The 288358-nt window shown below is 43.1% G+C and overlaps 2 protein-coding genes and 1 pseudogene across 2 annotated transcripts; 1 reads left to right on the forward strand and 2 right to left on the reverse strand.

Annotated features, from left to right (window-relative positions):
- LOC147529068 (uncharacterized) overlaps nt 1-539 on the forward strand; it is a 4338-nt pseudogene extending 3799 nt beyond the window's left edge.
- A 5086-nt stretch (nt 540-5625) lies between these two features.
- Nucleotides 5626-221408, reverse strand: COL22A1 (collagen type XXII alpha 1 chain). The gene is made up of 65 exons (XM_086609339.1): nt 221318-221408; nt 214754-215320; nt 169083-169157; nt 150685-150796; nt 141896-142019; nt 139123-139398; nt 137982-138062; nt 137260-137373; nt 136637-136681; nt 131344-131397; nt 130529-130564; nt 112687-112740; nt 111035-111088; nt 109614-109667; nt 104387-104440; nt 102373-102417; nt 97489-97542; nt 96015-96068; nt 94073-94108; nt 92505-92534; nt 91558-91611; nt 90580-90633; nt 79890-79943; nt 71564-71617; nt 71129-71182; nt 70115-70172; nt 68617-68666; nt 68171-68206; nt 64431-64493; nt 63152-63205; nt 61846-61887; nt 59878-59910; nt 56536-56589; nt 56000-56053; nt 54822-54875; nt 52708-52761; nt 51041-51094; nt 49345-49449; nt 48779-48823; nt 46301-46378; nt 42763-42798; nt 41799-41852; nt 34023-34067; nt 33533-33580; nt 30985-31098; nt 30756-30809; nt 27347-27400; nt 26477-26530; nt 24894-24947; nt 23596-23649; nt 22717-22770; nt 21590-21643; nt 20938-20982; nt 18656-18709; nt 17569-17622; nt 15588-15634; nt 13170-13218; nt 13028-13099; nt 11240-11275; nt 10929-10973; nt 10448-10627; nt 8302-8368; nt 7173-7355; nt 6740-6817; nt 5626-5813 (listed from the first exon to the last, which is right to left on the reverse strand). Exons 1-65 carry the CDS (start codon nt 221406-221408, stop codon nt 5626-5628), a joined length of 4887 nt encoding a protein of 1628 aa, XP_086465465.1.
- A 59443-nt stretch (nt 221409-280851) lies between these two features.
- Nucleotides 280852-281856, reverse strand: LOC147529069 (uncharacterized). The gene has a single exon (XM_086609583.1). It carries the CDS (start codon nt 281854-281856, stop codon nt 280852-280854), a length of 1005 nt encoding a protein of 334 aa, XP_086465709.1.
- Between the last annotated feature and the right edge of the window lie 6502 nt (nt 281857-288358).

The following is a 288358-nucleotide window of genomic DNA, read 5'->3' on the forward strand; positions in this document are numbered from 1 at the left end:
CAGTAATGATGGAAGAGAAAGACAGAAGGTCTTTCTTCCATGAAGACCTAGTTAATGGAGGCAACACAGCCCAGAGTGCTTTAGCTGACCACAGGGTGACCTGAACAGGTCTCCAGGCTCCGCAGCTCACACTGGACCCACCAAAGTGCAGGTGCCATGGTCTGACTGAGTCCCACTGTGAGAGACTGAGCGTGGCATTCAGGTACCCAGACACGAGCATCTTAAGTTATTTTACGTGTGTGCCGGGTTTGTGTGAAGGGGTTCTGGTGGTGAGAGAGGGGATTCACTCCCTGTACCTTCCCGGGCTTCGGGACCGATTGGACCCATCTCTACCCAGGTCGGACCCCCCATCCCCTCAGCCCGGGTCAGCCATCAGCGCCTCTGCCAGTGACCGATTTCAGTCAGGACAAAGGAGCCGAACGGTGCTCCGGCCCTGCGGGGAGGAGAGGGGGGAGCGGGAGCTGCCCCTCCCCACCCCCGTCCGGCGGCGCCGGCTGGAGATGGCGCGGGAGCGCCCTGTGCCGGTGCCACTGGGCTGAGGGATCCGGAGAGAAACGGCCCCACGGCCCGCGGTCAGTGCGGTGGGGTGGGAGGAGGTGCCGGAGCGGGGATCGCCCTCAGCCCGCGGGGAGGGGCAGCGGCCCCCGCAGCCATGGCAGGCTGTGGGGCACAGACCCACCGCAGCCCGGGGAGAGCCCACGCTGGAGCGGGGATGGCTGAGCCTGAGGGAGGGCGTGGGGAAAGGGACTCACGACGGAGCAGAGACACGTCTGAAGTCCGTGGAAAGACCCACGGTGGAGCGGGTGGCAGCTCCCTCAGATCCGTGACTGTGGCAACAGCCCACGCCGGAGTGATCCGATGGGTCAGGATCGCATCCTGCCGGAAGGACTCACGGTGGAGCTGTCCTGTGAGTAGGGGATCCACTGGAGCAGGAAAAGAGTGTGAGGAGTCCTCCTCCTTTGGGAAAGGAGCGGCAGAAACAACGTGTGACAAACTGACCTGCAGCCCCATTCCCCATCCCCTGCGCCTCTGGGAAGGAGGGAGAGGCAGGAAGGGGGGAGGTGTTGTTTTCGAGATCTGGTTTTGTTTCTTGTTGTCCTCTCAAGTAACCGTCAATAAATTGAATTAATTTGTCCCCTAGCCGAGTCCGTTTCACCCAGGGCCACGGTCGGTGGGTGTTCCCTCTGTTCCTGTCTCACCCTCAGCCCTTCTGTTCCATTTGTCTCCTCTCCCCCTCACCGAGGGGAGCAGTGAGCGGCTGAGCAGTGGCTGAGCTGCTGGTGGGGCTGAACCACGACAACATGCTCCATAATCTCCTCCAGAGCCACCCATCACAGATCCAAAAGGGCTCCCCTAGGTTCTATACCATATCTGCCAGTTGGCATCTCTGGCACCCAACATGTTGGACGGTGATACCCTGCCATACCTAGGCGTCAAGTCCTGCTCCAGAAGCTACCAAAATGCAACCTACAGCAGGGAAGAACTTTGCTAGTTTCCACATTAAAAGACCGTGCTATCAGTAAACTCATTTTTAAAAAAAACCAAAACCTTAAAAAAAACCCAATTTATATTAAATTGCCCAGAATTTAAAAGCCGTGTGCATCTCTCAGCCAGTTTCGTGGTCAGAGCACAGAGTTTGGGCTTAGCTGCTATAGAATTTTTATTGTTTCTGTGGAAAAAACCCACACATACTTGATTTAGTCCTGAACAGGGTAGTCTTGCTTTGCTTACACAGCTCCAAATAAACATGTAGAACAGAGCTCAGCCTTACACAGTTTAATTATCCCATATTAACAACAAGAGGTGGTAAAAGGACAACTCAGGAAAACAGCATCACAAGGCCGTACTGAGAAAAGCCACTCGCAAACGACAAAGAAGGGAAAGAATCCATTCCTTGTTACAGCTTCCAAGACGAAGCTAATTCAAAACAGTTTAGAAAACAAGTATAAATTGTTAAATAATTTAACACACAAAAAATTTGTTTCTCCAAATGATCCTGTTGTTTTGGTTTGGTTTTTAATTTATTTATTTGATAGGCAAAAATTTTAGTGGAATAACGGTCTGTTTGCTATAATTGCAATAATTTACACACTTGATTTAAAAAAAATAAGAACAACCCACAGTGATGGCATAAGCCTCACGTGTCATTAGCACTTTTTTAATGTATAAATAGTACATTGTCTGTCTCTCTAATGCAATTTTAACAGTGTATCCTCTCTCACCACAGGACCAGTCAAAAAAAAAATGACAAAAATATCAGCGTATTACTGGGTTGAAACCTCAGACTCAATGAAGAGACTTTATGGCAATGCCTTTTCGCAGAGACAGGAACACTGAGATGCAAAAGCCACAGTCCTCCCTTATTCAAGAGCAGTTAGAGGAGAGGCCATCAGCACTGTCCTTGCCCTATCTGCCACCTCCTGCCTGCACGGTCACCTTGCAAGATGCTAGACAAACAATACACGTCTGCTTGTCACCTTCCAGCACAGGCAGTCACCTCCTCAAGCACAAAGGCATCTGCATTTTCTGGAGGGCAGCTTCTGACCGTGCCCAGGGCTGTATTTGTAGGTTTACTGTCTGCCCAGATGGCAGATCTAATTTGGAAAGTAATCTCAGGCCACCTTTCCAAATGCAAATACCCATGAACAGACTGAGGCAAAAACTGTTGCAGCTTGCAGTGTTTGAGCTTGCAGGGCAGAAATCCTGCAAATACACCCTCCTTCCTTACCTTCTGTTGCAGGTGACTTTTTAGGCACATTCACATAGGGCTTGCCTCTGTAAGAGGTGGCAGCTATAGAAGCCTCTGTTTGATGACTACACCCATGGAAACAGGATGGCTATCAACACAGGTCTTGATCTGGGTCTGCAGCACACACCTCATACTCCTCTTGCTAGCAACAGATTGTGCTTGGTAAATGTCATTTAACTGGCTGGAAAGAAAACAAGATTTAAGAAAAAGCAGGGAAATGGCACCCACTGCATTCAGGGCATGGGGGCAGGCTGGGGAGTCTCCAGGGACAGACTGAACAGACAACCATATGCTAAGGGAATATTCTGGAGCAAAGGGAATTGGGCTGCGTCCCCTTTTCTGGGTAGAGATGTTGCAGAGCCGTAGTCTGTGCCCAACCCATGCAGATCTTTTAATCGTTAATAAGGAAACAGGTGTGTCCTTCATATTCCTAACAGAGACGCTTGGCAATGGCTCCAACAGACATTCAAATGAAAAGGGGTATCCAAAAAAAACTCTAGATCTTCTTCAACTAGATAGCACTCCACCATCTCACCCAGTGGGAGATGGACTAGATGACCTTTAAAGGTCACTTCCAACTCAAACTGTTCTATGATTCTGTTATTCTGTGATCTCACAGAGGTGAAAGACCTGAAATTTTTTAACAGGACATAATTACATATCTACCTTTCGCATGGTTCACTGGAATGTATTAGACTATGGCACATGCAGACACACCTGATGAGGTTCAACCTACAGAGGACAGGAGTCACTGTCATGACAGGAATTACATGTCACATTAACATGGCCCAGTTAACATGTTTGACCTCCACAAAACCTGCTCATTGCCATCACATTTATGCAAAACGATGTCTCGTGCCATGTTGGGAGGTATCTCTGGAGCAGAACTCTGTTCCGCCTCACCAGTGGAGGGATGAAATCTCACTCAGCCTGGACTAGGAAAAATAGTGCTGTTAAATACAGTGTGATGAAGATGGTTGCTTAACACTGAAATATAGCAAGCTGACCTAAGATGCGGAACAGTAACAGATATACCATTGAGAATTACTGAAAAGCAGTAAGCTTTTCACTTAGTGATATTTTCACTTTGATTGGTCTGTCCATAGCAAGAAACACGGTACAATCAAATCAAAGAGTTTATTTGCATAGGAAATAGCAAAAATAGCACCACTGAGAGCTACACAGTAAAGACTTTGTTTAACCCTGGCATGTGAACACGTTATTTTATTTCATTTTTCGGTAAAGCAGAGGCAAAGTTTATCTGCTGCTGGTGAGAAAAAGACTCCGAGGCTGGCAAATGGTTATGTCTGGGCTTTAGCAGTGGGGTCTGGTTCTGGGGTGGTTATAGACAGCTGTGGCTTACAGCTTAGCCAGCTTGGAAGCACCATGCCATATGGTGAACGTGCCAGCAGGGCACGGCACCTTTTTTCCATCTCCAAAAGACCTGACGAGATTTCCAAACACGCTCAGCACTTAGTGTCTGTGTCAAGTTCATTACTCCGGTCAGTCAACACAAACTGCTTCGTGCAGAACAGTTTTGAAAATGCAGCTGCTTTGCTGGCTGGCGCATATGTCCGAGGCCTGCCCACCTCTCAGATCCACACATTTGTGAGTGGGATTGTCTTGGTCAGAGGGTTGAACTCACAAATGACGTATTGTGAAGGTCTTTTCAGACTCCATCCCTTTACTTTCCCTTTGCATTCTCAGGTTAAATTTGGCAATTAGCCGATAGGGTAAAAGGACCAGTGCCTGACTTTTTGCTTTCACCTTCAAACACAATTTCCTCCAGGTTTCTGAACATCTCTTTGCTCTGACCCTTTCATCAGAAGTCAACCTCCTCCTAGACCAGCCTGCAACTTCTCACCTACCCTCTAAAACACAACCTTGCCAAGTTATTTTCATAGTAGATCATCCAAAATGGCGAAGTTGGGTCACACTTGGATTCCTGAGATTTTTAATCCCAGGTGACTATCTATGCTGTTATGGCCAATTTTGGGGTGAAGAAGTGGTAGGGAGCTGTGTGTGCGCTGACAACGAACAGGGGATTTGGCATGCCTGAGCTGACAGAGGACAGCATCGCGGCGTTTTGCAGAGGCATCTCCCTAACAGAAAGAAGCTAAGGTCCATCTGGTAGGACCAAACCTTCTGAGTACCAAAGTTCTTGCACAGGGACCAGTGAGGAGGTTTAGATCATCTTTGCAGTCTCTTCAGGCCTTACGGTGAGATCCCACATGGTCCCATAAAAAGTAGGTCCTATAGCATACAGATTGACTTATGGTCAGAAGAACATTAATTTTAACAAGGATCTTCTGGGAAACACACATTGGCTGTTCGTAACTGTCTGTCCATTGTGAGTTGAACGTACTGGAGACCTCTTCCCCAGCTTTGGCATGGCTTTGCCTTCCTCCTCTCCAAGTGGATGGCAGATAGCACCAACAATCCTGCGATCAGCCTATGTCTCACAGTTAATGCCCTGGGCTGCACAGTGCAGGATTTGATTTCAATTTCAAGGGTTAGGGGTAAAGCTTTGGAAAGAATTAACGAGATAACAGATGAAAATTTTGACATCGGAATGGTTTTGCATAAACAGCTACACAATGCATTGATATTAAATGCTCTTCAAAAGAGGAAAAACCACTTATTTTTAATGTTTTAATATGCCCTGACATTAGAGAAAACAAAAACAAATTCACATATCACATCAAAGATAATAATAATAATAATAATAATTCATAAAAATAATCTGACCGACCGGCAGCATTTGTTGGCTTTAGAAGGCCTCCCACGAAAGAAACACAGTTGAAGACATCTGAGAGCTCTTGGCAGGCACGATGAATTCAAGTTTTAAAAACAAGTCTGGGGATACTCCCTGCATGCTAGGGCCCTTTGACGTTGGCGGGTCTGGCAGCCAGGCTTGCGTAGTAAGCGCACTGAGTGGGATCACACTGTCCGTTGGCTCCTGGAGGTCCTTGTGGACCCATGAGACCAGGCACCCCAGCTTCGCCTGGAGGGCCAGGTGGTCCTGGCATCCCATCTTTGGCATAGCCAGGCTCCCCTGGGAGGCCTAAAATAAAAACAAAACACCTTTGGTGAGTGGCACCCCCAGGGTGCAGTACTCAGCAGGAGTAACATCACAGGAGACAGCTTTGCTGCCAAGCTGGGATGCAGACATCAGCTTGCACAGGTTTGGGTCTAGCTGGAATGTGTCTACAAGGATGTGACAAGTTTGGCTCCTGCGAATGAAAGATTTCCATTCTCTGTGGCATCCTTGGGCTGCACAGCTCTGCTATGGCTGCTCTTCTTCTATGACCACGTTGAAGTTATGCACCTGCACAAGCCAACTAATGACATGTAGTCCTCATAGGCAGGATGTGAGGATGGGAAAGCTTGAGGTGAGAGCCAGCTTTGGGAGATAACTCTGTACAAAGTATAGTGGCTCCATTGCAATTTTAAGGCAATGCAAGGCCAGTATGCCGAATGCAGCCCATGGAGTTACAACAAAGCAGAGTGAAGGTAAAACTGATCAATGGCTCCTGATTCCAAATTAGAAACAAAACATATTTGCTGCTTCTTTGTCAGCAAAGATAAAGCACAAGCTGTATGCCTGAGGCACAGGTGTTGGATATGACCTTTTACAATATCTGAAGCTACCTGGATCTCTGGGTTAAGCTTGGTCACAAGAAGATTCTGGCAAGGGCAGATAAGACACTTCACTATGTATCTAGTAATTAAAACTTCACTTTGGATTTGTCCCAAAGGTCAGTTAACCTAGCTGTTACTGAGATGGATCATTACACCTGTCAATCAGGCTGAAGAAACAAAGGTGGCCAGCTATGATGCTAGTGATGTATTTCTTCCCTTTGGGCCACTTTCTACAGAAATGCGTATGCTGTATTCGTTATCCTGATTGTCTGTCTAATATGCCAGAGACCTATGTCCTTGCAGCAGTTCTGAGTGATGTGTTTCGTGACGTGTTCTGAATAAACCCACCTGGAATTCCTGGAGGACCTATTTCCCCTCGTTGGCCAACACCAGTCTCTCCTTTCTCACCCTTTGCTCCTCTTTCTCCTGTAGAGAGGGAAAGAAAAACAACGAACAGATAAGCATGATCTACAAAACTAAGGAATACTACCGCAGGTCTTCCAGCCACACTGAAGGCAATATATTTGCTAAAAATAGTTCCTAATTGTGGCCAGTCCTCTGAGATGGGATGTTAAGTGGAAATGAAGGCTCATGCCACTCGAAGAGGTGGAACATGCCAGGAATTACTGGTCACATTCACTACCTCTAGTTCAACAGAGTGAAGCTGCTTCTAATATATATGTTTTCAGGACCATTTAGATGCTAACAGGAGAGGTGGATGTCAAAGTGTGGTGGACACATCCCTTTACCAGACTACCCAAACACATCAAGTTTCACGCACCTTTGGGACCAATCGGTCCAGGTGGCCCTTCAGACCCTGTCTGTCCAGGCCGGCCAGGCTCTCCTGGAGGACCAGTTCTTCCTGGGAGTCCTTCCTTCCCAGGGGGACCAGGAGGTCCTGGTCTGCCATGGGATGCTTTTACATGTGTAGGCTGTATCTGAGCCAGGAGATAGTCTAACTTTGCTGTGAAGAGAGAGAAATGGGTTTGTTAGACTAGAAGGTCAGTGCCCCAAGACATGAAGAGCCAGAATCAATGGCCCAGTTAAGTCCAAGTACTGTCACAGATCAGGTTTTAAGGCTCATCCATTCATTGTCCGCACAAAATCCTTCCCCATAAGCCATGATGGTGCCTCCTTGACTCTCTCTAAATTATTTAAACCTAATTTCTCAGTAGCTTTAAACTTCTCCTAAATTTCGTACTTAATCCTAAACACTTCTCTCATCCTCTTCTTCTTGTCCATCAAGGATCTGAAATGTCCTTTCCTTTATCTGTGTTGTCAGTGGATTTCTATCAAACTGGGATCATTGATGCTCTGAAAAGAAGAGCCTACACAGCTTCTGCTTCTGCTACACAGAACAAGATGCTACATGGCTGCTTTGTAGGAAAAAAAGCTTACTTTTCTTGTTCTGGGCTGTTACACATGTGGAGTTAAGCTAATGTATTCATCTCTGGCTGTGAAGTCAGAAACGGTGACTAAGACAGCTCCCTGAGTCAGCATATTCTCCAGTTTCCATACAGGCACACTGCTTGCTACTTCCATATTAAGTCTCTGAACAGCCTGGAGAGCTCTTAAGATACACTCTGCATCACAAAAACATCCCACAAAATAGAGGGAGAAGGGTTTTTCTATCTTTTCTTCATTGATCCAAAATCTTGAATGCTTTTAGATTGGCGTGGAAGTTGAAGTCTGAGAGTGTGTAAATAAAATCCTTCAAATAAATCACTCCGTTGAACCATGATCTTTAGTATGGAGGCAAATGCCTGCAGCTATGTCAGCTCTCCAAGAGCTGGGTGACAAGCACTTGAACTTCATGTTTCACTGTAGATGGGGTCAGCAGTGGTCTGCAATGGAAAGTATCTTCCATAATCTCAGGTACATTTTCTGGCTTCCCAGAGCTGATTACTTACCATCTAGCTGCTTGGCTAACTCCTCTTGGATGAGCCTTCTCAAAGTCTCTAGAGATGGAGGTTCCCCCTAGAGAGTAATAATCACAGCAGTAACAAGACAATAATCACAGCCAGGGGATGTGCAAATTAAACCCTCCACAACGGGTTTTGTGGGTTGCATTTCATCACCCACAGCACACACAGGGCTGCAGGGACTGCCTGAAAGAAGAACGTAAAGGGACTCAAAACATCCACAGTTCCCAACCTGCTGGCAAGCCATGGGCTCAACGGTGCCAGCAGGGAGCCTGGGCAGGGGGCATTGTTGGGACACTATCCCCATCTCCTTCCTAGAGGAAATCTCTTTCCTACACACTTATAGGAGAAGTAGTAGAAATTGAAAGAGGAGACATCCTCTGCCCTACTAGATCCTAGTGGAAAGCCTACCTCTTTTTTCAGCATTGCACATTTCCTTGCATGTATGCTCCCAGGGTACTTAAGGTGGGTATCTAGTATCAACTAGACTGTTGAAGGGAGACAGGGGATGTGGCTGCCTGGCCTTTGTCCCCTACCCAGCCTCCAAGGGACAGTATCTTTCATCCCCTCTCTCAGCTCTTTTGTATGACGTTGCTGTTGAACAGCTGTAACAGCTGTCAAAACTTAAAGCTATGTGAACAACTCTGGATGATGCAACTGAAAAAATGATGAAAACATTTTTGGTAGGCTGGAAGGAGAATATTTTAGGCTGTGGCTTTCCAAGAAAATAAAAAAAAAAAAAAAAAAAGTGGTTTTAGGGTAACCAGAGCCTTGTCTTTGCATAAGCTCAAAAGAAAAGTTTTATCTGTATTTAAAAAATAAACCATTTTGAACCAACAAGATCAAATGTTTTCCCTTGTAAATCGCAAAGTGAGATGTTTCACTTGAAATACACTTTTCTTGTTTTGGCTGAAATTATTCTTTGAATTTCTGCCAATTTTGAAAGCACTTCTGCTCAATCTAAAAATTGCAGTCTTTTGTGAATGAGCTATTTGCATTAAAGTGTTGATTTTCCCTCACACCTATCCTTTTAACATACAAGGATGCAGTCTGTGTCCTCTACGTTTATAAAACACTCCTGAGGTCTTCTGAATCAGAAGTTACTCTTCATTAAAAAATGTAGATTTCATTCAGTAGCTAAGAGACATTTCAATTTTAACCAATAACATTGCTGATAAGTACAGAGTTGGTCTATTTGCTGCCTTCTTCCCGACATAAATTTTGCATGAGAAAAAGATGTGTTCGTTGGTGACAAAAGAAATAATTTTGTCATTAAGTGCTAACCATTTGTGATGGCTGCTAGTGAATATCCCAGTAAGTAAACATGAAGGCTTACAAATTATCTTTTCAAGTTTTAACTGTATTAGTTGCATTAAGTCTTCATAATCATCACTGGATTTCATCAAATTTCTATGTTGTTGAGACACACAAAGAAATGCTCTGTCTAAAATTTACCCAGACTTTACATCAGAGTTTGTTTCACTGTTTATTCCCCTCAGAGGTAATCTCAAATTCATCCTCAGGATGGGCATAGCAGCTTCAGTAGTGTTGGTAGTTTCTCTCATTCTTCTACATATATTACCCTCAGGCACTCTCAGTAGCAAGGTTGTTTCCCGTTAGGAGGGAAAAAAAAAAAAAAAAAAAATTAAACAAAAATAGGATTTCATGAATTCTGATGAGCTGACTCCAGGATTTCCAGGAGTAGAGCAGTGACCTTTCCACAGCTCAGCATTTTGCCTTTCATAACAACCAGCAGCAGAGGAAGGCGTAAGATCTCTGTATGAAATGCTATGCATTAGCACCCTTATGGAAAGAAACCTTTTCAGACTTCAGACCCATGGCCATAGTCACATGACCTGATTTAGGCTTTTAGGGGTACAAGGTGTCCAGGGGCTATGGGTCTGGATTGCTCAGCTCTCCTGAAGTTCAATCCAACACCACCACAACACTTCCCTGACAGATGCTATAGCTTCCCTTTTTATGTACCAAGAGACAGGAGATCAAAACGCTGCCCCCCCATTACAGCACACACTTGCTCTGGTTTCTGTCAGCCTTACCGTGATCTTGGGTGCTTTTCTGATCACACACCGTGGCAGTAAAATTACTGTACAAAGCCCTTGCCTGGCAGTCTTACCCTTGGTCCTGGAAATCCTGGCTGTCCTGGGGGACCGGGAGGTCCAACTTGCCCAGTGTCTCCTGGGGGTCCATGGGGACCCATCAGTCCTGGATGGCCTTTATGACCAGGTATCCCAGGTTCACCTGGAGGGCCTTTTTCTCCTTGAGGGCCTTTTTCGCCTTTGATGCCAGGCTCTCCCTAAGCAAAAAAGCTGACATTACCACCACAAAATAAGAGGCAAACTTCTGATTTCCAAGCACAGCGAAACACAAACAGCTGAGCTGGCAAAGTTACTGAATACAACATCTGGTGCATTACAAATGATCCACAAATTGTTACTGACGGAGAATGATTAAGGAGAGGGCTGGGAAGGTGGGGAGCACAGCAGATCTCTACAGGCCATGCTGCACTCCTGAATGACCCCTTCCTTGGGCCTTAACTCAAGATAGCTCTTTTTATTTCAATGTAATGAAATAACTAATAATATTCTCCAACTTACCCTCTCTCCTTTGGAGCCAGTTTCACCTGGTTTGCCTGGTACACCCTGTAACAAAATAAGGGTGAGCATAAAAGAGCTATCCCTAATAACAGTAAATAATAAAGTGCATGCCTTTGCAATGATTCTTGTGACCTGGGGAAAATTATTTCCCTGTCAGTCCCACAGATTCCTGAGAGCTCCCTGTTTGCTTTCAAATACCAAGAAAAAAATCAACTTGTTGCAACCCAGGTAGCATCCTTGATGTTTTGTTTTGTTTTTTTCTCAAGACACCAGCCCCACTTTGAAACAACTGGATATTTAACTTAACTTACCTCTTTTCCTGGAGGACCTTTCTCTCCTGGTTCTCCCTGAGAGATACAGAGAATGAATTTAGCACCACACTTCAAGGAGTTGGAAGAAAAACCCTACCTAATAACCACAAATTTTGCTTTCTATTTAGAGCACGTTTTCTGCTACACAGCAGCAGGTTTGGATGATTTATCCTTATCCTACTGCTATAGGTCATTCCTGGAAAGATATATCCTACTATTTAGAAAGCATTTTTAAGTAAGGCTGCATACCCTGTAAATGTTTGTAAATAAAAGGAAGTCATTTCTACAGAACCAGATGAGATCAGGACAGATGTTCCACTAAAAGTATGTTCCTGCTTTCAATGCATTTTATCTATTTTTCTTACAGATGTTTCACAAAGCTTCGTACACTTTACTTGGGATATTTTAGCTTAATCTGTGCCAATGTTATTGCCATAACAGTCTAAAGATGTAAGGGATGTAAAATGTTGCAAGTAGAGGTACCGTCTTGTATGACACCAGTTGAGACAACTGGGACAGAGCCAGTGATAAAGCAAGTCTGAAAAGCTTGCCTGTATTTCAGAACTGTATCAAATAACCTCGATTTAAACAAGCACCCAATTAGAATTTTTTTCTGCATTTATAAAGTGATAATTAGGCAATACAATCTTTGCATTTTGGCATTTCAGTGAAAAAAAAGTCACTTCAGTCTTGAAGTCACTGATAAAGTAAAGCAAACATTAAACTAGTTATTGCTAAAATTCTGCCCACTTTCCCATATCATGAATGGAAAGATTCCTCTTTATAGCCCATTTACAATCCACATACATGATCATATCTACGATGTGTGCATGTAGGTGGTATTTTTCCCATAACCTGGAAACACATATGACAACTTCGACAGTGCTAGCATACATCCATGCCTGAGCAATGTCACTAATCACAGATGTATGATCACATCAGCTCCAAATTAGGCAGCATCAGACTCACTCGAGTATTCCTTAGGGCCACTTCAGTTTTAAATGGCCACCACGTTTGCTGCTTTAAATTAATTTTGCAGAGAAATATTTCTTTTTCCTCCTTTGGAAACTCCCTTTCCAATCATTAAAAAAAAAAAAAAAAAAAAGAAAAAGAATCATCCTGTGGAAAATTCAGCTCTGCTAGATTCATATGAAAACCTTTTAAATCTCATTTTAAGTCACAACAGAGGCAGAAACAAAAATATTTACCTATCATTCACTTTTTCCATCCTTCCAGTGGAACATAACATATTTTACTCATCTTGGAAAGGCTAAAGATATTGGATTTCAAGGCTGTGATATTTTCATGTGTATAGATATTATTTTAGATCACTTTGGGAGATTTATGAATGCTTTAATTGCCATGTACCTCGGATGCTGGTAACAAAGGAATTTTTCTTGGAACAGCAACTATCAGAAATTCCTATATTATTATCAGCACTTAAAATTCCCCTATTTAGCCTTTCCGGGGTTCATGCAGAGATATCATCTGAGTAACTTAAATACCTCATAGCCACATTAAGAAGCCTATGGAACCAGACTGACTAATGTATGCATTATCAGGTGACAGGTACCAGCTCAGTAAACAAGATTATAGACGTTTGTCCATAACAAAAACACTATTTTTGCAGTCCAGTTTGCTTTGGAAGTAAAGTATATGGCTTCTGGATCTGTCAGACCCCTGCTTATGTTTTTTTACCTGATTAAGGATGACCGTGTCCCATCTTCATCAGTCCAACATTTAAAAGCAGGTAATTAGCGAGTCTAATCCATCCCCAGACATACTTACAGGTGGTCCTCGGGGTCCTATGAAGCCAGGGAGTCCTGGGCTGCCATTTTCTCCTTTATTTCCTTTAGGACCCTTAGGACAGAAATGAGACAGACATTAGCAGCCCTTTCTCCAACATCTCTTTTCCAGAGCATGCATTTACAGATACATTGGAACTGGGAAATTTCACTGCAGCAGCAGGACTCCCAAAACTGACAAGGAAAGGAAGAAGAGTCATTTAGAAAAGCAGATTGCAAACACCGCGCTTGCGTTATTAATAAGCTACGTGAGGTCCCTGTGAAAAGATGAAAAGCAAGTGACAATTATGGAAGTGACAGGACGTCTGGTCAGTGGCCATTCTGGTGCTGCATGGTTTATAAGGTGCTGTTGCAGAGTGGAAATGCTGTCATGGGCGACGACAGGGAAACAGTGAAGATGGTCATAGTGCTCCAATCTGAGAATACAATCAATAGACAGCTAGTGAGTTGCTCTTTTGCTTTTATTTCCAGGTTGAATTTTTTTTAAAAAAGTCTATCTTTTACTTATCTCTTGTGGTATTCTGCCAAACTGTCCCTGTTTTGTACAGATCAGGGCAGTTTAAATGGCAGTTCATGACACAGAGCCATTTCATGTACACTTCTGGTATTTTTTTCCTCGTATTTTAACCTTTTCTTTCCAGACTTTGTCTCCCACCTTCTAATTCAGTACAGAATGCTTTTTCTTTCCAATATAAAACTTGTCTTCATTTTAAGCCCATCTAGTGTAAAGGGAGCCCCAACACACCTGCTGGCACAAAGCACATGGCTCTCGGGTGCGCAATCAGCCCTGGAGATGTCAGGGGCTGGGATGCATTGCTGCGTGCCGGCTGAAGCAGGAGCACCGTGAATTGGGATGGACACTGTCAAACAGCAGATGCAAAAGGAGAAGGCTCCTGGCAGGTTTTATCTTGTGATTCCAAGCGAGCCACGGTGAAGGTGGAAAAGAAACCGTTATTGCCATGATAACCTTTCTCGCTTCTTCCTTTCGATATAGAATAGATCAGCTTGTCACAACACATTGTGAAGGAAATTAGTGCATTTCCAGACAAGGCTGGAAATAAATGGACTCATGTATAGCACAAGGAAATAGTTCCCGTAATAACCGCTATGAAAGGGAGACGATTCATTTTAATGACAGAGAAGGGCACTGATGAGATGACTGACTGTTCTGCTGACCAACATTGTCTCATTGTTTTGCCTTTCTCATCCATCTGACTTTATCCTTTTTCAATCTTTTATGTTATTTTTGGACTGTAAATCCTCTGGAGCAGAGGCTGCTTGTGCAGGATGCTGCCTGGTGAGTCCCTGGGTCACCAGCTGACTGTCTAGGTAATGTGATAACACGATGACGATTGAAAACTAACCTCAGTCACAGGGCATCCCAAAGACACGGTGGCCTGGTGAAGACTCAGAAAGCCAAAAAGCACTAACAAGAATTGGGAACAGTGATGAGCATGATGAGAACAAGAAATGAAGGTTGAAGAGGCAGCAGCAGGATCCACAGAGTAAGAGCAATGACAGTGGTCCCGGGAAGGTAAGAAGGGGAAAAAAACAGTAGCACTAATTCTTGGCTGCAGAAAGGCTGTGAGACTGCACCAGTCCTACCCCACCCGTAATCTGTGTTATCACCTCCCCATGCAGAAAGGTGTTGCTTGCTTCTCCACAGCCATTTAGGAGAAGACATCCCTGCAGCAAAGCAACCCATGCTCAGGGCACAAGTCTCAGGCAAGGCTGGGGTTGCTTTACAGCGTTGCATGGGCCATAAAGAGTGTGATCCTGCTGCAGTTCTTCAGATTCTCCTGCTATGCCTTTGCTTCTATTTGAACCTACCAGCCCAGCAAACTGTAACATCTAGGTAGAAAAAAAGAGGGAAAAGCCTTGCATTTCAACAGATGCTACTGGACACAAAGGTACATTTGCATGGATTTGCTGAATCGCGAACAATTTTCAGCAGCAGAATACAGAAAAAAAAAATAAAATCCTCCTCACTGTCCTCCTTATAGCTCTTCATTACCATGCTGTTCTTCCACACAGGATGGCCCCAGGGGGGGTTTCATTCTGCTTTGTGATCTTGGTTTACTGCCCACTGTCTGCTCTTTCCCCAAGTGCCTGGGGAGGATTTTTCTGCTGCTGCTATTCCGCAATGGCAGTCTGCCAACTCCCCGAGGCCCTCTCCTTCCTTGTGACAACTCTCTGCTGGCTGCACAGTCTCTGCTTGGCAAAATTAAATCTACTGGTGAAGATGAGGCATGCCAATCTGTTTTTCCACACCAGGTAATCAATCATTTCCTTTCTCTGTGAATACTTAACTTTTGCTGGGAAATATGATGACCCAGCTTGCAGGTTAATTCCAAGAACGCAGCCAAACCCCCTCCGATGTTGTGGCCAGCCAGTGATTTTCAGATCACTGATCTTCAGACATGGCAGCTTCAGGAATGGTAAGCAGCTATACATAATCCACTCCACCTATACTTCATCAATCAGCTCTCCTTCACATAACTGCTTGCTGCATGAGTTTCCCTTTGTGGTACTTACTGGGTTACCTGGGGGGGCCAGGTTCTCCTGCAGATCCAGGCGATCCATTCTTGCCCTATGTTAAAAGGAAAAAGGATAGTGAAATAATGTATACTACAATTAAAAATATCCATCTACTGCTACACCAGCAAGGATTTCTTTAGCATTGTACAACCTCCGCTCTTGGCAGACTACAGAGTAGGGATCTCCTATTTTCGATTGAACCCACAACTTTTGCATCCCTGGTTGCATGGCTGATCCCATCTCAGGAAAAAACCTGAGTGATGTGGACCCAAATCCCCTAGCCTGAAGCAGACCTAATCACCACTCCTTCTCCTCCTCCATTTCTTCACTCTCATCCCTATCATATGCAGCATCCTCCAGTATGGATGGAGCCACCTACTGTGGCAGCTCCAAGTTATTGTGTTCAGACAAGCCCCTTTAGTCCATATTTGAAGCACCTCTTGGCAACTCACTGAACAATGTTAAAGTTCATTTAACATAATGCTAGTTCTATGCACTAGCCCACAGACCTCCAGATACTCCCCCATCTTCCTGGTTTAGAAAAATTCCTCTCTCTAGTGACCGAGGTAGGTCCTGCAAATAACTGCTTACCATCCTCTTCTCAGGGCTATCATCTGAATCAGGGTTCAGAGGCCAGATATCTGTTTTTTAATCATCTCAGGCTTCCTCTTTTTTTGGGCAAATGGAGACAACCATGTGTTCTAAAGCCTTCAGGCATTTGACATGTGCCTGACACCAGATAACTCAGAATGAGCTAAATCGTCCTTTAGAAGCACCTGTTTCTCACTATTCCTTGTCAAAGGAGCTGAGCTGACCATCTACACTAAAGTTGGCAAGGTGACATTATACACTCTGCTCCACTCTGCTCCCAACTCACCACGCAGATATGTTTTTCCCTGCATTGGAGTTGACCATGAACACCAGCCCTTTCACTGGCAATATTCAGAATCATGCCTTGTGATCCTTATCAGAGAAACAAAGCAGAGGAAGGACAAGAGAAGCTGGTAATTTGCCCTCCAACATACAAAACCCCAAGTATCTCTTCTCCAAAGAAGAGTATGGCCTGGAGTTAGGATTATTTCTTTTTCCTCAAATCTTTTTATTCATTGCTAGTGTTGTGGAGGGGCATGACACGTTAGTGAGTGATGCCAGCAGTAAAGGAATAATGAGATAAATTACAAGATAGACACAGGAGCTCTCCATATGTTCCTGCAGTCTAATTTAAACTTCTACTCTCCCAGCTCAGAAAGATCTGCCACTCCAGCTCCTGGCATTGCTGGCCGAACCAGCATTTTGCCCTGATTATGGAACATGTTGTAGAATCTATTACACTAGCAGGTCTTGCGAGAAGGAAAAGAAATCACTCATTGCCACAGAGATCTGCGTTCAAATTTGGAAAAGATTGATTTCTAAGAAAGAATTGAGAAACCCGTGAAATTAATAAAAGTAATTTCTCATCCATCCCAAATGACACTTTCTGAAATGTCAACTAAATTGCCCTTTCTCTGCTGAACTTGTAATAACTCTACAGGTGTTCAATTAAACAAACCTTTTCCTAAAATTATGGGTCTTTTTCAGAAGAAATTACAAAAATTAATAGTATCACAACTGGACCTCACATATCTCAAACTGGGCACCCGCAATTAATGCCTGCCTTGGAAAACTGAGGCCATGTGAGAAGCGAGTGTGATGCCAGAGGCAGGACTGGAATATGAGCACTTCTGACACTGCAATCCTGGCAGATTCCATTAAACTCTTCTTCCCACCAAGTCAGCAATCATCACTCCGTTGCACTATTATAAGACTTCATCAATTTCTAGCAATATCATTCTGATTTGTCTTTCTCAAAGTAGGTAAAGTGTTTTAATTGAACATCATCTGAATCTTGCTAAAGATTCTTCTTCCACACCAGAGCTCTGGGCTGCAGGACATTCCCACTACATACAATATACCTCCAGAAATGGCTTATCAGGAGAGAAAACTCACCGGCTGCCCTCTGAGTCCTCGAGGGCCCTGTGGTCCTATGGGACCGATATCACCCTGAAATGAAGAGAAGCATTCTGGTGAGGGAACGATCTGACATGAAGGCAAACAAACAGGCATTTAAAAAATGTTCCTACTAAAATCCCCTGTTCATGTATTAGAAGGAAACAGCATTAAAGTGTCACTATCCCCTTTCAGTTATGTATGAGGAAGACCAGCCTTCTGAATTTTAAACATCTATCACTAAATGAAGTCCGATTACAGGCAGAAACCATTATTATCAAGTTATCTTAAAGCCGGATTTCTCAGGGACTGAGATTTCCCAGTATTTCTCAAGAACCAACTACTTTGTTATCTCTTGAGGGAGGCTTAAGACCTGCTTCTATTTCCTCTGAGGGGTTCCCCTAGGTCTATCTTCTATTTTGCTTTGTAGGGTACTATTTACAGCACAACAGTATTCCAGTGATACGAGGGGGTGCAAATGAGAAACCACTTCCCCAGGTCCCATGGCAATGGCACACCAGCCTCTTGGTACGTTGCTCATCAGCTGCTGCAGGACGAAGTGTCAGCTGCGCTCTCCCAGGACTTTGTTATGTGACTGCATTTGACACTAATGATGTCAGAGGATCTGTTTGTACTCTCTCTCTTTCCTCTGAGCAGCAGCCTATTATTCCACAGGTGTTTCACAGATTTCAGTGGAGCTACGCATGCAGTAAGGTACAGCTTTTGCAGAGGAAGCATGGTAGAACCTGGTCCAGTGGGACCTGTAGAATGAGGCACTGCTCGGAGAGGGGTGGCAGAAAGCAGATCCATGGCTACAAAGCACAGTCTGAGATTCAAACAATGCACCTTTCTCTACATTTCCAAGGATATAGCTGACATTTAAGTGCCAGCAACTGAGCAGTGACAAAGGCCCTCAAATTCTTTGTTACCCTAATGATCTTTGCACAGATCATTCCCTGTGCACTGCTGCAGTAATTCACCTTTTACTGCAGTTTCTGCAGCTGTTTCAGAACAGGGTCACTGTGAATGAAAATCTTCATTTGTCAGGGAGCAGGAAATTAGTTTCTGTTTAAAATGGTACACTTACATCCTTCCCTGGTGGCCCCTCACGCCCAGCAGGACCTGTCGCACCTGGCTCCCCCTGCAATTCAGCAAAAAGGAAAGAGATATCAGCTCAAGGTCAAAGACAGACCAGTAACACCACTGCAAGCGCTTTGGAGTTCCTGCAATATTGAACTGAGCTCAGTGAAAACTTTTTAAAGCCAACAAGAGCCTTGTGCATCGTGCATGACACGCAGCTTATAAAAATAACTCAGAAGGATCTTCTGTAAGTGATGCATAAGGCAGTGCACTGCTTTCCAGCAGAATATTTACCACTGCTAGTGCAGTCACTGGAAACCAGCAGTCTATTTACAATACAGAAACTACCATAATGAGGAAGAGATGAGGAACTCCAGCAACCGGATTTTTCAGCTAAGCTCCTGCAAGCAGAGCATTTTACCTCCCTTTAAAAAGCCAGAATTATGCAGAAGAACATTCAGTTTTCTATTCCACCCTCTACACCCAGGAGCTTTTTGTACTGCATTGCTCAAAACCAAAAGGAAATCAATTTTTCATACAAGATTTGAGCTTTGGGTTTTACGATCCAGACACAACTATGTCAAAGGGTTAGAGACATTTCTATTCTCATTTCGGTAAGTTTTGTCCCTCAATTTACTTTGCACTTAGGCGTTTTTTTTTTGGAAGAGAGTTGATACTTGTCCAACAAATGCAGTAGGGTTCCTCACCTTTGTACATCAGCATTTGTACCAGAGGGATGTGGTATGGAAACATCCTTGAAACTTTCTCACAACGGGCTATCTCAAAGGCAACATCAGAGAACTCGACTCTACCAGCTGCCTCACCTTACCTAGAAGCAGAACTTCAGCAGAGGGAATGAAGACAGCTGCTGTGATTTTATGCCATGGGTGTGGCCCGTTGAATTGTGGTTGAAAATAGACATAGAATCATAGAATCATAGAATGGCATAGGCTGGAAGGTACCTTAGAGATCATCTAATCCAACCTCCCTGTCATGGGCAGGACCACCTCTCAACTAGATCAGGCTGCTCAAGGCTCCGTCCAACCTGGCCTTGAACACCTCCAGGGAGGGGGCATCCACAACTTCTCTGGGCAATTTATTCCAAAGTCTTACCATCCTCGTACTGAAGAATTTCTTCCTAAGATCTAATCTAAATCTGTTCTCCTTCAACTTAAACCCATTTCCCCTTGTCCTATCAGTGGACACTCTTGTAAAAAGTCCCTCCCCAGCCTTCCTGTAGGTTCCCTTCACGTATTGGAAGGCAGCTATTAGGTCCCTCCGAAGTCTTCTCTTTTCAAGGCTGAACAACCCCAGCTCCCACGACCTGTCCTCGTAGCAGAGGTGCTCCAGCCCCTGGATCATCTTTGTGGCCCTCCTCTGAACACACTCCAACAGATCTATGTCTCTCTTATGGTGGGGACACCAAAACTGGATGCAGTATTCGAGGTGGGGTCTCACAAGAGCAGAATAAAGGGGGAGAATCACCTCTCTTGACCTGCTGACCACGCTTCTCTTTATACATCCCAGGATGCGGATGGCCTTCTGGGCCGCATGAGCGCACTGCTGGCTCATGTTGAGCTTCTCATCTATAAACACCCCCAAATCCTTCTCTTCAGGACTACTCTCAACCCACTCTGTGCCCAGTTTGTATTTGTGCCTAGGACTGGCCCGACCCAGGTGAAGGACCTTGCATTTTGACTTGTTGAAGCTCATGCAGTTAGCACTGGCCCATTTCTCAAGCCTATCAAGGTCCCTCTGGATGGCATCTCTTCCCTCAAGTGAGTCCACGGCACCACACAGCTTGGTGTCATCGGCAAACTTACTGAGGGTGCACTCAATGCCGTCATCAATGTCGCTGACAAAGATGTTGAACAGCACTGGACCCAGAACTGACCCCTGAGGCTCACCACTTGACACTGGTCTCCATGTAGACATCACACCATTGACCACAACTCTTTGAGTGCGACCATCCAGCCAGTTCTTTATCCACTGAGTGGTCCATCTGTCAAATCCATGTCTCTTCTTTTTAGAGACAAGGATGTCCTGTGGGACAGTGTAAAACACCTTGCACAAGCCCAGGAAAATGACATCCGTTGCTTTACCCACGTCAACCAGCATTGTAGCTTTGTCGTAGAAGGCCACTAAATTAGTCAGGCATGACTTGCTCCTAGTGAAGCCGTGTTAAACACAGACTTGTCATCATTTTTACCTATTGCCTCAGAAAGGTCAGCTTTAATTCACACAATCTTTCTCCAAAGAATCATCATGCATGTGGTATATGGTACTTACCCGAGGACCTGGAGGACCTGTATCTCCTCTCTGTCCTTTGAAACCCTGCAGAAGAGAATGAAAGCAGCAATCACTCATAACTCTGATGCATGATACACTACGAAAACTCTGGCTTGAATGTGCACTTAACGGCCTTTCCAATTTCACCTGAGATTACTGAGGAATGGTCAGCATTGAGCTGCTGTATTCCAGGGATTGATCAGGAAGGACTATGTCACACGGAGAGAAAAGCCCTTTCCGTAACTCCTTAGGCTACAAGACCAAGACTGAGTGTATTCCTGGTGTGACCAGCCCATAGACTATTTAGCCCTAAACTTCACTGTCCCCATCCTTTCAGAGGACGTGTAACAGAGCACAAGGACTACAGCTGTGACCATGTCTTCTGGTAGAAGGAGTGTCATGAAGCGTAGTCATGAGGTTATGTGCTTTAACTTCTAGGAAAGGGACTACTCTTCTACAAGTGTGAAGGATTTGGAAATGCCTCTATTTGATTCTTGTTGATTATTTATTTAGTCACAATGCCATGACTATTCTCAGCCAGGCCGGCTCTTTGGTTGTATGTTTGCATCATTAAAGGCCTTCCTCTGCCCAACAAAAGCTTCCCAGCTACAGTACAGAGTGACTGGGTTGAACCATTCAGAGCAGCACGTACCGGTAAGCCTCTGGCACCCTCCTGGCCTGGGAGCCCTGGTTCTCCAGGCTTTCCCTACGGGAAACAATCATGTTGACGTTAGCGAGAGTCTCAGGTCCATCTCTATGCTGTTGAGAACCTCCTACTCTTCTCCCTTAGACGTAACAGCACTGAGAACTGTGATTGCCCAGGGTTCCTCCAGCAACGTTGGAGTCCAGGTGTGCAAGGAGGACAGTAGTGACCGACATTCTCACACATACCCTTACCCACACTGTTGTGAAAGCAGCCTCTGAGATTCAAAGGTAACTTAAACCTTTGGGTGAGTACATCTTTACAGTGTTTTAATGTCGGAGGGATCATGCACAGAACTGCACCAATACTTAGCAGGCACATACAAAATCAGCATCTGCACGTAGAAACCAGGTGTTTTGATGCAGGCACACAACTGTCTGCAGCTGCTGTGACAAGCACTGCTCCACATACCAGTTGTCCTAATGACTGGGCACTTGACCCCTCACAGATCCACTAAGTCCTATTTGACAAGTCACAGAAAGAGGCTGGCAATGCCAGATACTGGAAGCACATCCTTCATATAACAAACACAGTTGCAAGGAGTAACATTCACTGCCCAATTTCTTAACATTTCCTTTTTGCTGACAACTTTATGGCTCAGCTTTTTTCCCCTCAATAAACACGAATATAGACTAAGTAGAGAAAATCAAATATAAAACCTCTAATTCCGGACAACAGAACTGTCACAGAGCAATCCAGAAAAGGGTTCTTTAAAGACACTTCCTTTAAACTTTTTATAGCCCATAATCTTCTACTTAAAAAATGAATCACCAAGTTTAATGTTACAAGACAACCTTCTTTCTCTGCAATATCTACGGTAGCTGTAAAAGTGGAATCACTAAGTTTTAGTATATTTATGGTAGCTGTAAAAGTAAAAGTACTCAGTTTCTTTTCAAGATTGCTAGTGTGTGACACTTATAAATTGCTCAAGACAATATAGTCCTTCTGGTGTTAAAAAAAAACACGTTCAAACAGGCTCGCTGCGCCCCTAAGGAGCCCACAGATAGGCAGCTCCAAAAGCAATAACCGGATGCAGGCTCTGATTGCCTGAGCGAAACAGTTTTAAATTACATTACCGGTTCCCCAAGAGATCCTGGCTTGCCATCCTTGCCGTCGTTCCCAGCAATGCCCTGTAAATGAAATGCAAAGCAGGGTTGAAGGAAGGCGTCAATAGGGAAGATGATTGGTGTGGTTTTTGTCAGTGTGAGTTTCACAGCGACAACTTGACTTCATCATGGCATACTTGAGTTTGCCTAACCCTCCAAAAAATACCCCGTTTCTATGGCTCAGCCATAAATCTTTCCTTGCCATGCCACTGTAACAGCATAAACTGTTTCCCTTTCCAATACGGCAAGTCTAAGGGGTTTCCTGATTTCCAGCAAGGTAAGCACTCCAACAGTATTAAAACAGGAGTCTATAAACATCTATTATAAATCATTATAATGCCATTATCTTCATTCAGCTAGACTGCTTTACACTAGAAATAGCTCTGGCCCTATCCCTATGAAGGATAAAAAACCCCAAAATGTTGTGCTAACACGCTTTCCAGAAGAGAAGAGTCTATGCCCGAGATGTACTTGATCTTGAGTCAGTGCAAAGGAATTATTCTGTCTGCGGATTCAGATAAAGATGGTATTCCAGTCTATGAATTTTTGTGTCTTTACACTGGAGCTATCAATTGATTTTTGTGCTCTGCATAAAACTATTTCTTCCAATGAGGAGCCAGATAAAGAACAGACCTGATTCATGTTGGTAATTAACACACAGCTTTAAAGTGATCAAACACAATATTCACACTGTCCTGGACCAAGGGCACAGCATCAACATGACAGATGCCATTACAGATCATGGATAGCTTTCAAAGCGCCTCAAAAATATCACCTGTTTGTTTTACACACCTGTGTGTTTGCAAACAATTTAATGTATTGAATGAGAAGGAACTGAATTGCACTCACTGGAAGTCCAGGCAACCCTGGTGGGCCCTGTGGACCTGGAGGGCCATCTTTACCCTGGAATGAAAGCAAAAACACTGCAGGTCGGACAGCTCTTCAGATGTTTTGATCAGATGAAGATTTAGGAAATGTAGACTTTGACAAGGGATGACTGTGAGAAGCTGGTCTTGCAGCCTATGCCACACAGAATACAAGGTTTCCTGGAATTTCTTTTGCTTTAAACTGGAGGGTTTTCTTTTCACATAAAATATCCAGTATTATTTATAAGTTGTTACAGACAGAGAAACCACAGAAATCACTGGTAATTTTTTTCTTTAATTATATTTGAATCTTTAACTTCTAGCATGAGATGTCCTACCAAGAAATACAAGGTTTATATTTATATCTACTGAATCAATAGTTATGAGAAGTGCCTTGCTCACAGTCCTGAGAAATCCCCTACTGGACAACAGCATCCAAGGTCTTTCAGAACCTTGATCACTCACTTGAAAGGGAATCTCAGCCAGCCTGTCCATGCAGTCTCTGGCTTCTGTGCCGAGAGTGCCCACTGATTTCACAACAGCCATCAGAGGGACCATGACTGGCCACTTACGATGAAGTTCAGATTAAAATGGATCTGCAAAAGGCACCTTGCTCATTTGGAAACCCTGCTGTAGAAATCAATCACAGAATTACACAGTCTTAAACTGTTCCAGCTCGACAGCATGCACTACTCAGGGAAGGTTCATTTTTTCCTTTTCAACCTGAAGTTAGCATCAATCTGATTCTCTGTCTCTCCCAGGGTTTTCTGATGCATTACCATAAAGTAGCATCTGAACACCCTTCAAATGAAACAGCGATAGCAAAATTCTCCATGGACTTCTTGAAGGTTACATCTGTACTAGCATTTTCAGCGATACCAGGGAATGGTCTCAGGCCCTGGCATCTGGTTTCATTTTGACAATCCTCACAGACAGTTCAGGTGTTAGCCTGGGCCACGAAGCATCCTAACAGTCATCCTGTTCTAGAGGCTAAGAGATGTTAATGGGAAGGACAGACAAATAAGAGGTACAAAAAACTCCTTAGAGGTCCCATGGACTGGTTTATGCTCTGGCTAATGTGGAGTTTCTTTTAGTGAGTCAACGAAACTGGAAGAACAGAGTAATCTGTGGTTATTGGTGGAGGTTCTACTTGCACGTGTAGACTTGATTCAGATCAAATAGTTTGGGGAGCTTTGAAAGGACATAACATGGGTTCTAGCTCAGCTTCACAGAGCCAAATATAGGTGAAGATGGTGGTGAAACACACAGCCTAGGGCTTACTATGTCTCCTGGGCTTCCTGCAGGTCCTATTGGTCCCGGTGCCCCATCTGGTCCCTAAACAAAATAAAAAAGAAAAAACATGAATGATTAATGTATTTTGTACATTTGTCAACAGACGCCCTACCACAGCTGGCAACACTGAAGTTTTCTTCAGTCGCTCAGTTCAGCATTCATTCCATCATTTCTTCATTCATCATGGAAAAGCAGTGCCAACCTTTGCATTCAATCAGTCTCCAAAGCCAGAAATAGACAGATATTTGAGTTTGATCCTGGCCCTTCCTTCTGAAAATAGGGGACAATTAGGAAAAAGCCAATCTTATGACAAAAATAACTCTGAAGAACAGAAATTATGGGAGCAGTCTGAAGAATACTCTGTGGCAGGCAAACTCCTGGAGCCACGAGTCAAGGCAGACAGAGGAAAAAGTAAGCAAAAGCTGAAGAAAAGGAATATCTAAGGGAACATTACGTTTTGCTCTGCTTGATAGGATCAGTTTTACTTTGCACATTTCCTTTGACTGTGAGTCTATTCAGAGGATCCATAGGACAATTTTAAGAGTTTTAATCCTACTGGAATAACCCTATGGCTGTGGCAATATGAGGTTAATACAGACACAGTAAAAGTGTCTGTGTTATTAGTTTCTCCTAAAATAGGGCTCACAGGAGTGCAAATAACCCACAAAGCAGGTCCACGTGTTGCCACAGTGGCAAAGCATTCAGCATCCTTTAGGCACTGCTACCATCTGAAAACAGAATTTTAATCTAATCCTCTTTTCTGATACCTCCTGTCATTTAGTCACTGTAATATAAATCCAGCTTTGAAGAGACTGTGCTGATCCCCAGAATAGATGAAGGCTGAGCACCCTTAGCATGGCAGAGCCAAACTGCACCGTAAGCAGCAGTATAAGTGGTTGGGCAAAGAAAGGTGGTTTGGAAAGAAAAGCCCTTTGCTCAGCAAAAATCCTAACTCTTCAAGGGCATAAGTGGTGATATCACAAGCAGGAGGGCCAAGTTATTTCAGCCCTGATTCTGCACTGTCTCCCCTTTTTAAATACAAAGAAGCATAATTGTATTCACAGAGAGAGTAGAGCTAGGAATGAGAAGGACCGTGATGGAGAGGGACACATGGAAAAGGCCGTTTAATTCAAAAGTAACCCACAGGATATGAACATTGGAGAAAACCCAGTCTCATACCACTGTGTAAAATTGAGAACTAAAATACTCTTAAATCTGCTGTTCTAGCCTGACAACTTATTCCACGTCAAAGAAAACACCTATACACATGCTACTAAGTAGTCTCTGCGGAAGAGTTTTCATGATCATTGCCTTGTATAAAGAGAGCGACTGAAGCTTAGCATCAATTTACAGAATGAGTTGAAGCAATCAGTGAGAAGTGGCCAATGTATTAAATAGCAATTATCATGAGTGAGTAGCTCTATGACACTCAGGGGACCATTAGGAACCCCCTGGAAAATGCAGATGCAATGCACAGACAGGTGGGAATGGTCCTTTATTCCATATGGAGCTTTCAACAACCTTTATTAGTAAGGAAAATAGAGGACCATCTTTGCAACAGAGGAACTTACAGGCGGACCAGGGTTTCCAGGAGCCCCTGAGAAGCCAGGCATTCCAGGGTGGCCCTGCAGAACAAAAAGAGAGACTTGCTTTATGCATCATTCACATCTCTAGTTCCATAAAAGTTAACTGGTGATTGAACATTGTGAGGTAACATTGAAATGAGACAACACAGAGAGCTGATTATAAAGAAATAGGAACCATGTCTTTTTAAAACAAAACCTTGGTTTTCAAAGCATGCACTTCAGAAATAAACACAGTTAGATTTAAGGTGCAATTTTCTTAATGTGTACTTTAGTCTATACTAATGGGGGATGAGAACAGGTATTGTGGAATTGTATAAGGGAGGAGATCAGACAGGAAACCAAACCTGTTTAAAATATCCTACAAATCTCATTGAAAAGGTGCTGATTTCTACATTTAACTATGGACCCAGCCCTTGGTAAAATTAACTATGAAAGTTTGCTGTAGTTTAGACCATTCTCCTCTTTCCTGTGGCATCTCACTGTTTCCTAAAAGAGGTCATCATTACATTCATCTTCTAGGACAAACACTGGCTTTTTCAACCCAAAGACACCTGACCTTCTGTATCTCATCTAGGCATTATCTGGGGAAATGACTAAAGGTTGGGTAACGTAGAGAACTGGAGGTGAGGAAACAGATCATATGGGAAAGTTTTATTGGAGCTGGGGATGGAAGTCCGTGGAGGACTGCTACAGTTCCACTCTTTGGTATAGCCCATTTTAGGTTTATCAGTGATGAAGAGTTCCATCTTCCTCCTCTTTCTCTGACAAGGGTGTTCCTCTACTGACTTCATAGGAGTTATTGATGAAAGAACAATCACAGTGATGGCACTGTCGGAAACCACACTTTATTTTTACCTGTTCACCTTTTTCACCTGCATCCCCAATCACACCACGGTCTCCTTTAGCACCCTGATAATGAAAAAAAAAGCCATTGAAAGTCACTTAGATTCAGTATTGTATCAGCTTTTTGACCTATTTCATAGGAACTTCACTAAATCAGATCTTGGTAAGGCATCATCTGGCCCAACAGAGGCGTCCACAGTATGAGTCAGTAACTTCCTTTCCCTTCAGGAATAACAGCAATAAAAACAGTGTTTCTAAGCTGTGGTCAGAAAATTAATACCCAGAAAGTGCTCCCCTCTTTCTCTCTTTCTGTCCTAGTGACAAGAGAACAGAGGCAGCTAACTCAAATGTAGATGTCAGTAGATTATCAGTGCTTAAGGTAAGGCAAGACAAGTCTCACACAGTGAAAAATACTAACATGATGTGGAACAAATTCTGAACAATGCACAGAACACTAATGAATTGCTGGCCATGGAAATAACACTCTGATCTACTACCTGAGAGCTAGGAGACAAGTGAGGGAAGGAGGGCTGCTATTTATTAATTAAAAGAGGCCTAATTCATGGAAGCATAGAATCATAGAACAGTTTGAGTTGGAAGGGACCTCAAAGATCACCTAGTTCCAACCCCCCTGCCAAGGGCAGGGACACCTTCCCCCAGATGAGGTTGCTCAAAGCCTCATCCAACATGGCCTTGAACACTTCCAGGGATGGGGCATCCACAACTTCTCTGGGCAACCTGTTCCAGTGCTTCACCACCCTCAGAGTGAAGAATTTCTTACTTATATCTAATCAAAATCTCCCCTCTTTCAGTTTAAATCCATTGCTCCACACCCTTGCCAAAATTCATATTGCCAGAAGGCATGAAGCTGCTTGTGAGCAAAGATCTGCAGTTCTACTGCTCTGTTTCAAAATGGGACCTAATACTAGTTTGGATGGTGTTGGTAAGGACAACATACTACACCTTCAAAAGCGCAGAGCTCTTTGGGTCTTTCACTGCGAGGATCCTCCTAATGTATTTAGAAAGGAGTCACAAAGACTGTCTTTGTGTTTGCACCTTCTTAGGGGCCTTACAATATTTTCTTTTAACATTTGCAAACTCTGTGATTCTGCCTTTTTACCGAATACAAATTAGACTATTTATAAATTATTTTATTTTATGCGCATGTACAGTTTAAAATTCATCCTCTTACTTCACCTAAACTTGCTGCCCAAATCTCTGTTTTCTCATAGCATATAAGAAAGCAGCAGATGTGGCATGTCTCAGACTGCTTGGTGTTGCTCTCAGTTACTAATTCTTTTGCAAATTTTACCCTGGAACATACTTTCATTTTGATGAAGCCTATATTTACTTTTGAGACTCTACTGCTCTCCTTGCCATACTTTTAATTGCAAGATATAAAATTAATTCATGAATCTCTATTAGCTTGTCCTACACTCTAATAAGTGCAAATACAAAGATGTTAAAATAGCAGAAGTTGGTTTAGACAGTAAGTCAGTAATGCAGGGAAGTCTGGAGGAAATTGTGGTACATCATGAAACCACCTTATCTCTCCCTCCATTGATTTGTTTTGATTTATTTCACACTGGGCAGTTGTAAAGGTTTTGATTGTGACCAGGCACTGGCATTGTGAGCAGACTGATTACAGACCTCTTTATGGGAAGTGCTTGAATTGTGACATTATTGGAATCCTTCAGACATTGCAAGTTCTTTGTTGTCCTATGTCCCTAGACTGTTTGGCAGTAGCATATGGATGAAACAAGGAGTTTTTCCTACAGCGTGTTTCAGGAAACATTTGAAGTCTGGATAAAACCACCACGGCAGATAGTGTATGTGGAGCCCAGCAGCCCATTGCATCACGCTTAATTTAAGTGATTCAAGCCTATAGGATTCAAACAGGAGAAGAACAGGCAGTATGTCTGCTGCTGAGGCTTTAATTTCTTCCTCACCTGGTGTGGATTGGAACTTACTCTAAAGCCCTCACCTCTCAAAAAAATCCCAGTGAAATGAAACTCAACATCAAGAATCAAGCCTGTGATAGTTTGATGTGTGGGGGGGTGTTCTGGTGGCAGGGGAGGGGATTTGCTCCCTGTGCCACCAGATCTGAGTCCCATCCCCCCCAGGGGGAGGTTGAGCCAAATTGGCGCCTCTGCAAATTGCCCTATTTAAGTTGGGACAAAGGGGCGGGAAAGGGCTTTTTGCTCAGGAGCGAGGAGAGAGCAGGAGGGCGCTGCCCTCGCTCCCGGCTCCCGGCCGAGCGGCCGTCGGGCCCGGGCCGGCGCCATGTGCTCAAGATGGCGCCGGGGGAGCCGCATGGGGGACTCGGTAAGCGCCCCACTCCCGGGGTGCCCGCCGGGCCGAGCTTCCTCAGAGAGGATTAAGATCTAAGAGAAAACAACCACAGCGACCTGGTCAGTCAAGATGGAGCAGGAGGAGGGGTACTGGAGCTGAGGTTTCCCTTGCAATCGGTGTGAGATGGCAGGCGGCCCCCCTGCAGCCAGGGTGTACTCGGCGGAGCAGAAACCCACTCGTGGCCCGTGGAGAAACCCACGTCGGAAAGGAGATGCCTGAGCCCAGGAGAGGTCGTGGAGCAGGGGATGCGCGACCAGGTACTGTTAATAATGGGGCATGGAATGCACGACGAGGTCGTGGAGGCATCTGAAATCCATGGGACGGCCCACGCCGACGCAAGTGGCAGCAGCTCCCTAAGAGGCCGAGACTGGTAAAGCCCAAACTGGTGCGATCCATGGGGAGGATTGCAATCCTGCGGGCAGGACTCATACTGGAAAAGTTTGGGGACTTTTTCTTCGTGAGTAGGGGATCCACCGAAGCAAGGGAAAAATGGTGTAAAGACTCCTCCTCCTTTAAGAAAGGAGCGGCAGTGAACAACATGGATGAACTGACCTGTACTCCCCCATTCCCTGTCCCCCTGCGCCGCTGGGGGGGAGGTAGAGCCAGGAACGAAAGGAAACGGGGTGGGGAGGTTGTTGTTTTAAGATCTGGCCTTGTTTTCTCTTTTCTCCTCTCAAGTAACCGGTTTCGTTCCCTTGTCTCCTGTTAAGTAACTGTTAATAAATTGTTTTGTTTTATTAAGAAAGCCTGAGTCATGTTTTGCCCGGGACCATGGTTGGTGGGTGCTCCCTCTCGGTTCTTGTCTCGACCCTCAGTCCAAAAACCACGACAAAGCCCTTCACTTTTCGTTGTTTGTGCGTGTGTGTGTGAAGACACTATTTAAGTGAAACAGTGGCCATGTGGGGAGCTGTGCGTGTGGCACTCCAGTAAATTGCCAGTACAGGGCCCACCCAACAGGCCAGTCCTACCCCTTTACACAGAGATGGATGACACCAAGATCCTTCTTCAGCCAGTGTACTAATTAGTCACAAATAAGTTTTCATTAGACAAATTAAGAAAATCAACTAACCTTTGGGCCATCCAGACCAGGTGGGCCTGCAGGACCTCTGGGACCAGCACTTCCCTGCAATGCAAAAGAAGTAGAGGCAAACACTTGTTTAGTCCATTGACTCCACAGACATCTAAAGAGATTCAGTAGGTTGTTGATGAAAAAAATATAAATCAATCATCTCAACACACTGTGAGAAAAACAAGGTTACACAACATCCAAGGCATGGTCACTTCCCCAGCTCTCTTACCATTTTCCCATCCTGGCCATCTCTACCTGGTGGTCCTCGGAGACCTTTATCACCTTTGAAACCTGGGATGCCTGGCAGTCCTGGTGGGCCAGGAGGGCATTCACTACACACGTCCTAGGAGAGAACATGGAAAAATAAGTTAGCAATAGACTGAAGGTGCCTAGCAGACCCTGCAGACACTCGCTATGAATGCAGCAGTGCGGTGCTGGTATAACACGTAGCCCTATGCAGTTTGACCACACTGGGTAAGATCTGGGTTACTTTACCTTACAGAACTGAAGTGAGAGCAGTGTGGAGCAGAACATGGGTCAGCAGCTGAGCTCATACATGCTCTCATGGGGAGTTTCCTATCAGTTCTAGTTGGACAGGTCCTAACTGATCATCCAGGATCAAGAAACCAAGGAAAAGCTCTTCCTAATGGGGAGGTTAGAGAGCCACAAAGCAAGACACAGGAAGGACATGGATCTGTTGGAGCGCATCCAGACAAGGGCCTCAAAAATGATCAGAGGGATGGAATGCCTCTCCTACGAAGAAAGGCTGAGAGAGTTGGAGTTGTTCAGCCTGCAGAAGAGAAGGCTCTGGGGAAACTTTACTGCTGCCTTCCAGTACTTAAAAGGGAGCCTACAAGAAAGACGAGGACAAACTTTTTAGCAGGACTTGTTGCAATAGACCAGGGGTAATGGTTTTAAACTAAAAGAGGGTACATTTAGACTAGATATACGGAATAATTTTTTTACAATGAGGGTCGTGAGGCACTGGACCAGGTTGCCCAGAGAGGTAGTAGATGCACCATCCCTGGTAACATTCAACGCCAGGTTGGACAGAGCTCTAAGCAACTTCGTCTAGTTGAAGATGTCCCTCCCCACTGCAGGGGTGTTGGACTAGATGACTTTCAAAGGTCCATTCCAACCCAAACTATTCTACGATTCTATGATCCTATGATTCTATGATTCTAAGACTACCAAGAACAACCTTGTTTTGAAGCTACAAGACTACTAGAAAACTGTGGCTACACCAGTCTGAAAGAGTTGGGTTGCTGCTAAGGGGGCAGATTGCTAGGGAAAACCCAGGTGCAGCACAGTGTCAGGAAGAGCTTTCTGCAAGGGAAACTGTATTCAGCAGCTAGCATGGCCAAGGACAACTCATCCGATGGAGTTTGTGAAGACCAAGTGAATGTCACAGTGTCCTGGCCAAACTATGTCATGGAGAATAACCACCTCTCTCCTTCTAAAACTCTTTGAAGCATCATTCTGTAGTCTTTACGTTTCTACTATCCTCAGGAAATGTAATACCACGGGTATGACATTTCCATTTCAAAGGCAGACTCCCTTCAGCAAAAGGGGAGTGAATCCTGCCTCTAAGAGACAGCGTAGCACAACAGAGAGATCATCAGGCTGAGAGTTAGGAGACCTTGCTCCAACACCCAACTTTGTCGTTGGGTGTAGGGTAAAAACTGTAGGGTAAACTGTCTTTCTAAGTCTCAGTCCCTACGTGCACATTTATCTACTTAACAAGTGCTTGAGAAACATCCAGAACAACGGAGTCCTAATTTCATCCGGGATTTCAAGGTGCTGCTTTATATAGATCGGTACCAAATGTGGAGTGAAAAAATACCAAGGAGAAAGAATATGCAAGGCAAATGAGTGTTCAAGTAATCAAAGGAAGAAAACAAAGGGACATCAAAATTACATTTTGTATCCAAGAATCAGTCTCTTGCTATCGTCCTGATCAGAAATCTCAAACAATACCATATAGTGAAATCCCCAGAAAAATACTTGGCTCCATGAGACAGACAGCTCTTCAATGAAGGCAGTTCACAGTAGCGACCTTCAAAGGGTCCTTTTGTTAATGGGGTTGGTAAAAAAAGGTAATTTTTCAGTTTCTTTTAATCAATAAGAAAGGATTTCTTGCCACATCTCAGGACTGCTTAAAAATCTCCCAACTCCGCCCATGTAAATCTGTAAAGATTTTGCAGTCAACACCTATCAAATACTGACTTATTTCCCAGACAACTCTCCGCATGGAGAGTAAAAGCAGACAGACAGATCATCACTCTTGAAACATGGGTGCATCCAAGGTTAATTACCTGCATCCTTTCGGATGTGCTATGCAAATTGACTTCGCACCCACAGTTCAAACCTACTCCAGTCACTGTTGGAGGTATACATGAAAAATCAGACATTTTATTAAAATGGTTTCCATTTTCTAGTTTAGGTAATACGACTTGACAATGTTTATTTCTCCTTGGGAAACCATGCCTCAGAGCTGAAAAAGTCTTAGAGCTCTTGTAACATACACCATATTATAAAGATCTTTGTAGGTCATTTCACTGCTGGGGACAGTCAAAAGGCATTGGATTTTGATCTCCAGCACGTGCTCTAGTGTCCCAATACCAGTGCAAGTAGAAGACCTGCAAGTTTCAAGCTTTGACAGAATGTTTAAAGGCATCTTTTGCACTTGGAGCTCAGACACTTTTCCATCACACAATGTTAGTCAGGTCTGAATCAAACACACCAATAAATTCCCGCCATCATCAAAGGTTGATTACCTTTACCAAGAGATTTATGTCCTCTGGAGAGAGCAGGGGCGAGGAACCCTGTGGAATGAGAAATTCTTTATCTCAGCAATTTTAAAAGGCACCAAGGTACAAGAAGTTTTCCTGAACATGTTTATGGACTCTCATTGGTTTCCCTTGCCCTGTCTGGGACTTATTGGGTCAAACACATGCTTCCCACCCTAACTTATCAATGCACTTGATCAAACTTGAGTTCTTACTCAGCCTACTGCATAGCGATGCTAAGAAACTGCCATTAAAATTTTGGCTTTTATTTAAGCACATGATATCCAATTATTTTTGTACCATTCCAAAGCCATCACAGATATTTTTATCATAATCCCTTAATGGTTCTTAGTGTTTTTCTACTTGCTCCACTGGGAAAAGCCACAGCGGAAATGCACTGAACTGCACTTCTAAGATGAGGTGCACAGGTAGAAACTAAGTTACAAGGAAGATGTAAAATAGAAGTGAAGTTACATACTGGTTTTCCAGGAGGTCCTCTTTCACCTGGATTTCCAGGTAGACCCTGCAGATCAAGAGAAAGAAAATTTTGTGTAATTATGATACAATAACACCCTGGTTGCTCCCATGCTCTGCTGACTGCTCTGGACTAGCACACATTTCTACGTGCTGCCACTGAACACCGCTGCTCCTTGCATGTGACAAACAGTGAATTCCTTTAAATATCTGCGATTTTAAAAGTTGACCCTCGATTTTTTGCCATCTCCTAATCACACCCTCTCAACCCCTCCTAAATCTCACTGTACGACCTTGTTAAATTCACTTGAGTCACATAAAGACTGAAATGGCTTTAGGCTGACTCCTGGTTGCAGGAAACACTATGAACTGCAATAGTGTGAAGAATGAACCTTTAAATCCCTAGAGACACTTGAACATTCAAAATCAAGACCTTGCTTTGCATGAGCCTTGCAAACAAGTCCCTTGCACCTGAACAGCAATGAGCCTTTTTGTTTGTTTCTTTCTTTGTAGGGGTGTATTGGTATCAGTTTTCATGAGATAAAGACATAGAAATGACCAGCATCCTTAGAATTTAAGGTCCATGAAATCACGGTTTGGAAAAGAGAACCCCCTGCAATGGACATCTCTTGCCTGCCATTAGCAAGTCATCAGTTTGTTTTAAAAAGCCATCAAACAAAATGAAACAAAATATTATTTTTTGAATCTTTCCATAAATTAACGCTCACATCTGAAACTGAGTATTTTGAACAAGACACTTGGTCACTGTGACAGAAATCTGCATTGCAAGGATCCTTGTAGTGGTGTTTTAAGTTGTACTGGGTGAGATTTCTCCAAATCATTCTCTGCTATATTCTTGTATCCAGCTGGCCCATCACCCCATGTAATCGCTCAAGCATATGCATGTTCCATCCATATTGAGTACCTTAGAGAACATACAAAATATCTTCTAACTGTCTTCACCACATACAAAAGTCTCTCCTCTATGACAATTTATGCATCTACAGGAACAGTTTTTACTTATCATTAAAAGCATCTTATCTGTGTTCAGTTTGGTTGATTCCGCAGCAAGACACACCTGGAGAGGTCTCTGGGATGGTGACAGATTCCCCGTCCAGTACATTGATCAACATACTGAAGATACAAGTAGTGGCTTTCGATCGCCATAAGCTCAGCAGAGGGTAACCAGGAGACTCTCTGAGACTATTCAAAATTTCCACCTGGAAAGCTCCTTTAAAAATTGGTCAAACACTTTGTCAGAAAGGGGACCAGGCGTTCTGTCAATCACCTTGTCTCAGGTTGGCCCATTGTCTCCAATCAGTTCATTGTATTATTTATGCAGACTCCCAGATGGGGAGTTAATGGCCACGACAGGCAGAGTCGTGACACACTCCTACACCAGTTATAGCTATCGAGCACACTTGAATTTCATCCTTGTGTCTCACTTAAATTCCATACCTCTTACTAGAGGAGAGAGAAAATGGGAGAATATATTGATTGTTCTTTTTCTGTGTCCACATTAAACACTTCTGAGTGAACAACAACCCTTCAGTTATTTGGCTTTCTAAGAAATTAATATTAAACTGAAGCAGAGTTAAAGCGGAACTGAAGCAGCACTGAAGTCCATGGATGAAAGCTTGTTTCCAAGGAACTAAACCTTCTGCAGGTGAGAACCAAGAGAAGATAAGGTGTGAAGGAGATTCTTAGCTCATAAGCTCCACAAATGTCCTTCTGGGAAATTGAGGAAATATAAGGAAACATTACAACCATTTACAGTTTTGCTGCTTCCACAAAGCAGCAATGTTGCTGTTAGAAGATTGTGGCATGTTCCCAAAGTCCCTTCTCTTTCACAGTTGCAAATCGTCAGGTCATGCTTTTGGCATCCTCGCCACTGTGGTTCTCAACCAATCCTGAAAGCGGGAAGAGGGTCACCTAAATTAAACAGATCTTATATTCCCAGACCTACTTTGTTCAGGAAGACTGACACAGCACTTTCTTTAAGGGGTACCATACAAAGCAAAGACTTTAGCCATGAGAATCATCCTGGATGAGAAAGCAACACAGAAAAGACAATTCAGAAATGCCTTTCACGCTGACTGTTAATGTAGCTACAAATAAACTATTTCTACCATGGGGCTCCCTGACAGCCTTTTGCTTAGGGATCTGAAACATGGCATGATACTAGTGGTAGAATTTGAGCATTTAAAGATTTATTTAAAGAAGAATATAGGAAAAGTTGCCTTAGTTATGAGAAAAGACACACAAGAAGAGAGTGACTAAAACAGAAATCCTGGGAAAGATCTAAGCATGGCTGTGATATCCACATGGTATCTGATTGCCTTGAGACAAAAAAAAAAAACAACAGATGGACCTATTTTATTGAATGCGGTATGATGTGGAGGTGGTGATGTCTCTAACAGGATGCAAATAGCCTGGATAAGGAATGAAGTTATGGTCCATAGATGGCAAATCTGAAAACCACTGCATCCTCAGGAAAAGTCAAACAGTTGAAAGGTAAAGACTGCAAAAAGAGAGTGTTCTTTGACGAATGCTTGTCTGAGCTGAAACGAACAAACCAGATAGAGGACAATGGCACTTCAGCATGTTGCATTATGAAAGATCAGGCAACTGGAAACAGAGTCCAAAGCAGAGGAAAGATGGTTGGACTATAGAGGCCAGGAGTTAGAAAAGGCTGACAACAAGGGCCAAGCTGCAAACATTGCTCACAGCAGAACGAAAATGCTAGAAGGCAGGCACAGAGGGTATAATTGTATCTGACAAGCTGACTAACAGGGGAGAAAATTGTAAAAGAGAAAGCCAGAAAATAAAAAAAAAAAATAAAAAAAAAACTTGAAAGAGTCTGCCCAAAAAACTGCATGGCACTGAAAAGAAGTGCTGCTAATGAAATGTGGGAATAAGCACAGATCCAAATAACAACCACCGCTGGAAAGCTCATAAAGTTTGAACACTTTCAGGAGTTTGCAGCCAACGTAGCTGGCACAAAGTGGAATATTCACCAGGAGCAGTACAGCATACCAGTGCAGGAAAAAGATGTCAGCAATGAGGAGTTATGATCCACAGGATCCAGAGTAGTCTGTTGGCCTGCAAAATCTGACCCTCAGGAATGGTCTTTGGAAACTGATGTCAGCTGTGCAGATGACACACTTAAAAATGATGCTCAGGTTAATTGATGTATATGCAAATTAAAGAAAGAGAAAACGTATAAGGAAGCCAGTCATAAAGCAATAACGTTGTAGGCTTACGGTGCAGTAGTACTATTAAAAGACTGAAAATTAAACCTGAATGAAATAGCTTAAATAGGTTACAAGTTCCAGGAATAAAAAGCCAACAGGAGGTTTAATAACTGTACTCAATTTGAACTCTAAAACAAATGCAAAGGCTCCTTCAAACTGGCCTTCTAGCTGTATGGGAAAAACAACTCCAGAGCAGAAAGCTCTGCTTTCAGATCTGATGGCAGTAATGCATGCATCCTCAAAGCTTTTGTAATTATGGAAGTAAATGCAGGGGAAGATTAATTTTGTGGTAATACTGGAACTTAGTTATCAGAAATAATTAACATAATTAAAAAGTGATTAATTCAATGTTTATGTTAATTAAAATGATCACAATCAAAATACAGAAAGAGCCTGTTAAATGGGTGCCCTCACTGCTAATAGTAGGACAAGAGAATGTCTCATTCGGATTGTTTTTTAATCTAAGGGAACTAAGTAGGTACGTTGAACGGAAACATTTTAGCTTCCAGCAGACAGGTAGATGTGGATGCTTCCCCAAAAATGTGTAGTGCAAGAGTATTTGGCCAGAGAGTGTCTGCTCCTTTAGAGATATCTGGTCAAGGACCTTTGTCAACACAACAAGGATAAATAAGGAGGAAGCCATAAATAAAAACCTACAGGGACAGAAATCTGACCAACAAATAATAAGGCAGGCAGTGATGGGAACCAAACTTGGATGGTCACACTAATTGATGAGGGCATGGGGGAGCAGGAGAGTGTTTATTCCAGTGAGGTTATCTGATCCGGGACCTTGTCAATTCAGAAACCAAGGGAAAAGGAGGAAACCAAGACACAGACCAGACAAGCAACAAACCTCACCACTCACAGTAATTGATGGGCTATCAAGAAACCACAGACACCACTTCCAGCAACATCAACCTGGACTTTGCAAGTGACAGGATTATAAACCAGGGAGACTCATGCCCAGGAGGGGTGCAGGAATTGATAGAGCTGTAGAGACCCATGAGGGCACGAGCGTGCAGGGCAAGCAGGACTGTCGGTCACAGCCTGTGTGCCTGGTGCTGGCTGCTGGGGAGGTGAGTGTCTGTATCTTCCCCAACCCTGGCGTGCGTGGGAAGTGCATGTGTATTCCCCAACAAAATTCAAGCTGGACTAGCCAGTGAGTTGGGTCAGGGCTGGGGTATCATGTGTACTTCTCCTTCCCCTACAAATCACCTCATGGGTCTGCACAGCTCTATCGATTCCTGCACCTTCTCAGTCCAGGGTCCTCCTGGTTTACAAAGTTCAGGTTGATCTTGCTGGAAGTGGGGGTCTGTGCTGGTACACCCAATGGGAAACACAAGTGTGGAGTGGAGGAGGGATGAGTGTGTGAATGCGTGTGTGTTTGCAGTGAGCATCAGGATGGACCAGCCAGCGAGCAGGAGACCCATGGGGCAGATAAGGGGGTCTAGGATCCAGGCAGGTGCTGGGCAGGCAGAGGGACTGTGCAAACGCTTGAAGGATCTGCAAACACGGATATGCTTGTGAACCTGGGGAGGGGGGGGTGTGTGCCACCACCAGTGACCTTCTGTCTCTGCCAGCCCAAGAGGAGGTGACTTGGCTGTCTGTGTTTGCGTAGTATGTGAGTCCTGCATGTAGGTGCTGTGACAATCTGTGTGATCAGCCATGTCAATGTCCTCTGTGTCTATGTGTCCATGTCTGTGTCTCTGGGATTCATGTGCAGCTTTGTTACTGGTTGAATCTGCAAATGGGAAGCAGCAGCCGCACCCCTCAGCCTGGGCAGAGACCCAGTTCCTGGACACCAGAGGCTGGGAAGGAGGGACCTGGTCCGGAGCAGCTGCAGAAGGCGGCCATGCGCATAACATCACTTAACATGTAAGATTATTTTTTGTAACTCTCAGAATATGAGACTGGCCAATTTCTCTGAAGAAGAAATTTAAGGCTACACTTTTTAAATACCCAACACAGGAGTATTGCCAGCTTAAAATGTGATTTGGATTTTTTTCTTCCAAAAGCAAGTGCAAATAATATTTGAAGTAATGAAGGGCATGAAAGCTGGCATAATACATAGTAGTCCTGCTATGGAGCAAGTCAGTCCTACTAAAAGGAAAAACAAAGAACATAAAAAAGCTCACAGAAAGCACTTTTCAGGTTTTAAGAATTGGAGCTTTAGTTAATCAGAAAAAAATCATGCAAATTTAAAGACAATAAATTAATCTACTTGGGACAAAGAAAACACGTCTCAGCTTTGTCCCAGAAGAAGAGAATCTGTAGGGATTTATGGGCATAGTGAACTCTGGAGGACGTTTCATACAAATGAACATCAAGCCTTTTACTAAAAGTAGCATAACAAAGCACACCAGCATGGCTGTACTGTAAACCTGGACAAGGATTTCCAAAAACTAAACTTCAATAAAACAAGACACTGTCCTGAGAACTCTTGATATTTCATCAAGTTGCCAACAGATGTTTCAAAAGGTGACCTCGGGCAGTCCTGTTGCAAAAAATACGGCACGTGCTTTCAGGGCACTAGAAACATGTTGTCATGTAAAAAACCCTAATGTATTCATCTATGGGAGATAATTCTGGCCAAAGCTATTGCAAAAGAAGTATTGACACTTCCACCTCCCCAAATACACATTTCCAAGAGCATCTGATGAGTATGTAACTGGAAAAATAATGCAGAAAATAACCTAATGTATGTAAATATGATTTGAAAGAATTATTCAGTCTCAGAAAAAACATGGAATATATTTTCAAAGGCCACAGCAAAAGACAAGACATTAAGGCAAGTCATTAAAGCTGTTGCCACTGAATGGCTTGGGAATTACATGGCAAACCCCTATTAACAATTCAAATTGGAGCTTTCCTAACTGATGACATATTGTTTAAACACCAGAGTACAAAAATGGGCATGCTTCAAAGAACACAGGAATACTACATTGACATACAAGTTTGCAAAAGCAGAAGGAAAATCTTTTGTACTAGTCAGAAATGAAAGTGGAGATCAAGAAACTGCGAATGCATCATCTTGTGAAAATAGGTATCCCTGCTGTTATACCAAGAAATGTTAGAGTGTGCCCTGCAGTTACATTTACACTTCCTGAAACACAGGTAGAATTGCTTAATAGGTGATCAACCAGAATACAGAGACCTCCCAAAAGACATATGGAGTGCAATTAAAGCAATTAGTGTAGTAGAGGATGTGTTTTATAAGTACCATGAGGAATGGTTCTGCTTGGGCAATTTTCTGCAGGGAAAAGGAAAGATGTAAAGACTGTAGTACTGCCTCTCCAAGAGCTGACCAGTCAACGCTGATCTGAGTACAGCCAGAAAGAGACTCAGAAAAGCCGTCTCCGACACTCTGCTCACACAACACACTTGTAATAGACCCATCTATTGTATCTCCTGTCTAAAACCTCTAGGGTAAAAATCTCAGTCCTCTGAGATAAGGTGAGGAGCTCTAGGGGCAGTCAGCAGGACACAATCAATCCTGAATCCGTGGCTGCTCAGAGACAGAGAGTGATGGAGGCAAAGGACTATTTCTACTATCATGGGCTGTGGAGGAATACCGCGGCCATAATCATTTGTCTTGTGACAAAGAAGGTGGGAAGAAAACTAAACCTTCTCCAAATGCTGCAGGAGGAAAGGAGAGTCATCGTGTAGGAAGAACATCGTTTAGGCCAGCTGATATACACCAATAAAGCTGCACTAGGGATGAAAATTGTTTGCTGTGGACTTTGTCAAAACTGATACCCATTTCAGACACAACATCACAAGGCAGTGCTGAGGAGGAGGGTTACAGAAGGCCACTTTCCCCTCCCCACAGCATTCCCTCAACAGGCACAAACCCACAGATCAAGTCTTTCAAAATCTTCAGAGCCCCCTTGCTGGTTTTCCTCCAGTACTGGTTTCCACATCACAGAGGTGGCTGACCAGCAGCGAAAAAACCCCTCTCTTCTCTCTGAGTCAACACTATGACAAAGCTGTGCTGCGAGAGGGGTCAGCTTTCCAGCTGGGAGTCTGTCTCATTTCTCTCTATTCCTCAGCTCCATGACTCACCCACTGAGATGCCAGGAGTGAGGACAACGCACCGAGAGGTTAAAATGTCATCTCTCATGCACAGCAGCAGCAGCAAAATGAATTCACAAAGAGCTTTTTAACGGCTGTGGCCTGTTTTCATAGAAATATTACAGGTTACTTATTTCAGCGGCTTCTAAGAAGTTCCTAGACAGCTTAACAAGAGTTGTTTTCTAGTGTGCGGTCGTTCTCCAGTGTACGCTGCCAAGTCCCTTCTCCAGTGTCACTTGAAAATGGCTCAGTGGTAAAGTGCACCGCTTTACTCGAGAGGTTACTCCTGAGCCTAATTGTTTTTCCCTGACATCCCAACATGTGAGAGCTCCACTTCTGCGAATCATCTCCCCTGGACCATTCTAGTAACACTCAATTACTGCAGTTGAGTATGAACACAATTTTTAGGGAAATTATATTTGAGTATTGAGCATTTACACTTTTATTTTACTTACATCCTGGCCAGGAGGCCCCTGTGGTCCAGGGATACCAGGTACACCGCGGGGACCCTGGTAGGGAAAGAACAGACAAACCTGCTAATGTGAACAACGCTTATCAGGTGCTTCTTCGCCAAAGAGAAGAAATTCTCAACCCAATAGTTATTGGGAAAAAAATTCACTAGCAATTAAACAACTATGAGTGAGTTAAAAAAAAAATAAATTTCACGTTGCACTATCACAGTGTCCGTCATTTTTCTGCCTCAAGGGACTAAAATCAAGGCTCACATACCTTGATTGGAAAGGTAATGATGACTCCTTATAGGCAGGTAACTTTACAGGGAGAAAATATGAGTGAGCAAAGGACTGCAGAGGAGAAAAGAAGGTCCAGTTCCTCAGTGCAAAGCCAGTACACTAGCTAGGACTGCCTGTAGTGCTGGAAATTCATGCCAGTGTATACTGAGACCACGGTACACAGTTATTTGTTTCACACCAATGGATTGCATCCTTTTAAAACTGCATGTTGAGGAACAAGGTGTGCTTGTTGAATACTGAAATGCAGGGTTTTCTGTAAGACTTAAGTGAGGAAAATGCTTAGAAATGGTTTCTTTTAAACCTTTGAGGCCTTGCTATAGGGAACAGCAGTGTGTTTTGAATTATACGCCTCGGAATACTTTTTTTGAATGATGGGTTAAACAAGTGATTCATTCTTTCTTTTGTAGGACATTGACAGGTAAGGATAAGTTGTCACCATGCCAAGAGTTTTGATCAACTCTTTTCTCACAACTAAGTATAGCAGACAAGTATCTGGTAATGCATAAGTGAAGTCTCCTTTGGAGGGTCAGCCATGCTGTGACCCTACCAGCCTTGGGCAAAAAGAAACTAATTAAACATGCCTTTATGAAATAACTGGTAGAAACACAATTAATGCAGTTCTCTCCTCCCCATAAAATCTGAGTGTAGTTAGAAAGACATACTGTACCAATGACCCTTTGTCTCCTGGGGGTCCCACAGGGCCCTGCAAACAAACAGAGAAGACAGAGCAATCAAAACACTACCAAGGCTTAAAATTAACATCCTCCTTGGCAGATCAGGGTGAGTCCAGAAGCACCAAGATAACAAAAAATGGAGAAGGAAGGGTGAGGAAAAGAAGCAAGTTTAACGGGTTGCTCAGACAGACATTGTGGGAAGGTGCAATATTCACAGTAGGATGTTTAGGGGAAGACTCAAAGGCAGAGTAAGGAAGAAACTGAGGTGGACATGGAGGAAAAAGTGTGAGAGGAAAAGAGGGAAAAAGGGACTAAAGAGGCCAGCTGTATGCTAACATGTTGCTTGTCTGTCTGAGCCCAGCACTTCATCACCACAGTCCTTCCTAAATTCTCATTGAATCCTATTTGTAACACTCTTCATGGGTGAGCTCATCAATCTGAGCTCGTGTGGTTGGATGTTAGTGACCTTCAAGCCAGATGAGATGGTGAACAGGAGAGGTCTGGTTGCCAGCAACTGAGGTGTGAGGCTGTGAAACCAAGTGGGTTGCAGGTCTGAGTGCCAGCAACCGGAGGACACTGGGGTGCTGGGGCATGGGTACTGGGCAGAGTAGGCATTCAAGACCAGCTGCTGGAAAGATCCACATTCCATGTATATATTCCAATAGTGGCCTTCAAACCTCATCAGCCAGAGAGGAGGAGAAGGATTGAGATATCCTTGCCCGTGTTTCTGAGAGTGCTGTTTAGGTTTACATGAGTGTTGACGAAGGCACTATTCTCTGCACTGGTTTGCATGACCGCACGCACGTGTGCGTTGTATATGCACATGCCCATTGGCAACACCTGCTCAGCCTCGCTACTGGCTGGACCTGGGGACACAGAACCACAGCACCCTCACATCTGTTGGGCTGGGACAGGACAATTCTCCCAGGTCCTGAAGACCACTGCATTCAGGTACCTCTAACACAAGGAAAAGCATCCCAAGGGACCTGTGTGCCCTTTAAAAGAGGTCAAAGCAGGGAGTCCAGTGGGCTTGCAGGGGGGTTGGAACTAGATGATCTTTAAGGTCCCTTGCAACCCAAATTGTTCTATGGTTCTATGATATGCTATTCATTTGGCGGTGTAACTTAATAAGGTGCAACTGAGTAGAATGAGCCACTACAAGGTATCCACTTGTATAGAAACACCACAGAAGTGATGTGGTATCCACATCTAGCATGGATGAGTCAATCTGGCATTCCAAACACACCCAAAGCAAGGCTCCACCTCACATCTCTGGGGCTGTGTTTGAATAAATTGACTCACACTGTGACTCCTCTCCTTTTGGTTTCTATTTCAGGCACATTAATTCACTAATCCTCATACAGTCCTCCATGCAAGACGCCTTAACGCTCAAGCAAAGGCTAAATGCGTAACGCTGAACCCACGGTAATATGAGCAGGGCAAGGCAGAGCAAGAGCAAAACCCTTCTGCTCATGAAGCACATGTGTCCATTAGACAAGTTCAGCATGGGCATGTGAATGCACTCCTTTTCTCCAAGCAGTCCCCTCTTCTCCTTATGGTTCAGTTGGGAAGAACACACTCTGCCAATACTCAGTTTATGGCTCAGGGTTATGTAAACTGTAACTCACTACTTTAGCAGACAAAGTAAAAAAATCCTCATCTATGCATACCTTTTATGCAGGGAGCAAAACCCAAGAGACGTTAAGGGCACAGGAGGAAACAGGGTGAGGACTCCAATTAAAAAGAGTTGCTGGCTCTCAGCTCTGAAGCTGAAAGTATTATACACACAATATTGTCACTTTGCTAAAAAGGGTATAGGCTGACACCTTTAATTCAGTGTGCAATATGCACTGAAGCAGCTCCACTGACTTTATTTTTTTTTTTCTGTGGGACTCAGTCTTTGTGAAAGCCTGATGGATTCAAGGTTATACATTTCTTTTCCAATTCCAGAGTCTTTGCACTGGAGCTGAGGCTATGATGAATCTACAGTGGAGAAAATAATCATAATAGTGGATTAAAAAAAATTAAATAAACAAAAAAAATCAGTTTAGTGTGGTATGTAGGTGGCTACTCATCTTGACAGTGGTCAAACAATGATGTCATATGAAAAAAGTAATCCTCTGATGTGAGACAAGCGATGTCGAAATTTGGAGTAAACTTCTTAGTCACTTGTGTTCATGGATATGCAGATGCTAAAGCCTCAGTGAAGAATAACTTTGTCATCTGGTGTCTATCAGGATGCAGAAGTGAACTCACCTACCCCGTACTCAATCTAGAAACCAGTAATTAAAAACTAGCCACAGCCTAGTGACTTTCAAAGAAGCCAGATGCTCATTTGCTAATTTCACTTTAATTTTAATATTAATGACTAAACATTAAGAAATGGAAGAACTTTGCTGTTCATTAGATAAATCACAACAGATAGAACCCAGCAAATCTTCAGTCATTGGTCACCTTGTGAGGACCATGAAGGCCATGACACAGGTATAGTGTGAAAAATGACTGACCCAGTCTGCATGGCCATCTATAGTGTTCAGGGAGGTAAAAGCAAATATTAAGTGGAGATACACCTCGGAAAGCCAGATTAGTCAACTAGCATTACACAGCAATAGGACTTATCATTTCAAGGTAATTTCCTGTACTAATTGGAAAACTTGAATCTAGATAACTAGAGCATGAAAAAAATGACTGTGATTGGTACAGTACCATGGCACGTCCAAGAGGTTGTGAAAGAATGCAAGGTCTCAGATGTCCTCTAGCAATCACAGCTAGGAATAAAGTTTGCTTCCTCCTAAATGTATTTCTCTTGCATATTCAGTGCATATCTGGAGGACTCTGAGCAGGGCTACAGTCAGAGCACTACCAAATCCTCCTCCTCTCAAGACGAGTTGTACATCCTAAATACTGGAATGACCAAACTCCAGCAATACAAAAATCCAAACTTTTCAGATCACACTCCCAAATACACCTTCTGGCCTACTGATAAGGGTACACCTTCAACACCGACCGCAGGAGGTGAGGGTAGAGCTGGATGAGGTGCAACTAAACCTTTGTGAGAAATTATGGGTATGATGGCTCTCTTGGAACACAGAAATTTAAGTAATTTGATTTTGTATTTCCCTGTCAGAGTGCTGACTGTGTCCCTGATGTGGGCATGTGTTACATCTTCCCAACAGATTAGTGCTGCTGGTTTAGCACATATCTCGACTCACATCCACAGCCAACGTGTCAAGATGATGCAGAAAAGTCTCGAGTAACAGCCAGTGACATCAACGACTCCCATAGCACTTCTTTGCCTTTCTCTTTCAGCTAAAGCCAAATCCATCAAGAGCCCTCACAACAGACATGTAGACATCTGAGCCATGAATGGCAGCCTTGGGACTAGTTTGTGGTCTGCATCTTCAGGGGGTAAAATGTCCCTTGGTACATTTTACAGGCTCTTGGTACAGCTGAGCACAGGCAACGCGTTCCTCGGATGGTGATGGGTTATTTTTCACCTTGTCACAGGTTGCAGTAGGACCTGCTACTTACAGGGGGTCCAGCCAGTCCGATCCCTGGCACACCTCTATCTCCTGGTTGTCCAGGGAGGCCAGGAGCTCCCCTCTCACCCTGAAACAAAGGAAGAAGTTAAAGGCTTTGTGCACCGTTGAGAAAACGGGCTGAAAGGCAATCAGGTTTTACAACAGAACATAAGACTGATACATCCTGACCTGATCCTGCCCACAGAGGAACGGTATCAGGTTGTGGCAGCACGGGGATATGACACAGTTATGGTCACACCATGCCAAGGAAACTGCATCCTTCCTTCACACAAGCCCCAGCCCACCTTTGCGAGCACTCACATAATGTCAGTGTGATGCCACATCACATAACTGAGTGGGAATGCAGCCTCTACAAGTATTTGAATTTATTTTAGTGCATGGCATCCAACTTCCAGTGTTTGCAATGGCTTGCAGGGTATCAGGCACTCTCCTTGGCTTGGGGAAATACTAAGCACCATAATGCACTTTTCTTTCTCTGTGTTTCTACAGTAGATGGCTAACCTGCAGACATTGCTAAATACAGATTATTTATCCAGGGAAGAAAGAATTAGGGATGTTTGGTTACATCTTAATATTCTCCTTTCTTTTAACAACATAAGCCTACTCACAGAAGTGCGTGAGTAATATGGTAGATTTAGATTAGATATAAGAAAGAAATTTTTCACTCAAAGGGTGATGAGGCAGTGGAACAGGTTGCCGAGAGGAGTTGTAGATGTCCCATCCCTGGCAGTGTTCAAGGCCAGGTTGGATGAGGCTTTGGGCAACCTGGTGTAGTGAAGGGTGTCCCTGCCCATGGCAGGGAGGTTGGAACTAGATGATCTTTGAGGTCCCTTCCAACCCTAGCCATTCTATGATTCTATTTTTTTTTTTTACTTTTTTTGTAAAAAAAATAATTCAACAGTTCTACCACTCTCTCTAGAGGACTACACTACCAAAGGAGAGACCTCCCTTCTAGAAAACAGTATTTTCAATAGTAAAACCTGCAGAGCACAGACAAGTACTTGACAGTGTTTAATGGGGATAGTAGACAGAGGGTTAAGAAAGAATTCAGCTGCAATACTTAAGTTTAACATCTGTTCTCTTGTTATAGGGAGAAATCAAATAAGATTTTTATGGATTGCATTGCAGTTGTGAGATTCAGTCTCATGTTGGCAGTAGACTTACAACAATGAATCTTATTTATGTTATTTATTATTACACTATTTCCAGCTATACAGAAGCATGACAGAAAAATCGTTACCCGTGGATTCTGCCAACTCAAAATTCAGTCTGCGATATCTCCTATTTTTTTCCCTTTCTTCCTTTCTTCTTAAACTAATTTTATATTACAAAGAAACAATACTGCAAGGACAGTGAGAGAAAATGTATTCTGATTAGTTCAAGCCCTTCGGCAGATCCCTTATCTGTTATTTTATTCAAGAACATAATTTCAATACAAAAGTTCAATAGTATTTTCCCATGCACAATTAAGATTCTTACCACCTTGTGTTGATATTGAATAGAATATTTCATGAGATTTCTTTTAGTGATTTTTTCTAACTTCTATAATAATTCTCAGGCTATTATTGTGTGTCAGTGTTCTGAACTGCCAAAGATATATACAACCGACCACAGTGCATTTATACAGAATGCAGCAAAACGAAAAGAAAACACTTCATAGCAGTTTGGTTATTACAAAGAGAAGGGACCTAGATGGATCTAGCCTCATACTGCTTATATTCCTACTATTATCGTTTACAGAATTTGTTTCAACATCCTTCTTCCAATCCAGAGCAGGACACAGTCATTTCAAAGAGGAGAATTTCTGACATGTCTGATTGAAGATTCAAGAACAATCCAGATGCACCCAGAAGCAAAGGTTTTTGCTGTTTTATTCCTTTCTCTATTTGTTGTGTACTTTGTAAGAGAATAAACATTACTTTCAGCTGAAGAAATTAGTGTCATTGGTTAATGACATCATCAACTAGCAAGCCTTTGCCTTAACTACAAATAGGAGGGCAAACCAGGACTATCTGGTCTCATTGGAAAATAGTTCACATCTTCCTTGGAGAGAGGTGAAGGAAATGAGTGCTACAGAGGAGTGCTATTTGAGGGGCTGACAGGTGGTCTCAAGAGTAGATCATCCTTTAGCTATGCAATGCCTCTCTAGCTGTATGGATTAAAGGTCCCTAGTCACAGTTTCCCTGAAAAAATGTACATTTAGCCCTTAGTCTGTGTTGAATTAACATAATGCTGGAATAAATTTTAAATGTGGAAAGTGAACACAGTTAATTCATATCTTAATATTTACATCTACAGGTATACTGGAATAATAACCAAAGGATCCTCCTGAAAGGCGAGAAGTGCGTTTTTGAGTATCAGCTTCACAAACTCTATTTCCCAGTGAAAAACAGACCATGTTTTCACCATAACTTTTCTCCAGTTCCAGAGATTGAGAGAAGCAGTCCACAATAAAGTCCACGCTCACCTTATGTCCAAAGGGTCCTGGCAAGCCTGGTGGGCCTCTTTGTCCCTAAAGTGATAGAGCCAAGACCAGAAAACAGTCACCATGCAGCCAAACAGGACCCTGGACTTTGAGATAGTCAAGGAAGGAAGCATCCTCACCACCCTCCTTGCCTCACACCATCCTGGCAATATTTTCCTGATAAAATGTAAGCAAATTAAATAATCTGCTAACTTGGCTAGAATTAAATGATTTTAGGGAACTTCCATCTAGCTGATAATTTTTGTACTGGTGACAAGGACAACGGTTACTCCTTATGGAGAGCTCCATTTTCAATGGCCACCATGGCACACTGGAGGGGGTTCAATGTTCAAAAACAGAGCTTCAGTTCTCTCTGCCTTTTTGGATGCAGCACTGTCATCTGCAGCATTTTACCCAATCAGGACTTTTGTGCCTTCAGGTAAACAGCCCGTGAGCACTTGTGACAATGCAGCATAACTCTACTACGAATCCACCGTTCTCCTGCAGAAGTCATGCTCCTCCATCTCATATCGAACAATTCAAGCGCAAAGCTTGCCAGCAGTACTTACCTGTTCTCCATCTTTACCCTTACCAGGCAAACCTGGCACTCCAGCAGGCCCTGGCTCACCAGCTGGACCAGGTAAACCCACTTTTCCTTCTTTTCCAGGATCACCCTGTAAAAGACAATCCAGCAAAACTCTTAGTAGCATGCTAAAGACCATCCCTGTCTCAGGACTTTCATTGGGATTGAAAGATATGCATTTTTTCTAGCCTTCTCACTTGAATTTCTCTTGGTATCGTAAGAAACCCTCTTTTACAGAAAGCTTTTTCCTTAGTAATCTCAAGGCGTTTGCAATTTTCCTTAAGGAAAGTAAAAGGAGACTTCAAAATGTTTTGGGAACCAGCTGTATGAGAGAGCCCTTGGTCCATACATGCCTTGAGGTAGATCTCATTAATCTGGAAGATGATTCGACTAAAGAGGCTGGGATTCATCTCCTTTTAAACCCCCTATGTATGGATATATGGGGCCATGTTTCTGATTAATCCTTCTTGCTCCAGCAAAGATAAGGACTCCAGCATGCTGGGCACTGTGCAACGTGCATGTGAGCAAATTACAAACCCCAGACCCCCGAGGGCTTGTTGCCTACCTAAGAGATGGGACATATTGCCTAGCTATGAAATGGGACATAACAGTTAGGCAAGGCAGGCAAAAGGTAAGTGAGAGTGCACTGAAAAGCTGAACTCACAGTCCAGTTACAACAGTTTATCAGGAAAGCAGAAATCTCAGTTTCCTAACCAGGAAAGCCAATTTTCTACCAGTTTTGGATTTACAGTGGTGAACAGGAGGTACTTAAACCACCAAATCTCTGCTCTCTCGTCAGGCAGTGAGGACAGTAGATCATCGCTGCACAAATGCGCAGCAGGGACTTCACTGTATCCAGTTGCTATCTCAGTGGTTTTATTAGGTAAATTATAAAGCTGCAACAGGGTGAAAACCTTATAGCACGTGCAATGGAGGAGGACAGATGAGATGATCTGATGAGCCCATATGTTTTAACTATCCACGAACCAATGAAATGATTTCCCAGTTCAGACTGCGTCTGTCCCAGGTTACTTAAAATGCCCATGAAGAAAAGAAACAGATCCATGAAAGAACAAACTCACTGTGCTGGTTGTGGCTGGGATAGAGTTAATTTTCTTCATAGTAGCTGGTATAGGGCTGTGTTTTGGATCTGTGCTGAAAACAGTGTTGATAACACAGGGGTGTTTTTGTTACTGCTGAGCAGGGCTTACACGGAGTCGAGGCCTCTTCTACTTCTCACCCCATCCCACCAGTGAGCAGGCTGGGGGTGCACAAGAATTTGGGAGGGGATACAGGTGGGACAGCTGACCCCAGCTGGCCAAAGGGATATTACATACCACATGATGTTGTGCTCAGCATCTAAAGCTGGGGGCAGAAGAAGGAAAGGGAGGATGTTCGGAGTGTTGATGTTTGTCTTCCCAAGTAACTGTTATGTGTGATGGAGCCCTGCTTTCCTGGGGATGGCTGAACACCTGCCTGCCGATGGGAAGTCATGGATGGATTCCTTGTTTTTCTTCACTTGCATATGTGGCTTTTGCTTTACCTATTAAACTGTCTTTACTTCAACCCACATGTTTTCTTACTTCTACTCTTACAATTCTCTCCTCCATCCCACCGGGGGGGAGTGAGCGAGTGGCTGTGTGGGGCTTAGTTACCAGCTGGGGTTAAACCACAATACTCACCTTTTCCCCCTTTTCTCCCTCCTTTCCTGGTAGTCCAGGGTTTCCAGGCACACCCTGGAAGGAAAAGAACTTTAACGCTTAAAACTTTCTTTTTAGGCAGTATTTGATCCTAAATGGATAGACCTGTGGGTTCAGTGCAATCTATCTCAAGGATTAGTATCATTTTTATATTTCCCAGTACAGACAACCTGTAATCCAGAGAACACCACAGAAGAGCTGTGTACCAAGTGCTTAAAGGAGTTATTTTTTTTTCAATATAAAAAAGAGCTGAACAGCAAAAGCAGAAATTGAGCTAATCCCAGATTTGTGCATTCTCCTTCTACCAATAACTTTCTTCATTCTGTGAAATCCTCAGCAGTTCCTAATCCATTACTAACAAATCCCAGATCATCACCTCTGTATCAGAGAAGTCAAAAGTCTCACAGTATTAATTTTTTAGGGTTACTGCTCTCCAAAGCTATACATTGGAAAATATAGCTATGTTCATTTTACCTTCTACTTCAGTTTTCAATCCTTTTCATGTGTTGGCAGATCTCAAAGGATTCCTTGTCAAAATATGGATGATTTAGAGCTCCAAATTAAATACTGTAACTTCCTAACTCACCGAAACACATTATGGAGTGGTAGTCCATTTTAAGACATGAAATGATGTCTTGGTACCAGTAAGATGGGATTAACATCCTCACAGGAAGGATGCAATAATTATTTTCCTTTGGGGGTTGGAACTAGCTGATCTTTAAGGTCCTTTCCAGCCCAAACGATTCTGTGATTCCATGATTCCTTTCTGCACCAGTAAAAATTATTTCCAACTATGTTAGCTTTTATAGATAATATATTGGTATTACTGGTATATAAGTTGCTTAAAGGAATATGAAATTGGAAAAGGTCTTCATTTTAGATATCATATTTCAGTCTGAAATTAAATAACTACATTAATACAATTAAATCAAATATATCTTAACAATTAGTAGACAGGCAATTTAAGATTTCTTGGATTGCCCAGGTAATAACCTCTGCCTTAAAGAATCCTCTGTGCTAACCCACTATGTCTGAATACATTATAACATGGGGTCTAACTGATGTTTTTCACTTACTCTGGTGTAAACCCAGAGAAACCCCAGGCACTGGAAATAAAATTACACTGGTGGAGCAGGGAGTAGAGTTTGTCCTGAGATTTTTTTGCGAACATGAAAAGCTCTATGAACATCTACTGAGGTAAGTAAGATATTGATTTCAAGTCTCTGATTGTAGGATCAAATAGTTATACACTTTCATAATAAAAATGGGAGTTTACCATGCAATTTTTGTATCAAGAATTCATGTTTTCAAAAAGAAAGGACAAATGAAAATGAGGCAAAGGAAACAAAGCCAGAGGGACAATAAACATTTCAATTTTTCACTTGAAGAGCTGGCAGCAAAAATAGCTTTTGACAATTTGGTGAGGAATGAAGCTGGCCCATGCCTCCCTCTTGCTACAAATGAATAGGAGAATAAGTTTCATGGATACACCACTCCCAGGTGCCTCCAAATCTTTCAATTTAACTGTAAGTGTAATGAAACACAGCCTTTTGAACCTGATGGCAAACCCTGTGGAAGGGAAAACTAAACATATTAAATAAAGAAATCAGGGCACAGATGGAAAAACAAATACATTGGTTCATACATACCACATTTCCTGGCAAGCCTCTTGGACCTGGGGGCCCTGCTGGTCCAGTCACACCCTGTTTTAAGAAAATGAAGTGTGTGTGCATATGTAATTAGCAGCTTGCACTGCCATAGGAACAAGATGTTCAAAGTGAGCTTGGAGTTCATGTCAGACAAGGTGTTGTACAAGCACAAAGCAAAAACACTTTGTAGTGTAAAGAAGCACAAAACAATATAAAATGGATGAAGACTCTCTTTGGGAACTTAAAATTACTTTCCATCAGAATAAATCCTAAATCTAGGATCCTGAGATACAGGAAGCAAAGTCTGGGCCTGAAACATCAAAAGAACAGAGGAAAATATGTTGATTTATCATAAAAATAAAAATCTAGGTCAACAAAATATGCTTTGTTGACAATTCTACTTTTCTCTACACTGGGGAACGAAACCTGAAAACGCTCATTTGCACTAAATAGATGAACAGTACAAACCATTCAGTGTTATAGCTCTCAATTGCAGGTCTTTTCTGCCTGCAAGTGAAAGCTTTTTATGGTGGAAAGGCCCATGCGTGTCCCCAAAAATGCATGTGGGACATGAGAGGAAATGTATTTGGGGATTTATGTCCCTATAAAGATGAATGTTTGGGGTTATCAGGCTATATTTAGACATTTTCCTCTATACTTGACTATAGAAGGTTGTTAATTCTGTAGTTACTTATCACCCAGCACTGGCCAGGGATCACCTGTCCTCACAACTTTGCAAGGAAAAAGATTTCTATTAGCATACCTAATCCATTTAGGGCTAAACCAGACAGGCTATCTAAAAACATTTCCATCAGCAGACTGAAATAATCTGTCTGACTTAGAGCAGAGTACAGAGAAATCCCTTCTACCGGAAGGGCTGGGCAGTAATATCTTGCAGATGGACAATGCAAACAGTTGGGAGATGCTTGAAATCATAGAATCATAGAATCATAGATTCTATGATCTATGAAATCTTCCACAACTCGTCTCTTCACAAAGTGAATGTCTATCTGTTGCCTTTGGCTCACTAAAAGAGAATTAAAGGTTTCCTCATTTCTGTGTTATTTGCAGTCACTGGTCTACGAGCCAATAGAAACATCTGAAGTAGTGGCAGTCTATGAAAGGATGGCAAAAAAAAAGGATGCCTATGCCTGCATATGCATTTCCATATCATTAACATCCTCCGATCCACGAGGTTATATAAAGAAATAACACTAATGAATAGGTTTGGTGGAAGGGGGACTTTCTTTTTCTTTGTCCTCCCCAAAAAGATTAAGGAGTCCTTCAACCAAGAGTGAAAGAGAGCTGCGGACAGCCAGTTCAGAGTTTAGGGTCGAAGCACTGCTAGAGACAACATCTAAGCACAAGCCCAAGAAGGAAAACCATAAACACAAAGGTGGAAGAAGAAATTTCAGTGCTCTAGGATGCTTTGTTTCGATTTTCTATTGCCTTGTTCTCCCAGACTCAAACATCGCCTCTCTCAATCAGTATTTCAAATAGTTTTTCAGCCTTTCTTCTCTGCTTGCAAAGAAAGTACGTGGCCTTTTATTCAGCTGCAAAGGGCTTCTACGCTCTCACAATACCAAACCAGGACTTGAATCCTTTGCTGTTCTTTAGCACACAGTCAGGCAACAGCAGCACTCCCTACAACACGTGCCTCAAAAAGCGCTACGTGATGATTCCTCTGGTGATGAGTCTGTATTAAAGACAGCAGAATTGACTAAAAAGCCTAAACCCAACTGCGATCAAAAACTAATTGGAGCTGCTGATGAGAAGCGAGCTCCCTGCACCAGCTGGCTGCCGGGGCTTGGCTGATATTGCAGCGCAGGAACAAGCTCTGCCGGCATCTCACTCAGGAAAAAGGGCATTTTGTTATAGAGGGAGAGACTTGGCCAACAAAAGATGCACAGTTAAGAGCTGGGCTGTCTGGGGCATTGATCTGTTTGGTGCAGCTGTGTCTGTTTGCCCACAAGCAGCAACTCTTCCAGCTGTAGTTTAGGATGCGCCCTGAGCCCGAGCAGCCTGGGACTGCGAATCCGCAAGGCATTGACTTCAGAGTTCCTTCAGATGTGTTACTGTCAGGGAAAAATGCTGCAAGGGAAGCAGCTACTCACAGTCTCTCCAGGGGCTCCGGCTTCACCGCGGGCTCCTTTCTGCCCCTTCTCACCCTATGCGGAAAGAAGAGAGATACCAGCTGATTAGAGATGGGACGGGACTGCCTGCCAGACAAAAAAGACTTCAAGACATCTCAAAGTGCACTGGGCAATGGCTTTCGTTAATCAATTCACAGAGGAGTTTAACGGCTGAGGAAATGGCTCCCAGTTCTCTGTGCAGCGAGAAAATGAAATATAAAAATAAAACCCTGGAACGTAAGAAGAATTACTAATGACTGATCAGCTCAGAGGCTGTTTCTCGGCACAGGATGTTGAAACTTGCAGGCATTCATCTGGGTGAAATATCCTCAGGCCTACCAGCTACTTCATTTCCAGCTCAATGGTGATGGTCTCCCTGCACAGAGGAAGTTTTGCCTGCAGTTCTCAAATAGAAACAACAGTGATTTAGAAATGGTCAAAACAGATCACAGTCCTACACACCAAGTAGCCCTCTCTTAAGGATTTTGGCAGGGCAGAGTCTACTCACTCAACAGTCCTTCATTTAGTAGATGTTAGTTAAAAGTTGCACGATATTACTGATTTTTTCATAATGCTAAGACTGCTGTTAACCTGTTGATGCCCAAGTAGTAGCTGACTATATGGCTCGGGCACAGCACGGATGATGGCAGAGTAAACACCCTCCCACGTTGATGTGAAAACATACCTCAGTGACGAACGGAAATAATGAGCGTGAGCCAAGAAATTTCCAGAACATAATTGAGGCTATAAAACCCTTTCATATGAGCCATAGTGCATTCAAAGTCACACGGGCCAGGGTTGAAATTGAATGCTCTGCAATTTCTGTTTTGCCAATGTACTGCAGTAAGTTATCTATGAGACCTGTGGTTTGGTGGCATCAATTCAAGATGCCCTCTTGAAGGATCCTGAAGTTGGAAGGAGTCTCTCAGACAATAACGATCATGCTACAGAGATGCCATGTTTCTGCTTTGATTTTCCACGTGTTGTCCTGACGTCCAGCATAAGTAAATACTTCTACAGAAGTCCCTGAACTTACAATGATGAGGAAGGAGAAATGGGATGTTGGTGTATAGGGGAAGAATTATTTATGGTAATATCGATCTTGAAGACACCTCTCTCTGGTCATGTCAAAGATTTTCTTCAAGGCTGGTCCCTCTTACCTGTACTCCTGCAGGTCCTGGGACACCTTGTTCACCGGGGACCCCAGGTAATCCCTGCAAAAACAGAGGGAGAGGTGAAGGAGCTGAAGGAAACTGCCCCTTTCTTCTCCTGAGAAGAATGAGTTGCTTTTCCTTCATCCAACTCAGAGAAGAAAGGGTGTTTTTCAGAATAAGAGCAGTCCAGATTGCCAACAGAGTAGCCAAATGCACAATTTATCTTGGTCACATTATTTCAAAAGCCCTTAGTAAATCCTGTACAACCTTATTGTCAGCCAAACTCTGACTAGCAAACCCCATAGTCCTCTTTTCAGCCACTAAGGCCCAGAGCTATAAATTAGGTGCTTAAATTCATGCAGTCATGTAGCTTCCTCTACAGTCAGTACAAAGCCAAGCACCACTGCAGGCATTTCTGATGAGAGAAGCATCCCAATTATGGAAGGAGCATGGCCCCCCTGTCTCCCTCCAAAACAGGCAGCTCTCATATCCTCTCCCTGCTAACGTTCAAAACCAACTGAAAAACACTTGACTGTGCTTACAGGTTCCCCGCTCATTCCTTGGTCTCCTTTATCTCCTTTTGGTCCAGGTTCTCCCTGATACAAAACAATAAGACAAAGAGACAAATAAAAGGTATTTCCATCTTTCAATCAGATACCAATTTCTAATATAGAGTAGCTTCCTCAAAAGACTTTGAGGTCAATGAATCAAAACTATCATGTCACACACTAAGATTTGGAGATCTTTGTCTAGACTTCTTGGACTGTTATCATAATAATTGCAAAAATGTTCCATTTAAAAAGAGAACAGTTCTCCCTCATAGAGAACAGTAGTTCAAGGATTTACCATTCCAAAATTTGATCAGTTCAGCTCCAATGTATTAAAAGGCCAGATGACATGATCAAGAGCAAACGTGCCAGCACCACTGCACTGCCTCTCTGTAGGACCACAGACTTAATGTCATCCTACAATTGGGGAAATTATCCCACAAACAGTTCCCTATTCCACCTGTAAGAGAGGAGTGTTCATGGGTTCATCCCGAGCACTTCCAGAGATGTGTGTTGTGCAGCTTTTTTTGATCTCTGGTTCTGTTAACATCTCCATATGTCCCCTCTCTCCTGCAATGTCAGTACATTATTTCATGCACCACCGTCATGGACTAATAGGATTTATTCCTGTTCTTCCTCCTTACAGTAAATGGAAGATGCTTTCAGACAGAATTTCATCAGCTTTGTTCTGAGCTCTAGAACGATAATCAATAAACCCATATTTCTGCTTTTTATAAATTGAAAAGGAACTGCACACAATTATGGAACTAGCTGGAATAAACCAGGCACGACATGAATACTCACATTTGTATATTTATACGAACATATGTATTCAGGCAACAGCAATCATTACTTATTCATTATTTATCATACAAGGTGTTTCAATTATGCAATCAAGGAAGAGTAAGAACATGAATGATTTAAGCTACACACACACAAGGAATAGTGATCAGTCAAAACGCAGAGCCAAGAACAAATCAGCTTGAATTTTTATGCACATCAGCTGTTTGCCAATCATTTCTGTAACACCTGGGAATTCAGAGTCCATTTGCAAATGATTCCCTAGCAAGCAAAATAAATGTAACTGCATAAATATTACTTATGTCTGTATTTATTATGCATTATGAATAAATATTATTATCTGTGATAAATAATAGGAGGAATTTTACTCTACAGGTATCACCCAGTTAGAGCAGCTTTTAATCAGGCAGTCCCTGATGACATCTAGTGGCCTTCAGAAAGATAACAGGACCACCTAAAGTATTTCAGGCAAAGGATCCCATCCAAAGAGCCTGTAGGATTGCACTTGGAAGTTGTTTTGCATAATGACATTTTAAGCTCTGAAACTCTTTTCAGAGAGCAAAGTAACAAAGCACAGACATACAGCAGTAAATTTGTAGGCTGGGGATGGTGTTACGAAGTGGGAATATGGGGATGTATTACCAGTGAAAACAAGACTGCAAAGGGAAGAAGTAACTCAGCAGGTAAAGGGAGGAGGCTTTTTTAACCCTCTCTCTCACTTTTCCTTGATATTTGACTGACATAGCAACGCAAAACCAGTAAAATTCCAGTCTGTCCTTGCACAGCCACAAGCACGGGTAGAGGCAGCATTTCTTAACCCAACCTGCCAGCAGATCTGCCTGCAGTCCTTCCAAATTTGCCAAACCCACGACTACCTGCTGAGGCTGTTAACGGTGTCCGCTAGCGCTGCACATTGTGTAGACCTCTGCCCCTGGCAGCTGGGCTTCATCCACTGCCACCCATCTCTTTCCTACAGCTCAACGAGCAGAGATGATGTGGTGACAGCTAATAGCTGCTACCAACCTGGGCCAGACCAGTGCTTACAGCCGCCTTGACCTGGCCTCCGCAGCGTCCTCCTGTAGTCTCAGTTAAAGCGTTAGTAATTCCTGTGCCACTTAAGGAGAGCAAAGTGGGGGCTCAGCTGTGCTCAGCTGCAGGAGGAGACAGGAGGCTGAGTGAAGAGCCATCTCGTATCACTGCTTTTGCCTCTTTTCAGCCATCACGCCTGACCACCACAGTGCTTCTCATGCGGCCCATCTCCAAGAAGTATTTAATGATTTTTAACACACCAGCCTACATAAAGATGAAAAAGTTCCCTGCACCCCATGGAAGAAGGCACCTCCCTCGCCCCCCTCCCGCTGCCCTGCTGCATCCGTGAGTTTCTGCTGCGCTCACAGCGCAGGCTGCATCCGAAACACACACTGGAGCCGTGGTGGTGGGTCACTGGGAGCTCAGGCTCACTTGGTCAGAGATTTTCTGACAATTACTAAGGTGTGTTTTAAAGGCAATCATTTTTTAACTAATAATATGTATGTAGAATAATGGTGCTGCTGCCTTCTCTCCAGGCTGTGTTTCCTGTCTCTGCCTGTGTAAGTCACTGCCTTACTTGCAGCAGCAAGTATGGTGTTTTGGAGAGTGTGTGACAACTTTCAAGACCCTGAAGGTCCTGCAGCCTCTATAACACAACTCATGACACTCTCCTAAGGCTTATCACCACCTTCTGACACCTTCATTTGTAAAGCTGTAAATCAAAGGTAACTATCCTTACCTCCCCTTCTCCTCCCAAAGCTTGCAAAGCTACATGCAGACCTGTGCTACGGTATCATCACATTCATCTTCGATATGGAGAGGTCTCAGTGACCTGACCTGCTGACACACTTCAAGGCTTTTATTCTTCACTGTCTTGCAGCTCATTTACAAGAGTACTGTACTCAAAAGCAAAAGAGATGCTTCCGTCTGTGATTGTAGCACTACAAAGACCACATAAGAAGTCATCGTTCTGCATCTTTCCTTAGTATATATATTTGCAAACTATGAGCCAAGGGGAAAAGTGAACCAAAGAAATCTTGTCTCCATTTCCAGCACTACTTCACATTCCTATTTCCTTCCTCAGCCTCTGAAGAACCTGACATATGCATTTTCTTTTGTAATGACGCTCTTACAGTCTACCTCTGCTATTTATACATGTCACAATGCCTCCTGATCCTTCACAAGCTTATTGACGCACCAATGGTGTGATCCTATATAATGCCAGATATTTCCCACTATGCACGGCGAGTGGGAAATAAAACTTCAGAGGCTGGGACAGCATACAGCTGTGTCCTGGCCACAGCTGGCTTGGATGCTGCTGTTACTAAGACAGCCATGAACTTCTCATCACAACTGGTTACAATGGTGAAGTTGCCCAGGACCAGATTCAAGCTGAGTTCTTTACTAAAAGCATTTAAATTGCATGGAAAATACTAAGGTGCTCTGTGTCTATCAGATGCAAGAGGCAATAAGCCAGAGGCCATGTTTATTAGAGGCATTACTTACAGGAATCCTAGGGTGTGGGGTGAAGAAGGCTGTCTGGAAGAGAAACCGGAGTGTTAGAAGCAGCATTGCCTACTTTCCTTGAAATGCAACAACTTATGTATTTTCCTTGTTACAGATTATACATTCCATATACCAATCAGTAAGTTGATAAATGAGCAACTCACTGTAACATCTGGCTGTTTGGAAAAAGCCCAGAAATATCAGACATTTCCTAGAGTATTTGAAATATGAACATAAACTCAAAAACATCCTGTATGTCCCATTGCTATGAAAAACCAAACAATCTTTAACCTTCTTAGCAAGGTTACTGTTAGTAATCTCCAGCTCACTTTTCCATCCACTTGGATGCCATCTTCGGTATTATTAAATTTCCCAACTCCATGGCTGAGCTGGGTGTGTTCTCGCTCTGCTTGGTACCATGTACAAGACATATACGTCTCAACATGGCTGTCTTAAGGATTACACAGTCATCCTGAAGGATTAGCCACAATAAAAGGATCAAATTTTGTAGAGACAGGCAGTATCTTTTATCAAAACTGACAAGAAGAAAATTCTAGTCCTTGATGAAATGAGGATATGTCGAAATCATCACTTAAATTTACAGCTGAAATACAAATAATTTCTCCCTACAAACACAGGAAACTTGAGCAGTCAGGCATCTCTTCTCCATATTTAGCCATACTGTGCTGTGTTTGTAAGCTGCCTTCTCCACCTTGACTAAGACAGATTTATCCTTGGTGTTGTGACTAGATCATTCCTGTGTGACACACATGGAGTCTTCCTACACGGCACCATGAAGCACCCTTTGGCATAGACTAAAGAGGTCCAACTAATCATGGAATCCTTCAGGTTGGAAAAGGCCTTTAAGATCATCGAGTCCAACTGTAATCCTAATGGCAGGGAATAAATTATAACACCTCCTCCATCGCTGCATGAACGTCTGTAGGCACTTGATTTTCGCCAACAGACCTTGACTCAAATTGTCTCCATAATGTGACTGTGGCAGCTGTAATCAGTGGTGGTGAGCAAAGCAGAAAAGTGGGTATCTGCCATTTTTTGGCAGATCCGTGACTGGCATCAGCCTTCCTCTTGCAATGACAGGCCTGTTCCCAGTGCTTACTCTGAGCTGCTTACTCAGATTTTGCTGGAGGGAACTCTGAGGTTTATGTATTTACATTCAGTGGATGCTCGTTTAATTGCCTGTAGTGAACTTCATCGTAATTATGCTCTTGCTCCCAAAAGGAATTTTGCAGACTCATTTTTAAACCAATAAATTGATGTTTCCTTGCTCTTTTTTTTTTTATTAGCAGAAAGGGTACGTGCAATCAGGTATGACTGGTCTGTGTGTCGGACTCAGTGCTGAACCCAGAACGAACTCTGGAATGAGAGGGTCTTTCCGGGCTTACAGCATAGCATGGCATTGTGTGTGATGCGAGGCTATGGCATTGCTGAAGCTGAATCCTCCATCCATAAGTTCATGTCAATAAGAAATGGAATTCTCTGTTCTTCCTGGAAGAAGGTGAATTGTTCCCCAAGAGGACAAGCTGTTTTACTGGTATCTGTTCAGGGCCAGTTTTATCCTGAGATCTCAGCTGGAAAAATCTAGCTCACCCTGGAAAATCTGTGTGAACACACTCCCCGTTTTCAACCATGACCTTCTTCAGACAGCTCCCACAGCTGCTAAACAAATCACAAATTCAATTTAAGTGCTACCACAAGACAAGGGCATACAAAAATGCTGTTTGTAAAGAGGCAGAGGAGGGCACAGCCTTCCCCAGAAATAAAAAGACCAGAGGCACCTTGATATTGCTTCTCTGAAGCAAAGGGAGATAATCCCAGTGTAAATGGGTCCTAAAGTTCCTGCACAGAAGTAGGGATCTTGAAAAGCTTTGTTTCTGAGGAATTTCTGTGGAGGAAAAATGATGATGCTTTAAATATTGTTACAGCACAGAACACAATCTCACTTACTGTTCCAGGTAAGCCCGGTGGCCCAGGGGAACCCATGTCACCCTAGAGAGAGGAAAAAAATACAACTAAGGATGTAAAAAGATGCCCACATAAAACTCAACATTATTAGCTAGAAGATGCAACATCAGCAGATGAGAAGTAACCCGCTGACAACCTGTCAGCTCAGTGACACTGAAAATCCCATAGGACTTCTCTGACGGGTGGAAGTTACCCCATTGCTCTGTCCAGAATTTCTGCTGTCCTTGCTTTGTTGCATACAGGATTCTCACTTTGCTGTCTTTATCACTTTATGACTTTATCATTGACCTGACTTCACAGGTCAATGAATTTTAATGTTACCCCATCCAGTGTAGGAGTGATATGGAGTTTAATTTGTGTTTTAAGTCCAAGTTGATCAAAATTCTTGATAGAAAAACATAGAATCATGGAATGGTTTGAGTTGGAAGGGACTTTAAAGATCATCTGTTCCAAACCCCTGCCATGGGCAGGGACACCCTCCACTTCACCAGGTTGCTTAAAGCCTCATCCAACCTGGCCTTGAACACCTCCAGGGATGGGGCATCCACAACTCCTCTGGGCAACCTGTTCCAGTGTTTCACCACTCTCACTGTAAAAACATGTTTTAACATGTTTTAGCTGAACTTCTTTTGTGGATGGAAAAAAAATTCCTCTACTTTTGATCAAAAATATAATCCAGTTCTCACCCTCCACAGATGGTGAACTGGTAAACTGAGGGCTGATACATCTAGGAAGAAGAACGAAGTGGTACCCACTTCCTGATGGCTGTTGCCACTATAATAAGGGCAAATTTTTCACTATACAATCATGGGCATCTGCAAGGTCAGTGTTTTACCTTCATGCTCACAGTGGTTGAGTGTAAATTTTGGTGGACATTACCTTTGTCTAGTTCTCTCATTTTCCCTAAAATTAATAGAATTGCGATGGCAGAAGCCCAAACCATTCCTTAAATTATTATTTTAGCACATCACAGGCAGGCACAGAAATGTTCTTTGGAATTTAATTCCAGGCTCATTTCTAGCAGCCAATTTTCAAACAAAGTAAAGATTCCTTGAATTAAGTAAACTGTCCTCAGATTTCATCAACTGCTTAATATTTCTTGTATTACTCAATAAATGCTTGTCTCTGCCCCACACACAGTTTTCTCTGCTGCCTCTTGGTAAGGTTCAGCTGACAGACTTGTAATGTTTCTAATCTTCCTCAGATACCCTCCTCTATCACTTGTCTCTGGGCCTTTGCCTCTTTTCCTCTCTTATCTAAAGAGGAGGGTGCTCATTTCGTGACTCACCTTTTCTCCTCTTTCACCTTTCATTCCTGGGAGACCATCTTTTCCTTTTTCTCCCTAAAATCAGGGAAAAGAAAGCAGGAAACATGTACGTTTTGATTTCATTGCATCAGTCCCACTAGAATATTTTACACTTTCAGTTGATCTTACCTGTCCTCCAAGATGCAGTGCAAGCATTTAAACCGTAACATTTTGGAGATAGCTTCATAAAATCCACACTATTTTCAAAAGCCAACGAATAGCAATTAAGTTCATGGAAAGGAAAGCACCAATCCTGAATCAACTTGCACTTAGACGAACCTACTGCCTGATGCAGTTATAAAACCCAGATTTTTTCTAGTTGGACAAGAGAGGCACCAGAACAGGAGTTAAGACCCAAAGTGGACATTCATACTACTGGTTTTGTTTATGTTAAAAATTTCTGAACCAACCATTCACTGGTGCCTACCTCTCTATTTTGCCCAGGTAACCTAATCCTCTGAATGGGAGACGCTTAGCAAGGATGATGTGAATGCTCCTCAAAGTACATACACAAAATGTATTTATCCTGCTTTCATATAGGAGCTATCTGACCTGCATTTCTATGATTTTATATATGGAGAGAATATATTCTATATCCTACGCTCTACAATACGTATAATAGAACAAACTGAACGGGAAGACCTCATTTGATTTCAGATACTTCTTGCTCACATTCAAGCATGTTGTCAGTTATCAGGAGTACAGACCTCATTTGTATGTTTAAATTTACTGTCATTTACCCTGATCCAACTATTATTTCCCAGTACCTAAACGCATGTCAAGCTCTGGAGCAATCCAGGGGAAGCAGTAGACACCAGGACTTTGGATGGAAGTTAGGCTATCAGAAAATGATCCAACCATGTGGAGCATTCCCCAGGCCTCAGTGAAAAGGGGGATTTGCAATAATTTTTTTGTTATTCATTACTTAAAATGTGCTTAAATCATGCAGGTGTATCTGAAAGTGAGGCGTACAGAGCCCCATACTTCCTCTACTGCCTCATGAGCAGCATCGCATCAGTCATAACCTTCGGCATTTAGGACAGACACTGTTCATTAGCACCTCCATTGCAGTTAGGAACAGTCTAGGCAGTAGAGTACTTTTTTGGAAGGGGTATTTAGCAACTTTGCTGGATGCCAATCAGCTGCTCACCACAGCAATCACACCAAGAGCGAACATCATCTAGTGACATTCAAGATAAGTCCTCCTAGTGCCAAATGGAAAAAAAAAAAAAATATCAAGGTGTGGCTCAAAGTCACTCACCCGGTCTCCTTTTTCTCCTCTCAGTCCAGGTAAACCCTGAAGACCAGGAAGACCTGCTTCGCCCTGAAAATAAGATGAAGTAGTGCATGAGATCTAGGAACAGACATCAAGCATGGTTTCTATTAATAAATCTATAAGACTTAAATATAATTAAGAAAGAAAAGGCAGAACGGTGGGCCAAACTTGTCTCTCACTCATGTTAATTAAAAATATAAGTCTGGTCCTTAGGGTAGACTACTCAAGGCACAATGCTCTTAGGCTGGGAAGGGTAAAACCTTGATTTAGCTGTCTATGTCTTTGCATGTCTGCTACTAGACTGTGAATTGCTCAGAACTCACAACAACTGCAGGTGGTTTCTTCTCGATACCCAGTGACGTCATGATACATATGAATCATAGAATGGTTAGGGTTGGAAAGGACCTCGAAGATCATCTAGTTCCAACCCCCATATGGCCTAACTGTAGGCCAGAACCTGCCCCAGTGTTTTCATTGGACTGATTCTAGATGTAGTTTGTGGAGAGAGAATGGAATTAGTTTGATTATAAAATAATTTCTTAGTCTTGGAAAAGTATTACTTAAACTAGCAGCTAAGAGCTCTCTTTTTTTGTCCTTACACTGAGACCATGAAATATAGAACGTTTTCTTCATGATGCTCCGCAGCATCACCAAGCAAGAAAATAAAGGCAGCTAAAAACCCCTAAATCTAACTTTTTATTTTCATCTTTAATGATCTGGTGTAGTCTGAAAATGCAAAAACTGCACTGTATTAATCTGAACGGTACAGATGTTATCTGTCAGTAGATCTAGAATTTTCTGGATGTGCTACTGCACGTTTGGTTTTGTTTCTGTTTGAACCTTACCTTCAAGTTTCTGCTTTACTCTAGTTGCTATGGCAGTAATTATGATCTCTGTGTCATGTGGTTTGTTCTAAATCAAGTTCGTTCTCTATCAAGTATTCTCAAATTTAGCTCCAGGTTGACCCAGTTTGTCACCTGAAAATAACCACGTGGTTTTCTATTTATAGTAACTGTGCTATTTGCATTTGCAGTGCAGTATCCCAAAGGATCTCAGTCAGAGACAGGACCCAAATGCACGAAGTGCTGTGCGAATACCCAACTACGAAAGGTGATCCCTGCTTTATCTCTGAAGTACAGGTAGAGGGAAAACATTATCACGATATGGGTGCAAGGAGTCTTCAGAAGATATCAGGTGAGGAACAAGATGCTTTGGTGACAGAGCATGACTGGGAACATCAAGATGATGCTTGGAGAATTCTAAAGAAAGCGACATTTAGTGACAGAGGAGTGATGCTTTATGAGAGTCACTGCAGGCTTCTGGCTGATGATGAGATCCTAGAGATCAGGAGGACAAACAGAGGGCCTAATATTAAAGAAGATAAAAGGAGAATTTGGAGGAAAAATAAAAACATGTGCTGTAACTTTGGCCTCTGGAAAAGTACTGAAGCAAAATGTCAATGAGTTTGTATGAGCTCAAGGACAGAAAGATAATACGGAACAGCCAATGTGGATTGGTTAAAACCTAATCATGTCAAACTCATTCAGCTTCCTCCCTTGTCAGGAGAACTAAGCAGACAAAAAGGAAGTATTTGTGTGATGTATTTTGACATTAGTAAGACACCTGACACTGGCCAACATGATGTTCTCATTTGCTAACTACAAAAACAGGACATAGAAGAAGGATCTTGGGAGGATGATGTACAACTGACTGAAGAAACTGCATTCACACACCTGTTTTTAGCTGTTTTCTGTCAAATTCAGAGGATATACAAAGGGAAGTCCTCTAAGGGTCTGCACTATTCATATTTTAATTTATGACTGAGGTGACAGAAAAGAGAATATTTATGAAATGTATGGAGAACACCACACCATGGAGAGAGAGGCAAGTGTTTTGGAAGGTGGTATTAGAATCCAAAGCAGCCCTGTGAGGGGAGACAATCCAGACTGAGTGGCAGTGATTTGGTTGGGGGTCTGACCCTTCGTTGCACTGGGCCTGAGTTTGGCAACATCGAGTCTCATGCTTGCCTGGCAGCTGCAAGCCCAGCAGTTTGCCCAAAACCAGCAAAATGACACTGAGTGGTGGCCACCGGAACCACCCAGGAAGAGTATAGAAACCGCTCCCTCAGAGCCTGATGGAGCACTCCTGAGGAATGGCTGGCCTGTGCCGTGGTGATCTCCCCTTACTTGGGATGCTAGGTAAGGATGCTTTCCTGGGAACTGAGTGATACCTATTAGGTAGATTATATGGAATTTTGGAATAGAAGCAGAACAGTCCCCACTAGCAAGATGGTGTAATTGTTATTCACTTATTAAGGGCCTTATCCCAACAAACCCCACTTTGTACCTCAGATACAGAACCTTATTCCTTCACAGGGTAGATAGTGACAGAGAATTTGACTGCAACACCTGACAAATAGGAAAATGGTGAGCAGTTCCTAAAATTTAATGGTTGTGGAGAGACTGACACAGCTTATGTAAAGCTGCTATGTGAATCACAGAATCATAGAATCATAGAATGGTTAGGGTTGGAAGGGACCTCAAAGATCATCTAGTTCCAACCTTCCTGAAATGGGCAGGGAAATCCTCCACTACACCAGGTTGCCCAAAGCCTCATCCAACCTGGCCTTGAACACCTCCAGGGATGGGGCATCCACAACTTCTCTGGGCAACCTGTTCCAGTACCTCACCACCCTCAATGTAAAGAATTTCTTTCTTATATCTAACCTAAATCTGCCCTCTTTCAGTTTAAATCCATTGCCCCTTGTCCTATCACTACACACCCTTGTAAAAAGTCCCTCTCCAGCTTTCCTGTAGGCCCCCTTTAGGTACTGGAAAGCTGCAATAAGATCACCCCAGAGCCTTCTCTTCTCCAGGCTGAACAGCCCCAACTCTCTCAGCCTGTCTTCATAGCAGAGGTGCTCCAGCCCTCTGATCATCTTCATGAGACTCCTTATGGACAACTTCTTCCCTTACTCCCTCTAAGTCCAGTTTGTGATATAAATGGTGCATGTTCTGCTCTATTGCACAAGACAACATGGGAGCAGAGGTCATGACCATTCTCCCATTTCATCTTTACAGCAGAAGATCGGACCGAGACTGGTAGAAGCAAGAGAAGACTGAGGCTCTGAGACTCTTCCATCGCTGGCTTATACTCTGTATCCTAAAATCTGAAGATGTATGCCGAAGATACAAGACTGCCTTATACAGATTTCTCTTTCTACAGATTTTCATACTCCAGTTGAAAAGCTGTCATGCAGATGACAATGTTAACATCTATGGTTAGTGGTCCTGACTGGGCTCTAGACGGCTGTGTGCTTTAGGAAATCCCAAGACATTTCCCTGGTTCTTCACTGAATTCTCTCCTTGCATCACATAGTTACAGGTAAATACTCATCTTCTAGAATCAGCACCTTGGTTTAAAGTGAGGAAAACAAGCACTTTGAAGCCACTCTGTCTTCATTTTCTTCCCTATCCACCAGGAACAAGATGACAGAGTTTTCCAGGATACAAAGAAAAGTTGGATTTAGCATATATTTGTTCTGGAATTTTTGCTTTAGTCTGTCCAACGATGGGTCTCATCCACTCATTTGTCACATCTTCATTTGCAGATGCAAATGACATGCACAGATCTTGTTATTGGCAAATGGCTTTGTTTTTGCATGTGGTCACTTTCTATCGCTCTGACAGGTAGGCCTTGCTGCTAAGACTATTTTTCCTCCTCACCTGTTCACCAGGTTGGCCACGGCTCCCTGGTTCACCCTGGAAAAACAAAAGCAAAACTTTAACACTGCAAGGATCTGAACCTTTTGTAAGAACACTTTCTCATTAGTAAAGTGTGTTCCCTATGGTCGCGGACCATGTTCTCCTACCCACTTCCCATAAGGCACTGAAATTGCCTTCTTGATGGCTTGGGAACTCAGACCACAGGGAGCCAACACAAGGGCCAGGTCAGATTTCCCTACACATGCAGACTTGAGAGAGGAGCATCAAGCAGACTTTGGTACTTTGGAACACCATGAACTCTGAAAGGCAATAAGTCACATCTGCTCATCCTCCTATGCCTCCAACTTGAGAGGAATCTTACTCTCCTGACTTCAGTATAAGACTTTCCAAAATCATGCCTTGATTGAATCAATAGCTACAGTAAACTATGAAATAAAATTCCTTACCTTAGGGCCGGCTTTTCCAGGAAAGCCTTCCTCACCCTTTTCCCCTTGTTCTCCCTGTGGGGAACACAAGAAGTTAATGTACAAACTTCTCTGGTAGTGCAGCATGTTTGCAGGCAATGGCAAGGAATATTTTGACTTAGATCCTCAGTATCAGCCTAAGAATGTAAATGGAGCCATGTGAGAACGTTATTCCACTCCAGTGCTGTTTGCAATCACATCTCCAACACCGATTGCTCTACTGGAATATTTCTGGAATAACACAAAGTCAACGACTGTTACATTAAAGATGTCGATAGTGAATTACCTGAAAAACAAAATCTCCATTCAGTTTCTTCAAAATATACGTGGTTAGAAAGTCTACATTATTTCTGTTAAGAAGAATAAATACTTGCAGGATTGAGACCTCGGCACTGGGCCTCTTAGGTAAATACTTTGAAACTGATCTTTCAGTGTGGGTGGTGTCAACATAGAGACTGCAGTGGATTAAGAGCTGAAATACACTACATGTCTGGGAAGTGCAGTAGGTACTACACAGTGCTGTGAATAAAATCCAAAGATTTATTTAGCCCCAGAAATTTGTTATAGACTCAAAATTCCTCATCTTTATTCATCAGGAAATGGGAGCCGGAGACTCTGTTAGACCTGGGCTCAGGCACTCAGAGCACTCAGATGAGAGGCAAGTATAAATGTATTGGAACAAGTAGTGGTCATAGTGCTCAAGTATCAGAGGCAAGAAGGCTGCTGTCAATGCAGTCCGAGGCAGTAGATGGTTAAGAGCTGTTGTCCTTATTCCAGTATAGTGTCATCATGCCCAAACCCTAGCTTGGCCTGCACAGTCAAAATATGGGACATTTCTTTGGCACTTATTTATATACTGATGGCAAGTTAATAAGAATGTCTCCTATCTCTAAATCTCCCGTTTCCCTTCTCCCACTGCAGAGACAGCAGAAGAGAACTTGTCCCAATCTGTCATTTGTAGCAGCTTTCAAATGGGGCATAAGAAGTAGGAAATAATGAAGAACCATCTTTCTGCCACACAGACCTACAGACGCCTTAGGGGGATGTCATCTCCTCTTTCCAGCCCTTCAGGGAGGAAAGAAAGGAACATCTTTGGAGCCTGCCACACTTCTTTGTTCTTCTCTGTGCCTTGGACACATGACTTGACTTGCCAGTGTCACTGGCTTTCGTGAGTGACAGTAGAAGCTTCTCTGTTAGCAATACTAATCTGTGTTTGCCAAATAGGATGTGGCAGTCGAAGACTGGAAGAGGATGTCTCATCCCTGCTGTATTTACAATGAGCTCCATCTTCACAACGACCCAGTACAGTGCAATCACTCCAGCTGACTTGTCCCTGGAGCTTCTCTGGTGGCTCAGTGAGGTGGTATCGGTGAGGTGGTGTTTGGCTCTGGAGATGTACTCCCCTTTCCCCTTACGCTTGCTAGCTTACCCAGATAAGGTGATCAGGTAAGTAGCTTAATACTAGAGTAGATGGTGTCACTTGCCTTTTGACCTGGAAGTCCAGGAAGCCCATTGAATCCATCTTTCCCAGGCAACCCCTAAAGAAAAGAAAATCATAAACTGTAAGTGCCTGTTCTTTAATCATTAATAACAAGCTCAGCACAAGCACGCTCAGCTCGTCCCTCTTGCCATCAACCTAAATTTATGAAAAGAAGAACCGCCTCATGCATTTTGTTCTGACTTTTTCCCTACTGTGACTCAAAATATACCAAAGCTCTCACAATGTACGTATCTGCTCGTCCCTTTTTCCGGGATCCCAGTTTTGGTGAATGACCACTGGATGTCAGTGTTGTTACAGAGAAACAACAGTATAGTGCTTTTAGGCACTGTGGATTCTTAAATAACTTTAAAAATTGCATTTTTACTTATCATTCTCTGTAAGTCTCTATTATCTGTAGCTACAAAGATGTTTTAAAGTCTATTTCTTCTTTTAAATATTAGTAATTTCTTATACAAGACATAGACTCCTAAAATTAAATTTTACAACACATAGTGACAGAATTGTTCAGCAAGAGAAGAATTAAAATTACTTCCTGTCATGTATTTAAAATGGTGAGAAAAAGTTTAGTCCCCTTTCCGAGTGTCAGTCAATCCCCAAACACTGCAGGCTGCAGGTGACACTTCTTAATACTTCATAATTCACCTTTCTTGACTTAACAGCCAACAGAAATTGCTACCCTCTGCTAAATCTGAGATTTTAATTTCAGTTCTTTGGCATAATTCCGGAAACTCCAGGTTTGGAAGAACAATATCTTGCTAAATGCAAAATGATTTTTGAAAGGTATCACATGAAGAAAACAGCATCGTCCCAGTGTGTAGGAATAGTGGAGCTGCAACTGGTAAAATGCTTGTTCACAAAAGGTGTTGGAGACTAACGTCTGCATTAAAACCTTGCATGCAGACAAGCTGCAGGAAAGGAGGCAAAGACTTGAGAATTAAAGTATCTGAAGTCGTGGAGAGCATGGAGGCAGGGAAGCAGTTCCTCAACACTTACAGCTGGTCCCGGTGGTCCGGTTTTACCAGAAACGCCAATCTCTCCTGGCAGTCCCTGAAAAATGAAATCAGAAGGGAAAAAAATAAAATTAAAAAATCTGTATTTCCGTCCTTTGCAGCAACCTCACTGGAGGTTGCTACTTTCAAATTAAATGCAATTTTCCCTTCCACGGCAGTCAAGTCTCCACCATGGGGAGTCCCGTAGACATTGTTGTATCCCCAAGTAGGACTAACTTGGTTTCAGCACTCGGCACAGAGAAGCTGTCCTCTAGGACCAGCTGTAGCTTTTCAGTGAGCAAATATAAGAGAAAACACACATTACCAGAGGCCCTGACTCAGTTCCCACTGAAACCCATGACCTAAAATTCTCCCCAGTTGTTTTTTCTTCTCCTTGTTATAAAACAACAAAAAAAACCCCAAAAGCTTGTTTTCTTACTGGTGCTCCAGGTGGTCCAGGGGGTCCAGCAATGCCTGGGGGCCCTGGAGGTCCCTGTAAGAGAGGAAGCAAAACCAGTTTATCAAACTCTCTGATAGTGGCTGAAAGCCTCAGGTCCTTCCCCATGCACTCAGGGCCCTGTTCGAAACAGGCAAAACCACTGAACTTTATTTCATTAACTTCTACCAAAAAAAAAAAAAAAGCAAAATGCCAAACTGAGCTCCAAGGGAACCAAGATCATGAGTAGAAGAGGATCTCCTGCTTAAGCCACTAGTTACTGTTGCTACAAGGTGAGGTCCATCCTCCACTCCAGTACAGAACATGGAGGAGTTGAAGGCCATCAATGGTAACGTACAACACAAAGCTTGTCCAGTGGGATCCCTTGTAGCATCCAGCCTAATTTAATCTTGATTAATGTCATTTCAAAGCGAACAATTTACCTTTGCAAAAAGATCTTTGAAGGAACTAATGAGTGGAACAGGCTTGTGGTTTGGGCTTTTTGGGGGAGGCTGGGGGTAAAAATAGGAATCCAAGAGTATGGAGAAACAATATAGTGGACCAGGTGTTTTAAAATAAATGCATCACCATTTACCATTTTGGTGCTCTCCATTAACCTTGTTGATAGCAAAAGGTCCTCACAAACTCATACTTCAATGCACATATTCAGTTGGAAATGTCCTAACGGTCTTTTTTACTCATCTCCCTGCAACAGCTGTTTCTCTTACGGAAAATATTCTCTCAATAGTCACCCAATTTTCAGAGGGATTTATTTTTGTGTGTTGAGCAAATTGTTAAATTTGGCTTCCTAGCTGAGAAATTTGTTTCTGTACTCGACAGATCTTAACAGGCTGCCTGAGATGCAGAGGTGTTTGTTGCTTCCAGCTTCCACTGTAGCCAAGACAGGATTTCTCCTGTGCTCAGCACAAAGCATGTGTTCATGTATGTTTTGGGTCGGGACCTAGGCAAACAATATTAGGATGGATGTGAGAAACGGATATATGAATGAGCTGAAATTTTACCCTGGCTGTTTCTTTCTGTCTTTCTAACACAATGATTTTATTAATTAATTTATTAAGTTTTCAGCATAGGGGGAGTTCTAGTGTGTTTATACTTAAAAAAACCCACCTAACAACCAACCCACACTCATCCAAATCCTATGTAAATAACTGAAACTGGGCAACTGATGCAAGATAGAGAATGGCCAGGATTTTCCCTGCTAGACCTGTGTCACTATTCAATATCACAAAGCACGGATTTTCTGATTAAGGTATTAAAATCCAGCCAGAAGAGATGACGGCCTCTCACCAATAGATGGGGCAAAGCGACCAGAAAAGGGATCTGCAGATGCACTTGGCTCCCATGATCTGCTTTCATTGCGACTCAGAACAGACATGGAGTCATCTCACCAACAACGTCAGCATTTGTAGAGCACCTCAAATGTGAGCACAACTAAAAAATCCCCAGAAAACTGTGGCCTGGGATGCACCGATGCTGCTGACTTAATTCCTAGGGAGCCCTGCATTGGCTTCTGGGGATGTTGGTTCAGCTGTTATCGCAGAAGGGTCTTGCAGTTAAGGAGCTGCATCAGTCCCATCAGAAGACATCTGGCTGAGACCATCCATCACATAAAAAAGGCTTTGCCATTCAAAGAAAAGAATCAACAGTCTAAAGCAGCCCAACACAAGAGAAAATACCACACTGCAGACACAACTGGATGGAGTGACCTCAGATGCTAGAGACCTGGAAATTTTTCTTGGCCTTACTCTACTTGTACAAGGATAGTATTGCTGAGAGGCCCTGCAGAAGATATGGGCTCCAAGAAGGTGCTACCATGAAGAGTGGGTGCAGTATTGGGAAAGAAAGCAAAGGTACCTTTAGAAAAACAGCAAACTTATTCAGCGCAGAGTGGACTATGCATAAGCACAAGAAAAAAAGTCCAAGATTTACCTCTGCAGACTTTCCTTGCTAATTCCATTGGTTTCTCACTAATAGCCTAATTTTATTCTCTCTCTGTCTGCCAATAACTAAACCACCTCCCACCATCAAGCACATATTCGCCGTGGCCCTACAACAGGGAGCTTCTATCATGAGGTGAAAAACCCCAGCCAGGACAAAGGCTCAGCCTAAGCATCCCCAAGCACGATGCCAGTTACCCCACACAGTACAGACAAGGGTCAATCTGACCTAAAAGCAAAGTCTCGCTAAAGCATCTCCCAGCAACCAATGTAATCCCTTGAAACACAAGATGCTACATCCTCCTCATCCCAACTATTTCTAAAAGAAAATGATCATGGAGTCATTTTTTTCTGTCTGGTAAAGACTCGGATGTGTGATGCTCTCACGAGATCCCACCTGGAGTACTGCTCTCAGCTCTGGGGTTCCAACGTAAGAAGGACATGGAGCTGTTGGAGCAGGTCCAGAGGAGGGCCACAAAGATGATCTGAGGGCTGGAGCACCTCTGCTATGAAGACAGGCTGAGAGAGTTGGGGCTGTTCAGCCTGGAGAAGAGAAGGCTCTGGGGTGATCTTATAGCAGCCTTCCAGTACCTAAAGGGGCTACAAGAAAGCTGGAGAGGGACTTTTTACAAGGACATGTAGTGATAGGACAAGGGGCAATGGCTTTAAACTGAAAGAGGGTAGATTTAGATTGGATATAAGGAAGACATTTTTTACTCTGAGAGTGGTGAGGCACTGGAACAGGTTGCCCAGAGGAGCTGTGGTTGCCCTGTCCCTGAAGATGTTCAAGGCCAGGTTGGATGAGGCTTTGAGCAACCTGGTGTAGTGGAAGGTGTCCCTGCCCATGGTAGGGGGTTGGAACTAGATGATCTTTAAGGTGCCTTTCAACCCAAACCATTCTCTGATTCTATGATTCCTAGACACTGAAGGAAAAAACGACATATGAAAACTTTATTCTAAAACAGGACTACACAAACTCAGTTTGGAAAACAAATGTAAAACATGGATCTTTTATCAAAATGTTTAAACCAAGCTGCTGTTTTAAAACAAAAATATTCCAAATGATCATTAAAATTGAAATAGTGTTTAGAGATGTGTGTGTGTCGTGGGATGGGACATCTTTAAAAATACAGGAGTGCGTGTGAATTTTTTCAGGCTTGTGTTTCATCCAGCTCGGTTCCTTAGACAATGTAATGCAGGGACAGCTCTCAGGAAAGAAATCCGACACTCTCCTCATACTGGAGGAACAGCTGTGCCTGTCCTCCAGGACCCACTGAAGGATGTTCTCCTCTTCCAGTGTGTACCTTGCTGGAAGACAGACTGGGAAAGGCAGAGCTATTAAGATTTAGGTTCTGCACTCCCTAAGGAAGCTCTGAAAAGGAAAAAAAACCTTTGTCTGTGACTACATCAGTAGGCTGCTTGGCCTAAATCTCTTTTCCATGAAAGAAGGTATGGCTGTGTTTTAGACAGAGGTGAACAAATGCCATTCCAAGACGGAAACTGAAGTCTGATGGCTTTTCCAGTTATCTGGAGGCAAAGCTTGCATAGACATATTTTCTGTATGTTGTTCCATGCTGATAACTAGAGTCTCTTACACTATGGGTAAGGCTTAGATAAGCCCTTAACCCATGTCAAAACAGACTGTGGTCTGGGCTTTTTGGACAGTGGGCCAGCTTTACGAACGAAAAGAATCTCTGGGACATGCAGAAGCATCCTGTCTGCAGCCACGATGACAGCACAACGCATAACTACAGTATCCACCAGCACAACTACTGTGAATTATTTTCAGTAATGCTGCATTAGAGCACCATATTACTCTCTGCTTAAATCCTGCCTTACAAACCAAGACAAAGATAAGAGGATATAGAAAAAGGCTCTTGCTGATGACACTGGAAACTGAAAGCCTAAAGAGTCAACAGATCTGAGCATTTACCTGTGATGCATGCTTTATAGTCGGCTTCAGTGATAGTGCCATAATTCATAAGCGGATGAGGTCTCCATTTATTTCACCAGGTGGCATTGCAATTGGAGTACCAACATTATTTTTAAAAATAAAGTTCTTTTAACAAAAATTCTCTGAACTGTCTTTCCAGCTCTGTAAAAGTACTGAATAAAGTTGACTTTGTACACAGCAGGCTCTCCAGGAGAACTTCTTGCTTCCAGTGAAAGGCAGTATTTGTTTAATTTCATCACCACTTAGTGCAAGATACGGACATGATCTCTTTTGTCTATAGAGGAAGATTTATTTCTCTTTATGTTCACTTTGAGGTGGTTTACTGAGTCAGTGCAGCAAATGAGAAAAACAACAAAAAAACCTCCGTTATGATCTTGCGTTTCAGTACTATTAGTGATCTGCACTGGTGAAGACTTTTTTTTTCCTTTATTTTTGTGGAAAGTATAGATCTTATTAAAGATAGCTCTGAGCAATATCTTCCAATTTCGAGCAGCACTGGCAGAGCTGGAATTCAATCTGAGCTTTGCAGCTGGGGCCTGTATCCTTTCGTTACATTTCACAGTATTAACTTGCATTATAAAAAGGACGTTAAGGACACGGTGCATTTCAGAGGATATAATTTATTTCCTGAATTACTTAAGAAAAGCAAAGCTTGAGCTCACACCCTACGGACAAGTCTATACTAATTAAATCACTGCCAGCCATGACTATAAAAGGCACAGCTTGTACCGGTCTTCCTCGCAGGTCTTAGTTACACCATCAGGTTATCTAGCAGAAGGCAAACCTCAATAACAGCCCAGAGATATTGCTAGTGTGACATATGGCATTTTTGCTTAAAACTCAGAAACTTTTGACTCCTTTTGCTATCTCACAAGTGGACAGCATGTACCTGCCCAGCTCAGGGAATCTAGAGAGTGGCTCAGTGGACCATTTGGAGGAACTTGTTAAAGGAGAGCTTCAGGCCTCACTGATGACATTAACTGGATCTTCATCAACAGGAGCTCAGACAACTGCATCGCCACCCTTAACTCATTGAGTGCTTGCATTTGGAGCTGAATCCCAGCCCTGGATTCAGTTCAGAGTGTCTGAGCCTTGGTTAGCACTGGGGCACCAGCGCCCTTCTCTGCTGAGCTTGTGAACGCAGCCTTCATGGCTCACAGAGCACACACTGCCTAGCTGCAAATCTCCTTTCTCCTCACCATATCCCTCATGCCTTGAAAAACATTTGCAAAGTTACCTCAACTGCCTTCAGCCCCTTCTCTGAATTCTTCCTCTCAACACATGCTGGGACAGACAAGGTACACTAAGATCTCGGGCGACCATGCAGAAACGCACAGCCTCATTGTTTCCCATGCTTGGTACCATCCATCTATTTCAACTGAAAGTGCTTTACAGAAAAGCTCATTTTTCAGTCTGCATCTGAACAGCCTACTGCAATAGAGGTTTGGCCCATGATTAAGGTTCCTGGAAACTAAAATAGTACAAATAAATAATAACAACATAAACACATTATGAGTTCAGATGTCTATGTCCTTGCTGCAGGAAAATCATTCATCTCCAGAAGGGAAATAGCCCCAGAGTGTCTACTCCAGGGCTTAACGATGTTGCAAGATGCACCATTTCTAAAGGTCATGGGAAAATAAATGCTCGATTTTGGGGGTGCTGACTGAACAACACAGAGCAAACAAGCATATGGACTGATTCACCACCTCAGCTGGTTTAGAAGGAAAAAGAAAAACATTTTATAATCTTTTTGGATTAAAATTTATTTTGAATTGGTGTGTGCAAGGAGAGAGGTAAAACTAGGGCTACCCTATTGTCACAAAACATCCCCAGGCTAGCTGGGAAGTTGCCTCCTAGTCAGGATTTGGCACTTAAATTAACTCTTGGAATGTGAACACACCCAGTCAATGGTCCTTGATAGTAGGACTGACATCATCTCAACTGTGGTTCATCACTGGATCTGCTGACCCTGCTCCAGAGTAGCCCTCAGACTGCATGGCTGCCTGATCTTCCTGTGCCTTCTCAGCTGGACGGAGCACAACAGCAACTATTTTTCTTGACAAAACCCAACAATAACTTCAGATGATCTTTTCTATGTCTTTCTGCAGCAGTGTGCCTTCTACAGCTTCTATAGCCATTCCTTCCTTTTGCCCATACAGCTATGAATGGGGGGAATCAGGTCAGAAAACAAAACTATATTTAAATTTAAAATAGAAGAGGAAAAGGAGGTTATGTTAGTGTCCTAATCTAGTTTATGTACGGCCAATTCAAAACAGTTGGCTCTCAATGCTTTAGAGATAGCACAGGAACGGGTGACAGACTTCCATACATGACTTGGAAGAATACCCATGCAACTACAGCATAAGGAAAACACTTTTCTTCTTGAGTATTTTTGGGGCATAGTCTGATTAACATTTTTTTTTTTTTAAAAAAAAAAAGCTGATAAAGTGCTTAAAAAACCCTAATGTCACAAAAATTGCTGCTAAACTGAAAAGTAGTTTTGTCACAAACTGAATGTAAGCACTTTCTCTACACAGAAATATGGAGATCTGCAGTAATATGTCCAGAACAGAGTGCCACTGCAGGAATAGGAACAATATTTTTCCATTCTTACAGTTAGCTTGGAGGAACAGTCAATTTAAGTATTCTTCAATCGGGCTATTATTAGATGCAGTTTTAATTAACATAAAATTTTTTAACTTTATTTAGCCTGTGTGGAAAGGAAAAATACTTAATGCTATGTCAGTGATTTTCTCAGATACATCCATAAAATTGCTAACACGTGCATATATATATACTTTCAAGAGTTACAGAGAACTTGAGCTGAGCAGGTATGACACTGTTTGGATGAATAGTGCCAGATAACTCAGAAATAAAGCATGGAGAAAAGTCTTCCTCCAAAAGCAAGGAAAATCCTCTCCCAATGGCTACAAAGTTGGTTCAGAAGGCTGGGGGGACCTCTAATGGTATCCAATGGAAAAAAAAAAAAACAAAACAAACAAACCAAACCAAAACAAAATCACAAAAAAACAACAAAATCTTTTAAATCCATTCAAAATACCGTCTTCATTCCTCTTGAAGGCTGCTGGTGAAATACTTGCAAACCAGATACTGTACCAGAGGAAGAAGTCTTAAAAACATGTAAACCAGTATCAAGTGGTGTTTCGCAGGGCAAGATTCCCAGCTGGACACAAGGGCCCTCACCTGCACAGAGTTCAAGCCTCTGGATTGCTTCTCTGACAGCCTCCGCAGACATGTGAACAGCTCGTTACAAAATCTCTGCCAAAGAAACCGTTTCTAGATCATGTTTCCTGGTTACAAGGGCATAGCTTGCCAGAGGAAAGAAATGAAAAATCAGGATCTGCCGTGTAGCTATTTGTTGCAATACATCACCAACAGCTGTAGTGACAGAGGCTCGTCATTCCTGTCCAAAACTTAACCAGTTATTGAAACAAAATCCCAAAGCCAAAGACCCAATTCGTTAATTTTTCATTGAAAAGTGAATGAATGAAATACTCAGTAGTTTTATCCTATATGGTCAGCTCATAGCCAGGTTGCATCTTTCCTGCCTGAGGACATTTCTGCAGATATTTTTCTTATGGCAGGGGTGACCCTACAAAGTGAGTCGGGTCAGCTGAATTCAGCTACAAAGTTAGCAAGAAATCAAGCCAGAGGCAAGTGTCAGTGTTGTTATGATACAGGGCAGAAGGAGTTGATCCAACGTGGAGCCAAATCCTCTCTGACGATGCTTAACATGCACAGCACTATTTGGCCCTTATGATGTTACATATAGTGCAATTTTGAGCACTGTCTTGCCAAAAGCATTAAAAAAAAAGGAGCTAAGGGGTCATTAATTTAAGACATCCTTCCTCATGGGGAGAATGCACATTTAGTTTTAAGCTCCTGTCTTTCTCTTTCTCAATAATCCAACACCTATCCCTCTATAGCAAGTAAAAACCTATCAAAGCCACAAAACCAGCCTTGTGCTCAAAGAAGTGTGCTTTCTGAGTAGCAAACACCTTTCGAACTACTTCTTCCCTCAAGACTGCAGCACAGGAGGCACATCTGCAATTGCCAATTCACACAGCCAACAATTAGCTGAGACACTGTCCTGAACATTACAAAGCACAAATCATGGCTTTCCCTCCGGAATGACACTGCTCTATGCACCAGCAATGGGGAAAGATGCTGAAAATCTGTGGAAGTTGGAAGCAATTGCTGCCAGACAGGCAGACTTCTCTCAATCACGACAAGATAAATTAATTTGGCTCTTAAGGAGAAACACCAACTTCAAAGACGATGCAGATGAGAAGAGAACAAGGCCATGGCGTGCTGCACTATGGTTCCAAGTCACCTGTTGCCACGAAATACGTTTTTCCCCATATCATATAAAAATGAAGAAATCATCACTTACCTGAGGGCCGATGAGACCATTGATTCCTGGGAATCCAGGTTCTCCCTTTTTACCCTGCATGTTCAACAGAAGAGAAAATATTAGATACCAGGGCAAAGGTTGCTACTGACTTCCCAAAGCCTTTCACCCCCAAACTCGTAAATCCCTGTAATGCGGGTACGCAAGACACGAAGGCTGGAAACAAAAGCAGCAGACACTGTTTGGATGTGAAACTCCAGCTGCCTTTGTATCTCTCCAGATGGTGACAGTAGCCCCCCCAGAGATGAGGGCTGGTCTCACGCATATCTCGGCGTCTCTTACACTTTGTGGTCCCACCTGAGTGCTGCCCACAGAGGGTCAGAGAAGTGACAGTGCTGAGATACGGTCACGGGAGGTACCAAGTGGAGACACTTGCTGAGAGGCACTTTCCTTGCTGCAGTCTAGCTCTTCACTCCTCCCCAACAAAGCCAAGCAGCATCCCTTGTGCTCCTTGCATGGTCTCACACATTAAGAAAGAAAATAACTGAGGACTCCAGTGCATGGATGAATATAAAAGATTCACAATCTCTAAGTCAGAAACCAGGAATCCAGGAGGCATTTCTAACTAGGGTTGGCGTTGCCACCAAGGGACAGAGCTCAATGACTCCTCTGAAAGCAAAAAAAGATTCCTCCAGAGGAACCAGAGAGCTTCACTCTGTCAGAAAAGGTAAGCCAGGACCTGGAGTACACCCTTGAGACACCTTCACCCACGTAGATGCTGTGGCACCTGTGTTCCCCATGGGTTTGACCTCAACTAGTTCACAGGGAGAAAATCCTATGCAAGAAAAGAAGAGGAAGAAAGGATGGAGTAAGGATGCCTGTAGCACTGGAGTTAAGGCAGAGGTTGGATTTGTTTCTCAACTCAACAGCTGACTTGCTGTGTTACTTTGGACAAGTCACATATTTTGTGACTCAGCTTTCTTGTAAAAATAATCTACGCTTCCCTCGTGTGTAATAGACACTAAATCATTAATACTTCTGAAGTTTTTAGCAATATTCTAGGAGAGTACAAGAGGAGTCATGTAAATATCTGAGAGACAGAGAGAAGTGATTTTTTCCCCCCTCATTTTCACTTCTCACTCAAACTGATTTTCTTTTTAGAAGGATGTTATAATAAACTAAGCAAGTTTCATGCCACTGGTGATGTGACTGGTCATACAGAAATATGAGAGTCAGATATATAATTTTCCCTTTATTTTTCTTTATTGAAATATGTTCAAAAACAATTAGTATAATTCCTGCTGAGCTAAATGAGTGAAAAAAATCCCTAAAAAAATCACAAACAAACCAAGTTTTCATCATATTTTCCCTGTTTTTTTGACTGATTTTCATTAACTGGTGTGTCAGAATCTGATCTTTTCCTTATTTTTCTCATAACAATAAAAGCAGCAGTCATATGCAGCAGAATTTAAGAAGAAAATTCAAAGAAACATTATGAGGTCTTTGGGTATCACAAGAAGTTTGTAGTCATTTCCAGGAAATTATTATTTTTTTTTCTTCATTTCCCTAATACCAATAAAAATCTGCATCATATACTGAAGTACCTGTACTATTCTTGAATGTGTCTTCTATGTTTTAAAAGTCCATCACTTCTCTGTTGGTCAAAGTCGAAAAGAACCGATTTGTAACCTGAAAGACTCATGTCACCACATGATTCAACATCTGTTTTCTAGTTAAAGATGCTCATTTTGCCAACTGCCAAGGTGACCATGCAAGGGACACTGTTAAAATATTAACTGAAATAAATAAATAAGCTTATGAATAGGGCGTACAGTGTGTGGGGTCAGACATGGGAAGTGAGTACGACTGCATGTCACCTCCAGCTTCCTATCAACATGAGAGCCATGCATTAAGGTGGCTGGTTCCACAGCTACAACACTGAGGAGAGCATACAACACCGCGTAACTGATTCCTACACGTCCCACCAGCCTTGTCAGTCACTGGGCATAGTTATCACCCACCGTGTATCTCTTCTTGCAGTGCTTGTGTATCCCTTAGACTTTAATTCAGAGACAGTATTAGGGGCAGGAACCTGATAGAAACACTTTTGATAACCCTTTGAAGGAGTCACACAGATATTGCAAGTTGGACAGCATGAACACACCCTGTTGTGTACTCTATACAAAGCCACAATGGGTGATACCTGCACTAGTGTCGAGGACAACAAAATCCCAATGATCTTTGTAACCTTGCAAGCAAAGAGATGTGAGTACGTGTAGACCTTATTTTGGAGGTCCACAGGATGTGGCTTCAGCATCTTTGTAGCTAAAAGGGCATGATCTGGTTACAGTTTGCTGAACTGCTGCTTTTTGGAAACTCAGTCCCACCTGTAAAATACTACTTGGGGAACCTAAGGAAGGTTGTAGCAGCACCATCTTCTTTCCAAATCCATCTCAAAAGCCGAGAAGGTGGAGGAAGGACATACTTTGGTCCCTGTGACAAGTACACACCGATTGTGCCATTTCCGTGCTGATGGCTGGGCACAATAATCTGCGGCAGCAATGAGAGATGTGAAAGGAGTCTATCCTTTCCTTGGGAATAATGGTAGAGAAACTTCGGCGCTTTTCAAAACGCTGAGAAATCTCATAAAGAAACATATAATTATACTGACAGAGAGGCTGAGAGTGTAATTTCCCATTGTGAAGAGGACATTTTGGTCACTCGGAGGTTAGCCAAAATCAAACTACAACACATTTGCTCCATAACATTACAGCCTGTCTGTAAAGTACAGAAATACTTGCTGGGAGAAATTATACCTATGAGAGCAAAGCTCAGCGAAATGTCACATCGCCTAATAATATGACAGAGAAAACCAGCAATTATGCTGTTACTTATAGTAAGAATCAGTGAAGTGTGTAAGAATGTGTACCCTTTGACTATATGAAATATATGTTATTTGCCTTCATCAGCAATTTGAACAATAGCACAGTTAAAAATGTGTGTTTTATTGGAAATGGATATATTCACCTCACTGACAATTACAGCTTCACTCTGGATTTAATCTACACCATCAATCCTCTTTTCCTCCTTTGTGTTCCTTTGCTTACATTTCGATTTCTGCACATCTGAACTTTGCCAGAGCAGGCAATGTCATCTGAATGCTTCGAGCCCCCAGAAATACATATGAACACGACCATCCATTGGAAAGATCTCTACCATACAGAAGACAGGAGACAAAGGGAAAATATTGGCTCCATTCTGCTAGAGGGGAAATTTTGAAAGATATCATAGCCCAGGATTCTTTCTTACCTTGCTGTCCAATAGCCAGGATGGCCATATATTTTCATAGCATGGTTTTCACTGAGGTTTGGCCTCAGGAACAGAGGTGGATTTGGTACCAAGTACATAGGAAGCATCCTTAATTGTGAATGAATATGACTGTTAACATAAATTTTCTTTGTAAAGCTATATGGGATGCTAGGATTACCCGTGTCCTTTTACCTCTCAGTACTAGAGGAGCCAGGAGAAATAGAGCAGTGTTAATCAAAGCTTGAACTCCTTGAAGGTATCAGCCTTCTTTCACAGTCTCCATATGTATTAGACAATGACAGTAAATTAAGAAGTGAGAGCATCTCCCAAACCTGAGGATGCAAATGCTATTAAAGTTCACCAGCTAATGGGTGATCATGGGGGCTGTAAGGTCATAAGGGCTTTTGGATATTGAGAGAAGTTGCATCTTGGGACTAGCTCTTTCTGAAAAATCTACATAGTTTGCTGGGTAAACTTCTCTCTTTCCCAGGTTATTTACACGTATCTCCCTGGAGATGCCAATCAACTATCTCCTTCCCTTGGGCCTTGAAAGTCTAAGGTGGCCTAAATCAAGGGGAGTTATACATAAAGAAGCGTTGAAACAGTGTGGACTGCCCATTTCCAGTTGAAACTAGCCAGAACGGGAACCTCATATGCAACAAATCTCTTAGGAGAGTCAAGAAGGGGAAAGTCAAACACACGTATTTCTGTCGTGCCATCAAAATCACAAAGAGCTCAGAAGCCCTCCAGGGATTTGATAAATTTATCTCCCTCCTGGCAGCTAACAGGGCTAAACCTTTCATGTATTGGCAAGTGCTCTTAACATGTCTCTGCTGGGTGGAAGGAGTGTTCTGAATCCAGTAGCCTCCAGTTTTAACAGGACCCTTTAGGCTCTGTTGTAAAACAAACATGTAGCACTTACTAAGACTCATAGCCTTGTAATCTTGTTGTAAAGAGTTGAGAAAGGTTCGTTAAGTTTTTTGTGCTGCTCTGACTTCGGGATAAACATTCAGGGGATATGGACACATGAACATGGAAACTTGCCGAAACATGACAGCTGAATTAAAGATGCAGAAGAGACCCCTTTGTAACTCACTCCTGGTGCTGCACTTTTTCCTCTTGCCTCCAACTCGACAGACCACAACACTGAACTTTGCAAATAGCTCACCAAAAAAAGGGTCCTGCAGTGAAATTTTTCTGTTATCTCTGTTTCTACATCCAAGTCACTCTCATTCTGTGCTTCGTATAAATTATTTTGTGCATGAAGCAACTTGAAAAAAGGAGAATTATTATTACTTATCTGCCTGACTCATGCACATTGGAGTCTTTATCACGGAGAAGGACATTCATTAAAGGTTACGGTTTTAAAAAGATATTTTCCATTAAGATTTTTTCCCCACATGACTACTCTTACTATTCTATGAGACTCGTGTATATTTTTTTTCTTTTGTGCTGATAGTTCTTTGATCATGGGAAAATTTTGACAACACAAATTTAGAAAACTAGGCTGCAGTACAGCACACTAAACTCAGAGTGGGTCTAGGTAGCTGCTACCTCATGTCTATGTGGAAGGTACTGTTATAGAATAAATAGATGTTTTCTCTTGGTTTTCTTCTGAAAACCACTTTCACCATTTCAGTAAGAGGTGAATTACTGAAATCCAAATTATTTGGAGCACACTTCAGAAGAACCCTATGTTTAGGCTGGCTTACCCAAAGATCTGTATGCTTTCCAGGACCACGTCATACATCCGCACCATTTGTGTCTCTCAGGTTAAAAAAAGTCAGGTTTATTTCCAACAAATTTTTCAGTAGATCAAGTGTCAAAAAACTTAAGAGCAGAATCTGAGCACTTCAATGCTCTTCAATTTCACAGAAGAAAGAGGATAGGAAGAGGGAAGAAACCCACAAAACCATCCTAAAATGAAACCAGACTCTCAGAGTTCTACCTCTTTTTCAAGCAGTTTTAGTAAAACCTTCTCTGTCATTCAAAGGTCTTACAGGACAGATGAGAACAGCAAAGCTTCTTTCTTCCCATTGTATGCTTTTGATATGAGGGTATCGTCGTCAAAATATAGACATCAGGTGCCAGGCATTTGGAAGCAGCTGGCTAATAAAATGAATATAACACAGTTGCCTGGTTCAGGTTGGAATTGTTATCTCCTGTTGCCAGACAGGATCAAAGGATGGGCGTGAATTGTCAGATTAGCAGTTCTGCAGATGTACTGAGGAGACTGTGGGTATTTTTTCTGTGCCCATAAACCACTTCAAGATGTGCAACTAAAGCAGGCTAACAGAGAAGTGATTTAAATGCCCCAAAGACTATCTGTGTTCTCAACTTATGCTCCTCTTAGTGTGTTTCCACTACTAGGCCACTCCACAAAATGTAAGCAGCCCTCTGATTAGCTTTCCACGTTAAGGAACAATGTCTGTGAGTGTGCATTATTATAATTACATTGAAAACACACGGTCCATATTGGAGCTGCTGGGAAGGGGCTGCAGGAGGGAGAGGTACTGCTGGCCACGATATTTTTGATACAAGCCAGGATGCTATTGGCCCTCTTGGCCACCTGGGCACACTGCTGGCTCATATCCAACCAGCTGTTGACTAAGACCCCCAGGTCCTTTTCTGCCGGGCAGCTTTCCAGCCACTCTTCCCCAAGCCTGTAGTGTTGCATGGGGTTGTGGTGACCCAAGTGCAGGACCCAACACTCAGCCTTGTTGAACCTCATACAGTTAGTCTCAGACCATTGATCCAGTCTGTCCAGATCCCTCTGCAGAGCCATTCTATCCTCACACAGATCAACACTCCCACTCAACTTGGGTTGTCTGCAAACTCGATGCCCTTGTCCAGATCATGATAAAGATATTAAACAGAATTGGCCCCAATACTGAGCCCTGGTTCTTGTCTTAAGCGTGGTCTTGAGCAATCTGTACTACCAAGGCCAGAAGAAACCTTGGGCCGGGCTTCTTCACCCCACTTGGTTATTCAGTCGTACTTGTACCACACATTAGCAGAAGGCCCTGCAACTGTTCCAAGAAATGTGCAGTGTAAGCAGAGGTGATGGAAATTTTTTTATGCAAGTGCAATGAATGAATTTAAATGAAAGATTAAGCTTGCAGTAGCCATCGTAAGAAATTAAACTCACATTTTCTTTACTATAACACAAATGGTGACTCTATAAAGAATATGACTTGTTTATTGGCAACTGCACTATCCCACGCATTCTTTTATTTCTTCAGGAAATAAAAATAACAGGAACAGCAACTTTAGGCTGAAAAATATCATACTTCCTCTTTTCCTAGAAATCTTCGCAAAACATATGACCCTATTCGTGTCAGCCAAACTACCACTAGGGTATTTGGCACAATATGTCATCTTCTATGAAATCTACACACTGTGTAGGTGGCTCCTGCATCATATTTCTAACATTGGCCAACATTGCCTCTGTCCTTGTACAGCTCAGGATCCTTCACTTTCAGTGGACTGTGTTATGAGACATGAATTCCTCTATGAAATGGTTCCAAACACATCTTTAGTCCATTAGTAGTTTGTGCCAGTGGCATTACAAATAACTAAAGTACTACAGGCTTCTAAGAACTCCAACAAAAGGTCATATCTGCATCCCTGTCTGAGGACAGGCGCTCTGTGCATGTGCTAACTTCATTTACATCTTGGTTGAGGACCATAAAGCAAAATTGAGGTTGAGTCATACTGCAAAACAGTAACTGTTTCACCTCAGCCCCTTTGCAGCATGCTACTTGAGAGGGTTCTGAAGTGAATCTTGTCTTGTAATCTGTCCCTTATGTTACAAGATATTAGTCCAGAATAGTTATAAAGTACATCAGGATTCAAATTTTCAGGAGATGTAAGTTGGTGTAGCACCATGTCTGGAAATGTATCCTGCATTAAAAAGCAGAGGGACCAGCCCAGCAGATGGTTAGTGATTTTCATCTGTTCTGCATAGGTCTGCTAACAATACTGAAAAGGGCAAGTCCTGCTTGATCAGCCTAGTAGCCTTCTGTGATGGAGTGACTGCATCAGTGGACAAGGGAAGAGCTGTGGATATTGTCTATCTGGAATTCTGTAAGACCTTTGATATGGTCCTCCACAACATCTTTCTCTCTAAATTACACAGATACGGATTTGATGGGTGGACTGTTCGGTGGATGAGGAATCGGTTGGATGGTTGCATCCAGAGGGTAGTGGTCAAAAACATTGTGCTGCCCACTGTGGTTGAGAGATGAGTGAAGAAGCTGTGGGTAGTTTGGGGGGAAAGTATCCTGGACTGCATCAAAAGAAGCATGGGCAGCAGGTTGAGGGAGGTGATTCTCTGCCTCTTCTCTGCTCTGGTGAGACCCCACCTGGAGTACCACGTTCAGCTCTGGAGTCCCCAACACAAGAAGAACATGGAGCTGCTGGAGTGACTCCAGAGGAGGGCCACGAAGATGATGATCCAAGGGCTGGAGCACCTCTCCTATGAAGACAGGCTGAGAGAGTTGGGGCTGTTCAGCCTGGAGAAGAGAAGGCTCCGGGGTAATCTTCTAGCAGCCTTCCAATACTTAAAGGGAGCCTACAGGAAAGCTGGAGAGGGACTTTTTACAAGGGCATGTAGTGATAGGACAAGGGCCAATGGCTTTAAACTGAAAGAGGGTAAATTTAGATTAGATCTAAAGAAGAAATTCTTCACCGTGAGGGTGGTGAGGCACTGGAACAGGTTGCCCAGAGAAGCTGTGGATGTCCTATCTCTGGAAGTGTTGGAAGGCCAGGTTGGATGAGGCTTTGAGCAACCTAATGTAGCAGAAGGTGTCCCTGCCCACGGTGAGGGGGCTGGAACTAGATGATCTTTAAGGCATCTTCCAACCCAGGCCATTTGATGATTCTATGACTCTAGATGTCCCATTCCTGGAAACATTCAAGGTCAGGTTGGATGGGGCTCCGAGCAACCTGATCTAGTTGAAGATACCTCTGCTCATTGCAGGGGGTGGTTGGACTAGATGACCTTTAAAGGTCCCTTCCAACCCAAACTATTCTATGACTCTATGATTTTTCTGTCCTCATCACAGTGAAGAAGGCTTCGTTTATGCTAAATACAATGGGCCAGGGGTCCACACACAAAGAGCACAGGAGTGTGTGCTCATGCAGCTAAACTTTCCTTCTCACAAAAGAGATGGCCTTTGTCATCCAACCTGCCAGACACAGTCACCCTGCAATGCAAGGACATTTGTGGGAGACAACTACTTGTCATGACCCAAAGGTGTGCTGGCAAACATGCTGAGTGATTCACAAGCTCCTACTCACACTGCTGCTCTGGCTGTTTGGTTTGCTCCCATTCTTGTGTAGCCTTATACTCCTACCTCTAATTACAGATGGAACAGAGGTGAAGAGATGTGAATGTCTTCGAACTGTATCATAGAACCACTTAGGTTGAAAAAGAACCTTTAGATTGAGTTCAACTGTAAACCTAACACTGCCAAGTCCACCACTAAACCATGTCCCTAAGTACCACATCTACCATCTTGTAAATACCTCCAGGTATGGTCCCTCAGCCACTTCCCTGGGCAGTCTGTTCCAATGCTTGACAACCCTTTTGGGAAAGAAATTTTTCCTAACATCCAATCAACAAGTCAAGTCTTACAACGAGCCAGGGCTGGAGGCACAGATGAAACTGAGGCATCATGAATCCAGCTCTGTCCTCATTGCTGGGCTATGCTGCTAGAGAGCTGCCGCGTTTGGGTGGGGGCAATAGAGTTCGCTACAGCTCTGAGCTGTGGTTTCAGATGCTGACCTCAATCTCATATCTGGTCATTTAAAATGAGACTAAAACAAGCATTTGAAGAGATTTCTGCTCCTGGCATTTTAACTTCTAAGCCTGTCTAGAGAAATGTTTTCTGCAGCCAAACTTATATAAGATGGTAATCAATGTCTGGATTTATATTTGTGCTTTGTCGAGAACTGTACTAACGGTGAATCAGTAGTATCTGTGAACCTGTTCTCTCCAGCACGCAGGTTATCCACGTAGATCCACCAAGCCCAGGACTTTGATTCATTCTCACGTATTCAGTCAGTGAATAATGCTCTTTAATTAAAAAAAAAACTAAAATATGTTCACCTAAGATGCCTGGTGACTAATAAAGACCCTTAGGAGAAGAAATCTAACTATCTAGACACAGCAGAGTCTAGGGCTATATTCAAAGACAGTGTGGATCAAATGTCATCTCTAATCAAATGATCATTAGCAGAAGCATTTTGTGTCCTGTTGTAGGTCCTGACAGATCACTGTCCTTTACCCAGCTAATATGCTCTATTAATCTTATTCAAGAAGCAATGTTTCACAGCAGGCTTTAAAACCAAGACAATTCAGAATTTGTCAACTCGTAAGTAAAGCACAGCACAGTTATTTTTTAAAGTGATCAGGTGATATTTTCGAAAGACTGGAAAGGTACAGGAAAACAAGTAAATGTCCTTTTCCACTGTGGCCTTAACATGAGACTGCAGGCCACATATTCATAAGAAGATTCTTAAAAACCAAGCTTACAGCTCAATTTATTATCATGCAATTCGATGAAAAGTCTGTAGAAAGCCACCTACCTACCAAGGAATATATTTCTTCCCTGTACAGCCCTTTGCCCATAACCCTCTCATGCTCTCAAGTAGCTCTTTCACAAACGCTCTTTACCAGCACTGGTGCTGACTGAAGTGCAAAGCATTGCAGGCAACCTCCATGATCTCCTCTATGGATTAAACTATGATCAAGTCTCCATGACTACTTAAAAAAGTAACCCATCAAACAGCAGTACTGAGACTGAAGTGACTGCCTCCACAAAGGTCAAACGGGTATCTCACTTCCACCCTCATCTGTTGTCTAGTGAGACGTTCTTCGCACGAATGGGCTGAAGCAAGGAAAGGCAGGTTCCGAGCGTTTATGTAATGTGATCAGGCCTACTATGAAATTTAGTTTTTGTCAGTACTTGAATATTTCAAGACATAGATCTGAGTCAGAGAAAATCCAATAATTTTTTTTTAACAGGAGGAAACTAAGCCCCTGGTGGAGAATGGTACACCAGCTCCCATTTTGTGAGAGCTTCTGTTTGAGTACAGACCAAACAGAACAGAAAGTAATAAATATTGCAAGTGTCTTTGCATTTAGTTGACTTTCAGGACAACAGCATTTCTCTCAACTTTCAACCTGTCCATATTACTAGTGGCTCTACACGCTGAGTCGTATCAAGAATCCTCTTGGCAGCAAGGAGCAGACACAAAGACAGGAAAGCAGATGACAAAAAAGAAACTTTCCTAGCGTTCCACAGGGCACTGCACACAATCTGTGGACTCCAAGAGGTACTGAAAGTTGCTGGACCATACAGAAGCAAAGCTTTCCCCAGCCTCTTCAGACTCACATTAAACAAAAAGAGCGACTCACCCTTTGACCTGGTAAACCAGGGACTCCAGGCTTGCCTTCCAGACCAGCCTCTCCCTTTAAAAGTGAAAAGTTGTAGAAAGTTAACGGAGTAAGAAAAACTCATGAACTATACACTTCCTAGCTGTTTTGTGCTACTGTGACTGCATGGCTACCCAGACAACTCTTACCTGATAATTATGTTGTCCTGTGAGCAGAAGAGAATAAGAAAACAAGATAGAGAAAAGTGACAATGCCCTGATTAAATACAGAGCACAGAACTATATTTAAATTACATAATTAAACCCAGATTTACCTAAGCAATGCATTTTCACAATGCAATCAATTTTACAAAACCCAATCAACAATGGAACACAACAAACAATTCAAAACCAAGGAAATACAGAGTATTTGCAAATGAGGCAGCAGTGACAGTCTAAAGTGAGATATCCTGCAGAGTTGGGTTATAACTAGAATAAGCTACAATTAAGTAAAAAGTAAGAATGCTGGCATGTCTAAATTGTTGCAAAAATTGTGTTGAAAAACAAACACACATACTCAACTCTTAGTTTTCATCCACAAACTCTTTTAGCCAGGACCTTGTGGCATAAAGCCAACCCCTGGTACAGCGACCATTCTCAGACTCTCATTATATGATAGTTTAAAAATTACCAGTGAGTGCCTCTCTGAGATGTGCTGAGTGCCCATACAGCTCTTCAGGACATTAGGAAATAAGAAAAAAATCAGGTTCTGCGTGACAACAGCCTTGAGGCAAAGTCTGCCTGGGTGCAATGACTGCCCACATCCTGCGTGCCACCTCCATATGTTCAGAGTGGCCATCCACGTCAGGAGACCTTCTCTCAGCAATGAAGAAAACAGTAGGCTGAGGGCACTGTTTTAAGTTCTTAGTGCTTGAATAATTTGTAAGATTTTGCATGTATGCTTCAAATCGGTCTGAGTTTCAGTTTCTGGCAACTGCTAGCAGTGAGAGAATCTACTTACTGGAGGTCCAGGAAGTCCAGGTTGGCCTTGTGGTCCTCGTGGCCCAGGTTCTCCCTACAGAAATGATTTTTTTTTAAAAAGTGTTAAAATATCTGTATGAAAAATTACATGGTCACATTGCTTATGTTGGCCAACTGTGAAGTAACTATACCACCCCATTCCTCAGAGGTCCTGAAGAACCAGTGCAGACACCAGCTGGTTTTCTCCTTTATCCTTCAGCTACTCAAATTATCAACACTCATTAGACTGCACACAGACTGATCCACCCACACTCAGCAAGCATTTATCCATAACTGGCTCTTTGTTTTTCAAAGGTAGCAACTCTACTGAAGACACTAAGCTCTCCTGGATATTCCAATAAAACACTGTGGGCTGGGGTTCAGTGATGGAGAAAAGCAATTCTTGCAAAAAAATAGCTTCCATAGGCATTTCCCCTGAGCCATCACAGCTGTGAAGAGCTTTAAAGTATCATTTATATGATGCACATCAGTATATTAATTAACAGTTAAATACAAATTATGCACCTACCGACACAAAACCAAAACTTAAGTATATTTTATTTATATGTAGGACTGACAGACTGAAGCAACGGGCATCTCTCCCTTATTTGAGTGCCCAGGTTCAGAGACAAACTCAGCATAAAACTCAAATACACTTTAACTTTCATATTAACACTTCCCTGGACTTAAAGAATTGCATAGCTGACTCTCCAGTTTATACTTGTCATTCATGTTGGATCCACCACACCTGAAAAGGATTTTGTCTTTTTCCCTTTCTTGCTTATTTTCTCCACTGTAAATAGGAAAACTTGGTTCTTGATGGCCTGATGATGCTTCTATCCACCTTAATTCTGAAGCATGATTTTACAGCAAAATCTAATCCAACAGGCTATTGAACTACATGAAAGCATCCTTGCAAAGGAAGAATAGATATTGAATCTCTCTTACTTGCTCTCCTTTTGGGCCTTCAGTACGCACCTGCAATAAAAACAGAGTCATAAAGGAGAAAAAGAGGAAGGACAACACAGGAGGTTCCAGGGGTGTGATAGTCCCCACACTATTTTTCACCTATGGAGTGATTTGTGTGGCTGTATAAACAGTGAGAACTTAATTCATGATCTCATCGGTATAAATAAGTTAATTAATTCCCCAGCTCTTGTCTTATTTTAAATTACAAATTTCTATTGAACGAAGAAGGCATCACAGAAATATCAGGCCAACTTTGGACATTGGGCACGATTCAGGCCTTCCTTTGGCTCCTCGATGCAAGCCCACCTGGGTGTGACTGACAGGTGTCAGTCTTCTCTGCTTGTTCTCCACCCACCTCCTGGAACTTTAGGCTCATTTTCAACATTTATACGTATTTTTCAAAATCTCTCGGCAGCTACTCTCACATCACTAATTTCACGTTTAAGCAGGACAGTAAAAGGCTCTTTCCCAAACTTTTGCTTCCAGAGCTCTCTCTTTCTCCCTCCTTTGCCTTCTACGTGTTCTGGGTAAGGAAATTGCCTGCTGCCTTTCTCGTTATGACCAGGGAGCTTCTCGTTCTCGTCTTTAGCACTGAGCCCTGCTTTGGCAAGGTGCTACAGTTAATGTTGCTGGTCTCAGTGACCCTTTAATACTTCACACCAGTAGTCCAAGTGTGCTATTTCCTAGTTTTAATCCTATTATTTTTTGAAAGAAAAAGGAATATTCCCCAACTGTTTTGCTACCAGCCTCTGCAGAACTTAATTCTAGACCTCTCCTCTGCATAACTTTGTGGTAAAACTTACTTCTCCATTCACTTGGAGTTGACCTCTTCATACAGACAATACTGACCTCTGGACATCTTTATGTCCCTGCTAGCGATGCCTCTGGGCTCACTGAAGGCATTGCTGAAGGCAGAGGGATGCACAAAGGCACGTAAATCTAGTGCCACAGCAAAGACCTCTCCTATTTTCTGGGTTTGCTTTTTTTGTCACTGCTTTCCTGATTTCACCACACCAGCTCCTAATTACCTCATGTTTTACCAGGACTTTTTCAGATATAATATGAGGAAAGATCATTCTCCCTCCTCAGAAATTGCCTTTTTCTGCTCCCTTCCCAGCTCTCACATCCAGCGCACGACAAAGGCACTCAGTAACTCAACTCAATTCTGAACATCGATTTGCTTTTATAACTTTCACAGGCTCTGTTTTCCAAAGGCCACTAGGCATCAACTCGACAACTGTCCTGGAAACCACACCGTCCTGTCACAATATTGCTCTCTCTGATGCACCTGAGGCAATACTTTCATTGCCTCTTCAATTCCTAATCTTCACATTTCAAAAGCTCCCAAAATTGCAGCAGTGTATCTCCTTGTTGGAACCCATCACTCTCCTTCTTCAAAAATCCTCACTGCCTTAAACTTCACTTTTTTTTGAAAAAACCTTTAAGAACATCTCTCATTTAGTAAACTCCTCCCATCTCCAGCTTCCACCTACTCTTCTCATGCAATAATCCCTACAATGTTTAAGAAAGCTAAAAATAATTCTTACTGAAGAGCCAGGCAATCCTGGAAGTCCTGGTTCACCCTGCAGGGAAACATGAAAGAAATAAAAAACCATAATGTATCACAGAACACAGCATGGCACAATACATAACATAACACAAAAGAAAAGCAAACCTCCGAGCATGTTTTCCAACTGCTGTTGTACATTCTTATTTATAATACTAGTCCATAATTAATAGATATGAACACGCAATCCAAATTAACTCTGTTTTCTCTACCCTGCAGCTGAATACATGCAGGAACTGGCTGTGTTCTGTGTTACTGTGATGTTACACATTGATTTTAATTACATTTAGTAACTGAAAATGAATGATGCACTAGATGCACCATAACATTAAATTTGAGCTCCAAAAATCTTAGAATTGGTGTACACATACCACACAAATAAACCTGATGGATGCTCAGATCCCTAACAGTCTGGAGGAGGGATATTTAGGGGTAAAATGTTTTTTTGCTTATTAATGACCAAAAAAAGTCTTTGCAAAGAAAAAAGTCGGAAATGGTACCATCTTCCCCAAGTTATTTTGTTGACCAGAATCACGCTGTAAGTGTTTGCGGACACTGCGATGCTACACCCTCTTTACATGATTTATTGCCATTTAGGTTATGAATTTGTTCCAGTATATTTTTTTCCAGCAGTGTCCACTATTTATTATGCGTTAAGGCGAAGCCTCCAGAAGGTACTTTGTTTACTTTAGGAACAGACTAATACAAAAATTATCATATAGCTTCCTTTCACATTTTATTTATTCACTACTCATGCATGTCTCCGAATGACCCAACATATGTTTCATGCTATTTCCTCTTAAGGGAAGTTTAATTACTATTTGTTGCTAATTCTAAAGAGTTACTAATTCTAAAGTTTGCACTATGGCAGAAGGACTGAAGAGACACACATAAGCTGCACGGAAAGTAACAGAGCTATCTGCTCAACATCTTCTGGACGTACCAAATGCAGCCACTTCAGAGACATGGATGAAGTGTTATGAACTCAAGGCTCCTCTCTACCACACACATGCTGGAGCACAAAGATCTTCTTGGCACTTATCACCTCAGAGGATGTGGCCTGCTTGTAGGTACTTCTGAAACTTCACCTATGGCTATTGAATATGAGTGGGAAAGTAACGGGAAATAGAGAGATTTGCTTCTGATCTCTGCATTCTTGGGTAGGGCTCACTGCCTCATCTGGAGGAGAAAAAAAAATCCAGATTTGGGCATGCCTTTCCACTCATGCCAAAGAAGCAGGTAGGAAAAATCAAAACCACCGCGTCACCTCTAGCAGAGAGGGAAACATAAGGCTGCCCTGGAAACTCTAACAACTCTGTAAAATAATGAGGTAAAAATTGCTGCTGAAAGCAGTGAAAAATGATTTTGCAGGTAAGAGGGTTAGGCTCGTTTGATTGGCACTTCCTGAGTCAATTCTACCTCTCCTGGGTCAGAAAACCAGCATCTACACAAAGTTATTGACATTTCTACCCATCTTTCTTAGGTGAGGAAGATTTCCTGAGCCAAACTAGTCTCTACTTCCTTTTACTCCCACTATGAAGGTTAAACTAAGAGTAGAGGAGCTACAACCAGACACCACTTAACACTCACTTATACTCATTTCAGACTGAAGCAACGTCAATAAAATGAAACATTTAAATATATATTTGCCCAGAGAAGTTGTGGATGCCCCATCCCTGGAAGTGTTCAAGGCCAGATTGGATAAGGCTTTGAGCAACCTGGTGTAGTGTAGGGTTAGAACTAGATGGTCTTTAAGGTCCCTTCCAACCCAAACCATTCTACGGTTCTGTGACATACGCTTCAGTTACACACAAATGAGATAAACATTAGGCCAACAGTCCTGATACTTCCAGCACTGGGGCCCAAGGAGGAATTAACAAATGTTTGTCCAAACCCCTCCCGTGCATCCCATCACAACTCACCTTTTCTCCTTTGGTCCCACTGGCACCTGGAGGGCCTGGGCTGCCAGGAAGGCCCTATAAACAGGTAAAATGAAGAGAAAAATACTTGGTTTACATACCGGATGTCAACAATTACCATTCCTTTAAATTACAGGGGAAACATGAGGCTGCAGGTTAGGGTATTGGCAGCACAAACAGTTATGTCCCATTGCACTGGGGTAGGAGCTAATACAACAGATGAGGCTGCTTTGGCTTTGGTGTGCAGAGAGGAAGGGGAATAAGGATGGAGATGCCACAGCAGTCACGATAACAGCAATCCAATTTCAGCTGGTTCAGAAGGATTGCAGTTCAGGGAGTACATCAGTGTCAAACACAAAATTTAGGATAAAATTCAGGCATGAAGATTTGCCCAATGTTAGGTGTCTAGACATGAAAAAGGCACAAAAACTTCAGAAAAACTCAACTACTGTAATAGGGTGTCACTTGGAGAAATTGTTCCTTAGAAGTAGTAAACAATCAGCATCCGCTTTCACATCCCTCTGCAATTTCTCACTTCATCCACATTTGCTGCAAGTATAAACCAGTCCCGTAAACAACATAATGGGCATAGTGAACATAGTTCATTGTGATTCCAGTGCTGCATTGAGCACTGGAAAACATTTCCATCTTATAAGGATAGTGACAAACACTAACTAGACGAATACTTCTCAGTATAGGGTAAACAGTGGCTGAGGAGCAGAGAGAAAGTCATGATTAAGTGTCAAATCTCCCATGGACAAGCAGAGAAAAATTTAGTATAATAATCTTGATCACCTCACAGAGAGGAAGGTGCAGATTTAACAATAATTAGGATTGTTAATGACACTATACCTCACCATCTATATACAAAAGACGTGCCTGATACGGAAACAAAAGTACTTCTCAACAAAATCAAGTTGAAACTCCGGCTGCTAAAAGGGCAAGAGCAAGAACAGTCCTGTGGGATCTACAGATAGTGCATTTAGACAAAACATTATCTGTCTAATCAGCAGAAATTTACTGATCTTTTAGCTCATTTTCTGGTTTCATCTTGTCTTAAAAATGTAAATAGTTCCAAGTCTTTCTTATTGAAAACAAACCAAATATATTAAATCCAGTTCTTCCTCTTTCATGTTGTGGGGAAAGAAGAGTTTATAAAAATCAGGCTTAAACAATTGAATATTTCCATATGCTTCCTTACGTCTTTAATGAAAATTAAGACACACATCTAATCTATCACATTTAAAGAACTTGCATTTCCTTTAAGTGTATATTGCATCATAATTTAATTCTAAACCAAACAAACAAAAAAAGAAAACTGTGCCAACAAAGATCCTTAGAATAAGGAGTACAAAAACTGCTGATGCAGCAGGGTCCTGAAATGACTCAGCTGCCACCCAGGATAAATCTCAGTTTTAGAGTCAACTTCCACTCACTCCAAAGAAAAGCCTTCAGTCACTGATTATTTGCCACATACCTGTTTCCCCTCCAAACCTGGCTTTCCAGGGAACCCATCTAGGCCTTGCTCTCCCTGGAAAAAGAAGAGAAAGAATCACTGTAACTCAAATCCGCGGTGTTTAGTTCACCATTCTGCAAGAGATGTCTGTGTTGTCCACTTCAAGAGCAAGGAATAAGGAGAGAAATCCAAGCCAGCCCAAGAGAGAAAATGGCTAAAGTCCCCACATCCATACTATGAAAAGTTGCTGAGAGCCTCCAACCAGTAACAAGGAGGTGAACTAAGCGTAGTCAGTAGGAAACTTTTATCCTCTCTGACTTTGCTACCTGTTGGCACCAGTCTATCTAGAAAACTTAGTACCAAATAGCTGGGGTGTGAATTTAGAGATAAGAAGCAGCTGTGTGCCAGCTTTCCACGTGGGCATCCTTCCTCTGCTTGCTGAGGTGGGTTCGTGTAAACTGGACTAAGAGCACCAGGAGAACATTAGCCCAGAAGAGCTCTTACAAAAATAATGAATCCACAATCCAGCAGTAGTTCGGTTTTACCCAGTTAAGAAAAACCTTTCATTTTTCACCTTTGCTTTCTGTGACTTGGGGGAACAATTAATCTATTCCTTTATGTCTTCAGAGTTGGACAGTCCACAAAGTCCACAGGCAATCTATCCCACTACTTTATTTTTAATACTTGAAGATACGTTTTTTTCTCCTGAACCTAAACCTGACTTTTTCTTGCTACAGTTTCAGACTAGTATGTCTTTCCCTAACCTCCCCCCAGAGGCCATCTTTACAATGGCCTTTTATGTATTTGAAGACTTACAAAATTCCCCCTTCAAACTTCTCCAGACTAAACAACATCAATACTTTCAACTTTTCTTCCTGGGCATGTTTTTCAGACCTCTGATCATTTTTGTTGCTCTCATTTGTGCACTTTCTAATTTTTCCACATCTTCACTGTAGCTAGGTGCCCAAAGATGGACACAACTGAGGCTAACACTGAGCAGAATGAGTATTTCATGTCTTATAGAGTATTCTTATGTTTAAATCCCAGGATAATGTTTACTTTTCGCCAAACCCCCTTCTGCCGGATAGCTCCTTAATCAGTTGTTTCCAATCCGTAGCAGTGTGCAATTTGTTGTCCTACACGTATGAAGCATCTTGCAGGTGTCCCTTCTTAATATCATCTTCTGTTTTGGAGGATTGTGTTTTGAAGACCGTTTTGAATCCTGATCCTGACCTCCACTATACTTCCACGTTCAAACTTAACATATTCCATACTGTATAATCCAGGTCGTCCATGGAGATGATGACTAGATCAATGACGTGCTTCTGCTGAACTTTGTTTTCCTCTTACAGATTGTGGCCCTTGCCCATTCCAGCCTCTTTAGTTTAAAACTCTTTGAAATAGGGACTTTCTCTTACTGCGTAAATACTTAAACCTCCGTAAAGTGAAACACTGATTTTTGCTTGGATCCTGCACGGATTGCCAAACACACACACACTACTACTGTTAACATGTGCATGCAAAAACAAATTCTGCAAGTACAAGGAGTGACAACCAAATATTAGTTTTATTCTTTTTTTTTTAATGTTTAATGTTTCAGACATTTTAATTCTGATTACTGTCCCACAGGATTCCTGTTAGACCTCTGATATTATCTGCAAACCCACACTTACAGCTTTGGATTTAATTAGCTCCTTTTGAAAACTACATTGATTCGGCAAGTCAGAAATGGATTTGCAAATCAATTTATTTCTTTTTCCCGTTTAGTAAGTCAATCAGTCTTGTAAAAGAAATGTTATTTCAAAATGATGCATCCAAGGAATGAAATTAGAGACACCTGTACCCTACAGAAAGCAGATGAAAACCAGTGTCACACATTCGGATCTTCTTGCTTTTGGAGTAATAGTTTCCATATCCATGGTTTCCTTTGCACTGACAGAACAACAAGTATCCTGAACTTGAGACTTTCAGTAAGCGACAGTCTGGTGGCTTGCTGACAAAACGCGCAGTATATTCTCAGGGGAATTTTTAACATCAATACACCGCAGCAACGAGTACTTCACACATGCTGGTTTAGCTGCCAAAACAGAAAAGTGCCTATGTTCTTACTGCTAGTAATGGGGCTGGGAAAGGCAAATGTATTATTTATACAAATGTATACGATAAAGTTGTTTGAGAACAATCCAAACGATTGTGTTTTCAGTTATTTCTTCAGAAAAATCTGTCATTATAGGTATTATTTTTCCATTCTTCAAAAAAGGCTAGAGAAAGATTTTGGTTTTTTTTTTCAAAGAGAAAGAAAAAAAACACAATAAAAATTCTATTCTCAAATTTTCATTTCAAGACTCCATTTCCTTCCCCTGTGCTCTACTGGTTTTCCTGCTTTTGCTCAGTGGAACAAAATGGTGAAGAATCATAAGCAACTAGGGGAAATCCCCAGTTTCACACAAACTTTAGTGCTGTTTTATGACCTCTACCAGGTAGAAAGTGTAATGATTTGTTGGAAAATGATTTCCCAAGAGTCTGCAGGGCCCTGGGAAAGAGTGAAGGAGAGTAAAGCTCTGCACAGAGGGACCTGACAGCAGCAGATCAGCCCTGCTGCCTCCTAACATGAGCTCTTCTCCAGCACAACAGACGAGGATTTACTGGATGGACACATGCTTCTGGAGCGAAAGCAATGCACCGTGCTGCATCGAACTGCTGTACGTGCCTAAATTAACATGCCAAGTATTGCTCACATGTATGGCTTATGCTGGCAGGGAAGTGCATCAGGCTTCTCTCTGCAGAGTCTGTCCTGGGGTCTGCAGTCAGCCCGCCAGATGCACAAAGACATGAGATATCACCCACACTGTGCAGCGGCTCCCCTAAAGTGCAGGTGTAACCAACAATACTGGAGTTGAAAACCTCACTGCAAAACTTCACCATTTACATCTGAGGTCCACAAGAATACAGCAGCAAGATGTATTATGGAATACTTATCCTTTTTTCATACTAGGGTGCAGATTCAACAGGCCAACATTCCATGCATGGGCTACTGCTCTCATCTAATATAATCAACACTTTTTTCCTCAAGCACAAGGAAACGCAGGTTGCGTAGGTGTCAGTATTCAACTTACAGACTGAAAAGCAGACAAGGAAATATTTGGCCCGCCGAATTTACGCCCACTGTTTTCAGAACAGTACTGACGGACAGAAGTTAAAGCAATGGCAGTGGATGCTGTGAGACCGGCATTAAAGCCTGGAAAAAATCAAAAGTACAATTGTTGTAGCAGAGATCTGGCTGATCCAGAAAAAAAAAAAATCAAAAAGTGAGCTCTAATTGTGAATATCCTTTTAATGAAACAAAAACCTAATTGGTTTCTTCCCCACTTTAATCTTCCTCCAGCTTAGTCAGCTGCCTGCCCACACACAGCTCTAGCCTCCTTTCCCATCACGGTGATGTCAGAAAGATGGATTTTCTTCCGGGAGCCAAATATTCCAGTAGATTAGACAACCTCGCCTCCGGAAAAGCAGCGGAGGCACTGGCTAGACACAACACACTGAGCCAGTCCTGCAAAGGGCTGAGGAAAAAGCACAAGGAAGACAAAATGCAGTTCAGCCTCTGGCCCTGGCGCCAACAGCGGGATAGATAATATGGAATACGGTCGTGGCTACTTTATCATAAACAACAAAATGGACACTGGGAACAGACACATTAACACATGGAAAAGCAAAATGCAGTATCTCACAAAATCGATCATTTTTGTCAGTAGGCAAAAGCTTAGTGTAAATCTCCAGGTTTCTTCTCCAGAAGGAGATGGAGACAAACAAATGGGAACAAGGCCACGCTAGCAAGCTAGTAACTCCCTCCTTTGCATAGACACACATAGCCACGTATCACTAAATACGGTTTGAACACAGGCAGAGCTGCCAGAGCAGCACTGAGATATTCCTGTCTCAGGATCAGCTTGAGACATAAGCAAGACAGAACATTGTTCAGGGCTGCAAGCCACTCAGAGCTGGCAAGAAAGGAACTGCTGCCTGTTTTCCTGCAGGAGAAATGAGGGTTATGGGTTGGGCTGAGAGTCTGGTGATGCCACATCTCCAGCTGCTTGCTGGGGCGCAGGAAGGGGCCAGCACCTGCTTCTTTTGGCAGCAAAATGTGGTTTTGGTGGCATTTCTGGGGAGGCTTGAGCACTGCCTGGCAAGTATGCAGCAGGAGTGTGGACACATCTGAGGTCCCTCTGAACACAACGAGTAAACCGACGTAACAAAAACCTTTGTGTCTGTCCAGCTCTCCTTTTAAATGCTTATTCCAGTTATAATAGGCACTTGGCCTCTTTCTTGAACTATGAATGTGGTTCAAATCCCAGAGTGTCTTGTGCTGTGTAAAACAGCCATTCCCAGACAGGAGAGAGCAGAGAACTGGGAAGGAACATGAGTTGGATGAACCCATTAACATAGAAACTACCTGGTATTCATTAAAAACTGAGTTTATGGTGATGAGAGAAGACAGAAATGTAGGAAATTGGATAATTTGAGCAACTGGGGTGAGATGGGAAAATGTTGGATGGAGATGTGGTCAGCAGCAGTTGATGGTTATTCACAACTCTCAGGTGGTGCACTCTGCATGGACACCTCACTAGATCTTCCCAGTGACATACCTGCACTCCACTCCTCCTCTCTCTGCTCCATCCCTGGCTACACACAGACAAGAAGTCTCTAAATGTGTGTTCAATAGACAGCAGAGATCTGTAAAACCCTCCTGCACTCCTGTGGAAGGTCATTCCAGAACACCAGGAGGTGCAGTGCCATGAGGAAACTCCATCATGAATCAGTTCCGGGGCTCCTAGTCTGGCAGCCCATCTCACCTAACCGGCAAAGATAAAGAGCAGCCTGGCTTTTCCTAGTGTGCAGCAGGAATACCTTGTCTCCTCGTGTTCCTTTTTCTCCTCTTTCGCCTTGTAGACCCTAAAAATAAAAGAAAAAGAGATTATAAAGCTCAATCCAAGTAGAGGTATAGTTACCTCCTCTGATTATTCACCAAAACACTGTGCATGTCTGCACAACATATTCAAGTGAACCTCAAGGACGTTTTCCATGTTGCCAGTCCTTGAAGTTGGCCACAAGTGTGGTCTAAGCAGACTCACAGAGCAGGGATGATCCATGGGCCCAAGAACGTCTGTAATATTATACTGCCCACAGACACACGACCCTCCTGCCAACAGCAGCGTGGAGGGACAGGGAACACACAAGAGCTGCAGATGGTTTGGAACACAACCAACGCTCTGCATTTTTCATGTTGTCATAAACAATGAGGACTTAAGTGGAGGACAATACTGATGGAAAAACCTACTGCATAAACAAGCAAGAATGCCCATTCCTGGTGGTTTTGGATGCGGTAGCCAGGCAGACAGCAGGTACCTCTGAGAACTGACCAGTGACGGATAATCCGTGTCCCAGAGGCCAAAACACATTTTTGCACTATGAATCCCATGTCAGTGTTCATCTGGACTGCATAATTCATCTCCTCCCAGGTACACTAGAACCATTTTCTGGGGCTTAGTTTGATGAAAGACAGCGATGCTAATACAGGCAATCCATTCAATGGGCAGGAGCAGATTTCATCTTCCCTTGGAATGGGAAGTGCCTTGTATTTTACCTTTATTGTAGCAACTGAGCAACCAACTAATGACTATAGGCAGACAAATATGCTCAGTCAGTAGTGGCCTCTAAAACTGCCAAAGCTTAAAATGCTTCTTATTCTAATAGCACATTTGTATTTAAACTTCAATTTACTGTACACTATAGTGGAAGCTTACCTCCGAGGTAATGAAAGCTATGTGTCTGGGTTTATTTGGCCCGTAGGATGAGTTAGATAATCCAGATTTTCAGATTTCAGGCCACGGTTGACTGCGAGCAAACTCTGTACAGCCCTGTCCATCTCTAACAACCCAAACTGAGACTGCACAGCTTCCCACGCAGTGCAGAATTAACTCTACTATTTCCAAAAAGCAGATGGCAGGAGGTTTAAAATGTGACTCCTTTAATGCACTAATAACTGTGGGGCCCTCATGTAGACAGAGTAGATAATTATTGCTTTGCTCCTCCTCAGCAGCCCAAGCCAAATGTCAATCTTACAATAGAAATGGATGGGACCTTCAGTAAGGGTGCACCACATGAGCACAGCGCAGGGAAAGAGCGTGCACCTGGGCAAGGACAAAAGTGCTCGAGCTCTTTTGAACACATTGGGCCCCTTTGTAGTGAGTTGTAAAGCAAATCTTCGGCCAGCCCAGGGAAATCTTTTAGTGCATGAGCATGTCTGGTGTGCCACTAAAGCACACTGATGTACAGTCGGGTCATTAAACCTCAGAAAATCCAATCAGCCTTTACAACACCAGTTTAAAGGCTGCCTCCGTAATTACCAAGGTGAGACCACAAGACAGTGATGCTAACTTGATAGAATCTGATTTATTTTGGTCTTGCTGTCCATTCATTCAAGACAGGCTTGTCCCCTGAACCCAAAGGCTATTCCCTGACAGTTTGGTAAATATGATTGGAAACTTGCTGAGAGGAGGTATTTTTTCTTGGTGTTATGATGAAGTTTTTGAGCACCATATAAATGGTGCATCGACACAGATCAAAGCAATTGCATTACAGTGGGAGCATCACAAAATGACCAGCTGTTATATCTCAGTAATCAAGTAATTTCTACTGACATAGCTCTATTGGCCACAGGTCTGCTCTCATTTAAAGAAGTCAGAAGAAACTCAATGAACTTGAGAAAATGTCACCATTTGGACACAGTACAGCTAAGTGGTGAGACTGGTCAGATGTACTCTATACTGCTCAATAAAAAAAAAGATAGGTGGGCAGAACACACTGAAAAAGTGGAGAAAGTTTCTAGAGTGTCAAAAATTTATTGAGAGCTATGACTTACTGGTGCTCCTACGTAGCCTTTAATTCCTGGAGGACCCTGTTTTCCCTCAGATCCCTGGGAAGGAATTGAGATACAGTAAAACATCAGAAACTGTTTCACATAAAAGACCAAGAATAAAATCAGTTATTCAGGACTCTAGCTTGCACTCCTGGGCTCACAGCAGGCCGTTGGGGCTTCTCAACTGTCTTAGTGCTAATACACAGAGCAGTGTCAGACTTTCCAGGTACTCACTCAAAGTGACACCCCAATGTCTTCCTCTGTTCCCAGCTCTCAGACGTTAGCAAGTTTTATCCTTCGGCTTTCAGTCTTGCCCTACGTAAATGCAAACTGTCCCATGCAAGTTCCTCTATAGGTTGTTTCAGAAATTTTGGCAATGTCAGTTATTGCCTGCCTGTGTGCACATTGTCTCCTTGACTCCTGAACACAGTGTTGGTGGAACACAGCACAGGCGTACATTGCTGCAGATGCTGCAGCAACGGCTACATCCCACCATAAACGAACCATAGACTTCAAAATGTTACATATGCTATGAAGACAGGCTGAGAAAGTTGGGGCTGTTCAGCCTGGAGAAGAGAAGGCTCCGGGGTGATCTTATTGCAGCTTTCCAGTACCTAAAGGGGGCCTACAGGAAAGCTGGAGAAGGACTTTTTACAAGGGTGTGTAGTGATAGGACAAGGGGCAATGGATTCAAACTGAAAGAGGGCAGATTTAGATTAGATATAAGGAAGAAATTTTTTACATTGAGGGTGGTGAGGCACTGGAACAGGTTGCCCAGGGAAGTTGTGGATGCCCTGTCCCTGGCAGTGTTCAAGGCCAGGTTGGATGAGGCTTTGGACAACCTGGTGTAGTGGAGGGTGGGGGGTTTGGAACTAGATGATCTTTAAGGTCCCTTCCAACCCTAACCATTCTACGATTCTACATTTTGAAGAGTAAATGGAAAGAAACAGATCAGAACTACATTCTCCAATGTTTATTTTCAGCATAAGTGAGACAAATGCAAGAGGATCAGGTACATTTCAGCAGCCCTTCAGCTGGTTGCACACTGACTTTCTCCCTGGAGAAAGTAAACTGAAATGGAGAGCACTCACGATGTGCTTTTATGTGCCTGCAAATGGTCTGGATCCTCAGCTGAACAGGCTCAGAGCCATCCTATGGAGAAAGTCTGGGCCTCACAAGTTGTTCATGAGAACTGGTTCGTCACCTTGTATCACCTATTTGCCTGATTATTTTGTTGCTTATCTCTCTTCCTTTTTCCCCATCCTCTCTCATCTGGTTATCTCCTGTATTGGGTGGCTGTAGTGGATAAGGCTTCAAAACAAGATTTTATTTTTAAATCATTTCTACATTTCATATTAATAAATATTTCTCATTTAAAAAAGTGCAGGATGTGTTTGCAATGAATTATTAGCAGAACTGAGGCTTTTTTGTCCCAACGAAAGTGCCCAGAAGGCTGATCATGTCACACCACTGTCTACACTTGCCTTAACCCAAATAAAATCATCTCATTTGGAGCAGTCGTCAAGCACAGACCTGGTAGGCTGGCTGAACAGTATTTGGCTACTGTTTCACAACCGCTTTAAGGAGCTCATTACCAAAACTGTCCTCTCCCTCTACCAGAGAGGACTTGACTTGTTAAAGCAGGTGAAGCCATGCCCTGAAGTTGTAAGCAGTTCACCAGCCCAGCTGTAAAGTTGTTTGAACCCATGTTAAGAATGGAAGTGAACCAGAGAGAGAACCCAGGGGGAAAATGCACAAGCAGGTTAACAAGAACTGGGCTTAGGCACAAGCAAAGGTGTTTCTGGGATCTCTACAACATCAAGCACCTGAGGATCTCTGCAAGGCCAGGGAGAGATGCGAGTCCTCTTACGGCAGAGAGCAGCAAGCATGAGCTTAATCCCTGCCTTCAGCCAGCAGAGAAATGCTACTATCAAAATCTAGGCAAAACCCATACAGAAATAGAGGTCTGCTCTGAATTGTCCGAATTATCAAAGTCCAACTCAGTGCCATTACATAAAACATGGTTATAACACTCAGCAACAGTTATGGATAGAGAAACTGGGTTTGTCTGGATGAGAAGACTTGCTGATCCCACTCAAGGCCTGTGCTGAGATCATGTCTGGTAAACCAGAGAACTGTGAGACCTTCGACAGCTGAAGCAAACAAGAAAAATGAAACTCTTACCTAATACTTCATATTTCAAAGGCTTGATTTTTTTTTCCCCCCTCTCCTTCTGTTTTTTCTATCAAGTGCAGATAACTGTCGGTTCAGATTGGAATGCTATACCTATGTCAGTGCCATAGCAATGACGGCCACAAAAAAAACTCTTTAACCTTTTATTAAAGATACAGAAAAAAAAAAAAAGAAGGAAAAGGTTGAATACGTGCTGCAGGATTTTACGGGCTAAAGGATCTAGTCTTAAAAATTCAAGCTTTGTCTCACTGCTGTAATATACAGTGAGGGACCTATGGCATAGCCTTTTATCTCTGGACCCACTTACTCCATTTAAATTAACCTGCCAGGTACAAAATATTTATGTGGGAGCCTTCTCCACTGACAAGTGGATATTTCTTGCCATCTCAGACCACTGTGGCATCTTCTATAACCAGAAGTTTCAACACTGATTAACACAAGGCTGACTTTGAGAGCTCTTCTTTGCTTCCACGGGCTCATAGCCAGAAGGATCATATATCCTTCTTAGTGAGCAATGAAGTTTGCCCCTCAAATTTGATGAGAAAGAGAAAAAAAACACAAACAGCAAAAAACCCACACAATTTTACGATGAAGACACTCAGCCAGGAACAATCTCCCCTGGAGACTTCACTGAGCAGCAAAAGTAGTAAAACCAGAGATGACATACTGAGGTCATTTCATTCCTGTAACTCATACATGTACCCTAATGGGCTCATCATCCATTACGGTACCTTTGTGGATTGAAGTCCTATTACCAGAAGTCTGCAGGACCCTTATCTATGCTACTGGAAGCTTCACACAATTAATGAGGTCTGTAATAGTTCCCTAAAAGAAAGAAAGTGCCGGCAATTCCCACTGAGGCAAAAGACTGGAAATCCCTCAGCCAAGCAGATAAGCAGGGGGCTGAATTTCCTGGGGTGCACGTACAGCTGCTGAGCGTGCACCGCGCTTGGCTCGATGCAAATGAAGATGGATTGAGCCAGGAAGGTCCGTATCCCAACCGACCGGAGAAACTGCAAGGTAGCTCTCCATGGAGCCTCAGGGAGAGCCCAGAGCCACTGTATAAATGCTGATGATTTTAAATAAAAATAAGTGATCTGGCAAAAAACAATCTTTACAGCAGTTAATTGGAGATGTGACCTTCCTGATTGCCAACTCCACCCATCTCTACACACCCCGTTCCACATCGGCAAGGTGGTTGGACTTTACACTGAGGAGTAAAGGAGCGTGGATTCTTATTTTAGATTTTAAAGCCCTGTCAGTAAAGTTAGGATTGTTTCTTAAAATAGCTCAGGCCAGAATCCAGCTCAAGGACACTGCATGTAACCAGCGCATCCCTTGAAGTAAATAAAAGTCATTGTGAAAGCACAAGATCTTTTTATATTTAGCTGAGAGGCTGAGGTTAGCCAAGCTTAATTCTGCCCTGGGAGCACTTGGCACTGCCTAGTCAGACATCTTTAGGTCCAGTCTCACCAGCACCTATCTAGCCCAGTCCATAGCGCAGAACTTCTGTTCGGCATTGCCTCAGTACTTGGCTAAACTATATGTGCCTGATGAACTTGGTGGGAAACAGTAAGCATTTTCCAGGATCCTTCTGGAGGTAGATGTAGATGCCTTAGTTTAGCCTGGTTTGTAAAAGCTTTTTAAAGCAAGGGTGAGGAACTTCATACCATGAGGAGCATTTTATAGTCTGTTGGTTTTGTAATTCCACTATGGGAAACATGCATGATAAAAGGCATGTATTTATTTATACAATAGGAGAGATGACACTGACGGGCGTTTGCGGGTGATGAATACAGTTTACTTCATCCACTCCCAAATCCCACTGAAGGACAAAACAATATTCAGAGTGCCTTTGCTCAGCCCAGCCCTGCTTTGCATTTATCGCCTGCTGAACGTGCAGCTTCCACAATCAACCCCTTCGTGCTGCTGAAGGCAATATGGCTCCTGCAGAGAAGTGTGAGATGGCTGCCAAGTATTTCCGCTGATGCACAAACACCCCATTAGTTCTGATACTCTCCTGATGAGACTTCAGGAAATGATGAACACTTCTCTATGACAAAATAAGACGTTTTGGAGAATGTGTCTCTATAGCTGAGAAACCCAGAAGGACCTGTACAAGTGAACTGCTTCACAGAGTCCTCTCAGATAGAGCCAAGTGACAATCAGGACTACATCTGGAAAGGTGTTCAGGTACTTAACTCCTATTTGAGGACAAAGGCACCAGTGAACTCAGTGGGAGGTTCAGATGACCAGATATGGCTCTTCCACAAAGATGTGATGCTCAAAGACCTTTGCTTGTACAGGAGCAGAACTGGGTAAAGTAAATCTGGGCAATCAATCTGTTGTCCTTGCAGCACATTTCACAGGCTGAGCTGAACTTGTCGTGCATGATGTCACTTGTCAATCTAGTGCACCATCTTCTTGTTGTGTTACAACAACAGAACTGAAATTGGTTGATGGGTAGTTATTCCCTCAGTAACTAGGGAATAAGGTAAGAAGAGCTGAGGGTAAAGAATTGCTCGTGAGAAAGGCTTCGAAATTTAGTCACATTTCTGGCACTCAGCTAAGTCTCACCAGATCCCCATCCAGAAGCACTGGATATAAGCATTGGCTCAAGTTCCGTATCGCTTTGCCGCTGTCCACTGGTGCAAACTGAAGCTCCCAACATAGGCAGAAACATCCAGGCTAGGATCTCTCCGCAATTCTTTTTTTCCCCTAGTCACAAAGTAGGGATAATAATTCTCACCTGCATCTTTGTTAGAGCTGGGAAGACATGAAGCAAAGCTTATGTTGCCTCAAAACATATTCTCTTCACCTTTTCCATCTATGCTGTTGATTGAACAAAAGGTATTTCTTCTCTTTACATACCTTGCCTAATAGCTGATATGTCAGCAGACTCCTGATAAAAATGAGCATTTTGAGTTTCTTCATTCACCAGTGAGAATATTGAGAGTCATAACCAAAAAATAATTCAAGCAATCCACACATACAAAAAAATATACCCGTTCATGTAAAGAAGAGATGGAAAGCTTACCTTAGGACCTGCTGGCCCAGGCAGTCCAAATGCTCCTGGCTGTCCTGGTTCACCCTGCAGGTAACAGCAGTATGATGGTAAATGCTAATCTTTTATAGATAAAGGCTAAGATGGCTCAAAACAGTCATTACATACAGCTTTAGGAATGGAAGCTCTATCCAACACTTGGAGTGCCAAGTATCACTATCCAGAGATCTGAAAGTTAGCGGTGTGCTTTCTTCGCAAAAATAAAAGCAGAAAGAGACAAACTGAAAAGTGAAGAAGATATTCATCTGCTCTTCAGACACAACCACCTAGATAGCAAGAATTGAGTTCTCTAGGTTGTGAACAGCTTGCGCCAACTCAGTCTACGATCATGGATTCCCTGGAGATAACATAACGGAGATAATAATGGAGACAACATAATTTGATCTTGAATAGTCACCTTGTAGTGCAATAAACACTTCCTGTAAGAAATTCTGTAAGTTCAAGCATGTCACTGTCCAATTCCAGACCATGCCGTGTGTGATGTGACGAAGTTGTATCAGTTCTGGAAGCTATATTGGAAAATTATCAGTTTTTCCGAAGTGGGATGAGTGTCACACAAAGCAGAAACAGGATGTAAGTAACAGCAAAAAGAGTTTTTCTGCTGCATATCACTACTTTTGTGTCTATCTGACCTTCTGAAGAGTCCTTTCCCCAAGTTCCTTCAATCACCACCAAATGACTGCCACAAAGGGACAGTGAATGAGAAGATAAAAGTCCACTGTTGAGATGAAGATAATTCAAAGAGATGGTGATCAATGAGGGAAACGGAGGGAAAGCTCTAAACCACACTTCTATAATATTCGGGAAAATGTGTTTGTGGTGTTATTCCTCAAATGTAGTCCTCTGAAAGGCAACATTTGGTATGCTTCATCCTTTGAGCAAACCCTGCACCTCCTTTGCTCTTAGTTTTCACCAGTGCACAAGAGGAGTTCAGGTCCTTGCTTCTGTGACCGATACATCTATTTCTCTCACCCCTGTCTGTTGTGCAAGCACAGGATGGTTCCCTGCACCCCCTGCCATCTCCACCAGCTGATGACTCTCTGCCACACTAAAAACAAATGGCCAAGCTCTGCAGCTGCAGCTATTAACCAACACAGCCGCAGCAGCGGGTCCCAAACCACAGGCTGCCATGACTGACCTCCTTTCCCGTCTTAATGAACAGTAACAGAGCTGCCCCGGGAGCCTCTCAGGATGGCTAATCCATACGACACCTGCCATCGTTGCAAACGTGCGACGGAGAGTGCTGGGGCTATTAACCTCCTGCCATTTGTTTCTGCCGCTCCTAAAATGGCCGTTCAAATCCCTGAGACATGTTCCACTCAATACAGATTGATTTCCACTGCCTGCCTTGCACTGAAAGGCAAGGATTACATGGGAGGAACAAAAAGGCTTACGGCTTCTCCTTTTGCTCCATCCTTCCCAGGGGGGCCAGGTGAGCCCAGGGACCCCTGTAACAACAACAGAATTACCATCAGCACAATATTACCAACCATTGCAAGTGCAAGGACATGAGTAAAGCATCAGGACGAGAACAAGGAATGAGAAGAATCATTTCAATGTAAACATTTATTATTTACAGTCTCTGAAGGAACTGCTGCTGACATTAACATGCTGTGGCCAATTGATGAGCTGTTAATGAGGAACTAGGACCTCTTGGTCACTTAGCTCATTTAAGAATAAACTAATATAAAAGCTCTGCAGCTAATTAGACATGCAACCGTTGAGTCATCTTAGTATCATCTCCGCTCAGTCTCTCCATCCACCATTCCAATGTCTCAAAAAACTGCTGTTTTGTCCCTAAATACTAATTTATTTTTCTTTTTTTTTTTATTTATTCCATGCTTGTACAGCATCCATCCCAAAGCTCAGAAGCCTGCAGGCACATTTCTAATAGTGCACTTAAGTAGCGAGCCTAAAAACAAAGAGAAAAGGAAGTCTTGAAAAACTCAAACAGCCCTCAGGAACTGCACTGGCCACTGGGAAGCGACTCTCAGATCCGTGAACATGTGAAGCCATAAAAACACAAAGAAATAAAAAACCAGGCACCAATTTTTAAATCTTCCCATGCACCAGGACAAACAGGACTAAATAATGTTGAGAATGGCAGCACCACGGCTAACAGGGACCGTGGCAAACATGGAGAAAAGGCAAGTTCTGCTGCATGCAGCTGGCAATTTGAAGAACAAGTAGAGAATGGAAAGAGAACAGACACACAACAGGCAAGCCAATGCACATGATGAGGAACTGGCTTAGTGTTTCTACTTCTCGGCACCGCAGCAGTTTCTTTTTAAGTGCATTGTGAAAAAAGGCTCAAATGAGGAACAGACAGGGGCACTGCTAATGGCCACTCTGGGCTCTGATTAAACTGACTTGGTTTGCTGCATATTACTTGGAGGAGAACCTTACTTCTCAATCCTGATGATTTGCTATTTTACAAGAAGTGGAAAAAGTCTAAAGTCCTAAAATCCCTCCTGCAAATGATATTTTAGGCATTTCTGACAAATGTGTCCAAAGTAAATACTACTCGACAGAGCAAGCTGAGTGCAGGATCATTTTTTTGTTGTTGGTGTTTTTGTTTTGTTTTGTTTAAGAGGTTGCCTCAATAAGCAGCTAAAGGCTATCTCAGTCCAAAAGTTATTTATGTTCAGTGCAAGAAAGGACATGATAATCTTTGGCCTTCCGTGTCTCACATCGAAGAAACTGGTGTTTCTGTTTGTGGAGGCATTAGCACTGAGCCTCTATTCTATTTCACTCTTCCACTCTGTTTTGGAGTTTTAAAAAGTTTAGACAAAATTCATGCCCTTGAGATCTCCACACATTTGTCAAATATGGCTGAGCATTGTCAAACAGGTTTAAAGATTTTAAGGTGCACTTTGGTGAAAAATAGTACAACAGCATAGTGTCTTTTTCTTATTACCTTGTTAACACAAAACAAGAAAACACAGAGGCAAAACAAAAGACTTAGAAGGGGGCCTATTTTCATTAGCCTTCCACAATAGCTTAAACTTAACTTTTCACAGTATGATTAATAAAGACTCAGACTTACTTTTTCTCCTTTAGCTCCTTTCAGTCCAGGAAAGCCGGGGGGTCCTTCTTCACCCTAAAACACCGATGGAAAAGATACCTCAAATGAAATGCCATAGCATCCTGTGGTATATTTGTGTATTTTAGATGGCACAGTTCTCATCTGTTGACAGTTGAGGTCAACTTCTCCGCCTCGCAGTAATGACACTGTTCTCGGTCACCTGTAACTTGCCCGTAGTTGTATACGTTCACTTTCAATTTTCTATTCAAGTGTCTTCCTCAGTTTGATCCCTCCCTCCCCTCCTTTTTGTAAATATCATCCAAAAAAAGTCTTTTTCCAAGAACAAGATTAGAGACTAATCTTTGTTAAATAAAAGTATTTGAAGCATAGAAACATTCAACTGAGAAACTCTCCTGTTGGCACATTTCAAAGCACAGGGACTCAAAATTTGGCATGGCCAACTTACTGACACGCCAAGTTTTCAATGACGTGAAATTTTTTTTGAAAAACCCAAATGTGGGAATTTTTTCCCTTTTGCCTGCTCACGTTAGGCCAAAATGTAACCTTGGAAGCCGCTCCATTTAGACCTTATCAACAGATGCTTCTCATAGTCAACAGCTAATGCCACCAAGATTCAGAGCAGGCTTCAGCCAGAGCTCTGTGAACGGAGCTGTCGTGGGGTACTTGGCTGTGATCCAGCAGCCTGCCTATGTCTGTCCTGCACGTTCATGCTCTGGCTAATGGCAGCCAGGATTCAGAACTGCTGGATTTTACAAGAGATGTTCACATGAGTCCTTCAATGGACTGTTACCGGTGTTTCTTCTACCTGAAACGTTTACATCCATGTGTGGGATGTAAAGCCACTAGTACTTCTGGTAAACGACATGCCACAGAGCAGAGGTAAGCGACTGAGAAATTTTTTCCCATCTGCTTTTATAAAAACCCAATAACATAGAAGAATCCTGTTGAAAGAGCTTTAAAGTGGCTAAGCAGTTGATGCGTATATTTCTAAGTTGCCTGTATATACATACAGCTACGTAAATATGCAGACAAATTCAGGCCAAATTCTGCCCCACTCAGTCTTATATGACACCTTTTTCCCCTGCATGAGCAGTTCAGCAGACTTAAAAGGATGTATTCCTAGGGCAAGGTTCCAGTCAATGTCAGACAGAGTGACAAAATCTGGCCTTATTTATTTATAAGTATATTTGGCACTTAAAGGTTAATAAAAGATAGTATCTGGAAAGTATCTGTGCTGTATATACAAATTAAAGTAATTAGATACTTTTATAATCACATTTCTTGCAAACTGAACCTTCATGAAGCACTCTGTCTAGAATTCGCGAGGCAGCTAGTGGTAAAAATCAGATCTGCTGTATTTGAATGGCTCCCTAATGAGATAGAAACCCCATCAAATAGCAAATGTAATTTTTCAGGAAATCGTTTGCTCTAAGAGGTTAATATAACTTGAAAGAACTGCTGTTCCATGGCAAAGCGTGCAGCATAGATAGGAGAACGATTTGTATCTTTTCTATGCAAAGTAAAGGAATATGGTTAATTAGCTTCTCTTGACTTTTTTTTTTTTTTTTCCCCCTCCATAAAGTAGTAACTCCTTGGCACAGTTGAATAAATTAATCCTAGCATCAGTCAATAAGTTTGATGTACAGTGCTCACAGAGTCATTCCTGCTGGACAGGACTTCTTAAGGTTTCTATTCCAACCTCCCACTCAAAGCACCATCAACAGTGAGTTCAGACCAAGTTGTTCACCATTTATCCAACTGGGGTTGAAAACCTCCAAAAATAAGGTTACTTCTCTTCCCAGACGCAAATGATAACTTATCTCCTAAGCCAATAGTATCCCAGAAAAAGGCTTCTCCTTTTGTATTTTTTGTTTATTAACTAAAGTGGTGTGATTTTGTCCTTTTGACTCTCCACAGATCTCAAGCAGCTGCCCACAAAATCTGAAGCCCAGAGCAGATCTGTTGGCCCTCACAACCAAGAGACTGCAAGCACTGTAAACTCTCTCCCACTTGGTGACCAGAGACAGCTGGTCAGCCTGAACTGCCACCCACTTGTAAGCTCCAGAGTCACCAAGAAGGGAAGAGGGGCTTCAGGGGTGCACTGTGCTCAGAAATATGTGATCCAGGAAAGCCCAGTACTGCCATATGTCAGACAGCCCGGCACAGAGCTGACCCTTTACTGGAAAAAAAGAGAGTTTAACCAGTTTGCAGTGGAAATCTTTGAGTTTCCACCAGCTTTACCAGTTTCTCCCCAAGAAGAAAACTGCACAGAAGCAACTTAGAGACAGGTTTAACGTCTCCTGGGGAACCACCACTGAACCCCACCAGGCTAGGGGATGGAAAAGGCTCCTACTTCTGCTCACCAACTCCCCATTAACCCTGGCTAGCTGCTTTGTATCCCTCGCTACACAGAAAAAAACTGTCAGGCTTAGAGTAAGCTCAGCAGCTGTTTGAACCTCCATAAAAGCACAAGAAGAGATTGCATTGCTTGTGTCGAAACGCTTACATTGACAGAGCAAACTGCATAACCTACAGGAGTGAGCAGTGGAAGAGAGCAGGAAAGAAAAGCACCGGTGCTGCTGTGCTTGCATAATGACAAAGCAGCTGTGACAGGCAGGGATGGGAAAGCAACCAACAACTTGCACCCTTAACTCATGGCCAGCTGCCAAAAGCCCCACTGAGGATGCAGCTAACTGGAATGAAGTCATGTTGCCAGAGCAATTTACTTCACTGAGTAATTCCTTTTTTTTTTAAACTAACCAACTTCATGAACTGCATTGCAGAACGATCACCTTTTCTTTTCATTTGTCCACCAGATTTTTTTAAACAGGTAAAATCCCAAGCATTGTGCTCAGCATGATGCTAAGACCTAGGGAAGTGCTAGTGTACCAAAAAAGGTGCCTGTTCCCTCCCCTCAACCTTTGATCAGGTCAGTTGGGTTAGCAAAAGAGCTCACCTCCCTCCAGCACTTGTGGATTGAGGGGCTCTGCCAGCACATCTATCCTGGAAACTGCTTTCTAAAGCCAGGGAAAGTTGCAATTAGAGAATAACAAAACTGGCCGAAGAAGAAATCACAGGGGCCTGAAATAACATTATTCAGCAGGAGTTCCTGCTGGGTAGGTTACAGCTTCAGCAGTTCAGCTCAAAAGGAAGGCAGTAGATTTTACTAAGTGCTTTCCCCTTTTCAGGCTCGTGGGCATGCCATCCTTCTCCTATCCATTGGAAAGCCAGCCAGCCATGTTTGGTTCCATCCTCTGTGCTGCACAGTCAGAGGCTTTTAATCGAATATTTCCACCAAAGTCAGCAAAAGAGTAAACACGTTCATTAGCTCACCGTTGACAAAATATTTGTCAAAAGAACCTAGATTTGGCAAGCAGCCATCTGATCTACAGCAAGCAGAGGACTTTTTGTTCAATATGGCTGCAAAGTCATATCATGGAAAGGAGATGGAAGGAGATACTGCCAAACGAGGGAGGGCAGGCAGGTACTGCGAGCTCTGAAGTTATACAGCGACACAGACTGTGAGTACACAGAGGTTACGTGGCACACAGGTAGCTACATGTTTCTACAAATGCCATTTTTCGCTTTTCAGTAGTTATTCTGCGATCATTTACTTGAATTACAGCAACGCCTCATTTGTTCCCTGCTTGGGTCACTCTGCTGGACATTGTATGAATAAATATTAAATGACAGTCACTATGCTCCAAAGCTCAGTTTAAAATTGCAAGCAATATGCAAATATAATAAAGAAATAGAGGCAGAGAGCCCAGGCTGGTGAAACAGCTGCCAAGCAGACACAGTCTGCAAGTGCGCTGGGCTGAAGGATCCAGGCACCACAGTGGGAAAAGGGGTAGGCTTCGGCATCTGGCGCTAAGCCCTGGGGAAGAAAAGCCCATCACAATCCTTGCACCAAGGCCAAACCTGGTTGTGTCACTGAAAGGGGTGAAAATAATATGATATACCCACAGCCTGGCTGCTTTCCCAGCCCCAGCACAATGAGAATCTGGTGGCGACATGTAAACCACACCAATCTGTTTATGCCATGCGTTTCTACTGCCACCCATCTTCTCTACAGATGTCTGAACGTTGAAAGCTGTCCCTTTCTGGACCAGAATAGGAAGGTAATGAGGATCAGGGAAACAGAAGAAGCAGCAAAGTCAGAAGAGACCACTGATAAGGAGGGGAACAGAGTACAGAATTGCAGAATCATAGAATATATATGCTTCTAAGAATGTATATGTCTTCTACATAGAATGTATAGCTTCTAAGGCAGCTTCCCTTAGGCTTAGCCTACATTTTCTGGAGTAGTTTGACACTTTAGGTGAGGTGACCTATTGCTCCTTTAGTCAATAGTTCTGTGGACAAAAACTTGAATGTGTAGGTAGTGGTACCTGTGAGGAAGTACATGAACAAATATGACAGCTTGGCTTTAAAATTTCCTAAAATAGGATGCTGCAAGCTCATAGGATGTAGCACTAGACAAATCACTCTGAAAACTCCATCTTTCATTTCTCAAGGAATTTATATAAATTCTGTAAGCAAATCAGGAAGGATTTCTGAGTCATATTAAAGCAAAAGGTTCAGGCAGAATTCCGTAAAAAGGACAGAATCTTGAATTTGCTTTTATTTACTTTTTAATTGAGGTGTTCAGACTCTCACCAAGCACACTTTGGGATATGTGGGATTGAGCACACCCTCAACAAGTTTGCTGATGACACCAATCTGAGTGGTGCAGTTGACACGCTGGAGGGAAAGGATGCCATCCAGAAGGACCTAGACACGCTTGAGAAGTGGGCTCATGTGAACCCTCATGAGGTTCAACAACACCAAGTGCAAGGTCCTGTACATGAGTTGGGGCAATTTCAAGCACAATTACAGGCTGAGAGGAGGATGGATTGAGAGCAGCCCTGAGGAGAAGGAATTGGGGGTGCTGCTGGATGAGAAGCTCAACATGAGCTGGCAATGCGAGCTCACAGCCCAGAAAGCCAACCGTGTCCTGGGCTGCATCCAAAGCAGCATGGCCAGCAGATTGAGGGAGGTGATTCTGCCCCTCTACTCTGCTCTGCTGAGACCCACCTGCAGTGCTGCATTCAGCTCTGGAGTCCCCAGCAAAAGAAGGACATGGAGCTGATGGAGCAAGTCCAGAGGAGGGCCACAAAGATGATCCGAGGGCTGGAGCACCTCTGCTATGAAGACAGGCTGAGAGAGTTGAGGCTGTTCAGCCTGGAGAAGAGAAGGCTCAGGGGTGATCTTATAGCAGCCTTCCAGTACTTAAAGGGGGCCTGCAGGAAAGCTGGAGAGGGACTTTTGACAAGGGCATGTAGTGATAGGACAAGGGGCAATGGACTTAAACTGAAAGAAGGGAGATTTAGATGAGATATAAGGAAGACATTTTTTACTCTGCGGGTAGTGAGGCAGTGGAACAGGTTGCCCAGAGAAGTTGTGTCTGCCCCATCCCTGGAAGTGTTCAAAGCCAGGTTGGATGAGACTTTGGGCAACTGATGTAGTGGAATGTGTCCCTGCCTATGGCACAGGGGTTGGAGCTAGATGATCTTTGAGGTCCCTTCCAATCCAAACCATTCTATGATACAAAGCAAGGCCTAAGAACTACTTCTGTCCTTCCTGGGGGTCTCAAAGCAGGGCTTACATGAGCATACAGTTTGTCCAGACTCAATGGACAAAAAGAAATGCCACATCATGAGGAAATTCAGAGCACAGGGAACTCTCAGCTGCTGCAGACAGAGTACTGGGGTGACGAAGAATAAAGATACACCCCTTGGCTTCAAGCATATCGTCCATTAAAAATATAGAGGTGAGCTGGGGAAGTGTAGGCTCACCCAGATAGGTTCCTTTACTAGCTTGTGTACATCAGCAGTTATCCAATTTCTACATTTGAGCAAGGATGTCTGCCTGGTACACCAGTTGTCACGTGGATTTAACAGATCATGCCACCTCTAGGTTAGTGATCCCTCCATGGTCATGAAGGTTGGTTGTTTTTCTAAAAACTTCCATTACATGCCCAACATGTGCACATACAGCTTAATTCATTGCATATCATCCAACAATGAACCTCACTTGGGTTATAGTGAGCCTCACTACCCCAAAGAATCTCCTGAACATTACGTTCATGGTCTGTGACCAAATTACATCTACATCCCATGTAGATCCTCAGATGGCTGAACTGAGAGAACTATGAAACTAAAAAGCAGATAATCTAATTGCCAGATGATACGTTTCCTCAGATTGAGGACAACGAATACAGGGATTTTGCCGTATCCAGCCTCATAGCAGAATTTCTCTGAAAAGAAAGAAACCTAAAACAGAGAAGGAAGGGATCTGCAGGTATATGGAAAGATAAAATTTAGTATTACCTCATCCTAGGGAGACATCAAAAGCACACAAAGGAATAATACCCCAGTGATGTTTTTAAGCAATCTACTCAAGTTTAACTGCTTTTCTTTCCTCCACTTGCAGCTCCTCAAGTAGCTGTCAAGTTTACAAATATTTCTTCCGAGTCAAGAGCAGCTGCAGCCTATAATCATATATTTTATTTCAAACTCTGGGTTGCGGCCTACGTCCTACGTTAATGGGAATGAGAGCAAAGTAAACAAGAAAATAATGGGGAAAAACATCAGCCCAAAACACATGGTTAGATTCTCATTTGCCTGTCAAATTCAGGTAAATCACCAGACTTTTCCTTGAGATTACAGAGCAGACAACAGAAGATAAATCATTCTAAGGTCAATTTTATGCACTTTCTCTATTTTCTCTCCCAAACTGGTCTACATCTAACACAAAACTGCCACTTTTCTAATCCTAAAATGAAATACAAATTTCTAACCCTGTCACAAAATGTCAAGAAAAGTGTCATTGGGAGACCTTAAAAAATCTGTCATGCAGAACCCCACAAATCACACAGCCAGCTTATTGACAGCTGCACAAACTGGGGCACCTATATCCAAGGTAGAAGACAAAATAGCAAGAGCTGAAGGAAAATAGAACAAAGCAGGCAAGATGAAATGGAGACAGAAGCAAAACTGAACTGCGCAGTGTTACCACTTCACTATTAACACATCTCTCTCTCCTCTGTTAATTAACTTCACAGCATCCCTGTGAAACAAGAAGGAAGTTGTAGCAACTGTAATATTGCATTCATGTCATGAGGGTGACGACCCAGAGGTACAACTGAGCAGAAGACGGAGTCGGAGACAAAGATAGAAACTCACTCCAGATTTCCTGTGTCCTAGGTCAGTGCCCTTACTATACACTTATTCTTCCTCTCACTTAGCTTTCGGCATTTTTATTCTTCCTCTCACTTTTGGCATTTAACTTGGCAATCTGATGTTCACAAAGAACAAACTAGAAGACTATGGGTAAGTGGCCTGCTGCTGATCCATGGTGCACACTAAACTCTTTTCACTATTTGATGAGAAAAATGAAGAAGAAAGACAGAAGAGATGTCAGAAGTTGAGTGTGGTCTTCAGGTTTAAATGGCCGAAAACACTTCCAAGAGATCGCATGAGTCTGGAAGGACGTAATAGCTTTCTTTTCTAGTTTTTTTCCATTCAGGAGCTACCAACTCAAGGAGGCTGAAGTGAAAAAAATTGCACAACTTTGTCACTAGCAGCCAGACAAGATAAGTTTTACGTGAAAAATATTGTAATTTTGGGGTCTTTTTTTAAAGGCGAGGCAAAGACAAAGATTTTATTAAAAGCCAGGGATGATCTGCAGATCTACTGAGAGGCAGAGATGCAGTGGATATATGTCACCTACCTCAATTTTCAAAAGCTGCTGACCAGACAGGTAGCACAAATGACTGCCATCCTCCAATGCACAGATGCAGGATTCTATTAGCTTAATGATGCTAAAACCCTATTAATACCTTGGCAAATTTGATACCAAAACTGGCATTATCTTCTGCTTCCACAAGCAATAAGACATTCCTCTCAACTTGGAGTTCACTTTAGTCCATTCCAAGCAAAGCAGAAAATCTTCTCCGCTGGATCTCTGTACTATGTTCTGTTTTAATAAACGGGAAGGCCATGAGGGCATGATACACAGGGGTCAGTAAAAGTCATAGGTTTGGTGAGTCTATCAGGAGATCCAGTCTGGTATGCAAGCAGCTGGTTAAATGATAGTTATGGGCATTTTTTACACTGGAAACATATCAAAGATGTTATTCAATGCATTGCACAGAAATCAATCGCCCCCAAAAGGTACTTACTCAGAAGAAAATCAGGAGACTTTGTCTTTCAAGGGTCTCTGAACTCTTGAACTTTATCATGAACATCATGGACCCCACCATGAGACTAGAAGGGCCCTTCTGACCCTTCATCATATGATTCTATTCATTGAATGTTCTCCTGGGGAGAACAGGTGCATCGTTTTTGAAGGATAACAACAGATATCTTTCTTTGAAGAAACCTGACGCTCCACCTTTGCATCAAAATAGGTAAAAAATTAGGTGTGTATCAGCTAATTTGGCATATGGTCACCCGTAAACTTGGCACTGCAGGAGAAAAGATGCATCAGAGCTTAGTGATTTAGAAACCACCTACACCCTGATCAAGGTCACTGTAGAATTCAGAATAGCCTGGAAATGTCCTAAAGGTTTCAAAGCTGTCATTGCCACCCATGATCATGCTCATTAGCTTTGCACTGGTTGCATCCTCACTGTGACACTCCTTCGCTCACTATATAAAAGATTTCTGAAAGACTGGGGTGGTCAGAAACCTTTGACAATGTTGGACTGCTGGTCCACCTATAATCAAGACTGCCCCAAGCAGAGTACTTCCTTGAAGAAATCATCTACCTCTGAAAAAGACAGAAGACAGGAGAGAACAGGAGGAAGCTGTTGTATTTGAAATATTTTGTTCAACAGCTAGAAGAGTTGCTCAATCAACTGATAAATCTGCAAATTAAGAAACAGTCAAATTGTTTGCAGAGCTAGCTATGATTGAACATACCAAATAGGAGGCAGTAAATAACTGGATTCAGTTGGTATCACAATCCCACTACGCAGAGGAATAACCTGAGAAATAAACTGGACTACAATGGGTTGGATTCCCAGAAGCAGGATCAGTAGTTACTGAAATTTCAGTTTTTCTTGTTTGCATGGTTGGGGCAAGAAGGTCCTCAATTAAAGATACATTTTTCAGATCCTTTGAAACATGAAGAACAGAACAGCTCTGCTCTGAAAACTTCCTTGTCTCGAAGTATAAGCTCCAGCACAGCTCAGGACCAGACAAACAGCTTGCCAAGTGCTAGAGGGGAAGTGTTCACGGAAGTAGAAAATAACCCAGTCATGTTTCATGACATTGATTAATTTATGTCTTTACATCTATAAATAGCACACAGAAAATAGTTCTGGTCTTGTGGATGATTTCCCACATAGTATGTTGATATTTTACCTTGCAAGAAAAATCTGTTAATTCCTTTTGCTCTGCTTCTGGGAAGTTCCTGATGCTTCAGGCCTCCACACAACCCTCAAAAAATTCAGTAGCTCTCAGAAGAGCACATTAGGGCAGAGGAGTACTGTGTCAGGGTATTCCAAACTCCAGTGCCGATCTGCTCTTAAGCATTTGCTGCTACTGATACTCCACATTTGCCCCTTAGAATCTCTTCCAGCACCTCACTGAAATATGGAGAAAGCTTTTCCTCAAGTTTAACCACATTATCTAGTCCATGATTTCTCACCTCCTTGCACAGCCCATTCCTTTCAGTCTCTCTCTGCGGGTTAAATTTGCAAAATCACCCATCATTCTTCTCATTGCTCTCTGCACTGAACAACATCTCTCCACATCTCTCTTTAAATATCATGGCCAAACTGGAGACAGAATCCTGCCTTAAGTCTTACCACCGTCTTCTTAAAACTTGCAGTGATATGCCTCTGCTGACTGCCAAACATACCTGAGGCTGCTCAGTCAAGTCTTTGCCAAAATTATACATCGTTTTGGTCCAACAGACGTATTTGTTCATAAACTGATGCTGCTCCCTAGGTCTTTTTTCACCTCAGAGTGTCTCACAAAGGTCATGATCATTCTTGCCATTTTACTCAAACACTGAGGTACAAGAAGGTGAAAAGCAAAGGCCATGATCCCTTGTGGAGCCAATGAGATACAGCCAGAAATACAAATTGAGTCTCCACAGACCCAAACCCACTCACAACATCAAATGCATCAGATTCTCTTGAAATAACAACCACTAATGGTCCACACAACATTTCCCAAGGAAAATAAACATTTATCATGAAAAACCCTAATTTTTCTCATCCTACTATTTGCATGTAGTCGGCAAATCTTTTGGAGCCAAGTCGTAAGCCTGGGTGTCCTGCAGCCTATCCCAGTCCCCACGTCTCTGACCCTGCTGGCTCTGAGACACGAATCACCATCTTTCTGTCAAAGCCAGAGACAATAGGCCTTGCGGACTTTGAGAGACATAAAATCTCTAGGTAGTGCTTAACAACAAGGGTGAGAGACCCAAAAGGGGAAATTAAGGATGTCCAGCGTTGTACTTGGACAAGTAAAGAACAATATGAAACACAATGCTGCACCTTCAGAAAGCCCATGAACAAGCCACCTGCACCTTCTCAGTCATCAACAAGGAAGCTCAGCCAGGCAGCACCTTTGATTAGTGAAAAAGGGAAAATCTGGCTGCTTAACCAGATAGATGTGAAAACGTGCAGCAAGGAGAGGGGCAGGGAACACTGAAGATGCCTTTGATAGACCCAGGATATGTGTAACGCTTCGGCTCTCTCTAATTCATCAGACTATGAGATTCACTTCAGGGTGGATGCTCCAGACTGCTAGGAAAGCTTTTCTATTTTCCACCTAACAGGCAGCTAATCCATATCTATCCACTGCAATATCACTCCCAGGAGCCTCCTGCATTCAAACAACAGTTATCAATGACAGAATCAAGGTAACCTGTTCCCTCCTCCTCCCCCTCCCCCAGCTATTCTATCAGAAGAAGCACAAAGTTGGCAATTCTTAGTCCTGTGCTTCCTTTCCGCACTGCCAGTGGGTCTTGGCAGAGAAACCTTCCCAAGAAACAAGTGCTGGAGACTTTGCAAACTTGGGATTGCCAGTAGATGTCATTATACACCAGCAATGTACCTGCCAGCCAGGGGCCAATGCTGAAAAGAAACAAATGTTTTCTAAGTTTAGGTAAGGAAAAACCACCCAAGTAACTAGTATTCTTGCACTGCTGAGAATTAAGCTGTCACGATGCACAATTAGTATGCGATCTGGCTTCGAGTCGTTTATTACAATCTGCAGCTGTTATTCTGGGTCACAGAAAACCACAGAATTTATCTAAAACCCTCTAATTATTGTTAAGAAAAAGAACTCCATCAAACCACAATTATTTAGCTGTGCAGAATGTACTTTAACTACAGTTAAGAGGACTCAAAAATACTGAACGTGCAGACTGAAACTGCTCACATACATGAGTATCCAGAACATACTCATAGTGAGGTAGATACTAAGATTAGTACACCTCACCTTTTAATCAGAAGATTCAGAAAAGAAATCACAGATATGAACAGCTCCAGTGAGCTGCATGACAGCCTTATAAAGTAGATGAGGTGTTATTATACAGATATTTAAGTGCTGGGCTGAGAGGTTAAGTGCTGAACGACCTTAACCAGATGAAGTCAGTAGCTAAGAATGGTTCCCGAGAGAGATGATTCCCAGCACAAAAAAATAATAAGGAAAAAAAAACCTGCAGATATTGCACTTTCACTTTTCATTATTAGGTCAGTTTGAGCTATGCTCACATTATTTTTTTTATTCTGCAATAAACTAAAGAAGATCTGAGTGCTAAGAATCAAACCTTGAGGAGGCAATGTTTCTGCAGCCACTGTCTCCAAGGGGTACCAATTACTGGGCAGCTGGGGTTTTGTGTTGATTTCAAACTTCAAACTCAGTAGTACCTCTAAATTTGCAGATGTTTTCCCATCTTGTTGCTGTCAAGATGCGCTGGCTGAAAGAGTGCTGCCCACTGACCTGGTTGCACAAATGCTCCTGCTGCTTCCTAAGGCTCTCAGAGTTGTCCTTCAGCTCATCAGCCCTGGGTAAACTAGGTGACATTTAAGAGTTTTGGGACTTGGTGACAGTGTCTGAACACCACAGCAGCCCAAACAAGGCCTGTAACCTCACCGGAGCATTCTCCCTGCACCTGGCTCAAGGTTTCAGCAGTGAAAAGGGTACACACATAGTCTCTTGGAGAAATAATTAGTTTTATTTGGAAGTTGCAGAAAGAAGGACTAATTCTTAGTTTGTGCAAGCTCAGGCTCCACATCGTGGAAGTCCTCAGAGAGCACGTCCTGCTTCTAGGAGTTCAGATGGTTGCTCCCTCTCCTTTGCACTGATGCTGTTTTTAAGCAGAGGCTCTCACCTTTGGTCCTTACTTCAATTACACTGCTAACCCAGACCCCAACTTGCAGAATCACCTTCCTGGCTTGGACTCAGACATGCTTCATATGGCAGACCAGTCTGATGATCTGGACTCTCAGCTGAACCTGGCTGTCATCACTGACCCATCCTGCTCCCTTACTGGGGTGCTATGGGATAAGCCCTGGCTGGTAGATCCCTGCCCTGCCAGTCATGGCATTGCTCCTAGCTCCATCTCCTTCAGGGTACAGCTGGTCCTTGCTTTCCCTCCCTGACTCTCAGGGACCTGCCTCTCAAACATTATTACAGCTCTCTGTCTCTAAAATACCACTTCCAGCCTAAGCCTTACCCGCAGCCAAGTCACACACGCAGCCATTCTGGTCCCAAAATGCATCCCTTAAAAATCCTCAAGCAAAAGCTCTCCTTTGTCACCAAACCAGCGTGCGATATCAGACTCCAGCTATGTCCGCGGCACCTTCTGCAGGCAGAACTGCACTTATTTTCTTGTGCCCCAAGCCATGGGATGCCAGCTGGCCCTGAGCCAGAGGCACTACGCTCACACTAATTTGGTAAGTCCTGCTGACAGCACGGCACTGGGGTAAAAACGTTACGTGGCTTTCGAGTCAGACCTTTCTTAGACTCATCCACCTCGGGGCAAAGACAGAGAGCACAGGGCTCTGTGTGGATAGACTGTATCTAACAGGATAGATTTCCACAGCTTTTCCAGAAGCCCTAAAAATGGCAATAACTCCAATTTGGAAGACAAGTGAATGAAGGGGAAGCAAAGTCTTTGTTTGAAGGATCTAGTAGGCAAGATATACAAAGCCTGGAGGGAAAGAGAATCTCCAGCTTCATTTTACAGGAACAAAGGCTAGCTGCTTTGCCCAAGGTCAGCAAATCTGTTGGAGCCAAGTTTTAAGCCTGGGTGTCCTGCAGCCTATCCCAGAGCCTTAACTATCTGCCTGCTTTTCTCTTCTGTGCATGGTCTTGCAGTCACTGCATCTCTAATAAGCCAAGACACTTCAGAGGTTTTATTCTTGTTAGAAATCTTACAAAAATCCTTCTGCATTTTTATCAGAGCAAGTCTTTACCATGAAAAAAAACGTTGTTAGGAGAATATAGACTTAATTTACTAAAGTTGTTCCTCAAATTCATTGCTGTGTATATGATTATTAGCCTGAAGGGAAACAGATAAAGCACAAAGGGAAAGCTCCTGGAAACACATTAGTGAGGGAAGTCCCACTGTAATCCATAATGAAACCTTCATCCACCACCTCTGCAGGAGAAGGTGAGTGCTCCTGGTTAGTTTTCTCTTTCTTGTGGAAAATCACAGCAGTGATCACTTGACTCAACTGTTTCATGACACATCTCTTGTGTTTCCTACTCATCTTCTTCGACAGCGATAGTCAGTGTTGGCCCAAGCCCTGAATGGACTATGGAAACTTCTGTCCCCTCCTGCACAAAGAGGATGTTAGGGATATTCAAGATGTAGAAAAGTCTTGGAACAGCTACGAGCAGTAAGGCCAAAGGTCTAGCTAGCCCTGATTCCATCTGCAGCAGTGGCTTTATGGGAGATTTCTCCAGTTTACCGTCCTTCTATCACCGATCACAGTTTGCAGAGACTTGCTAATGTCCTGAAGCAGAGACAATGTCTTTGTAGTGACCAGATGCCTACAAGTGTCTCTGTATTTAACTCATATGCACTTTTTTAAACACAAGAAATTTTAACCTCCAGAGCAGAGTGCAAAGAGGAGCTCCAATACCTACTGTATGAAAAGCAACTTCATTTTGTTCATTTTAAACTTGCCATCAGCTAGTTTCATTTGCTTCCCCTTAGCTTTTGCTACAGAAGAAACAGTGAAAAATTATTTCCTGCTGATATCTCAATATCACTCAAAGTCTGACAGATTTTTATGATATACTCTCCAAAGTCATTGCTTCTTCCAAGCACCTTTCCACCTGCAGAGCCTTCTCACTACCGTTGGCCTTTAAGACACTAGAAAGGTGGCTCAGCACCACTGAATTATACTCTGTACCTTGCAAGAAAAGGGCATAAGCTTTTGAAAGCCTCTAAGTTAAACTTTGTACGGAGGCATTAGAAGGATAATCAGGCTCGTGATGTGGATGGCTGTGCCCCAGGAATGCAGACCTCATACTGTACGGAACCTCCCTTGTCAAACAGGACTTTGATCAAGAGTCACTGAAAGCCTGTCTTGCTCGAATCATCCTTAAAAACACTCTACGGCTGCTCCTCCTGCCCTCCCTCCTCTCGTGCACCTACTCCTCTTGGATTAACAGAAGTTTGAAGATTTGTGTTATAAACCTTGCAAGACCAGGCCATCTGAATAACCTACAGAATAAAGCCAAAACATTGCCTTTCATGGTGCTCGTGTTTCAGAATTGGATATTTGCCCATTAATAATAATCAGTACAATAACATAAGTGTGTGCAAAACAAGTGAATGAACACACAGTAAAGGGGCACAGATTTATGAGCAGAAATATGACAGACTACATCTAATGCCACTGGGATTAAACACTCCAAGGGCTGAAAGATGACAGTCAACAGTGGAAATTTAAGATCCAATACAGAGCGGTGGCAGTTGAATCACATTTAACCAGGAAATCCACTTGAGAGAGCAGTTTACATGAGCACCTGCAGATGCATTATGTTATTTTCTTTTTTTAATATCTATCCACAATTATTTGGTCTGCACATGCACATTTCTGCACAGGAGTTAGCAGGGCTCATTGGAGTGGAGTTCCCCAGGGCTCAATTTTAGGGCCAGTGCTCTTTAGTGTTTTTATAAGTGATCTGGACGTGGGAATCAAATGTACATTTGCTGACGATGCCACACTAGGAGTAGCTCTGGACTCCCTCGAGGGTGGAGAGACCTTACAGAGAAATCTCGATAGTCTAGAGAGCTGAGCAATCATCAACCACATGAAATTTAACAAAAGCAAGTGCCAGATTCTCCACCTGGGACAGGGTAGTTCTGGTTATACACACAAACTAGGGGATGAGAGGCTGGAGAGCAGCCCCACAGAAAGAGATCTGGGGATTTGGGTTGATGGCAAGCTGACTGTGAGTCAACAGTGTGCTCCGGCAGCCAAAAGGGCCAACTGTGTCCTGGGGTGCATCAAGCACAGCATAGCTATCTGGTCAAGGGAGGTGACTGTCCCACTTTACACCGCACTGGTGCAGCCCCACCTCAAGTACTGTGCGGAGTTTTGGGTGCCTCAATATAAGAGGGACATCAAACTATTAAGAGTCTGTTCAGAGGAGAGTGACCCAAGATGGTGGAAGGCCTTAAGGGCAAGGCTTACGAGGAGTAGCTGAGGTCACCTAGTTTGTTCAGCTTGGAGAAGAGAAGGCTGAGGGGTGAAGTCATCACAGTCTACAACTTCCTCAAGGTTGGCAGCAGAGGGGAGCAGAGGGGGAGGTGCTGGTGACGAGCAATAGGACATGAGGAAATGGAAATAAACTGTGTCAGGGGAAGTTCGGATTTGACATTAGGAAAAGTTTCTTCAGTGAGAGTGTGGTCGGTCACTGGAACAGCTCCCCAGGGAAGTGGCTATGGCACCAAGCCTGTTAGAGTTCTAGGAGTGCCTGGACGATGCTCTTAGTCATATGGTTTTGTTTTAGATAGTCCTGTAAGGAGCAGAGAGTTGGACTCAACAAGCCTTATGGATCCATTCCAACTTCAGATATTCTAGGATTCTATATCCTGAGGCTCCCTTTTTAATCAGTCAGCATTGTACAGCTGATATATCTGTGCTTTCCATCAGCAGCAGCACTGAAACTCAGCCGTTGGGCAGACGCGGGGCACAAACACACTAGGTACCAAACACACTTCCTCCACAGACAAGGACAAGCTGCCTTGGCTGGCACGAGTACCAAATAAACAGAACAAGCTGGCCATAAACTCAGGGGTGTCCATGCCTATACATTCATTTGGGCCAGTCAACGTTGTTTGGCTATCCCACTCAAAGAAGTTCTGCACATACTGTGGGGTCTTTTTATTTTTTCCCCTCCAATCCAGACTTGCAGACCTATTTTTCTAGGCATGACAACAATATAGATGGAGTGATGTTTTCCAACACTTTTCTACAGAGATCAAAACATAAGGAAACAGGAACTTGCTTCAGCTGCAGCACAACTCATATTGTAAACATCATGCTTCCCATCAGACTGCTGACTCTCACCACCTACCAAATGCGACCTGGTTTCCAAAGGCTGAATCCTGAGTCTCAAAGGCTAAATAGCGGTTGTCAGTGGGTGGACTGCAGGAAGATGGATGCAGAAATATGTGCTTTATAGCCCCCATGTCTCTAGCCCAGCTCAATAATATTTCCTGCCATGAGCAACCCTCATTTAGATTGTAATTTCACATGATGCATTACCACTATATACAATCAATATATCACCATCATAGAAAGAACAAATGAGAAGATGTAATGGCCATAAATGCCGTGTTTTCGCCAGTGCAGCATTCTTCCTTTCAGACCACAATCCAATATTATTTAAAATTCCCTAAGCAATCGGGTAGCCACAGACCCCCTGGAATACAGCTCCACAGATTCTTAATCCCATTTTCAGTATGAACCATGATTTCTTCCTTAATACATCTATCTGTCTCCTAGACTCTCCTGTCAATCTTTTCCATTGCTCCCCACAATCTGAAATTTCATTTTGGTGATAAGGAAAACACCTACAAGCAGGTGTGATACGGAGCTACAGAGAGAAAGAGCTACTTCTCCTCTGCAGTCTCGGTTGGCAGTCTCATTTTGTTGGGGGGAATGGGAAGTGCCAGAATTGCCTGGAAAACAACATCTTTTTAAATGCAAATTAGTCCAGTCATGCTACTTGTTTCCTATTGTTGATCACCACTGAATGTATTTTCCAAGATAGATATCTAGCAATTTTCAACAGTTATTCTGTAGCCTCAATTTTAACCTCCAAGTCTTAATACTCTGTCCTGCCTAATATTTGCAGTAAGGAAATACTCTGGCTTTTGTCCTTCAGGTTATTAATGAAAATACCCAACAGAAAGAAACAGTGTGGCAGTCTCCTCGTGACCCAAATTTAATCCTGTTGAAAATTCAATAAACTCAAAGTTATACTTTCCCTTTGTTTTTCATCCTTCCAGCCAGTTGTTTTACTGCATTATCCTCCACAAACTCACTGCTGCTTACACAATGCAAAGATTATGATTTAAATTTGATAGCATTTTACATGGCCAATGCACAAAGGAAACTCAGAGAACATGAAGAGGAAAAGCAATGAACACTCAAAAGCTTTTCTGCAGAAGGAGGCATAACACAATACAAAAGTTCCCTACAAAGATCCAACTGTTATCACATCCTGCACTCCAAAAGCAACCTCACAGCTACAGAAGGCAAGAGTAAGCAATTCTCATTTAGTTAGTCCAATGAAGGGCCAGTTCTTACCTTTTCTCCTTTTTCTCCTCTGCCATAGGCTCTGCCCTAGAAAGGAAAGAAGAGGAGAAAAGGTACATTTGGTAGCAAGAATGTCAAATGACACTATAAATATATATTTTGTGTTTTGTTTTATATATCTGAGATATATCTATCCATCCACTTATATCACATCTACACATATATAGACATACAAGTCACAGGACAGCTACTAGAGGGAAAGTAATTTTCTGTGGGTATAATTCCCTGATAATAATTCAGTGAAATATTAAAATAGAAAACGTATCCCCAATTCTCCAATGCAGCCAGGAAAACATCTTATTTTCTATTCAGGGCAGAGTCTGATATTACATTTCCAAAATCAAAGATGCCAATGATCCTTATTAGAATGAATTTTACATAGGGTTAAAGATTTTCTTGCCTAAAAACTCAGACTGGCATTTGCATTAATTGTAACTGGGGAAAGCTGTATCTTGGTCATCTGAATGTAAAAGAGTTGAGATTTACATCTTCTTTGTGTTCAGTTGCCTTATACTGTCCCCATCGGATGTGCAGCTGTGCTAAAATCAAGTACTCCCAAGCCACATAGTTTAATTAGAAGGCCAACACTAAGTCAGTTATCAGTCGAATTCAGGGATGAACCCATCCATCTCCCTCCTTCAAGAAATGCCAGAAAGATCAGCTTCCTCCTGGGAGTAACGCCCAGCAGAGGGAACATACTTAACAGGGCGCATTGCCACTGTGAGTAAATTCTCACCATAAAGGAGGAAATAACTACTTCTATTTCCTCCTCCTCATGTAAAATCATTCTGGTGTTTCTTACTTACTGACTCTCCTTTTTCTCCTCTGAGTCCAGGAAGCCCTTGGCTGCCACTTTCTCCCTTGGAAAAGAAAAGGTGTTAATATCACGGAGTTAATTCATTCCTTTCCTGACAGGCACAGAAATAACATGAGATTTCCTCTTACACCTGCCTGTTGGACTCGTTTGTGAAGCACACTACTCCAGTGTTTGTATTTTGTGGTCAACTTTCTGTTGCTTTGATTTTTTGGGAAGCAGGGCAACAAGGGTTTGACTGAGATTGTGGACACTTCTGGTCCCACCAGTCTCTACTGCCAAGATTTCAGCTCTTGCCATAAGGACTGGGTGTACCTTCTTGCATTTATACTGACTTGAACATCCAAGCTCTCAGATTGATTTTCTATTCTATTTTTCATATTAAAATACTGCTAGAAGCCTTCAGGGTGCACTGGCAAGGCAGAGAGCTCTCTCTTGTGAGGCACTTCAAATGTCTTTATTTTCTATTAAACCAGAAAGGACTTGGAAAGGTGGTTTGCGTAAGTCCTAGATGGTGCACACCTAAAATATGGAAAAAATAAACCTGTAAATATTGTCAAGATTTTAAGGCTATTTAAAAAAAAAAAATCAAATCCCATCGTTTTCATTCCCATTAAATTTTCTTCTCACGAAATAACTCCTCCCTTCCCTCTCAGAAGTGTGCAACACACAGAGTCACGCTCCCTGCTTGCTCCAATGGAAGAGAGGGAAGGGAACACAGAAAACAGACAACTGAAAACATACACATTATGACAGGTAGAGAAATTAAACCTGGAGTTTCTTCACTTGTCTCCTAAAAACCACAGGGAGAAAGGGATAAAGACTCAAAGATGATGCATAATTTCATAAATATTAATCAGATACAAATCTAAAAACAGTGCCAAAAACAGCAAGTGCAGAAAAAATACCCGCATTTTCACATACTGCTCTGCAGTCACAAAGCTGGAAGAAGGACTAGCTGAGGATATATCCATTACTAAGACTAGTATAAGGCTACGTGCAGTGTTGCCACCAGTTCATTCAATTCCTCTAGCACCAGGAGCTGCTGTTGAGCAGAGGGCTCTGCCCACACACCTCCATCCAGCTCCTGCCTGATTCTCACCTAAATGTACATACCAGAAACATGCTGTGCTGAGCTCCCCGTCCATCACTATCAAATACAATGTCTTCCCCTATTTGTACCTCTCATCTTCTTTTGCATATAGGGAGTTTAAGAGCTTCAGACTTCAGTGTAGATATGGCATCAAGCAGAAAGTCTCAGACCTGGAGGAGTAAGTCCAATGACCCCTGTACTCCCCAGATCTCCCCACGTAGGATTTAATTCTGTAGCTCTATCCAACTTGTCCTGACCTATGCCCCCAAAAACGTCCTTAGCTGCATCAGACACTGAAACATTCATCAGTATCATGCTTTCTTTTCCCCAGATGAAGACAGGCTTTTGAAAGCATAGAAAATATGAAAGTATCTTTCTTTAACCTTTATCATTTTTTCGCCAAAAGAAAGAGACCTCACAGAGCAAGCAGCATATATGCAAAAACAATGACACAGTCAATTCAAGTCAGCTGCGGCAAAATTCGTAGAGGTTTTTATGCAACCATCTTGTTTAAGTACATCAAAACTCCTTTCTTATTTGGAGGAAAAAATACATCTCACTAGAGCATGTCTAATACACTGGACTTCACAAACTTCCCAAAGACAGGTAAGCAATGTCGTTTCTGTGATGTGGACAGAAACAAATCTCATATGGAAAAGTGATTTTCTCTAAACCCAGACCGATAGCGGTGCTGGAAGAGAGCAGAAGCTTGTTGACCATCAGCCCAGTGACCCAACCAGCCAGCCTGGCTGCCTGCAAACAACGCAGCGTGCGGAGCGAGCATGGAAAGAAAATAAATTAGTCTGGGCTGTTGTTAGCACCTAAAATTTATCAATAGGACTCAGCTTCAGGCACGTTAGCCAATTCTTCCAAAGCTATTTCCTGCCTCACTCTTCCCCAATACCATCCTTTACTATGTCTCCTTCCAAAACACGCACGCTGTGTCTCCATGTGTTACCCTCATTCTGGCAGCATGGATGATTGAGGCAGAGGTGTTCATCTCTGATGGATTTTTTCACTTTTTCAATAACTGCAAGCGCTCCTGTTTTGCCCTGCCTTTGGAGACTTAAATTAGAAAGGACCAGAAACTCATCATCTTCCCACAGTGGGTATATGCTTCGAATATTTCCACTGGTCAGATGATATCATAAGAAACACCTGCCCAAACCTCCTCCCCTAAAAGAAGGAATATGCTATAGGAGCTCAGGATAGCAGAGCCTGAACATCAGCCTCTCCATCTTCAGACAGACAACAGCCATGTTCACTTTACTTAACAGACCCTCAAACTGACCTTTCTTAAAAGAAAACTGAAAGAACCATGCAGCCATTAATCCTTCTTTGGCTAAAGAGTGAAAAAGCCACCAGCTACTACTGGTCTAGGGAAAACAAAACAAAACTAACCCCAAAACCTGTCTTAGCTTGGAAAAGGAGCTTCACAGTCCTCCTGCCTTTGTCAACCTCTCCAAAGAACCCTGTTTTGGGGCAAAGGAGGGTGTTTTGTTTTTTTTAACACTGACCGCTCTCCCTATTAGTATCCCCTGGTGGGACCCATTTCTCAGGTGACTCGCACCAGCTGTGTGTTGTGTTTGAGATGCAGCTTAACCAGCTGCTTTCCTGGGTTTTTACGTGGCCATGTAGTCTCTCACAGGCTATTTCTCCCTATCAGCCTGCAAAATATTTTTGGATAATGTTCAAGCAGCTGCAGCCTTCCTGAATACCCCTTGGGCCCCAGTTATTTAAGGGTAGATTTCATCTTGCAATTAGTCCCAAATAAGAGATGCTTAGTAGTGATGATGTCTACAGAGGAAATGATGAATTTTGATTCAGAGCCCTGACATCACCCTGTTTCCACCATTTTCTGATGTCTTTCCTTATTCATTTGTTTACTCCCATCTCTCTGTTCAGTCAATTAACGCTTAGTCTTTTCCTATGCTGTAATTGCTTGCTAGCCTGTTTTAATAAAACTTAAGAGTATAATAGAGATATTATGATTTATTTTTTTTAGTGTTTCTTGAAGCCCCAGCTCTTGAATTCAAGTAACAAATGGAAAAATTTGGTATTTGTTACCTTAAAAAAGCTTTATGGCGCTCCTCATTAAACAACAGAGCTTTAAAAACACATCTCTTGCACCTTAAAAATGAGGAACCAAGCGGAATGATCCTAAAACATACAATGGGCACTTACAACCCCATAATGCAGAAGCCACTCCTATTTCTGTGAGGCTTTAGTCTTTCCTTAATAAAGTACCAGGTGGTAATACTGAGGAGTTGCAAATAGCATTGGCTTTCTTCTCCATGGCCAGCATTGTAGCCTGGGTAGCTCAGCAATGTTGCAGAGAGAGAGGAGGGGGAGAGCAACATTAATTCCTGCACATAGAGCAGGGACTGTGACAAGCTGATTCTTGGCAATAGCAATGCAAGAACTGCTGTCAAGGGTGGCATATGTCATTTAATCACAACATCTTTCCAAGTCAGGAGCAAAATCTACTACTTGCCTTATTTAGCAGATAGAGAAGCTAAGTCATTTGTCTCAAATCATGACATTTGTACCAAATTGTTGTCAGAGCCTGGATCTAAATGACATCTCATCTCTGGCTCCCTGAGATTGTGACAGTCCTGCCTCAGCTATATAAACGTCCCAGACCACTACAGTCAGGGAAGTCACACACATCTGCAGCTCTTCAGCAACTCACCTGCAGGAGTGGGACAGCCATTTAAGGACCTGTTACAGAAAACTTGCTGATGCTGTGCTTGTATATAAACTATTTTGTATTCAACTGGTACCTCCTGTACTGCAGCAGTGTGCCATGTTACACAGTATAGACATCTTCACCAGCGTATAGACTTTGTCAAAGCAGTGAAAGACATCAGGATGTTGCTGCAGGGCACTTTCATTATCATCATCATTGTCCTTCTGCAAACTCCTCACAACAGTCATGGCTCTGCCATTCTTCAAAACAGGCCATCGTTATTTATACTGTCACAGACTAAAATAGAAAGTTGCTATTTATATATGTGTGGAAGCATAAGGCAACATTTTCTGCAGATTCAGTCAGGCACATCTGAGCATTAATGTGCCCATGTTCTTTCATGCCAGCAGAAAACATACTCCAAAACACATCTCATCATCATCTAAAACTTCTCCCTGCATAAAGCAGACCAAGCGTTGCCAAAAAAAATCCCCACAATACATTGCAGAGGATGTCTGACCTTCCAACACCCAGAGACTTCTCCTTTCTTCTCCCACAGTGCTTCATGACTGAGTAAATTTTGGTGAGATGCAATCAGTTTTTTCACCAAACAGATATAAATTCAGCATCTGAATTTACAGAACTGATTCAGATGGAAATAGTTTTGAATACAAATTGTTCCCAAACATCTTTTTAATCACACAGATGGTGAAACTGGGAACCACTGACATCACTGACTTTCACCTCTTCAGCAATGCTGTGAATCTTTGTTTTCTTCCAGTACAAGCGCTCACCTCTAAGTAAACTGACTTACAGCTCTATTTGCACCAAGCACAGAAGGAAAGTGTGTGTATGAATGTTGAATGCACACGTGTGCATACCAAAGAAGCTCGCAGAATATGCAAGATAATACAGAGGTTGCACTGTGAAACTCGAAGCAGACATCACAACCACTCTCCTACCCTGTTATCTAGGAAGAAGAATACTGAGGAAAGTGCCCTATATTTAACATCAGCTCATGACTCAGACAATATTGCTACAGATAACAGATTGTGGCTCATCCTTTCCCCCAGTCTCAGGAAATTTTGTAGAGTGTGACTGAGAGGCTGCTACCTAACCTAGGGATATCTAGTACTGCTGAGCAAGGCACAGCACAGATGCAGTACACAGTTTTCCAGGTGACTGATCATGAAAGCTGTGCATGACCTAGTGAATAACACCAGCTTGCAAAAATGCCAGTTTAGAAGCTAAAAGGAAAAGATTTTGGAACATGCTTATTCTAAGAATGACATAAAGCAGCAATAGAGAAGCTCAAATGAAAGCCTGGAGCAAAGATACAAGATGTCCAGAGTCTCTTGCGCTCCCAGGCTCATCCAAAACTATCTGAACTCAGTCATATGCCAAATTGACCCTTATTTCTCAAAATTAACTCCTCAGCTTGCTCTGAAACTGTTTTGCTATTGTCATTTTTATTGAAAAAATGAACTAGCACATATTACTCACCTTCTGACCTTTAGGACCTTCAGGGCCTATTGGACCTCTCTCCCCCTAAGACAAAAAAAAAACGTGATTAGTCAGACTGATCTTCTCATAGAACAAAGCAAAAGGTCCAATCCTACAGCAACTGAGAACAACAAAAAATATCTCAGGTTTTAGTGGAGCACGGACTAAAACTGAGATGCCCTCAAGAGCAATGACAATGAGGCTAGCTTCTCAGAGGTCTCAGTCACAGCAAGTACACTGCTCTTAAAAGCTATGAGATTTTTTTCAATGTGGCTATATTTTCCCCCAGAATCCCCTCCTTTTTATCTGAAGAAGGATGCACATAACTAGGCTGGAGAAGAATAACCACGTTGTTTTCAAGATTGTTACCAGGACTATCGACATGATCAAAGTCACTGAATTAGGTAAAGCAACAACACCTGGGAAGACTGTTGTTACTTCTAGAGACATCCCACCTGTGAATAACACATGCCTAGCTCTTTCTATGAAGTGCTTTCCACCACTAGGTCTTGAAGTACTCCACAAACAAATACAGCCCTTCTCACTCACTTGCACGGTGTTATACCCTACTTCCAAACCTACACAGCATGCCTCAAATGAATCACACTCATCTCAACACTCACCTTTTGTCCAGCAGGACAGGAGCAGTTGAAAGTCTTGAGGTGACCAATTTGCTCATTGCCAACAGTGGGTCTCACTTCCAGGGGAGGTGCTTCCGTCAGGACCGTGACCTGGCACTACACCCAAACACCCAAGATCATGACGAAGCCTTTGGTGCTAGAAAGCTTCCTCTTCCACCCACTTTAGAGAAACGGCATAGGCATCACTGGACAACGCACAGCTAAATGAGTTGTAGTGAGGAACGAAATCCCACAAAAGCCATTCATTCAAGCAATAGGGGAAAATGTGGCAAAATGAACAACGAATCTCTTTAACCAGGATCGAGAAAAGAAGAGTGAAAGGAGGGTGGAAGTTTCTAATGAGAGCTGGGCATGGGAAACTAAGCAGCAACTGGCACTGTTTTAGCTCTTCCCAAATAAAACCAGCGGGAAACATGTTGAATATTTCATGCTGAATTTCTGTTGTTCCATCATCACTTCAGGGTTTTGTTTCCCCTGACAGTTTGACAAGGAAAGAGCAACTTGGAAACTTCAAATGCCTCATACTCATCCCTCTGCAGTGGTCCTCTTCTGGCACTGCTACATTACCAATTGCACAGTTAAGTTTCATTGACTATCATTAAAAAAACGATAATCCCACACTGTCACATATTCCCTGCTTTATGTAACAGATTTCAATGAAGAATGTTCATGCGAACATGAAAAAATGACAAAAAGAAGCTTACTGGTCCAGAGGGAATGTCACAGCAGGTCTCCAGCTCAGCATGCCGAGAATCACAGTAAATAACCATCCGCTGAAGATCAAACTAGAAGACAAAGTGAGGCAACAGTGAATTATTAAAGACCACACATCTTTTTGCTTGGATATAAACAGTGCAGATGGATACAAACAAAAAACAGATGGGGCTAATTTCATAATGATTCTATGGATCCTGTAGTCAATATCTATCTCTATCAATAATGGGCCAATATCTCAGCATGCTCCAGGACTCCTGAGCTAATGAGACCCTGAATATGCCTATTAAAATTCTGGTGCAAGTTTTCACACAAATAAGAAGGCATGCTAATCCCCATGTCCTGGCCAAATTCCTGTCTCAGAAGACATATTCTGAGCATCTCCATCCTTCCTACAATTTCATCTAGATGTAAAGTTTGTTTTTCTCCTGTTGAGCCTTGCATCTTCTGACCATTTACCCCTGCATGTGAAGTGCTATTAGCACATTTAACATGCACATTCCATTCATTTTGCACAGCTAAGAAAGATTATAGGTCTCAAAACACCAAACAATCATACATAAGTTATACCAGGTTAACACTGTTACTAGACAATCAGATCCAACCTGCAGGTCTCAACTCTGGTTCAACTGGAGTGATCATCATCTGGAGCAATCATTTAATATCAAGAATCTTTTCCAAGGAACCGAGAATATATCATGACTCTCCTGAGCTAAAAATATTTCTTTTTTTCTCCATCTCCTCCTATCACAGGTGGAAACATTCATAATGCCAAGATCAGACAGCAAAAGACCTTTACGTGTGTAGTTCGGTACCCAGTTTGATGGTGTTTGTGGATGATTTTGTCTCTGACTTTAACTATGGCACGTTCTGGGACCAGACAGAAAGATGAAATGAATTTCTTATTTTTAAGCTCTATTACGGAGATAGTGACAGTCTCACATAAGAAGACAGCAAGTCTTGTACATGATGAGACGCCAATGCCTTAGCTATGTAACACAGGTCACCTTTCAGCGATGCTGCTTCAGGAAAAGGGCCAATTACAACATGACCCCACAAAAAAGCCATTCACACGCTGCAAACCAAATGCTGAACGTTACCCCAGCTCTAACCGACACACGCAGTACTTACATCAATGGGGATGCTGTCATACAAGCGTTTGCCGATCACAGTCTTGCCCTGAATGTCAATATTTTCTCTGTCTTCAATAGGCAGCATCTGCACCAGTCTGCAGTCTATGTAAAGTGAGACAGCCTTTGACTGAATGCTGAGGGCAATTTTGTGCCAGCTGCGATCAAAAAGATCCCCAACACGTGCATTTCGGAAGACCACTCTCACAGCATCCTTGGTGAGCCCAATGGCATTGTACTCCACAGCTTTGTTCTCTCCGTCCAGTCGGATTGAGACCTATGGGCAGACAGAAATGTTTTTGCTAGTAAAGCACAAAGCCTCCTCCTTCCTCCTGCCTGCCTTCCATTGCGACTGACACCCCAAAGTTCACCACAGCATGTGGTGAGAAGCCCAAGCAAAGAGCAGCGGACAGAGTTTTGGGTGAGATATGAAGTTGGACAGGGAGCCTGCACCTATTCTAGTAAATAAGATGGAGTAGAGAACAAGCTTGGGTGCAGATCCTCGACCATCTAAAGACTTCTCGAGAGTACAATCCTCGGCATGGTTTCAACACATGCAACCTTGACACCTCCCAGGCAATGCCTGGGCATGGTTTGGAGGTAGTATATGTCACGGGCATCTCCCCAAAGGCAGACAGACAAAGCTGAGCCTGTTCCAGATCCCTCTGTCCTGTGCACTCCTTCACTACTTCCAGCAGATTCTGTGCTCTTTAGTCCCATCACATGTCCTCAACCATCCCGTGGGGCAAGGACAAATCCCTCATTGTCTAGTATGGAACCAGTCTGCTGAGCTGTAGCACTGCCCACACTTTATTTCTGACACTTTGAACACAAACCTGAAACACACAATAATGATTATGCCTTAGGCTCAGAGGAGACCTAGGACCATGTATTACACAGTGTGGACACAGTCAGACCATGCCACTTAAAGTCAGTGCTGAAAACTGGTTCCTGGCCTAATCTGGTTAACTAGAAATAGAAGAGACGATGCCTAGGGATATGGGAAAGTTAGAAGGGTTTAAGGACAGATGGCCTCAAATGTCTTCCTTTCTGACTACACTTGTGTGTAACACACAAGAAATGAGGTCCTAAGTGACCATTCTTAAGCAAAGCATCTTCAAGTGAGAGTGGGAAAAAAAGTCTATTTTAAATCCGTATGAAATCACATCACTCTGCTTCATCACTGCAGAACCAAAATCCTACCACTGCCTCCCTCCATCTTTCTCCCTCCGCCTGTCTCTGCCTTTCTTCCCCCCAAGCCATTCCGAAAGACATCTTCCTGCGCTTCCACACCGTGTTGCAAGCCACGGAGCAGGCAAAAATAGGCTTTTGAGGACATCATGCTTTTAGTTCGTTTACAAATTGATTTCTTCTTCTACCAAAGTCAGGCAGTCACCAGCAAGCAGCAGGGAACGGCGCAAAGTGCAGAGCCGTGGGGACAACCAGTGCACCCGCGAGCTGCAGAGCTGGAAGGCGTCTGGCCGCATCGGCACCGACATGTGTCCGATGCAAACAGCCCAGGGTAGGCTGACTCCAGATCTGACCCAACATCTCCACGCAGCTGAGCACCGTGCCAGCTGGAAATGCCAGCTCAGATCAGCGTTAGCTCAGAAGTGTCTGCAGTCTGTAAGCTGTGCAGGTCCACGATGCAGCGGCCAAACCACTCCCGACTTTGCATGAAACAAGGCTCATGAGGCTTTAAAGCACTTCTGGCACAACAATTTGAGGCACTTTTGAAAATATTACTGAGACTCTTCAGTGCTTTTTTCTCTCCATACCTAAGCTGTTCAAGTTTTCAGCTGTGTCCAAGAAATACTGAGTGATATATTCACTCTGCAGGAATTAGGAATACATATTAGCACAGTAAATCATATTTCATTTGACAAAGTGCAGCTGCTAATAATTTTCATGTTAACCTTTTACCATTGTCTGAAACTCAGTCAGCTAAGTCCTCAAACTGCACCTGTCCTTCACTGTGAGTTTCCCAAATCCTTTCGAATGCAAGTCCCAAAGCAGCAATACTGTGTTACACGGCTACGTGAGCCCATGCTGACAGCTCAGTTCAGAGTCCACAGGTGATGCCATCAGAACCACATTTGTACTGAACTGGAAAACACACAGCCCATACAAACCAGTCCCTCCTCAAGCACACTCAAACTCCTGAACTATAGCATCCTGCTAAGAACATGCTATATAGAAACAGACAGCATTTTATTATACTCTTATGGTATTTTTCTTCTGAGAACCTGAGAGTACTTGACAAAGATTATTAGATCAAATACTGCAGCAACCAGGACTCAAGGTTTTGGAGTAATAATAGGTGTTACATCCACATCCTGAGTAGGGAACCCATAATGCCTTTGCATGATACCTAGATGTCTGTGCAAAACCTTGACAGAGCTCACTGCTCTGCAGTACCTCTGTGTGGCTATCTTTTTCCAAACAAGCAAAATATTTTCCCTGAATAGAACTACCTGAACAAAACAACAAAAAAACCCTAAAACATAGTTTCAAAAGCAAGAATGGTATATTTTCTTCCCCCTTTCCAACTAAAACATCTATCTGCACACTAATAACAACCAAGGTCCAAGTATACCTTCCTCCAGGATTTGAATTAAAGGTAAAGGACTTTTGGCAAAAAGAACTGAAAAGACAGGAAAAGGGAATTTTACTAGTCTACAAGGAAAAAAGAGTGGGATGTTAAGGCAAGAAAGTTCGTTCATGCAACAAAAGAGAAACAAGGCTGCTCTTGCTGGCTGCAAAGGGATTTGTACCTGTGGTATGCCGTACTTGTCAATAATCTGCCAAATATACCAGTCTTCTTTCCTGGAAGCCTTTCGGAATTTGAAGGTAGTTACAAAGGCATATTCATCAGGCAGACCTTGTGGAAATACATCCCTGGCATGGGGAGGGAAAAAGAGAGCAATGTATAAGGCTTAGCAGTAAAGAGCAGAACTTCGAAATCTCTCTGCATGTCCCAGCAACGCTTCCCAAAAGTATGACATAGGTCCTACAATATCTGCTGTATTTGACAGCCTGCAGAGAGATGAATGTGAGCTTGTGCCCTCCAGGTGGTTCTGTCCTTGAGAAATCCTTTTTGGAGCAATGGTGAAGCTCTCCAATTAAACAAGAAACAGTGAAAATCTGCAGACTAATATCCATCACGTTGAAGCAGTTGTTTTTCAGCTGATTCTTTGGTTCACGCAATATATAAACCATTCTGTTGTTCTCTAGATGCACTGGAGACCTGTGACATAGATTTCATAGATTTCATAGATTTCTAGGTTGGAAAAGACCTTAGAGATCATCCAGTCCAACCGTCCCTAATCGCCCATTAAACCATATCCCTAAGTAGTTCATCCACCCTATTCTTAAACACATCCAGGGATGGGGACTCAACCACCTCCCTGGCCAGCCTATTCCAGTGGTTGACAACCCTTTCAGAGAAGAAATACTTCCTAACATACAACCTGAATCTCCCCTGACTAAGCTTATACCCATTTCCTCTTGACATCTGACAATGGGCAGGCATGCCTGAAACCCTTTACAAATGTACAAAGTTAGAGCAACAAATATTGTAGTATTTTCGCCAAAACAGGCACTAGGCCCCATGCCTGCCCAAGAAGATGCTCCTTGTCTGGTGGCCTGGGAGAACAGAAGAACCTTCTGAAATCAAACATTACAAACATATTAGTGAAATTTACTCAGTGTGACACCATGATCCATGCCTAAGTCTGAGGAAACCAAAACCAGCACTGTTTGACTAACCCTCAACATAAGAGCACACGGGATTGGATAGAAGGGATAACTAACCCACGATTACTATTTTTTTTTTCACTAACCATTACTGGATGCCTAAGAACGTGAATGAACAGAACAAACATATTTCTCCTACCAGGTCTTTGTGATCCGGGGGTCAAATTCAGAGACAACGTCTACATTAATAACTTTTTATAGATCTGTCTTGTATGGATTTCTCTGGTCCCCCTTTGAACTCAGGTAAACTTATTACAGCCACAACATCCTTCGGCAAGGAATCACGCAGCTCTGCTACCCACTGCATAATGAGCCTCCTCTTGTTTGTTTAGGACCAAGCTCGGTTCTTGAGGGGACAACACAATGAACTTATTCTTTTTCTATTTTTCATGCCTTTCATGATTTTTCAAACTTTGCTTATAATGTCTCTAAGCCATCTCTTTTTCCAGCTGAAGAGTCCCAGTCAACTTCATTGTCCCTCATGCCCAAGCCAGCCTGCTCCTCTGAGCATTCCTAAATAGGCCCTTCCTAAATATCATGTCTTTGCTTCCAGACATCTGAGCAGTCAGGCATGAGCACCCATTAGAAAACAAAACACAACGGCAGCAATTAATGAAGAGCAAAACAATGAAGACAGATTCTCTTAAGGAATATTTGACATAGTCCACCACTATGCAGAAACTGGCACAGTCAAAGGCACACAAAACTAGATGTTCTTAAAGCAAAAATCCTCGAAATTTCCAAAATACTTTGCTTTGCAATTACAGCAAAAGTTGAAAGCCAGTCTTTCCTAATGCAAAAATGTTCAGTCGTTTTTTAATCTGCGCCTTGAATTTCCAGTATATTTAGCCAAGTTAAAAATTCAGAACTCTGTGGCTTTTGCTACATAAAATGTCCATATAGGTGATGCACCATTATAAGATGGTCTTCCTGCTGGGGACACAGGAACTCTCTGAAGTCTGCCAACACAAGTGAAAACTGAACCAGTCTCCCACTACCTCCTTTACAAAATCATTCCTTTATGAGAGCAGACAAGGCTGTCTCACTTTTTGGTACTAGCTATTCACAAACTAGCCCTCCCTGGTCACAGATCCATCTCACCCCACCACCCATTTATCCCACGGCACACAAAATAGTCAGACTCTCTCTCTTTTCATGACAAAACCAGAAGCGTGTCGGTTGTCACTCTTGTGGCAGAGTTGCCATGGAGAATACAACCGGCATGAGTGGGGCACTGAAAGCCATCAAGAATATCTGCGGGATGTTTGGCAAGAGGGAGTCAAGTCGGTCACATCAGCCCTCCCAGCAGGGCACCCCGCCAGGTCTCCTTTGCCGTTGACATGCCTTAGTGCAAATTTCCTGTCAAAGGGCTTTGTACACTCATTGTGTCCAAGTTTGTCAGAGAAGATGCATGTTTCAGCATTTAACATCCACCCTTTCAAAAAACTTGAGCAAGGTGGCAATGTTGATAGTTGACAAGGCGTTGCTTATCTCTCCATTCTCTAGAACAAAGACAATGGATGCTTCTACATGACAGTGGTGCCAGTGCGGGCACTTCCCCGTGGCTCAGCTCCTCAAACTCTGCCATTCCAGCATACATGCTTAGCTCATTTGCCTTCACTCACTCCTCACCTTCAATCTTCAGTGTCACAACTGAGTTTAACGAGTTCCCTCTCTGTCTTGCCCTTTAAGATTCTGATTCACATTTTGGGCACAGACAGCCCTGTTGAACTACTCTCCTAGCTACAGCCCACCACCAAATCCAACCTTCTACTGAATGAAAAGCGAGTGGAGAAATGGTGCCAGTGGTGGCACAAGGTAGTGGAATTACAGCTCTGGAGGTGCTTTGGTCTCTTCCTCATCCATAGTACGTGCGCTATCATCACATCAACAGCAGCAGGACGCATGCTGTCAATGCTGCCTTTCCCTAACAGTTTTTCAACTCCGCCTATGCAAGGTGTGCTTGGTTCCAAGCAGGAATTAAAGGCAGTGGCTGCAACTGTGGCATCACCGCTTCGCTGAGCAGGGAGGTATAGCAGCGTGTGATTGAAATCAGTCCCCCAAGATATCACGTTGAGCCTGACAAGCTACAACCAACTGCTGGTTTCTGTGCTGAGACAGTCTCTCTGGACTGAGCTGGGAACAGGAATAACACCATGGGAGCTTAAATTCAAAAAATGTTTTCAGATGCTAAACGCCCCCAGAAATAACTGGGAGTTAGATGCCTAAATATCCTTGTGAGTCTGGCCACACCTTGTCACACAGAGGCTGAAAAATGGCCCATCAGGTAGATTTAAACTGATAGAAAGCTATAATGACCTATTACCTGTCACCCTCAACTGATTTTTAAAGGTGCTGAAGAACTGGCTGCAAGTTCCCAACAGAGAAAGGCTTCGTGCCAAAAGTAAATCTAAAGGCACTCTCTTTGCTCTGAAGATATTACAAAAGCTGTTTCTGAAGTCTTGGTCCCTGCATCATTTACAGAGATGCATTACTGCATAAATGACAAAAGCTCTGTTTATGAGTTTTCATTTATTTCCTCACTAAAAAGTTATCTCCACCTAGAAATTCAGCTTTACTTAGGAATCCAAGGATAGGAATTGCTGTCCCCAGAAAAGTTTTATTTCCTTCTTTCACCCAAGGCTGAATTGAACTGATGATCCATATTATGGAGTTTTGCTGGATGCCTGGTACCTAGAGGGAGCACTCTGCCAGCTCCTTGGTCTATAATTCTGACAACAGGATAGATTGCAGAAGAAGCCCTTATAAAACTCCAAGACAAGAGAAATCCCCGGTGCTTCAGGTTAGTCTAAGAGTTAATTAACCCAGCTACAAGGTCAGGAGAATCACAACTTCTACAAAGAAAAAATGATAATAATCAGGCAGAAAGCTCTTTTAGCTGTTGCCCATGTTCAATATACAGCCTCCTTAAATGCTTTTGTTTGGCATAGGAGCCTACATTTGTGACAATCAGCACGAGATCCTACATGTACAATAATAACACAATGGAGAAAAATAAGATTATCTGTTCTCGTTTAAGACACTGAACGTAATAACAATTAATAGGGTGCCTACATTTGGTGAGGATGAATGTAATTAATGTATTTGGGAAATTCGACCACTTTTACAACAGCTAAAAACCGCGACTATGAAATGCAACAGCTCACTGTGCTGGTTTTGGCAGGCGTAGAGTTAATTTCCTTCATAGTGGCTATGGAGCTGTATTTTGGATTTTTGCTGAAAACTGTGTTGATAACACAAGGATGTTTTCATTACTGCTGAGCAGTGCTTACACAGAGTCAAGGCTTTTTCTGCTTCTCACCCACCCCACAAGATGCACAAGGAGATGGGAGGCGACACAGCCGGGACAGCTGACCCCAACTGACTAAAGAGACACCCCACAGCATACGGCATCACGCTCAGCAACAGAAAGCTAGGGGATGAAGAAGCAAGAGGGAGATGTTTGGAGTGATGGCATTGGTCTTCCTAGGTAACTGTCGTGTGATGGAGCCCTGTTTTCCCGGAGATGGCTGAACACCTGCCTGCTGACGGGAAGCAGTGAATTAATTCCTTGTTTTGCTTTGCTTGCATGTGTGTCTTTTATTTTGCCTATTAAACTCTCTTTATCTCAACCCATGAGTTTTCTCACTTTTACTCTTCCCATTCTCTCCCTCATCCCACCGGAGGGGAGTGAGTAAGTGACTGTGGGCCTTAGTTGCTGTCTGGGGTCAAACCACAACACTCACTAGGTCTACGAAACAAGGCTGGAGAAAGCCAGTTCATTTCCATATGCATCATATCACCAGAGGCTCTTAGAATGATGGGGGGAAAAGAAAAAGGAAAAGGCTATAGAAGGATTGTCACAACACATCCCATACATCCTTGGCAGAAGTTTTTTTGGCCTCTACTTCATAAACTTCAGTGATGGAACACATACAACCTCTCTAGGTATTTTCTTCCTGTGTTTCACTATCCTACATGCTGCAAAAGAAGTCAATCCTAAATCTCACTTGCTGCAGTTTAATCTTCCTGAAACAACTTTTTTTTTTTTTTGCAAAAGGAACCATGCAAACAACTTGTTCCTTTGCTGCAGCCTTTTGTATGCTTATCTGCTCTCCTTTCAGTCATTCCCTCTCTAAAAGACCAAAAAAAAGCCTTCAGTCATTCCACCTCCATCAAGCTTAATCTCCTTCACCTTGTTAGAAGTGGGAGACTCAAGGTCTATATCCACATTAGTAAATACTGGTCAGGGCCCGTTCTCTAGCTCTGAGAGTGTTCTCTTTTCTTGTGTTCAGATCAAATTTCATGGTTTTAATTTGTTCCTATTGCTTCTTGTCCTGTCAAAGGATACCATTGAGAAGATTCTAGATCCATCTTCTCTGCTTCCTCCCCATCAGGTATTGATACGCGTGGATAAGATCTGCCCCCTGAGCCTTCTCTTCTCCATGCTGAAGAACCTTAGTTGTTCCTGCTGTTTCTCACGTGAAATATATGTTTGAGCAAACAGTAGGACAGCCCAGTAACCTGAGGAGTGGGGAGAAACACCAACCAGATTTAGGGACTAGCCTGCAGCCAGCTAGAGAGACCTGTGAGTCCTTCAGTGACCAGGTTATTGACTCCAGTCACATTCCTGGCGGTCGTGTTTGCTTGCTCACAGAACCATCACAGGATGCCTCACCACAAATGGGAAGAAAGCTCATAGTTGTAGATTCCAGATCAGAAGATGAATAGGAACAATTCCCTGGCACATAAGCTGGCACTTTGTAAAAGTACTAGTGCTTATATAAAAGGATACAAATCCTTTAAGCAGATAATAAAGTGAATTACATATATTACTCAGTTTATGATTTTGCATCTAATTACGAGGTTGCTAAACGTTGCTAAATGTTGCTTGAGGTTATCTGCAAGACAGGACAGATGTTTTTGTTTTGTTTATTATTCCAGTTATCAGTTTTGTGCAGCTTTACAAGATTTCACTTTTTGTAAGCGATGATCCTATATGCACCATCTCAGAATCCTGACATCCAAATGGTAAAATGAATGAAATATGCACTTTTTATGGCGATATATCCATTTGGGTTCATTCCCAAACCACAGGAGTATGGAAATTAAAATACAAAAGGCTAAAAATATAAAAGTTCTTCTTTAATTTCATGTTTAAGTTAATCATTCAAAAGGAAGCTTAGTCATTTCAATCTACTAATTAAGGATGTTTTACTTCTAATTGTCCTGGGCAATAAAATATTCTGCTTACTTTAAAAACAACAACAAACAAATGAGTGCAATCTGAGCAGACAGAAGGTCACCATAGCTGGTTGATCTGGCTTGGCTCCCTCAGTCTTTCTGGGTAAACAACAACAGAAACAACAACAACAACAAAGTACTTCAATCTTTAATTTTAAAAAAGAATGCAAATGGACAATTCTGTAACCTGTGCTGACTTGTTCCAGTGGCTAACTAAGTTTGTTGTTAAAAGTGTGCCTTTCTCCCATGTTGTTTTTTGATATCATTAGCAGGCAGCCACCAACATTAAGTCTACCACTATCCACTATCCACAAATACAAACTGGGCACAGAGTGGGTTGAGAGTAGCCCTGAAGAGAAGGATTTGGGGGTGTTTATAGATGAGAAGCTCAACATGAGCCGGCAGTGTGCTCATGCGGCCCAGAAGGCCAACCGCATCCTGGGATGTATCAACAGAAGCGTGGTCAGCAGGTCGAGAGAGGTGTTTCTCCCCCTTTACTCTGCTCTTGTGAGACCCCACCTTGAATATTGCGTCCAGTTCTGGTGTCCCCACCGTAAGAGAGGCATAGATCTGTTGGAGCGTGTTCAGAGGAGGGCCACAAAGATGATCCAGGGGCTGGAGCACCTCTGCTACGAGGACAGGTTGCGGGAGCTGGGATTGTTCAGCCTTGAAAAGAGAATACTTCGGGGGGACCTAATAGCTGCCTTCCAATACCTGAAGGGAATCTACAGGAAGGCTGGGGAGGGACTTTTTACAAGAGTGTCCACTGATAGGACAAGGGGAAATGGGTTTAAGTTGAAGGAGAACATATTTAGATTAGATCTTAGGAAGAAATTCTTCAGTACGAGGGTGGTAAGACTTTGGAATAAATTGCCCAGAGAAGTTGTGGATGCCCCCTCCCTGGAGGTGTTAAAGGCCAAGTTGGACGGAGCCCTGAGTAGCCTGATCTAGTTGAGAGGCGTCCCTGCCCATGACAGGGAGGTTGGATTAGATGATCTCTAAGGTCCCTTCCAGCCTATGCCATTCTATGATTCTATGATCCTTAACACCAAAGACCCTTTACTAAACTTAGATTCCTGGAGGTTCTTACAGAGAGCAATCACTTTAGCTGTTAACCATTTCATAATTTTACATAACTACATTGCACTTCTTGAATTTCTCACTGTTAGACTTGTTTCCCAGTTATTTAAACTTTCATTTGCTCCATTCCTGTCTACTGAATTATGGAAACAAGGATCGGACATAGCATCCCAACAGTGGTGACTGAGTTGCCTGATGTGGAGATAGTCAACTCATACTTGACAGTTCCTTATACACCCAAGGATTGCACTCGTCCTGTTCGTCATAGTATCACCCAGAGCTCAGATCAGGTAGATCATTGATCCCAGATTTTCTGAAGCACAAACTGAACTTCTTCACTTGAAGGGCTTCTTCCTTTGTAGTCTTGATGGTAACACTCTCCAAAGATAAAGCACACTACCACTAGCTCTTACAAGCCACAGCAAGCTGATATATTCAGAGGCTGCTGTGAGCCAAACCAAATAGGTTTATTACCCTATCCACACACAGCGGTTATGTATATGCTACTTATCAAGACTAAGGTGCCTTTAGTAGGCTGGCCTTCTCCCAGGTCATGAATTTACTTACCCTGAGACTTGACATCATTTATGTACTTTAGAGCAAACAGTTTTCCTTTAAATATATCACATTTTTACTTTTTTTTTTTTAAAAAAAGACTGTGTGTTTATATGGAGAAAGAAGGAGAGGAGAGAAAGGCAAATCAATCCAGGTTGACTTCAGGACAAAAAAAAATATTGTGAAATCAAGCAAATGTAAGTCACTGGACAATATCTCAAAGATTGAGTAAAAGAGCTAAAATAGAATAAAAACCAACAGCCCTCATCCATAAGAAGGGAAAGAATTAATATTGATTTTTTAAGCTGAAGTTCAAACCTGCACAGAGAAAATTTACTGCAAAAATGTTAATGATGACAATTCAATCTATGGCTCATGGTTGCTCAGTGAAATTATGCACTCACTCTTTTCAAGGCTAGTGCTCTCAGGGCTCAGATGACAACCTGAAGAGAAACCATTCTGATAGACCATGACAGAACTGGCAACCTCAGGTCATAAAAGAGTCCAAAAACTGATACCATGTTGATACAGGATTAAAAGTTACTCATTCTTTTAGGAGGCCATGATAACAACATCTACTTGCAACTGTTTTCGTGTGATTAGCAAATATATATCTCAATGGGAGATACTCCTTTTAGAAGCTATTTATTAAGCCCTAAGTTCTTTTGTGAATTTCTTGAAACTGCTCCTCACAACCATTGAGATACACTGAAACCAGCTCATATTCTACCAGGATGGAGCCTGTAGTTGCTGTGAAGGCTCCTGACCACATTCCGACCACGCTCCTCTGCTGGCAGAACTGAAAGAGCTGATCAAAGCAGAATATATGTGTAGGTACTAGATAACTACTATGAGGTTAACCTAGAGGAAACAGATAATATAAAACAGAGGCTTAGATGAAAATTAAGTGAAAAATCAAGGTACTCACTCAGTTTTCTGAACAACAGGGAAGCTTCCAAGGCGTACATAAGCGCTCTGAATTCCATTTTCTTTCATTCCAAAAATCTGTTTCACGCTGAACGAATCCATCAGGTCAAATCCTGTCCATAATGGAATTGTAAATACAAAACATTGATCAGGCAGTAGGACATGTCTTCAACTGTACTTAGGTAGTTATCTTAGCCCACAAACCCAGCATTTCAGAGATTTAACCTTGGCCAGAAAAAAAATCTGACATGGTCCTAGTCTGCTTAGTTCAAAAACTCAAAAAAACACAACTTCAAAACTGTGACAAGTCCTGGAGAGATGAGAATAGAGTTATTCAGATATCAATAGTTATTGTTTGCATTACCACAACACCTTCAAAATGCCGTATAATTCATTAATCTCTACGTAAAAAAATGCACAGGTGAAGACTGAAACATTTATTTGTAGAACCGTAGAACTGCAGAATGGTTTGGGCTGGAAGGGACCTTCAAAGATCATCTAGTCCAAATCCCCTGCCATGGATCAGGTTGCTCAAAGCCCCATTCAACCTGACCTTGAACACTTCCAGGAACGGGGCATCCACAGCTTCTCTGGGCAACCACCCTCATCGTAAAAAATTCTTCCTAATATTTAATCTAAATCTACTTTCTTTCAGTTTAAAACACTTGTCCTTTGTCCTGCCACTACAAGCCTTGGTAAAAAATCTCTGTCTTTCTTATAAGCCCCTTTTATATATTGAAAGGCCACGATAAGGTCTCCTTGGAGTCTTCTCTTCTCCAGGCTCAACAACTCCAGCTCTCTCAGCCTGTCTTCATAGGAGAGGTGCTCCAGCCCTCGGATCATTTTCACGGCCCTCCTCTGGACCCATTCCAACAGGTCCACATCTTTAATGAAAACTGCCAGTCCAGGACACTTGACTAAATACGCTTTTCGTATCATTTTAATACAACTTAGTCTTGGTCCAATCAGCTCATCATTGTCTCACAAAAACCCCATGCAACGCTACAGGCTTAGGTAAGAGTGTCTGGAAAGCTGCCCAGCAGAAAAGGACCCGAGAGTCTTGGTCAACAGCTAGCTGAAGATGAGCCAGCAGTGTGCCCAGGTGGCCAAGAAGGCCAACAGCATCCCGGCTTGTATCAGAAACGGTGTGACCAGCAGGACTAGGGAAGTGATTGTCCCCCTGTACTCAGCACTGGTAGGGCCATGCCTTGAATACTGTGTTCAGTTTTGGGCCTCTCACTACAAAAAAGACATTGAGATGCTGGAGCATGACCAAAGAACAGCAATGAAGCACAAGTCCTATGAGGAGCAGCTGAGGGAACTGGGGTTGTTTAGCCTGGAGACAAGGAGGCTGAGAGGAGAACTTATCACTCTCTACAACTACCTGAAAGGAGATTGTAGCAAGGTGAGTGTCAGTCTCTTCTCCCAAGTAACAAGTGATAGGACAAGTTGAAATGGCCTCAACTTGCTCCAGAGGAGGTTTAGATTTGGTATGAGGAAAAATTTTTTCATTGAAAGGGTTATCAAGCGTTGGAACAGGCTGCCCATGGAAGTGGTTGAGTGACCATCCTGGAGGTATTTGAAAGATGTGTAGATGTGGTGCTTGGGGACATGGTCTATTGGTGGACTTGGCAGTGTCAGATTTATGGTTAGACTCAGTGATCTTAAAGGTCTTTTCCAACCTAAATGATTCTATGATTCTATGAGCTATTAATCTTGACTGTAGACATTTGTGTCAAGCTTCTGACTTTGCTCTGACAAAGTTTATTAGCTCAATCCTAAACTCTATACATGAGTCTGTGCGGCTCCAGCATCAATAAGATCCCAGCCACAACAAATCCATGCTTTTGCGACGTGAAGTCCCAGCTGCTAAGTCCTGCCAGGGACAGTAGGGGTACAACTATGCCATGCTCCTGGATGCATCCAGTTCCTGGAGGTGCAGTACCATGTGGATGCAACCATCTTGCTTTTAGCTCCAAACTGGCTCCACAAGAAGCACATCCAAAGTAACAGCCACTCCCAGAACCAAACATACAGTGGAGTTAGAGGCAAAGACAGTGCAAAAGGCAAGTTGTGAGCAACTGAGCAGAGAACTTGTGGGTTTTTTTTTAATGTGGGCTATTTTGACTTCTCCTCCCCCTCACAGATGTCCAGTTACACATATTATCTCTCGTGGGTGTAATTCATGCACACAAAGCTGCTGATATTATAGTAGCTTATTCTGATAAATCGATTTTAAATTATGGCAATGCTTCTACCTTTGTTCAGCTAGTGAGCTCCTAAAACTTTTCTAGGAGAGAAACGTTTTTGTGTGCTGAACTTAAGCCCTAAGATTCTGGGGTTTCTTAGGTGCTCTCATGAACCTTCCAGGCTGAAAGCCACTGCAGGGCTTGAAAACGGCTGCAACAATAAAAGGTACGCCTCTAACGATATTATTCTTCAAATATATATGCATAAATAGGTGACAAAAACCTTTGTCCCAAGGCAAATCAAGATGTGACAGCAGACAGCAAATAAAACACAAAGCTTCCATCATGGAGCTTTTTCTGAAGAAACGGCTTTTTATGAGGAAATATAATCTTCATTGTTTGCAAAGACAGAAATCATCGTCTGGTGCCAAGTTTAGAGCTTTTGTATTACAGTAACTTTCCTGGCTGTCAACAGCTTTTCCCTCCTGTCCACTCTATTTTCAGGCATTACTGGACATTCAGGAGGGAAAATAAGGCAGTTAAGATGCTCCAGGGCCTCATGGCTCCACCTCATAATCACCTCTGCAACAACTCTAGTGATACACCCTTCTGACATACTGTAACCATCCACGACTGCAGCTATAAATCATAGCAAATAGACCCTACCAGAACATGAGAGCTCCCTTCTGGCTAACTCATAAAAACCAGTATGACCTGTCCATATAAACCCTCCCATAGCTCACTTCATCTACACCAGCCACAGAAATGTGAGGAAGGCAGTTGAGTGTTGCTGGTAAGAAGAGACCACACGGGCTGGCAAGGGAAATTGTTAACCACTCACAGCAGCTGAGCTGTGAATGGTGAAGGCTGAAATGGAGCCCAAGTGACGTCGTAACATCAAGTCACCAGAGTCCTCGAGCTATGCAGTACTGCTCGTCTCGTGGAGCTCATAAAGCTCCATTGCTCGAAATACACAAGCGCGAGATACTGTGACAATAATTCCTGGCTAAGGTTTCCCATCATTAGCTCAGACCCAAACTTACTCTCACCTTTCTCTGACAACTCGAGCTAACGTTCACATCATGAGCAACTGTGAGGATGTGCACACTAGCATGCTTTTCCAATGGAAACAATTTAAAAGTCAGATTTAATCAATCTTTTCTTTTTTTGGCTGAGATTTCCTAACATAAAGTTTAGAGAGCCCAAATAGCACCATGAAACATATGCAAGGTTATTAAAACTATTTTGCAAGCAGAACTTGCAGTAATGAAAATAAGTCATGCTCATAACTTAGACTACCTCATTTGCATTCAGGATCAAATAAAGCGCACAGGTAAATCACAACAGGATTTTTCTTACTCAGGATTTGGATTGGCAAGTTGCAAATTTCTTGATATATTTTTCATTAAAGAACAAATAAGGGTTGTTCTTTGAAAAACATCACGTAGGTCCACAGGAAAGTTAAGTCCTAGACGTGTCAGAGTCCACACTCAAAACTGGCAAATGGTTTCGTTTTAATCACAGTATTAATTTGTTTTGTATTAAATTGAGATGTTACCTCCACTTTCCTTAGAAGGAGCTATGAAACAAACTAATTTAGGTTTAGAATGCTTCACATGGAGTTCATCTGGCTAAACGTCAGCTCTCTAGACAGAGTCATAACAGACTCTCATTCAGTTAGGCACAGGGAGCCTAATACATGGCCTTCCAGGGAAAGATTAATCTCGTACTAAAACAGATGCCAAAAGTGCATATTCCTCGCCATTGACATAAAGAGAGCTTAGGATGCTCTGGTTGCATGCTAAATTCACCTAGTGAAGATCTACAGCTGGTGAGATAACCTCCATTCTTAGATACTCCATTGCCAACCAAAGCCCGTGAGGTAATGGACGCTAGCTGCTGGAGGATTTTAATAGCATTACAGAAAATGTGGCATTGGGCCATACACTAAACAACGAAGAATTGTGCTGAGCATGAGATGCATCTCTCCTAATTTTAACTGTCTGAAAAAGAAGACATCTCCTGTATGCAGATTTCTCTGGTTCCCTTGTGGATCAGCAGAGAAGTACAGGAATCTCTAGGAGATAACTCATCGCGTCTGTCTCAGACCTATCTAAAGACAGGCTGAATCACTGTTTGGCAGTGTCTACCTCCTTCCATTCAGCAGAAAGGGAGTCCCTACAGACAGTACTTTTCAGACTGCTGAAGTTAGGTGACACATATTTCGTTCATAGGGAATGCTCTCCGTTTTTTGCACTGAATGAGGCAGAAGTAAAGAGCAAAAAAATCATAGAATCATAGAATGGTTTGGGTTGGAAGGGACCTCAAAGATCATCTAGTTCCAACCCCCCTGCCATGGGCAGGGAAACCCTCCACTACACCAGGTTGCCCAAAGCCTCATCTAACCTGGCCTTGAACACTGCCAGGGATGGGGCAGCCACAACTTCTCTGGGCAACCTGTTCCAGTGCCTCACCATCCTCAGAGTGAAGAATTTCTTTCTTATATCTAATCTAAATCTCCCCTCTTTTAGTTTAAAGCCATTGCCCCTTGTCCTGTCACTACACGCCCTTGTAAAAAGTCCCTCTCCAGCTTTCCTGTAGGCCCCCTTTAGGTACTGGAAGGCTGCTATAAGATCACCCCGGAGCCTTCTCTTCTCCAGGCTGAACAGCCCCAACTCTCTCAGCCTGTCTTCATGGCAGAGCTGTTCCAGCCCTCAGATCATCTTCGTGGCCCTCCTGTGGACCCGCTCCAGCAGCTCCATGTCCTTCTTGTGTTGGGGACTCCAGAGCAGAACACAGTATTCAAGGTGGGGTCTCACAAGAGCAGAGCAGAGGGGCAGAATCACCTCCCTCAACCTGCTGGCCACGCTTCTTTTGATGCAGCCCAGGATACGGTTGGCTTTCTGGGCTGCTAGCACACATTGCCGGCTCATGCCAACTAATCACATATAAATTGTATTTACACTGTTTCATTTGCCTCCAGGACTGAATAAAGGTTGCAGATTTTTTAATTCAGACTAGTAATATCTTAATTTTGTTATCCCAATCATTTACTGTAAAGTCTCCTTAAACAAATATCTTTCCATTTCTAAGTCGGAGAAGAAACAAACCCAAAATGTTGCTGTTTGAGCTGAGAAATTAGTCAAGGCAGATTGCCCAAGTGGGACTGGAAAGAAGATACATAGAAAAACTTCCAAATGAATTCGTGTTTTAAAATAACTGCTAAGATTATTTCAGCTGAAAGACAAGATATTATACAATAAATAATATAAATATATAATATATTTATTATTATGATTAGTTTGTTTGCTTCGTATGCCTGGAAGCACTTTGGATTGAGTATGTTCCCTTGTTGAATTTAGGACTGGAACTGGGATTGTGAGGGAGACAGCATGATGCTTTTAATGTAGTCCTGAACCTCAATGTTAATGTAAAAAAATAGGGGATACTGTAATCATTTCTCCAACACCTGAAGAATAGTTTACACTTGGCACTGTCGGGCTACTAGCAGTGTAGTGGAAGCAGCTCCCTTAGATCTTTCCCCAAACATCTCGCTGACCATTCAGTCTGTTGTACAGCATTTCTGGGCTGGAACGACATCAGAAATATGGGCTGTCCATTGGCTTTTCCACTACCAAACAGAGACCACGGTGTCAGTCCCATAGTGAAAATGTGATCCTACACGTAGCTTCCTAGCGCTCTCACAAGAGAAATGGGAAAGAAAAAACCTGCCTAAATTATCAAGGACAAAGCTACTGTTACCCAGTCATTGCATCACACTCAGCACAGGATGAAAGGGTGGGACTTTCCTGTTCTCAGTTGCTTTGATTTAAAAGGTGGGTTTTTTTGTGTACGAAGGCAGGTGTGGTTGCCCAATTGGCTTATAAACTATTTAATCAGTAATGTCGTAAATTCGGCAATTAATAAGATGAATAATGCTCTTTGATCATAAGCCTCCTACTTCATTATAGCTACTAGAACAACATGTGGCCACTGAAACCCTCTAACATGATTACATCTCTTGAAAAGCAGCACACCCTAGTCCATTAACATTAAAATTAAAATAGTGACCTGAAAGAGAAGCTCAGATTCCTAACAGCATACTTGGCTTGAAAAGCAGTTCCTTATGCACTGCTCTGCTGATCAAATCAGCCGAATGTCTCCTTACTTGCTAGTAATAACTCCCTTACAGGAAGCAGCCCATTTTTCCAGAATCAGAAAACACACTTAGATCTGCCTGTTACAGGGAGAAGATGGGAAAAACTCGACACTGGACAATTTCTGCATCATCTAACTGTAATATGCAACCAGATTCTCTTTTACAGGAAAGATGTCCACACTGCACCCAACCACACCCTGGTGTGGCCAAAGGATTATCTAACAGCTCTGTACTTCTCCAGTGGTCCTGAGATGTTTGTTTCAAGATAATTATTTCAAGACCAGACTAAAGAGGCCATGGTTGGTTACCCTGAGTATGAGCTGGATTTCTGCCTGGCTCCATTAGCGACCTGATAAGGACAGCACAGTGGCAGCTAGTGTTCATGTTGAGATTTTCCTGCCTGTCCTGTGTTCAGGGGCAAAAAACTCTCAAAATTAAAACAGCACCCAAACCCATAAAAAGAGCAACAAAGGGAAGTTTTAATAGCCAGAAAACACAGCTGTGTGCACATTTGGAAAGTCTTCTCAAAGTAGGACAGAACCAGTAACTTCTTCTTTAGCCTGAGTAAACCTCCTGAGAAAAGTCTCCTGCTTTGCACTCCCAAGGAGCCCAAGATCACACTCACAGGGGGAACCACTGGGCTACTTCCAAATGTGAAATATTCTGTTGAGAAATCAGCCTGGAGGGGAATGTGGAAAGCAGATGAGAAAGGAATCAGGAAAGGCCCTGGGCATCAGATCCTCAAGTGATGTGTCCAGAATGCAGTCACTCAGGAGGATTTCCAGCCACAAGCACTAATACACAACAAAGCAGCTTTTGCAGGAAACACTCCATATAGTGGTCTTGGTTAAACTCTCAGCTGAATTATCAGCCTTGTCAGCGTACTGATGGAGTATCACCAACAGCCAAGGTCAGGGAGGTTGTCATCAGCTCCTGTTTCTCTGAGACTTCTGAAAATAGCAACGTGTATTGCCTGTGATAAACCAGCATATGTTACTTTTACTAGAGGGAGGTCAATGGCAATAAACTTTATGGTAGACTAGAGGAGTGCATAAATTCCTAGGAAGAGCAGTATCACTTGGGAGCCTTTCAGCAAATACAAGAACTTACCAATTTTTTTGCCTAACATTTCTGCAGTCTTGAAAGTCAAGCTTTCATGGATTCCTCGTGCTCACACAGGAGAGCCTGCGTGCTCACTAGACTGTCTCAATTCTTCCAGCACGGTTTGCACGGCTATTACCACTATCACGGACCCTCATTTTTGTTACCTGTCTTAGTTACTTTCTGTGCTAATATATAATTGAACAGAAAGAAATGTTACCTGCCATGTGCTAAAGCTAAATAGTGCATCTAACCAACTATGTCTGGCGATTAGTTACTTGAAGTCAAAGATGAAGGCTATTTTTCTTTTGCTGTATCTGAACATTTGGTATCCTTATTTTCCAAAATGCTCTAAGCTGAAAACAGCTCTTTCTGGACAGTCAAAATGTGTCTCAATTCAGGATTGAGGTAGAAGTAAAAGTGTCCAAACCCTGAAGGGGAGACCTACTACTTTGTTCAACATGTGCCGCTGTTGTTTTTATAGTATCCATCATCTGCTACAGCATTTTTGCTGTTCCTGACATTCCTTCCTCCACAGGAAAGAAAATCCTGGCAAGAGCTGACAGAATATCAGATAATTAGGGATATTTTAAGTGCTCACTGAAGACTCCATCTCCAAGCACATTAAAATTACTTACATCCATATCAATATATCACAGAATCACAGAATCACAGAATGTTAGAGATTGGAAGGGACCTCAAAGTTTCATCTAGTCCAATCCCCCTGCCGGAGCAGGACCATCTAGATCAGATCACACAAGAACACGTCCATGCGGGTTTGAACATCTCCACAGAAGGAGACTCCACAACCTCTCTGGGCAGCCTGTTCCAGTGTTCTGTTACCCGTACTGGGAAGAAGTTCTTCCTCATGTTTAAGCAGAACCTCCTATATTCCAGCTTTTATCCATTTCCCCTTGTCCTATCATTGGATGCCACCGAGAAGAGCCTGGCTCCATCCTCATGACAGTCACCCTTTACACATTTATAAACACTAATGAGGTCCCCCCTCAGTCTCCTCTTCTCCAAGCTAAAGAGACCCAGCTCCCTCAGCCTTTCCTCGTGAGGGAGATGGTCCACTCCCTTCATCATCTTTGTGGCCCTGCGCTGGACTCTCTCAAGCAGTTCCTTGTCCTTCTTGAACTGAGGGGCCCAGAACTGGACACATATCACTGCCCCTTGGCAACAAGAGTTAGTATTTAGGAAAGGGTGAGGTGCACACTAATGGTAACATCCTTTAACATCCTAGTCTTTCAGGAGCACTGGAGTAGCAGGATGCAGTCAGAAAGTCTTTTTCCTCTTTCTTGATGATCAGCTGCTTGGGTTGGTGAGCTATCTATGATGACAACACTGAGGTCAGTCTCAAAGCAGCCAGATCCTGTATCTTCACAGAGTCCTCTTCAAACCTGTCTCATTGTGAACGATTGTAAAAAGGGGTTTGAAAGAAAGTCTTTTGCTGGACTAGTTTTTTTTAACTCTCTTCTGCTGTCAAAAGAAGTGGTTTCCAAAGACTTAAAATGGATAAGAATTCTGTCTTCTTGCACTTTTGTATCCCCCTCTAGTTCACCTCTCCAGCACAGAAAAAGTAGCAGCTTATTTTTTCCATGGATAATTCATCCCACATCCAGCACTCTCAGCTCAACAGTTTAATTCGGCATCACTAGCCAGCAGTGGTTATCTGGCTTATTCCCAAAGCATTAAGGACTGCACTTCTGGAGGAAGTGAGGTTTACCAGAGAGATTTACTGGCTGCCCACAAGCCCTGCATGAAGTAGTGTGGTGACTAAAGGGGCTGCACAAATCATTTAAAAAATTAATTTGCTATATATTACAAGCAGCTTACAAGGGAATTTTTGAACTGTAGAATTTGCCAAAGCCTGTAGATTAAAGGGCCTCAAGAGCGTTTTAAAGAGGTTCTTGCTATTAACCACCTGCCCTTTCCACAGGTGTTACGCTGGTCTGGCTTTCCTCTAACCAGATCCACTGAACTTCAGTGAAGAGAGCAGCTAAGAGTTTAAGCTAATCATGAAGCTTTGTTGAAGCACAAGGAACAGCTCTTACAGCAGCATGAAGAAGATATCTTCCAGCAAGCCTACTACCTTCTAGGTGATAATCCATAAGGTGACTTAAAGGACCCTTTAGATTTAGTTTTATGACAGTAATAAACCAGATTTACCTCTGGTACATGATGCCACCACTCAGGCTGTTCTGCTTTTCCTTGGTGCCTGCAAAGCAGCACCACAAGAGTCTCACACAGATCACAAAAAGAGCTTGACCTCAGTTCAAGCACCAATCCACGTTTGGGATTATCAGAAGCAGGAGCATCCCTGGAGGTATATCACACGGTATATACCTCAAAAAGGAGCAAGCATCAGCAGGCAGTAAGGTAGGCGAGCAGGCGGTTGCCAGGTTGAACTTCAGGGCCACTCTGTTTCAGAAACAATCAGCCTAAAGCTTCAGTCAAAAACAGAGGGGACAGATGCAGCACCTGGTGCCCTGACACAGGAAAGAAAAGGTAACACTTCAGGAAAGATAAAAGGGATGTAAAACCAATAAGAATATTAGGCCAAAGAGACCGTATGAGACAGAAGTCAAAACCACAAGCAAACCAGTGAATACAGGGTTATAGTCAACGCACTTGGTGGTGGAAAGGGTTGTAATCTAACCCCCAGCCTGCTGTAAAACCAGGAAATCAATAGGTGTCTCCAGCGGCTGCCTCTGAGGCAGCACCTCTCCACACCTGGTCTCACGTTAATAACACACCCCTTTATCTGATGCATCGTTCTGTTTCGCTGCACCAGCCCACTCATTCCTGCTGATCCGTTTGCCTCTCCGTTTTCGGACAGTTGCAAGTAGCATATTGAACGACACTGAAAGCTGGTTTTGATGCTGAAATGAACTCTTTGCCTCATTACTGAAGGCTTTTCTGTGTTGAAGTCATACTCCCTTTTCTCGGTGATGGACACTTGGCTTAGTGCCACGGGGCCCCTTTCAGCTCCTTTCCTGGTCCAGTGATTTACAAGATTAAACAGGTTCATTATTCCTTTGATGTCCTTGTATGCCAGACATAGGCTTGCACCAGCTGAACTTACCACGACTATATACATTAGGTTCTGATTTTAATTAGTTCCTCTATTTTGAAGTCCTTTTTTGAGTTCCTTGGGCATGAAGGTACTCTGTGTTCCTCTGGAAAGCCATAAAATGGCATAATGGCAAACTCACTACTTGGGATAGCAGCGAGGTGGGGAGGACTCTACACTTCCTTGAATAAAGGTTTTGTTGGTGGCACCCAAGAAGCCTCTATGCGTATAGCTGAGAAAAATGGCAGCGGGTAAGTGTTGATGAGGGCAGAGTGGCAGGACTGATGAATTGAATATGACTGAACATAATTAGCAGCAATTCTTGCTCGTGCAAGAGGCAAGTGTTATTTTTAAGGTTAGAAGAGATATTTGAGGAAAAACACCTTACTAAGACATAACCTGCTGGACTCTCCTTGTAATGGTATTATCTGGGCCACAGGAAAAACCCACCAAGATGTTATTCATGAAAATAAAATTATTCCCATTAATTTTAGGTGCTACAAGCAAGGTTTAATATGAAAGCAGGTAGGGACTGCTCTCTAAGAGATATACAGCAGCTATAGCCAGATGTACGTGTCTCAGGTACCCCATTTCAAATTCAGCTCCCCAGATCCTTAGAGAACGGAGAACATGAGCACTCAAGTCCGTGTTAACTACTCTTTAGGAAATATTGCATGGGGGACTTCCTAGGGCAAGTGTGAGGGGGGAGGAGGAAATAAGCCCTTAGCCCTATCCCCATTATCACTGCCTAGTGACAGATCACCGAAAAACATGACAGCAAAGTGGCTGTGCCATGGTACATTAAAGCTTCATCCTTCTACCCCATCTCCCATAAATGCCACATCTGCACCCAGTCCTGCCTGTACAGGTATAACACTGAGGATGAAGAGGAAAGTGGCTGATGTCTGCACGAAGAGCCAGCTTCACCATCACCGCACACGTGCGGTCTTTGCTGGTGATGCACCATGTCTGTGCAGCTACTGTCTGAAGACAGTGATCCGTTACAAATCTTGGCAGCTATTCATGGATTTTCCACTTGCCTCCCAGGAGCTTTCCAAGGAGACTATGAGAGGACCAATACAGATTGCCAAGTGCAAAGGGAGGGCGAAACGCCCGTCACGCAGGCACCACAAAAGCACTTTTGTCCCCCAGAGGACATCAGTCTAATGTGCTCGTTCTGCAGGTTCAAGAGCCTGGACACTCCAATTTCCTCCTGCTACAGCCTATTTTAGTGGGCAAATATAAATAGTCCTAGGGATATTATAATTAGCTGGTGAGTCACCGGCATCTCTGGAATGCAAACCCTGTGCTGCGAGCCGCAGGACCCTGGAGACATGCTGGCAGTTAAACCCAGCCACTGCAGTCTATAATTGTAGGGTACTGGTTTTACTACCAGTGCCTCTGTCGTAAAATGCCCAAACATCCTTTATAGGGCTACAGAAAAACACAGAGGTCATAAACATGCGGACATTTCGCTCATTTGCGCATGGAGGTTTCTGAGATGGGGAAGAGGGTTAGAAGCTGAGGTCAATCTGTGGCACAACCCATAATGCAATTCCTGCAATTTTTCATGCACACAGCCTGCCCAACCGCTTAGGAGTTAGTCAGGGCTTTTATGTTCCCTCCTTGCCCCATCAACACCATCTAGTGTGGCTTGTATGGGAGGTACAAAGTGAGGTAGCGGTTGGAAGCATCCCTCCCCAGGGTTAATTTCTCTTAGCACTTTATGGAAATCACTGCAGGTCATTCCTTACTCCTGTGGCAGATTCCCTCTGAAAACAGCAGTCGGTATCTGTTAAGGAGCGCAATCTCCTCTGGTGGATAACATTGAGGACTAGAGCTCAGCTCATTTTTAATTCAAGGGATCATCCAGATTTCTGTAGCCAAATCTCATGTCCTGCAGGTCTAGTTTAAAATATAAATAATTCAAATGTGAGGCTTTAAAACCTCAAGAAGTACAATTCATTTTCAATAACTTTCATGTGTTGTTTTGATGCAATATAATGGTTCATAAAAATACACAAGGGGCACATCTTCTGGGTGCAAAATGTTATCATCATGTTCTCCTGCCTGGTCATGATTAATAGTAGGCCATGATCCATTGTTAAATGCTGATGGAACCAAAACGACAATTCAGCAATGTAAGAGGTATTAAGCATTATAACTGGAGTTTTATTTTGAATACTTCAGGGCACATGAGTTAAACCCTCTTTTGATTTCTTGACTTGATAAAAAAAGCGATGGTACCTACAAGGATGCTGTAAGAACTTTGCTTAAAGCATCATTAAACATTGCTTTAAAATATAAAATTTTCTGGAAGAGAAACAGTGTTTATCCTGGTATTCTAACTAGATTTCTTGCTTTCTTTCAAAATTCCCTGTGTGATTTTTAATGCATGCAGCAACATTTATATTCTGAATCTACGCGTTATGTACTGTTAAGCAGATGCCACCTCACTGCCAAAATTTATATCAGTAGTAGAGCAAAGCTGCCTATATATTCTTACCGCACGCAATCCTATTTCACTGTGGCAGCCTTTATTGAATGCCACAGCTAGTTATTTTTTATTTAAACACGATGATACCAGAGGGTCATAGAGTACAATTGTCTGCTATGAGAGGACTCATGACTATCCATCGCTGTTTATTTGTCTCCATTGCTACTACTTCACAGCTTGTTCCAGTACTTCATATCTCTGACAGTTTGAAACCTTCTTCTAATGTCTTGAATGTATCTCCTAAACAGTTGATACCCATTTCTTATGATATTCTTTGTCCTTTAGCTTGAGTGATTCCCCTACCTCCCTCCTGCTATTCCCCTGATCTATTCACAGAAAGCAATAGTATCTCCCCTTTCCACCTGCACACTGGAAGATTAACCAAACCCAGTTTTTTAATCTCCTGTTTGAAAATAGTCTCTCTGGTCCTGAACACACTAATAACTCCTCAAGGCTGAATCCATCTTTTCTGAGCTAAGAAGGTCTGAGCACACTTTTCTAGATAAGCTGTGAATGAAGCCCTGTCCACTCTCACGAGCTCTTCCCTATCTCTACAAGACCTACTTTACCTTGTCCAATGATGACCTTCACCTTTTTCCTCAGCTGTACAGCACTGACTTACACACATCCGCTGACTAAGACACCATCAGTTTCCAGAGTATGAGTTTATAGCACAAAATCCTGTTATTGATCCATAAGTACCATAAAAGGCCTTTTAAACTAATAGTCCCAAGTCAGTTGGAAAAACTCCCAGGTTTTTGAGGCCAACCAGTTCCTCCCCCAATGATATTCCGACTCCAATCCATATAGTGGTAACTCAAAGAGAAGATTAGACCTAAAACTGGACCCTGAGGAGGTCTACCATTGTCTGCCCTCTGGCTTGTTATTCCTTTTCCTAGAAACTTCATCATTATCTCCCTGCTAGCCGTCTTCTGGCTCTCTTTACAACTTTTATTAATCTCTACTCTTTTACACTTTAGCAATGATTTTCAATATAGTACTCAACAAATGCTTGCTGAAGTCCAAATAGATGAGATTTATTTACTTCTGTTTGTCTAAAAAAAAATCAGCTCCCTATTAAAAGGAAAATATCAGTTTGTCTCTCTTCCAGCTCATAATGTGACTTTTGATGCAGTTATTCACTCGATTATGCAAGGAGCCATCCTCCTTGCCCCTACTCTCAGCCTCTGACTTAACAAAATCCCATGCAACTTCCACCTCTCAGTCACACCCCTGGTTCCCTTCATCTGCCAAATTTTGTCCTTTTATAGCTCATTTTATGATTTAGCTTCTATTTTCACTTCTACTAATCCACGGTGACTCAATTCACATTCATTTAACTGCAGACACAGACTTAAAGGCAGCAGGTCATGCTCTGCCTTGTATGCAGGCAGGGTCTATAAGAAAAGGCTAGCATTGGTGATGTTCTGTGTGAAACAATTGCCTGTGCCATCTGCTGGTGCATTTCACCCAATAAAAATACAAGGAAAAGAAAAAAACACCAACAGAAAGACTTTTGTCTATCTTACCTTCAGTTCTGACATCTTGTCACTGCCTGAGAGAGGGAAGAGGTGTTTAATCTGAGAAGACTTTTAATACAGTCTCCCCTGTCCCCAAAATGAGATTTACTGCAAGTTCCACTCCATGGGGCTGTACTTTACCTCCAGCTAGAAACAGGCTTGTGCAAGATGTCACTATGAAGATCTGTGTCAGGAGCCTATTAGGCAATGATCAATTTGAGTTAGCATTAAGCTTCCAAGTGAAGCACGAGATACAGGTGCCAATTTCAAATCCTTGAAGGATACCCAGGTAGCAGAGGAACAGCCTGCCCGCAGTGCTGTTACCGGTGAATCCGCAGAAATTCCAGAGCTGAACCACTCTGACAAAGTGTGAGGGAGCAGGAGGCAGGCTGCTCCTCAAAAATGAAGCATGGTCCTCTTTGAGGCAAAACAGAAAAGCTTTTCCGTAAGAACTAACAGCCCAATACATCCTTTTGGAAGAGGAAACACATCACACTAAGCCAACAGAAATTTTCCAGTTACTTCAGCTGGGAGAAGGCAACGATGTTCTGTTGGAATTGGACCCAGGGGCCCACAGTCTTTAGAAAATGCTATAAAGTATATAAGGAGTGGAACAGCATTTTAGTCCTATACTGGTCCATCTCTAGCAGCACTATGACCTTTAGCAGACCCAGAATATCCATTCATTTTTTTTTCCAGAGAAGAATCATACATTTTCCTAATCACTAGGAAGAGAAAGAAATCGTTGTTGTCTCACCATATAGGAGCAATCAGGAGCCTTCTACAAATCCTCTTGTATTGGTGGAGTGAGGCCAGAGATATCACTTTAATTAAATACTGTAACGACCCTGTTATTAAGTCACTGTGTGGCACTTTTCAGTGAACAGAAGTTCCCTAGATCAAATGAATGACAGCCCTACGTTATCAGTCTAACCAGGGGAACAGACACGTTGCAGTAAATGAAATTCTGTTTAGATATTATGGAAAAAAATATATTCAGTGTGATAAGTGACCAAAAAGGAACAGTTGGCCAGAGGACCTTTGGAATGTCCATATTTGGAGACACTCAAAACTCAACTGTACGAGGCCCTGAATAACCTGTTCTAACTTCCAAGCGGATCTAACTTCCAAGTAGGTTCTGCTTTGAGTAGGAGATTGGATCAGATATTTCCATAGGACCCTTCCAACCTGAACTGGTCTACAGATCTAAGACAGCAAAGCCATCTTCTAAGTTAAAATGCTGAATATTGACTTGCTTCCTAGGAGGGAAGCAAGATTTGAAGGCAAAAGGAAAAATAAGTAAAAAACTTTACAGAAGAGCGTAAGTGTATGTATATACATATTTAAATATACAGGCATATATGCATCAACACCTCACCCTATTCAAAACTTTTGCACCAGACCTGAAGTGGGATGCTTGTCCATTACACTGCTCAACAGAAGATATATTTTTGAAGTCAGATAAAAGCATAGAGTCTACTAATTATTACTTGAATTAAAATTCAGATAAACATGAACAAGACATAGGCAGCCAATTGCAGGTCCATTCTTCTGGAAAGGATCACATAGAAGCTGATCATCTGAGGAGGGACACAGTCCTCCTACTCATTTTGAGCAGCGGCTTCCACTTGGAATAGTGGAATTCAAATTCGTTCAGAATCAGTGGGGCTATCTGCTGAATAGCTCTACTGTTTGCGCAGCCCAGTGATGGGAGGCCTGTCAGAACAGGTTAATGCCAGACCTATCAACAGACAGCCGTTGAAAAACGGGTGTTTGGAGATTATGAGCTTGGGTCTAATGACCAGAAAAGATGTTATCATCCAGTATTATCACAGACTTAGATTTAACCAGACTGCAGCCAAAATAAGCTGCCTACAGACAGCACAGTTGGAACTGGTATTTTGTGCAGGCAGTGAAAATCCCCCAATGGAAAAACTCTGAGCAGGTAGCAGAGCTGTCAAACCTTGACCATTTCTACTCATAATCAAGTTGCAGAAGAGCCTCCAGTCTCACACTGCAGTGACTTATGTTCTTGGGTCAGTCACAGATATTCCCAGTACATCCTTGATGGGCAGGTTTTCTCTGCCAACAGCTCAAACAGCCTTGGGAGGGGGGCTAGAAAAGAGGTGCAGCCCATACATATATCTGACAGATTAGGTCCTTCAGCTGGCTGGAAAGATATATCAGAACTCACAGAAAAACAGAGATATCAGACTGGCTTTCCTCTTCATCTTTCACCATTGTTTCAGAAAAGATGCTGCTTCTTGTTTTTTTTATCTTTTTCTTTTTTCTTATATACTCATATGTAAGCATTTCTTCAGTGGTAATTACCATTGTACTTGGACATCCCACAGCAATTACAGATCAAATAAATGGACATTAAAACTCATCAAACTTGGAGTGGTAAAAAAGAAAAAGTCATCTCCAAGACTTATTGCATTCCTCTATCTACTACACTAAGCTCCATTGGCTTTTTAATTTGCTGTCATGTCAAAAGAAAGCTCGTGATTAATTTGCTGTCAGGTGTCAACAGATAACTCTTTTCCAGCCCTGTAGTTTCTAATTGTGATAGTTTGATGGGGGGGGTGTTCTGGTGGCAGGGGAGGGGATTTGCTCCCTGTGCCACCAGATCTGAGTCCCATCCCCCCCGGGGGGTTGAGCCAAATTGGCGCCTCTGCGAATTTAAGTTGGGACAAAGGGGCGGGAAAAGGGCTTTTTGCTCAGGAGCGAGGAGAGAGCAGGAGGGCGCTGCCCTCGCTCCCGGCTCCAAGCCGGGCGGCCGCTCGGACCTGGGCCAGCACCACGTGCTCAAGATGGCGCCGGGGGAGCCGCATGGGGGGCTCGGGAAGCGCCTCGCTCCCGGGGTGCCCGCCGGGCCGAGCTCCCCCAGAGAGGATTAAGATCTAAGAGAAAACAACCACAGCGACCAGGTCAGTTAAGGATGGAGCAGGAGGAGGTGTGCTGGAGCTGAGACTTCCCTTGCAAATCGGTGTGAGATGGCAGGCGGCCCCCCTGCAGCCAGGGTGTACTCGGCGGAGCAGAGACCCACTCGTGGCCCGTGGAGAAACCCACATCGGGAAGGAGATGCCTGAGCCCGGGAGAGGTCGTGGAGCAGGGGATGCGCAACCAGGTACTGTTAATAATGGGGCATGGAATGCACGACGAGGTCGTGGAGGCATCTGGAATCCGTGGGACGACCCACGCCGACGCGAGTGGCAGCAGCTCCCTAAGAGGCCGAGACTGGTAAAGCCCGAACTGGTGCAATCCATGGGGAAGGATTGCAATCCTGCGGGCAGGACTCACGTTGGAAAAGTTTGGGGACTTTTTTTTCTTCGTGAGTAGGGGATCCACCGAAGCAAGGGAAAAATGGTGTAAAGGCTCCTCCTCCTTTAAGAAAGGAGCGGCAGTTAACAACATGGATGAACTGACCTGCACTCCCCATTCCCTGTCCCCCTGCGCCGCTGGGGGGGGAGGTTGAGCCAGGAACAAAAGGAAACAGGGTGGGGAGGTGTTGTTTTAAGATCTGGCCTTGTTTTCTCTTTTCTCCTCTAAAGTAACCGGTTTCGTTCCCTTGTCTCCTGTTAAGTAACTGTTAATAAATTGTTTTGTTTTATTAAGAAAGCCTGAGTCATGTTTTGCCCGGGACCATGGTTGGTGGGTGCTCCCTCTCCCTCTCGGTTCTTGTCTCGACCCTCAGTCCAAAAACCATGACACTAATATACTTCTCCACCGCTGAATATGTGTTGGATTACGAAAATGTCAACTAGGAAAGGTGTTATGAATCAGAACATCACACTAGAAATGTAGTTATACTGTTTCAATTCCCAGACGTAGAGCAGAAAAGTGTGTCTCTTTACCTGGAATCTCATCGGTCCCCCCATTGGTGTGTTTGAATCGATCTCCTTCCACGTGGACATTTGGACACAGGACATCTGAAAAGCAGAAGAACCAATACAAAATTATCACAGGTAAAGACATCGTTTTGGAAGCTATAGAACTAATAAAGGGTGATCTCCTGGGTTTTGTCCAACACTTGCACGTGGTCCCACAGCAACAATTCTGTTCCCAGGCTCTGCATGCCCTAAATATCCTCCCTCTATCCTATCCCCTAACCACATGCTGAGCAAGAAACACAACACACGACATCTGGTTTAGAGCCACTTTTTGCTGACTGGCCAGTCAACACGCCAAATGTAAGAGATGACCCGAGCCTTTCCCTCAGCTGGGACATCACTCTGGGTTTTTCTCTTTCACCTGTCTGTAGATCTGCATGAAAGTCAAAAATTTAAGAAAATATAGAATATGATTCCACTCTCGGATTGGTTGGAAGGGAATTTCTGAAAGCCCAGCTGACATGGAGGTGCTGCCGAACCTTTTCAGAAAGGACATCTACTACTCCAAAAACCTCAAGCCTAAAGTGCTAAGACAGGAAAGGGAATCCAGAATACAGAACGATGAAGTGACTTTAGTCACACCAAGGTCCCATCACGAGCCAGTGTCAGAGACAAAAAGTGAAGCCCACACTCCTCTATCTTACTGTATTACGTTGATTCCCCTGTCAACACTTCCTCCAGGACCATGACTATTTATGTGTTTGCTCCTTGAGTTTGTTCAAGCAGAAAGGAGAGCTAAATATGACTAAACCTTTGAAAAATATTCACCCCTACACACAGGTTTCAAAAAAATCATGAAAATACCCAGCCTTTGTCAGCCATTTCTCACGCTCCCAATTAGTGTCAACACAGTTGCAGGTAAATGCTTTTCTGCAGAGAACTGTCTGCCTATCTACTATCTACCTCTTTCCTGCCATATCTTTGAAGTAACATTTATTTATGCTTCATTTTCCCAGATCAATAGGTAATTGCACACTTGTAAACAATGGGAACATGTAGCTCAAGGAATCAGTTTAATGAGAATATAACAATGAATCCCTGACTTTTCACCACTTGCACTGTCTCACATTTACGTCCTTTCCCTGACTTAAAGAACAACTAGGTGAGGACAGCCAAGTCCCATTCCTTCATTTGCCCAGTTGCACACAGGGTAATACACATCTCCTCTGCAGTTGCAACACTCATCTTGATGCACATGATATTCAGCATCATCTCCACCGGGTGTAAGTACGTTATTCCTTCAGTATCATTAATTGTTGTGCTTGTAAAGGAGCATCAAGGGCCAACTGCTCTCTAAGGGCTGGGGAGCCAGGAGCTGAAGGTGACCCAAGCCCAGGCAAACACCCTCAGCAATGGGGCATGATCTCATAGGGCTCGCTGAAGACTTTCTACAGCAGATCTACCTTGAATTGTTTGTGAAGCTACATCCAAAATCATGAGATAAAAATTACTTTTCTGAGCACGTTGCCAGCAGGCCCTATATCTCTCCTCCTGCTTCCTGACTCTCAGTAAAAAATACAATAGTCCAAAATGTTTGGTTAAGCCTGGCAATGAAATCAGATATTTTTGCTGCTTTATTGTGCTAACGAATTTACAGTCCAGATTATTCGCTGCAGATGAGGCACACTCAGCTCAGTGGAAAGAAAGAGGACTGTAAAAGCCACTGCCAGAAGCCCCAACAGCCAACGCAGCAATCAAAAGCAGTCACATCCATCCAACCACCCCTTTGCGGCAGCAATGGGGGAGGCCAGAGACTGATTACTCACGCAAGTGGGTGTTATCCAGGGCATTTCAGATTTTCTTTGAACCATCTTTAGGGCTCCTGCTTCTATAGGTAAAATTCAGAGTAGTCAACTTCTTTTTTTCACCACACCAGGAACCAACACTGACTGATGCACAGAGTCACTTTGTGTAAATTTTGGCCAGAGGTGTCTTTTGCTCCCTGATGCTTGTTGGTTTGAAAGCCGGGATACCTCACTCACACCTGCTTATGTCTCAACATTAGACATGTGAAATCATGTGGTAGTTTCCCCTTCATCAGAGGTCTGCACAACTTCCCAACACAATAGTGAAGCTCTCCTCTGCTAGATGAACTCTAAAAGTTGAAAAACTTTTAAACCATTAAGACTTCGTAAGAGCAACAAAACTAGTGAAGGGTTTAGAGAACTTGTCCTATGAGATGTGGTTGAGGGAGTTGGGACTGTTTAGTCTGGAGAAGAGGAGGCTCAGGGGGGACCTTATCGCTCTCTACAATTACCTGAAAGGAAGTCATAGGGAGATGGGGGTCAGTCTCTTTTCCCACCTTATGAATGACAGGACGAGAAGGAATGGCCTCAAGTTGCACCAGGGAAAATTTAGGTTAGATATCAGGAAGAATTTCTTTCCAGAGAGGGTTGTGAAGTATTGGAACAGGCTGCCCAGGGAGGTGGTGGAGTTCCCATCCCGGGAGATGGTGGAGTTCCCATCCCTGGAGGTGTTTAAAAACCGTGTGGTTTTGGTGTTGAGCAATATGGTTTAGGGACCCTGGCAGTGCAGGGTGAACGGTTGGACTCGATGATCTTGAGGGTCTCTTCCAACCAGATGATTCCGTGATTCTATGATTCTATGACTTGCAAGAGGCAAAGTTAGGCCACCTCTATTCCCACTCAAAACAAAGCAGTACTGACAAAAGATCTGCTTAAAAGTGTCAGAAGCCCTGTGCAGATGTCATACTGATCTTTTAAATTTTGGCTTTGCTAACAACAAATGCTCTTTTGGTTACAGGCACTGAGTCAGTGCAGTAAACAGCACTTCTGAGCCCCAGTCTCGGAACTGGAAGATGTATGGCTATGCAGTAAAATATAGAACTTAAGATATCAAAACAAGTAAAATTGCACCAAATAAAGAGTTAACAAATGGAAGGCATGAATAAAATCACAAAAATGTCATTCACCTCTGCTGTCCAGGACTCCTAAGAGATACACAGGGAAGAATAAAACATCTCAGGCACAGCAGTGTACCTCTTTGTGCAACAGGGAGGTAATGTCTGAATCATAGATACACCAGTTATCACTCCAATCTGTAATGACATCACACATCCTCCACCAGGTCTAATTAGAAGGAACTACGGCTTCCTAGCAGGGAAGTATGAGCTAGCGAAATCTTCCTGGTTTCAGCTCCTATTTGGAACCAGGACCATACAGTAAACTCATGCGCTTGGCCTTGGTGCAGAACGGTCTTGCTACAAAAAAATAGAAATACCAATGTTAATAACATTATTCTCTTCTTCCAGCTCCATCCTTTAAATCTCTTATTACCTCTTAAAGAACTGTTGCCTCACTTTGGCCTGCATTTTACAAATGTCCTATGCTCCTTTTGGCTTCTCCTTCCTGTCTGCATCTAAGGCACAAGCATAAATAGTCCATGAGGGAAAGAAAACGATTGCAATGCTCACTTTCCAGCTACAGAATAATTCACAGAGGCACAAAAGAGGTTAGTGCTTTACCATCCAAGTTAGCAGCATGGCTACTTGTGTCCAAAGGAGCGGTGTGCCAGACTGACAGCACATCAATCAGTTCCAACCAGCAATCAGGTCTCATTGATACACCAGGGATGCATTGATAGGAAAGGCAAGACAAAAGCTGTTCCTCTCCTGTGGAGCCTTTCTGTGAGATCTCTGGTATAGGTGAATGTTTTAACATCAAAGAAGAGTGTTTATGCCTATTCTTTGGGCTACTGCCAGGCCAAACTTTGAGCAAACACTCATGGTGCTTGGAGGATTTGCAGCAATGAGCATCCACTGCAAATGGCAGAATGAGTGATAAAATCTGCACTGTAGCTACATCTCTACTAATTTGTAAACATTCACTGATTTGCAAAAGAGAAGACACAGCTGATCAATCTGAGCTTTCAGCCACTGGTCCTTGTTATTCCTTCTCTGGCCATGTCATTCCAATCTATATGAGCTTGCAGTTGCTTTTAAATACATATCGTTTAGAACTATTTCTTTGTCCTCAACTTTATGTAATATCCTGTCAATCCTTTGCTTTATCCACAAATTTTATCAGCAAACATTTGCATTTATGTCCATGTGGTTCATGGAAATTTTTAATAGCACCAGAACTGCTATATATCCCTTTTACAGTTGCACTAGAAACGATGACTTTCCACTGACACCTGCTACATGAGATCAGTCAGCTTTTAATCCATTGTGGAGTGTTACTTTTTAATGCAAATGTCATTCAGTATGCAATAACAATGACTAAGAACAAATGCATTATATCGAGGTAGTTACCATATCAACCAAACTGTACCTGTCCACAGAAAGAAATTAGTTTTGTTAGAGATGACCTCTTTCTCAAAAAATTGTAATTGAATAAAATGAATAGGGATACATAATAATTTCCATTCTGTAATACTTTATTCACTGGCTTCGACCAGTGAGAGAGATGAGGCAAACCAGTCTATACCTACAAGTAAGATTGATTTTTCATTTTTTGATAGCGATACATTATCATAACTTCAAAGTTCCATAATCAGTGTTGTACTAGGAAGCTATATGTATATAAGTTGACAGACGACACCAAGCTGAGTGGTGCAGTCGACATGCCTGAGAGATAGGATGCCATCCAGAGGGATGTGGACAAGCTCAAGAAGTGGGCCCGTGTGAACCTCATAAGGTTCAACAAGGCCAAGTGCAAGGTCCTGCACATGGATCAGGGCAATCCCTGGTATCAATACAGACTGGGGGATGAAGGGATTGAGAACAGCCCTCAGGAGAAGGACTTGGGGGTACAGATGGATGAAAAGCTGGACATGAACCGGCAATGTGAGCTCACAGCCCAGAAAGCCAACCATGTCCTGGGCTGCATCCAAAGAAGCATGGCCAGCAGGTTGGGGGAGGGGATTCTGCCTCTCTACTCTGCTCTCGTGAGACCCCACCTGGAATACTGCATTCAGCTCTGGAGTCCCCAACACAGAAAATACATGGACCTGTTGGAGCAGGTCCAGAGGACAGCCACGAAAATGATCCGAGGGCTGGAGCACCTCCCCTGTGAGGAAAGACTCAGAGAATTGGGGTTATTCAGCTGGAGAAGAGAAGGCTCTGAAGACATCTTATTGCAACCTTCCAGTACTTAAAGAGAGCTTATAAGAAAGATGAGGACAAACGTTTTAGCAGGGCCTGTTGTATATAGGACAAGGGGTAATGGTTTTAAATAAAAGAGGGTAGGTTTAGACTAGCTATTACAAACTTTTTTTTTTTTTTTACAATATGAGGGTGGTGAAACAGTGGCCCAGATTGCCCAGAGAGGTGGTAGACGCCCCATCCCTCGAAAAATTCAAGGTCAGGCTGGAGGGGATTCTGAGCAACCTGAGCTTGGTGAAGATGTCCCTTCTCATTGTGGGAGGGTGTGGGAAAATGACTGAAATTGGAGGGGAATGGGAGAATATTGTTCCCCAGAATTCAGCTAATATTAGAGCAGCTCTGACATGAAGCACAGCTGCTGCTCCCAGGAACAAACAAGGCCTCAATATCCTTGAAATGGGGAGGAGAGTGATACGAAGGTATCATGGCTCATCCCTGTTATCGGGGACAAGAAACAACGAACAAGGCCCACGCAATACCCTTGAAATGGGGAGTAGAGTGGTACGGAGGTATCGCGGCTCATCCCTGTTATCAGGGATGAGAGGTGCCTGGTAAAGATAACCATAAAAATGCCATCGAGGGAAGTGAATCACAACCGCTGCCTCAGCAGTGATGGCGAAATTGTGTCCTTCAGCTACTAAGTCACACCTCCACCCGCCTCCGAGCTGCGACCATCCCTCAAACGAGCAATTTACACCAATCCTAATAAAAGTTATGTATGACTAGAGTCACTTGAGCTCCACCTAAAAGATATGAAAAAAGTATAAAATGGCAGCAAACAAAGGGGATGTTAGGGAGAAGCCCCCCCCCATCGGAACGTCTGGGATCAGTCGACGGGCTGAAGCTCTCTTCTCCTCCCCACAGGGACGCCTATTGGGTAAGAACTCTGGGTTATGTGCACTTACTTAATTGCTTACTAACATCTTGCTAGCTATTTAGTATTATCACTGATCAGTAATTGTTTTATATTATCACTGCAGTATTTCAATTAAAGTTGTTTTTGTAGTCAGTCACTATCACTGGCTATCCTCGAACCTGTATTCTGTCACAAATAAAATATATATGCATGTTTCCGGAAACTTTTGAATTATTATAAGGAGTTGGCCCATAGTACTACTAGTGACGATCTCTAGTAAGTGGGCGAATCACCCTCCGATTCACTGAGCTGCCAAGGGAAGGCAGGGGGAGTCGGACCCAAGGGTCTTGCCTGACTTGGGAGCTAATAGACTGGTCTTTTGACCTCAAAACGTGACAGAGGGGTTGGACTAAATGACCTTCAAAGGTCCCCTCCAACCTAAACCATTCTATGATTCCCAGCCTCTTACTATTGTTATGCTCTGGTAGTCCAAACTTGCTGAAGAGGACTGTATGTTTTGTTAGGATGGCTGGTTAATTTCTCCTAGAGTCACTTGCTTTCTACAGCCAGAAGGTCCATTCATGGCTGTCACCTGAATCCTCATTCCCTTCCTCTAGAGACAGACTCCTTGGCAGATGACTTACTCAATGTAAGATAACTGTTTGATTCGTGTAGCCTCCTTTTTAACTCTTTTTTCACACATCTCCAAATTGTTTAGAAGTGTTTACAGATTCCACATCAGTGAGAAAAAACAGAATCCAGTTCAGCCTCACACATGTCTTGGTGCTGACCCAAGGACAACAGCTTTCCACCTGCCCCACTCCTGGGGTGATCTTTACAGATAACCACAGGCACATAGAATCACAGAATCACTGAATCACAGAATCACACAGAATCACACAGAATCACACAGAATCACAGAATGTCAGGGATTGGAAGGGACCTCAAAGGATCATCTAGTCCAATCCCCCTGCCGGAGCAGGACCACCTAGATCAGATCACACAAGAACGCGTGCAGGTGCGTTTTGAACATCTCCAGAGAAGGAGACTCCACAACCTCTCTGGGCAGCCTGTTTCAGTGTTCTATTACCCAGTAGTAGAACTAAAAGGAGATGAACATGTCACATCTGGTTGACACATCCTGAGTCACAGGACTCTGATTTTTCACCCTTATCCCTGTCGTCCCTTGCTCCAACATACAAGGTCCTCTGGAACAGAGGGGCATTTGGTAAGATGTAGGAGCCACTCCAGTACAAATGAGTAACAACAGAAAATATTGGGAAAAATTATTGTAATCGTAACAACCATTGACTCCAAGAGAAATGAATACAGTGTATCTTTCAAAGAGGCATTCAAATTCAAAAAGCATTGGGAATCTTTGCTTATGGAAAACGTATCCTGAATGCTTTCAAAAAATGCGCACATATCTTATAGTTGTCTGCGCGCCCAGTAGAGTCTTACTGGGCAGATGGCTAGGACAGGATTCACAAAAGTTCAGCTTTCACATAGAAAGGCTACTCTCCCTAGGTTTCCTTTGCAGTCAAAAAAAGAGAAATAATCTGTTCTGAATGGCAATTTAGAAAAAAATACAGATGGAAACACTTAAAATCACCCCAAAGGGCTTAGTTTCTCCAGCAAGGATACTTTCTGAAGAGATGCTCTTAGTCACAGTCATACTGGTATCTTTGCAATGCTTCATTTCAGAGGGAACACACCAAGAATTGATGTGATACATTGAGCACTGAGAAACTCTTACCTAATCTGAGCTATCCTGGCATCCTGTACAGCTGTCCTGAACACTAGTTTTAGGACGAGATGCACCACTCTCTGTCTACACTGACTATTGAAAGAACTTGATTATCTCTGGCAATAGATGCTCTACTTGAAAGCATGTAAAGTTAAGCGAGACAATTCCCATCCTAAATATGCTCAAGAATCTCAAGAATACGGGGCTCTCTGTGCTGCTTCGTATGACTGTGAAATCCTCCTCTCTGTCCTGCTCAGCACTGAACAAGATGACTTGGTTTGTATGAGCCCCGTGTTCAAGGAAGCACAATGTAATTTTCTGAAAGTGATCTAATGGCAGATAACACCCTTTTCTGTAAGCAAATCGTAATGAGGATAATGAGGAATTTAAGTCTCACTTTTACATATCATCCTTTAGAATACTCCCTATGAAAAAATCCTGAAGCTGTCAAACATTTTAAAGTTAAAAGAGAGTATGTGTTACAGAGTATATGCCCTGTAAGAGACATGACAGAAGAGCATGTCAGCTCAGGAACTTTCACTGGCATTAAATTAACATTAACATATTGACGCGAAACTGTAATAATAGGGCTGAGAGTTGGAAAAGAACAATGTGAATGATCTGATAGTTTAATGTCTTTGTCTCCAAGCCATTTCAAAAGAAAAATCAAGAAAAATGGATAGAGAAAAGGGAGAAGCAAAAGAGAAAAGAGCAGAGAGAAAGAGGTGGGGGGGAGTGGGGAGAGAAAGAAGGGAAGGGAAGGGAAGGGAAGGGAAGGGAAGGGAAGGGAAGGGAAGGGAAGGGAAGGGAAGGGAAGGGAAGGGAAGGGAAGGGAAGGGAAGGGAAGGGAAGGGAAGGGAAGGGAAGGGAAGGGAAGGGAAGGGAAGGGAAGGGAAGGGAAGGGAAGGGAAGGGAAGGGAAGGGAAGGGAAGGGAAGGGAAGGGAAGGGAAGGGAAGGGAAGGGAAGGGAAGGGAAGGGGAAAGGGCTTTTTTGACACAGAAAGACTCATTTAGGGTCTATAAACATGCAAACAGAGAAATGATTTTGCACTGTAGTGGGCTATTAAATCTGCCAAACTCTCCCTTGAAACTGAAGCGAGACAGATGGAAATCATAAGGCACTTTTTCCTTTCTGACATTTCCTTTTCCACCTCTGGACTGGCTCATACAAGGAGGACATGAGGCTCTCCCTCCTCTGAGAACCCCAGATCCAGCCTGTGCATACGTCTTCCCAGCCAGACCGAGGGGCAGGCAGCATGGGGGGAACCGCACAGCCTGCAGCACTGCGGGAGCTCACACGGACGGATCGTGGTGTTCCCACCTCACCCACAGGTTTAGGAATCTCCATTTCTATTTGTGATGTAGGAAGAGCATAATTATTGCAAGAACTGCCTTCTCCATGAGTCCAGTCTGAGTAGTTGTTTCCTAATACACCCTTTTGAAAACAACTCCCTCACTTGGAAAGTTCAGTTAAAGTCATGGCATTGTGTCCGTTATAGCGATCCCTGGCCAGGAATAGTGTGATCCTGCTGCCTCTCAGGGCTTTCTATCGAAAAACTTTCCCTGTAACGTGCTGAAGACAAACCCCAGTTGCCAGCAATCCATCCTTTTGTCCTTAGGACTCTGTTTAAACAGGTTCTTCATTTTCATTTTTATTCTTTCAAGAATAAGTAAGCCCTCAGCTGCCAAGGGCTTCTCCAGGGACTTGTGCATAATGAATGCTGAACACGTGTAGCTGTCAAGTTGCACGAGAAGAAAGTAGAGAGGTGAGAATAGAAACACACGAAGGTTAAAGCAAACATTATTTATTACCAAGCTTCTTTTTTTTTTCCCCAAACTGAGAATTTTAAGATTGCAGAATCTCACCAGCACCCAGTGCATTGCCAGAGATTAATCTACTCTCTCCATCTCCATCTCCATCATTTTTCTACTCCCATAACAGAAAGTTTCCATTTTGTCTTAAAAGTGTGATACTTCCAACCTAAACATTTGACTTGTCTCATCCACTGAAGTGATCTTTAGCCCACCACAAATTCTGTCCATGGATAAGGAAAAAGTCTGGGAAATGCAAGCCTCATTAAATGTTGTCTCCCAAAACTTTAGACCAGAATTCAAAATATTTGCAAGGAAAAGCTGTTCTTTAGCCACCATCCAAAGGTGAATTCTAGATTTTGTGTGCTTTTCAGAGCTAAACAGTAATAAACATGCAAGAAAGAGAAATTTGGGGGATTTGGGGTGAGAGTGTGGGGGCACATACACAGATCGAGCTTCATTTTTCTCTAATTAATATCACAGATTTTTTCAACATTGATGCAAATTTTCCCATTGAAGCCTACACTTAAAGGGGAAAGGCTTGGTGAGAAATTTTTCCTTAAAGTTAAGACGATTTCATGAAAGTAGTTTCTCAGAGGAGCTTTCCCAGACCCCATTAGCTCTGCTCTTCAATTATTTGGACTGTTTGCTGTGCAGCAGTTCCTCCAGCACACTTAACTCCTCATCCTCAGTTGATGACTAAAGTGACTCCTGTATATAGCACTATCTTTATTTGTTCTTTTTTATAAAACATTGTGCATAAACTATTATGAAGTCTCAGCATTCAAGGGTTTGGGCTGTTTTTTTTCCCCCCTACTCTTTTAAAAGTACTTCTTCTTTTAGAAGAATACCTTCACCCTCTGCCCATATTCACTGAATACTTTTTGCAATTGCTCGTTGTCAGATACCATTTCCCAGAAAACTAACTGATCCTTAACGTGCCACCCACCCTTTGAAACAAATTCATAAGGAAAAAATCTGGCATATGTTTAAACGACAGTGGTGGCACTGACAGTGATAATGATACTGCAATTGCTTCTGTACTAACATTGTAATTTTTAGCAAGGTGTAGGTAAAACAGAGCATCACAGCAATTATATGATTCCACCTCGTAGTTTAAAGCCTAATGCGATTCTCACTTCCTTCCTGAAATCACACTGCATCTTCACACCGTGAAGTTTGAAGTCCATCAGTGCCAGGAAAATCACTCATTCACAGCTGCTGCAGCCAAGTTGTATTCTGCCTTTTTCCCTTCAGATACTGCCTACATGGATTCTGGATGAGGTCTCCGTATTTGCACACCAAGGCACTCTGTCACCGCAGTGATGGGCTTCATAAATGCGTACGATGAAAGGGAAAGGGAATAACAAACTCTTCCCGCAGCACAGCTTATAGACTGAGCAAACACAGCTACAGCCCACCCTAATTCCCATAATCATAGAATCACGGGAATTCTCATAAACATAGCTCTCCGGACTGCCCTGGTTGCTGTGTAGGTCGTGAGTGATTGCAGTGGGAGTGCAGGTATCTGCATTTGCAGGGCTCCCTCCCCCTTTATCAGCACGGCAGCCAGAAAATGGGCTGCTCTGTGCAACCACACATTCAGTGCCCTGCACTGTTCAGTAGATGTTGTATTCTACAGAGGGCAAGCAAAACTACTCCTAGGTGTTATACCCCAGAGCATTCTTGCAACATACATTTAAGGTCCCAGGCAAGAGGACGCTCTTCTTCGGCTCCTTCTACAGGAACGGAGAAGCAAGGCTCCTTCAGAGGGCGATTCAGAGCAGAAACCCAGTTTAGGTGCCCTGATTTACCCCTGAAAAAGCTCCTCTCTTCCTACTAGTTACAGGGGCAAACTAAGGACACATGGTTCCCAAGTTAGACATCCATCAAAAGCACCACAGTTACATCCACCCAATTAAAACAAGCACGGTTGGGTGCATTCCTGGGCACTGAGGCCAAGGCATGTTCAAGCCCACGTCTATGCCGGCAAATGGTCTTAGCCTCCAAAACAAGGGGGCTACTGGTCACAAACACTCCCTGGCACATTATAAGTGCCAATCTGGGCCCTAGAAATGTTCGACAGACCGTTAGCTTGCCGGGGCCAAAACACACCAGACACCGGTGCAGATGAGTGCGGTACATTGCCCGGGAATGCTTCTGGCCACGTTTACGGTTACTGGTTTAGATACAGCCCGTAAATAACATCCTTTGCTATGAGCTCTGTAATAAAGATCAAAAGGAGCCTCTTGGGCAAAAATGCTAAATTCATTTTATGGTCACAGGTCACCAATTTTTAAACGCATTCAGTTCAAACAAGAAAGTGGGAAAGGGGCTGAGCACACAGCCAAGAAATGTTGTATCCTAGTTAAGTAGGGACAGGGGAAATGCAGGGAGTTCTGGCATTTGCAAAACACTTGAAGTTCTTTTGAAGGTAAGAAAAGAGAAAAAAATCTGCTAAAATCTTTTCCTACAGGCTTCCTGTCCTGCCTCACTTACACCAGAACCGTTCACACAAATGTGAAAAATATTGCTTTTCCCAAAATGTGGCAGACTACACTATGGATTTATGCCACCTTCTCACCCTGGACACAAGCTTCTCTCTCTTCTCTCTCTTCTATTGAGAGCAGCCCTGAGGAAAAGGACTTGGGAGTGCTGGTGGATGAGAAGCTCAACATGAGCCGGCAATGTGCGCTGGCAGCTCAGAAAGCCAACCGTGTCCTGGGCTGCATCAAAAGAACCGTGGCCAGCAGGTCGAGGGAGGGGATTCTGCCCCTCCACTCTGCTCTCGTGAGACCCCACCTGGAATACTGCATTCAGCTCTGGGGTCCCCAACACAAGAAGGACATGGAGCTACAGGAGCGGGTCCAGAGGAGGGCCACGAAGATGATCTGAGGGCTGGAGCACCTCTGCTATGAAGACAGGCTGAGAGAGTTGGGGCTGTTCAGCCTGGAGAAGAGAAGGCTCCGGGGTGATCTTATAGCAGTTTTCCAGTACCTAAAGGGGGCCTACAGGAAAGCTGGAGAGGGACTTTTTACAAGGGCATGTAGTGACAGGACAAGGGGCAATGGATTTAAACTGAAAGAGGGGAGATTTAGATTAGATGTAAGAAAGAAATTCTTCACTCAGAGGGTGGTGAGGCACTGGAACAGGTTGCCTAGAGAAGTTGTGGCTGCCCCATCCTTGGAAGTGTTAAAGGCCAGGTTGATGAGGCTTTGGGCAACCTGGTGTAGTGGAGGGTTTCCCTGCTCATGGCAGGGGGGTTGGAACTAGATGACCTTTGAGGTCCCTTCCAACCCTAACCATTCTATGATTCTATGATTCTACTTTTATCACCATACACTGCCTTTTTTATTTCTGATTTCTGCCTGTCCAAAAAGGACCATCCTACCACAGGTGCTCACACCCCAACAGCACACATGGAGTGACAACTACACAACCCCACCAACGCAGGGAACACTGAACAGCCCAACAGCCCTATCTCCATGCTAATCCCATACTTTAATCTGCAGCCTGTCTTAAGATGGCCTTTAAAATTTCCTAGAGAAACTCCTGAGTCTCAGTGAGTATTCAAACTTCCAAGAGATACCTACACTGCAGGATTCACTCATAGCCTCTCCCTCTCTAATGCACCCACAATAATGCAAGAAACTCGTTGGACAGCTGACAGCGGGTGTATATTGTCAAGAGGACTGATGTAATTAGCACCATTTAAGTGAGCAGTATACAGAATTAATTTGCACATGCTCCCACTGGGAATAAGTGGCACTATGGGAACTATGAATATAGCATCAGGCCTCAACAATTCCAAGCTAATTTGCTTGTGTCTGCCCCTAAACAAATACACAGACAGTGTGCCAAGGAGCTTGTCGGCAAACAGCACAAGGTTTTGAGGAAAGCAATTAGCAGCTGCAGTGCTTTCCACCCAGACCCCAGCTACTCTGGGGCATGAGTCCACCCCTTTCTCTCCAGTTCTCCCATCCTGGGAAAGAGGTGAAGCTTCACCTTGCAGAGTGTGCTGGATCCCGGTGAACCCCAGGGTTTCTCCTGAGTGGCCGATCATTGCCTTAGAAGATAAACTGTCATGAAAATGGCTTCACAGAATCATAGAATGATTTGGGTTGGAAGGGACCTCAAAGATCATCTAGTTCCAACCCCCCTGCCATGGGCAGGGAAACCCTCCACTACACCAGGTTGCCCAAAGCCTCATCCAACCTTGTCTTCAACACTTCCAAGGATGGGGCAGCCACAACTTCTCTGGGCAACCTGTTCCAGTGCCTCACCACCCTCACAGTGAAGAATTTCTTTCTTATATCCAATCTAAATCTACCCTTTTTCAGATTAAATCCATTGCCCCTTGTCCTACCACTGCACACCTTTGGAAAAAGTCCCTCTCCATCTTTCCTGTAGGCCCCCTTTAGGTACTGGAAGGCTGCTAGAAAGTGTCCCTGGAGCCTTCTCTTCTCCAGGCTGAACAGCCCCAACTCGCTCAGCCTGTCTTCCTAGGAGAGGTGCTCCAGCCCTCCGATCATCTTCATGGCCCTCCTCTGGACCCGCTCCAACATGCTGATGACCTATAAAATATTCAACAAGATGACAGGATGGAGTTGAGTTGCAGTACAACCTCCAGGAGCCAGCAGCCACAGCACCAAGCCCTTCCCCAGGGGCTGTTCTATGGGCATAAATGGACAATGTCACTCGTGACCCAGCTACTAGGCTCCTCAGGGCAATTTTAGCTCAGTTCGCTGCCTGGACTTCGTAAGCTGGAGACACCAAGGTGCTGCAAAGCTGAGGAAGGTTCCTGTTTACCACTGTGTCCCAGAGAAAGAATAAGGATTAAGGGTACTGTTCACCTGTCTGTGGGCAGAGAAAGCCACACCATCCACCAAAGTGAGTATCTCAAAAGAACAGAGAGAAGAAACCAGCACATAGTGCCTCTCTAGGGATGTAGATGAGGATGAATAGTCTGTGGATGGCAACAGAAAGCTCTTCAGGAAGTCTGTCTAATCTGCTGACCATCTCGCTGCTGCAGAACTGCCAAGCATCCAAAAAATTTAATTTTTTTCTCTCCCCTTTTCACTCATGAAGTTTTATAAAGTAAGGCTTTTCTCCTCCTGGATTTTGTACGATTGGCTATGGGTCAATTCCAATACCCATCAATGTAATGAACAAATGAGGCTTCTATGGCCCGTAAGAGCTGAGCTGAAACATCTGTCCTTTATACTCCTTTAAAACCTTACAAGGATCAATACTGGATGTGCGAGTGTTTATTGTAGAAATAAGAGCAAAAGCATCTCCACTAGCAGAAGCGCATCTCTCATCTTTTCTCCTATGCCATTAAACCAGTAATATGGAAGCAAAATTTTACCAGCAGCAAATTTCACGACAGGGAGACGGCAGCAACAGCAGCACAAAAATGCTAAATCTGTTATAGCAATAGCTCGCTTCAGGATGGACTCAAATGTTATAAAATGCTATTCAGACAACAGAGAAAGTGGGTTTGTTTCATTTGTTTTTTAAAGCAGCAATTCTGTATTAGTCCTGTAATTGAAACAACTGAGACGATTAAAAACAAACTCAGCGCGAAGCTCCGGTAGGTTGGCTCTCACTGAATAGGAACATTACAATATTTCTGCTGTAGAACCCCATCAATCTCACTTGCACTCAACATTCATGAAAGGCACATTCATAAGCCCAACGGAGCAGTACAGCTGCAGATCTGCTGGATGGAGGTACAACCCAGTCTGTCCATCATCCTCCCATGTGCCACAACACAGTGACAAGATACAGAGTCTCCTAATCTGTGTAAGATGCCAAGTCAGGGTTTATAATTGATTTTAAGAAAGCAAATCCTGAGAAGACTGAAAATGTTATTTTGTTCGTTAAATTGCTATGAAAACAATGGCCTCACCAGAATAATAATAGGAAATCCAGGTATGGTATTCTGTTATTTCAGAGTAGTTCCAAAAGTGAATTAATTAGAAGTAACTTGGTTCAAAGCTGGTGCCTTTTCAGCTGATCAATAAATATACACTAGTTGTGCTCAAATAACTTCCAAGAGAGAAATATAGCTCAAGGCCGTGTTTAAGAGGGACTCTGACTGGCATTGCTCTTCTGGCGTAATTATACAACTGCAAATTGAACAGTATCGTCTTCCACGTGGGTATTTTTGGGGGCTACTGTAGCAGTGGCTTTGGGACTCAAACCAGCAGCAGTATAATTATATCACAAGAGCAAAGCAAGGAAATTTCCGTATAAATACAAGGCTGGACTCTGGTTAAGATTTTGGTTTTGTTTTGTAAAGAATTGTAACATCACCTTTGCAAAACGAAGCGTTTTTTAAGATAAAGAAGTGACTTTAGTTTCCTCTTAGAAGAAGCCAGGATAAATTAATATTCTGGATGCACCTCAGCAAACTCAGCAGTTTGCCTGGTTGCAGTCCACATCCTTCCGCTACCTGAGTCTGACCTTTCATGGGCGAGACACTGAACTGGCCACACACAGGCAGAAGGTAGCAGGGGGCATGTGCAAGGTCCCATCACCAACTAGAGAAACCAATCCTACACTTCTTTGGTGGTAAAGCTCTTCAGAAGAGATTCCTTAAAAGCAAACCATTCCCCTGATAATCTTCATGGGGATAAACCTTGGGGACGCCACTGGAAACAGCATAGCGATGAAGTGACTGATCACGTGAGAACAAGGGCTTGTCCCAGATCAGGTACCACCACAAGCTGTCGGCTTTCAGAGCTCAGTAAACCCTCTGGTTCTGCCTGCCTGTACGCCACAGACTCCAGCTGGAAAAAGACTTTATTCCAAATGACTGAAGGATGGCATAACCAAGCCCAGTGCCTGCTTCCTTACACGCAAAGAGTATAACAGGTCATTGGCATTGGCGTTTGGCATCGTTACTGATTTACAGACCTTTGAGGGACTATTTGGGTTTTACAGCTCTCAAACACATTTTAAAAAGCCAGACTGAAAGCACTGGGTTCACTTCTGACTTACGTTTTTAAAGATAACTTCAGTCCAATATTAACTTCATCTGAACAGCCTTATCCACCTGCCAGTTCCCATACATGCCACCAGGCCCACACTTTCGAAGGAGGTTTGCATGGGAACCAGGCACTTCATTCCCATGGGAACTGGCAGGAATCTCTCCTCTGAAGCCTAAAAGCAGCTGAAAGAAAAGCAACTAAGTGGAAAGTGCTTTTGAGGGCATCTGCCTCCTCCTCTCTCTCTCCATACGTGCGCTGGCAGACCAGAAAGCCAACTGTATCCTGGGCTGCATCAAAGAAGCATGGCCAGAAGATTGAGGGAGGTGATTCTGCCCCTCTGCTCTGCTCTTGTGAGACCCCAGCTGCAGTACTGCCTTCAGCTCTGGGGATCCCAACACAAGAAGGACATGGAGCTGCTGGAGCGAGTCTAGAGGAGGGCCACAAAGATGATCCAAGGGCTGGAGCACCTCTGCTATGCAGACAGGCTGAGAGAGTTGGGGCTATTCAGCCTGGAGAAGAGAAGGCTCCGGGGAGATCCTATAGCAGCTTTCCAGTACCTAAAGTGGGCCTATAAGAAAGCTGGAGAGGGACTTTTGACAAGGGTGTGTAGTGACAGGAGAAGGGGCAATGGCTTTAGACTGAAAGAGGGGAGATTTAGATTAAATATATGGAAGTTTTTCACTCTGAGGGTGGTTAGGCACTAGAACAGGTTGCCCAGAGAAGCTCTAGATTCATCTCTGGAAGCGTTCAAGGTTGGATGAGGCTTTGGGCAACCTGGTGTAGTGGAAGGAGTCCCTGTCTGTGGCAGGGGTGTTGGAACTAGATGATCTCTAAGGTCTCTTCCAACTCAAACCATTCTATGATTCTGTGATATTACCACTAGAGCCTGGAGGGCACGTGTTCAGGGGCTATAAATCAGAGAAGGCACAACCTGAGCTCTGTTTCTCAAGCCAAGTGCTCATAATTCAAATGCATTCTTCCTCTTCCTTTCCCTCCCCAGAGCTTCCCCCACTCACAAATGTCAATCACTCATTTTTAAGGAGAAAAAAGGAGATCTGAAATGACGTTTCAGACAAGACAACTCTGCAAGAAGGAGAGAGGGAGAGAATCACTTGAGAGTACAACAAGAGAATAATTCAAGAGACAGCATGTGAGTATCAATCAGCAACTACAGCCCTTCTGCTTCTGGATGCTGAGGTCTTCATTGCCCACTAATATCCTATCTGTGCCAGAAAACGTCCCATTTATCAAACCCTGTGCTGTAATACAGGACCACAACTCTGTGCAATACACCTGTGCCATCTTAGTCATGTATTTGCAATCAAGTTGTGCCGTTCTTCGGCCAGCGTGCCAGCAATGCAACCCAAGCCTCCACACAGACATGCCAGGATGAGTTAATGATAGAAAAGTCCCAGCTGCACAGCCATGAAAGGTACAGCACAGGGGGAGAGAACAGGTGCCTCCAGGGCACCTGTAAGCTTGGCGAGACTGTATCTGATCCTGTGGTTCCTCTCTGGGGAGCCGAGCACGCCGACTGTCCGAAGGGGAACACACTTTGCATTGATCTTTTAAAACATATGAAATACTCGATGTTTTGAATTGAACGTAGAACTTATTCACTTTGCAAGACAGATAAAAATAAGACATTTTAAGAACATCAAAACTTTTTCCCAATCCCTTGCCATCACCAAAAACTTATCTAAATTGGCTTTTCCCAGGAAGTTTCAATCTTGATAAATTAGCATTTTCCCTATGACAGGTATCTAATTAAGAGGTCTCAAAGCACTTCTGAGATGTAATGTCTACAAGCCCATACACGTAAGGCTATATGGTGCAGGAGGGGAATAGTTTTACCTGCTGCCAGTTCAGAAAGAGAGATTTGAAATTGAAGTTTAAATTAGAAATAAAATAATTGCAGGCAGAAATACAGTATTTCAGCTCGGGAGCCTCTGGTGAGTCCTGAAGGACAACTTTGAGCAATAGCTCATCCTGCATGCTCCTCCCTAGTCTGAGAAGGAAAGCAGTTTTGGAAAAGCTCCTGTGGACTCAGAAAAGGACGTGTTTGCTCTCATCAACTGCCCCCGCAGCAGTTCAGCAGCAGAAGCGGTTTGTAGGGAAATCCATCTCCAGAAGGTGTCCTTGCAGAGTCACTGCACATTTTAAAGTACTAATTCCCAGAGGTTGATGTTGTGTATTTATTTTTTTTTACATTTGCACCCCCCCTATTTCTTTTCCAAGGACCCCTGGACCCTGCATTTCAAATTTAGGCCAAGTAGCAATTGCTGTTCTTCCTTTGGATTTTATTTTTTTTCCTAAGTGATGCTTCTGCAGAGCATATACTGGAAACTGGCTTAGAGAATCATCAGGCAGGGTTATGTAGCTGTGAAATGGGATTTCATAGTAAGCTCTTCACCCTTGGTCTGCATCACCTGGCATGGAGATCCACTGTGATCCTCCTCAGCACAACTCACCATGTCCCTGCCTGGGCCAGCTCGCTCCCGTTGGCTCCAGCACAGCACTGGGCAAACACAGTCATGCAGCCTCTGAACCCTCGTTAGTCTATGCCTTTGTACAAAGATGCTCTCCTTGCACCAAAGAGCCACACAGACATTGAGAACTGGGCAGACTCTACTGCTTAAATTTAACACTTTTTTCCTCTATCATATCTATTATCCCAGATATTGCTCCCCCTTTCTGCATGATCATTGAGGCAGACTACTACTAGTGTAGTTGATACCAAGAAAAGTAATCCTTGGAGCTCTTTAGTGGTTATTTCCCAAGCTTTATACAGAGTGTGTTGTGCACAAAGCAAAATAAAAGCAGGGAGGAGCAAGGACAGAGGTTGGCTGGGATGCTGATGTGTCTCTACACACAAAGAAGGTATGGCTAGAAGGGCTCACAAACACCTGGCAAAGGACAAGGCAATCAGCTTTGGTTTTTATCCGCACTACAGGAAAGCATCCCTGCAAAATGCTCCCTGAGGGTCATTCCCAGTTGCTCATAAGATCCAGAAACAATAGGGAAGGTGTGTGGGTGCATGCTGCAGAGGAGGTAGACAGCTAAGCAGCCAGCTGCTGATCAATGCGGAGCTGATGTTTGGGCTGGATCATAACATCTGTCCCTCATGGGCTACAGGAAAATAGTATTGTAGCTTTACTTAGCAGGGAAGTTGCCTCTTCAGTGAGGTCTGGCTTGCAGCTATGTGTCACCAACGCAGAGGGAGAACTGGAATAGGAGCTAATGTTATTGCAGGGACTGCAATGCCCAAGGAAGTTACCAGCTACTTTTTGCAAACTGGATTCTTCCCCTCTTAAAGACAGACTTGAGCCTTAACCAAATGTGATGAAGATTCGTGCGTGTTCACCTGACCTAGCTGGCAGAGGTACAGCCTTGGGAGTGGACATTTTATGTGCTGACCTGAAGAAGAAATTGTTTCTGGACAAGGACCACAGGAGAATGAGTCTGTGCTTGCAGAAGTGTATCAGGGCACACACTGCGCTGGGACTTTGCATGGCCAGGGAAGGAACAGTGGTGCAGTCTGCGACAGGATTATGGTGAGACACATTAAAGCTTTCCATTAACACTTTCTGATAAGATTATAAATATTCTCTATAATTACCACCAGCTAGAGTGGCCAAAAGCATAAAGTGGCAAAAAGTATAGGTTCATTATAAAAATTATGCAGAACATATATGGAGGGGATGAAAGATAGACTTAAGGAAGTTAATCCATTTCTTAGAAAAAAACTTTCAATAGCTCCAAAACACCCCACAAGTCCCAGTGTGGACCAGTTGGCCTTTTGCCACCTTCCACTTCAGGGCAATGGAAACGGGATCCATCAGCTCAGCAAATACTGCCAGTGAACAAAGGTCCCACTGCCCAGATTTGTTGGCACCGGCACCATTCCCACGCATCGCCCCACATCCCCTCTGGAGAGCAGGACTGCCTATGACACGTTTAGTCCAAGTGTCCCTGCCTGGCACCAGCACCCGGAGCTTTGTCCTCTTCCCCTCCCTGTTTCCCCCCGAGGTCTGAGCTGTCTGAACCATCCGGGGGGCTGCCCCGCACACCGAGTCGATCTCATTGTGCTCTGCCCCAGTGAGCACAACTAATAACCAGAGCTCCATGCCTTTAATTGAGGCTCTGAATAACCAAGAGCAAGTACCAACTCCTCCAACAAAGGCAAAGCTACCCTCACGCGGAGCACAGCTGCCACTCACGCAGGTCGGCACTGGTATTTCACAAAAGCTGGTCTATTTGCATGGAAAGCAGCTATCACAAAAAAAACCCAACAGCTATGAGCAAACGGAGGCCAGTACGAATTCCAGGAAAGTCCCCATGGCAGAGAGCATGTCTAGCTTTCCATGCCCCACACTGCTGAGCACCAGCAGCTTGTCTAAATTGTCCTGCAACAGGATTTTTCTAAGCAGCTGTGGAAGCCCAGAGGAATGACATACATGCTGGTGATGAAAATTACTGCGAACCGAAGGGTGTTTTTCCACATGGAACACAAAACACATCGGCTTTTCTGCAGGCACTGGTTAAGAAAAATACTAATTGGTGCTAAGTGTGGCGATAGGTCAACTCTCTTGCTTAGTTACTCATTCATTAAAGTGAAATTAATCTGGATTTAGATCAATGTAAATGGGCGCAGGATGTAGCTGCGTGTGTTGTTTTGTGAAGACTCGTCTGCTGCTGTTGCTGACAGCAGAGAAACAAAACTAAAAACACGTCAGACACCACAAATTGAGCCCTATCCCCGACGACCAGGGCCTGCTATGAAACAGCGATGTGTCCTGTTACAGCTGAGAACCTCAGACGTTCAAGTGAATGGAGACATTCAAGACAGAGACGTTCAAGTGAATGGAGATTAATCTAGACAAGGGTCGCACAGAACTGCTGGGGAGCAAAGGACGGAGGCAGGAGAGGCAGCATGCCTCAAGTTTCCCAGGTACAGAGGTCAAAGATAGCCTTGGCTTGGTAAACAGTGAGAAACCCTTATACATAATACATCACATTCTTGGCTTCAGCCATGAGGTTCCAGAGCTTCTGTATTTCACCGAGCTCCTCATCCCAGCAATATCTATCTCAGATTAGACTTCACAGTTCACTGCATGAAAACTGAAATCCACGTAGAAGAAGACGCCCTGAAAGATGTGATGCACATAAGGACTACTTATAAACCCAATAGCTGTGCTGCTACAGGTAGGACAATGACAGAATTCAGGGCTATCTGAAGGAACCCTCACCCTGAAATAGTGTAGTATGGCCCAATGCTTCCACACTCAAACATCCCATCTGCTTTACACTGCTCAACACTTCTATATTTCTATACAAATCAAACTTGTTCTTTGGCCAGGAGGGCAAGAAGGCAGAGCCAAACTATTCTCCCTACTCCCATCCACCCAAAAACCAGGATGCCACATTCCCACTGCCTATTAAGGAAAGGTTCCTGGCCTGGGACTGTGCTATCCCCTGAACCATGTCTGGTCATTGTTTAGAAAGAGCTCATTAGGACAGAAAGAACCCATCGCACCCAGAGTCCCACGGGCTGTGGTGGGACACTGCCAGGGCCCAGGCCTTGTACTGGCAGAGGTGTAGCTTCTAAGGGCCTGTCTTGACACAGCACATCCTTCTGGGTTGCATTTCTCCTTGCTCCATGGTACATGCACATATTGAGTGAAGCTCTCCACCACTGCTCCTCAGCACAGGCATCCACAGAGCGGGATCTCTCATTTAAAGCAGTTACCTCCATCCCAGAGCTCACTCTGAGCTATCTAGAACCAACAGGGATATGGCTGAGTTACTGCAGCACTGATTATAACGGAGTACATGTTAAGTCCTTATGTACCAGTGGGAGATATTACTGGCAGCTTAAGCTTCACCAGGTCGTTGCCTTCAGCTAATAGTGGTAGCTGTCCTGGTAAACAAGAGGAGACACAGTAGAACATCTTCCAGATGACAGTGACTCCATCCTACAAAGGCCTGCAAAGGGGCACTTCTTCGGGCAGGACATGTGTTTGCATGTGACATGGTGTTATGGAAAGAGGGATTTTTCATGTAAGAAGGAAAACAATGCAGGACTGGGTCCTTTCAAAGTTAGACTTGATCGGATCTTTACTTTCCCAGCCATCTGCTATCCATCACATCATTAGCTTCACGGCAGAAGAACTTACTGTCTTTATAATGATCAGTCCCAAGGTCAGTTCCTCTTGAATTGTTCCACCAGAGCCTCTCTGGGAAGGAGACAAGTCAGGGGGACAGATATGGACCCAGCACTCCTGGTGGGAAAGCTAGAGCTCGCTCTGCAGTGACTACCAGCACGAGCGTACACCCTCTTTCCCCGTGGAGTGTCAGATATGTGGCGTTGTTTTCTGCGCCTGTAATTGACTCAGGATTAGTCACTGAGAAGCATCTTGGCAGCCTTCCAGGCCACCACACAAGAAAACCGCTCTACTGCCTTATGGACAAACAAAGTCTTCAATTTGTCTCTAATCATCTCCATTAGAGCATAATTTCCCTTCTAATCAAAGGACATGTTTTCCATTTTTTTGCCTTCTTCCTATCTTCCACCCATGCCAGGGCCAAGAAGCTGCAAACAATTCTACACATATAGACATTTATAAGTTTAAACATCCCTCCCACCAGGAGCTGAAAGCTCAGAGTCTGAGAGAGAGATGATCTGGTGTCTCTTCTGCTGGGAGAAAGCATAAGGCAAATATATTGGTGATCTCTCAACAAAGTGCTTTTTTTCAGCTCGCTGTGTCAGATTCACAGGTTGTACGGCTACAGAAAACTATGACCAGCATCAAGGCCCCTTGCAGAAGACATCAGACATCTCATGTCCTCCAGCAATATCTGCTCATTTGGGAATGAATCTCTCCTTTCTCAGAAGAAAATGCTGTTAAAACCAGCAGTTTGAGGCTGAGCTGAGCAAGACCACATCTCTTACAAAGGCATCAGCCCACATTTTCAAGAAGTCAGAGGGACACACTCTACCGTCACCCTTGGCAATCTTGTTCTAGTGATTAGTTATCCACAGAATTATAAAAAACTAATCTTGCATGCCCCTTGAGAAGCAACCTTTAGTTTTCACTTTTGTCTTGCTGAAGAGATTCAGACAATCAGGTTGTCGTATTATTTTTCAAAGCGTTTATGGTCTGGTTTGTAGCGCAGTGGTTATAGTCTACTCCACAATTCCTGTAAGTGCAATGACTCTGAACGTTGCTGACCGGCCCATTGTTTTCATGTTTCCGTACTCCAAAGGCATGATGGGCACTGACAGTCATTATCTCCTAACACATTATTCCACAGGTGGTTTGGGAATTTTGATCATTACCAATACCAGTGTTTAATGTGGTATGAATTTTCTAAGTCCGTGCAAGGTCATTCACAACTCCAAATAAAAGAGCAATTTAAAGGTAAGATTCAGATTCAGCTCAAAGCAGAGAGTGATATGCTAAACAGACTGGCAGTCTTGTTCTAAGGGAAATATATTTTAAACTGTTTCCTTAGACTAGGATCACTAAAAAACCCACAATGTCCATTCTTTTAATCAAAACACATTACTGAGATCATGATCTCCAAATTTGATAAAGGTGAGAAGCTCCAGAGAGACTATACAGTTCTTTTAGGAAACCAGAGCATCAAGAGAGAATGGCAATTATGTCCAGGTAGTGAAGTTCTTCTCAGGAAAGGCCACATTCAACTCCAAGGTCAGAAACAAGTCTCGAATCATGAGACAGATTCACACCTGCTGTAACTACTGAGCAGAAAAGGGTTTGGACCTACACATTGAAAACAGAGACACAAGACTAGACTATAGGCACACCTTCTCTCCCCATCTGAAAGGACGGCTGGGCAACCAACAGCTGAGGACGGGCCAACATTTCAAAGGGTCTATGCTGGAGGCAGTGCTGGTGCCATGTCCACAGCACAATGACTCTCCTGACACCTTGCAGAATTACTGAGCAAGCATGAGTTTCCATCATAAAGTGTCTGTCCAGTCAAATATAAAGCTGCACATGTAGATCCAATCTATTATTTGCATTAACTGCTTTATACCCATTCTATAAACTGCTAAATGTAATTGATCTTGAATTAACATTGCCGTGGTGTACCTTCCTAGAATCACTTTCTGAGCTGGCCCGTTTTAACTAAAAGAGCATCCACCTCCCACAGTTGGATTTCATCCCTTTATGCTTCATCTTCACTGAAAAGAGCTGCCATGGCAGAAGGAGTGCATCCAGCAGGGAAGGTTAAATGCTGCTAGGCAGAATCATAGGGGAGCTGAGCACCGTGTTAGGTTTTCCTAGGTGAAAGACAACATTAAACTCTTCTTCACGCTGTTACACTAGCACAGCTCCTCCTCAGCTACAAACCCAAAAGTGTAGGGAGAATCAAACTTGGCACTCAGCCTGATGTTTCAGACAGAAAGTGTCATGAAAAGCTCAACCTGAGAGCACAAAAACACCCAGACACTGGTTTCTGTTTACTGATGTCAGCTGCTTTTTCATAGATCCTACCAACCCTAGGAAGATCATCCACAACATAGAATCATAGAATCATAGAATCGTTAGGGCTGGAAGGGACCTTCAAAGGTCATCTAGTCCAACCCCCCTGCAAGGAACAGGGATATCTCCAACTAGATCAGGTTGCTCAGGGCCTCATCCAACCAGGCCTTGAACGTCTCCAGGGATGGAGCATCCACCACCTCTCTGGGCAACCTGTTCCAGTGTTCTACAACTCTCATGGTAAAAATTTTTTTCCTAATATCCAACCTGAATCTACCTCCCTCTATTTTAAAACCATTACCCCTTGTCCTATCACAACTGGCCCTCTTGAACAGCCTCTCCCCATCTTTCTTGTAGGCCCCCTTGAGGTACTGGAAGACCGCTATAAGGTCACCCCGGAGCCTCCTCTTCTCCAGGCTGAACAGCCCCAACTCTTTCAGCCTGTCCTCATAGGAAAGGTGCTCCAGCCCTCTTATCATCTTCGTGGCCCTCCTCTGGACCCTCTCCAACTGGTCCATGTCCTTCTTATGTTGGGGACTCCAGAACTGGACGCAATACTCCAAGTGAGGTCTCACGAGGGCAGAGTAGAGGGGGAGAATCACCTCCCTTGACCTGCTGGCCACGCTCCTCTTGATGCAGCCCAGGACGCGGTTGGCCTTCTGGGCCGCAAGAGCACATTGCCGGCTCATATTGAGCTTCTCGTCCACCAGTACTCCCAAGTCCTTCTCCTCAGGGCTGCTCTCGATCCATTCTCCGCCCAGTCTGTATTTGTGCCTGGGATTGCCATGACCCAGATGTAGGACCTTGCACTTGGCCTGGTTAAACTTCATGAGGTTGGTACGGGCCCACCTCTCCAGCCTGTCGAGGTCCCTCTGGATGGCATCCCTCCCTTCCAGCGTGTCGACGGCACCACACAGCTTGGTGTCATTGGCGAACTTGCTGAGGGTGCACTCCATGCCACTGTCCATGTCACTGACAAAGATGTTGAAGAGGGCCGGGCCCAACACGGACCCCTGAGGGACGCCACTCGTGACCGGTCTCCACATGGACATCGAGCCGTTGACCACTACTCTCTGAGTGCGGCCATTGAGCCAATTCCTTATCCACCGAGTGGTCCATCCATCAAACCCATGCCTCTCTAGTTTAGAGAGAAGAATGTCGTGCGGGACAGTGTCAAAAGCTTTGCACAAGTCCAGGTAGATGACATCCGTTGGTCGACCCTTGTCCACCGATGTTGTCACCCCATCATAAAAGGCCACCAAGTTGGTCAGGCACGATCTGCCTTTGGTGAAGCCATGTTGGCTGTCACCCACCACCTCCTTGCTCTCCATGTGCCTTAGCATGGTTCCCAGGAGAATCTGCTCCATGACCTTGCCAGGCACAGAGGTGAGGCTGACCGGCCTGTAATTGCCCGGGTCCTCCTTGTTCCCCTTTTTAAAAATGGGGGTTATGTTCCCTCTCTTCCAGTCATCGGGGACCTCGCCAGACCGCCACGACTTCTCAAATACAATGGCCAGTGGCTTGGCAACTTCATCCGCCAGTTCCTTCAGGACCCGCGGATGGATCTCATCAGGTCCCATGGACTTGTGCACCTTCAAGTTCCTCAGATGTTCCCGAACCTGCTCTTCAAGTACAGTGGGCGGTGGTTCATCCTCACAGTCCCTGCTAGTTCTTTCCACAGCTTGGGTGGTAAGACAAGAGGCTTTATCAGTGAAGACTGAGGCAAAAAATTCATTGAGTACCTCAGCCTTCTCTATCTCCCGGGTGACCAGAGCACCAGTATCCTTCCGGAGGGGGCCTACATTCTCCTTGGACTTCCTTTTGTCCCCTACATACCTATAGAAGCATTTCTTATTGCTTTTTATATCCCTTGCCAAATTCAATTCCTTCAGGGCTTTAGCCTTCCTCACCTGATCCCTGGTCACTCGCACAGCTTCTGTGTATTCCTCCCAGGCTATCTGTCTCCGCTTCCACCCTCTGTAGGCTAACCTCTTCATTTTCAGTTGGTCCAGGAGCTCCTTGCTCATCCACGCAGGCCTCCTGGCCTTTTTGCCCGACTTGTTCTTCGTCGGGATGCACCTCTGCTGAGCTTGGAGGAGGTGCTCCTTGAATGTGGACCAACTTTCCTGGGCCCCTCGTCCCTCCAGCCGCCTCCCATGGCACTTTGCCCATCAGGTCCTTGAAGAGGCCGAAGTCTGCCTTCTTAAAGTCTAGGGTACAGAGCTTGCTGAGTGGTTTCCTTGCTGCCCCATGGATCTTGAACTCCACCGTGTCGTGGTCACTGCAGCCAAGGCTGTCCTTAAGTTTCACCTCACCCACCAGTCCCTCCCTGTTGGTGAGCACAAGGTCGAGCATGGCACCCCTCCTTGTCGGCTCCTCTATCACCTGCAGGAGGAAGTTGTCATCCACGCATTCCAGGAACCTCCTGGACTGCCTGTGCCCTGCTGTATTGTCTCTCCAACAGATGTCAGGGTGGTTGAAGTCCCCCATGAGGACCAGGGCTTGTGACCGCGAGGCTGCTCCTATCTGGCTATAAAGCGCCTCATCTGCTCTGTCCTCCTGGCCAGGTGGCCTGTAACAGACCCCTACCGTAACATCCCCTATCCGTCTCCGTCCTCTAATCTTGACCCATAAGCTCTCTGTCAGCTCCTCCTCCGACCCCAGGCGAAGCTCCACACATTCCAGCCGGTTGCTGACATAGAGAGCGACACCCCCTCCTCGTCTCCCCTTCCTGTCCTTTCTAAAAAGCTTATACCCCTCCATGTTGACACTCCAGTCATAGGAGTCGTCCCACCACGTCTCCGTGATGCCAATAAGGTCGTAGCCCTGCTCATGTGCACGCATCTCCAGCTCATCACATGTCAAAAAAACCTTCAAACAACACCAAAAACACACCAAAAAAACCAGAAATCACTATACAATTATAGATACGTTGCAGATACATGTCTATGTTCTCCACTTACCCATCCAAAATTATATAATTAAACATCTACTGATTTAATGAAAACTCAGTCTGTACTATTCTGAAATTAGGACACTCCACTCCCCCCGTGGGAGCACAGATCCACCCAGCATGAATAGCATGTTTAGCCACTCCTGTGGTTTCCATTCCCAAGATTTTAGCTGCATTTACTGAAAGAAAATCACTTGATTCACATCCAGTTATATATATATAAGCATGTATATACATAAAAAAAAAAAAATAGTGGGTGCTATAAAAAGAATCGAGTGCAGAAGAGAACAGAAAGGATGCTGGATAGAGCCTGTACTCCAAAAGAGACTAATTTCAAGCTAGGATTGCGCAGGATGCTCAAGTCCATGGGAGATGTGGAGTCCCCCACCAGTGATTTGATCAATGTTTAATCTCCTGCTCAGTTTGGAACCTTCAGCCACAGGCAGAGGCTCCCTGGGCTAAGCAGATGGAGGGGTGAGTGCCCTTGGTGCACCCAGTTCCATTGCTTTCTGGTGACAGCAGGTTACTTGGAAGCTTGTGCTATAACAAAGTGTGGGTGGGGGAGCAAAACCACAGACAAACCAACCTCTGTGACTACGGACTTATTGGCATTGATTTGTCTGCTCTTCTTGGCATGTCTCCTGCTTGTTCCACTGCAGCACAGCGTTACGGGTAAAAAACACTTTTCCTGAAAAGCTGTTTTTCTCCTGTACGTTTTGTGGTGAAGGGAAGACAATTATTGAGAAGAAAAAGAAAAGAACAGAAGATGAAAGGGCCAGCCTTGCATAATTACAGCCTCCAGAGCTCCTGCACCATTCCTGAACTGCACCAACATAGCATTGTTCTGGCGCAACACTGGCGACACCTGTCAATCAAAAGAAGAGATGTGAGCAGAAACACCATCCAGAAACCTACAGAGACAGGCCAGGTCCACCTCGAGTGCTGGACTGCTGAGCACACTAGGAAGATGCAGGGACGTAAACCCCTCCATACCTAATACCTCCCCATATAGCCAGGAGTGAGGAACAATCTCCTAGGAAGAATTTCTACATGTGTTTCAAATATCTTCCCTGATAGTAAGACTTATTTTAGGACTGAAGCTCCTGGATCCGACACCAGGATCTCTAAGTCCCAACACACATCGTCTTTCTGCTTGAGTGCACCAAACTTCTTACACAAATCTTCAGAGTTTCCCATAGTGAAGGGAGCTGCACCACGCGTAAATCAGGTCAACTAAAGTTTTTTTCTGAGGTCTTTTACTGCCCTGCTGTGTGAGCCTGAGAAAACTGTTGGATCCACTGGAAGTAACTAAGAATTAATATAAATAGTTGTGCAAAGTTGTGGCAAATCAGAGTTTAATACTATCTCAGATGTTTGCTTAATTAAACAATTATTTTCTCGCTACACTTCTAGCTAATGGAAAATAATTAGCAGTGAGATGCTACTGAGCATAAACACGATGAGTGAAACTACTCCATGCTCCAGATGAGAGACTCGAAATAAAACTTACTACTTTAATTATAATTTAAACAAAGACCATTAATGTTAGAAGAACTAAAAAAAGGAAACAATCTGCAGCAGAATCTAAACAAAGAAAAACTTTCTTGGCCCTGTGAGACCAAGAGATGGGTTTGGAAATTTCAGCAGGGCGTAAAATTCTATGATGAAGGCACACACCCATGAAAATCAAAGAAACAAGCAGACACTTTTCTTTATTACAGGCCCCTTGCTCTAAAACAAATAAATATATCCACCTCCAAATTACTTGAGAAATGTAATCAACTCAAACTTGTTTTATAGAGCTGAATGTGGTGGCAGGGTGTAGCAACCCATCCAATAATTCCATTTGTTTAGCGGTCCTATGCTGTATCCTTCTGCTGTCAGCAAGTACCCAGGACACTATTTTTAACTAAATAATAATATGCCAAAGGATTTACAATGAAAAAAAATATCCCACCCACTGGATAAACTGCTAATTATAGATGATAAAAATCTTTGAATCTGAACCAGGCATAAATTAAAGATATTCCTGCGTATCATCTTACATTGGGTGAAAGCTCAGTGTCTCACAGCGTATGAAGTTGTGAGAATGTAAATATTCAGCTGGTGATAAATACATTATAAATCTAATATTAGCCCAAGAAAATTAATTCCTCAGGGTATTATCAAGGCCTCTACAGACTCAAAGGACAGTTTATCAGATAGGTAAACAGGACAAGCATCAGCTGCTATGCTTGCTAATAGAAATAGGAACAGCTAGAGGAAATGATGTTGAATTTTCGAAAGATTTGTAGCTCTGCAAATTTTACACTAGTCCTTAAATCGCTCTGTGAAAAGTCAACACGCCTGACTCGCACTCTTCCAGCACAGAGCCCTGATAGCTTGGAGGAAAAGTTAGCAGATATCTCTCTAAACATATTGATTTGTAACTAACACAGCAAATTTTCTCGGACATTTTGCCTTTTTTCATGAGATGTTATCTACTCACAGTTCAAGTAAGTCTCATGGCCTGTGTGTTATAGCTAAGGTAACGATGAATTCCATGTGGCTTTATACTCTGTTAGCTTTTCCATTAAAGCAGTGAGCTCTGAAGTAGCAGGGCCACAAGTATAGCAGGAGAGTAATTTCTGTGGAAGGAGAGTCATGACCGCAGGCTGTTGGTAAGTTGGACTAGGGCAGGAGCATGATGCCCAGTGTTTGCGCTCCAACAGGACTGCTGGGGCTGGACACTGCCAAAATATATGGGGAAATACAATGTCAGGAACTGGAAAAAAATGGCTATCCAGTGTTCTTAGTCTAGACGCCTAAGTGACCTTTCCAAAGTGCCAACCAGACCTTTTTACCTCTGTGGAGATGTGTAGTGTGTTGCACCAGAGAGCACTGAGATTGGGTTTAAGGAATCTGAAACTCAAAGGCCTGTGTGGATCATTTCAGTCGCCTGGGATTGCCGGCCCCAAGCTCATCCTCTCTCCATCAGGATCTTTATTATGTGTCCCATGCTTATGTACAAGAGTCAAAATATTCAAAACAAGCCATGCTGTCTACCAGCAGAGCAGAGACTACTGCAGAGCAACCATTCACATGGACACTTAGAATCACACAACCATAGCATGGTTTGGGTTGGAAGGGACTTTAAAGATCATCCAGTTCCAACCCTCCTGCCATGGGCAGGGGCACATTCCACTACACCAGGCTGCTCAGAGTCTCATCCAACTTGGCCTTGAACACTTCCAGGGATGGGGCAGCCACAACTTCTCCGGGCAACCTGTTCCAGTGCCTCACCACCCTCAGAGTGAATAATTTCTTCCTAATTTCTAGTCCAAATCTGCCCTCTTTCAGTTTAAGTCCATTGCACCTTGTCCTATCACTACCTGCAGTGAATTCATCAAAAACCTGAATAATGATTTCTTTAATTACCTAAATCCATACATAGGAATTTTGCTGGTTCAAAGTAATTTTCCAGCTTTCCAGTCCCATTCATAGCCTCAAACCCACAAGATGCACCAGCAGTTCTTCCACTGGGTTTTTTCACCAGGTCCTAGATGTGAATTCTTAGCTCGTCTATATGAGAGGACCATCAGTATGGACCAGTAGTAACACAGAGTTGGCTAACACGTGAACTGGTCTGAGCTGGCATCCTTCCCATTTTGATTCCAGTAGAGTAAAGCTTGGTTGGGGTCTGACTTTACTACAGTTAAAACCAGAAAGATCATTAAGCAAGAGTGGATTTGTGGGCCGGTCTCAGAATGCAACCTTCATGCTTCAATTAACAACAAAAAAAGGCTATTTGCAGCAAAGGTGTCTTTCAACAACATTAATTAAAAAAGCTGTCTCCTTCTCCATTACTCTTAATTGTATTTCAGCCATTAGCTGTTTTTTAATCATTATCTCCTTGCTATAACGAGTCAACAGATTGCAGCAGGTAGCATCACAACACACTTTACTTCAAGGGCCAATTTATCACAACTTTTAGGAAGAAGCCCAAGGGAGAGGAAACCATTCTGCTCACAGGAATAGTCCCTTAGGGATGAAGTACAATTTAGCAGCACAATGCCTGACCCACAACACACGGCAATACTTGGCCACAGTTGTCTCCTGTGACTGCACAAATACTGCAGTGTCAGATAGCTGGATGAGAAATGAAAGACGCACCTGAGCTTGCAACTGCACTGGCCTCCATACGCATCAGTGATATAAATCCCAACAGACTGATTTACTTTCATAAGGAACCAAATGTTGTTGTATTCCCAGAATGCGGCACAGAAAGATTCAACACTTGTGCTTTTGTGTGTCAAAGTGAGGAACCCGGTGCAAGCGAGTTATCCAAGATCTCTCAAAAGTTAATGAAAAGAGATAGACACTCAGAGGTTGAATCATGCCACCTGTCTTGGACAGTCTTCTTCGAAAAGGATGAATCACTCTCTGGAGGTGTCTATTCCTTTCCACCAACTATCGAAAGAGTCTAGACAAATGACTTTCAGGCCACTGCAGTTAGATGTTACGAATCTCGATGAAGATACTTGAATATAAAGATACAAAATTGTTTAATTCAATTTATGGATCTCAGTTCTGACCCAGTATCTGTTTTAAACTCAGAAACACCCCCAAGCTATTAGAGTCATTTGCCAGAAAGCGTTAGCACTAGCGACTAAAATTCTGCTGCACCATCCTACTTGTGTCATATTAGTATTGCAGCTTCTCACAGAGATATTATGTCTTCACTGTCAAAACTGAGAGGTTTTTACAGTAGATAGTTAATATATGCTATCCATCTTGCTATAAAACCCTGGGGGAACACAGCATAGTGATTTCTACTGCAGTGTAGCTAAATGAAGTCTTGCCCAGAGGTGGTGGATTGGGTTGATCATGTGTAGTTACACTGCAGTAAAAATGTCCTGTGTTTCATCTTCACTAGGGCTTTCACATGTTATGGCTTTTTATCTTACCTCACTGCAAAAAAAAAAAAAAAAAAAAAAAAGACTGATCCTTCAGACTGAAAGGAAACAGCTTTATCTTCCAGAGTTTATATATAGAATCATAGAATCATGGAATGGTTTGGGTTGGAAAGGACCTCAAAGATCATCTAGTTCCAATCCCCCTGCCATTGTCAGGGAAACCCTCCACTACACCAGGTTGCCCAAAGCCTCATCCAACCTGGCCTTGAACACTTCCAGGGATGGGGCAGCCACAACTTCTCTGGGCAACCTGTTCCAGTGCCTCACCATCCTCAGAGTGAAAAATTTCTTCCTTATATCTAATCTAAATCTCCCCTCTTTCAGTTTAAATCCATTGCCCCTTGTCCTATCACTACACACCCTTGTAAAAAGTCCCTCTCCAGCTTTCCTGTAGGCCCCCTTTAGGTACTGGAAGGCTGCTATAAGATCACCCTGGAGCCTTCTCTTCTCCAGGCTGAACAGCCCCACCTCTCTCAGCCTGTCTTCATAGCAGAGGTGCTCCAGCCCTCGGATCATCTTCGTGGCCCTCCTCTGGACCCACTCCAGTAGCTACATATTTATATATATATAAATATATATATACACACACACAGTATATACATATGCATATATAAAAATAAATGTCTTACACATGCACACGCATATATATTTTGTATATAAATTTCTTAATTTCCTAGAGTACAGATCAAGTTTTAGCCAAACTGACACTAAATGTTGACTACTAAGCTGTAATGAAAGCAACAGAGTTTCGAAACCTGACATCACACAAGGCTGCTGTTGAAGTTTAGGACAGCAAGTGACAAAACCCATAGTATCCAATGGAGCTACCTTCCCTGAAAGATACCCTCCTTAATTCTGGTCAGCATTAGCAGTAGTACTCGTAGTTCCCATGGTTTGGAGATCATGCCAAAAGGCTTTTTATGCAAAGCTCTGAACTGTTCTTCTTCATTGGTAACTACATGAATACAGCAGAGCCAGTTAGCATCTCTTATTTGCATTTTAAAGAACCTAATTGCTACTTTATCAAAAAGCAGTTCTCCTAGGTGTTCCAAATGCTCCCACTGCTTTTGTTTCACATTATAAACAAGATTACTGATTTGAAAAGGAACGTGGTCTTTGGGTGTAACTTGTAGGGAGCTTGATGGGATTGAAACACAAACCCTACAATTTACTAACAAAAATAGCCCACCAGCTAAACCATGCTGCAGTTCCACCACTGAGAAAGAAATATTCTCAGCAGAGCGGTACATTACAACTCAATTTTGCCTGTTGGCTCAATTCATTTGAAAACAAAATGAGAAGTTGAAATCCAGTGGCAGAAAGGGCTGATAACCTTTACAAACTTCCACAGAAGAAAGGATGCACCGGTTCATATTACCGAAGGATGACAAAGGAAATGGTTATGTCGTTTGAGTTCGAACTCCAGTAATGACATGAAGATCTCTTTTGCAAGGTTTACATGTACCGGAAATCTACCTACAGCTTCAAAACAAACCCTCAGAAATTTAAATTACAAGCTTTGCTTCTGTCCTGGGCACAGGGATAAACAACACGGGGTTCTAAAGAACAGCTCAGCAAGACACAGCACTGGAAGCAAGGGATTCATCTCAGACCTAAAAAATAGGTGGTCCTGCTCATTTTGTTTCAAGCGTTGATGTGACAGCTTATCTAGGTCTGAGCACGGGTTTGTATTTACAGTTCGCTTCTGCCTGTGAAATTGTTTCCAAAATCAGTTTAACTTTCAGGGCACGCGAAGACCTTGATTCAATACTGCAAAAGGTCATGAATTTTCCAGCGAAGCTATTTGATAAGAAAGTGGTCATGTGCCCAGGCCAGGGTTTCTGTGCTTTTTTGTGTGTTTTTGTGCCCAGGTGTCACAGGCAGCCTGTGACAAGCAATGGCTGTGTCCCTCCTGTGAGACCCAGCACCCCCGTGGTACCTCCAGACCCCCTCATCATGTGTCATATTAATTCTGCAGCTCTCACTGCAGTTATTCATCACAAGACTTTGAAGCTTGAACATATAAAGCCAGGAGCCAAAAAAAACCCCAAAAACCACCAGGCCTGAGGGATGCAGCTCACCATTGCTAAATGAGGTTTACAGAAACACTAGTTTCATAAGAAGCTGCGGGGTTCAGGAAATCCACTGGATTTCAGGAAAAGTATAATATGCTGTGATGGGACTTGTAATGCAATGCATGGGGTTCTGCATGTTCTGACAAACATTAACACTTTTCTATCATTTGCAGTAAATTCTACCAGCTCCATCAGCAGAACTGGGGATAAATCTCTATCGCATCTTTCCAGACTTGGCTTTCCCTTTCCTAAACACAAGTGTGTCCCCAAACCAAGGGAGAGCAGAGGAAATCTTTAATTTACAGGGGCACCTAACCAGAGCAGGTTTTGGACTAGCTCTATTTATAGCCTGTGCTGAAAGATACCAATAGATTTTTATGGCAATAACCACATAAAGCAAAAAGGGCAGGCTTAGGACATTAAATAAGCCATGTCCCTTCAGTTTGAGGTCAGTTTAGGGGCTGCTAATTAAGGAGGAAGAAAGCCCTGACTGCACAGGACCTGCTGAGGTTTAAAGATCTTTTAGTTTTGTGAAGGACACATGGCAAGGGTTTTCTCCTCATCTCTCCATTTTGCTTGAACAGAAAAGCCTGTAACTAAACCCGAGACCTCAGAGGTTTTTGTGTGTCTTGCCCTAGTCCCCTGCTGAGCATCTGCCCAGCTTCAGAAGCTATTCCTTCTACTGAGCATGCCTTAACAGCCCATCAGAAAGCAAACACCAAGATAGACAGTTCTGCCCCAAGGATGAGGCCTCTCTTTTGCCCCATCATTTGGACTCTACCAGAGCAGGCAGATTGCAGCTGGTCAAGAATGGGGCTCCACAGCCTAATTTTGAAAGCGCTGAGCACCCACAGTTCCTGAAAATCAAGGAGGGCTGCAGGCAGCGTTGAAAAACAAGCTACTAATAACTTTCAGCACATGACAATATGTTCCAGCTTCTTGCCTGTTCCTATTTCTGTATCTCTCTTTCATTCCTACACTATTTAGAAATGGCTCCCATATTCACCATATTTTTCCTCTTTTTGTTCTCTAAACGGCACATTACTTTTTCATAAGACATCATTTCTCCTGCCACTGAGACCCATACTTTTCCTGATTGTCTCCATGTTTCTTTCTAATGTCTGGGACTTAGTTTTATTTGTCATGAGTCTAATCTTCTCTCTGACTTTACAATTAGTTTTACTCTACATCAAACATTGTTCACAGAGATTTCTTGTCTGAGATGCAAGTAAAACTATTTACAAGCTAGGGGAGATGTTACCATTCAGCTAGATTCTGTGATTTCAGACAAAACATTTTTGGCAGTCTAGAGATTCAGTGCTTTATGAAAAGTGACTGTCTATGTTTTATGATGCTACTATTGATATCTAACTGCTAAAGAAAGAAACTAGAGATAAGAAAGGCAAATGCAAAAGGCTTAATCGATCTCCTTTTATTATACTTCTACCTTCAGAGTCCCTTATTAAGGTTCCTAGTGGTCAGTATGAAGATACAGGTTTGGAACAGACTCCTTTTCTTAGCTGTTATCAAAGGAGAGTAGAAATAACTCAGTTTTCTGCCACTGAGTTATTTCTAAAACTATGTTTTTGGATGACTGTTGGATTCGTACCTTTGCTCCCTCAGCAAAGAGGAGAAATCAGGCCACAGCTGCTGCAAGGCTCAATTTCCCTCTCACCTGAAGGCCATGTCTACGACATCCCTTTTTCCAACGTACAAGGGAAAGAAAATAAATCGATAAATCACTTTCAAAAACTGTAACAGAGCTAACATCCGTCCTGGGGGAGAGAAGGTACCCAGGTGCAGGATCACAGACACATCAAAGTGCTGCCTGGAGGGACTGACAGTCTGGATCTAAGTGAAGGCAATGGTCAGTTTGCTTATCCCACCTACCAGTGAATCCCAGGAAGATGCTTCCAGCCAGACACAGTGCATGTCCGAGAAGGGAGAGCTCCCCCAACACAATCAGAAGCTAAGTCAGTAGTAAAGCAGCAATAATTACACATACCGAAAAGCCTATTTAAGGAAAATGGAAGAGAATCATGGAGACATCTGTCTGCAGTGGGATATTTTTATTAAACAGGTGGTTTATTCGAGGAAAGCAAGCTGTACTGAAGCCTAGAAGTGGAGTTTGAATGGGAAGAACCTGCCTAGCAACCCACTTCACGCACGCACAAACCAGAAGATAGCAGAGCACAGGATCACGTTTATGGTGGAAGCACATAGAATCATAGAACAGTTTGGGTTGGAAGGGACCTTAAAGATCATCTAGTTCCAACCCTCTTGCCATGGGTGGCTTTTCCTCAGCTTTCTAGAGTCCTTTGCTAATGTTCATCAAGCTGATATGAACAGGTACTGTACCAAAGCATGCAATGCAGGTCTTCTGCCCCTAGTTATGTGTTCTCACTTCATGCCAGTTCCTCCCCTGGGACAGTAAACACCCACAGTGAACCAAATCTGAGTAAAAACTAATCTGAGAAAGAAAACAAGATCATCTACTGGTCCCCTGCCATAGTTCATAGTAGGGCCACATAAATGCCTGTGCTAACAGATGGGAGAAGGAAGTTCCAAAGAACAAGACTTTCTTTTTTAGCAGTGGGGCTGGCTTTAACTTGTCATAAAACACCGCTGTTGCTAATCTCAGAATAAACCTATTCATTTCAGAGTCTCAAGTGAAATAAGAAGTTATTTAAATGATACGAAGGTTGCACAGTGGCAGAACAGAACTGTAGTTGTGAGTCGGGAAAACAGTCAGTTCTACATGATCTGTGGAGGAACTGTGAAGCAACCAGGAGCTGCTGCTCACTCCCTGAGCTCAAGGATTTCTGCCTGCCCAGACACCAGCTCTGGAACCGTCTTGCTCTAAACTGGTGATGACTGGACCAAGTGGAAAATCAGATCTGAGAATTTTAGGTGTTTGATTTGAAAACAAAAAAAAATCTTTGCTGTGCTTCCTGGAGCCATAACCCAAGATACCAGGCTGTCCTTCAACCACCCAATGGCAAAAGAAAGTTGCACAATGTTGTCACTTCTAAGCCCATCAAGTATTTGGTCTCCTCTCAGCATATCATCCATGAAAAGTGATTTTTTTCCTTCTATTTCAAATGAAAGATAAACCAGGTGGAATTTCTGTCACAAGCCTTTTATGCCTTCGCAGGAAACCACAGTTAGCCAGCAAACGTGGTGATGAAAGGATGTGCGATCCTGTCATCTGTCTCATGAGAGATTGCTAGAAGTTGGAGATGTCACAGAGTTTGAGAAAGCCACCACTGCAGCTGAGGGAGAAGAGCATCAAGAAGCAACAAAGGAGATAACAGAGGTGGTACCAGCCGGGTCAGAAGATCGTCGAGAAGCAATAGGAGATATCAGACGTGATACCAGCTGGGTCAGAAGAGCATCAAGAAGCAACAGGAGATATCAGAGGTGATACCAGCTGGGTCACTGCCTAGCTGCAGCTTTTAAAAAAGCAGCAGTCATCTGCTGAGCTTTTAACAGACTTCCCAAACCATCTGGCATTGACTAGATGTTCAAGCGATAATCTGAATCGCGCATGCTAGTAGCTGCACTTAGCCTGGACATACTGTTAGGCAGCCCAGTGTGGTATATCCCACCAACAATGCTGCCTGTGGCAGGTGTGATGTATACATTAGTTAGAAGTGCAAGATTTAGATTATCTTCATGGGACATTTTGTGCTAATCAGAATTTATTCGGTCTGTTATACACCAGTTTACTCCAGACGCCTCAACCTTCTCTGTATTCAACATGGAGGTGCATGTCACATATTTTTCCAAATAAACATAGAGTTGCACTTCTGGCATGCACCAAGTTCTGCCAGATGACAAGAAGCTGTGTTCACATTTGTAAGAAGTCTCTACAAGCCATCACAACAAGGAAAAAGAGCTCTTGCAAGACCAAACAAGACTTGGAACTACTGTTAAGCTGATCTTTTGAAGAACTCAACTAAAGTCATACTCCAAATCTGAAAGCAAAACCAGTCTACAAACTCCCACGTCCACAAATTCTGCTCAACAAACTAAACCAATTAAAACTACTACCACAACTGGGTTCATTAAAATACTTTAGGATTCTCATTCCTGCCAGCTTGTTGAGTTCCATCTCCTTTCCTATTCCATAATGTCTAATACAAAGTTATCTAGAACTGAATGCTTTTACAGTGAAATCTCAGAGCTCAACAGGAGGTATAAAATGTAGGTCAACAGTTAGACAAATGCTATTAGGTGCTGATGTGTTCAGATATTTCAATACTTGTGAGATTTGACTGTATTGATAAGTCTCTTAGGAACTGTGAATCAAGATATGGCAATTCAGATGCCTACACTTTGTCATGGTCTCTGTGTACGAGATTTTTAACATTGAAGGCCAAGAAGAAACAGCTTGCTGTTCTTCTGTGAACATACCACGAACCTGAGCAAAGTTGACTTCAAAAAAAACATCTCTGAAGCTTTTAGACTGTTATTTTGAACAGTGTGCATGGTGTTGCCCTGAAAGCTGGAAGCCCTTTTGCATCAGGAACAGAACGGTGGTAGCATGAGACTTGTATTTTATGCCCTGCATACACAACCCAAAGTCAACAAAGACATGTACAAATAGAAAAACAAATATTATGAATCATCTGAACGTATGACTTGTTTTGATATTTTATCACAGGCCTCACTATGTCAGCTGAAATCAATGACAAACCATCGGTATCAACCAGCCATTGAAACATTCCAGCTTTGTCTCCTTGTGTTTGCAAAGCATTTGAGATTCATGTGATGAATTCATATTCATCATTTGGTGAGGCAGTGGAACAGGTTGCCCAGAGAAGTCATAGATGCCCCATCCCTGGAAGTGTTCAAGGCAAGGTTGGATGAGGCTTTGGGCAACCTGGTGTAGTGGAGGGTTTCCCTGCCCATGGCAGGGAGATTGAAACTAGATGCTCTTTGAGGTCCCTTCCAACTCTAAGCATTCTATGATTCTATGATGACACAGTCCTTTGGTCTTCCACGCATTTGCAGAGGAACTTATCAGGACTAGGAGCTCATCCAGCTCATAGACAACTGAAAACTGGTTGTAGAAAGGGCTGCATTATACATGAAAGTCACTACTGGACACAGACCAATGCCGAGAGCAATACTTCTGTAGTGTTTCCTTAGAAAACATCTGCTTGTGTTTCTCCTGTTACTAGCTGTAGAAAAAAAAAACACATCCAAGTCTTAGCAGAGACTGTACCTTTAAAGCCAAATTTATTTTCAAGCTGTGAAATCTGACTTTTGCAGTAGAGCAGAGGCTGAGCACTCGCACATACACGCCACGTACTCCGAGGGTGCCAAGTCACAGGCTTCTGCTTTATGGAGCCAGTAAAGAGTGAGAATGTTATTGGAGAATGTTTTTGCTCAGCTTTTCAAACTGTATCTTATCACCTGCCTGGCTTAATGGTAACAGGATAAACTTGATATTTGAACATTACAGCATCCAAAGCACTGCAATTGGTGTTTTTAAGAAAAAAATTACCTCTAAGCAGATACAGGTGTTTCAGGTCACCATTGCAATGTCTCCCCCATTAAGACTTAAATGTCAGATGATAGTGTTAAACTCCAGTGCTACCAGTTTCAGGCTAGGCTGACAACTTTGTACATGCACTAACTTATCAAACCCAGCTTTAAATTAAATCTGGGTTGAAATCAGAGCAATAAACTCTCTTTGACAAGCATAAACCTACCATTTACCTACCAGAAGCAGATGTTAGCATATTTTTAAATATTCCATAGCTGCCTGTCGTTATCTTTACAACATATAAGCAGAAACCTTATTTAGGAAGCACGTAACATCTCTGGAATTTTTAGCAGAATGCGTCTCTCCTGCTTTCCTGCGAAAGCATTACCCATTTTTGCCTGCTAACTATAGTCCAGAATGTAATGGAGATGTTTGGCAAAAATATCTCCCACTGCCACAACATCCCACTGAGCAGACATGTTATTTTTCGATTCTGCTATGCTTTCTTCCACAAGATCAAATGAGAGTTAAAACCCTATTAATGACGTGTTCTGAGCAATAAATTCAGTCAAATATAGCAAGATGGAATGACTGAGTCTAGGACAGATGTCCTGTGAGACCCGAGCCAAGCGATTCTGAACAGCTGCTGACGTGAAATCTGGTATTTGCAACACGGCACAACTCTTTGCGTTTCGGTGCTACAGCAGAACAAGGACTGGAAGACTCATCACCGGTCAGTCCAACAAAAAAACTTTCTCACTACCATTTCCACTCTTCGGTTCCTGTGCCTCCCAGGAGCTCACGAAGGATTATTTCTATTAAAATCCTATCTTGGCGGTGGCAATATGTGCTTTTGTCTTAGAATGTGCACAACTACAGAGCAGCTCGGCATGTGCCCTCGTCACGTCCTCCACCCACCCAGTGGTTTGTACGTTCCTGTTTTATGCAGCGCTGTCATTGAAACCACAGCAAGTTAACTGCAACAGCTATTAAAAGTTTTAAATTCTAAATATGTGTAAGGCATAGCCCTTACAGTGAACTCCTTTCCTGTTCCTACTGTATTAACGTGAAATTTAAAAGTGGCACGCAGACAAGAAAACATTTGTCCTGTTAACCACCGGCCCTCTCTCACCCCCCAAAACAGTTCCACCTCACATACTCAGATAACAAAGTCCAGTTACCTGACCTCTACATTAATACTTCTGATGATGGTGCTCTCACTGTCTCACCCTGTGTTTTAACGGGCAGCTTCGGTGACAGCAAGATTCTCTTGTTTGTTAGATGTGATCTAAATATCATCCCTATTAAAAACGTTCTGCAAGCAAACCAATGAATTACATAACAAAGTATGACAAGACTGATTCTGCCAAAGATCAGCTTCCCTGCCTTTAGCCTAGGAAGAAAAGACTTAGGGTAAGATATATAACAGCCTTCCAAGCAAAAAAGACTAATGTACAGTGGAACATGTGAAGACCATGGTGAGGCAGGTGTCTCTCATCAAGGCTGGAATGAAGGATCTAGGGATGTTACAGCATCTCACCAGAGTCCTTGAATCAGAAGACCACCACCCAGGACCAGCTATGGCAGACTTTTCTTCTATAACTGTTGTTGCTGTGGAAATTGGTCCATTGCACCTGTGTTTGCTGCCTTAGTTGAAAGCCCCTCTTTCCATCCTGCACCCACTTCTTCAAATCCACCTGCATGCACTGTGTGCCATGTACCTGGATACTCAATTCCCCTTGTGACTGTTAACGTCCTTACATCTCTGCCTGAGTGATCCTCAATATATGCACATCATCCACTCACTGTTTTTTCATCTAATTCCCTCCTCTCTGCTCCCTTCCTTATTAACGTTCATTGGTGGTAGTCTGATTACCTTTGTCCTTACGCTGAAACCAATCTGTTTAGCAGCCTTGTACTGGGTTTGCATGGCAAGGTCTTGGTAGCAGAGAGGCTATGGGGGTGGCTTCTGTCAGAAGAAGTCAGAAGCTGCCCCCATGTCTGATAGAGCCAATGCCAGCCGGCTCTAAGATGGATCCGCTGCTGGCCAGGGCTGAGCCCAGCAGCGACAGTAGTAGCACCTCTGTGAGAACATATTTAAGAAGGGCAAAAAACTGCTGTGCAACAGCAGCATGAAGAGAGGAGTCAGGGTATGTGAGAGAAACAGCTCTGCAGACACCAAGGTCAGTGAAGAAGGAGCGGGAGGAGGTGCTCCAGGCACCAGAGCAGAGATTCCACTGTAGTCCATGGTGAGGACCATGGGTGAGGCAGGCTGTCCCTCTGCAGCCCATAGAGGTCCATGGTGGAGTAGAAATCCACCTGCAGCCAGTGGAGGACCCCATGTCAGAGCAGGTGGATGCCCGAAGGAGGCTGTGACCCATGGAGAGCCCTCACTGGAGAAGGCTCCTGGCAGGACCTGTGGAGCAATGGAAAGAGGAGCCCACTCTGGAGCAGGTTTGCTGACAGGACTTGTGACCCTATGGGGAACCCATGCTGGAGCAGTCTGTTCCTGAACGACTGCACTCCATGGAAGCAACCCACGCTGGAGCAGTTCATGAAGAACTGCAACCCATGGGAAGGACTCATGTTGGAGAAGTTCATGGAGGGCTGTCTCCCATGGGAGGGACCCCATGATGGAGCAGGGGAAGTGTGTCAGGAGTCCTCTCCCAGAGAAGGAAGGAGCAGCAGAAACAACGTGTGACAAACTGACCGCAACTCCTATTCCTCATCCCCCTGTGCTGCTCAGGGGCAAAAGATAGAGAAATGGGGAGTGAAGTTGAGCTGGTAAGAAGGGAGGGGTGGGGGAAAGTGTTTTAAGATTTGGGTTTATTTCTCATTACTCTACTCTGTTTTGATTAGTAATAAATTAATTTCCCCAAGTTGAGTCAGTTTTGCCTGTGGTGGTAACTGCTGAGTGATCTCCCTGTCCTTACATCAACCCACGAGCCTTTCATCACATTTTCTCTCCTCTGTCCAGTTGAAGAGGGGAAGTGACAGAGCAGCTTAGTGGGCACCTGATGTCCAGCCAAGGTTAACTCACTACAAGCCTGTTCTCCCTTTAAAAGTTCCTTGTATCTAGTGCAGGTGGAAGCAGACACCTTGGAGAGTGACTGCTATCACACTCAGGATGAAGGATGCTCCCAGTAAACCTTTGCAATCTAATGAGAAGTGGTATGCACACACGTGTGGACATACTATGGGCTCAGAAAGCCACAGGCAGCACTATACTCTGACATACAGATAAAGGGTTTTTTGAGAAGGTGACAAACAGCAACCCAGGTACAAAGTACTGAAAACACTCGCTTTAGAAGAGGAAAGTAATAGAATTTCAAAGGAAAATCGCATTTTGGGAGTTCAGCAGCTGCAGTAGGAAGTTGTTTGAGTCAGTTGAGTGTGCCCACCAGAGGGTTTACCCTTCTTTATTACACCCCAGTTGTGTGTATGATTACATGATTTTCCGGGAAAAAGACCAAGATCCTTGTCTGCATAGCTTACAGTCAATATAGAATCATAGAATCATAGAATCATGGAATAGTTAGGGTTGGAAGGGACCTCAAAGATCATCTAGTTCCAACCCCCCTGCCATGGACAGGGAAACCCTCCACTACACCAGGTTGCCCAAAGCCTCATTCAGCCTGGCCTTGAACACTTCCAGGGTTGGGGTATCTACAACTTCTCTGGGCAACCTGGTCCACTGCCTCACCTCCCTTTGAGTGGAAAATTTCTTCCATATATCTAATCTAAATCTCCCTTCTTTCAGTTTAAAGCCATTGCCCCTTGTCCTATCACTACACACCCTTGTCAAAAGTCCCTCTCCAGCTTTCCTGTAGGCCCCCTTTAGGTACTGGAAAGCTGCTATAAGACCACCATGGACCCTTCTCTTCTCTAGGCTGAACAGTCCCAACTCTCTCAGCCTGTCTTCATAGCAGAGGAGCTCCAGCCCTCTGATCATCTTCACGGCCTTACTCAGGCTGCAAAAATGCAATCACACCTTGATATTGCTGAGCAACATCAACTGGTTTATGCCTGCTCGTGCTAGTGACTCTTTAAGAAGCACACATAAGCCCAGAGCATTTATGTTCACACGTTTTTTCTTGCAAATGGAGGTCACAGACAGCAATAAAAGAGCTTCACAACACCAGCTACAAAGACCTGCTTTTTTTCAGGCAATTTATTGTCACCTGACAGTAACACATCTTCCCTGGTTATTGTAACACTGCAACATCTTACAGCATCACACAAGCTGTTGCCTTTCAAGTTCAGACCCAAGAACCAGAGCAGTGTCTCATGATTTTGACCCGAAGAACTCAGAGTAACCACAACACACACTGCGAAAAGCAGCAAAACCAGGCAGCTTTTGTGTAGTCACTAAGAACAAGAGAGTGATTTATCTGTGGTGGAAGGAGAAAGGGCTGTTCCCATTAAAGTGCTGGGAGATATCAGCTATAACACCACCACAGCCCTTTTCACCAAGGGGCTGGAAATTCAAAGTTTGTTTTTTTCAGTGTGAATTTCACACACCATTCCCCATTAAAAGTCATTCAAAACATCACCAGGGTTTACATGGTTGATAGCCAGAGTACTAGTGAATACCAGTCGTCAGTAGAGTTGGGATGGTGAAAGGCAGAAAAGCACAGGTATTCTTTTGCTCCCTAAAAAGGATCATTCTCAGCAGCATCCACAGCACTCTCTTCACAGTACAATGCCAGAAAATAACCGGAGGAAAAAACCAGTTCCTATACAAACCAAACAAAAATCTGGGTATAAATGAGATGTCACCCTTCATGTTCAGTAGTCCAAAATATTATGAAGTAATTGAACTATATCAGAACCAAAAGGGAATCCCCATTTTGCTCTCTGTTTGACCACTGGAAGCTGACCTATAGTTAATATTGACTTGGGCAGAAGAACCCAGAAGTGATCATTTCATCACGCTCCAGGTAGTAAAATGACTTCTTACAGAGTGGAACAGAGTGGAAGACACTAAAATAAAGAACTATCAGCACAGAATTATAAGCAAGAAAGAAAACAATCATAGCTTTTCATGTCTATCTGCTAATTGAACCTATTATAATGTTAATTGTGTAGAAAAACTAGGAGCTCAACTTACTTTCACAGAGACGTCTTCTCAGCTTCCCCCGAATTTTATCGATGGCATTGTAATCGGAAACATGAAACACGTGAGCAGTCTTGGGCTCTGAAGCAATCTCATCCAGTTCCTCTTTTAAGGCTTCACCAACACCCACAGCAAAGATCCTAATCCCAGCCTGATGGGCTGCAGTGGCTGCATCCAAGACATAATCCTGGCTCCTTCCATCAGTCAAAAGGATGGCCACTTTTTTAATGGTTCGATCGCTAAGTCTGCCACCAGCTTCTCTGGAAAAACTGTAGGTGTTGATATACCTGAGAGCATCACCAGTGTTGGTATTACCTCCATAATACTTAATTTTTCGTGCAGCCTCTTTGATTTCCTCACGGGTTTTGTACTTTCCCAGGTCAAACTCTGTGGTTGGACGATCACTATATCGCACCACACCTACACGGGTTTTGTCCGGGCCGATCTCAAAAGTTTCCACCAAATTTGACACCCACTGCCGAACTTTCTCAAAATCTTCTTTTCCGACGCTGGAGGAAGCATCCAGGATGAAGACAAGGTCATAGTGAACAGTCTTGCAACCTGCAAGAGTAGCAGAAAATATCACTAAGGGAAGATGAAAGAAAAGTACTAGACACACCAAATATTTCCTAGGCATGGCTCCCTAGTGAGCAGTTTGGAGGTAGCAAACCCTCTCCCTGTAGAGAAAGAGCAGATTCTCAGCCTTTCTTCCTTGTGATTCACCTCATCTGATTCAGTACATCTACTGTAGGTCAGCACACACTTTGTTCTGAAACGCAAACCCTTTCTCTTCCTGCACTACTAACTGCCTCTGCTCAATCTTTTGCCTACACCATCTGCATGCGTATGAAGCTATTTTTCTCAAACTTCACTGCAGTGCCTTTGCTCAGGCAATGCTCTGAAATGATCTCAGCAGATCAAGACACCTGCCCTGACCTTCCCTATGCCAATCCCAACCATGAGTAGTGAAGCTTTCATATTCCCTCTTGCATTAACGTCATGATTTATTTATGCTTCGCTAGAAGCAGTTCTTTGGCTCAGCATGATATGTCGGTGAAGAAAGTTTGTAACTAGATTATTTTGATTTTGAAGCCCTCTGCCATTGACTATTGACTAAAAGATGACTCACTGAATACTAGGATGGCTTCCTTGACAACGCAGGGCAGTTCCTTTCAAAAGGAAAAGTTCACTTATCCCCACAACCACCCTTTTTCCTCCAGCCATGATATTTGTAATCTGAGGCCTGTGTAATCCTAAAGGCAAATGTATTTTAATTGCAGCTTGCTTGCCCTACAAAGCCAGACTGGTCATATATTTGTCAGCCACTTGCCAAGAAAGTAGATCTGCCAGATGTTTGCCAGCTGTTTCTGAATATATGCAAGCCAAGAGGCAGGAGGTTCGTAAACGTCCCACAGATGCCAAAGATTTATCAACATAATGCCCCAACTGGAAAAAATGTACACGTATACATATGTTTATTTAATTCACTATTATAGACCATAATCCCTAACAAATTATGAATTTCCAAATTGAAATCTGCTCTATAAAGTCAATTTGTCTATGATCACAACCACCAACCATTATTTCTCCAGTAGCTCTTGTCTCATGTCCTCCCACAAAGTGCAACTGCTTGGTTGAACCAACGTTAAAAAGCTAATTTGACCAATTATGTGGAGAACAAAGCACATGTAACAAGATACAAGGCAGAGAGGTGGCCCATACCAGTGCCTGTGCCACTTTATTTCTGTCAGAGTAACAGGGCTTTTCTACATCTCACTGAGCTGGAGACCTTCCATCTGTCCCCTGAACTGTTGGCAATCGCCTTTAAATCCTGCTGCTTTACCAGGGCCTGAGCTGGTAGTCCATATCTACCCACACCCACTGAGAGCAGATCTGTTCTGTTGACTCCTGTCTCACTGCAGGTCTCTGATTCCCCCAACTGTTCCCACTATGACCAAGTTAATAATCTCCTCTGGGCTCTGACATGGACTGACCAACCTACCTCCTACAGTCAAAAAATCTGAGAGTATCTGTGAGAATACATAACTTCAGGGTACACCCACCAAGGATAGTTTAGCTCTCCGTACATTAAAAAATGACATTCCTACTGTCAACACATGTCATCGCATCATTTCACATGAGACTAGTTCCAGCTAGGTCCCAGCAACTAAATGTCCATCAGTGACTAAGACCTCGGACCTGCCTTACCTCTGTGGACTTGCCTGGAGAATGTCTGACACTGGCTGCTGTCTTTAGATCTGATCCAGACGACAACTTTCTGACTCATGTTCCTGGCTTGATCTTGGACCTGCTTCATCACTATGAGCTTTTCTGGGAATCTAGATTGTTCACTGAGCCTGGTTTCTATCCCCTGGACTACTCCCTGCCAGCCCAGGGAGATCCTCAGCTCCTGGCTCACCATCCGTTAGGAGGTAGTCTGTCTTTGCTGCGCTCCTCACCAGACCTAAAGCACTGATGTAACTACATCCAATGTGTATGTTAATTGAGGACTAGGATTTTTTCCCTAGTAACAGACCAAAGAGTATGAAGGTACCATATGCCATTCATCCAGTCAAGCACTTGCTTGACAGCCAGCTCAGTGAACAGAAATATGAATCATGCGACCCAAAGATAGAGGGAATGATGATGTTGCCTTATTTCCTTGTTAAGTTCCAGCATTTGAGCCTACAGAAAGGTCACGAAGTCTTCTCCCACACCCAAATTTGACCTTACAGTTCATAATTTAGCTCTGCTGCTTTTGATCATCCTGAGGCTGTGCACACGACCTGAAGAGGACAGGAATCCCAGGACAGCTGACTGCACTGGAAAGGAGAGTGTGGGTAGCTCAGTCACATGAAGAGGATTTACCTCCAGATAATAGGCCTTATAACGTTGTGGGTCAGTCTCATGGTATTGCGTGATGGCTGTGAGAGTGGCTGAAGGTACACACGTCGTGTTGCAGGCAACACCGAAAAATGAGCGTCATCTGTTGCTGTGTTAACTTTTGTAGTTGTTCTTTACTTTCTGTAAACTTTCCCTGTGTACTGCTGTTCCTTCAGTGTCTACACTGAAGAATCATGGAATCGCTTGGGTTGGAAGCGACCTCAAAGATCATCTAGTTCCAACCCCCCTGCCATGGGCAGGGACACCTCCACTGCACCAGGCTGCCCAAAGCCTCATCCAACCTGGCCTTGAATGCTTCCAGGGATGGGGCAGTCACAACTTCTCTGGGCAACCTGTTCCAGTGCCTCACCACCCTCTGAGTGAAGAATTTCTTCCTTAGATCTAATCTAAATCCACCCTCTTTCAGTTTCAAGTCCTATCACTACACACTCTTGTCAAAAGTCCCTCTCCAGCTTTCTTGTAAACCCCCTTTAGGTACTGGAAGGCTGCTGGAAGGTCTCCATGGAGCCTTGTCTTCTCCAGGCTGAACAGCCCCAACTCTCTCATCCTGTCTTCATAGCAGAGGTGCTCCAGTCCTCGGATCATCTTCATGGCTCTCCTCTGGACCTGTGTGCTGGGTTTAATCAGCACCTCTGCCAATGCCCGATTTCAGTCGGGACAAAGGAGCCCAATGGTGCTCCAGCCCTGTGGGGAGGAGAGGGGGGAGCAGGAGCTGCCCCTCCCCACCCCCGGCCGGCGGCACCAGCTGGAGATGGCACGGAAGCGCCCCGTGCTGGTGCCGCTGGGCCGAGGGATCTGAGAGCAACGGCCCCACGGCCCGCGGTCAGTGCGGTGGGGCGGGAGGAGGTGCCGGAGCGGGGATCGCCCTCAGCCCGCGGGGAGGGGCTGCGGCCCCCGCAGCCATGGCAGGCTGTGGGGCACAGACCCACCGCAGCCTGGGGAGAGCCCGCGCTGGAGCGGGGATGGCTGAGCCTGAGGGAGGGCGTGGGGAAAGGGATGCACAATGAAGGAGAGACGCGTCTGAAGTCCATGGAAAGACCCATGGTGGAGCGGGCAGCAGCTCCCTCAGATCCGTGACTGTGGTAACAGCCCGCACCGGAGCGATCCGATGGGTCAGGATCGCATCCTGCAGGAAGGACTCATGGTGGAGAAGTCTGCAGACTGCCCTGTGAGGAGGGGATCCACTGGAGCAGGGAAAAGAGTGTCAGGAGTCCTCCTCCTTTGGGAAAGGAGCAGCAGTAACAACGTGTGGCGAACTGACCTGCAGCCCCATTCCCCATCCCCCTGCACTGCTGGGGAGGAGGGAGAAGTGGGAAGAAGGGAAAGGCAGGAGGGGGAGGTGTTGGTTTTAAGATCTGGTTTTGTTTCTTGTTGTCCTCTCAAGTAACTGTCAATAAATTGAATTGATTTGTCCCTGAGCTGAGTCTGTTCTGCCCGGGGCCACGGTCAGTGGGTGCTCCCTCTGTTACTGTCTCACCCTCAGCCCTTCTGTTCCATTTCTCTCCTCTCCCCCTCACCGAGGGGAGCCGTGAGCGGCTGAGCGGTGGCTGAGCCGCCGGCTGGGCTGAACCAGGACAACATGCTCCAACAGCTCCACATGTCCTCCTTGTGTTGGGGGCCCCAGAGCTGAACACAGTACTGCAAGTGGGGTCTCACAAGAGCAGAATAAAGAGGCAGAATCACCTCCCTTCACCTGGTTATGGCATTGGGATGACATTGGGAACAACCCATCCACATGGGATCACGTTGGAAACAAACTGTCCACGTGGGACCATGTTCTGTGACGGCATATTGTCAGTGATGGAATGCTTGTCTTTAACCACAGAGCAGCCATAGGCCTGGCTGGATACACACAGAGGCTCTCTCAAAGCTAATCAGAGTGTGGAGATGACAGCATGTATCATTTTATATTATGGGATGTAAGTTATATTACATCTGTGTTGTATATTGGCTAGGCTGCCAATTGTAGTTCTGCTTGATTTTGCAGAATATAAATAATATAACAGTAAAGGGTAAGCAAGAAATCTCCATTTACCCCCCTCAAAAAAAATCATTGTTATATTAATCTATTCTGTCTGAAAGAATACTAATTAAGTGGGACTAACTAGAGAATATAAAGGTTTGAGTATAAAACCCAGAAGGTACAGACTTTCCTGTTGCTTATTTTAACGACTCTCAGCAGGTGAGACGACTGCAATTTAAAAACAAACAGAACAGACAGAATTAATCCTGTCTGTGTTAAAGGGCAATGAGCCTTAAAACAAGGGGAGTGTTAGGGTTTAAAAAGTGATGCCTATTCCAGCAGTATTGCATGGAAGAAAAAGATGGTCTTTCTAGATCATTTTCGTAGAGTCTGTGATTCTTTGCTTACAGACCTGATGGCAGTCAGATGAAATGCTGCAGAAAAGCATTTAGTAAATATTAATCTGCATTTTTAGCACAGTAATGTCCACGCTGGACAAAATTGATTGTTTTCCAAGAATGCTATAATAATAATAATATTTAGTGGCAGAAACAGTTCATGCTAAGGGAATATGGGAGATAATTCATAGAAAGTGAACTTTCAGGTTTATAATTACAGGAATACTCTCTGGAACTATAATTCCAGGAGTTGTGTTCATCCACTCAGAGACTGAGTCAACTGTTTTGCATTATTGCCATTAAAAATAGTTCACAAACAAGCCATAAGCCCAAAATTATTTAATCACAGAATGAACATGTAAATGGTACCACCATATCCTTCCTGTGACTGATCCACAGGCAGAAAAAAAAGCCATGAGATTTCACTTCGTTTCGTTACTAAGTACTTATTCCTGTTAAACTTTATCCAAAAAGTCTTATATAGATCACATAACAAAACTGTAAAGGAGCTATTCCTTATACTGAGAGAAGGTCTAAAAAGTCCTTCTCTTTCATGGAAATTACCCAAAGTTACAGAATAGCATCTTTCCTAGAAAAAGAGACAGAAAGTCTTCATCTCAAAGTACCTTTGGGCTTTTATACCAATAAACTGCATGGGTCTATAACCATTTTCTGTCCCTGAGGTACAGTATCATTCACATCCAGATTAACTCAATTCTTCCTACTACCTCCCAACAAACGTGTCCTTGTCAAGACCGCTTATAGGAACAGTCCCTCAGATGCGCCATCCTCTAACGTGTTCAGTGCCATCTGGGGGAGAGCGCTCATCAGCAAAGGCCAAAAGCTATGCCAGGGACCATGCTAGCAACTGGACCTTATAAACCAGGAGAGCGTATGAACGGTGACTTGGCCCTATTTAGTTCACTAGGAAAATCCTAGCCAGACAAAAGATTCACCAGGTCTAATGTGAAACCTGCTGAAGGTAATGGAGGACATGATCTCCATGCTAGTGCAAGGCAGGTGAAGCATATCCAGAGCAAACTGTGTACTGCTCCACTTGCTCTGGGCAGCTGAGCTAACTTTTTCAAGCCTGTAGCAGAACCAGAGACCCTAGATAAATCATAACCTTGATCCCTGAGCTATCTTCATCCCTATGGTCTATTTTATGTCTTTTCAGCAGTAAATATCTGGCTTTAATTTTATTTTTTTTTCCACCTAGCAACAGTAGCTTCTCAGCCACGTAAAAGCCCCAGTGGCTACTCAGCAGGAGGCAGTAAGCCGAACGGCACGTACCTGCTCTTTGTGCCACAATTCTCTCCCTGCTGACCATGAACGTGAGAAGAACCAGGAGATGGGGCACACGGCATCTTCCCGTAACGGACATATCTCCTTTCTCACATCAGCTTGTCTTTCCTCTGTGGTGAGAAGCTCGCTAGAAATCCAATCCGTAGCCTAGAAAGGAAAATAAAGAGCAAGTGTTGTCTCATAGAAACACAAACAGAAGTAATGATGCAAGTCATGGGAGCAACGTTTTGGGGAGTTGTCTCTTCTGTCCGTCATTTTACTTGACTAGACACAAACTGCTCAGACAAAGAGGCAGGAGTTCACCTACTTTTCAAAAGCTATAGCCTTTCACTGGCTCTATTCAGTGTGCAGCAGCCTGAATGGAAAAAGGAGAGAGATTACCAGATTATTATACTTTAATTGAGCCCACTGCCAACTACACAATCAATGCACTGGAGTGGAAACCATTCCTGACCTGGCCCTCCCACGCATTCATCATTAGGAGATACACAACGCAGAGCCGAGATACAAACCGCAGCAAATCACACACAACCGGTTGCCGTTTCGCCCATTGCTGCTTTCAGTTCTTGAGCCTCAGAAATGACAAACGCTAAAAATATGTGGCTGTTGTCATACATGTACTTGTTGCTATCGGTCCTTCTCTATAGGATTAAACTCAGCAGCTTCAAAACACATCTTTCAAGCTTCAAAACACATCTTTCAGCTCTTTAGTTTAAAGAAGTGTCAAAGCTCAAGTGGATGATCTTCGATTTAAGGTCGTTGGTTTGAGTTCACCTTGACTAGAGCCAATATTGTAACAAGCCAGGAAAAGTGGCTGGGATGTTAAACGTTTAGCTATGTTTTCTGACACTAGATAAACTCATTTGTAAAAAAAAAAATATTATTTACTTATTGTCATTGGTTTATTATTTTTTCTTAGATCATAAAATCATTGCAGTTCTATATACTGCGTACACACACAGAGGAGAAAAAGAGTTTCCACTCTGTAGCTCTTTATGGCTTAAAGAATCATTTTGGAAAACTTTCTCCCAGCTCTTGAATCCATCTTTTCCTCTTTACTGCACATATTTCTTTGTTCATTTGCTTAGGGAATTGCTACTTTCTCTGTCTTTTAACACGCACATCAGCTTCTCAGGTAAAAAAGGCATGAAGGAGACACTGTATGTTGTAGAGATCATTGCTGCAGGGTCGAGAACGCTTTCTAGGATATTTCTTTTCAAAGCAATAGGGCTCTGTGGGAATTGCAGACAAAAAGAATGGTGGTGTCAGCGTTTGTTGAAAACCAGTCTTGATCAGTCAGATGTTGGGCCTATCTGTACCATGTGTCTCAGAAATAAAGTGCATGTCATGCTGGTTTAGGAAATAAAAAAGGTGCAAATTTTAGGTAGTTGTCAAGATGCAGCTGTAAATCCTTATTCCCAGGACAAAATACAGGTTCCTATATATTCAAAAGTCCGTACCATATACAGACAAGGAGAAAGCAATACATCTAATAGACCTTGCACTCTGCAAATAAAATCTGGAAGCATCTACCAGCAGTGAAACATGAAAACAACAAATTTTATTTTTTTTTTTAAAGAATGCTTATTCAGGTACCATCCCTGAATCCAAAGGGCACAAGCAGGTGCTGTAGTTTACTCCTCAGCCAGACGGTGTCCCTACGAGACAGCGAGGTGCTCAGCTTCGAGCGAGCTGGAAAAGGTTGCAGGGTAAAAGGGCAGGAAAATATCACCGTGCCCTACAGTAGTTAGAATTTCCTTTTAAATAAGTGCATTGCTGAAATACCAATCAGACAGCCACCTGCCAAGGGATCAGGACAAGCATTACTTAAAATAGCTATGAGAGCCTTCAACCCAATGTTTTTCCTCCCGTGTATTTTTTAGGAAACATTGGTTTCTGGCTCTGGTGTTGGGACAGCAGGTTAGTGGCGGCAGGAAGAGACGGGAAACCAGATCTGCCATACGATGTTCTGCACTTCCAGTGCTGAGAGCTCAAAACGTCCTTTCTCTGCGTCTGGGCTTGCACGGCTGCGGAGTTTTATAAATACATTAAGAAAAACGGTCTTTGCCAGCTGCTAACCCACATGAGGCCGGGATAAAAGGAGCAGAGCAGCAGCTGGTGTCAGTCAGCAGAACGGCGGCGGGATGGACCGACGCTGACTCGACAGACAGCGGATGCGGCATGACGGGGAGCTCAGTGGACGTGATTCATTCAGTACACGGGTGACTTCTGTGCCAGCAGAAGGACTACCTACATGATCAGCTCTGAGAGCCGCATCTCTAAGGCATCGTTCCTTCCTCTCCACTCTGCCAAAACACTTGAAGAGCTCATTGCTGCGTTATGAATGCTGAAAGGTGTCTCAGAACAGTCATTTAGGCTAAAAATAGTGGAAAAAACTCAAATCGAACCAGAACATCTGCTTAAAATCTATAATCATAAGCTGTGGTGGCTTTAATACACATTTGTGGTTCAATATTATTCTTGCATTCTGGCCAAAATACATCTTTTTATCCATTTTTATAGCATGAAGAGTTGAACCAAGTCTCTTAACTTGCAACTATTTTATGTATGGATATATCAATGAGAGAAAATTGCCTCATTCACATCAACAGAAATCTTATCATGGCAAGGAAGTTTTCAAGGGTATTAGAAGTCAAGTAGGAGATAAGGCATTTTTAGTGATGGGTTCCCCACACTGGTTTCTGTCCCATCTCAGCCTGTCACTGTGAGACTGAGACCAGTCTGAGAATACAGCAACTGATCAACATTTGTTTCCCCTTCCAGGAGAAAGGGTCAAAAAGGAGCCAAAAGTGGGACAGTTTAGGCTTCAGAGTGATCCAAGAATAAGAAATTCTGTTTAGTTGACCCTATCTCCAAATGGCCAATGTGGACTTTTTTATTACTATTATTTTTAGTTCAGCCTATCACATGGGAATAATGTTCCTCAAAGTGGCCTAAGTCAACGTACATCCTTTAAAAATGCCTCTTTCTTTTTTTCCTTTTATCTCACAAACATCACTTTGGGATTCCCTTGTGACACATTTAGATGTATTAAGCAACATTACAAAAAGAACTGACAAATCCTATCACATCTGAGTTTATTCCCACCTGTGGACTCTGTGTCTGAGGCGCTGTTTTTAATAGTTTAATGGGGAAAAAAAGAAAAAAGGAGAATAATTCTGACTACATGCAAACACGATGTGGGAATGGCATCCAGGCTGAAAAGCGTACTGGTAAATGCTGAAGTGAGCTCTTTGCACTTAAAATACAGGCACAGTACTAAGCTATTCATACCAGCTCACAGCTGAACAAACAAATGCAGAAGATAGACACAAGCTCTATATAACCTTCAGCTTCAGTATGGCTCTTTCAGGGAGGTTGGTATAGAGTTTTAGGTCAGTAAGCATCCAAGGTAAGGCCTCTCTACTTTTGAACAATAAGTAAACACTCTTTGAGAAATATGCACTCACAAAGAGCAGCACTAGAAAAAAAAGAGCTGAAGGAGAACTGGAAGTGATTGTCCCCCTATACTCAGCACTGGTGAGGCCACACCTGGAGTACTGTGTCCAGTTTTGGGCCCGTCACTTCAAGAAGGACATTGAGGTGCTGGAGCGGGTTCAGAGAAGGGCAACGAAACTAGTGAAGGGTTTAGAGAACTTGTCCTATGAGGAGCGGCTGAGGGAGCTGGGACTGGTCACTCTGGAGAAGAGGAGGCTCAGGGGGGACCTTATCGCTCTCTACAATTACCTGAAAGGGAGTTGTAGGGAGATGGGGGTCGGTCTCTTCTCCCACGTTATGAATGACAGGACGAGAGGGAATGGCCTCAAGTTGCGCCAGGGGAAATTTAGGTTAGATATCAGGAAGAATTTCTTTCCAGAGAAGGTTGTGAAGTATTGGAACAGGCTGCCCAGGGAGGTGGTGGAGTCCCCATCCCTGGAGGTGTTTAAAAACCGTGTGGATTTGGTGTTGAGCAACATGGTTTAAGGACCCCGGCAGTGCAGGGTGAATGGTTGGACTCGATGATCTTGAAGGTCTCTTCCAACCAGACGATTCTGTGATTCTATGGATCTTCCCGTCTCAAAAGTATTTTACGATTTTGCTCACTGTTGGGCTTCCTTTGTACTCCTGCAGTTTAAGGGATGCTGCTTTGTTTTCTTGAGCTTCATCCCTTGAGGCTGGGAACTGAGCTAGGGCTCTGCTGTCCAAAGCATCATGTACACATCCAGAACCAAACTGCACAACGGAACCGCATTTTATCATGGGGTTTATTCCTGATTAAACCAAAGTGAAAGACTATCCTGACATCAGTTTATGAAATGAAACCCCTGTCCATTTTGAATAAGATGATGGCGTTTTCTATCCTGTTCTCTCTGTCTTTGTCCTGCCAGAGCCTGATCCTGAAGGGACATTTAGGGACTTTGTTCTAACCTTGCTTCTCAGATAATGCTGTTGCATCACTGTAATTCAGGGGACAGGGGGGAAAAAGAATAGAAGCAAAACTGTTTGTTTAGAAATGGGATCTTGAAAAAAATGAAGGGAAAGAAGGGGCAGATACAAAGAATGTCAGAGCAGAAAAATTAATGTCTTGTCTAGGACAAGCAAGTTAAACATAAGCACTGGATATTCTCTATCTCAGTCTCTCCAGAGGCTGCTCTTCTGCCCTGGTTTGATAGATGTCACCAACAGCAAAAGCCATGTAAGTTAGAGATGGAAAAAAAAACAGAACACTTTCTGTGATCTCTTTCATCCTTCAGAGGAGTGATTCAGTCACAAATACTAATAAAATAAAGCAAAACTAGAGTCAATAGTAAGATGAACAGTTCAGCAGTGTGATCTAATAAAACTGCTTCTACCTCGTGCGAGCAAAAGTTCAAAGACTCTAGAGGGACAATGCAAAGATCGGTGATTCACGGCTGAATGTAAAAGGATGTCCAGTTATGGACTTCAGTCTGCTTGTTAACCTATCTGAGCTTTTACTTATGTTTTACTAATTATACCACTGAACTGTTCATCTTACTGTTAATTTCAAGGGGGGCCTGATCCTATTATTGTGCTTAATTTCATCCATTCGCCTGCTGCCACTGAACATCACCGTACACCATATAAATGTTCTAACTATGCTGGCATTCATAATGTGATTTTAAATGTCTTTGTTATGGTCCTCTGAAGGAGAGGTTAGTCTGGGGTGAAAAAGACAGTGTCCAATTATACAGCTTTTCACACACACAAAAAAAGAAAAACAAAAAAAAAAACCCAGAACACTAACACTTCTGACATGTTAGTAGAGTCAGCTTGTTGATCGTACCTCTTCCAGCTACTGAACTAAGCAATTTAATTATCTAAATTATTGCTGATACGAGCAGGAAGCCAACCGTATAAAAGAGAGATGGGACTTTCTTCCCTCCGATCAGCCCATGTGGCCATATATCTTTGTTCTATGCTTTTTAAAGAAATCATCCAATGGCATTTCTGGAAGATACACATCTTCCCAGGCCTGATCCAAAGCCAATTGTAGTTAATGAAAAGAGGCCCATTGATTTCAGTGGGCATTGCTTCAAAACCCATGTGAATAACAGAGCAGAAAATTCTCTGCTAACACCAGAGATGTTCCTGAGGTACTTTGTTCAACTACAAGTGATCCAAAGTGGTGAAATCAAGGAGGAGACTGTCAGCAGTCTCCTGGAGACATTCATGCACTTTTCTAACAAACAGCTCTCCACCATTTGTCTGCTTGAAGTGTCTGCAAGGTTCCGGGGACTGAGATGTTTCTTCTCTTCTTTTGCAATATCATGTCTCAAGAGCAACTTCTACCTCAATCCCGAAAGAACAGATCAGATGTAGAGAGATGTGCAGCACGAATGCTAGCCAAAGCGTTCTATCAGTTTTACAGGAGATGAACTAGAGTGGTGGGAAAGATGAGCAGACCATTCAAACTCATCAGTTCGTTTGCCTTGGCTGAACTCTATTACTGCCCTGAAGTTCTCGGTGCTGGAGCTACCAGGGCCCATGAACAATCAGTATCATTGCTTTTGGAAATAAGTTTGATTGTGCAAGAAATAAAATCCATACTGAAAAATTAGTAGGAGAAAAATAATAAATAGCTGTTTCCTCAGTGACAGATATCTGTCCAGAAGACAGAATGAGACAGGAATCAAAGGGGAAAAAATATCCGTAGGAGTGTAACCAAGAGTCTTAGAGGGCCATAAAGCATACTCCAAGGGGTACTGGATTAACTCAGCATGGGCATTTCCTAATTTCTGTGTGCTCCACTTTGCAGTCTTAGAAACGTTCTTTTAACCTCCGCGGTGTTGCACACGCACGGCAAGGAAACCTGAGAGAAGGTCAGAATTAGACTTCAGCCGCCCCTGACTCTTTAACTTATGCTTGGATCATGCATCCCTCAAACTGACCCCTTTGTAAATGCATCTACCACAGACACTTTAAAACAGGCTCTTACTGGTTGCCTGCCAAATCGCTGCAATTCTAAAATATCCCAAGTGCTAGACGAGGACTTGGCAATGTATTTTTGCCTGCTGCAGCCACACAGTGTCTGCAGGCTAAAACCTTGATGCAATACCCCCAAGTATAACTTTTCAGTGATTTGTTCAGAGGCAGATTTAAACTGTACTCTTGCATGTCAAAGCTTAGAAATCTTTCTACTGATTGGCTAAGAAAAACCCAAACTAACCTGCAATAAAAAGTCTTCATGATAGAATCTTCCAAATCCTACAGTCTCTGGTTAGGGTACTACAAAATCCATACCACCATTCCGAAATTAATTTTGTTACCTCTCCTATAAATAGGCTGCACTTAGACAGTGGGATCAGTCGTGTGCTGTGTCTACATCCCAGCTCCCTGATGGGACAGGACATAGGTGCACTCCGTTCTGCAGTGCCCCAGCTGCTGTGCCCACAAGCACAGATGCCACAAAGTGATGCTCCAAATCTTTTAGATCTGGCCAAATGGGTAAACCAAGTCTTAAGGACATGTCACTGAGTGCAACTGTCTCCTGGTCTACAGACATAACTTATCAGGAGCTAGAAACAAGCTACATCCCTTGCTAGTGTAGAAAAAGTACATTCTTAAGCAATATGCTTGAGAAAGTTGCACCCTGCAGCTCTTTGGCTTTGGCATCATCAACCAGTTCGTAAGGAAAATCCATGCTGCAGCATATGAACACATGTGTTTATTGACCAGCCAAGTGGTAACCCTGTCTCACTTCAGCTAATAAGGAGTTTGCCGTTTCAGAAGAAATTCTACATCTCAAATGCTGGCTCTGTATAAAACACTATTCCACAAGCATCTTAGTCAACCCAACTGAAATAATTACCATGGAAAAGACCCACAGGAAGTGTCTCAGAGTGCATGTAGAATCCAAGGGATTGGGAGAGCTGATAAGGGGAAGCTTTGCCTATCTGATTTGGGAAGGCAATGCCTGGAAAGCAGGGTTTGCCCGAGAACCAGATCCCAGCAGCTGTAGTGCTCATACCGACAGCTTCTTTCCTCAGGTTTATTCACTAGCTGGCAAAACCAGGAAGAATATCTTGAACTTGAAACTTGAAGCATCAGTTTGACATTTCTAGATGCATTTTTGTTTATAGTAAAGTAGCTTCTCAGTGCTGCATTTTGTTAGTATAACTTTTCCCCTTAATTTTTACTTACTTTCCTTTGGAAAACCTCTTTAGCATAGACTAGGGAATTAGGAACAGAACAGGAGACTCAAAGGTCAATTAACGTGTCATAATCTTATTTGGGAGTTATCCTCTCCTACCCCCAAAATATTTCCAAATATATAATTTGAGTCACATAGATGGTAAGTCATTTACACAGCACTTAGTACATACTATGTCTCTGCAGTGTTTCATCCATTGGGGTGCAAATGTATTTGAATACAATGAAATTATGAGATACAAAATAATTTATGAATGGTGATGGACTTACTCGGGGGGAACACACACTCCAAACTACACGACTCAATCGCAGCTGCACAGATCACCCATCTCAATAATGACTCTATCGCATCCTGGCTAAGCTGGAAAACCTTGTCCATACTTCCTTGCTTACTTTTAAACTTAACACAATTCTGAAATCTCTCGTGTTGGCACCGAAGCAGGGTTTGCAGCATACACGTCCTAGAACTAGAAAGTCCAGCACTTGCATGTAATATAAGGCACACTGGCTATTAGGGTAATAGGTAACATTCACGGGCTTTCATGGGAAGAGAAGCCCAACTCACACATTTAAATTAACTGCTGGCTGCAGGATATCCAGATTAATGAGTAGTGATGTAAGGAAGACAAAGATCAAAACGATGTCCACAGAGGAAGTGAACAATTCAAACTGTGGAAAGAGTTTGTTGTGGAGAGGAAAATCCTGAGATTTGTCCCCAGTACGACAGGGGACAGTCCTTACTGTCAGACTGTCCTTCCTGCTGTATGGACGGAGCATGTTGATTTATTACGGGGTCACAGAACAACAGTCCTTTGCCCTAAGCCCTATAACTTGTACGGGGACAGTCCCACAAATCCCATTTCCTCCCAAGCAGAGGCAGAGCTATTCCAGCCCACGTTAGCTATTAGGAAGAAGCCTTTAACATGGAGCCCCTCGAGGCTATTCAATATGAGAGTGCTCTAGCCTTACAGGGCCCATTTCCTGCTTTTTATATCCTCATGGAAGTTCTTCCAGCTCTTGGAATGAAACCTAATATTTTCTTTTTTAGTACAGTAGAGGATTATGTCAGTAAAAAGACCCATATGTCATGGCTTTATATAGTCAGCTAGCAGAGCTGGAGCAAGGAATCAGGATGGGGTAACAGCCTAAATCTGTTTGAAAAATAGGCAACATACTTTCTAACAAAGAAGAGTCTGGTGAATGCATTTCCCAGAACTACTGGAGACAATGCAAGGAAGAACTGCTTTGAATTCCTTGCACTGTGCTTTATGACAATGGCATGGATAAGGATTACCAGAATCACTACCAGCTCCAGAAATGAGCTCATATCAATTGTCTCTCTTAGGGTTAGTAACAGGACTATGAATCGTAATTTGAAACGTACCACGCATTCACCCACCACTTCCCCAATGCTTCTGCTGAACTGGCCAGATATCAGAAAATTTCCCAAATACAGAAATATAAATGCCTCCTACTTGCACTATGTGGGTGAATTTCTCCTCCACGTTCCGACAAGTTGATGGCTATCTAATTTCATGAAAGTTTGTACAGAAACAGTCGCTACACTTGATTAAGAAATTGAGTATTGCAAACCCTTTCCATGGTCTAATTTCCAAAGGTCTTGGCCTTTGCAATGAAACCCAGAACTCTACTGTAGACACAACACAACAGCAAAAGTGAAAGATCTGTGAGCAGAGGCCATGAAACCAAGAGATACCTGTTACTTGGGGAGGTGCAGATAGCAGGGTAACATCCTCAGCCTTGCTCCTTTCTGAAGCTTTTCCTCTTTATTTAGTACTTCCAGGAGACATCGTCCCCTGTGTGGGATACAGTCCTTGAAATCCACCCAAGCTGAATTTCTCCATGCTCTTGTCTGCTGAGAACAATCATTGCCACCTCTCTTTTAAAACACAAGAAAGAAGAAGGATAGCTGAATAGATAAAGAAATAGGCAGCTTGCAGGCAACCCTTTGCCACCAGGGATTCTAGAAAAAAGCCATTCTTTACCTCCTTGTTGCTGCAGGGCCCAAGGGCAGAAACAAATTCACAGTTATTTGACATTGCAGCATGGCAGCAAGGCATTTTGGGAACTGACCTGAAACACAAAGCAGGACTGGAACCCATGTAGGACTGCTGCTTTTATTTCTCGTAATTGCATAATTCAAATCATTTAAGACAGAGGCAATTCTAGAAAGACCTCACAACAGAACTCTAAGGTTAGATGCCTTAACCAGTTTAGGTGTCTGCAGAGCAGGGAGGTTGTGTGAAGGATTAAAGACTGAAAAACTTGGCAGTGAGCTTCTCAAGTCTTTTTTGGCTCTAACCTCAAATGCTTCTCTCTCCTATAAAAGGAGTTGGGGCTAGGAGGAGAGAAGAGGACTCATCTTCTCTGACCACAAAGGTCTGCATTGTGGATGACCTCACCATCACCACAGACCCCTTTAAGATAAGGGAAATCAGAAACACAGCCTTAATGCAGCACTGGCTTTGAGTGAAGGCAAGCTGGATAACATAGCCTTAATGTCTTAGAATCATAGGATCATAGAATCATTGAATGGTTTGGGTTGGAAGGGACCTTAAAGATCATCTAGTTCCAACTCCCCTGCCATGGGCAGGGACACCTGCCACTACATCAGGTTGCTCAAAGCCTCATCCAACCTGGCCTTGAACAATTCCAGGGATGAGGCATCCACAACTTCTCTGGGCAACCTGTTCCAGTGCCTCACCACCCTCATTGTAAAAAATTTCTTCCTTAGATCTAATCAAAATCTCTCCTCTTTCAGTTTAAAGCCATTGCCCCTTGTCCTATCACTACATGCCCTTGTCAAAAGTCTCTCTCCAGCTTTCTTGTAAATTCCCTTCAGGTACTGGAAGGCTGCTATAAGTTCTCATGGGAGCCTTCTTGTCTCCAGGTTGAACAATCCCAACTCTCTCAACCTGTCTTAGCCAGCCATCTCTGCCCAACAGTGTGGCCATCATCAACACAGGACTCACAGAACACACAAGGGGAGCACACAAGACTCAAGCAGAGCAGCGTTTGTGCAGCATCACAGTCATCACAGTCTGAGACTGAGATGAACCACACTTTGCTCCTCTCAGTTTCTGAATGCAATACACAGGCAATTGCTGCCTGTGAATCCTTCCATGATCTTGCCATGATCCTGGCAGTGGGAGACCTGCAGCAAAGTTCTGCCCTGACTTTTTCCTTGGCGTTGCTGCTTCCAGGGCTGTGAGTAAGAAGAAAAACAGGCAGATGATGAAGATGGCTCTTAAAAGAAGTACAGCAAATAAGGGTTCAGAAGCTGTATATGAAACAGGAAAAAAAAGCTGTAGCCAGAGAAAGCATGCAGACTGCCCCTGTTTTCTGCCAGGAAGGGTTCTCACCACCACTGCCATTCCCATAGAAAGGATAAGAAACCAAATGTTGTGCTCCACAGCCCATAGATAGCTCTCACGCCAGGCAACTGGCAGACACTGGAGGCCTATTGCTTACTAGCTGGTAAGAAAGGTCCCTACCTGCCACCCCTGCAACACAGCTGAGTCCATCTGGCTGTTCTTAAGGCAAGGGGTGGGACAGTGTCAGGTCAATAACCCTGATGTTGGATGGAAGGGTTTTGAACCATCTCAACTCGCATCCCATCCTATCCCCTTCGCTCTGCTTCCTTTCTTTCTTTTAATTCTTCCCACAAGTCTCAGGAACAGCAGCAGTCACTCCGTTGCAGGAAAGAGAAAGCAGAAAGGGAGAGGGCCATGAAAGAAATACAGGAGTATAAGGAATCACATGGATGAAACATGGAACAACAACAAACTCAGGTCTTCCTAACTTTCTCATTTTTTCATATCTCAAATTGTTGTAATTAACTGTAGGAAGAAGTGCGATACCAAATTGTCTCAAAAAGACCTGAAACGTAAAAATTTACTTGATGCCATTTCCTTACCTCTTCATATGTAATATCCTGAATCTGTACCTTAAAAGAAGAGAGAGCTATTGGGTAGGCAATAGTAGATATCAACGATTTTATTTGATAGTTAGAGATATTTTCAAATGGATAAGGATTCGAAAATTTTAAAAGTTCCCACTACTTCCAAAACTGGTGACGACCTTGAAGACTAAATTGTTATCTCAGGAACAGGGTATTGATCTTTAGGTATAGGTCTTTTATGATACTAAATCTCTGTCCATGTGCTCTGTTCAGGTGGATGGCCAAGGCCTGTGGGATGGCATTTGGAAAGCAGTATTTCATTGAAAGCAGAGACAACTGAAAATGTGAGAGTCAGGATCAGATGGCAGAGCGTGCAGTAGTTACCCAGAAAATAACAGCAAATGCAAAATTGGAAACTTCGGTGGAGGAGAAAGGATGTGGAAAAATTGTAGAAATGGAAAAGAGTTATTTGCTTAGACAGCAGTGCTAGAACTTAAATCAAATTACATCTGTGCATTTCTGGACTTTAAAGATGAATTTAAGAGACTCTCTCAGACTAGGCTGTTTCCTAAGACATTGCAGAGCTTTGGCTAGGATTTATTTCACTTAAGTTTAGATTGTAGGTGTCTAACATTGTACGTGCTTTTACACTTGAGCTCCTCGGGATGAGTCCCCTTTACACTTCATGGAGAAAAAGAAAAGAAAAAAAGAAAAAAAAAATCCATAGCCAGATTGATTTTATCTCTTCCTAAGGAGGGTGAGTTAAATAAATGAACTGCACACAAGAAGTGCCCCAGGTGCAATAAAAGGAGCCTAGACAAACAGCTAAGATTTAGATATTGATATTTCCACAGATACTGATATTTCAACGGATGTCTATCTGGTCAAGGTGACGTAAGAAAGTCAGCCAAAATCAGTAACAGCTAACAGATGGTAATGGTAATAATAGGAAACTTTAGCAAGTTCAGAGACAGCGGGTGAAAAGACTTGAGTATGAACTCTTTGTCTAACAAGGAACAGAAGAAGCACATCCAGATTTCTAAACAGATATCCGTTCCTGAATGATGAAATTATGTTAGAAAAGCAGGTTTGGGCAGAAGGACCAAAATGCAGCTAGGAAAAGCAGTGTCTTTTTGAACTTTTACATCAGTTCATACAAGGAGAGCTTAACAACATCTTACACAGGATTTAGTCCAGTTTCTAGGGGAATCATAATGGATATGGGAACTGAAACTATGGGGCATTCATGGAATCCTGGATTGCCTGAAGATTAAACTTCAGTCTGAGTTTTCTGAATCCATAAACTGGATCGGATGAAGTCAGCCCTGATGTTCAACTGTCTTAAATGCCAGTGGGTAATGCTTTGCTCTGACTCACTCTGGATGGCTCAGGAACCCAGAGGCCTGAAGACAGTCCTCACCTAAAAAATAAAGGTTACAAAAAGGCCCTGAGTACCTTGGTCTATTCTACATCCTTTTTGTCACTAAATTTCCTGTCCCACTGAGCAGCAAGCAAGTACTTTTCTTTGTTTTCCTTTTGATGCTAAGGAACATGCCAAAGGACTAATACATCTCCATGATGGGCAGAGATGCACATGAATTTACCCCACATACAGATAAGCAAATATTGCAAACACAGTTGTGGTCTGAACAGTAATTCTTTTAATCTATCTGTTGCCAATGACAAAAAAAAAAAAAAAAAAAAAAAGATGGGATTGTGCTTGTTTTGCTGATTTGTCTCCATGTTAGCAAGAGAGGGTAAACTGAAAGAGGGTAGATTTAGGTTAGATATAAGGAAGAAATTTTTAACTCTGAGGGTGGGGAGGCACTGGAACAGGTTGCCCAGAGAAGTTGTGGATGCCCCATCCCTGGAAACGTTCAAGGCCAGGTTGAATGAGGCTTTGGGCAACCTGATGTAGTGGAGGGTGTCCTTGCCCATGGCAGGGGAGTTGGAACTATATGATCTTTAAGGTCCCTTCCAACTCAAACCATTCGATGATTCTATGATTCTATTAGACTGACAGCCTACCCTTTGTTAGATAAAAACAAGTGTTATCACTCTTGTTTTCCATGGATACAGGTAAGATTTCATTTAATATATGAAAATTTTTCATATGTATTCAGGGAACACCTCTTATTTATAGATTATTACAGATGAGAGGGACAATTATGTACAGTCTGATCTCCTGGATAACATAAGTCTAAAATCATTCTTAATAATATCAGTACTTTATCTGTATATTGTACAAAAGTTGCAGTACTTTTCCTGCTATAGCAAGGCATCAGTCTTGATTTGTTACAAGAGAGAATATTCCTATACCAGAACTAGAAAGTTGTTCAAGTGCTCATTTACCATTACCTGATGTACTTGATCTCTAGAGCAACTGCATTCATCTTTTGTTTGCAGTGTCCTTACATCTCATCATATTTTAATCTGAAACCTTTCCCTGGCTTCTGAGGCCCTGAACAAGTTGCTAGACTGGTGGTTAATAATTAAAGAATTTGATTTTTTTCCCTACTAAGCTAAACCTGAAACCCCACAATGTTCTTAGTTATTCCTTAGCCTAAAAAGAACGCTGGGCAGACAAACAAATAAGAAATGGAATAAAATACTAGCTCAGCTACATTGCCAATGTTTCACTTGTGTAATAAGGAGAAAAAAAAAAGAAAAAGAATTCTCAATATCAACATAGCACCTCGCCTTTTTCTACTCTCTCCAGAAACTCTAAACACTGCTGCTGCTTACTAGTGGCAACTTAAAGCTTTAGGAGAGAATCCAAACACAAGGTGATGATGAATCCTCAGACTAAGAAAAACTATGCGTTTGTGTACAACTAAACAGTATCTCAAGAAGTTCCCCACAGAAGTCTGCTGGTAACTATAGCAACTCTATTCACTGTATTTTTACTAGAAAACATTTTTTAAAGTGACTTAAGAAAGTCCATTTTTCAGCCATTATTTACATATCTAACTTTGAGGCCTTTCGATGCAGTCCTGCTCTCCATTCAGCTTCCACCCTTCCGCTTCCACTTGGCATGCGTGGCATGTGAGTTGCTGGGGTGACTCCCAAATTCGGGGAAAGAATTTTCTCTCCAAAATTCAGCATGCTTAAATCTAAACTGCTGAACTGTGGCTTTCATTTCCAGCGAAACACCATGCTGGCACAAACACTAACATCTCTCAGGCAAATCGGACATCTGAAGAGAATTACACTTAAAGCAGTAACTGATGTAAGTCCCAAAACACTATAAAGGGGATGGGAAAAGAAATAATCCTTAGAATTCTAAATTGTTAGATCTGGAGAAATATTTGCTGTATCAGAATTCTGGTCTTACTACATTTACTTTCTAGTAAGTGCTGTAAAGCAGCAAAACTTCAACACTACTTGGGATATGAAAGCTTTGGAGAGCCACTATGCTTAGTTTGTCTCACATAAATTACGCCTTTCCATGGCACAGTCTTCCCTGTATGATTGACATCATACAGTACAACAGCCATGTTTGACATTTATCTGTTGAAAGAGGTTTTTTCCTCCTTTCAAATAGCGATGCGAGACCAGATGAGAGTGTTGCTGGTTTCCCGTATTCTTCGAATCAACCACCTAAGCAGAAGACTGCTGTAGGCTTAACTCTTCTCTCTAGTGCTCCCATCTGCACAAACAATAGCTTTGACTCTCGAGCCTGAGAGAGAAGTACACGAGCACTTCACATTTGGTCTCCCTTTTGAGAAGACCAAATTTTATTTCCTTCTGAGGTATACGAAACAGAGAAAAGATTGAAAGCATAACGCAGGTCTTCAGTCTTGACGCAAACCTTTCACTTCTGAAGCCTGTGGAAAAATGTTTGTCAGAGCAAATGGCAAAGCATATCCGCTTTCGCACCCCCCGAGTGTCTTCTCACTGACAATGGGCTGCTTCTTGTTTTCCACACCACTACATTCGTTTGACGTATTGATTCATTTATTCACAAGCAGCAGCTTGTCTAACCTGCCCATGACTTCACTAATTATAAAGAGTTCACCATAAAAAAAAAAACAACAACCAAACGCCCAACAAAATCCTTTGTAGCATACCATTAGATTTCTTCTGAAAGCTTTGCTTTGGGATGCTTTTCATAAAAGCCAGCTCATTACTTTTATAAAGCAGTCAGTTATATCCACAGAAATGCCACCGCATGGCCATGAGACCAGTGTTTTCCCCGATTTTGTGGACTTTGCAGGTGAAGTCCCTGTAAGGTTGAAAGCATTAAAAGACTAAGAAACAATATTAGAAGCTAGAATATAGGTTTTAGCATTAAGACTTTTGATGTCCACCTTAAGCTAGAACAAAGACAGCTACAATTCATTGCCACAGAAACACTAATTCTTCTGTCACGCGTTGCTGTGATGTTATCACCAACGTTATTCAACATTCCAATACATTAAAGCATTATGATACCTGGAAAATATTCACAAGTTGTCATCTTGTTCCTAATAACATCCTAGAGGCAAAAAGATTTCTTCCTCACATACCAATGTACCAGAGTGTCAGTTTTATGGCTCCTGTCTATGAATTACACCAGGACGACTCAGTTTCACTGGCAACAATTCAAGAATAGGAAAGTCAGGACAATGAAATGACTTCAAAGGAATATGAGTTATTGGAAAGATCATGCAAGTGCAGGCTAAGTATTCAAGCTTAACACATTTCAGTTTCATCAGATTCCAAATAGCAGGAATCAATTATTTTTTCTTAGCAGCAAATCTCTAATATCTCAGAGCCTGGCTCCATCCTGATGTGCAGCTGCAGCTCTATGTACTAGTGTAAATCGAAAAGAAAAACCTAAACCAACAACAAGAAAACCCTAATCCCCAGTGGAATTACACAAGTGCAAAGTACAAATAAAGCCGCACAGACCCTGATGCTGAGGCTGACCCACCTTTCTGCAGAGGACAAGCTCTTAAAATAAATTTAAATCCATTCAACTGTTACTCTCAAATGACCGTTCTACTTAATGAGAGCCTTCTCTTCAACCACAAGTTATAAATAGGAGCATTGCCTTTGCATAGTGTGAATTTCGCAGTGAATGGAACATTTCAAGGGAAAATGCAAAGATTTCATCTAGGACTGGATTATACTCTCCTATATCTCATCTTAGGAAAAGAATGAGAAGAGGAAAAAGTATTTTTCCCACCACGTGGCTCTCAGCCATGTAAGACCTACCTTCCTTCGGAGCTCTGTCCTGGGGCAGAGGAATGCCTTTCTTGCAGGCTACAGCCCTCCAAGTAAACAAGCAGGGACTGGCAGGATGTGGGCAGAACTTGGGATCTACTCTGCCCCTCCCAGGGACTAAAGTAGCCTCACACACCACAAACACAGAAGGATGGCAACAAAGGGCTATCCCCACTGCGGTGCCTCCCACCGTTACTGCTTGGGCAACATCTGCCCTGGCCTCCTGCCCGGCCCAGGACAGCACACGGGCACTGCTTAGCATCCTTTTTGTCTGCAGACAGGTACACCAGTCTCTGTGCAGGTCCCAGTATCATCCTTGTGTACTGGGGAATGCACCGGTATTTGCAGATGCCCATCTAATTCCGATCGCTGCCTGGCAGTCGGAGGTCAGTGGCATCTACTCTGCAATTTCAAGCATTTCCTGATGCAATCGCCCAGAAAGGATATTGCCAGAAATGTTCTAGCTCACCTGCTTCTGCTGTAGAGAGCAGTCTGAGAGTATGACTTTTTCATAACTTGTCACATACAAATTTTTAAAAAATGTTTGTCTTGATTTTAAACATGCAGATTTTGATAATTTTTGAAAGCATTGTAAAAGTCATGTATTACAAAATTTGTGCATCTTTAGTACTTCGAGTGTTCCTCCTGAACTCATCACACCAGTGCAAGTCAACGCAGACAATCACTTTTTTTTAAAATACCACAGCCTGAATTATGGGATTCAGAAGTGACTACAGTCTTTGCTAGCTGTGCTGATTTAGTAACACAGCTTGCAAAAAGATCAATGTTCAGACAATCCCACTGGTATCTCAGCATACCTCTTAGCAGATTAAAGCACTCCATAATTTTTTATTGGAGTGACAGAATCTGCCCCTAAATAAAGACAACACAGTAGAAGCCTCAATAAATTTGGAGTCATTTTCCACTTAAGTCTGAATAACACCAAACACATTGTTGAAACCTTAAATTACAGATAACTCTTGTTAGTGACAGAGCCCTTCTTAGACTTCATGGATTTATTCCCAGAAAGCATTAAAACCATGGAAAGGATTGCATTAATTTTCCTCTCTCTATTTCCCATTCTGTTCAAACATTGCTTAAACTGTATCCATAAAACTTGATTTTTACTATCTAAGAAAGCATCAGTGTGAACAAGGTCAGAGGCCTTTCGCCAAACTCAGGTGTTACCATGAAGGACCCTGGAGAAACAGATGTCTGTGCCTTAAATACAGAGTTGGACATAAAGTAAACCCTGAGTAATCCCTGAGTTCCCACCCATCCGGACAACCTACTTATTTTCATCACCAACTTTTCTCATTAAAAGTTTGGGATTTGGGATCCCACAGACTATGGCATAGAAGCAGGCACTGAAAGAGAGATGCACACTACTGTTTTTATACTTGGTCACCAAAGCAAGCAGCATTTTCACTAAGATGCATTTTCAAACACGTCTTAAAATTTTCACTTCGGCATCATTGACAGAAGATGTAAGTGTTTATTTTCCTTCAAGTGTCAGGCTAGGTTATTTTATTTAATAATATATGAGTACTCTATTTCTCCTTCCTCCTAGAAAATGAAAATTTGAAAATTTGCCCCTGGTATCTAATACTCGACAACCTCCTTTTGCAAATTTTAGCTTTTAATTCCCATTCTTTTCACTTTTTGTGCTACATATCAGAGTGATTTTGTACCCCAGGGGATAGAATTCATAGAGTCTTTTGTGATTCAGTTTGACCTCTCCAAGGCCACAAGCTTGTCTTTTGTGATAAACCATAAGCTAAAAAGGTCCATCTCCAGCAAAACACAAGACTGCACAACTCCTAGGACCAAAGGACAGTGCTGCTTCAATATGAACCCAGTGGTTTTTAAAAGGACGATGCAAGCCCAAAAATCACCCAGATGCCTAGGAAGAAGACGCTGCTCTTGGCAGCAGGCAACACACTTGAAACAGCAGTAATGCCAGAAGCATGAACTGGTGATAACTGATTTTCTTTAAAACCCAGTAAGACAACAGGGACCTAGTGTAAAACTTACAAGACCCTCCTGGTCACTCGTCTACTGCTCAGGAGTCTGGGTGCTGCGCTTGGCATTGTCACAGCTCCCAAGCAACGTAAGAAGCTACCAAGATGAGGTTTTTGGGAAGAAAGGGGAGTTAGTCTATGAACAAACAATACAAGCAGATGGTGGGACAACTAGGGGTAGGTTGGAAAAATCCATCCCCCAAATCTTCTTCTAGCCTGCTTAAGTCTCCTGAAGTATAACTATGTGTATTCTCAACTCAGATCCCGTTTCAGTGGCATTCCCTGTTACAGCACCTCGGGGAATTTTGGCAGAGGGACAGTTCAAAGTCAGGCTCTGCCCTAAAGAGTTACCCATGGTTTAACCATGGTAGATCCTCCAAGTTTCTCTTTCCTGAGTGAGCCTTTTAAAGTCCTAAAATAAAATGCTCCCTCATCTGATCTTCAAGATGTCACCATGCCTCAAATCTTCCAGTGGGACACATCTCTCAACAAGTCTCTGTTATGAACTGAATTAGAAACAGGTCCTAGAGGGATAAGAAAAGTGTTACAGGCTCTTCATATGTCACCTGATCTTTAAAATGCCAATTTTTCGTACACGGGCTTGGACACTGAAGGATTTGTTTTGCATAAGGTTGCTGTGACAGAGCCAGAATTAAGCTCAGTCCAGCAGTCCAAGTCTTTTGCCCCAAAAGGAAAGCCCCATGTAAAGTCCTACATTATCTCTGCTGGGAGAGAAGCAAAGAGTGCCCTCTTGAACAGACATGATCCTTGTGCCAAAAGAGTTTACAATCTAATTGACAGGATTTCACAAATCCCATGAGTACACAGCCATAAAAAATTATAAGGGGTTAACAGCCTCCTCACACTTCCCATTCTTAAGGAGGGTATTTAAGGAGAAAAATTCTCCTGTAAGCTTCCGTGCTATCCAATACAGCTTCATGTCACAGAACAGAGAAGGGATTAGCACTTATCATCTGATCAGGCAAACAAGCTAGCTAAACAAGAAGAGCTGGTAATGAGGCAGAAAAGCTGGATGCACAATGGCATGGATCCTCCCGCCTAGGCATGGATCAAGAGTATACATAATACTGTTATTTAAAAGAGACACTCCATAGACAAAGGCCAATTTTTGCAGACAGAGTAGGACTGACAATGGAAAAATCCATGCTCTTGGAGCCTCTTAGAGACAAATCAGAATTAATAAACATTATCCCATTTATAACAGGAATAAGTGAAATGATCATTTACTTAAGTGTCTTTTTCACAGAAAGTCATCGCCATGTTCCAGCAATTATTTTTGCTGGCTGGTTTCAATGCAAGAGAAACACTGTCTTCGTGTCAGTATTGTCTTAAATTGGCTACAGGGGGCAACTGAATCAACCCAAAGGCTAGTATTCCCCAAAGGCTAGTTTTCTCCAAAGCCAATGTACTCCCTCCTCCTGCACAGGCCCTGGACAAGAGATAGAAGAGCCTTCTTAAGATAATGTACAGTCCAACAGCCTAGTACCTGCTATATCATCTATACATGAAGAAGCACTTAGCTTCGTGACATCACTATCACATTGCTTATCTCCTGAAAGATCCTAAGTCTGATATCTGGGATTAAATTGTCACATCACCCTGCTACAGCTATTCCAGATCCTCCTGCTCACCTAAACCACCAGTTTTAATCAATACAAAAACTTTTCTGCAGTGCTAATTGAGAGATGCCACTGCATGTTGGTCAACAGCCATGGGTCCCCTCAGCCTGCCTGTGAGGAATGCAGTCATAGAATCATAGAATGGTTTGGGTTGGAAGAGACCTTAAAGATCATCTAGTTCTAAACCCCCTGCCATGGGCAGAGACACTCTCCACTTGACCAGGTTGCTCAACATCTCATCCAACCTGGCCTTGAACACCTCCAGGGATGCCCAGCTCCTCTGGACAACCTGTTCCAGTGGTTCACCACCCTCATAGTGTAGAATTTCTTCCTTATATTGAATCTAAACCTACCTTCTTTCAGTTTAAAGCCATTGCCCCTTGTCCTATTACTGTTGAGTGATGCACTGACGCCTTATTGAAATTTTGGGATTCATCTGACCAAACACAGAGATTTACAGTGTAGTTGTCTATATCTGAGTAAACCACCTACCAGCCCTTCATAATCCATAGAGAGGAACAGACACTTCTGGGGAGTAATATGTTTCAAACATGTCAGATGAATCATCCTGGAAAACCTCCTGTTTTTCTTCACCGGCCCTAAAGGCAGCGAAGGGTGTCTGGCTGAGCAGGAGTCTCCAACAGATATCTAAAACTAGGAGAGGTGACCCATCATGACATCTTGGGCAGAAAGGGCCCACCTCAATGACATACTCAGCCTCTTTCCTCGAGGCAGATGGAGCCAACAGAAGTTAAATGCCACACAAACCAGTGGTGCATTTCCCCGGGGCTATGCCCATCCATGCCACATGCCACAACAATTATTTAAGGGAATTAAGCCCATGATATGATGAATCTTCAAGTCATTAATGAAGAGAAGGACAAAGGTAAGGGAAGAAGTGACACTGATTAACATAGAAATGTTTCTGCTTATTTCTGGTGGGGTTTTATTTGTTGTTTTGGTTTGATTTTTTCCTTATGAATCCTCAGGACTTACAGAGCTGCCAGGAACTCTCCAACTAGGAGGACATACTCCTCAAAACTCAGTGTACCTGTGAGCTACCTCTGTGGCTTCCTTGGCTGGCTGGGACCTGCCTTATGGGTTATTACTTTGAAAACTACTCTCCGGGAGAGAGATGGAGATCCAAACTATAGACATGGAAATGAAGAGAAATTGAAATAAGTGTAAATAGTTTTAAGTCATTTATCATACCAGTGGAATCTGGCATAAAGGTACTTTATGCTTTATCTGTTTTGCTACGTGCTGTTATCAGTCTTAGCTCAGAAACTGCTGAAGGAAAGGCGATTTCTCTTTTTATACAGCTCAATTGGATGTTGTCCTGGAAAGCAACATTTCTCCAACTTGCCTGTGTTGCCGCATCTATAATTAGCAACTTAATTTTATAGCCCACTCACAACTGCCACAGCCTTCCTGGGGTTGTGGCCCATAATCTGCAAACAGCTGCTAAGGGAAGTGAAAAGGATGCTAAGGGAAGAAAATTTGACAACAGAGATATCTACTGAAAGGAAAAAAAAAAGTCGAACGTAGCAATAAAAAAGACAGTGAATTGAAAAGAAGAAGAAGAATACTCACAAATACACAAATAACTTGTGTAAAAAAACAAACAGAAAATGCACACAGTAATAAGCCCAAGGGATGACAAAGAAAGAAGCTAAAATAAGCCCAATCATAAACTGCTTTAATTTCAGGTATCAGTAATAAAAGTACCTACCTGTATAATTAAGAAAAGCCTCCAGAAAACATAAAAACAACTCTTAGAAATACTCTAGAGGTGGTACCATAATTAAAGAGCAAAGCAGGACAGGAGAAATTGGTTTGAAACAACTAAAGCACAAGGTGGGTTATGAAATGTCAGACCTGAACAAAGGTTGTCAACTCATCTGTTAGGAACGAGCAGTTTACTCCTGCCCCAGCCCCCCAGAGTGGCTGAACAGTTTTATTCCCTATGCTAAAGCGTCATCCATTACAAAACGAATGATTTATTTTAATTCTTTGTGCTGCAGGAATGTGAAGTCACCGGCCATGGCAGAACAAGACCATTGTCATGGTTTGATGTGGAGGGGGTGGGGGTTCTGGCGGCAGGAGAGGGGCTTTGCTCCCTGTGACCTCCCTGGTTTTGGAACCAGGTCAGACCTGGTTCTGGCCACCAGATCAGACTGCCATCCCCCTCGGGGTTGAGCCAATCAGAGCCTCTGTGAATTGCCCTATTTAAGTCGGGACAAAGGAACCGGAAAAGGTGCTTTGCCAAGGAGAGAGAAGGGAGGAGGGCACTGGCCCCCTCCCTGGCTCCCGGCTGGGTGGCTGCCTGCGTCGGGCCGGCACCGCCCACGGAGAATGGCGGTGGTGGAGCTGGCTGGGGAACTCGGGGGCACCCCACTCCCGGGGTGCCCACTGGGCTGAGTTCACCTGGAGAGGACTGAGATCTGAGAGAAACAGCCGCATCGACACCAGGTCAGTGAGGATGGAGCGGGAGGAGGTGTGCCGGAGCCGAGTTTCCCCTGCGGCTGATGGTGAGATGGCAGGCGGCCTCCCTGCAACCAGGACGGCCTCGGTGGAGTAGAGACCCACTAGCAGCCCGTGGGGAGAAGATGCCTGAGCCTGAGAGTGGTCATGTTGGGGTGCACGACAAGGCAGAGAGGCATCTGGAGTCTGCGTGACGACCCACGCCGGAGCAAGTGGCTACAACATCCTAAGTACCCGAGACTGTGGTAAAGCCCACACCGGAGCAATCTGTGGGGAAGGATTGTTTCCTGTGGGATGGACTCACGCTGGAGAAGTTTGTGGATTTTTCCTCGTGGGTAGGGGATCCACTGGAGCAGGGGAAAAGGGTGTAAGGACTCCTCCTCCTTTAAGAGAGAAGCAGCAGTAACAGCACGGAATGAACTGACCTGCACTCCCCCAGTCCCTGCCCCCTGTGCTGCTGGGGGGGGGGGGTGGGGGGGAGGAAGGTGTTGGTTTTTAAGATCTGGCTTTGTTTCTTTTTATCCTCTCACGTAACCAGTTTTGTTTCCCTTTGTCCTTTTAAGTAACCATCAATAAATTGTTTTGCTTTTAAGAAAGCCAAGTCTGTTTTGCCCAGGACCATGGTTGGTGGGTGCTCCCTCTGTTCTTGTCTCATCCCTCAGTCCCTTTATTATATTTTTCTCCTCTCCACTTTACTGGAGAAGGAGAGACTGTGTGAGTTTTAGTTGCTGGATCAGCCTAAAACCACAACAACCATCAAGTCTCACATTCAGACTGAAAGCATCCTGGGCTGTGATGCAGCAGATCGTATAAATGAGGCAGAGTTGCGCTTTGCCAGCACTTGCACAGGACCAGCTGGATTTCAGGAGCTACAGAAGGGCTGTGCCTTGCTGCCCGTTAGCAGGTACTGAACTAATTTCCCAGCAGGAGTTAAAACCACTGTGCCTGACCATGCTGTCTAGATCTACTCAATGGGGTTTGTGGAAGATTTTCTGGTACATTTTGCAAAGATCCGTGCTGAGCACCCTTCTCTTAGCAGATACTACAATGGACTGAAAGCTATGACTTCCTTTGCATTCCTACCTTATTGTTTCTTTAGGGTACTTCACTTATCATGGAGAAAAACTGTATCCTGCCATTGAAAAGGATAAAGGGTTGCAGGGACACCCAGTACAAGAAGTGCTTTGAAATGGGTACCAGCTGTTGTTCCATTTCTAAGAACTGCAGCGGTAACCAAGACAGTCCATGCAGATTATTTGTAGCCTTTATCTGCTGATTTAATTGCAATTACTGAAGTTCTGTCATACAAGTGGTAATTAGTTTTATACTAAATGTAGAGCCAACAGAAATTCCCCTGGTATCTCCAGCTTTAAACTTCCAGCTTAAAGAAAATCTTTGCAATTGATATGCAGAATAATTCTTCTTATGACAATCAATATAAACCTGGTTTCTCTGGAAAGAAATACATGGATCCTGCCAATACACACATAATTCAACATGGTTAAGCAAACAGAAATTGCACTTGGGTAATAAGCAGTCAAACCACAACCAAGAGTTGGCTAAGCTTAGATCAAAGAGCATGAGTCCAAAAATATTTAAAACTGTCAATGGTTTAAACTTCCCCTCAAATGTGATGTGAAATATGGCAGTTTTGGCATCTCTTATTAAAATCACTTCAGAATCAATATTCAGGACATAACAATAATCAAATCAAGTTGCTTAAACCGAACTCAGGGGATCCTTCTATTTTGCAAAGAATCAAAGATTAGTTTCTAAGGAACTGAATCAATGCAAAGTAAATAGATTCTGATAAGCTGGGGAAGGATAGCTTACATCTACTGCATAGTAGATAAGCTCTGTGATAGCAGTACTCCCTCAGCAAAGGAAATCTAGACAACTGCATAATCAGGACTGACAGCACTTGCAAAATATGACCCATAACTCAATTTTGCTCATTCCTAATGAATTGTCAAAGCTAACACAGCTTGGAGAAGCTTTGTGATGTGCAACCAGATCAGCTCCAAGTTTTGCACTTTTTGGCCAGCCTGGCCATCCCACCCTGGTGTGGGATCTGTGACTCTTTAGCGGGCTCTCAGGGCGGGCTGCATCGCTGTTCCTGTAGCGCAAGGGTTTGCAAGTGCCAGGGCTCATGGGCACCTGCCCTCTCTTTATTGCTAAATTTCCTCCCTACCAGGGAAGAAATGGGAAGAGTATTCACACTGTTTTACAGGAAAATGCATTTAAAGTCCAAACACTTCCAGAAATCTCAGGCTCGTGTTTGTCACTGTAAATAAAGATATACGAGGTATTTTCCATTAAAAGCTCAATATAATAAAGAACAGCAACCCAGCCCACTTTCAGTCTCCCAAGCAAAGAAACTCTTGGGTTTTTTATGTTGTCTCTAGCAGCACAAGGAAACAAAAGCTATCTCACTATTTTCATCACCTGTGATGTGAAATTAATTTCCCCCTAACCAGTAGGAAGTAACACTATCTGTTGTGTATCAATAATGTTTAGTACAGAAGTGGGTTGTGTCTTTTTCTCCCCACTCCAGATTAAATCTCTAATCTATACCACAAATCCCTGGCAGGTGATATACTCACCATCTACCCACCTACTGCCAATCTTGAAACAGTTTTCTCAAGGCAATAATAATGTGTGCATACTTTTTCCTTGCTAGGTTGAGTATCAGCTAGTTAATATTCATAGACCTTTTAGCGATGCTGAAAAATAAATACTATCAGCCCCCTCCCACCCTCATATTCAACTAGGAATGAACAAGTAACTTTTCCCTTAACCAGAACTCTTGGTCCTGTTTTGCAGATCATATGCGGATGATAAAATATTTCAGCCTGGTCAGCGGAGCTGGACATCAGGAGTAGAGTGGGGAGAAGAAATCAGAGCATCTCTCCCACACCCCTGGCCAAGATCCTCTGCTGTGGCTATCAGCCTGGCATTTGTAATTGCTTTGCTTTTCACAGCCCCTATAGCAGCCAGCACCAGCAAGTGCTAAGGAGGTAATATAAAGGAAAGGAAAAGTCCTGAGATGAAAGACACGGGTTGTAGAGTTCTCAGTGTGTTGCGTTACTATCTCTGAACAGAAGACTATGTAATTTTTGTTCATGTTTCTCAATAACTGGAGTACAGACGCACTGCAAGAGGCATGGAAGTGGGCTGGAAGCTCAGTAAGGTAGCTTAATGCACTTGTCTTGGACACAAAAAAGGGCCCTGCCTGCCTTGTTCTGCAGCTTCCTTACTCTTCATGGTTTCAGAGCCATGCCAGGGTAAATCTGAGTTCCCCCACATTAAACAGCTGTGGACGGATTTTTTCACCACTGACATGCTCCAGGACAGAAAGGGAGAAAGACATTACAGAATAAATCATTCTGTACTTCCCAAAAATGGGATCCAGCTAGTCTCTCCTTGCAACTCAGATTCTGGAAATGGTGCCAATCATAAGAGTATATACTACTCAATTAGTAAAAAATCAGAATGCTTTGCACTAATGAAAATGTTCTTTTTTTTAGGATCTCAAAGTCACAATTGATTTAGGACCTCCTTGCAATATTATCCTACATTCACAGGTGGAAGAACTGACTGCGCAGATTCAGTGACTCACTAAAGGTTGTGCAGCACATCTGCCAGAGCAACATCCTCTGTCCATGACCTACAATCCAGAGGCCTTTTTAGATGTGATGTTAAGGCAAAAATCCTTAATTTCACCTGTAATTTACTCATCCCTGACATAATTTCTAAGTCAAGATGATTAGGACTAATATCTCCTCTCCCCTGAAAAACACCCCAAAACCTAGCAGTGTTTTTTAAACAAAATTTAATTATGAATTATTACCTCACAAGACCTCATAACTGCTTGCCAAGAAGAATGTAATTTTGAGTGTGGCTTAAGCAGACGACTTCAAGGCTTAAGATGCCTAAGTTTCCCAAAAGAACAACAGCAGATCTTTGCAGAAGCTTCTTTCCCTGCAAAATACATGCCTTTGCTTGGGTCTGCTAATGGAGCTGGGACAGAGTCATCTCAGCCAAGCTTTGCTTGTGCCAACTTCAGAAGCCTGATGTGAAACCCATTGAAAGAGATCGCAAAACCCTCAGCAGCAACTGGAACAAGTCATTAGGAAAACACAAAGTAAAATGAAGTATTTGATGGAGTGAGCTTGTGTCCAAATATGGTTGGATAGTTTCTAATGGGTTCATTTTCCTGCTCTTTTCCTGCTCTACCTACATTTGCTACAAGAATTTCGAAATATTTTCCAAATGCCTCCATTACAGTTTAGTGATTTCTGTTGATGCTGCCTCCCCCATTCCTCATTCCCAAAACTTGAGCTGTCATGCTCTAAAACATCTTTGTAACAGTTGGTAGTGCCTTATCCAAAGTGAGCAGTATCCAATAAGGACCCAAAGTTACTGTCTTTAGACTCATTTGGCCAAAGAAAGATCTGCAGGGATGGCTCCTCTCTAAAGAGCAGAACTGCACTGCCACATCTTCCTCACTAGGGAAGAAAACAGAGTTGGAAAGGCTGGAAGGGGATATTTCAGTGCCATGGGAGACAATGCATAATGAAAGTTTATCTAAGAAAGATGGGGGAATTTGGCACAGTCTGAACAGCTGAAATAGCCCAGTATCACCTGTATTATTCACATATGGTGGTACAGACAAGACGTTGATACAATGCAGGTTTTTTAAAAGGTTTTGCTCCCCATTATGAGAAAGGGGAAGAGTTTAAGAATAGTTTTTAAAAGGGAGCAATTGCAATCACCCAGCAGTGATTAATCAAAACAGGTTTTAGAAGAAAGTGTTGCAGTATGACAAATTGAAATATCCTTTGAAGCCAAGATAATTACCGAGCAAATCTCAGAAACATATTTTAGCAAGAAAGTTATCGCATGCTGGAAACAAAAGCGTTCTTTCATTCCTATTATTTTCCATATCATAATCTCCAGAATCAAAAGCTAGCTCTGGCATGTAGCAAAGATGTTTGCCCTAAAACTGTATGAAATGTCAGCAGAAGTAAGAAAATACTTCCCTGTATCTATAGGCGCTACAGACACGCTCACCCACACATTGTCTGGGTCTCTGAGCTCAGAAAAAGCCTCCCACAGACCACAGAAACAAACTAATTCTTCCACCTAATTCTTCCTCTGTTAGGTCCCCATTAGGGACCTTGTTCTTCCACCATACTAACATGAGTCATATTCATGAGTCATACTGATACTTCCCCCACAATGTGTCTTCCATCAGATGTACTATTCCAAGTCAAAGCCTCTTTGGTCTCACTCAAATTTGAGAGAATATTACTTGCACTGATAAAACAAGCAAGATTCGGCCCCAAACTGATCACAGGAGAAAGTGGCACCATCATCTGCTGTTCTGGAAGTCAGAAGACGTGATTTCTTCCCTTTGCTTTGCAATGTGTTGAGGATTGCCCTTCTGCAAGTTACTTGGAATAACCCTATCCAAAAACAGACGGCATTCATCAGTTGGAAGGCTGCCATCCAGAACAGGACTCTTAACTTCTCTGAGCCTCAGTTTCACCAGAAAGGATCCCTAAACGACACATTGATTCTTATTAGAAACCATAGCAAGACAACACACTCAACTGAAGATACGCAGCGAATCTGCAATACATACTTCAGAACTTTCTTTTGCCATATTCCATAAACTGATGTAAATTCTAATATATATCTTCATGTACTTGATATGTCTTACTGGAACTTCAGAGCACCTTCCCAACTGTGCACAAAGAGCATAGTCCTTGTATATTCAGAATAGCAGCATCACACTGGGAAAGACGCGTGACAGTTGGTAGAAGGATTGAAACATCAGTAAAAACTACTAAATGCTTACTCTTGGGAAAAAAAAAAAAAGTAATGGAGCTTTTAAAGTGGAATAATCTTGCAATTGTCTGCCTAACCTATTTGAGAAAATGCCCCTACTATTTTACCAATTAGTATTTATTCTTCAGTATTTATACAAACTCCCCCGAATCAGATGTCTGAAGGCATTTGTAAAAAAAGAAGGAGATTCAGGCATGCGTCTAGAGTAATCCTGGGTGGAAATTAAGCACACAGTTACATAGATAAATTTTGCAGGTGCATCTTCCTGAGAATGACTCCATTAGTGTCCACACTGCGCAGATGGGCTGTGTTATTTTAAGGTCTTAATCAAAATACGTGCAAACAGGCACCGCACCGCTTGCATACTAATGCCTGTGCAGTGTCAGCTGTGAAGCAGTCAGTACACTTTTTTAAGAACACTAGCTATGTAAAAATACAGAAGAGAAAGAACTGCTGAATTAGGCAGCTTAGAGAAAGACTTAGCAGCTATAGCCAGAAAGTGAGGCACCACACATTTGTAATAAATATGAACTGAAGAAAACCTTATCCTGTTAACACGGCATAGTATTCCCGAATACTGATAGAAACTGAAGTGTCATGGAATACAAGAAGGTGTTAGGTCATCAAAACCCCAAAGTATGTATGATTAGGAGAACCAAAAACCTTAAAACCAGTAATTATAATGCAATCTAGACATCTATACACCTCCTAACAGCTCTGAACTTTTTCAATGGCTTTCCTCAATGAGGGCATTACCCATTCATGAGTCTGCTTTATCATCTGCAGTGAAGGCACTTTGCATCCACTCGAGAGCTGCACCAGACCCAAATTCAGAGGACACACTCACTTAGGAGTCTGTGGTCTGAAAACTTTGTTGACTAAAGAAAAAATAAACACACCCAGCTTAAGAATAATGTTACACAGATCCTTCTGAATTTTTTTTAAAGGTAGATCCTGTTCCTGCATGTCTGCATACTTAAAAAAAAAAAAAAATAAATTTCTTCTGAGCTGGAGCTGTCTCCCTGTGGAAGGGAAAAATGAAAAGGACAAAGCAAAGGTTGTGTTCAGAGTCACAGTGCCCCGCGTGCCAGGCTTGCAAACCCCAATCCATTCTCTTACCTGCACAAACCCAGCACCACCCGACGTGGTAACTGGTGTCCGGCTCCTGAGCCGCACTCGGGGCGCAGCCGGGGGCCGCTTTGCAGAGCGGTCAGCCCGGCCGGGGACGTGCTGTGGCGATGGGCGCGCAGGGGCAGGAGCACGGACACACGGACACGGACACACGGACAGGCACACACCCCCTCGAACACCCTGTGCGCACACACGCGCTCACAGGGACGTGCTGGTGACAGAGCGGGGATGGGCAAAACGCTGCATCCTCTGCACACCCACCCCCGCCCCGACGGGGGAAACCAGGGGGAGGAAAGAAGGGCGAGAAGAAGGACGAGAAAGAGAGAAGAGAAGAGAAGAGAAGAGAAGAGAAGAGAAGAGAAGAGAAGAGAAGAGAAGAGAAGAGAGAGAAGAGAAGAGAGAAGAGAAAGAGAAGAGAAGAGAAGAGAAGAGAAGAGAAAGAGAAGAGAAGAGAAAGAGAAGAGAAGAGAAGAGAAGAGAAGAGAGAGAGAAGAGAAAGAGAAGAGGAAGAGAAGAGAAGAGAAGAGGAAGAGAAGAGAAGAGAAAAGAAGAGAAGAGAAAGAAAAGAAAGAAAGAAAGGAAAGAAGAAAAGAAGAAGAAGAAGAAAGAAGAGAAGAAAGAAGAGAAGGAAAAAGAAGAAAGGAAGAAGAAGAAAGAAAGAAAGAAGAAGAGAAAGAAAGAGAAAAAGAAAGAAAAGAAAGAAGAAAAGAAAAAGAAAAGAAAAGAAAGGAAAGAAAGAAAGGAAGAAAGAAAGAAAGAAAGGAAGGAAAGGAAGGAAAGGAAAGGAAGGAAAAGGAAAAGAAAAGAAAGGAAGAAAGGAAAAGAAGAAAAGGAAAGAAAAGGAAAGAAAAAGGAAAAAAGAAAAAAGAAAGAAAAGAAAGGAAAAGGAAAAGGAAAAGAAAAAGAAAAGAAAAAGAAAAAGAAAAGAAAAAAAAAAAAAAAGAAAAAAAGAAAAAGAAAAGAAAAGAAAAGAAAAGAAAAAGAAAAAGAAAAGAAAAAGAAAAAGAAAAAGAAAAAGAAAAAGAAAAAGAAAAGAAAAAGAAAAAGAAAAAAGAAAAGAAAAAGAAAAAGAAAAAGAAAAAGAAAAGAAAAAGAAAAAGAAAAAAAGACAGGAGAGGGAGTGGGAGGGTCGGGAAGGACGGGGACCGAGCAGAGCGGGCAGCCCGCCGGCGGGGAGGGCAGGGCGGCAGCGGGACCTGGCGGCGGGCGGGCGGGCGCGGGATGCGGCCCGGGCCGGGCGCCGAGGCGGGAGAGGGGCCGGATCGGGGCGTCCGCGGGGTTTAAAGCGCGAGGGGAGGGGAAGGGGCTGGGCGGGGAGGGCTGCGGGCCCCGCCAGCGGCCGGGAGAGGGAGGCGGCCCGGGGATGGGGACGGGGGTGTGCGAAGGGACAGGGATGAGCGATCCGGGCGGAGGGACTCGGGCGGGGAGAGGTGTGCCGGCCCGAGGGGCATGTGGGGCAACGGAGCCGCTGCCCTCCGAGAGGAGGGGCAGAGAAATGTTCCACCCCGGCGGGGACAGAGAGCCGCAGGGGGACGTGTCTGAGCAGCAAGGGGAGGAAATGCCCTTTCTGGTTTAGCAAACAGGTGGCCTCTGCTTTTACCTCCTCCCTGAGCTCAGTGTCTAAATAAAAAACCCTCAGCTGGGATATTTTTGCTTGAGTTTCAGCTCCGACTTGTGTGCTGGAGCCACTGGTCCTTCACCCCTCCTCCAGACACAACCCTCCATCACCTCTGCTGCCACACGTGCTGGAGCTTCTGCCCCTTCGGAAGCGTTTCGGCAGCTGTCCCCCGTGGTTTCAGCAGGGACGGATGTCCATCAGAGTGGGCTGTGAGCTTCACAGAGTAGCCCAGTCAGTCTGGTCTCAAACGGGGGCCAGAGGACAGACAAAAGAGTCATCAGCATCCTGCGTTTCCGTGGGCGTATTTAGCATGGCTGTAAGTGCGGCCGCATCTCGAGCAGGTCTGTGGGACAGGATCTAGACCGGGTTATGGAGATGCTTCTGCATCGGCTAAAATTTCCCAGTGCAGGATTGAGGCCTTAGGTGTCAGCAGGGCTGAGGCTGCTCAGCTCCACGAATGTCAACGCAGCTTTGGTGGTAGATTATAGTATTATTTTACCTGGTCTGTCTGCTCCGTGGTGTCAACAGAAGCAGGGACTGATTTCTGTTATGTTACAGCTTACCCTCCAGCTAAAGGAGCACTACAGACACCTCTCCCCAAAGTTTACAGATTTGCAAAGAAAAATCATTGACCAAATTCAGTTAGCCACATTTCAAAATTTATTGGGGAACATATATTCATTTTATATATAAATGTGTGTACATATGTATGTGTTTGTGTGTGTATCATCTCAATTTTTAAAATACATACACATAATTCCAACAGTTAGAGCAAAACACATATATTATTAAACATAATTTTTACAATATTTTTTAAATAAACAAATTTTAATAACAAATTATTCTAGCATTCTGTAGCATTTACTGGCAGGTGGGAGACTGAACTGAACTAGATGCTGTTTATTCATTTGGCCTCTCTCGCCACATGCCTGTCTATGTCTGGCAAGTGCTCACTGTAAACTAACACACAGGAGAAAGGCCCGCTGGGGCCCAGGATCTCCGGGGCTTTGCCTCTGATTGCTGTGGGAGGGAATCATGGAACAGAACCACAGAATCATAGAGTCATTTAGGTTAGAAGAGACCTTGAAGACAATCGAGCCCAACCATAAACCTACCACTGCCAAATCCACCACTAAACCATGTCTCTAAGTGCCACATCTACACGTCTTTTAAATACCTCCAGGGATGGTCACTCAACCGCTTCCCTGGGCAGCCTGTTCCAATGCTTGACAATGCTTTCAATGAAGAAATTTTTCCTAATACTCCATCTAAACCTCCCCTGGCACAACTTGAGGGCATTTCCTCTTGTCCTATTGCTTGTTACTTGGGAGAAGAGAACAAAACTCACCTTGCTACAACCTCCTTTCAAGTAATTGTAGAAAGCAACAAGGTGTCCCCTCAGCCTCCTTTTCTCCAGGCTAAACAACCCCAGTTCCCTCAGCTGCTCCTCCTAAGACTTGTGCTTCAGACCCTTCACCAGCTTTGTTGCTCTTCTTTGGACATGCTCCAGCACCTCAATGTCTTTCTTGTAGTTGAAGGCCCAAAACTGAATACAGTTTTCAAGGCACAGCCTCACCAGTGCCAAGCACAGAGGGACAGTCACTTCCCTAGTCCTACTGGCCATACTATTCCTGATACAAGCCAGGATGCCGTTGGCCTCCTTGGCCACCTGGGCACACTGCTGGCTCATCTTCAGCCAGCTGTCGACCAAGATCCCTAGGTCCTTTTCTGCTGGGCAGTTTTCCAGCCACTCTTCCCCAAGCCTGTAGCATTGCATGGGTTTATGGTGACCCAAGTGTAGGACCCAGCACAGCCTTGTTGAACCTCATACAACAGGGAAGCAGAGTTAGACAGGGCAGATTACGTGGTGCTCTCAAACTACTCCCACGTGCTCCAGGGCACCAAGAGTGCTCAGGAGGTCAGTGGGCCACCGTGTACCTCTAAGGGGTTTCTCCCTGCATAATACCTACAGCAAAACAAAGCCACCCTTTACATGCTGCCCCTTTCTCCAGTTTATTCATACAGCTAAAAATCTTTTGACACACACAGAGATTAAGTGGAGTCACTTCAGCTTATTTCAGGTACCAAAGCCTGCGATGCATGCAGGTCAGACATGCTCAAATGGAGAGGATACGTGTGCTAGAAGATGTCTGGGGTGGCAGCTCTCTAGCGCTTTCTGCAAACCTTCTTGCCAGTGACAGGTGTTATTTTCACTCACTCCAGTCTCTGCCAATGAGACAAGATATAATAACATCATCCTTTGCACATTATTAATTCCTGTATTGATAATACCATCAGTATCAGCCTTTCATTGGTCTACAAAAAAATAGATGCAATATCTAATTCTGCATATGCATCTCTAACCCTGAAAATGAAACATCTATCTCAGACTGTCCCCATTCCAGCGTTCACAAACCGCATCAAAAGAAACAGGAGAATAAGGGGTTGCTCAACTCTAGACCAAAGTAACAAACCAAAATTTTTCCCATAATCAAGTGCTTCAGTATCTATGCTGACTTTCTGCATCTCGTTTTCTTCAGACTGCTTTGGTTTTTGACCCAATATTTGATTAAATATCATCTTCACCTAATGTCAGAATGTTAAGTCTATGGGATACCGGTGGTTCCCTCCCTAAAGCTTCTCCTTCCCAAGAATTTGGTGGCACTGACAGGAAAAGGATCTTTTCACCAACACATTAGCTTGATCAGCTGTAAGAGATTAAACCAAGTGATGTATCGAAGATGAGCGTTGCATACAGCGAAGAAAACCTAAAATTCTCACCATGTCTTTAATAGTGGCCTGGTGTGTATTTATGCTTTGCAGCAGTTAATATTTCAGCTACTGCATATAATTAATAATCGTCTGTCAACATACTTCAAGCAAGCTCAGTTAAAGCTGTTGCTTCTCTTTACGTTGTACCAATGGGATTAACAAAAAGGAAGTGATTCCTCCTTGCAGATATTTTGTCTCCAGTGATCTGGGGAGAAAAGTAAACTGCTTTAAGACTATGTAGATGATAATTCAAGATGCTGCCTTATTAGGATTCCTACTGGAAGCAGCCCTGAACCAGCAGCTCAGAGAGCTATGACAACCGTCGATGTATGGATACATCACTCAATTTCCTTGCATTTTGCGGTTCTTTCTGTTCTGATTGTGAGCCTTTGATTTCCATTTTCACCCTGGAGTTAGAAATAAAAGAGATGGCTGCACCAGGTCCGGAAGAAGGTCTGTGTAGCCTAATATCTTACCCTTAGGAGTAGATGCCTCAGCAGGTGTGCAAGAAAATAGAAATTATTCCACAACACTTCCCCAGAATAGCTTCTCAGTCTGTGATTGTGGTACAGGGATTTCCTCACAAAGACGTGATGTGTGGCTTGGACAGCTCACAGTCCTTTCTTCTTCAGTAAATTTGACCAGCCACATTTGAATCCATATAAAGATGACTTCCAAATGTTTTGTGGCAACATACTCCGCAATAGTTCACTCCCAGGAGTTACAGAGTCTGCAAATCACAGTGTCTTCACTGCCTGAAACTACTGGTTTGATCACAGATATAACCATACCATCATCACCATCAGCCAGTTTTTTGTTCAGTAACTTTGCTGTAGTTGTGCAGTGTTTTTTCTCCTGACTGGTTAATGGTGTCTCAGGGCTCTGACAGGTTTCTTTTACAAATTTCCTGAAAATTCTGGTGCTGGCAAGGCTCAGATCAGTAGTTGTATGTTGGCAACTCATAAATTCCTAGGAAACAAGGAATTACATCACTGGGGAATACTCCTGTGCCTTTTATATTTTTATATATATTCTCTTGTACACATTATGTGTTATAGTCCCCAGTGGCTTACGTTTCAAGGCATGAAGCAGATTCAAATAGTCTCTGTTAAAAAAGAGCCTATCTAGCATAGAAATGTTTTTTTTTCTTTCCTGCAGTGTTGAATTTTCTATGCCGAAACCTATTAAATGCCATGAAAGAAAACCACTAAATTCTGCAGTAGAATATATGTTCTGTCTCATGTTGTATTATGCATTGTGTGCTCTGTCACATTATTGTGCTGTATGTCGTGGTTTAGTTTGTTACAGCTTTTATATGATACATGTATCATGACACCATGCTATTTTGGTCTTCTCATTATTTTCCTTTTTGTTGTTAATGAATTACAAGATTTGTAATTCCCAGATCCTGACTCATAAATAATTTCTGTTTGATGGCTACTGCATGCAGCACTTCATCCAGTACTGAAAGTTGCGAAGTCATGAATTATGGAATCCTCACAGTTTAGTGAAAAGACTTGGAAAGTTAATCTAACAAAAGATTTCAACAAATCCTATAGTACTTTTTGGAATAACATCTTAAAGACTGAAGAGAAACAGCAACAAAAATGGGAAAAAAAATCACAATAATGAGCAAAAACTTTCAAAATTTGCTGCCTGGTCTTTAGAAAGATTATTATTTAGTTGACTACTTGGGCCATATATAATTAATTCCTGTATTGATAATCCCAGCTACATCTAAATCCTATTTAATCTAAAACAGTTTTAAGAACAATGATAACTCACACAAATCATTATTCTTGTTATATTCTAAATATTTTTTGTGGCCTGACTTACCTAAGGATAGATCCATTCTGCTCCATCTCTCTAATGTCCACTGTTTGTTTATCCATCTCCACAGTCACCAACTTCTGACTTATAACTGTCATAAGTTGTAAGTTTTATAACTTATCACTGTTATAAAAATATAACCTTTAATATATAATAAATTTGATTAATCACATGGCTCTGTCCACGATAGTCTGCGAAAGCAATGCAAAAGCCAAACATCCAATTTAGTTCTAGTTAGCATGTAAATATCAAAGAGGGCCAAGTATCACATCATTTACACAGGGCTGATTTAATTACTGCACATTAAGACTACTGACAGATTTAGTAGCTTCTGTAAATCAGGTAGCTGATCATAGGTGACAGTACAGTTCTATAATTAAATGCTGTTTCTTCTCTCCAGCTATAGGTGATAAACTTGTGTAGTGTTGAGTTCTGGAGCAAGGTAATATATCACATCACACTTGGAATCAGGACACCTTTAATGATACTAATACAGTGGAAGGGAGCTTCGGAATATGTTTATGCCTCAGTGGCTCAGGTAGTCAATGAATTGCAGAATGGAGCTCGCCTGATGGAGTAGCATTGAACAGTTTTCTTCCTTTTTATTAATATTTCAAGGATTTGCCCGGAGTATACTTCAACTTCACATTTCCTTACAATATGGTAAATCAACATCAATGCCTCTTTACTGGCGTTTCAGTGGAGCCAGATGAAGTGGACATGGTATTTACTGCTGAAAGTAAAACATCTCTCTTCCCCTCTTCCACTTACATCTTCTCAGTGTCCTTTCAGTCAGCACAGAATTTGGAATTCCACAGTCCTACTTCATTTACGAACACCTCTGGTCACCAAACTCAAAGGCATCACATATGCTCAGAATAGGACCATATGTTGAATATCACCAATACGTTACTGTGTGTAGTTCACTTTAAACATGGGCAGAGTTTTTTTTTTTCAGCCTTTTCTTGAGAATGCAATGCAGATTGAGAGAAAAGGCATGTGCTATACACTGTCTTTCTAGGTAATCTTACTTTTGCATATATTCTCTATTTCTTTAAAACTTCTGTTTCATTGAAATCAGTTACTCTTTGAATAGAGACAAGTATAACAGGAGCAGGAATTAAAGATATGGTTACGACTCTAGACTTAAGGATATCAATGTAGATACAAAATACTACCATGTATATTTTGAATGAGACAGTTAACCAGCTTCATGCCCTTGTGGTCACTCATGACCTTGGAACAATACCTGTAAGAAAAGAAATTTATTCTGATGTCTTAGTCAGCACTATGACCCTTACTTGTGCTGAAATATCCTTTACAAACGGTTGATCTGAAGTGGTTTATTCTCCAGCTTGTGTTGTTGATATATCCTGCAAAAGTTCCACATCAGTAAAACTTGTTCATGTGCTGAGCATCCTTGCTTAATTCTAGAACCACACTGGAAAATTTACAACTGAACTTACCAGCAGCGTGAAAGCAGTAAATCAGATGTAAGAGACTGTGCGTGTCACACACAAAGGAAATACATGATGGTGGGTGTAAAACCTCTCACAGTGCACATTTGAGATGAGGCTATAAGTCACACACAAAGGAGCTGGGCACCCAAAGCAAGTGCTAATCATACATTTCCTTTCTGCACTATATTAGCCTGTCGTCTGGTATGTTAAATGGTTGGAGGCTGATGTTGTTTATCCTATCGACCACAGATTCCCATGCTTACACCACCCAAGTGTGCTTCTCTGTGAAGCCATTTTAAAAGCCCAGAAATATTTCTATGAGATTTTTCTCCATATATTTTTAATGCAAAATAACATTTTCAATGCAGAAATAACTTTACAATGTGAATAATTTTGTATCTTGGTACCTTCTGGGTCTATAAGTCATATTTCGTATCCCATTGGGAGGCAAAAATCTCATTTTGACCAAAGATAAAGTCAAATTTCTTCTTCCATGACTTCAGAAAACAAAGTTGTGTAGATTTTTATATACAAAAGACAAAAATAATGACCCAGACTGAATATGGCTTATTCATGGCCTCAAGCCAAGACAAGCAGAGAAAGAAATTTTTACGGAATAATTTTTGAGATATGAAAATGCTATTCTCATATAGGATAACTTATTTTAAATGGTAACTGCCTAATGTTTTTTGTAGGTTTGAAATATTGTAATTAGTCTGAGAAGAAAGATTAGAGGGTATTGAGCTGGTGAAATGGTCAAAGGGAGATAATATAGGAATTTATTACATGGATATCCATAGCTGATGTATAGTATATTTACTAGACAGAACCTTTTTTTTTCTTTCCTTTAGAGTTCAACATACAGAGAAAAATCAGTGTCAGTGATGACAACAGACAACAAATGCACCCAGCTGCTATATATTTACAGACTGAGCAAGGTAGTGAAAAAATCTATGAATATAAAATACATTTTTCAATTGAAGAGGTGATTGTATTTTTTTTGGTCCTCTTAAAGAAATATTAACACACTAGCTGACACAACATTTGAAAAGAGGTATAAGAGAAAAAAACAAAAGAAAAGGAGAAATTTTGAGAGATGAGAGGACTGAAGACAAGGTTTGTCCTATCAGACAGGTGGGATGAGTTGAGGTGAAGTGGGGAGGAGAGTAACATTGAAGTTTATTCTGTACATATAATACAGCACACAGCTGAGTGATCCAGACTCTATTGCTGGATGCAAGGAGCTGCAAGTTTGGTCTTCAGACATAAAGTAAAATATGAACAGATGGAAAATTTGGGAGGGAAAAGAATTGTGAGGTTTCTAAAGGAACACTGGACAAGCTTGAACATCAGAGAGCCCGTATCAAGCAGATTAGGGTAGGATGATAAGGGTGACTTAGTAGAGCGGCAAGCTAGAAAAACTATTTTACTGGTTGCATTTTGAAGACTGTGGGATAATGTATGTGTTTTAGAAATTACAAGAACATAAGAAGAGCTGTACTGAGTCAGTCCAAAGTTGCTCTTAGCCCCTAATCTTCACTCCATTATTAGCCAATGGGATATGCCTAGAGAAAACCAGCAAATCTACAGTGAATTTTTCCAGATTAATCTCCCTTGCTCCAGTAATTTGTAGTTTAGTTTGTTTCCAGATGAGAAAGTCATATCTAACAACCTTAAGTGGATTTCTCCCTCATGAAATACACAGTTCCTTTTTGAACCCATGAAACTTATCCTGCAGAAAGTTTCAAAACTTTACGACATTGTGCAAACAAGCAACTCATATATTTGGCATCTACTCATTTTATTTGATGACTCTTAGTACCTTTATTAGACAAAAGTGCAGTCGTTCCCTGTTCAACATCTCCGTATCATCCGTGATTTAATAAGCCTCTATGGTGTTCTTCTTCAGTCTTTTTTTCTTGCAGGATGAAGAACTGTAGTTCATTTGCTTGATCTTCGTATCAAAACCTTCTCAAACATCTGACTATCCCTGCCAGTCTTCTCTGCATCTTTTCAAATTCCAGTTTATCCATATCAAGATGGGGGATTGTTTGGGAAGCAACAAGGGCAAGAGACAGTAGTCACGATTTGGTCATCCCAGGATTTCTATGATGCATTAACGCTTACTGCTTTGCTCTCTGTTCTTTCCCTCATAATTCAACATGCTCTTTCCTTTGCTGTTGAGCATTTCAGAGACCTAATATAATCCCCAAACCTTATTCTAACGATTGGATCAAAACTTATCACTCTTGAGTATACATTTGGGATTGGTTTCCCATGTGTACCCTTTTATATTTACCTATAAAGAATTTCATCTGATGTTGTACTTCCCAGTCCTTCAGTGCCATGAAGTCTTTCTGTCACTGTGTGCAGTTGGTTTATTTTTCTTCTAACATTAATGCTATTCAAGAGTTTTGTCGTCTTGTTATTCAGCTCTCTTTCTAGGACAAGATCTCACACCAACCCCAGTGAGACTCCACAGGTGACCTCTGACCACTGTCAGAAGCTGTGCACTGTGCTACATGCTGTAGGAAGCCGTAAGGAAGGTAAAAGGCTGCCACTTGCAGTGAAGGGGGAGCCTGAAAGACTGGCAGCAGTTCCCAACTTTTAGTGACCAAGCGTAGTTGCTTTCTGGGAAAGTGGCATATAGAATCAGAGAATCATAGCATGGTTTGGGTTGGAAGGGACCTCAAAGATCATCTAGTTCCAACACCCCTGCCATGGGCAGGGACACCTTCCACTACACCAGGTTGCCCAAAGCCTCATCCAACCTGGCTTTGAACACTTCCAGGGATGGGGCATCTACAACTTCTCTGGGCAACCTGTTCCAGTGCCTCACCACCCTTAGAGTTAAAAATTTCTTCCTTATGTCCGATCTAAATCTGTCCTCTTTCAGTTTAAAGCCATTGCCCCTTGTCCTATCACTACACGCCCTAGTAAAAAGTCCCTCTCCAGCTTTCCTGTAGAACCCTTTAAGTACTGGAAGACTACTATAAGATCACCCTGGAGTCTTCTCTTTTCCAGGCTGAACAGCCCCAACTCTCTCAGCCTATCTTCATAGCAGAGGTGCTCCAGCCCTCGGATCATCTCTGTGGCCCTCCTCTGGACTCGCCCCAGCAGCTCCATGTCCTTCTTGTGTTGGGGACTCCAGAGCTGAATGCAGTACTCGAGGTGGGGTCTCAGGAGAGCAGAGCAGAGGGGCAGAATCTGCTCCCTCAACCTGCTGGCCACACTGCTTTAGATGCAGCCCAGGACACGGTTGGCTTTCTGGGCTGCCAGCGCACATTGCCGGTTCACGTTGAGCTTCTCATCAACCAGCAAAGCAGTTGAAGTTGTCCCTGTGCTGAATAGCCTCAAGATGCCAAGGTAAACTCTGGAATTTAGGTTGAGGAATCCTCTTTCAAAGTGCAAATTATGGTAAACAATGTGAAAAGTAGGTAAGCTTAGTGTAAGTGTAAACATAGACCCAAACTTAACTGACAGGATGATGTGTTTCTTCAAAATTATTTGCTATTCATTTACACTGCCTCCCTTTGCCAATGTTTTCTAGAGTGCAATGCCCAAAACAGTATCCAGTGCTCCAAACGAGGTTTCACAGGCCTGGAGTGCAATGGAATAATTCATCCTCTTGTCCATTAATACTTCCCATAGTAAGATTTTCCCTTTTCTGCAGTAGAATTCTGCTGCTTGTTGCAGGAAATCTACATCTGGGAGCTAACTGTGATAAATCAGACATAACACGTACCTCAGGAACACCATGGAAAAGGAAGGCAGTTAGTTGTGTTAGGGACGTAGTGCCATACACAGCTCCATTGAAAGTCACCAGGAAACAAAACGTACAGTAAGAGAAGCCCAGGAAATTCTGGAGGAGGATAAATAGCCAGACTTCAGGAAAAGAAGACAGCAATGGTTTTTGGGATTAGCCAGTAGTGTTTCGTCCCACAGATGCTTGTTTGAGGAGATCCGTTCAATTGTCCTAAGAAACAAAGATGCAGAAATAATAAAACAATGAAAAAAACCCACATCAAAATGAAGTAAAAAGCGTCACTAAAAATATTTCCTGTTGAAAATGACCTTTTTTATTTCTAAAACTCCCAGCATTTTTAATATGACAATTTTAATTTTCAGGATTTTTGCTAATAGCATATGTTAGGGCAAAACTTTGTGAAGCGATGTGATCTTTTCTTCAGATTCCTCAAAAAACACATTTTTTATCAAGTCCTCTTAACTACTCTATGTACAGAATAAATGTCTGACCTTCGGGTACGGGTTTCCCAGAAGAATGCATCCCTGCATACTCAGTTAAGACATGCATGAAGGAAGTCACCGTACTTGAGGTCTAGCTTGGGCAAGGCCAGACCCTTTTCTGGTGGGGACAAATGTGGCAAGCATCAGACACAGCAATCAGTCATGATCAGTAAGTGCAGCTAAGAAATGTCAAGGCAGACTTGACCTTTACCACCTCTTTGCCCTCCCAAATGCCAGAGCAGTTAAGGAATTGCTCTTGTTTCATCAGATGGGACATTAATCTCTGTCTGGTCTTTTTAGCTTGTTAAATTCCTTTTATTGGGCTGAGGATTCTGTGGGTCTGGTGGAAAGCCCCATCACAACAGATTTTTCACGGCTTTTTGTAGCTTTCTCCTTACTGATGAAAAGAAATATTACAACAGAGCCAAAAACTGGCTCAGTAATTTTAGTGAAGTGTTCATCACAGTTTCAAAAAATGTCCTCCTGTAGGATCTAACTCATGGCCTCAAAGGGAGCCTGAGAAAACGTGTTCCCTGCTTCTGTCAATGCTGAGTGCTCCTTTCCTGAACTGAAAATCCTGGTTGGGTGTTACAGCTTGTGATGACTGTAGGATATCTCACTCCCATCACAAGCTAAGCAAAATATCAGCAGTGATCACAGCAGCACAGTTATATTCTCTCTAACACAGTCTTAGAAGGAGTCTGCAGCGTCATTTAAAAACTGAAAAGAGTTGTAATGCTACATGGTGTATTAGTGAGCTTCATTCCCTGAATGTCACCATTGAGTGTGCACAGAATTTACCTCACTATACAAAAATATGCATGTTGTCAGGACATTGAGACCAAAGAGTCTAAAATATTTTGAACCTGCCCTATGTTTACTGTCCATTTCTGTGTATTTTATCAGCCACCATAAATTACCCTACATAAATGACTAGTATACATGCAACTCAGGGAACAAAGCTTCTGCTCAGCTCCACTAAAAGTTACAGTTTTAAGTCACTGGTAAGATTATCTGTGATTTAATGTTTGAGGCAAATTAACAGCCTCGTAAGATTCTTCTGTTTAGCAGAAATTTGGGTGGCAAGGCAGCATATACTGGTACCTGATGACTTGTCTGAACAGCAAACCTGGCTTACAGGGATAAGGAAAAATATGAACATTTAGCTCTGCAAGTGATTTATTTCGGAACTAATTACTATACAGACAGTCGCAAATCCTCTAGAATCATCTCTCTAAGTCAATCTCATACCTGTGTCATCTCGCCTCAGCTGCCTTCACAGGTGAACCCCTGTTTTGGAAGCTCTTTGGTGAGACAGTATCACTGCAACATTAGCAGTACTCTCAGACAGCTATTCTGGCTCAAGAAATGGCTCAGGAAATGGCTTAACCTGCTCGCATGGCATTTAGTCCTCGAACAGCTCTTCCAGTCTTCTACAAGAGGAGGACTGTGAACTAGATGGAAGTGCCTCATGGACTGGATTTGCTGTGTAGGCCACAAAATCAACCTGATAACTTAGACCATCCCATTGGAAGCCTGGAAGCCTGTCTGACCTGGGTAATGATGATTGCCCTCAGAAATCTGATTAGACAATTGAACAGTGCTATTGAGTTCCCTCTCAGCACTCTCTTTTCTAGCCTAAACAAGCCAGAATATTTCATGTTCTCAAAAGCTTTTGCCAGTCTTGTTGCTTTTTGCTTATACCTCTCTAATTAGCCTTCGTATTGAAGTCTATGTCAGTAACTGCACATAGTTGTCCATTTGTAGATAAACATGAATAAAGAGAAATAATTTATCTTAGCTTTTTTCCATTGTCATGGTGTTAGCTGTACATTTACTAAAATTCACTCTATTCCATCATCCAGATCTTTAACGAAGATAACTCAGCAACTGTGGATTCAGTAATTACGGCTCTGCTAGGAGCCTACTCAGCAACTCCACTCTAACTGAATACTTTTTGGAGTGATTTTTCAATCTGTCATTCACACGTCATCTTTTGCTCGTTGTGTATATCTGAAAATGTCACATTGGACCTCACCAAAAGCCAGTAGAAGTAATGAAGGACCACTATGTCACTTCCCCTGTATCTATTAATCCATTACTTCTTAAGGAAGGTGAATAAATTGATTTAATAGGATGTGACGAGTTGCTGGACCCAACAATTTAGCAGTCTGAGGATCTGAATAAGCTTCATGAGTGAGGATTATATCACACTTTTAAAAAGATACATAAACTATCAGACTTAAAAGCATTAGCCAATCTCTCTCTCAAAGAATTAAAACAGTTTCCCATGCCCTCAGCATCCCATGATTGTCTATGAGGTTAATGATACCTTCTTTAAATATCAAAGATGACAACTGTCAGACAGAAAATACTGCCCTGGATGACCTAAGGGTTTGTTTGTTTCTGTGGTGCAGATGAGATGTGAAAGAGGACCTTTGAAATACTTTTCAAAGTATTTTTTTCAAAATACTTTTATAGGTTGGTTCACATTCCAAATATAGATTCCTATACAGTTACTTGGAATACAGGCAAATATGTTTAATCTCTTCACCTCTTCACCTGGAGATGGCATTACACTAACAAAAAAGAAAGGCACATGTTGATTTAACAACAGCCATATGGCAGAACAGGTGCTTTCATTTGCAGACCAAAAGATGCTTATTCAGTACTCTTAAACACTGGCTTTTTACAACTCTCAGTGCTCTGTTCTGTTTCAGGCCCTACATTACAAGAATGAAGTGGCTGAACTGGACAGTATTCAGAAAGCTGGATGAATGCTCAAAAGTCAGGAGAACATGACCTAAGGAAACAGATGGAAAGAAATGGATTGTTTAGCCTAGCAAAGAGGAAATTGAGGGTGGACATGACAGAAATCCTGAAATATGTAGGAGGTTGCTGAAAGGAGAAAGGTAGTAGATTTTTCTGCATACTAATCTGGGTTAAGTCAACAAGCAATGGACTTCAGTTGTCTTTAGGGAGGTAAAGATAAGTTGCCAGAGAAAAACGGGCTAGTTTCAATTCACAAGGCTACTGAAATGGATGTGAAATTTTTATCCTTGTAAAGTTTGGGGTTTGGGGTTGGTTGGGTTTTTGTTTTGGTTTGGTTTGGTTTTTTTTTCAGAATTTCAAAAAGCACTGCTAGGACAGATTTGCGTGGAGCAGGAACTAATGACTAAATGAGAGTCTCTGGAAGTTCCTTAAGCTCTGTTTTCTGTGATTCACTGTGCTACAGTATTCACCCCTCAGCTGTGGCTCCCTGGCCATAACTTCATCCCTCTACTGAATGCAATGGCAAACCTCAAATTGTCTGTCAGCTATTGCAGAGATGGCAGCAATGGTACCAGTGCATCAGTTCTGGATAAACTGCCATGTATGTCATTTATGACACTTAGACTTAGGGCCCTTTTTCCCCTGCTTTACTTCAAAAGTTGGGAAGAATTGGGATTTACCTACTTCTGCATGCAATGAGACTGAAAGCTGAAAAAATTCAGGGCACGTTTCTGTCTGAAGCAACCTGAGTCCAACAGTTTCCACTTTTTGAAGATTTGCTTGCTTTCCTGCTGAGCACACTCACTTTAATTCACAGATCTGAATGTTCAAGAACTACAGGATCATATCGCCTGGCCTCTTTTATTTCATCTTTCACTCTCCTACTGAGACAAATCAACTCTGTTTGCTTAAATACATTCAGCCTTTTCCCTTTGGTTCTAGGGAAGGGGAACAGCACTTATTTCATCATGACCCAACGAGAATCCATCCAGAATAAAAGCGTTAAATACTTTAGCAGTACCAGTTTTTAAAAAGGAGAGTTGAACCAGAAATGGAGTGTGGTGGCTTTTCTTTAAGGGATAGCGAATCTTTTCATGTCAGCGATTTACTTTGCTTTGTCACATTAGTCTTCCTTGAACTGCACAGGGTTGTTTTTATTTCGAGTTTCATTAACGAGACCAAAGTGGAAGGAGAGCTGCTGCATTAATCAATAGCCGAAGGAAATAAATCTCTGCTCTTTCCTGCAAATGTGCTGCCGCACGATGTGCTTTCCTTGGGAGCCTTTTATTCATGACAGAAGCCAGCCATCTGCTGGAGTGCTGCTGCAATAACCCTTTCCAGGACTGCAGGACAGAGCCGCTTGCTGATGTCCGAAAAAAAACCCACGTTTTTCTTCAAACTTTATGAAAAATAAGCAGTTTGGAAAAAAAGGTGGGGAAACTATCCAGAGACTCCTTAAAAGTAGACAGGTGTTAAATGCTGACAGAGGTGATAATGTCTGTGATGAGCAGGGATAGAGCACAAAATGTTAAGCACGGATTCACCATCTATCTGCATGGTGAAAACCTAACCAATGAAAACCAGAGTACTGAACCAGCTGCTCCTCAGACCTTCAGAAGAGCAGGAGCAGAATGTTGTCCTGGTGCGGAACGCACCAGGAGGAGCCAACCACAGACAGTCCTTCCCCAGAAAGCAATGCCGTCTGAACAGTTTGTTGTCTAAAGGGATATCGGAGTTATCATGGGAAGAGCATTCTGGGATTGTGTAAAATTTAGGATGGAAGGCGGTGTCGTGGTTTAACCCCAGCTGGTAACTAAGTACCACACAGTTTCTATCTCACTAGCCCCTCACCAATAGGACTAGGGAGACAATCGGAAGAGTAAAAGTGAGAAAACTCATGGTTTGAGATAAAAACAGTTTAATAATTGAAAAAAATAAGGAAAATAATAATAATAAATTGTAATGCAAAGGAAAATAACAAAGAGAGAGAAATAAAATTCAAGAAAGACAAGTGATGCAAATGAAAACAATTGCCCATCACCAACCAACCAGTGCCCAGCCAGTCCCCAGGCAGCAGCCCTGCCACCAACCTTCCCCTAACTTTATTGCTGAGCATGACATCATATGGTGTGGAATATCCCTTTAGTCAGTTGGGGTCAGCTGTCCTGCTGTCTCCCCTCCCAGTTTATTGTGCACCCCCAGCCTACTCGCTGGTGGGGTGGGGTGAGAAGCAGAAAAGGCCTTGACTGTGTAAGCACTGCTCAGCAGTGACACAAACATCCAGTTCCAGACCAGCTACTGGAGAGACTCAACATCATGTATGTATAGATGATGATCCAAGGGCTGGATTATCTTTCCTGTGAAGACAGGATGAGAGAGTTGGAGTTGTTCAGCCTGGAGAAGAGAAGGCTTCAGGGCGACCTTCTAACAGCTTTCCAGTACTTAAAGGTGGCCTACAAGAAAGCTGGAGAGGCACTTATTCCAAGGGCATGTAGTGATAGGACAAAGGGTAATGGCTTTAAACTGAAAGAGGATAGGTTTAGATTAGACATAAGGAAGAAATTTTTAACTCTGAGGGTGGTGAGGCAATGGAACAGGTTGCCCAGAGATGTTGTGGATGCCCCATCCCTGGAAGTGTTCAAGTCCAGGTTGGGTGAGGCTTTGGGCAACCTGGTGTAGTGGAAAGTGTCCCTCCCCATAGCAGGGGTGTTGGAACTAGATGATCTATGAGGTCCCTTCCAACCCAAACCATTCTATGATTCTATGATTGCAATAGCAGCCTTCAATCCTGACCAGCCACAGGAGCGGAGAGGAGTGCACCATCTTTGTCCATGTTTCTGTGAGTGCTGGGTTTGTTCATGTGATTGGCAATAAAGGAAATAAAAGTAATTTCTGTCTGCGTTAGTCTGTGAGTCTGGGCATGTGTGGAGTCTGGTGGGGGGGGTGTGTGTGTCTATTGGGAACACAGGCTCAGCCTCCCTCCAAGCTGGACCTGGGGACTCAGAACCACAGCAGCCTTGCAACTATTATGCTGAGAGAGGAGGAAACCCTCTGAGTCCTGAAGCCCAGCAGGTTTGGTTACCTCTGACAAAATGGGAGTGAAATTCCAAGTCTGATCCTTTGGTAACTAAGGCTGGGGGAGAAATTATCAAAGACACTTAAGTGACTTCACAGCATGTGTTCAGTTTTCAAAGGTAACTGAACAAGGAAGAAAGAGGCAGGCGTAATGAACTGACCATCGTGTTCTGCTAGGAAACTAGAACTGTGTTTTTATTCTTTTCCTGATGGACTCTGTAGTTCTTGGTTCCAAGCGCATCTTTACCACTTGCCATCATGGCCCCAGGAAGAAGATACTAGGTTATCTTCCCTCTGAATGCTTTGATCTTTGCTCTAAAGTTCAAGTTGCTATTTACTAATCGTCTAGGAAGCCATATCTCAGAAGCAAAAGGCTGAATATACTGTTTCAAGGTGAAGCTGATTAGTGTCTTTACTTGGGTAGAGAGGTGTATCCCATTAGCTAATGGGGCTGAAATAATAATGACTTGCTTAATAGTCTCTGGCAGAAACCGGTAAAGCACTGCTTAGCAATGACAGCTTGATGATAGGACAAACTGGTTGATCTACCAAGTGAATTACTACTGGAAGTGCACCCAGACCTCAAACTGTGATTTTTAACTTAACAGCAAAGTTTACTTCCCGCCCACGCAGCCCTGGCTTGCTTACATTTTTATTACCTTTCTCTGACAGATCTCTAAAATGAGAAAATGATGAACGGAGGAAACCTAGGGATGGAAAAACATTAATTGAATTAAAGACATGAGAAAGGATCCCCTGAGCCCTGGAGAGACCCCACCGGAGCACAGACCCACCCGCAGCCCGGGGAAGAATTTCCTGCGGGAGCTGCGGCCGTGGAGAGCCCGGGGGGAGCGGGGTGTCCCTGAAGGGCTGCAGCCCGGGGAAGGGCCGTGCTGGAGCGGGGAGACGGGTGAGGAGGGGGGAGCGGCCGAGAGGGGCTGTGATGGACCAACCGCTGCCCCATCCCCACCCCTGTGCCCATCGGCAGGAGTCGGGAGTGAAGGGGTGAAGCTGGGCCTGGGAAAAACCCTTGAGTGGGGAAAAGGTGTTGGTTTATTATTTTCGTCTTTTTTTCTCACTATCAAAATCTTTTCAATTTGAAAAAAAAACTAATTTTCTCTATTTCTAGCCTGTTTTACCCTTGATAGTAGTTGTAAGTGATCTCCCTTTCCTTATCTCAAAGCACAAAGTAAAAATGGAAATATAAGGGGAAAAGATCCCCCTCAAGCTTTCATTTTGTGGCAAATTAACAACAGGAACTTCTCACTTCCTTCTGCACTATGTGATAAGCAGTCAAGCAACTACTTTTCAACATGTTTTACCCCATACTGTCGTGCTAAGTCTGCACCTACATCTTAAAATGTGCAGCCTGGATAAAACAAACACTACCCAGTCAGCCGAGAAGCTTGAAGTCAGGGTTGCAGAGAGGATGTATCTAACACAACCCAAGTGAATTTCACCTAGGACATTCTGGGTTTTGCTTGTGAGGTGTTTCTAGTGCCTCTAGTCTGAGCTGAGGTATCTCTCAATGTGCATTTGACTCTCCTCTAACATACAGTGTAGTATGATCAAAAGGAGAGTGGCCAGAAGGTCAAGCGAAGCGATTCTGCCCCTCTACTCAGCTCTTGTGAGACCTCACCTGGAATACTGTGTTCAGCTCTGGAGTCCCCAACACAAGAAGGACATGGAGCTACTGGAACAAGTCCAGAGAAGGGCCACGAAGATGATCAGAGGGCTGGAGCACCTCTGCTATGAAGACAGGCTGAGAGAGTTGGGGCTGTTCAGCCTGGAGAAGAGAAGGCTCCGGGGTGATCTTATTGCAGCTTTCCAGTACCTAAAGGGGGCCTACAGGAAAGCTGGAGAGGGACTTTTTACAAGGGCGTGTAGTGATAGGACAAGGGGCAATGGATTTAAACTGAAAGAGGAGAGATTTAGGTTAGATATAAGAAAGAAATTCTTTACATTGAGGGTGGTGAGGTACTGGAACAGGTTGCCCAGAGAAGTTGTGGATGCCCCATCCCTGGAGGTGTTCAAGGCCAGGTTGGATGAGGCTTTGGGCAACCTGGTGTAGTGGAGGATTTCCCTGCCCACGTCAGGGGGGTTTGAACTAGATGATCTTTGAGGTCCCTTCCAACCCTAACCATTCTATGATTCTATGATTTTATGATTAGAATAAATCCTTTTTCAGCTGTCTGTCAGGAGTTGGATAGGTGTAGCTGCAGGAAGCCAAAGAAAAAAAAAGATTGCCTCAGAAATTCACTGAAGTTCTGCAGATAGATTTCCATTGACTACAAAACCAAACCAAATAAAAAGTCTCGGTCACACCAAGATCTCATGTGCTCTTTGCTCCTCGGAACTTTATTGGGCTTTTTGGATCTTTCTTCCTCTGAAAACCTGACAGATGCGTTCATAAGGTGCTTGCATGCTGCTTTCTGTTCCTTACTGGGCCAAAAACACTCAAAAGGCTTTTCAGACCTTCTGTTCCTATTTCAAACAGGATTTAGCAGGAAAAGAAGTATGAGGAAGAAAAATGCACTATGTGTTTTGTACCTCTAACAGCCCATCCTTTGGGTATGCTTCTGGGTTTAGCTGGAGGCTCCACACATCCTTTATTTTAACTGAACCAATTTAATTTTCCTCTGCTACAATAAATTTCTGGAGACAGAAGTGTCAGCAGCCTGCCCAGGGTAGAAGCCCATGTACTCAAGGAACAAAGCTAAAGGTACTCCATGCTAATGATTTTCCAGCACTGCTCCTTTTATTGACTTTTCTGCAGCAATTGCCTGAAAACATGTCACCCCCAGGGCCTCAGTGAATATCCAGAGAAAACGATTATGTTTAAAATCATGTCTCTCACAAACTGAAAATTAAGGCAACCTGTTGGTACAAACGGCCTGAGCGCATTAGCACATTGATCCCAAAGGCAAGCATGGTGCCAGCTTGTTTCTGAAGTTGTAGGGCTGTTTTCCAAGAGTTTAATGTGCCCGGGTTACACGAGCAGGAGAAATCAGAGCCAGCATTTACGCTCTCTTAGCCTCACAATGACAACTAGAAATCTCAGTTTAGAATAACAGTATTTTCCCTATTGCTGCTAATTGCTGAGCTCTTCTGCAAAGAACCCTACTGCTGCCCAAATTCCTAGTCAGGCAGTACCAGTGAGATCACAGCCTCTGGTGTGGGATCATCCTCCTTGTGATTCACCCCAGAGAAGTGCATGGACAGAGTCTGCTGCAGAGTCTTTTATCCATTATTAGTGGGCCTGAAGCAGGCTCCTTCAGACTTGCACCAACTGCTAGATGGAGACTCTGACTGGGATTTTTAAAACTTCCAGTCTTCACAGGTTGAAGAGACAGGGAAAAGCTTACAGCAAGCAGGAACAGCAGTCAGAGTGAGGACAGTCTCTGGAGACCTTCTTGGTTCCATGTTTCTAGTTCTTATCTTTCCCTTCCTCTTGTCTGTTGATGACTGCGTTGTCATTTTCTATAATTTTCCACAAAATCCATATGGCACTGACAACGTAAAGGCAATTGCAAAGGGAATCTAATAATACATAATAATAAAGATAAAAAAATCTTAGTCTTCTACTCCAGGTCATCACTTCTAAAAGCTTTCCTGAATCTTTTCTCTGTTGTCTTGCCTTCCATCTAAGACTGAGTTTTCCTGCTGCAGGCTGAAAGCGGAAAAAACTGCAAGCAAACACTCAGGCAGTGTCTCCAGGGATATTTATGCACGTTGTAGGGGACAATCAAGACATTTAGCTATTTCATAGTGTTCCCATCTGTTTTCAAGTCATGACTGTGATCCAGTTATCTCTGGGTTGTCCTCTTCACACTTCCAGTGACCCACCATGTCTGGTTCTAAAGGTCTATGAATCAGTCAAGAATTTACCCTGTTTTCCTCATCCCAGGAAATGTTATTTTGCTGTGCTGTGAGGCCTGTAAAACTTTCTGGGGGTGGAAGGTGCTATTTATGAAATATGCAGTATTCCTAAATTAGATAAATGTACCACTAGTCTGCAACTTTTGCTCATGACTCTGATTTGGAAAAGATCTCGCTATTTCACTTGCTCTGCGTTTGTTGTGTCTGTCCACTGTCTCTTTGTTTTACATTGAGGCTAAAAAATCTTTGGAGTGGAGACCATCTTTGTGCTCTGCTTTTCCACAGCCTAGGGGAAAGGGATAGAGCTGACTTTTGAAATATAGAAAAGAAATTACCCCCGGGTTCTTGAGTTGCAAAAACATTGGAGGTAAAGGCAGAAAAGTCGAATATGCAATCAAGGAGGTTTTATCTTCAAACCACCTAGTGAACAGATTCATGGATATGAATCCTTAAAGCACTATGTATTCCTTTATGAAATTTATTTACAAAGGAATTGTTATTTATTTAGTTGCTAGATTTTTTAATTCATACTTGATACTTGAAAATGTTTTTAGGGGTCAGTTAGATCTCAGCTCTACTGATTGTGTCATCCCCAATTCAAAGACATTACTGAGTCAGATTTTGCTCATGTCAGTCTGAAGACAAAGCAACTGAATTCATAGAATCATAGAATTGTAGAATACTTTGGGTTGGAAGGAACCTGTAAAGGTCATCTAGTCCATCCCCCCTTGCAGTGAGGAGGGACATCTTCAACTAGATCAGATTTCTCAGAGTCCCATTCAACCTGATCTTAAACATTTTCAGGGATGAGGCACCTACCATCTCTCTGGGCAACCTGGTCTAGTGCCTCACCACCCTCATTGGAAAAAAATTCTTCCTTAAACCTAGTCTAAATCTACCCTCTTTTAGTTTAAAACCATTACCCCTTGTCCTATTGCAACATACCACACAAAAAAAGTTTGTCCCCATCTTTCTTATAAGCCCTCTTTAAGTACTGAAAGGCCACAATAAGGTCTCCTGGGAGCCTTCTCTTCTCCAGGCTGAACGACCCCAATTCTCTCAGCCTGTCTTTGTAGGAGAGGTGCTCCAGCCCTTGGATCATCGTTGTGGCCCTTCCTCTGGACTCACTCCAACAGCTCCATGTCCTTCTCGTGTTGGGGACTCCAGAAAAAAACGTGGTACTCCAGGTGGGATCTCACAAGAGCAAAGTAGAGGGGCAGAATCACCTCCCTTGACCTGCTGGCCACGCTTCTTTGGATGCAGCCCAGGACACAGTTGGCTTTCTGGGCTGATAGCACACATTGTCAGCTCATGTCCAGCTTTTCATCCACCATTTGACTTCAAGGAGTGATGCTATACGTACAGCATGGAAATGGAAGCAGAGCTTGGCTCCCCTCCATGATGCCCACATTGGTGAGGTCAGAGTTTTCTGGCAAAAATCCCTCTGTTGCCCTAATCTTACTTTTCCAATGGGATTCTTCAGAAATGACATTTGCCCTCTAAATGTTATTTTATGTGTGCACAGGAGTACTTTTCCATTACTCACTTTATACACTAGCAAGCATTAGATAACATTGAGTCACACCTATTTTACTAGCAAAAGGCAACATTTTGGGACCGTCCTCCTCTAATGGTTTGCATAAATATAAGAGTTCCCCTGATGATCCCACATTGATACAATTTTCAATTATGGAAATTTTTTTTTGCTATCATCACATTTCAGGCTGAACACATTTAAAATCATAGTAGAGCAGAAGGAAGCACAGATTCAGAATGGATAATGGAATACGATATTCCCTAGACTGCTCTTTCAGCTAATACTAGTGTCCTGGTTTCAGCTAGGACAGAGTTAGGTGGTATTTTTGGTAGCTAGAATAGCTCTGTGTTTTGGATTTAGTATGGGATTTATTACGAGAAGAATGTTGACAGCGCACTGATATTTATAGTTGCTGCTGAGACATCAAGGACTTTTCAGCTTCCCATGTTTTTGCCAGTGTGCAGGTACACGGCAGGCTGCGGGGAGCATAGCCAGGGCGAAGGGCTCGCGACTTCTAGCTTATGATTTGAGCTTAGATTTAGGATTGAGGCCCAGACTGACCAATGGAATATTTCATATCATGCAACACCACACCCAGTACATCGATGAGTGTTGACCAGGAGGTTTGGAGGACCTACTCTCATAGTCTAGCGCCTTTTGGTTCGCTCTTTGGGGCTCTTGCTCTTCTGGGATTGCGGTTTCAGGACTTCAATATTTCAGGATCGCTAGCTGGGACCAGCGTTGGTCAGTGGGTGGTTAGCAATTACATTGTGATCACTTGTTTGTATATATTATTAAAATTTTTATATTATCATATATTATTTTTATTATTATTTTAATCATTATCACTTTTAATTTGATTTCATTTCAATTATTAAATTGTTCTTACCTCAACCCACGAGCCTTCTTCCCTTTTCCCCTTTAATTCTCTTCCCTGTCCCCCAGTGTGGGGAACGGTGAGTAAGCGGCTGGATGGTGTTTAGTTTTTGGTTAGGCTAAACAGCAACTGGCCAGGCATTTCTAAACCAAACCCACCATTATTCTTCAGTATATAGAAGTCTAATGATGAAGCCCAGATTTTTCAAGTATTTTTATCATGTCACGGAGCCCACTGTGTACCCTGGCAGTTTAATACGGTAGTTTATTGCCTTCAGAGTATAGTTTAGACACACTTTAACATGACAGAAGTACAGTCAGTCACCGAAATGCATGTGTTCTTCCCTGTCCTTGCCTCCTTCATGCTGACACAAGCAATGCTGAAGCCATTCAGTAAATCAAGACTGGGACAGATCGCAGTTGAAAACTCATCTTTTGGGGTAATTTGCTAGTTAAATTCCCTGTTCCAGGTCACTGCTCCACTGTTTGAGAAGCAGTGCCAGCATAATGGGATGGTGGGAAGGTCTAACCAGAACGAAGAGCCAGGAGAGCATGCATTTATATTGGATGATAGGGAATGCAGCCTGAGTTAAAAGGCTGCACCCAATTCCAGTATGAGTTTTTCAAGATCCAACTTGCACTAATATTTTTACTTTTTTTTCTTCTTAAAGAATCTTGGATAAACTATAGATCAAACTTCTACCATTTCACATGGAAGGTAAATTTACCAGAATTCAGATTAGCCTTCTAGTACTTTTCCAATAATCATAGAATCATCATAGAATCATGGAATAGTTTGGGTTGGAACGGATCTTTAAAGATATCTATCTCAACACCCTCCTGCAATTAGCAGGGACATCTTTGACCAGATCAGGTTGCTCAAAGCCCTGTCCAATCTGACCTTGAATGTTTCCAGGAATAGAGCATCAGCCACCTCCCTGGGCAACCTGGTCCAGTGCCTCACCACCCTCACTGTAAAAAATTTCTTCCCTAAATCTAGTCTAAATCTACTCTCTTTTAGTTTAAAACCATTACTCCTTGTCCTATTGCAACATACTATACAAAGAAGTTTGTCCCCATCTTTCTTATAAGCTCTCTTTAAGTACTGAAATGCTGCAATAGGATGTCCCCAGAGCCTTCTCTTCTCCAGGCTGAACAGCCTCAACTCTCTCAGCCTGTCTTTGTAGGAGAGGTGCTCCAGCCCTTGGATCATCTTCAAGGCCCTCCTCTGGACCCGCTCCAGTAGCTCCATGTCCTTCTTGTGTTGGGGACCCCAGAGCTGAATACAGTATTCCAGGTGGGGTCTCACAAGAGCAGAGTAGAGGGGCAGAATCACTTCCCTCAACCTGCTGGCCGCACTTCTTTTGATGCAGCTCAGGATATGGTTGGGGCTTTCTGGACTGATAGCACACATTGCCAGCTCATGTCCAGCTTTTCCTCTACTAGTATACCCAAGTCCTACCTGGCAGGGCTGCTCTCAATCCCTTCATTCCCTCAGCCTGTATTTACACTGGGGATTGGCCTGACCCACGTGCAGTTCCTTGCCCTTGGTCTTGTTGAACCTCATAAGTGAACATACTTTTTGAAGCATGGGACATAGAGCATGAAATTCCATGTAAAGCTGGACACTCAATCCTGGAGACACCATTTCAGCAATGACCTTGCTAATGCTGAAGATGAAAAAGTGCTTTAGTCCCCTCCCCTTATTGAAGTCTCCTGCCCATGCATCCAACAACAGTTTGTCACTGCAGTAACAGGACAAAGTTGAGACCTCTAAGTCCTTTTCAGTCTTATTGGTTTACATTTTTAAAGCAACACTTAGAATCACAGAACGGTTAGGGTTGGAAGGGACCTCAAAGATCATTTAATTCCAACCCCCCCTGCCATGGGCAGGGAAACCCTTTACTACACCAAGTTGCCCAAAGCCTCATCCAACCTGGCCTTGAACACTTCCAGGGATGGGGCAGCCACAACTTCTCTGGGCAACCTGTTCCAGTACCTCACCACCATCACTGTAAAAAATTTCTTCCTTATATCTAATCTAAATCTCCCCTCTTTCAATTTAAATCCATTGCCCCTTGTCCTATCACTACATGCCCTTGTAAAAAGTCCTTCTCCAGCTTTCCTGTAGACCCCCTTTAAGTACTGGAAGGCTGCTAGAAGATCACCCCGGAGCCTTCTCTTCTCCAGGCTGAACAGCCCCAACTCTCTCAGCCTGTCTCCATAGCAGAGGTGCTCCAGCCCTTGGATCATCTTCGTGGCCCTCCTCTGGACCTGCTCCAGTAGCTCCATGTCCTTCTTGTGTTGGGGACTCCAGAGCTGAACACAGTATTCCAGGTGGGGTCTCACGAGAGCTGAGTAGAGGGGCAGAATCACTTCCCTCGACCTGCTGGCCACGCTGCTTTTGATGCAGCCCAGAATATGATTTGCTTTCGGGGCTGCCAGCGCACATTGCCGGCTCATGTTGAGCTTCTCATCCAGCAGCACTCCCAAGTCCTTTTCCTCAGGGCTGCTCTCAATTCATTCTCCACCCAGCCTGTACTTGTGCTTGGGATTGCCCCGATCCACATCATCACTTCTTGCTGGACACATTATTTAGTGCCTTCAGTTGTATTAAGAGAGCTAAGTAAAGGAGTAGAGCAAGTCATTCTGATACATTTAGTGACCTTCCCACAATTCCAGAAAATTTCAGGTTGGTCATCCTAGTTGAGCCATCACTGTATTTCCAAGGCAGGAGTCTCAACCAAGTGGGCTCAAAAACCATTTTGAGGAACCTCCTTACATCATAGAATCATAGAATCATAGAATCATAGAATCGTTAGGGCTGGAAGGGACCCTCAAAGGTCATCTAGTCCAACCCCCCTGCAAGGAACAGGGATATCTCCAACTAGATCAGGTTGCTCAGGGCCTCATCCAACCGGGCCTTGAACGTCTCCAGGGATGGAGCATCCACCACCTCTCTGGGCAACCTGTTCCAGTGTTCTACAACTCTCATGGTAAAAAATTTTTTCCTAATATCCAACCTGAATCTACCTCCCTCTATTTTAAAACCATTACCCCTTGTCCTATCACAACTGGCCCTCCTGAACAGCCTCTCCCCGTCTTTCTCGTAGGCCCCCTTGAGGTACTGGAAGACCGCTATAAGGTCACCCCGGAGCCTCCTCTTCTCCAGGCTGAACAGCCCCAACTCTTTCAGCCTGTAAATCATGTTAATCATGGCTTAACGAAGGGCAACAGCTTCTCAGCTGAGCCAGGCCAAACTCAAGAACTCAACTGTTCTCTCATGCCATCCCTCCTCTACTGTAAACTGTAAATCTTAGTAGCATTTTCTTTGGAGATCGCATTAATACTGCCTGGGATACTGTCTGGCTGGGAACTTGTGAGATGCCACCAAAACACATTGGGATTGCAGTTTCGTTTCCACCATTAAGTAGGTACAATGAGTCAGAGATGCAGTTGAGTTTGCATCTTTCCTTACTGCCCAGACATCACAAGGACATACCTCTCGCATTTTTTATTCCTGGTTTAGCATCTAATTTTAATTCCTTGCTTTGTGTTGAACTATTATTAGAACAGTCCTTATTTGACGTGAATTATCTGGTCTACATTGTTTTGAGCCTTCATTTCCCAGTTAATCTCACCATAGAAAATTGACAGATAAAGCTGATGGCAAGTCACAGGGTGACTGATTTGTTTAAGTACTGCTACTGCTGCTGTGACAAACCTGGGCATAGTTTCAATCCTGGTAATGTCTGTTTTCCCTTCAGCAAGAAATATTCAAGAATGAATTCCAGAAGAATCTCTGGATGCTGGCTTTTCTCTTATTAAGAGAGCAATCAAGGAACATATAAAATAATATATAATTTTAACATTTTATGGTGTTGTTGGAATGCAGAAAAAGACTCAAATAGTTTTCAAGACCTTATCTGCTCTGTCTTTGCCTGTCTTCATCATATACATGGAGGAAAGAATAAAAGGCAAAAGTAGGCTTACCTCTTTTCTATAACGAAGGTGCTTTTTCTTGTTTTCTCTTTTCCCACCAACTCCAGCACTTTTAAAGGCTGAGTTCTGCTGTTTCTAGCTACCTCTGAGTTTTCCAAAGGCATCCATGTATTTTTGCCAACTCTCTTAATTTTATGGCAAGTCTCATCGTTGTTATTTTAAGTTCCAGCTTCTAACATCATTTGATAAGCAGAAAAGACCATCTTTACTCAAAAACAAATCAAGCAACCAAACAAAGGAACTACCAGAAGACAGCAAACATCCTAATTTTTGCTGTAAAAGCCATTTACAAGGCAAATCTTATTACACATTAACCTTATTAATCATACTTGCACTGTGATAGCATCTCTTGCAGCTTGTCATAATAGCTGTTTAAAAAACCAACAAAATAACTTTTGCTCCCTAAAAAGATTTCTGAGACTAAGCTGAGACTATGCACGCTTGGTTTATTTTGTATTATACATAAAACTAATACTCAGTCTTCAAAAGATGATGATGATCTCAAAAGGTGACCAAAGGTGAACAGGTAAAAAGTGCAAGACAGAGCTGTTTGAAACAAGACAATGAAAATACAAGGATTAGCTATTCCTCCCTTTATGAAGAAATTGAGAAAGAACAAACAGAAGTAGGTCTGAAGAAATCAAGAAGCAGTCATATACTAGATGCTGCCTTCTGAAGGATTCAGGGAATATCTTGATACCAGCTGTAAGATAATGAAGACGAAGCAGTGCAAAGTGAAAAGTTACTTTTATTGTACGTTTTTGCACTACATGGCTTGGTTAGTAGCCCTGCAAGTGGACAACTGAAAAGATAGACCATACAATATAGAAAATAGAAGTTGAAGGACGTTACAGATCATCCGGCCCTTCTTGTGTCTGAATGATTAACTCTTCTGAAATCATCCTTGGTAGGTGTTTGTCTAATGCATTATTTAAAATTTCGATGACATAGATTCCCAACTCTGTAAACAGCATTCTTCAGTGTTTATTGTCCTTAAAAGTATTTCTCCTTTTCTGACTTAAATATCTCTTGCTAAATCTTAAGCTATTTACTTTTTGTTCTGCCAATGACAGATATGAAGAGAATTTTAGTCTTGAGTTTCTGAAACAAGCTTGCCACAGCTGAAAGTAGGAGGGCCATACTCTCAGGAGCCAACAATGTTATTTCTTTTCATCTTGCCCCAGACACAATCTTTTCTAGGTTACTGGTTTTCTCTTGATCCCTCCTCCCAGTCCACGTGCAAATTTTTCCTGCGTGGTCCACATGTGTCTTGAAAAGTTGTACTCCATACTGAATTCAGGACTGTAGCTGGGGCCTTTTTAGTGTTGAGCAGAGGAGGGTATTTGCCCTATGACCCATGTGTTCGAGCATCTCAGAAATGATAGAGGTGTTCAATAATATTACCTTATTTTCACTTTGTGATCTACTAATGTCTCCAGACACTCTTCTGAAGTCTTCTATCTAAGCAGCCTAAAACATTTCACAGTGTCTATATCTCCTGGGCATTACATGGCGCGAGATATTCAATCTTCATCCACCTGGATGATGTCTCCTAACGCCATCCTTCGAGTAGACTGCCTCCTCACGAAAGACGCCTCATCCATTTCCCCTTGCTTTGCTCCTCGTTCCTTCTGCTTTTTGGCCACATTTTCAATGAGCTTGCTTGCATCGCTGAGGGTTTTTTGTGTTCGCTGACCTGCAGATTTCGGCTTACCTTCTCCCACACTTGGATCCGTGACCTTTAAGGGTTTGGCTTTCCCATGGTCTTCCTGCTGCTCTTTCACGTGTTTTACTCTGAATCGGCGCCGAGAAACACTCTGGCAAGGATCAGAGATGCTCTCAGGGCTGTTAGACTCTTCGTGCACATCAGATACCTGGACAGTAGGGATTAATAGCTTATGGAGTGTCTTGGGAGCCTCTTCGACACCTGGCTGTTTAGTCAACTTGGAGGTTGTCTCTGAAGGCAAAATAATTTGAATTTCTCCCAGGGGTTTGCTGCTTTTCGGGGGTAGAGCATCATCTTTATTCTCCAGAGTAGCCTTCTCACTCAACTTTATCTTTTGAAGGTTTTCCACCTCCCCCTGAGACAGATTCTTTACCCTTTTCACATGGGGTTCATTGCTGATGGAGTTGATAACCATCAGCTTCTGAGCAGCCATTTGGGCCTCTCTCTGGATGCTCATAATCTTTTGGAGCTGGGCTTCTTTTACTTCCACAGGGATCTCCAGAGGGGCTAACTTCACCGGCCTCTTCAGAGCGAGGTTCTCTGTGCTACATGACTCATTTGCACGATGCAGGCTGGGAGACAAAGCTCCCTCTTTTTTCACCTTTTCTGGCCGCAATTTTTTGTCTCCCTGGGAGAGGAGCTTCTCTGAAATCCTTGGAGAAGGAGGATGGAAACCAAGGTTTCTGTGTTCGCTTCCTGGCTTCCCTCCTGTCATGATGAGAACGGGATTTTTCTCAGGCTGCAGGTTCACAATGGTGACTTCACTGACAGTGCAGTTATACTTGGGCTTTTCTTCAGACATTGGGGCACCCTTCAAGAAAGAAAATAGATGTGGAGATCACTATCATACATTGTATTAATCATCACTGTTAGGTTTTTATGTGATGTTTGAGAGTTTGACAAGTGTGTCCCTTGAAGCATACTCCTCATAATCATAAATCCTAAGCACTGTGCTCCATATTTTGGCTTACCCCAGGCTAATCTAAAATAAAGGGCAAATTTAGTCTCCACATCTGGAGACTAAATAAGCCTGACAACTGATGAATCAGTGCTTGTCTCCTCCTTGACTGTCACCAGTGCATCTCAAAAAGCATTACTATTCTTTCTCCCACTCTGTCCCAAATATTGAGTGTCCTTTCTAAGGAGTAGCACCAGACTGTGCACTACAGTCACTAATTTAAAGGAAGGTTAAGACCTCCACAACACATGAAAAATACAAGAGAATTTATGTTAGCTTGGGGAAGCTCCTAGTTGAGGCTCAGGTGTGGATCCTTCCCTTTGCCTCAGACATGCTGAGTGATGGGAATTTCTGATGAGGGTGATCATCCAGGCACTTAAAAAAAAAATCCTGCTCACTGCTGTGATTGTATTGACATGTACTTTATAGGGCAGAGTAAGTATCTTCATTTCTGCCAAAATTCTGCCTAATTTCACAAGGTATTTTTCCATAAAGGACAGAGAATTGAACTAATTATTATTTTGCTTGTGTCAATAGAAAATACCCTTAAACGGGCTACATGTTATTCAAAATACTGTGGATATTGTTCAGTTTCAAAAGCAATACTTCTGAGGTGCTAAATAGAGGAACTGCTAAATGGCAGACGTGGAAAACCTGGAGTTCATTTCTTGCTCTTGTTCAGAGAAACTTTATGTCATGGTTGGGAAAAGTTCCTCATTTTCATCAATAACATAAGCATCCCCTTGTGAACAGGGCTTTGCTGTTCAACTTTCTAGTGCTGTGTAGGCAATGATGTGCTCATGGGTGGCATCAGATGTGCTCTGTCCTTGATTCTGCCCAAATGAGTAAGTCTTCTTTCCTAAGTCCCCTTTTCCGTTCCCACTCTCTGTTTCTTGTATAGACTAAACATTTTATGAGACTGTCAAGAGCAATATTCTTGACTGTATCTTGGATTTCTAGACCTTATTATGATAAAGATCATAGAATCATAGAATAGTTTGGGTTGGAAGAGACCTTTAAGGTCACCTAGTCCATCTCCTCTGCAATAAGCAGGGACATCTTCAACTAGATCAGGTTGCTCAGAGACCTATCCAACCTGACCTTGAATGTTTCCAGAGATGGGGTATCTACCACCTGTTTGGGTAATCTGTTCCAGTGTTTCATCACTCTCATTGTAAAAATTTCTTCCTTTATACCTAGTCTAAATCTACCTTCTTTTAGTTTAAAACCATTAACCCTTGTCCTATTGCAACAGGCCCTACAGCAAAGGCCACAATAAGGTCAATCCAGAGCCTTCTCTTCTCCAGACTGAACAGCCCCAACTCTCTCAGCCTGTCTTCATAGGACAGGTGTTCCAGACCTCTGACCATTTTTGTGGCCCTCCTCTGGACCCACTCCAGCAGATCCATGTCCTTCCTATGTTGGAGGCCACAGAGCTGGACACAGTACTTCAAGCGGGATCTCACAAGAGCAGAGTAGAGGGGCAGAATCACCTCCTTCAACCTGCTGGCCACACCTCTTCTGATGCAGCCCAAGATACAGTTGGGGCTTTTGTTGGCTATTTTATAAATTTATAGTATTAACTTGTTTTTCCTCTGCTGAACAGAGAACACGAACTATTTTACTTCACAGCTTCTCTCGTTTCATCTAATCAAATCTGCATTGGTAATTCCTGTTCACTGATATTGATGGGAATTTTATTTTTAAGTACCTGAGCTTAGTATTATTGTAAATAAAAATTATACTCCTCTTGTCCTTTCTGTGTCTTGCTGTTTTCCAGGAAAACAGGTAAGGGTGCCTACAGCTCTGTAAATATGAAGTGAAATAAGATAAATGTAAATAAACCCTGATCCTAAAACGCACGCACATAAAGCAATGAGACAGAATGAAAGCTCCATCCAATGCAAAGTGAGGAATTGGAATGGAAAAGAAGAAAATGTAAATAATGTAGTACCTAGAAATGGTCATTTTTAAAAAGATTTTGGTTGAAAAGCCTTTTAGTTGCCTTTAAAAAGTTTGTACCCAACTAAAACCCAGCCACCGATCCAAAGCCTATAGAACAACCTGCCTAGACAACGAGTCTTTCTAGCTACGGCCATTCTTTGTTTTCATGCTAGTTTCAGACAAGAGTGATTATGTGATTGGATCATTCTCTGCTGCTTTCATCTGAGGAAAATTCAGCCAAGTTAAGAAGGCTTGGAGAAATTTTACACACCACCTAAATCCGATTGGAGTCCTAATGTTAATACACTTAAAACCCATCCAAGGCTAATGTGCAAGATAAGCTGCATCCTCTGCTACCCTGCACACATTACTCAGTACCTTCTCAAAATGTCCATCTGCTATGTATATACTCCTACTTAAAATTTAATTAAGTAATTGGCCCAATCTTGTGTAGGTAATTGCTCTGTGCCCAGAATTCCCTTTGCAGTCAATGAGAGACCCATACAAAGAATGAGTGCTTCAAGCACTCAGGATCAAAGTATTATGATAGTGCTATTATCAAAGGGACCACTAGTCTTTATTTAGAAACCACAACCTTCGTGTAATTTAAACACTTTCCTTCCCAATCTCAGCATGCTGATCCTTCTGACATAAACTGCACAGTAACGGAAGGACAGAGACAGAAGGATCACGGTACATTATTACTATTTTACTAAATTTAGTGCATTCACAGTAGCACAGTGGCAAATCAGTGTGGAGTGGCCTCAGATCCAGGAGACTTGTACCCTGTAAACAGCAATCCGATGACCCTCTGCTTAGGCTATCTTAGTGCCCAGACTTGATGGTCCTCAGGCAGAAGTGTTTCTGCTATTTTTACTTCATTTTGATTTCAGGAGTCTGCTCATTGCAGGGCAATAAATACTTGATTTATAGACAGAAAGTGAGATTTACAATAGAGTCTTAGGGAAATCTGATGCCATTTTGAAACCTTGTGCACCAGCTTGACATCTAGGTCAAGGGAAGGGATTGAGCTGAGGTTTCTTTCCAGTCTTGCTCCTCAGCCTCTGTTGTTCTACAGCTGATGAAATCAGGCAGATTTATAGCAGCCTCAGGAATCCTGAGGTTTTCTGTTGGTATGTATCTGGCAGAAATGGGGACCCAAAACGTGCCAAGCCAATAGGGCGCACTTAGAAATCCTGACAAGCAACTGGACTTTAGTCAGAAGGTCAATCCATCAGGAGGATAAAGCAGCATGTTGTTGTGCTATCACAAAGCTCTGCAGGGCTTGAGATCCAAACCACTATTTCATGCAAGTCACTTCCCTGTAAGGCTCCAAAATGCTCCCCCGTTTCAGTCCTATTGTGAACATAACCACCAGGAGGCAATACTGGGATTATAGTATACATGATTTTAGATAGATCATGGTTGAAGGGAATCCGTTAAACATCTCTGCTTCCTTTAAAAATCCCTGTTTTCTTCAATACACTTGTGAAGTTTCTTCTCCTTGTTCAATGAAACCAGATTTATAGTACATTACATAAGAGAGAAAAAAAAACCACCACAAACCCCTCCCAAAACAAAAAACAACTCTAAATCCCAGGCTCTTCCTACATAAGGAAAAGCTTTAATCTCATTGCTACAGGATAATCTGTAGTGATAAGCAGATGTTACACAACTCGGATGCTTTTCCTTCTCATCATCACGTGTATCAACTGATTGCCGTGGTTCAAAGGGGAGGACAGAAATACCTAAGAAAGGAAGTCCACAGATCAAATCCTCCAGCTTATCGGGTTGAAAGCTTGTCCCCAGAGTGGAGTTTTTTTGAGTTCAATTTGAAAATAAGCACCAAGCTTTCAGTGCGTCTTAATTCTCCATGTGATGCCTGAAGCTCTGTTACTGAAAAGCCCTCTGGCACGTGGAGATCCATTACACATGCTGTCATTCAACAGGAGAGAGAAAGGATTGAGTTTAAACATCTAGGAATGAATGGCTTTGCTTCCACTGAACATTCTGCATATACAGTAAATAGCTCAGGTCATTGTGAATGGACAATGCAACAAACACAGCCAGCACCTGAATAACTCCCAGAAAAGAGATAAAGATCTCAAAGATCACATCTGCAACATCAGGGACTTGCACTGGTGCATCATTTAGTGTACCAGAAAAATCAAACAAAACGATGTTGTCTGTGAGCCGGTGGGTCCTAGAAGGTCAGATGGTCCATCAGGTGGGTGAAGCTAAAATATAACAGTGACTCTAATCAGCAGTACCGGAGAAGTTTGTGCTGGTTTTGGCTGAGCTAGTGTGGGGCTATGTTCTGGATTTGTGCTGGAAACAGTGTTGATAACACAGGAACGTTTTTAGTACTGCTGAGCAGTGCTTACACAGCATCAAGGCCTTTTCAGCTCCTCACTCCATCCCACCAGTGAGTAGGCTGAGGATGCACAAGAGTTCGGCAGGAGACACAGCAAGGACGGCTGATCCCAATTGATCAAAAGGATATTCTAAACCGTATGACATGATGCTCAGCACTAAAACTAGGGGGAAGGGTGGTGGTGGGGCTGAGGCTTGAGGACTGGCTGGGCATCAGTCAGTTGGTGGTGGGCAACTGTTTTAATTTGCATCACTTGTCTTTCTTGAGTTATTTATCTCTCTCTATTTTTTTTTTCATTACAATGGATCATCATCATTATTATTACTATTATTTTATTTCAATTATTAAACTGTTCTTAACTCACAAGTTTTCTCACTTTCACCCTTCCAATTCTCTTCCTCCATCCTGCTGGTGGAGGAGTGAGCAAGCACCTGTGTGGTGCTTAGTTGCTGGCTGGGGTTAAACCATGACACAGTGCTAACGTCACACCTAGCTGTCTTTGATCCCAAAACAACCAGGTACCAAGGCAAAATGAGTGAGGGGACTTCACACAAGTCCTTGCTGAGTCTCCTCAGTGCAGGATCCAGAGATCATGTGTCATTCTGCCATAACTCCCTTTCCATTGCACTACTTGGCATCTTAAAACAACAATGAAGAAGAGTTTCAAAACAGAACAAAGGACAGACAGTTGAGTGGTCTGAATATCAGCCCAGTATCAGGGAATCCACTTCAAATCCCTTTTCAACCACAAGCTGCTCATGTGATGGCAGGGAGGATGCTTTGTCTCCCTGTGACTGTGTTTTCTACCTGTGAACTTGTACTGATTCCCTCTTCTAACCCATAAGAGCATTTTGGATGTAAGTGTACAGGAGAGTATAAGTTACTCAGCAACAGGCAAAACGGAGTTATGCAAGTTCCTAAAAGAGTTTAAATTCCAGATAATTTAATTTTCAGAAAACAAGTGCTCTATAGAAGGTGGTACCTGTTGAATAATCAAAGACAGAAGCATGAAAAAAAAAAAATCTATAATCACTTGAAAATTATCTCAAGTAATGCTAAGCAAGTATGCAACTTTTTTCTCAATGCTGCTCTGCCAATTTCTTTACGCTTTGTAGGATTTTACAGATCCTTAGTAAAAGTTTTCTTAGTGGAGGACTTGTTTTTACATTATGAGTATTTTTTCGTAGGTGAGAAAAGGTTTTGAACATGACTTAGTATTTGCAATCATTAACCTAAAGGAACATTTAGCGAAAACATTTAAAATTTGTTCATAAAGTAGAGGGGATCTTAAGAAGAATTACAGCATTTCATAGAATTTAGTACACTCTCATCCTAATGTTTTAATTCCTTTAATAGGTCCTCCCTGAATACATGAGGAGATCGGTCAGAGTTCTAGGAAACCTACAGCAGATTTGCCCTTGCAGGCACACTCAATTTGCAAATCATGGAGTCTCAAGACTTCCCACATGACTGCCAAGCTTTACTGAACAACTTAATTCTTGGGAAGCTTCTTGTAAGGATTTGTGATAGTGCAGGAAAGAAGAGGAGGTGCAGAACTCCAGTCCTAGACTTCTTATTGGTACTCTGTGATTACACGTAATTCACGTAAACTAACTCCTCCAACTTCCACCCACATCTAAATATGGACATTGTTCCTTATTTAGACTAAGACAAAGATTTGTAAAAAATAAGCATATGATATTAGACTTCTAAGTCCAGATTTAAGATGTAAATAAATGACCTGGTTTTCAACAGCAGCACTGGCTTTGCACTTCTTAAATTCAGACAACTTATTTAAGGATGTAATCATGATTCAAGATTCTAGCTTCAGCTTCAAAAATCTTAGCCTCAACTGTCAGAATAAGGAGACTGATTTCTCAAAGTCCTGAGCACCTGCAGATCCCATTTCAACAAAACTGTATGAGAAGTAAAGGTCTGCATCTGCAGCTGGACTCATGCTGTCCAGACCTCGCAGGATGTGGACTGGAGTGTGTATGTGTGTGACATTGCAGCACTAGCCTGAATCTT

Source organism: Tauraco erythrolophus, chromosome 3, assembly GCF_009769465.1.
Source record: "Tauraco erythrolophus isolate bTauEry1 chromosome 3, bTauEry1.pri, whole genome shotgun sequence".
Taxonomy (NCBI): domain Eukaryota; kingdom Metazoa; phylum Chordata; class Aves; order Musophagiformes; family Musophagidae; genus Tauraco; species Tauraco erythrolophus.

Coding starts and splice junctions, on each gene's coding strand:
- LOC147529069 (XM_086609583.1), bottom strand. CDS start 281,856: ATGTCTGAAGAAAAGCCCAAGTATAACTGCACTGTCAGTGAAGTCACC.
- COL22A1 (XM_086609339.1), bottom strand. CDS start 221,408: ATGTCCGTTACGGGAAGATGCCGTGTGCCCCATCTCCTGGTTCTTCTC. Junction 169,158..214,753: donor GAGAAGACGTCTCTGTGAAA/GTAAGTTGAGCT, acceptor TCTGCTTTTCAG/ATGTCCTGTGTCCAAATGTC. Junction 63,206..64,430: donor GAGGAGAAAAAGGAGACCGG/GTGAGTGACTTT, acceptor CCCTGATTTTAG/GGAGAAAAAGGAAAAGATGG.